Source organism: Panthera tigris, chromosome B1 (genome assembly GCF_018350195.1).
Source record: "Panthera tigris isolate Pti1 chromosome B1, P.tigris_Pti1_mat1.1, whole genome shotgun sequence".
NCBI lineage: Eukaryota > Metazoa > Chordata > Mammalia > Carnivora > Felidae > Panthera > Panthera tigris.
The window spans coordinates 110,053,876-110,342,233 of NC_056663.1; the positions used below are offsets into that span (position 1 = coordinate 110,053,876).

A 288,358-nucleotide genomic window follows, 5' to 3' on the forward strand; every position below is an offset into this window, starting at 1 on the left:
TACACTCTTCAGAAAAATTAACTCAAAATGGATCATAAACCTGAATGTAAAATACAAAAACTATAAAACTCCTAGAAGATAATACAAGAGAAAACCTAGACTATCTTGGGTGTGAAAATGCCTTTTGAGATGCAATACCAAAGGCACAATCATTGAAATAAATAATTGATAAACTGTACTTCATTAAAATTTAAAACTTCTGCTCTGCAAAAAAGAGACAAGGCACAGACTGGAAAAAAAATATTTGCAAAAGACATATCTGATGAAGGGCAGTTAAACAAAATACAAAAAGAACTATTAAAACTCAACAATAAGAAAACAAACAACCAGATTTTAAAAATGGGCCATCTATTCCTGAAATCATTATTACACTATATGTTAACTATCTTGGATTTAAATTAAAAAAAAATAAAAATTAAATAAATTAAATAAATAATTTTTTTAAATGGGCCAAAGACTTTAACAGACATCTCATCAAAGAAGATAAGCGGATGGCAAATGAACATATGAAAAGATGTTCCACTGCATATCTCATCAAGGGAATGCAAATTAAAACAATGAGATACCACTGCCTGCCTATTAGAATGGTCAAAATCTGGAAAGCTGACAACACCAAATGCTGGCAAAGGTGTGGAACAATAGGAATTCTAATTCATTGCTGTTGGGAATGCAAACTGGTACAGCGACTCTGAAAGACAGTTTAGCAGTTTCTTACAAAATTAAACATACTCTTACTATACAATCAAGCAACTGGCTCCTTGGCATTCAGCCAAAAAAGCTGAAAAAAAGTCCATACAAAAAAAGCTTGCACATTAATATTTATAGCAGCCTTATTCGTAACTGCCAAAACTTGGAAGTAACCAAGATGTCCTTCAGTAGGTGAATAGGTAAATAAACTGTAGTGCATCCAGACACTGAAATATTACTCAGTACTTAAAAAAAAAATGAGCTACTGGGGTGCCTGGGTGGCTTAGTCGGTTAAGCGTCCGACTTCAAGCCCTGTGTTGGGCTCTGTGCTTACAGCTCGGAGCCTGGAGCCTGCTTCGGGTTCTGTGTCTCCCTCTCTCACTCTTCAACTCCCACACTCATGCTCTGTCTGTCTCTCAAGAATGAACAAACGTTAAAAAAAAATTTTTTTTTTAAATGAGCTATCAAGCCAAGACAAGACATGGAGGAATTTTATATGAACTGCTAAGTGAAAGAAGCCAATCTGAAAAGGCTACATATAGTAGAATTCTATCTATATGACATCCTGGAAAAGGCAAAAGTATAGAGATAGTAAAAAATAATCAGTGGTTGCTAGAGACAAGGTGATGGGGAGGAATGAGTAGGCAAAACACACAAGATCTTTAGGACAGTGAAAATACTCTGTATGATATTATAATGATGGATAATGTAATTATACATTTGTCCAAACCCATAGAATTAGAATGTACTGAGCCTGGGTGGCTCAGTCGGTTAAGTGGCCGACTTCGGCTCAGGTCATGATCTCACGCTCCATGAGTTCGAGGCCCACATCGGGCTCTGTGCTGATAGCTCAGAGCCTGGAGCCTGTTTCTGTTTCTGTGTCTCCCTCTCTCTCTGCCCCTCCCCCATTCGCACTCTGTCTCTCTCTGCCTTTCAAAAATGAATAAATGTTAAAAAAAAATTTTTTTTTAAACAAAAAGAATTAGAATGTACAACACTAAGAGTGAACCCTAAGGTAAACTATGGACTTTGGGTGATTATGATCTGTCAATATAGGTTCATCCTTGGTAATAAATGTGCCATTCTAGTAAGTGATATTGATAATGGGGAGGCTAGGCACGTGTGGGGCAAGGGGTATATGAGAAATCTCTGCGCTTGCCTCTCAATTTTGTTGTGAAACTAAAACTGTTCTAAAAAAATAAAGCTTAAAAAAAGTACATCTACACCCACACCTCATATTGCCATTTTTTTTTTTTTTTTTCACACAGTGAAGAATAGATTTGGCAAGCTAAAATATTTTGGTCAACATTATAAAGTTTACAGGATATCTCAAAGACTGATTTTCTTGCAGTTGAATTTAAACATTAAAGGCTTTATGGTTCCGATTGTTAATGTATGATAATAGAGTCTCCTTTAATATGGATTTTTAAAGCTAAGCATAAGCAGCAAGAAAGCCTAAAGGAATAAGATGCTAAATTTTTTTTCTTTAGTTAGTATGCTTTAAAATTTTTAACTGTAATCCTTTTATTAAAATATCTTCCTTGGCTCTCTCTGAAGTGAAGGCTGAGATAAACACTGAAACCTTTTTACAAAACCAGCTTACTATTCAGAATAGGAAAGCAAACATCCAGTTTTCCAAGATGGTCTCAACTAAGAATCTACCCACAATGCAAGAACATTGACCACTGAGGATTGCTAAGGTTGGAATAAGAAATAAGCTTATGCACATATGGTAACAATTCATTTCCCAAAGTCATTCCAGCACCTATTACCTCTTTATACAAATGTGTATGTATACCAATAGCACAAGGGCCGCTGCAACTGGGCAGAGAATATTCATCCTGGATGCCCAGTATTTATCACTGAACCTCAGGCTTCCCTTCACATTTTCAGGTTTTAGGTGAGAGTCACTACTGCCAAGAGCCTTGCCATTGACAGTCACCAGGAAGGTTTTTCATAATCCACGCTGAGGCAAAAAAGACATATTAGGGATCAAGGAGAGGTAGCAAAAGAAGCATAGGAGAGTGGGCAGTCAAAAAGGATAAATATCCCCACCAACAATACAGAAGAACAAACTTTACCATCATCTCTATCCTCAGCCCACAGACCCTTGAAGAAGGATTTTTCTCCAGAGCAAGCAGCTATGCTCCCAAAGCTACATCAAAGTAATTTACTTTAAGATTAATTTTTTATTATTTTAAAGACTCCCTCTCTTCCCATAATTCTGGTTCTTCCTTGTTTTATTTGTGTCAAACTGAGTAAACATTTTCCAACTCAACCACATTATCTGCTTTGCCTATCTATGCACATTTTCAAATGCTCTTAAGGGGAGGTATACTTTTCCGGAAGAACAGATGAAATGTAGTCTGTCACGAATATCGGTGAGAACCATCTGGAATCCGGTCAGGGTGGACCAAATAAAATTCAATCAAATATGTCCCAGAAGCTCAAGAAGATTAGTGTGGCATTTTTACCTACTAATTTTAAAGTTTATAAATTGCCATTGTTGATAGAAGTTTATTCTTTTAACAAACTTTTAAAGTTTATTCTTTTTTTTAATGTTTATTTATTTTTTTGAGACAGAGAGAGAGAGAGACAGAGCATGAGTGGGGGAGGGGCAGAGAGAGAGGGAGACACAGAATCTGAAGCAGACTCCAGGCTCTGAGCTGTCAGCACAGAGCTGGACACGGGTCTCAAACTCACAGACGGTGGGATCATGACCTGAGCCGAAGCCGGATGCTTAACCGACTGAGCCACGCAGGCGCCCCTAACGTTTATTCTTTAAACTCATACAAGTATGTCATATACATTTGTAGGATCATTGCTTATCATAACAAAAGATTGGAAACAACCTAAATATCCATCTGTTGGGAACTGGTTAAATAAATTAGTTTACTCATACAATGAATGAATACTTTGCAGTTAGTTAATAGGAATGAGATAGATCTATATTTCTGCTATGGAAAACATTCCAAAGAATAGTAAGTGAAAGTGAAAATAAAATGTTTAGGTTTTGTTTGTGTATTTTTACTATTGTATACTATGCCAGAATGAGTATACCATATATATACCATATATATGAGTATATTTATAAACATATCAACATAAATACATCTTATAAACATAAGGTGAGAGCAAAAAGCAAATTGTTAAAATGCTAATAGGATGATATCATTTATATAAAATTTTAAAACATGAGAAACAATACTATGCACTATTAGGAACATATACACGTGAAATAAAACTACAAAGAAATGAGTGGGAATGATGGTAGTTATTATCTGGGGACTCAGAGCAAGATGTAATTAGGAAGAAGTATCGAGGTCAACCACATGATGTTGCCAGTGTGCCACCATTTTTGACCTATAAAAACAATATCACATGATTTAACCTATAAGTAGTCATTGGCTATGTTAAAAGGTTTTATTTCCTTATTTATTTATTTACTTATTTATTTACTTATTTATTTATTTATTTATTTATTTATTTATTTATTTTGAGAGAAAGAGATAGCATGCATGCAGGGGAAGAACAGAGAAAGAGGGAGAGAGAGAGAATCCCAAGCAGGCTGCCCACTGACAGCACAGAGCCCAATGTGGGGCTGGAACTCACGAACCATGAGATCATGACCTGAGCTGAAATCAAGAGTCAGACGCTTAACTGACTGAGCCACCCAGGCGCCCCTTATTTCCTTTTTTTTTTTTTTTTTAGTTTATTTATTTATTTTGAGAGAGAGAGATAAAGAAAGGGCAAGCAGGGGAGGGGCAGAAAAACAGGAAGAGAAAGAATCCCAAGCAGGCTCCGCGCTGTCACTCGAACACATGAACCGTGAGATCATGATGTGAACTGAAATCAAGAGTCAGAGGCTCAACTAACTGAGACACCAGGCGTCTCAAAAGGTTTTATTTCTTAAGCTAAGAGGCAAATATTCACAGAAACCCATATGGGTCTACCACTATTGAGCTCTGTGACCCTAGACAAGTTACTTAACCTAATTTTTTCATCTGTGAAATGAGGATAATAACAATACATATCTCACAGGGACAGAAGATCAAATAAGTTAATATATGTAAAGCACTTAATGCCTCACACATGGGTAAGCACTATTTAATTTAGCTACTATTATTTTACAGTTTTTATGCTCAGAATATTTCATGAAAATATTTTTTCACTTCTTATTATAGAAAACTATAAGTATAAACAAAAGCAGGGAGACTAGTATAATAAACATGGATGTACCAATCATTTTGCTTTAATAATTAGCAAATCATGGCCAGTTACATTTCCCTTCTACCCCATCCCCGTCCCAAAAACACATATTAGATTATTTCAAAATAATCCTAGATTTCATCCATAAGTATCTCTTTATAGATCTCTAATATATAAGGGTTTTTAAAACCATAACCAAAAATACTATTCTCACACTTGAAGAATTAACATTTCTTTAATATTATCAAATATCTAGTCACTACTGAAATTTCCTTCATGAAGACACCTGGCTGGCTTAGTCGGTAGAGCATTTAACTCTTAATCTTGGGCTTGTGAGTTCAAGCCCCATGTTGGGACTAGAGCTTACTTTATAAAAATATTAAAATCTCCTTGCTTGTTTTATAAATGCTTATAAGTAAATTTGTGTTGCAGTATTTATAGTATACAGCTTGCTGAATTTTTTACCAAGTGAACCTACCCACATAACCAGCCAGCACCTGGGAGAAGAAATAAAACATTAGGTTTTTTTTTTTTTTTGGAGGGGGGAGGGTTGGAGTTTTTTAATAATTTCGTCCAATCAGGATCCAGGTAAGGTTCCATATCTTACATCTGGCTGACAGTCTCTTACACGGTTATTTTTAACATTTTTTTTAAGTAAGCTCTACATACAAGGTGGGACTTGAATTCATAACCCCAAGATCAAGAATCACACGCTCTACCGACTAAGCCAGCCAGGAATCCCATTAAGTTTTAAATTAAATTTAAAACAGTGAAAAATACAGGTCTATTTCTGCTTTTTAGCCATTCAGGGGGTTTTCATTATTTTTAAAAGAACATTTAAAACACTATTACCACTGGCACTGGGAATGGAAGTCAGAAATTCAATAAAGCAAACATTACTTTTCATTTTTTACTCTTCTTTAGCGTTCACCTTTTTACTATATGCACATATTAGATTTACTTAAATAAAATTTGCCAGTGCAGTCTTTTGAGGCATAGCCATCAATTAACATTTTTTCAAAAGGAAATATCATTGAAAATTAAAAACAGATTGAACTTACGGTCATTAAAGAATAACAAACACTAAGAGACCTATTCTACAGCTAACTCAATATATAGATTCCCTTTAGAATTCACTTGTTTCGTTCATAATCCCAATTATGTTCTACCTTAACAACTGTGCTCCTATTACTTGGGTTTCCGGCCCCGGGTCGAAATTGCAGTGAAAGTCTTAATGGTGCACCAGCAATAGAATTTGAAAATCTTTAGTCTGGGATATTGTAGTTCTGCAGCCCTTAATGGCACTGTCCTTGACTGGAGATGCAGAAGCGTATTCATTTCCTGTCAGCCTCTCTGGGGCTAATGGGCTTTTCCAACTGCAGGGTTTTCACTGCTGGCTAATGACTCAGGGCCGGCAAGGGGCTACAGAGCACAGCGCCTTCTCCCGGCTTAGTTCCTGGCAAAAGAAAATCTTGACAGATGCTCTGCAACAAACCGCTCGTTCTGAGAACACAGAGAAGTCAGGCTCCACCATGATTCCTTTTCCTCCATAATCCTACTTTAGGATTCTGTTCAGGTGAAGGCAAGGGTAGACTGTCTGATAAAATAATTGTGAGAAGGTCTGAGATTGAAATATGTATAAATGCTTATGTAAAACAGTCATGTAGAAAGAGCACTCCATCCTCCAGGATCTCGAGAAAAACGCTAAATCTGGTGGTAAAATCTCTCATGCACTTGTGTAATTGAGATAATTATGTGAGTCAATGAGAAGAAAATGAGAAATCTATGTACTATTATACTGCCTTGTCAATAAGAAAAAGGTGACTAATTTTTAAAGAACAAAGCAGAATGATCAAAAAATTGCTTACTCCACATTGATATTACAGGATGTGCACAGCTAGAGAGAGTACGCCAGGACCTCACCAAAAGTGGTTCCCCCAGCATTGAAAAATGGGGGCTGCAGATCACACAACCTGACGGTACAGAAAACTCCCACGGGAGCAGACTTCCATTCCTAACCACTTTGGTACAAACCAGATTTCCCTAGAGGTCCAATTTTATGCAAAGAACGGGCAATTTAAGCTTGCTCGGCAAGTTAGAAATCAGTGGCAAGCACTAGAGCTGTCTGTAAATGATAATGCTGAGAGAAGTTGGAAGTCATTATAAATTCAGTTTCCACCATACAAAAGATTAGCAAACCGACAGATCCAGCTCTAGGCAATGGTGTGCTGGATAGTTGTCCAGTAGTCAGCCATTCCCACATCACACCCCCCACCCTGCCCCTGAGCACAAACAGGAACATTCTAGCTAGCCATCAGTTGCAGGCTAGTATCCATTCTCAAAGATTTGGTTCCATGGCAGCTATGGCAGGGGGGCCAGCAAGGCACGGGGACCTGCTTCCCAGGAGCTGGACATGATGAGCCCCTTCAGGAGAGGAACTGTGTGTGCTATTTATCTTTCTCCCCGGTCTTTAGGACCTCTAGGGTCTCTGAATCCTCCACAGATGTTTGCTGAAGTTAGTTGATTGTAAGTCATAATATTTTGGGATTTGTGTTTAGTCAGCCCTGGCAGTAGCAGGGTACTGACAAAATTTAACTTCTATATATTTGTGAAACAATTTATCCTTTTGAAAGCACTTTCGTATACACAGTTGGTATCTTTTTAACCACAATTTTGAGAGGGAGCTAAACAGTGGTTATCCTGATTTATAAAAGCCGACCAAGACTACATGGGACACTTCCCTAAAGACACAAAGATAGGTAATAAAGATGGGACTCAAACTGTGTTACACTACATCCAGTGTGCTTTTCTCCAAACCTCATCTGATGAGCTATCACATTTCAGCAACCAAAGAAAAGAAAAGGGCTGATTTCCACCCTTCCTGGCTCTTCAAGATCTCACTGGTAACAGCAGGATCTTGGTCTCGATTGTGACCAAGATGGAGAACAACTGTCTTGACAATCCCAGAATCAGCTGGGATGAGCTGCCCCAGATGAGCACAGACTTTGTTTTCACTTTGTCCTGATGAGAACTGGGGACTGGGAATATTGGTCTGGAAGTAATAAGCCAGATCAGAGGTGACTGAAGGCAGAGATACCAGTCAAATTGTCCACAGATTGGTTCTAGAAGAAGAGACTCTTTAGGTAATCTAAAGAGGAAAAAAAATACCTATCACTAAGTGATCTATGACAGGTGATAGGTAGACATATATCAGACAGATACATGCATATAAATTACAATTTCTCAATTCTGAAATATGTGTCTTTGCACACTTCATGTTTCTGATATGGGGATGCATTTTCTATTCAACATGCACATTTAACACAATTGGAATTTTATTCCTGACACTAGAGAAGGAGGGAAATATACATACAATTTCTACATACAGCAATCTACATTTCTACAATCTACATGTGAAGAAAATCTACAATTTCATACACACAACTTCTTTGCTTTAATTTGGAACTTTAAGTCAGAGAGTGGTTGACCAAAAAACTAAATTTGATTATCATTTAAAAAATATTGGAGGGGGGGCGCCCAGCTGGCTTGGTCAGAGGAGCATGCGACTCTTGATCTTAGGGTTGTGAGCTCAAGTCCCATTTTGGGTGTAGAGACTACTTAAAAAGAAAATCTTTTTTAAAAATTTGATTACCATTTATAGTCTACTCATATTTTTGCCTCACTGTATATCATCTCTCTGGGAGCATCTCTGTAATTTCCCAGAACACCTAATATTTCTTCATAATAGTTCAATACAAGTTTGCTACTGAATATTGTTAAAAGTTATAGACATACAGTTAGCAAAAAAAATTGCCCCATCCAGGTGACTGATGACTAACAAAATGAAGGAAATGGAGAAAAGTAAAACTATTGAGTATATTTGAGCACTAGGTGCATCCGTCAAACTAAAATATCACCTAAATATCCAAATAGCAAAGAGAATGTTGCCAAAAACCAAATATCTATTTATGACATTTTTGGAAGAAATTCTCTATCATACAAAAAAGAATGTTAATATTTACCTCACTATGTTTTGATTAGAATGATTTTTTAAAAGGAAACAACTTGAGGCAATAGTTAAATAAATTATGATACAACCATAAACTAGAATGCAGGGCTGCCAATAAAAATGAGGTTTCCAGGGAGCCTGGGTGGCTCAGCCCCTTAAGCATCTGACTCTTGATTTCAGCTCAGGTCATGATCTCACGGTTGTGAGATCAAACCCCGAGTCAGCATGGAGCCTGCTTGGGATTCTCTCTCTCCTTCTGCCCCTGCCTCAGTTGTATGCTTGTGCGCTCTCTCTCTCTCTCTCCCTCTCTCTCTCTCTCTCTCTCTCTCTCAAAAAAAAAAAAAAAATGAGGTTGCCAATGGACATTTAATGACATGGACAAATGTCCCATTATAATACCGAGTGGAAAAGAATGATACAAAATTGAATCAATTATTTTATTTTAATTTTCCAAATATTGATGGAGTTCAGAACATGCTACACCCAAATACGGTAACTTGGTATATTGAATACTTAACTGGAAGGAGTTTGAGAAAACAGCAGGTGTAGGAAGGATTCTCTGACCTCCTTGGTCTCCCCTAACACAGATCATGAGACTCTAGTGGGAAAGGTGCCCTCCCTCTACCTGGAGGTAAAGAAGAATCTGAACGAACAGGCTTTGCTAAGTCTCCCCTTCTTTACTACCCTTAGCTCATACCCTTTTATTCTATCATGTTTGTCCATGACTATACACTCTTCATCAAATCTCCTATAAAAACACTCAGACCCAAGGGTTTCTTCAGGGCTTCATCTCCTTGTGAAGGTTCCTGTGCCACATAAAACTTAAATGTGTATGTATTTTTTCTCTTCTTAATCTTTTGTTAGTCCAATATGCAGGGCCCCAGCAAGCAAACCCAGAGGGTAGTAGGAAAAATAATTTTGCCTCCCCTACAATATACATGAGACTGGAAAGAAATATACCTAAATCTTCGTGGTGGCTATTTCTCAAATATGAGATCATGGACATTGTTTTAAAAAACTAATTTCAATACTTCCAATATTTTTATTAGTAACAGGGCTTTTAAAATTTTTGCTTTGCTGAGCAAGTTCCCCACAATGTGATTTAGCTCATTTGAGTCTTCTGCATACATATTGCTGGTGAGCTATAGTTTCTCCCTCAAAACAAAACTGTATATGGAAACAATAAAATTAATAAGAATATATTATGTCAACACTCACTGAGTTATTTTTGTTACTGATGTTATTTTCACTTTCCTTGTAATAAAAAAATTAAAATCCATTTTAATTTTTTAGGAGCAACTCACAGAAAATCTCAGATTATAAATTTGGCTTGACATTAAAAAAATTTTTTTTAATGTTTATTTATTTTTAAGAGACAAGACAGAGACAGAGTGCAAGTGGAGAAGGGGCAGAGAGGGAGACACAGAATCTAAAGCAGGCTCCAGGCTCTGAGCTGTCAGCACAGAGCCCAACACAGGGCTTGAACCCACAAACCGTGAGATCGTGACCTAAGCTGAAGTTGGACGCTTGACCTACTGAGCCACCCAGGCACCCCTTGGCTTGACATTTTTATTCCAGGAATGGGACTGGCCACTGAGGCCTGTATAAAGTGGATGAGTCCCAGATGAAAGCCACTTAGGGATTAAACAGAATGAGAGAGATTCTTCCAAAGATGAAATTTCTGGGATTCATAGCATTCTCTGTTTTCTCAGTTCTCTTCTGATACTCCTTATCTAACTGTATACCCAATACATGCACATTTAATATGCAAAGAAGTGTGCATAATAAGTACATTTAATGTACAATTATTTCTATTACAATGCAAGGACTGTAAGACATGTCTATAGGTATCTCTCACTTAGCTTTTCTTCCTTCACTTCCTTCTTAATCTGGGCACTCTCCAATGCCCCCACCCCCACCCCCACCCAGTTCACTACCTATTTCTTTAGGCTGGTACTTCTCGAAGTGTGGTCAGCAGACCAGCAGCGTCACTAGAAATTTGTTAGAGTTGCAAAATCTTGGGCCTTGCCCAGACTGAATCAGAAACTCTAGGGATGAGCTTACCTGGCTCAGTTGGTAGAGCACTGGACTCTTGATCTTGGCGTCATGAGTTCAAGCCCCACATTAGGTATAAAGATAACTTAAAAATAATATCAATCAATCTATACTTGCTGGCTCTGGCCTTTCTTATGAGCTCCAGACTTAAGTTCTCATCTGCCTGCTACATCTCTCTATCTGAATATCCTCAGTGTATCTCAAATCCAACAAAGCAATAAGCTCCTATCTTCCTACCCCTCTCCCTACCACTTACACCCTATAACCTGTCCCTTTTCCTACTGTCCCATCTCGGTTAATACCTAACATTCACCCAGTGTCTTAGCCCAGAAATCTTAAAAATCATTTATAGCAGCACATTCAACAATAGCCAAATTATGGAAAGAGCCCAAATGTCAATCAATTGATGAATGGATTAAGAAGATGTGAGATACACACACACACACACACACACACACACACACACACAATGAAGTACTGCCTGACAGTGAAAAAGAATGAAATCTTGCCATTTGCAACAACATGGATGGAACTGGAGGGTATTATGCTAAGTGAAGTAAGTCAGTCAGAAAAAGATATATGATTTCACTCATATGTGGAATTTGTGAAAACAGATGAACATGGGGGAAGGGAAGGAAAAATAATATAAAAACAGAGTGGGAGGTAAATCATAAGAGACTCAAATACAGAGAACAAACTGAGGATTGATGGGGGTGGGGAAATGGGTTAAATGGGTGATGGGCATTAAGGAGGGCACTTGTTGGGATGAGCACTAGGTGTTATATGTAAGTGATGAATCACTGGGTTCTACTCCTGAAGCCAAGACTATACTGTAACTAACTTGAGAATTAAAAAACAACAACAACAACAAAAACATGTATTTTAGTTTACTTCTCTTATCTGCCCCATCTGGTCACCACGTTCTGACTCTACCTTAGCAACGTCTCTTATGACCTATTCTGCATTCTGACCTTCACTGTTTATGCTGCAGAGAATCAGTACCCAGTCTATTCACTGCTGGTGGATCCTCACACAAATCTGTCCCCCACACTCCTTCTGGAAAAAAACCCACGAGAAGGGAAGAAACTGATGGGAAGACCATGTTGTATACCAATAAAAATCCTGAGAGTTTCAAAAAATTATTTTCCTGGGGCTCAAGTCTCTTTGTGATGCTGTTTTCCACAAATAGTATTGAGTTCTGTTAAATCTCTTCTCAAAAAACTTCTAAAACCTCCCACTGTCTGGGGCACCTGGCTGGCTAGGTCAGTAGAGCATGTGATTCTTGACCTCGGGGTTGTGAGTTCAAGCTCCACATTGGGTGTAGAGATTTCTTTTTTTAAAAAGATTTTATTGTGGTGCCTGGCTGGCTTGGTCAGAAAAGCATGAAACTCTTGGAGGTATGAGTTTAAGCCCCACTTTGGGTGTAGAGATTACATACATACCTGCATACAAGTCTGCTTTTAAAAGGTCAAATTTCAAAACCCACGTATTCGTTCAACAAACATTTCACCTACTATGTGCTGGTGTATCACATCTCGTCAGTTAACCCAAGAGTAAATTAACTAAGATCAGGTGTTCTTCAACATATTATTACTTTAGGGAAGATAATTCTTAATTGCTCAAGATTATTCCAAGTAGAGAAGAACATTTGCAACCCTGGCCACTGGTGAATATTGACCAGTAAGACCCCAGTCACTGTAACAATTGAAAGTATCACACATTCCAGAAATGCCCCTAGGGGGCAGTACTACTCCTGACTGGGAACCACTGAATTCAGGTAAAGATCCAGACCATGACATCCTAGAACTGAGGATTTTAGAGCGGTCAGGCATATCCTGTATAAAAGACATGTCAGAAGTCCCAATAAGGAAAACGAATGGAAAAGGAAAATCTGTTCCAGAAGGCAGAACAGAGTGGTATTCAGTATCAGAAGATAAAAGGCAAATAAAGGTTTCAGCGAGTAGAAAAAAATGTTTCAAAAAAGCAAATGATTAAGGACCAACATAGAAAAAAATGCCTGAGGTGACCAGAGGAGCCAGATACAACAAGCTAATGATAAAATAGAGCTTCCATCTGACAAATTCAAAGGGCCGACATTCTGCAGACAGTTGGTCTTCCCTCTCAACAAGGCAAGGTCATAAAAAAGGGTGGGGCTTGGGGCAGGGAGGACTGTTCTAGATTAAAAGAGACCTAAGAAACAAAACGACTTAATGCAATAAAGATGTGGACCTTGCTTGGCTCTTGATTTTAACAAATTAGCTGTCAAAGATAGCTTGGGGACAACTGGAAAAACCTGAACATAGTTTGGATCTTAGATAATATGAAGAACTGTTCATTTTGTTTGATACAGTTATGTAGGAAAGTCTTCATATTTTTAGAAATGTATAGGTAAATATTCAGAGGTGAACAACCATCATGTCTTCTTTAAGTACTCTAGAATATTTCACCAAAAAAAAGATGAAGTACATGTGGCAGAATGTTAAAAATTGTTAAAGCTAGAATACTGGGTTAAAGATTCAATTTAGCATCTTAATGAATATTCTCCTTAATTACTTCTTAATTATTTTGTTAAAATATTGCTGGATATATAAATTTTCCCTAGTCTATTCTCTCTACTTTTCTTTATGTTAAAAGACTTTTCATAATAAAATGTTAAGAAAACTAGAACTTTATCAGAGAATATTAAAATATATATGCATCCTTTCCTTTTTACAGATGTACAAACTATGTAGGACAAGAAATAAAAGAAAACCATAAGTGATCTTTATTCATGATGACCACGTTTGCCAGGCCCACCAGTCAGGACAACTGATTTAGAGAGGATTGATAGTGGGGTCAGGAAGACCAGTCAGAAGATATATGGGCAAAATCGATGAGAAATATAAAGAACACACAGGAATGGAGCACCTGGGTGGCTCAGTCGGTTAAGCATCTGACTTTGGCTCAGGTCACGATCTCATGGTTCGTGGGTTTGAGCCCCGCATCCAGCTCTGTGCTGACAGCTCAGAGCCTGGAGCCTGCTTTGGATTCTGTGTCTCCGTCTCTCTCTGCCCTCCCCCACTCATGCTCTGTCTTTCTCTGTCTCTCTCAAAAATAAATAAATATTGTTTTAATTAAAAAAAAAAGGAAACACAGAAGTAACTGGAAAATAAGGAACAAGATTAGAGAGAGACACCAGAAAAGAGATCGATGGGACCAGGAACTTACTGAATATGCAGAGTACATGACCTCAAAGATTCTGCCAATTTTTAGTGGCTGTATATTGGAAGGACGGTGCGAGAAAAAAATAATTATGAGACCAAGAAGGAGCAAATGTGGGAGTCACGTTGAAATTTAAGTGTGAGTGAGATATTAAAGAGAGATATAGGACAACCACGTGGCACCTCTCACCAAGTAGGCCAATGGAAATGATGTATGCGGATCGCTGAAGAAATGTACATTGAAACATAGACTTAGGAATATCCCACGTGAACATAATAATTATTGGCGGTAAATGAGATCAGTAAGTGTAAGAATGTTGAGCGTCAAATATTGGAATGGAAGAAGCTCTCAGAGCTCCTCAGGGCCTTTAAGGAGAGATTCCAAGGGCACAGACAGACACGGAATGTCCTCACAGATCTGCTACCCACCCATGTCCCTAGTCCACCTGCAACCTGCTGTGGCCATACAGCCGTAAGGAACTTTCATCTCAACAAGGCCAAAACTAGACTTATCAGCTTTCCCTACAACAAGACCTGATCTCACATTCTCAGTTTTAGCATTTGGTCTTCTTCAACTGAACGTACCTGAGGCATGAGAGGCTTCCTTGAGGGAGGCTTCCCTTCCCTCTCTGGCTGACATCCAATTAACACCAGGTTCTGAGAAGTCAGTCTATGGAATCCACCTGGTCTCACTATCATGAAGGCAGCTAGCAAATCCAGGCATCTAATATCTCTTACATGTCTACTGTCTCAACATCCTTTTTACTGGGATCCTAGGTCCAGTCTTACCCCTGCAGCCATAGACAGAGAACCTCCCGTAACTACAAATTTGACCCTTTTGCTTTCCAATGGCAAACTTATCAGTGGCTTCAAACTGCCTGCGAGATAAAATCCTAAACAACTAATATAACCATTAGGGTTTGGACTCAGCTTCAAGTCTAATGTCTGTTAATTTATTTTAGTTCTCAACTTCCTTGGTAGTGATACTCATTACACCTTACACTAACTGCTTGATTAACTGTCTATCTCATACACTGTGCTAGTTAGTAAACTCGTTGAGAATGGAGACTGACTTTGTCATTCCTAGCATAGCATCCAAGCATAGGCACTCAAAAACTATCACATGGATGGACCGATGGCTATGAAACCTTCCAAACTTAACAACCTCTCTTTATGTTTTAAATGCACATTTGACAGGGCACCTGAGTGGCTCAGTTGGTTAAGCATTGGACTTTGGCTCACGTCATGATCTCACAGTTCTTGAGTTTGAGCCCCACATCAGCTCTGTGCTGACACTACAAAGCCTTCTTGGGATTCTCTCTCCTCTCTCTCTGCCTTCCCCCCTCCCCCCCGCTCTCTCTGTCTCTCTCTCTCAAAAATAAATAAACATTGAAAAATAATAAATAAGCATAAGCACTAAGAAACCTTATTTTTAAAAATGTACATTTGACGTGCCATAACCTCTGTCTAAAAGGTGCTTACATACAGTCCTAATTAAATTTTCTTCAAACTCTTCGACCTTCTTAAACATTTTTTGTGTGTGATTTTCAACTCTGGCATCACTTCCTCAGCTGTCACAGCTCAGTCTGTACTTTCATAGGACTCTAGGTCACAGCCCACATCAGTCTATATCAGTCTATATGGCCCACATCAGTCTATATGGCATTGCAATCATACTGCAATGTCATCAGCTGTTTGTCTTTCCCACACCAGACCCCGAGCTCCTCATTACACGTACTTGTTTTTAAATGTTTTACTAAAGGGGTGCCTGGGTGGCTCATTCGGCTGATCGTCCGACTTCGGCTCAGGTCATGATCTCACGGTTCATGAGTTCGAGCCCCTTGTCTGCTTCAGATTCCGTGTCTCACTCTCTCTCTCTGACCCTCCCCTGCTCATGCTCTGTCTCTCTCTGTCTCAAAAACAAATAAAACCTTAGAAAATAAATAAATGTTTTACTGAAGATTGACATAAAAAGCACAAATAATAATGCAGGGCTTGATGAATTTTCACAGAGTAAACATATTCTTCTAATAAGCACTCAGGTTAAGAAACAATTTTTCAACCTCCAATGACAAGTAGTGCCTCTTGCCTGCTCTGCCTGTCTCTTAATCTTGTTCTCTCTCTCTCTCTCTCTCTCTCTCTCTCTCTCTCACACACACACACACACACACAACACACACTAAATGAAAGCCTGAATAAATGACTCAAAGAAGGAACCATCAAAGGAATGTAATACAATTAAGAGATTGATGTGTCACCAAAAACAAAAGAAAGAGTTTCAAGAAGGAGGAAAGACTTAACAACGCTAAGAATAAAGGAAGGTTAAAAAAATGAAAAATGTGAAACAGCTGGTGATTACTGATCTTAAAAAAAAGGAAAGAAGTAATGTCAATAGAGAAAGGCAGAATGCAGGAAGGTGAAGAGTAAGCCATTGATAAGGGAATAGAGATAGTGGATGCGATTTGGGTGATGAAAGGACATGTTGGCAGGATCAAGAAAGGATTTTAAGCAAAACAAAAAGCCTGCATAGTACTATGGTTGACAGCAAGAACTCTGGAGTTATGCTTCTTGGGCTCAACTCTTCACCCTGCCAAATACTAGGAAGTGACTTTGAACACATTACTTCACATCTCTATTCCAACTGGTCCCTTATTCCAGGGAGGACGTAGTTCCCTCGTAGTTCACAAGGTTCATAGTAATACCTCCCTCATAAAGTTATGAGGATTAAATAAGAATCTGCTAATAAAAAAAAAAAACAACGAAAGTGTGAACACTCAATATTTCCTAAGTGTTGAGTGCAAAAGACAGGTAATTTCCAGGGGGGGTGGGGGGGGGTGAGGGAGGGTTAGGGGGAAGACAGCAATGTATGCTGAGAGGCTCTGCCTCAGAAATGTTGGCAGTTATCCTTGCCTTAAGTTAATGAGAAATTATTGTAATAATTCAACACAAGCAAGGTTCTTCGGGCATTCTTAATAGTCAAGATTCCGTGGAACTCCTGAAATTAGCTTCAGCAGTTGTGTATGGGCTCTCCATTAATGAGACTATGAGCTACTCACTGAATTAACAAGAGTTGAGAGTGGGGTCAAGACCAGATAGAAGATACTGGGAAATACCTCAGCGGAAGAAAAGTTTGGGACTCCCAAGGGAATGATTGCTTTGAGGGAGAATTTCCTGTTTGCCAGATGGTAGAGTTAGTCAAAGTATAGAAAGAACCCTTAGAACAGTGAACCTTCCCCATTCCAGAAGCTTCTCTGGGTCTGAGTTACTGCAGTGTTAACTCTCATAGGCAGACTCAAGTAGGAAAAAGCAGAGGTTTTGCATTGGGCCTGGATCTTAATGGTCATTCCTAAATAAAGTGATAATTGACATAAAATGAGTTTTGAAAAGTATCAAGGGCAATTTATAAAGGAATGAGATCACCCCAGACTCCCCCAACAACAGCTCAAATGAAGACCTAACAGTTATGTAGTGAAAAGAGAAAAGTGCAAAATAAACACTGTTCACAGATTTAGAAAGAAATGTGTAGTGCCTTTCCTGCGGGAGACTAATTCTTTATACTTTCATTTACCTTTCAGGTCTAGTCTCCTTTATGCATTACAGTTCTGAACTCAAGAGCTTGGCAAAATCTTTTAAATCTTTTAGCAGTTGCTAAAAGCCTGGCTGAAATGTCACTTCTGAAAGGCCCTGCATGGCTCTGTCTCCTCACAGCCTAGGAACAATAATAACCTAATTTTTAAAGATTTTTTTAACATTTATTTATTTTTGAGAGAGAGAGTGAGCAGGGATGGGATACAGAGAGGGAGACAGAGAATCCAAAGTGGGCTTTTTGCTGACAGCAGACAGCCAGATGCAGGGCTTAAACTCACAAACCATGAGATAATTACCTGAGCCAAAGTCAGACGCTTAACTAACTGAGCCACCTAAAGTTCTTTTAAAGTTAGGAAACACTCTATCTCTACATGTCATTTAAGGCACAAAAGTAATGGATGGTAAACTATAACTATCCCTACTTTACAGATGAGAAAACAAAGCCAAGAAGGATAATGGCAATGGCCAATCAGACCTGGGCAACTGCCCAAACTCAGTATTGGGATTCTGGATCTTGAGCCCACCACAAACATGATGGCAAACAAGGGCATATAAAATACTGTGGGAAGGGCGCCTGGGTGGCTCGGCTGGGCATCCGACGTTGGCTCAGGTCATGATCTTGCAGTTCATGGATTCAAGCCCTACATTGGGCTCTGTGCTGACAGCTCAGAGCCTGGAGCCTGCTTCAGATTCTGTCTCCCTCTCTCTCTGCCCGTCCCTCACTTGCATTCTGTCTCTCTCTCAAAAATAAACATTTTAAATATAATGTAATGTAATGTAATGTAATGTAATGTAATGTAATGTAATGTAATATTGTGGGAACCTCCCTCCCACTGGTGACTGCTGATCAAAGACTGATCTTGAACTAGAACCACTTTACTTTAAAAGTAAAGTTTCAACTGGATGATTCAACTCAAGTTGGGAAACTGACCAGTTTATCTGGTACTTTGTAATTCTATAATCTGATTTCTGGGACAAGGGAAAATTCCACCACATTTACTTATCTTTTGAATGCAGCAGATTACCCCTCCTAGGGGTATCACAAATCTATAGATGTAAGAAACTATGTAAATTATCACTATCTATAATGTAAGATATATCACAAATCTATAGATGTAAGAAACTATGTAAATTATCACTACACCTTGTATGTCCTCCATATCCTCTTGATTTGATACACTTATCTTCCTAGATAAAATTTCCATGGGATTCAGCTCCAAGCTATGTTCCTTAATACCTTTTGAGAATTGCAGCAGATTCTTTTTTCTTGCCTTAAATGCATTGAATATTCATCATGTGTTCCAACAATATTTCCAGGAGTTATCACTTTATACTAATCCAAATTAGCACTTCCTTCCCATTAGTTGCAAGTTTAATTTTCTCCTAATGAAATGTTGAATATGCATAGAATTAACTCTATCAAGTAGTATTGAGCATTTTCAAAACACTTAATTAAGGATTTAACAGTTCATTCCTGCCACTGGAGGGCACCAAAAGCCAAGAAGCACAAACATTAAAAAAATAAGCAGTTTTCAAGTTGCTACACAATTCAATTCTGAAGTATTAAAAACAAACCAAAAAAGTACAAGTTAGAGTGTCAAGATATTTAGGAAAACTAACTTGTGCTTAATTTTATTCTTTCCCACTAAATATTTTTTTAAACTGATTTTTAAACATTGCCAATAAATATCTGAAACTCTTACAAAAGTAAAGTTTCAACAGAACAATATTGTAATATTGTCAAACCTTGCTGCAATTTCAAATCAGATGTTACTCTGCCTAACCAAGCAGATTACCTCGCTTTATTAAGAGTGCAAATTTGAGCTTAGCAATTTTCCCTTAACTAGCAAGTATCTTTGCATCCTTTCATTTTCCAATGATTTAATCAAAAGTTAAGGAAACATTTTTTTACTTAAATAATAAAGTAAATTTTAAAGAAGCACACTTTTCTTAGAAGTCTGTGTTTTCAATCTTCCTATGCACTAATCAACTGGGGCAACCTGGATAAAATCCCACCTAAAATGGTGGAACTCTCCCTCCTTTGGTAAAACAATTTCTTTTACCTGAAATGTCCTTTTCCCTAGCTCGGTAATTCCAGGCTTAGTTCAAATGTCGGCCCAGGTTTCTCTAGCACCACATCACCTGTAGAAAAAGCAAAGATTCCTTCCTCTGTGCATTTCTGTACTCCTACAATACTTGGTGTACTCAGTGCAATTACATGAAGGAAATATTTCTTAACAATCTACTATGTTGCATGCACCAGTGGCTCGGTTCTTCCCTCGAGGAGTCTATATCACAGGGTTCAGTACATGCTTCCCCCAAATATGGCAAATTAAATGTTAAATATTGTAAATATTGATTGAATGTGGCAAACTGGCATTTTGAATATCTTCTGCTTAAGGAATTTGAGAAATGACACCTGCCTGAAGTGCTTTCTGACCTTCTCCAGAGAAAGGTCACAAGTCCCAGAGGAAAGGAACATTCCCAGAGAGAAATCCGAATGAACAAGCCTCACTTACTAAGTTTCCCCAGTTTCCTACACTTTCCTCCTGTCTTCTGTCCCATCATATCTTTCCACCATTTCCTACTCTTCATCGAACCTAGCATAATAGCACTCAGGCTTAACCATCTCTCTGGGACTTCCCTTCTCATGGAGGCTCTCAGGTCACATTAAACTTACACTCAATACACTTGTATGCTTTTTTCTTGTTAATCTATGTCTTGTTACAGATGTCTCAGTTGAGAACTTAACAGGGTAGAAGAAAGATATCTTTGTTCCCTTACAATAAGTAATAGAGTAAAATGAGGGAAAAAATACAGTTACATGCAAAAATAGAAGTATAATAATGAAAGACAGGGAGATCAGTAAATGTTAAGAATACATTATTAAAAGAAATACTTCCAAACACTGTCTTTACATTCACCTTGGAAAGGAACCTTCTTTTTATTAACTGAGTACCAGCTCAGAACACCATACATAGGAGGCACTGTGGAGAAGCATACGAAAGAAATAAGGGGTATCATTCCTCACAGATGTTTTAAGCCTACTAGATAAATAAAAAATACATATCCAACACTTCAGGACACTATAAAAGCAATATACATTCAACTGTAATGAATTTACTATAAAAAAACACATATGTGTTTAGGGGAAAAAAAGAATTGCTTAAAAAGAACACATACTAAACCAATCTAAGACACTTTTGATTTAATACATGAGAAAATAAGAAGTCCCATTAAGTCTAGAGGAGAGAGGTCATCGTTACAAAAATGAAATTTGAAATCAAAAATGAAATTTGAAATCTATTTTCCTCCAAGCTTCACACTAAAGAACTAGAATTGGGGTTAGGGTGGGGGTGGGGGAACTAAGCAGTCAGGCTTTAATTTGTGGCCTGGAAGGCAAGTGGTCAGGGGACCTAAGGGTACCTCTAATCTTGCCAAAGTTATATAACCGTGATCATATCTTAATATCTTTATTTAAAAGATGAGGAGTTCATATTAAATGATCTCTAAGGATACTTCCAGCCCCACCATGCTGTAATTTTTATGGTATCAGCTACTGGAATGGAGGGGTGGAATTTGAAAGACATTATAGTCAGGAAATCAATAGGAAGTTGACAACAAATTGCATGGGACGAAAATAAAGGGAAGAGAGGAACAACATATAGTACATCAGGAGGTAAGAGCACTTTGAAAAGCATCAAGTCCCCTACAAGGTATGGAGTTAAAACGATCATTAGTAATCCAATATGGTTCCAGACCTGGATGACAGGAAAATGTGGAAATGAAACTACAGGACCTAATCAAAACCAGGGAAGCTGAGGATAAGGGAGAAAGTGGGCTTTCCTTTCACATGCTAACTGACTCACCTCCCCATTCTCTACAGTATTGAGATGGAATTTACCACCAAGGGACAGGCTGCAGGGAATCCTCTTATTTTTAGGCAACATCCACCTTTATTCTTATTGTCTGATAACACTTCCTAGAAAGGGAAAGAAAATAGCTATTCAAAATTCAGTAATTAGAAAGATTGGCTGTCTTGTAAAGACTGTTCTGACAGCAGATCTCACCGAAGCTATTGTTTTCTGAAAATTATAAATAGAAAAACTAATTAGGAAGAAATAACATTTAAAACTGATCAGAGAACAAAATATATGTAGGCTTGTGTTTCAAATCCCAGATAGGCTATAAATAGAAAACAAAATCCTATTTTCCAACTCACTAGTAAAACTTGAATGTAACTCAGAATCATACACCTAAAACAATGCGTTTTTTTAAGATTTTATTTGTAAGTAATCTCTGCACCCAAAGTGGGACTCCAACCTATAACCCGAAGATCAAGAGTCACATGGCTTACCGAGTAAGCCAGCCAGGTGCCCCAATTATGCATCTTTAAAATGACTATACAGGGTATGTAATCAAGACATACTACCCCAAAATATGGCACCTGTGCATTTGGAACATTCTAAACTGAAAGCATCTAAAAACAGGAGGTGCAGGAAGAACTTCCTAACCTTCCCTGAAGCAAGTGATAAGTTCCTCACGTGAGATGCCCTCCCTATCTCTAAACAGAAAGGGACACAGAAGGAGATCTAATGCATAGGGCTTGCTACATTTCCCCACTTTACTACAACTACTTCACACTCTTTGTCCTATCATATCTTTCCACAATGTCATTCTTCATCAAACCTAGCATCAAAGCACTCCAGTTTAACGACTCGTTCAGATCTTTTCTCATAAGAGATCCCATGTCATGTAAAACTTGTATTAAACAAATTTGCGTGCTTTCTCCTGTTAATCTTTGTCAGTCTACATTTCAGACCCAGCCAGGAAACCTTGGAAGATCAAGGAAAACGTCTACAATTAACAGCTCAAAATTAAGAAACCTTTTACCTTTCTTTTTTTCCTTCACATACACACTTCTCAGTCCTCAGCCTTACCTCCTGTGGTATGAGAAAATGACTAAAGACACAAAAATAAGATTTAGCCTAAAATCTGGAGAGCAAAATGTAGAAAAGTATAAAATATTCATGAGTGAGAAGCTCCCTGGCTTCAATTTACGAAGATTCATAACCTGTAAACTGTGGATTACTTATTAAATAAGTGATTAATTGCCCATAAGTAATCTACCATAAACTAACTCTCTATACCTCCAATTCCTCATCTATAAAACCAGAAATGATAGTAACTCACACCTCACAGAACTGATTAAAAAATTTAATACACGTAAAAATGCCTGGACCTTTGCCTGGCACATGGTACTCCATCAATGTAGACTCTCATTAATTCTGTTAGACAGTTACTGATAAAATATGTCACTGCTGGCATTAAGAGATCTAAGGAAAGTGCCAACCCAAATTGTCAGCAATGAAATTGTAACATGGCAATTACAGGATGATGTAATCAAAAATGCAAAAACGTGAAATGATGAGACATCAGGGGTTGGCTTTAAAATACTATAACAGGGGCAGCTGTGTGGCTCAGTCAGTTGAGTGTCCCACTTCGGCTCCGGTCATGATCTCATGGTTCATGAGTTTGAGCCCCACATCAGGCTCACGGCCATCAGTGCAGACCCTACTTCAGATCCTCTGTCCCCTTCTCTCTCTGCCCATCCCCCACTCATTCCCTCTCTCTCTCTCTCTCTTAAAAATAAATAAAAAACATGTTTTTAAAATGTTTTAAGAAGTAACAAAAAATAAAATACTATAGCAACAAAAATTAAGGATGGGCGGAAAGATAAAAATAGGGATGGATGAAGCAAATGTCAAATGTTGGTGACTGCTGAATAAAAGTGATGGTTATATAAAGGAATAATAAATTATTCATGTCACTTCTATAAAGGCTTGAAAACTTCCCTAGTAAGAAAAGGGATTTTAAAAATTAAAAAAGCAGTAAGAAGTACACAGCTCTTAAAACAACAACATAATTAAGAAATAACAACATCATTACTATTATTATTGAGTCTCTTGCTAGCTTCAAAAGTTTTAACTCAAAAGAGGAGTTTTATTTCTGCTGGTTTGTTCTTCATTTCTACTGTCATTAATAATCTTTGCTTTAAATCAAGTTCCTACATATATCAAAACTGAACTTCTTCAATGTCAGGGGAAGTCTGGTCCCTTCTAGGCTTTCCTCTCGTGTGGAGTCTGTCCACACACTGAAATTTAGGACTTTTAGAAGAATGACATAGTGACACGATGATCCCTCACCTGAGAGTCAGGCCACTTCTCTCATGCACCATTTGGTAGCCTTCCCTTTCACAACACAATTTACTCACTTCTAAAATGAGGGATTTGAATTCCATCTTTAAGATTCTTCTAATCTAAAATATTTTGATCTAACTGCAACAGTGGTTTCCTCAACCACTGATACACTACCTGTCACCTGCATCTGATAGATTGATAGAACTTGCTTTCTGTAACTTTACCCTAAAAGGATAAGAAAAAAAAAGGGGGGGGGTGTGCTACAGTAGCCTGTCTTCCTAGAGAATGAGGTGCATGTGTGCATGTGTGTGTGTGTGTGTGTGTGTGTGTGTGTGTGTGTATGACCTGCTTTTCTTGTTAAAAGTCAGATGCATAGAGGGGAAAATAGAAAAGTATACATCAAAATGTTAGCAATAAGGCAGTCTCTCCTTTGCTGTCCTATCTTCCACTCCCTAACAGTGTATTCAATAAATTTCTAACTCCTTTAAAAGCAAAAACAAAAACAAAACAAAAAAACCAAAATGTTAGCAATGATCATTTGGGGGTTATAAAATCAGGGTATTTTTTATTTTCTTCTTTTTGCTTTTTTTTTTTTTTACTTTTATTTTTCTACAATTACAAGACATCACTTAATTTTTTTAAATTACTACATACAAATGTTTTAAGAGATAAAATATACAAAAGTATCCTCTCCCTCCCCCAACATAAGCTCTTCTTCCCAGAGGCAACAAATAATATCAGTTTCTCAAAAATCCTACAAGAAATGGTCGTTCTATTTAAAGAAAATACTTGGACACTGCTTTTGTAATACGGAGAAAGAGTGTTTTAAAGAAAGAAAGAAAGAAATCCACCTACACTTGCTTTCTCTTCTAGGCCCCTTTTGCATTGTCCTGTCACTAGATTCTATTTTAGTTTGGTGAAGGCTCAGTAGCCAGAAGCCAATTCTGCATTCCTGACTCATTCAAGGGCTGTTTGACATCCCAGCAAGGAAAGCCCTTTGTTAGAAGGACTGAGGGGTCTTTCTATCTTAAATATATTTTCCACTCATTAAAGAGTAGAGGACATTTTCTTCTTTTTGTTTAAAACTATCCAGAAACACAGTGACTCATTTTAATAATCGTTTCTAGTAAAAAAGATGTTACATAGCTAGACAATGTATAATACTTATAAACATAATGGTTAGAAAATAATAATACAACAATTAACCTACATAAGAGATGGTAAGATACATAAGATTGGTAAAGTTAGCCAAAGTTGTAAATCAAATGAAGGGGGATAAAAGAATGCTAATTAACTGCCTCTGCGTAATTCTCATTTTACCTATTATGCTACCAGTTATTTTGAATTGTAACATCTTAATTTTGTTGCCTTAATATGGCATTCCTCCCCCCTGCATCACACTGCCACTCTTTGTTCAAGTCCTTTCCTCCCCGCCAATCTGTCAGCAGCTAAGGGCTAGAAGGGTGCCTATACATCTTACACCTTCTCACAAACAGCAAGAACTTAATGCCATTAATTGAACTATAAAATATAGATGTTGATAAAGATAAAGCACAGAGAACCTTTGGACTCTCAGTTTATTTTCTATAAACTATGGACAAGCTTATCTTCTTACCCTCAACAGTCTGATTTTATAAAGGCTAGTACTATATTGGTATTTTCCCAACAGAATTTACTACAAGGGCAATAGTAAACCTTAGCTTAAAATTAAAATAGACATTTGTTTCTAAAAAATTTTAAAGGCACCGAAATTTGAACCCAGATCATCTGATTCCTAAATGCAATAGCCTAAAAATGATGTTCAAGTGCCTCCCACATCCTACCAAGACATGTTGAACTAGGAGTTGAGCTGAGGGACTGGAAATAAGAAGAAAGGAGTGGCCCCAGTGGATGTCCCTGGGTAAATGCAATCAAACTTTTTTTTTTATAAGATTTTATTTTATTGTTTAAAGATCTTATTTTTATGTAATCTCTATACCCAACATTCTGTTTGAACTCACAGCCCCTGAAATCAAGAGTCCCATGCTCTGCCAACTGAGCCATCCAGGCACCCCTCAATCCAACTTTATTCAGGTGGGAGATTCTAGGTTATATAACAACCCACCAGGTACAGCAATATCCTGTCTAATGGCATCCAAACCCAGAAAAGTTAAATCTCAGGATATTCAGATTTCTGCACAGCTAATTTCCCAGAATATATTTGAGCAGGATCTGGTGCCCTGGACACAACAAATATATCAACAAATACCTGGACCTGGCATCATGGAGCTGGGAAGGGCCTCCACTATCTTTCTGGCACTCTCCGTGTCTACTCATCCTTATTGGCTGGAGACAGAGGACCAAAGGAGGAAAGCATCCCCCGCTCCACACTGATACACTTCCTGGGCAACTGTTGCAAGTCCCTACTGATGCCATTTTTCAGTCTTATATGAAGCTCAGGGAGAAATACGGCCCAGTCTTCACTGTGTACATGGGTCCCCAGCCAGTAGTTGTTTTATGTGGGCAGAAGCAGTGAAGGAGGCCCTGGTGCCTAGAGAAGATGAGTTCAGCAGCCGCAGAGAATTGGTTTCAATAAAGTGTAACTTCCGAAGTCATGGTGTAGATCTGGCTAATGGAGAATGATGGAATATTCTCTGATGCGTCTCCCTAACCATTCTTTTGGGTTTTGGGATAGGAAAATAGGGCACTGAGGAGTGGATCCAGGAGGAGACTGGCTTCTTAGTAGAGGTATGATAGAAGACAACAGGTGTTCCCACTGAACCCACCTTCTTCCTGAACCTCACTGTCTACAAAATCATCAGTTGGTTGTCTTCAGAAGCCACTTAGACTGTGAGGACAAGCAGTTCCTGAAGCTGCTGCACATGATCATTGAGAGTTTCACTGAGATGAGCACACCTTGGGCAAAGCTATATGACATGTATTCCAGAATCATGCAATATTTGCCAGGAAGACACAACTGCATCTACCACTTGTTAGAGGAGCTCAAGAACTTCATTGCCTCTAGGATCAAAATCAACAAAGCATCTCTTGACCCACAAAACCCTTGGGATTTCATTGACTGTTTACTCATCCAGATGCTCCAGGATAAAAATGATCCCCACATAGAATTCAATCTCATGAACTTGGTCCTTACCACTCTCAACATCTTCTTGGCTGGCACAGAGACTGTGAGCTCTATGCAATGTTGTGGATTTATGCTAATGATGAAGCATCCTAAGGTGAAAGCCAAGATTCATGAAGAGATTAAGTGATTGGACCACAGGTGTAGATAACCAAGTCAAAATGTCCTACACAGATGCTGTGATCCAGAAGATATAAAATCTGACAAATATTGTACCAAGGGTGTCCCCCATAATGTCATCCAGGGACATTCATTTCCAAGGCTACTTTCTGCCCAAAGGCACCAATGTGTTGCCCCCTGATTGGCTTTGTCCTCATAGACCCCAAATACTTACATTACCCAGATGCCTTCTATACCCAGCACTTCGTGGATGAGCAGGGCTGCTTCAAGAAGAATGAAGCCTTTGTATGCTTTTCTTCTGATAAGTCTCTATGGTCTAAGTTCTCCCTAGGAACATGTGAGATATGACCTCCAACAACTGGTCTATATTATTTTTTAAAGATTTTTTTTAAGATTTTATTTTTAAGTAATCTCTACACCCAACTCACAACCCCAAGATCAAGAGTCACACGCTCCACCAACTTAGCCAAACAGGCACCCTCATTGGTCTGTATCTGATGTTCAGGTCTGAATGGTAAGTTGAATGCTATTTTATAGAATCTTAGAATCCCAGAATCCCAGAATCATAGACTATTAGAACCAATGATTCTGACCATTAGAAAAGGAATTAACACTAAACAGTGGTCCGCAAACTTTTTCTGTTAAGGACCAAATAGAAAATAGTTTAGGTTTTTCCAGTCATACCCTCTCTGTCTGAACTATGGAATCTGAAAACTACTCACCCGCTACCATGTACTACAAAAGTGACCATGGACAGTACATAAATGAATAAGAATGTTTCTGAGGCCAAAAACCATCATTTATGAACACTGAAATTTGAATTTCATTGACTACACATGTCACAAAATATTATTATTCTTCAATTTTTCAACCATTTAAAACGTTAAAAACATTCTTAGTTTTGTTGAAGAATATTCAATTGAGTTAACTTGGATATCTTTAAAAAATTAGAAAAGGCAGACCTACAGAGTAAACTAGATGACTTTCCTGAAAGAAACTTAAATGGTACATTGAATCTGTCTGGCATTTAGGAGGTGTTAGGGAATATAGATAGACCTAAACAGAGCTTGTGTATTTAGATTATTTAAACTTCTTTAAACTGACGTGTTTTTATTTTTAAAGTTAAGGCTCCCATTTCCTCCACTGTTCTCAGTAGCAGAACAGCCTTGGATAAAAATGTTGACAAGATAATATTGGAAGGACCACAGTCATCTAGTCAACAAATATTTATGAGGAACTTACCACCTGACCTTTGAGAATGTAGTCTTTTCTTTCTAAACTGTAGAAACCAGGTCCACAGTTTAAAGGGCAGGAACAGAGCCATATGACATGCTAATGCGCTAGAATCCAATGACCTGCCCTCAGCCACTTGAATAAACATCCTCTAGATGCTGGCAAATGCACGGTCAGAAATACCGGAACCATTATCACAACAGATTCAAATTACATCCATAAACCTCAAAGACAAGACCAAAGGATTCTAGGAATCAACTCTGAGGAATACTGAAATATATGCATATTTCAATTACTTTTTTAAAATGTCTTATTTATTTTTAAGAGACAGAGCACGAGCAGGGTAGGGGCAGAGAGAGAGGTGGACAAGGATCCAAAGCGGGCTTTTCACTGGCAGCAGAGACCTGGATGCGGGGATCAAATGCATGAACTGTGAGATCATGACCTGAGCCAAAGTCAGATGCTCAACTGGCTGAGCCACCAAGGTGCCCCACATGTTTCAATTACATAAAAAAATAACCTTAAAATTAATATTTCTCTTATTTCAGGATTACCTGAGTGCCTTAGTCAGTCAAGCGTCCAACTCTTGATTTCACTCAGGTCATGATCTCACGGTTGCATTTGTGAGTTTGAGCCTCTCATTGGGCTCTGTGCCAAATGCTCAGAGCCTGCTTGGGATTCTCTCTCTACCTCTCTCTCTGTCCCTCCCTTGCTCGCATGTGTGTGTTCTGTCTCTCTCACAATAAATAAATAAACTTAAAAATATATATTTCTCTAATTTCAATTCAATAAACAATTATTCCATACCAATAGCATTCCACAGGGCTTATAGGTTAATGAAAAGAATGAAAAAGAGTTGTTCCTGCCAAGGCATATGTATTAGTCAATCATAAGACTTAAAATCTTAACAAAGTAAATATTAGCTAGTTTTAAGTTGCTGATATGCCTTTAAGTTTTCATCTTGGATTTTTCCTTGCTTGTGAACTGTCAAGACACAAGAGTTTAAGGTAAAACGTAAAAGATTTCCTTTTCCTTTCTACTCTTCTGTCATTATTTGTAGAGGTAACTACTGTCATCATATTAGAATCTATCATTTCAATTCAGTATTTCATTCCCCCAAATCTCTACTGTGGATTTTTCTTTACATGACCCCTCACTCTCTTCTACCACTTTCCTTTCTAGCAGGTTTTCTTGGGCAGCTATAGGGCAGGGACAACAGACACAGTACACAGAGTGGCTAGGAAATACACATGAAAGGCTGACACGGGTTGGAGACCTGGAAACTGGTGAACTTTAAGGAGTCTACAGGTGGTGGCTGCAAACTGAAGGAAAGTCACTGGCAAGCTCAGTGTGCCATATATACATATACGTATACATATACATACATGTATATGTATATGTATACGTATATGTATATGTATATATACACACACACACATATATATATACATATTTTTTTTTGAGAGAGAGAGAGAGAAGGTAAAAGTCCACAGTTTTATATGAAGACTTTTAAGCATTGGAAACTAATTAAAAATTTTTAATATAATGCAGCCAAACACACACACACCAAAAATATGACATCGACCCAACCTAGCCCATAAGTTGACAGCTACCTCTGCTTTCAATTTACAAGAAGATTCAGATTGGCCATAGAAATTTAGAACTGGAAAGGATTTTGAAAAGAACGGCTCTTATTCCAAATGACTGCCCTGCCTCAGTTTGAAGCTAAAGTTCTCTTTTCTGCTCATTATAGATCTTTGATAAAAAATTATATATAATTGCTGAAAAGTCCGTTTTGCTTGCTGTTTGCTACAAGTATTGTAAAACCTTTCCTGAATGTAACCCACCGTGTGTGGTAAATGGGTTATAAACCTCCTTAGGTAAAGTCTGATATGTGATGATATAAGCAATTATACGTAAACTAACCGGCATTTCTCGCTTCTGTAAACCTGCTTGCTTAACGCTTTCCTCACCTACCCTACCCCTTTCCCCCTTCCCCTTTTTCTTTCTCCCGCCACAAGTAACAGACAAAGCCTTCCCGCCTAAAGGACAGACAAAGGACGCCCAATCAGAAAACAACAAATGTCCTTACTTTAAAATCAGCCAATCAGGCCCCTCATAATTTAAAACCTCCCCTATGCTATTTGTCTCTGTCTATAAAAACGCTGTACCAACCTTGTTCGAGGCCCCTTTTTAACACGGGCGGCGAGTGTGTGGGGGACCAGGTTCAAACCTGCAATAAACGATCCCTGCCACTTGGCTTTGGCTCACGACTCTGGTGGTCTTTTGTGGGAGATTTCTGAACTTCGGGCATTACAATTTTAGAAATCATCAGGAGCAAACACTCTGTTTTATGGCAAAGAGAAACTGGCCCAGAAAGGAACTGTGGCTTCAGTACAAGTGAATCAGTGTTAATTGGTGATAAATTACCACACCGGACAGAGGACATGGATGCCCTCAAGTCCCTGTTCTCAAGCTGCTCACAGTCTAGCAGAAGAAAGAAACTGTGAATGTTTGGAAAGTAGTTTTATCAATGTCCATGCAATAATAAAAGATTGTTCAATGTACAGAAGAAATAAAACAAAGAAAGAAGTATCAAGTATCTGATGGCCAGTTAATGCCTGTCATCTCAACCCAAGTCTCTTCTCCAGCCTTAAGCTCTTCCTGCTCTACCATACTGCCTCTTGGTTCCCAAAAACAACCCCAATCCCTCCCACCAAGGAAATGTAGCAACATAAAACGTGACCATGCTTGCATATATGGAGGAAACCTGCCAGCATTTAGAATGCCGCAATCTGTGAAAGCAAAGAAACACTTGGCCTTTAATTTTAACAATATGGTGGCTCAGCTAACACAGCACTGGAATCAGAAAACAGAAGTCTAGTCTTGGCTCAGCCATTAACTAGCCAAAAGACTAAGCAAATATGTAAACTGATGAGGTTAGACTACAAGGCGACTTAAGGAGCTGCCTGCCAGTTTGGTGATTCTAAGACATTTTATGACAGATTTCATTGAAGTTCAAAGAAGAAAGATATCATTGTGGGCAGGAAATGTCAGGGAAAACTTTGCAGAGGAGCGATGGATTAGATTAGGTCCTAAAGGATGAGAAGGATTAAGTAGCAGTGGGGGAGGGATGGAATTAGAAGCAGGGGAGGGGAAAGCTGAAGGAAATAGTTTTAGCAAAAATGTAGGGACAGGAATGCACCCAGAGATATGCTAAGGTGTGGAGGGAGTTTACAACAGATGGCAGAGGTTTTATCTCTAAAGTAGGAAGTGAGGTCCATGTGCATAAAGAATCCCAAGAGAATTCTTAAGGCTTGAAGAAGTGGGGCAAATTTTTGGATCTTTTCTTCTGGGGGCTGTGCTGAGTGAGGGTTCAAGAAGGGATGTTGCAGCAGAGGTGAGAAGCTTTGCTTAAGAAAGGCTATGAAATTTTAGTGAGTTACTTTTACTCTTAGTAAAAAGAAGAAGGGAAATAGAGTTTGGGGTGTGCTCTGGTGTTTTTGCCACCATTACTAAGACTTATTTCATGAGGGCAAACGACCACTGAAGGCAAGACTTCTTATACGCGTGCCACAGACTGATGCCCTCATCCAGGAACTACCATTGTTTTAGGAGACAGAAATTAACGGAAGAAAAATCAACCCTTTATTCATTCATCAGTCTTCTACTGAGTTCTTTATCAGACACTTTGGAACCTCACTCTCTTTCTGGTCCTCATTAAATTGACATTACTTTCTGCTCTTTACCATCTGTTTCTACCCTGAGAGATACTTGTAGGTTATCCATAGAGAGCACTGCTCTTGCCGCTGGGACACGGTTGGAATGAGGTGAAACAAGTGAGGCACTTTTTCTCTGGGTAATTACATTTGGGTCAATCAATGCTTCTCTGCTTCATTCTCAGCCTGGCCTTGAAGTATACACACAGCCTTTCTCACCAGTTCTCCCAAACAACCCTCCCCTGCCTGGGACTATCTCTTTCCCCTCACCGCCTTCATTTCATACCAGTGCTGTTCTCAGAAACCTTCCTACCAGCTTAGTTCCTCATTCTCTTCAGGCCTCGGTTTCCCGTTCTTTTCTCTAGCCCTAGGCCTTTTCCTTCTTAGGACTCCTCATTGTCTCACCTGGTGCTTCCCCTGGGCTCAGAGCACCTGTCTTGCCTCATCTGCTGAGATTTGAAAAACTGTGCAGGCAGGTGGTAGAAAGAAATTTGGAGGAATCTCAAAGTCCATAGATACAAACGATATACACAAGTGTTCGTGTGTGTGTGTGTGTGTGTGTGTGTGTGTGTGTGTGTGTGGAAATGATATATATGATAGTAATCAATAAATCTGGTTAAAAGAAAGTGTGCTGAGATCCTTGTCTGCACCTATAACTCATCCAGACATAAATACATAAAAGTTTGAAGGGTGATTTTTCTAAAAACAATGGCAGACTTTTTCCCTACTTAGTGAATTTCTGAAGGGCTTCCGTTACTCTCTTTCTTTGATGTGTGGAATGGGGCAGAGTGTCCGGGGGGCTTTCTTTAACCACTGACTCCTCCTGTTCCTCTTCAATTAACCTGAGATTTACTCCCTCAGTATCTGCTACCTTTAACAGAAAGCAAATGTTCTTATAGATAAAATGAAGCCTAATAATGTCCATGCTCTACTGCATGGAAACAAACAGGTGTGTATATAGTATTGATCTATTTGGATTTTTCTCATTCATGATCACTAGGGTAATCAAAAAAGTTGGACATGAGGCATATTTTTTGGGTTTCTAAGTAAGAAATTGTGGAAATAAGAAAATAATGTGTTAGAAGGTGCCTAGGTTTGAATAATACTGAAATGAACACCTTTTATATTCCATGATAAGCCTCTATATATATTTTTCTTATTAAATTTTTTTTAAACGTTTTATTTATTTTTGAGACAGGGAGAGATAGAGCATGAACAGGGGAGGGTCAGAGAGAGGGAGACACAGAATCTGAAACAGGCTCCAGGCTCTGAGCTGTCAGCACAGAGCCCGACGCGGGGCTTGAACCCACGGACCGCGAGATCATGACCTGAGCCGAGAGATCATGACCTGAGCCGAAGTCGGCCGCTTAACCAACTGAGCCACCCAGGTGCCCCAAGCCTCTATATATTAAAAAAAAAATCCTTCCTCTTTATCCAGCACCATCCAGGAACATTACAGGGCAATCCTAGAAAATACTGCTGTGATTGTTTTCAATCCGGTGATTCTATTCAGACAATCTAGCTCACAAACTCTGCAGGGATGGGGATAGCTGACTTTGGTAAATTTTAGAGTAAACAACCCATGCTTTTCCATACATTTTCTGAATGTAACATTTTCTTCCAAATTCCAAAATTTACTTTGATCCATCAACAAGTGCTTGCCATTAGTATCTATGATCTACTTTTATACTTAAGTACAGAGCAACCCAAGACATTTTTCCACCAGAAACAAAATCTTCACCTATGCGGTACGAATAACATCACTGGAGATTTTATCTATGGTGATAACTGATGAAATGTACACGGGTCAAAAAGAATCAATTAAAGGGAGGGGCGCCCAGCTGGCTTAGTCACTGGAGCATGTGACTCTTGGTCTCAGGGGTCCTGAGTCTGCTTCCTACATTGGGGTTACAGATTACTTTAGAAAATTAAATAAAATCTTTAAAAGTATCAATTAAAGGTGATTGAGAATCATGAGTCAGTACTATACCTTTATTTTAAAGAACCAAATCTTCTTTTCCCTGCTATTTATGAAGTTAATAATGTGTAATTCTTGTTTCCAATAATCCAAGCATTTAAAAAATATAGGTATGTTTCAAGATGTTCTCCAACCAAGTGGTTTTCAATTGCCCTGCTTTAAGGGGACTATAAAACATGTACGTACATGAGTTCCTGTAGGCATCCATTTTCAGAGCATATCCAGGACAAAATCATGTTGAGAACTTCAGGCCCAAAGGCAGCAGGAGCCAGAGAAAAAACAGGAAGGTCAAACAGCAATGTATTGTCTGTGCATGAAATTAACATACCCTCCTAGGTTAAAGATAAAGCAAACAAGAAAGAAAAGCAGATTTCAGGAACAAAGAATTTATCACTATGAACTGACCCTCTTCAGAGACTAAGGACAGCTGGTCACACATGTTCCTAGAAGACATACTTTGTTTCAGGCTCATTATGAAGGCGTTCTCTACATTTCCTCAGCAAGCTCAGGTCTAGTAAGTCTGAATTAGATTTACCACCACGTGGGGACCTTGAAACTTATTTCTGACTTGCCACACCACATTTACTCTAAAAAACCCATGATGATCATTCTAATTTGCCATCTTACAATTGTTACACAGTAAACATGTCTGTGTAAACAAGCAAATCAGATGGTATTCCGCTCCAGATTAAAAACTGGTTTTTGCTTGGGGCATCCCTTGTCAAGTGGTATGGGAATCCAAGAACAAGACAGTCTTCCAGAAGAGCTTTTGGTGTTATACATCATACAATATTAATCACCACATTTTCCTGATGTACTGAAGATATTGAAATTAGTTGAAGTATGCTTACCAAAAGATACATGTACGAAAACAGCTTTTACTACCTCTCGATAGCTCATGGAGAGCTTATATTCTAGAATAATAGGCAAATCTTTTCATCAATGAGAAAAAGTTCATAAAATATATTTGATGACATCTTTGGGAACTCTCTACAATAGAAATTAATTCATTGTGCAGGGATTATACCAAAAACATGAGCAGGTATCAGTATTCAACTTTTGTCTCACAATTAATACCTCTTTTCATCCCCTAAGATATTTAAGAGTTAAAGTCTGTTATTTAATGTAGATTGTTATTGTGTCCTATCACTCTTCATACTTTTCCCACCTTCTTTTCATTCTCAGTATTAAGAAGGGAAATGGCTTTCGATAAGCAGAACCAAATTTAGAGAACCACCATTAAAATAAATCAGAGCAAAAGCACTTCGCTTAATCGGAAGCACTTATTTACTTATTAATTTGAAAAAATAAATCTTCTCTTAAATTCAGTGCTTTCGTGTAAAATCATGCTTCGCTCCCCACCCCCAACAGTTCCTAGGAGAAAACAACCATCTTCCATCTCCCCAACAAAAGGTATTCACCTAATCAATTTGCGCATAAACCACTCATTTTCACATGCAAATATTCTTGTGTATTACCATTTTGCACATTTGAATGTGATTTTTACATTTAAAGTCCGGTGGCAAGGCTTTAGACATCCCAGCCTGTGGTCTACGGATTAAGATTTCTTTTCTAATTATCATGTCCTTTTGGTGCTAATGTGTTTGTTCCTTATTAGTGCCACTCACTGACCTGGATGTAAGCCAGATTAAAAGAAATTCCTTTGATTTTCCTCGTTTCAAAGATACAAAAGAATTTCTCACTTTGAAAATCCGCACAGTTTGGGTGAAGAATGTATCACCTCAGGATGTTGATACCCTTTATTATAATTTATGCTCTTAGGAATTCCTCAACCTTAGAAGATCTGGTTACTGTTCCTCTCTTCTTTTTGAGAAATGTAAAGGTAATGTCTGCTGCTTTAAGTCTGACACCATTAATTGTACTCAATTCCCAAAATAATGTAATACATGTTGAAATTCATTTCAGGGATCTCATAAATATGTGAGTACAGTTATAAACCTACTTACTGCTTAAAATCGGATTTCTGAATATATTTGAAGTATTTGCAGAAAAATAAAACCATATCTTTTGTCATCAAATAGGAATAACTTTAACTTCCATCAGGTTTTCTCTGTTATGCTTGATTAAAATTTACCTTATTATTTAAACCTATCTTAAATTATAAAAATGAACAAACTCCTTTAGATTAACGTGTCAAGTTATTTGTCTCTATTTTACAAATCTTCATGTGATACTAAATATTACTTAACAGTAAAGCATGTGCATAAGCTAAGGAACACATCATCCGTACCTTTCCAATACAAGAGAAATGATGATATCATTTGCATGTCAGGAGAGAGAGGTATTCAAAGGCATTTTCTGGTTCCCAAGTTAATTCTGCTACTTCACAAACCAAACAGCATCTTATCTAGACTCTCCTTTATTTACATCATACTTAAGAGTTGAAAAAGCAGTTTTCACTGAAGTTAAACGCAAATAATGTGCTCTTGAAATATATTTGGAAAACTAGTCTCAGGTTAATATAATTTTTCTACTTTCTTAATTCTTGTACATGATGATCAACAAAAGCTGGTTATACCTACTAACTTCATTGTAATCCCCCAAATTTTTGATCTTTTCTAAGAACTTCCAAAATATCTTAGCCACTGCATAATTGAAAATTCAGTAGATTCCTTTAATGGGCTGAAGTGAGAAGGGGTGGGTAAGAGGACAAGGTGAATACTGTGTTGCAAAAAACAGAATTTTTAAAATCGTTTTTATGTATGAATTTATACCTCAGGCATATGTGTTGTGACCTGTGTGATAGGTGAATACATGTTACTGATTTTTACAAATTAGTCAAGGAAGAAGTAAGTAGTGAAGAAAGAAAAGGGCTGATAAATGTGATTACCTACTTATGAATATATGAAGAAAAAACATGATAAATGGAATCCAAGGATTCCAATTCCACCAGGAAAGAATTATTTGATCGTATGTGACACATATATAAAAAGGCCTCACAAGTCACTTAGAAAGAGTCCAAAGCACCAATAAAAAATGACAAAGACTGTGTACAGACATTTACAAATAGGGAAATAAAAATAGCTAATAGGCTTACAAAAATATATTTAAACTGATGACAAAAGAAGAAATACATGCTAACCAAATGAAATGTATTTTGGCTATCAGACTAGCAAAGATTAAAAAATAAGAGAAAATAGTTAATATTGGGAAGCATTTGCCAGAACAGGCACTCTGATACTCTTTTTAAGCAGGAATGTAAATTTGTGCCATAACTGCAGAGGACAACATATACTAAAATTTAAAATGCATATAGTCTGACCCAGAAATTCTACTTTTAGGATCTCATCATAAGGAAATAATATAGATAACATGAAAAACTGGCAACAATGATTTGCAACTAGTGGATGGAACTGGAGGGTCTTATATGCTGAGTGAAATTAGTCAGAGAAAGACAAAAATCACACGACTTCACTCATATGAGGACTTTAAGAGACAAAACAGATGAACATAAGGGAAAGGAAACAAAAATAAAATAAAAACAGGTAGGGGGACAAAACAGAAGACACTCATAAAGATGGAGAACAAACTGAGGGTTACTGGAGGGGCTGTGGGAGGGGGATGGGCTAAGTGGGTAAGGGGCACTAAGGAATCTATCTACTCCTGAAATCATTGTTGCACTATATGCTAACTAATTTGGATGTAAATTTAAAAACAAACAAACAAACAAGCAAACAAACTGGCAACAATGGAAAGGTCTCAAAGAGTAGAATTATCCATTAAATTTAATACTCTATAGCCATTCAATAAATCTATCTGTGCTATTGTATCCAAATGTTAATGAGAAATATAAAATATAGAATAATATATCTCTAAGTGTTGGTTTAAGCAACCAACTTGTGAAAAAGATGTAAGACTGTTTACTACGGGAGTTATCTTTAGAGAAGAAAGCTATGAAAGATCGCCATTTCCCTTTGATATGTTTCTAGAGTGTTTGATGATTTACAAGCATATATTATGCCGTAACCAGAAAATTGCACACTTTTAAATAAAATTCATTATGTAGGATTAAAATAAAATATGTAAATAATAACTTAGTAAGCAAAGTGAACTGTATAAAATTCTACTATATAGGACTTGCCAGGTGTCAGCCAAAGAGAACTGCCTTCACTTTCACACTTCTGTTTTAAATGGAAAGGAAAGATTATAGAACAACCATTAAAATGGCAAGACTGGATAAAAATCCAGTTCCCTAATAACTGTTATTGACCAAGCAAGGTAGTGAGCTGATATGGAAAAAGATTTGCTTTTACAGCCTGAGGAAGATTAGAGTTCCATACTCTTCATGCAAAGGATCAGAGTCAATATTTGGGCTTTGATCTGTTATGGTAGCCCCCATAGATCTCAAAAGGAGATAGGGAATGAGGGCTAATCCCCCAAATCTCATGAATTGTCATTGAACCATCATCTGACATTTGGATCATCTGACATTTTATTCTGGGGGACTTTTCTGCAATTTTACTTTTACTTTGTTCTAAGAATGAAAACATATCTGTTCATGTTACTCCTGTACTTGCAAATCTATTATGGGTGACCATTGTTCAAAGGATAATGCCCTAACTCTTCCTTATCAAGACAAACAAGGCCCTTAACATTCTGGCCCCAACCTACCTGAACCAGCCTTATCTAGGGTCTCTGTTCATCCAACTCCACACCCCCCCCTCCCCCCACACTCTCTCTCTCTCTCTCTCTCTCTCTCTCTCTTTCTCTCTCTTTCTCTCTTTCTCTCTCTCTCTCTCTCATTCTTTCATCAGTACAAAGTTTAAGAAGGATGCCATGCTAACATAGAATGGATTTCATCTCCTCTCTGAAGACCTTCCTCAGGTTTGCATGGTATTTATCACACTTTTGTTTAAGTGTTTATTCCCTTTTCTAAACAGTAACCTATTCAAGTAAAGGGGCCATGTATTTAGCATCTAGTACCTGAAACGTTGTTACATCATAACTATATCAATTAGTAAGGAAAATGCTTTATGCAGTTGTTTGAGTCCAATGCCAATTATAGAGATGTACAAACAAGCTGTTTTACAGGAAGAATAATAACATCTAAATGTAATGGTGAAGAAAAAACAAAATCGTAATTCTAAATTCTATCCAGAACGAACTCTGACTATGAATGCTTGCACTAGACAACGCTATGAACCCTAAGGCTGCTCTGCCACCCACACTTCCTAATTCCAGCCCTTAGAGAGAGCACGGACAGGACAGGCTTTGTCTGTCAAGACGACAATGTAAGGAAAAGGAAGCTCTCTGGGTAGGGCCAAGTGTAGGGGTACCAGACTTGTTGGGAAGAAGATGTCTTATTGGAAAGTGCTTTTAGAAAAGGGGAAGCCTATTCGTTAGGGAAAAGACTAATGAGAGCAGTTAGATCACAGAAGGAAAGGAAGTTGAGCTAATCTCTTTCTCTTGTGTGTTGATGCCTGGGTGCAAAAGGCAGAGCTGAATCTCTGGATGCAGAAGCACATGATAAATGATGGTTGCTAGGGAGAGAGTGGTTGTCATATGAGATAATAATCCTTCGGAGAATAATGCCTTTGCCCTTTTGGTAATAGCTATTTGTTTCTGCTTTTCCTTTTTTTTTTTTTTTTTCTCCCTCTTCAGAACCTGGACTAGAATATTGACAGCTAACCACATTTAAAGGAGCCGGATGGTGGTGAGAATTTGGAAAATAAAACATCCAAGCTAGAAAAATCATCCTGTAACCAAAATGTTTACTTCTTAAAGTTTTTTTTCCCAAGAAAACCACTACCATTCATTGAATGATTCATATAACATATATCTTATGCCTTCTCTGCACTATGCCCTGTGCTAGACACTGGGAATAAGATGAATAAGACATAGTCCATGCCTTTAAGGATGTGACAGATGTTACCAAAAAGAAGTGCAGTAAGCTGTTGTAGGCGACAGTAATGCAAGCCTGTAAAGGTGGAGGCAGAGCACAAAGAAGGGCTGATGCATTCAACCTTGGAGACTCAGAAAAGCCTCCCATAGAGGGGTGACTCTTGAGAGGACTTAGAAAGAGAAGTAGACTCCTTGGTTGAAAGGGAGGGGGAAGACTTGGGATCTAAACAAAGGAATTTGGATGAGAAGCAAAAATTTCCCGGCCCATTCAGAGACCTGGGGCCCTGAAGTCCCTGAAGGTCAAAAGGGACAAGCAAGACTTTGGAGAACCTCAGAAGCCTTATTAAGAATTTGGACTTTCTGTTAAAGGTAATGAAGAATCATTTAATTGTTTCAAGCAAGGAATTATATCTTTATAAGCCTTTATAAAATGTGAGTTTATTAAAGATCTCTTTAGTGGTAAAGGACAAACTAGAACAGCGTGAGACTAGAGACAGGCTAGGAAGAGACAAGAGAGAAAGGAAGCAAAAGAACACAGGGGACATGTAAGAGTCACTACCTGATCATCCTACCTGGGGGAGGGGAGGAACAATACTGGCAATGATTTAATTTTGATCTATTATTTTAGTATAAAAATGCATTATACAGCCCTTCTCTCAGCCCCAAAAACTCTGATCATATTTTTCTGATAAATTGTAAAGAAAGCATACTGATGTTTTCTGGCCCTGCATGAACATTAGTGCTAATTATGCACTTGCATCTAGAGCAGACCAGGTTTCTAACACAGAGCAAACTGTCACCCTCTTGGAAATAAGTAAACAGAGAAACCACTAATTAAAACAGTAACCTGACATTTACCTGGGCTTTCTTACAGCTAGAAAGAATCCCCTAGGATTAACAGCGATCCAATCAATCTGGAGTATGTTGAAGTTCCCGCATCTTAGTGCAGAAAATACAACATATGTTTATGCCGAGAGATTGAAGATTGTGCTCCTAAAGTATCTATCGTTCAATAAATATGTCACGATTGTTTCTGTAAACAAAATATTTTAGATATAAACTTTAAAAATATATGTAAGAATATATATATTATATATATATAATATATATTACTTTTAGATGGCTTACAACTTTATCCACTATGTTTAATATTGTAAATGATACCTGTTACTTCGTTCTCATTTTTTTTTAAGTTTATTTATTTATTTTGAGAGAGACAGACAGAGTGTGGAGCAGGGGAGGGGTGGCAAGAGAGGGAGAGAGAGAATCCCAAGCAGGCTTCATGCTGTCAGCACAGAGCCCAACACGGGGCTCAACCCACAAACCTTGAGATGAGACTAAATTGAGAGTCCCATCTTTAACTGACTGAGTCACCCAGGTGCCTCCTTCTTTCTCATTATTAACGCAAGACAACAATTGGGGAAATACAGAAAGTATTAAGAGGAAAATAGAACAATGATTCAAACTATCATTAATGACAAACCTTGCATCATCTTGTTTCCCTTCTTTCCCTCAACAACCATATTCATCAGGAAGTCTGTGAACTCTGTCTCTTAAATATTCAATACCATTCACTTTTCTCTACCTCTATTGATGGCACTAATCCAAATTACCATGATCTCTTCCATGGATTACTGTACTGCCTTCACCAGTCATGCTAACACTCTTGTCCTCATTGCACCTAAGCACCACACAGTGGCAAGTGATTTTTTTAAACATAATTCAGATGATCACTCACCTACATAATATCTTTTCATGTGGTGACAGATTACTAATAAGCAACTCTTTATAGAAGTTCTTCATCATGACAATGACCTTTTGCCCAACAAAATAACTCCTGCAGTTTTTCTCCACTTAATTTGTCTATGGAATTGACACCCCTCCTTCCCTTTTTGAGGATTATTCTGTCTCGTTTCAATTCCTATCTCATTATTCCACATTACATGAAGTCTTAAAAGCGATTCAGCTGCAAGGGATCTTGAAGGTCATAAACTCCAGTGGGTTTTCAATTTTGTTTTTTGCAGTATAACTCAAATAGATAAATACATAATATATTTATGTTCACTAATATAAAAGTGATATAAGCTGTATTTTATTAGGATAAATGTGTTATTTAAATTCAAATCTATATTTTGTTGTTAAGACACTTCATAAGACTTATCTAAGAAAATAACTTGGTTGCTTATTATGTGCTCGGCCCCACTGGGTGGGCACAGACTTGCTGATGTTGATGGGAGTTTGCGTACTTCTCTTCTGATAGTTTCAGTTTTCTCAGTGAATCCAGAAGCAAGGTCATCAGCTGAGAATGAGTGTAAAGGAGGAGATGTTAGAAGTTTAAGAGAATGGAGAGAGGAAATTATGAAATAAAGTGAGAGAGTGAGTGGCTTAAGACACAGGTTTACAGAACTGTGGTGCCCTGACCAGCCGCACCAGTATGGCATGGGAACTTGTTAGAAATTACAAATTCTCAGGGCGCCTGGGTGGCTTGGTCGGTTAAGTGTCTGACTTCGGCTCAGGTCATGATCTCACGGTCCGTGAGTTCGAGCCCCACGTCGGGCTCTGTGCTGACAGCTCAGAGCCTGGAGCCTGTTTCAGATTCTGTGTCTCCCTCTCTCTCTGCTCCTCCCCTGTTCATGCTCTGTCTCTCTCTGTCTCAAAAATAAATAAACGTTAAAAAAAAATTAAAAAAAAAAAAGAAATTACAAATTCTCAAGGCCCATCAGAAACTTTGGAGGTAGGGCACCCCTGATTCATGTTTTAACAGGCCCCCTAGGTGAGAGTGATGCTCAATGAAATCTGAATGCCTGGGATGAGGGAAGTGCAGGAATGTTTCTGGACAGCATTAAGAGTCCCTTGAGGTTCAGGATTATTGATGGACAATGACACACCACTGTTGTGTAGTTTTCATTGACCAAATTTAACTATCAGGTGCAGGCTTGAAATAAATAGAGATTTTAATTTAACTCAAATTTGTGTTTGCCAGTTATTAAATTTTGCACTTAACGTATTTCAATGTGTATGCTTTTTTAAAAAATGTTTAAAAATGAAACAAATATATTTGAGAAATAAAACTCAAACTACATGTTTTTAATTCCTAAAGCAGAAACAGAGTATTAAACCTAAACTGCTGGATCTAATCCAGCTTCCTTATTACACAGGTGAGTAGGCTTAAACTGATTAAATGTGCCCCTGCTTTATTCTAATTGATAAAAATGCCTACTTTAAATAGGAAATCAGGCAATGGTAATATTCAACAATGACAATGGTATTTTCAGTAAGAAATTTTTTTCTGGAAACTTCCCAGCACACCTGAATTAAACCAGTGGTTCTCTAATATTTTCCTCTGTTAATAAAAGAAAGGCAACAACATAGATCTGTCAGAAAGAGTGACTGGAGGGGAGATGGGAGGAAACCGGTCCCCGCCCTCTACCATGAGAATATCAGGAATTTGGTAATTTGGCACAAGGGAGGGAAGGCAGAGGTAGCTTTTAAAAGCTTGCATCCCATGCACATTTGCCTTCCCTCTCTCTGGAATCACTTGGGTATTTTGCTGATTACCTCAAGGTCAAACAGCCAATCCCTAGATTCATGAATATCAAATGCACTCCTCTCTGCCTGCTATTTTGTAAGCATGTGCCATGGCCCCAAATTAGAGAGCAGTAAAGTACTACAACCCAGCACTCCTGCTGTAGAAAGGAACCACTCACCTCATTTCTCTCTCTCCCTCCCTCTCTCTCTCATCCTGTCTCTCTCTCTTTCTCTGTCTGTCTCTCTCTCTCTCTCTCTCTCTCTCTCTCTCTCACACACACACACACACACACACACACACACACACACACACTTGCTTCCAGGCTCAGCACTCATTTCTTTCATCTGGAAAGCATCCTCCCTACACCTTACCATTTCAAGTGTTTCGCATCATGTAATAGAAAAAACAGACTTTTCCTTGCCTACTTTAACTGTTTCTCTCCTTTCATCAAGTCCTATAGAATGTATTATTTTTACCTCACAAATCAGAATTTCCCTGAACCCACAGACTAAGTTGAGATCCCTGCTAAATGTTGGCAGTGTAGCTCTTACCATTTTCAGAGCACCCATCAAATTACGAGTTAATGAAATCACTTGTTTAATTGCCCGATGTATGATCTATCAGGACAAGGACCTTGTACATTTTGTTCAGTTGTACAAGTGGTATCCCCGGTGTGTACTACAAGCCCTGGCACAGGATAGATGCTCAGCAAATAATTGTGGCAATAATCAATGAATATTCTCTTATATTCCAAGAAGTAGCCAAATGTTTGTATTAGATGAGTGGTATGATGCTGTTTGGGCCCTAATGCCCACATCTCCTGCTATTTACATCCTTATGCAGTCCCCTTTTCTTGAATCTGACACTGTTGGGTTTTTTAAATTTGTTAATGTGTATTTATTTTTGAGAGAGAGAAACAGAGCGTGAGTGGCGGAGGGGCAGAGAGAGAGGGAGACAGAATCCAAAGCAGGCTCCAGGCTCTAAGTTGTCAGCACAGAGCCTGATGCAGGGCTCCAACCCACCAGCTGTGAGATCATGACATGAGCGGAAGTTGGATGTTCAGCCAATTGAGCCACCCAGGCGCCTTGAATCCGACACTCTTTAGCCAGTCAAATACAGTGGAAGATACATGCTCACCACTAATCAGGCCTAAGCCTCAAGAAAGCTTAGTAGCTTCTCTTTTTGCACACATGGAAGTTACTCCCCACATACACAGTCAACTATCCTGAAACCACCAAGTTAGGGGGAAACCCAAGTTATCTGTATGCTGAGGCCACGTGGAAGACAGCCAAGAACCCAGCTGACAAGAACCAAGGAACTGCAGCTGAGCAAGAACTGAACGTCTCCTGCAACCAAACTCACAGTTAACAACCAGCACCCACTTCCCAGTCATGTGATGAACCATCTTACAAATGGATCATCCAGGGGCACCTGGGTGGCTCAGTTGGTTAGGCCTCCGACTTTGGCTCAGGTCATGATCTCACAGTTCGTGAGTTTGAGCCCCACGTCAGGCTTTGTGCTGACAGCTCAGAGCCTGGAGCCTGCTTCGGATTCTGTATCTCCCCCTCTCTCTGCCCCTCCCATGCTCATGCTCTGTGTTTCTCTCTCAGTAATAAATAAAAATGTTAAACTTTTTTTTAAAAAAACAAAAAACAAATGGATCATCCAACACCAGGCAAGCTGTCCCAGCTGATGCCATGTGCAGCAAAAACAAGGTGCTATACCCAGTCCTGCACAAATAGCAGAATCATGAACACATAAATGATTACTATAGTTCTCAGCCAGTAAATATTGAAATGATCTGTTATGCAGGAACTGATAACCAAGATAGATGATTGATATATATTAATTTAAATTTCACAGAAATAATATTATATGTACACGGAAAGACTTGTTTCAGTGACAGGCAGCAAATTTCCAGAGAGAAGCTATATGTTTTCTGGACATATCATAGTCTACTGTGTTTTTAAATCAAGCATTATGACCTGTTAGCACTTTTCTTTCAGCCATGTAACATAACTAATGTTTATAAAGTATTTACTATGTGCCAGATATAATTTAATTCCTTTTTTTTTTTTTTAAGTAATCTCTGTCCCCAATGTGGGTCTCAAACTCATAGCCCTGAGATCAAGAGTCCTATGCTCTACAGATGGAGCCAGCCAGGTGTCCCTCATTTAATTCTCACGACAGCCTTATGCTACACTTTATCCCTAATTTACAGATGTGGAAACTGAGGATTAGAGAGATGAGGTCACCAGTCTGAGGTCACACAGCAAGTAAGAATCAGTGCCAGCATTTCAACCTAGACAGTGACTCTTCAGAGCCTAAGATCTTAAAAACACTAGGGGACATTCTGGAAAGAGCCACCACCATCACCACCACCACTACCCAACTGTCATAACCATTTTAATTGTGCTCCTTAAAGGAAGAATTGCTGTCATGATTCTCTAGGCACTTCTCTTTCTCCCCAGCTCGGCAGAGCTCCGCTCCACCAGGGCTACTGGAATAAGGGGCAATATCACTGTAAGTTAGCCCCCCACCAGGGCCTGTGAGTGGGATGACTTATCACCCATTTTACCTCTAAAAAGGATTTGCAGAAAGAGAGTTAACCCTACCAACATTCAGCACCTGTGGAAATGATGTCGCTTGCAAGGAAAAGCCTATGTGATCAAAAATTTCTTCCCCAACTGGTACAAGCCTGAAATTTGCCACCACGGAGGGGAAGTGATGATGATCTGCCACATTCTTCGGTACCCCCAGTTCTCTAGATTCAATTTCTTCATGTGTAAATTAGAGAACTTGATCTTGTAAATTCTATGGTTCTATTTTTCATTTCTTTAAGATATATTTAGCAGCTATGTCCTTAAGTTAGATAAATGAAGTAATTTAGCAGTTTAAGTCATTAAGTTAGGTAAAAGATTATACATATAAAATAATAAAGTAATAATATAATAAAATGTAGTAAAATAATAAAATAATAAATTCTATATATAACATATAGTATATAATATATAACATATATATGTTATATATAACATATATAACATACATATTATATATAAAATTTAATTGAAAGGTACTGGTAATCCCTGGGTTTATTTCCATCCATTTTTTTTTCAATTTTTATTTATTTTTGAGAGAGAGAGTGCATTCATGATCAGAGAAGTGGCAGAGAGACAGGGAGACACAGAATATGAAGCAGGCTCCAGGCTCTGAGCTGTCAGAGCTTGACGCAGGATTCAAACTCACAACCATAAGATCATGAACTGAGCCGTGTCAGGTGGCTCAATCAACTGAGCCACCCGGGTGCCCCTCTATTCTGAAACCTAAAAGAAAACATAGAATTTGGGGGAAAGCAGTACAAATGACTCTCAAATTATCTACACTAAATCTGCCAGCAAAGCTAAAACTTGCTGTGAAAAGAAAAAAAAAAAAGAACCTAGGAATTGGAAATGTTACCTAAGTATCCCTCATGGTTCCCACAAGTATGCAGGACATGTAGCTAAAGCAATTCTATGCATGGGTCAGATTTGAAAATCTGACTGTACTCATTCAACACAAGTTTTTTGAACATATTTAATTTTCTTTAGTTTATTTATTTATTTTGAGAGAGAGCATGCAAGTGCATGCAGGAGGAGCAGCAGAAAGGGGGCAGAGAGAGAGGAGACAGAATCCCAAGCAGGATCTGCAGGGTCAGCACAGAACCCAATGTGGGGGCTTGATCTCAAGAACAGTGAGATCATGGCCTGAGTCGAAATCAAGAGTCAGACGCTTCATTAACCAATTGGCCATCCCAGTGCCCCATGTTGAGCACATTTAATGAAAACTATCCCATACTGATCAATACGAAGGATCAGAAAATGTGCATGACAATATCTTTCTGGTAGCTTAACATCTGATAGAAAAGGAAAGACACATATGTAAATAATTACAACCAAGGAAAATGGAATATATGAAATGTCAGTCACAAAAAGACAAATACTATTTGATACCACTTACACAAGGTATCAAGAGTAGCCAAATTCCTAGAAACACAGCAGAATGGTGGTTCCTAGGGGCTGGGGTAAGAGGAACGGGGAACTGTTGTTTAATGGGTATAGAGTTTCAGTTTTGCATGTTGAAAAAGTTCTGGAGATCAGTTGCACCACAGTATGAATATACTTAACAGTACTGAACTGTACACTTAGCAATGGTTGATAGTCAATTTTACATTATGAGCTGTTGACCGCAATAAAAAAGGGAAATGGAATATAAATACTACATGAATGGTACAGATAGTAAGTAGTGCAGGAGCTTGAGAAAATGACAGATTCACTGCTGTTTAAGTTGTGAAAGTTAAGGGTGAAAGTTAGTGGGACAAGGAAAGCCTCCTTGTAGGAAGTAAATCTGGAGGCAGTCCTTGAAGATGGCCTGAGTCTTGACAGGTAGAGATTGGGAAGATTGAAGAGATGAGTAAAAGTGGGAAGGTAGAAAAGGCCACAGAGTGCTGGGGACAGGAAAAGAAACACTCTGATTTTACATGAAGCAATATATACAGAGAAGAAATGTTTAAAGAACCACAATCCAGGAAATTTTAAATTCATTGTAGTTAGAGTTATATTTCCACTGTGTGTCATTTCTTCATAATTAAAACAATATATGAGAGATTGCCCTAAGGAATGAACTTTTATTGCTTCAATTTTAGATTGATAAGAACCCATTACAATGTATCATTAGTAACAGCTAATAACAGTAATGATTTAATAAGTGTAATGCAACCTAAGACACTTCACAAATAAACAAAAATTAAACCAAACTGGGCAAAATGCCCAGATTACTTCCTACACACACCAACAAAGTACTATAAAAAGTGAAAATGGAAAGAAATGTCTCACAGCAATGGTGGTTATTTTGGGGTGGTAAAACAATGGAAGACCTTTTCTCTGTATTACTTTTTATTCTTATGTTTTAAAAGAAGCATGAACACTTTGTACAATGGAAACACATTTCATGAAACAAATCGCTATTATAATAAATGACATTGGAAAATGAGAGAATTATTCCTTGAGATCCTGAAAGAAAAATGATGCGGATTTTTTTTTTTAAGATTTTACTTTTAGGTAATTTCTACACCCAACATGGGGCTCAAGCTTACAACCCCAAGATCAAGAGTCACATGCCCTACCAACTGAGCTAGCCAGGTGCCCCAGGGATCATCCTTAATAAAATGAGGGGACATGTTCTCCTGGTCAGATTTCCTCAAAGTTCTCAGATCACTCTCTCTATCTCTGTATCACCAAGCAAAGTGGGGACTACAGCTATTTGTCTTCCATTGATCTTACATACCCCTAACAGAGGTCTTCCCAGCATAATTTCTGAGTCAATAGCTCTTGACAATTAATGACTCTGAATACATACGATGGAAAGTCACTACACCATTCCTGAGGTGCCTTTTGGCCCTGCACTTAACTAGAAGGAAGGAACAGCAGGAAGGCTCCCATTGGTTAAGATGTTTTATAGAACTTGGCAGTCCCATCATTGAGCCAATTTGGGGAGTTAGTTTCCTCTCCACAAGAAGAGAAGATATGGCATCTTCTCTTTTTTTTTTTCTTTTTAAGCAATCTCTAAACCCAGTGTGGGGCTTGAACTCACAAGAGATCAAGAGTCACATGCTCTTCTGACAGCCAACCAGACGTCCCAATGGCATCTTCTTTTAAGGAGAGACTGTGGGTAGGTTTACAACTGAACTTACACTTTTCATTGCTAAAGGAAAGCAATGTTATCAGTTTCTTCCATTTTCTTCCACAGATATTCTTTTTTTTTAAATCTTTTTATTGTATTTATTGGAGAGAGAGAGAGAGAGAAAACATAAGCAAGGGAGTGGGGCAGAGGGGAGAGAAAGAATCCTAAGTGGACTCCACAATCATTGCAGAGCCTAATGGGGGACTCAGTCCCACGATCCTGGGATCATGACCTGAACTGAAACCAAGAGTCGGGAGCTTAAAGCTGAGCCACCCAGGCGCCCCTCCTTCCACAGATATTCCATGTATATATATGCAAATATGTATGTTACACACACACATATGACATCACATCACTGGTGTCTGTCTCCAATTTTTTTTTCTTTTTATTTTTCTTTCTTTTTTTTTTTAAATTATTTTTAAGTAATCTCTACATCCACTGTGGGGCCTGAACTCACAACCTCAAAATCAAGAGTTGTATGCTCTACCGATTAAGCCAGCAAGTAGCTTTTCTGTCTCCAATTTTCTAATTTCTTTCCACCCCCAATATATTCAACTACACCCATAATGGTAACACTTGTTGATTTGAACTGCAGTTGAATTGCTGAAATGAACCAAAGAAAATTTCATGTAATCACTCAACAACTGTCAAAATTTGAGGTAACTTCATCCATGCCAGTGAGCAAAACACATAGGGCTTCAGCCTTCACAACGTTTAAAGTGTAATTTTCAAAATCATGATAAGCTATTAGCCTAATACCTACCTAATTTTTTTAATGCTTATTTATTTTTGAGAGAGAGAAAGAAAGCAGGGGAAGGGCAGAGAGAGATGGAGAATCCCAAGAAGGTTCTGAGCCTGACACAGGGCTCAATCCCAGGAACAGTGAAATCATGACTTGAGCTAAAATCAAGAGCTGGATGCTTAACCTCCTGAGCCACCCAGGTGCCCCAAACCTACCTGATTTCTATAAAAAATATGTACGTGTATAAAACAACAAGAGAAAAATTGCCAATAGACTCAAATGCTTGCTCACTGGTAGAATTACAGGCTACCTGTGGGGCAGATGCTGAGTCTACAAACACCGGTGCCAAGAGACAGAACTGGATAGGCTTTGGATAAGTAGGAATTTTATACATGGAAGACATTTTAGATATAATCAAATTCTTTACTTTTAGAAGAGGAATACAAGTCTCAGGGAGTAAATGAGTGCTATTTAGAAGTGGAGAGAGACCCAGGTTGTTTCCAATCCAGAGTAGCCCATTGTGTCTGCTGTTGGTGAAAACCAATGTAGACGACTTTTTTTTTTAATTTTCTTTTTAATGTTTATTTATTTTTGAGAGACAGGGCATAAGCATGGGAAAGGCAGAGAGAAAAGGAGACCCAGAATCTGAAGCAGGCTCCAGGCTCCAAGCTGTCAGCACAGAGCCAGACGTGGGGCTCAAACTCACGGACAGAGAGATCATGACCAGAGCTGAAGTCAGCTGTCACCCAGGCACACCCCCCACCCCACTCCCGCCCCCGCCATGTGGATGACTTTTAAGAATACGTTCCAACCTTCCATTGTGAGGCTGCATTCTTTTTTGTAGAAAACACTGCAAGGAGAGAACACAGCTTTGGGATCAATCAACATTGACAATGCAAAGAGTTTAAGACCATTAACTTCAGAGCCTGATTGCTGAAATAAAAATCCCTACTGTGCAACTTATTATCTATGTGACCGTGGACGGGACAAGTGACCTCAACTTCCCTGGTCTCAGTTCGTCATTTGTAAAGTGGGAATGATAATTGTATCCATTTTATGAAGTCACTGTGAGAGTAAATGGAGTTGGTGCACATAATGGTGTGATCGTAAATGTTTAAAAATTGGTCTGGGTAGTAAGGATGCTTTGTAGCAATTACCAATTTCCTACCAATGTGAGCTCAGTCAACTCACAGAATTTCTGGTATTTTAACAATAGGTTCGTCTTGAACTGGTTACATGGCCACATCACTGCATGTAAAGTTATTTATAAAAGTGGCACTTGGTAAGTGCTATATATATAAAATGTATAGATATTAGTCACTATATACACTAATATGAATGATAGCATTTTCTCTGATTTTGAAATGTTGAAACAGACTGTAATTTTCAGAATAACTAAATTCATAGTGGTGCCTAGGGAGCAAAAGAGGCCCCCAAAGAACATACAACCTAACTGAAACAGTACGTTTGCTATGCAACTACAGATTCAAGACAGATTCCCCCATGTATCTGCCCCTTCTAATCAGATTTCGACCCCTAATCCCCTTCTAGATGGAGGAGAGCCACTGTAAATGCATTAATAATTCCTATTTGAATGACGTTATTAACCACATATGATTCCTAATTTTGTAACAATTAATTAAGTGTATCCCATGTGCTTTACTTACAATATCTCAATTAGTCCATATAGCAACCATGTTGGATGGATATTATTTTCAAGTGAAGAAACTGAGTTTCAGAGAGGATTCTTAACTTTCCAGCTTTCCAAAGGGCTTACATCTAGTAAATAATACATGCTTGATCCTGGTCTTTTGAGGCTAAATCTTATGGCATAATCACACATTGTGCCATAATTACAACAAGTTTTGCTTTGTTTTGTTTTTCAGTTCCATGTAAAAATATGGGTTAAGTAATTTATATAATAGTACTTTAACAATAACTGTCTATATTGAACACTACAGCTAGCTATATACTGAACCATGTATGTAATATCTAATTTTATATATAAAGTTAATAGTAAACTATTGCTGGATATTTATAAACACTAAGAAAACTCCTCTTATTATACATTTTCAGTAAATTGCTCAATGATTCTAAAATCAAGAAGGCTTATACTTTGATTTCTGTACTTTTAAATTATTTTTTCAAAAGCAGAATTCTTAAAATAAGCCTAATTTCTGACTCTGAAGATATAAACACAATATTAAGTCTGTAATTTGCAAATCTTGGAAAAAGATTCCTTTAAAAGATGGGCAAATGGGGTAGAGTGGGCGGTGGTGAGGGGAGTAGACAAGAATGTCACTAAAGACAGTTTAGGGGCTGCATACACCAATATGAACGTTCCTCTATTAACTGTAGGAGTATACAGAATGAAAACATATATGATTTAGGTCAATATGATCATCTGCTTTCAAACAAATGACATTATGCCTACTAGTATAGAGAAATATAATATCTATATTTTATTCGTACCAAGATGCATTTAACACACTCAGTGTCACAACCTGAAACACGATCTGCCCATCATCACCTCTGAGGCCTCATTTGGCCTCACCTAGACTGCTTAAACTACAACAATCATCTCCCTATTCCTGGAAAATACCAAACTGGTCCTACCTTTGACCATTCTCATCTGCTTAACATATGCCTAAAATGCTATTCCCCCAGATGGGTGATCCCTCCTTCCTATGCTTCAAAACTCTGTACGACTGACTGTCGCTCATCAGGGAGGTTTTCTCTGACCACCAAATATAAAATAGCAATCTGTACCCTGCTCATGCCATGTGCTCCCATATCTGTGTTTGACTTCTTGCATAGCCCTTATCACTACCTAATATTTCGACCTATCTTTCCTTCCTTCCTTCCTTCCTTCCTTCCTTCCTTCCTTCCTTCCTTCCTTCTTCCCTTCTTGTTTTATTTTTTTTAATTGTGGTAAAATACAGATAACATAAAATTCACTGCTCAACTATTTTTAAATGTACAGTTTGGTAGCGTAAAGTACATTCACATTGTCAGGCAACCAATTTCCAGAAGTCTTCACCTTCCCAAACCAAAAGTTCATACCCCTTATACAATTTCCCCATTCCACCCTCTCCACAGCCCCTGACAACCACCATTCTACTTTCTGTCTCTTTGAATTTGACTACTAGAGGTTTCTCATGGAAGTGGAATCATACAGTACTTGTCCTTTTGTGACTGGCTTCTTTTATTTAACATAATGTCTTCAAAATTCATCCATATTGTAGCATGTGTCAGAATTTCCTCCCTGTTTAAGGCTGAATAATATTTCATTGTATGTATATACCACATTTTGTTTATCCACTATTCCGTGGATGGACACTTTGGTCGCTTTCACCTTTTGGCTGGAATGCTCCTGTGAAAATGGATATACAAATAGCTGTTCAAGTTCGCACTTTCAACCCTTTTCGTTATATACCTAGAAGAGGAATTGCTGGATCATATGGAGTTCTATTTTTCATGTTTTGAGGAACCGCCATACTGTTTTCCACAGCAGCTGTATCATTTTACATACCCAATAGCAGTGCACAGGGCTCCAATTTCTCCACATCCTTGTCAATAATTACGTTCTGCCTTTTGATAGTAGCTATGCCAATAGGCGTAAGATGGTATATATTTATTTTTATATCTTTCTTTTCTATCTTTCCTACCTGCTGCAATATAAGCTTCGTGAAGCCGGGGACTTCATTTTGTCACTTTTGCTTCCCAAATTCTGTAACACTGCCTGACAGTGTGATAAAGGCATATTAGGCATCAAAAAATATTTATAAAATGAACTAAGTGATACCACACCTTCTTTTATCTTAGCATAATTTTCTTTGTGTTTTTTCTCTTTTTCTTTTTTTAAGTAAGCTCTGTAACCAACTTGGGGCTTAAACTCACGACCCAGAGATCAAGAGTCTCATGTTCTACCAACTGAGCCAGCCAGGCACCACTATCTTAGCATAATTTCCAAGTTGAAAAGATAAGAGCATAGTTATTGTAGGAATTATTATATAGACCATCTCAACAGATTCTCTCAAAGTTTGAGTGTAAAATTGAGACTCTTATCTCTATTGATGATATTTTAAAGTTTAAACCCAGAGGTAATTTCAGTAATGTAACGCATGCATCACATGAACGAAAGAACAATTTCTTTCTAAACACATTCTCAACAATTGTCAGGGACCATTTTTGTTTATTCCTGTGATCATCATCTAAACTGTGTCTTTTGCTGTTAGGTTCTAAAGGAATGCTCTTAGATGATAATGCTTTTGATCACCATGGAAACATTAACCACAAAGTTTATATCAAGCCCTCATAGAGATAGCTAAATAGAAAGAGAACATAAAACTCAGAACATAAAACTCAGAACATAAGACTCAGTCTTTAAGCCTAACAGAAGTAAATTCCAGTAAATTAACTGCAGATTCATGAGATCTAAAATTCAATCAAGTTCTAGCTATTTAGTTGTAGCAGATACTGTTGATTTGCTACCTAACACCTTTCTCTAATTTTCCCCAACCATTTTGGTTAAATGATAATGTACCCAACCCCAACACATGGCATCGTGTTCTTATTCCTAGAGATTTTTCTAGGGGTAGGCACATGATCCAGTTGTAACAATTAAATGAAAGGAGGTTTTTGAAGGATGACTTCTAGGAAAGATTTTTCTCCCTGATACACAAAAAGGGATGTGACCAGAGAAAGACCTGGCCATCATGTGCCACACTCCACATAACCTTGCTTTCTGCTTTGGATAACATTACATTGAGACATCATACTTGGTGGGCGCGGGGAGGTGGGAGTAATGGCGTCTGGCTGGATCAGTCAAAAGAGTGTGTGACTCAAGCTGTAATCATCAAGACAGTATGGTACTGGCACAAGAACAGACACTCAGATCCATGGAACAGAATAGAGAACCCAGAAATGGACCCATAATCATATGGCCAACTAATCTTTGACAAAACAGGAAAGAATATCCAATGGAATAAAGACAGTCTCTTCAGCAAGTGGTACTGGGAAAACTGGATAGCGACATGCAGAAAAATGAACCTGGACCACTTTCTTACACCATACACAAAAATAAACTCAAAATGGATGAAAGACCTCAATGTAAGACAGGAAGCCATCAAAATCCTCAAGGAGAAAGCAGGCAAAAACCTCTTTGATCTTGGCCCCAGCAACTTCTTACTCAACACGTCTCCAGAGGCAAGGGAAACAAAAGCAAAAATGAACTACTGGGACCTCATCAAAATAAAAAGCTTCTACACAGCGAAGGAAACAATCAGCAAAACTAAAAGGCAAATGACAGAATGGGAGAAGATATTTGCAAATGACATATCAAATAAAGGGTTAGTATCCAAAACCTATAAAGAACTTCTCCAACTCAACACCCAAAAAACAAACAGTCCAGTGAAGAAATGGGCAAAAGAATGAATAGACATTTCTCCAAAGAAGACATCCAGACGGCCAACCAACACATGAAAAAATGCTCAACTTCACTCATCATCAGGAAAATACAAATCAAAACCACAATGAGATACCACCTTACACCTGTCAGAATGGCTCACATTAACAACTCAGACAACAACAGATGTTGGCGAGGATGAAGAGAAAGAGGATCTCTTTTGCATTGTTGGTGGGAATGCAAGCTGGTGCAGCCACTCTGGAAAACAGTATGGAGGTTCCTCAAAAAACTAAAAATAGAACTACCCTACAACCCAGAAATTGCACTACTGGGTATTTATCCAAGGGATACAGGTATGTTGTTTCAAAGGGACACATGTACCCCAATGTTTACAGCAGTACTATCAACAATAGCCAAAGTATGGAAAGAGCGCAAATATCCATCAATGGATCAATGGATAAAGAAGATGTGGTATATACATACAATGGAGTATTACTCGACAACCAAAAAGAATGAAATTTTGCCATTTCCAACTATGTGGATGGAACTAGAGGATCTTATGCTAAGTGAAATTAGGCAGTCAGAGAAAGACAAATATCCTATGACTTCACTCATATGAGGACTTTAAGAGACAAAGCAGATGAACATAAGGGAAGAGAAACAAAAATAATAAGGAAGAAACTTTCAATCTTCTGTCCTACCCATTCCTCAGCATCTTCCCTTTCATGTACCCAACATTTAGAGTGGCCTGGGAGCACAGGCTTTTGAATTTGAGGATTCAGGAATTCTATTTTCTCTGCAGCAAGGAGAGCGTAAAAAGAGCCCACAGATGTGGTAGGGGTGGTGTAGGGGAGAATTTTCCTAAATACTGAGATAAGTCCACAATACTTTTCAGAATAATAACAGATAAGCAAAACTTCTAAATCAGGAAGTCATTATATCCTTTATCCTTCTCTAACAGTCACAGACAAATTTAAGTTCTTTTTAAGTACATTATGGATTTTCCATTTGCCAACACAATCTCTAGACAACAAATATTTGAATTATCCATTACATAGTAAAGTGCTTTGAAATAGCATAATTATCAAACGTTCATTATAAAACGACTCTATTTTTTTCCATGTATTCTGTCTACATATATAAAACTTGTGGAGTGGGGAGCAAATAGTGAGATCCTTATAGATATGTTAAGTTTAAAGGACCTGCAGGAAAAAGAGATTTACAGAAGTCAGATGAAAGTATTAAGTCAAGAGAGGGGACGCCACTAAGATAGAGATGGGAAAAAGAGTCACATATGGGTGGGAATATAGGCTATGAGAGTGGATAATTGGTCTGGGAAGAAGTATAGATATATAAGAGAAGAAAATCAAAGACAGAATGCAGAACGCTGAGAGACACTAATAACGAAGACAAGTGAGAGAAGAGGAAATGATGGAGAATAATAAAGAACTTCCTGGGAAAGCACTGGGAGGAAAATCATGAATGAGTCATGGTCATAAATAAGGCTTTTTATGATCTGGCTTTTGACTGAATTACCAGTCTCATCTCCTGTGACCCCCTCTCAACACTCTGGTTCAGCCATTCATATCTGCTGATAACTCACTAAAATACAATATGCTTTCTACTTCTATGCCTTTGCACCTGCTCTGTCCTCTGCCTGGAATTTCCTCTCTATCTTTCAAACTTTTACTCTTCCTTCAAGCACCAGTTTCTCTCCCAAGCTGTTGCTGAATTCCCCCCCCCCACCCCGCCGCCAGTAAACAAAGGCCCATACTGCCTGGGATCATACCCCCATGATCCAAATCATCACATTCTATTTGTTTTTTTGTTTTGTTTTGTTTTGTTTTCCCACCATAGGATAACTTCCATGAGTAGTGACTGTTTTCACCTCTGCATTTCCAGGCCTTAACAGGGCACCTGGAATGAGGAGTGGGTATTATATGCTCTATTTAAGGACATGGCTACAGTCCCTAACACATGTGGATATAAATCCATTACTCAGCCATTTACTTGCCCATGTGATCATAGGTAAACTACTAAGCCTACTTCTCTGTCTTATAGATTGGGATAATTACTGTACCCATCTCATAGAATGGATGGGAGAATGAAATGAGATGTATAGAACTTGGCACACACTCAGGCTCAGTTAAGAGTTAGCATCATATTCAGAGGGAGTTCAATGTAATGGTTGAATATATGAATGGTGCTCTACAGTCCTCCCGGGAAGAGTTTCAAAAAGGAAAGAAAGATCAACAGGATCAAAACTGCTGAGAAGTCTAGTAAGATTAGGGCTGTCAGTTTGTTAAATTTTCAACCAAAGCAACCTTCTCTCCACATAGTTGGGTGCCTTTCACTCCACCATCAGGCTCAACCCTGCTCCGGTCTCCATAACTATGAAGACAAAAAAAATGGGGGGGGGGGGAACAACTCCTAGGCAAAGTAACTTCCTAGAGTAGGCAAAAGGAGTGGGATCAAGGTCAGGATAATTCTTCCTATGAAACAGGAAGAAAGAAAGCAAGAATATGTGAAAATACTATGTGTAGAGCTGGAGGTATGTTTCTGGTTTTCTTTTATAACTAAAGAGGATGACTATAAAAGAGGCATTTGTGAATAAAACATTTTTTACTCTCAATGAAAGAATTAAGTCAGTAATACAACAAACCAATCTGCTTTTATCAAAAACAGAGAGGACTGGGACCCCTGGGTGGCTCAGTCAGTTATGCATTTTACTCTTGATTTCAGCTCACGTCATGCATGATCTCATGGTTTGTGAGTTTGAGCCCCACGTCGAGCTCTGCACTGACAGTGCAGAACCTACTTGGGATTGTCTCTCTCTCCTTCTCTCTCTGCCCCTCCTTCACTCTCTTTCTCTCTCTCAAAATAAATAAACATTAAAAAAAAAAGGAAATAGGATTTTCAAAGTTGGCATACAAGTTCCCTCACCCAATTAGAATTCTGATTTAGTCAACAGCTCTGGTGTTTTCATACAACTTAGCTTCTTATATTTGTAAATGTGTGTTTTATTATTCATTGGTGTCTAAATCAACTGTATGAGCACTTTTAAAAAAAGGTATACAAATACTTGATAACTATCATGGATAGGTAATAGCACTACATACATTGATTTGGTAAGTATTATTTTTAGCTCAATGGTGCAGGTTTAAAAAACAAGTATTTTTCCTTATAAACTAGTATTATGAAAGTGAATAGTCCTTATAAGTTATATCAAATATATTTGTTATGCTTTTTCTTTAATGTTTATTTATTTATATTGTAAGAGAGATTGAGAGAGAGAGAGAGAGAGAGAGCATGACAGGCAGAGAGAAAGGGAGAGAGAGAATCCCAAGCAGGCTCCGTGCTGCCAGCACAGAGCCCGACACAGGGCTCCATCCCACCAACCGTGCGATCATGACCTGAGCCCAAATTAAGAATCAGAAGCCCAACTGACTGAGCTACCCAGGCACCCCTATATGCATTATTCTTAAATTTATAAGCTTACTTAATTCAAGCAATATCACAGTATGATGTATGTAATATTCATTACATGAGGCAGCAAGTTGGTTAAACCAGGTTAAATCCAGTTCCCAAAAGCATTTATTTCACTTGCCTGATCCCAAAATGAACTAGGGTGAAATGACCTTACGATATGAAAGTGAAGACAGACATTAGAATAGAAACTCAGTATTCATAAAACCTGTGGGAAGATTTCTTTTAGTTTTAATGTTTATTTATTTTTGAGAGAAAGAGACAGAGAGAGACAGAACGCGAGTGGGAGACACAGAATCCGAAGCAGACTCCAGGCTCTGAGCTGTGAGCACAGAGCCCTAGGCGGGGCTCAAACCCACAGAGATCATGACCTGAGCCGAAGTTGGACACTTAGCCGACTGAGCCACCCAGGCGCCCCGATTTCTTGTACTTTTATAAGCCTATTCTTTAGGTCATACAAACCCAATTTATATTATATCATACATTGCAGAAAAATGACATGATCCTTCTACTTTTATTACCATAAGAGTTGAATAAAGGTTAATGAATTTAAAAAACTGCATTGCTAGGAGTCTAGTTTTTAATACCAAGTGTGTGGCAAGCTACCATCCATTATAAAGGAAAATTGTTGAAATAAATAACTTCTATATAAGACAGTGTGGAAGATTCGAGGCGATTTATTGCTATGTTACTCCAAGTAAAATAAAGCATTTTTAAATGTTTTGTTCTTTTAAGAACAAAATTGTTGGGGCACTTGGCTGGCTCAGTTGGTAGGGCATATGACAATCTCAGAGCCATGAGTTTAAGCCCCATGTTGGGGGGTAAAGTTTACTTTTTAAAAGGGGGTAGGGCACCTGGGTGGCTCAGTGGTTAACCGTCAGACTTCGGCTCAGGTCATGATCTCACAGTTCATGAGTTCAAGTCCCACATTGGGCTCAGGCTCTCTGCTGTCAGCGCAGAGCTTGCTTCAGATCCTGTCTTTCTCTCTGCCCCTCCCCATTTGTGCTCACTCTCCCTCTCTGTCAAAAGTTAAGAAACATTAAAAAAAAAAAAAAGAAAGAAAGAAAAAAAAAAGGGGGGCAACTGGGCAGCTCAGTCAGTTAAGCATCAGACTCTTTTTTTTTTTTTAACGTTTATTTATCATTGAGAGATAGACAGAGCATGAGCAGGGGAGGGGCAGAGAGAGAGGGAGACACAGAATCCGAACCAGGCTCCAGGCTCAGGGCTGTCAGCACAGAGCCCGACGTGGGGCTAGCATGACTTCTTGTTAGGTTTCCATCACCTAAACTTGGGCACATCCCCACCTAAACTGGTTACATGCAACATAGGAAATACCATCAGTCTCGTCTGCCCAAAGGGTTCTGTTTTCAGTCTGAACTCAACCAAGAAATGACCTAGTAAGCTATAACTTAAAGTATCCCTCCTATCGCCTCCAGCTCACCAAATGGGGATCATGACCAAATACACATGATCAAGACAGAAGACACCGATTAGATAGATATCATTATCAGGTTAATAGGTAGATTATGGTAGAAGTTTTGCAGAGTAAAGTGACAGAAACAAAAGACCCCAGAAATCAGATTGTAAAATTTAGTACTTTAAATAACATTTAAATTAATGTTGAAATTAATTGATTTAAATTAATTAATTTTAAACTAAATCACATTAGCATCAAATAAGATTAACATGTAAATAATGACAACAACCCTAAAACAAGGAAGTTATCAATCACAGCATAGACATTTCTAGGAAAGAATATGGAATTGAGAATATGATCAGGCTGGATCTGGAAAAACCAAAGACTGAGACTTCCTAGTGAAGAGGCACAGTATTTTGTTTCAAACCCCGACTGGATAGTATTAATAACCACAGATGTGTTTAACTTATTATATCTTCATTTTTTTAAATTTATTTTTTTAGTAATCTCTATTCCCACTATAGGGCTCAAACCCACAACCCCAAGATCAGGAGTCGCATGCTTTTCTGACCGAACCAGTCGGGTGTCCCTATTGTATCTTTAAATGCATGTAATTTTTATTTATATTGTGAGTTCCATTATTCCTTATGAATTATTTACTGGTTTCATAAAGTCTTAAAGTAAAGAACCTAGGTATGCCTGACTGGCTTAGGTGGTACAGCACAGGACTCTTGATCTGCAGGTCTTGAGTTCAAGCACCATGTTGGGTGTATAGCTTACTTAAAAAATGACTAGGGGCACCTGGCTGGCTCAGGTGGTAGGGCATGTGACTCTTGACATCAGGGTTGGGAGTCGAAGCCCCATGTTGGCTGTAGAGATTACTTAAAAACAAAATCCTAAGGAAATAATACAAAATAAAATTTAAAAGGATGGGGTGCCTGGGTGGTGGCTCAGTCTGTTGAGTGTCAGACTCTTGATTTCAGCTCAGGTCACATTTCCAGGGTCATGGGATCGAGCTCTGTGTTGGGCTCTGCACTGAGAATGCTTCAGATTCTCTCTCTCTCTCCCTCTGTCCCTCTTCCCAACTCATCCTCTCTCTCTCTCTTTAGGTCTAATACTTAAATATTGGTCAAGATTCTGGTACTCAAATGAGCCAAACCAGATAAGCAAATCTATTACAGTGTTCATTTTTTTCTGAGCGTTCTACAAGTTATATTTACACAAAAGGATCTCAGTTAGACCTATGATCTTAAATCTATTATTGTTCAGCCCTTGAAATAAATTATTCTTTCAACTAAAATCCCTGCATGCAGCAGCAGCTTCAGAATTTCTATTTAGTTGGGACCTAAGAGAGGCAATATGATAGGAAGACAGGGAGATTCTAAGGAAGCATGATGTGAAGTTACTCGTGCAGAACATAAACATATCGTTTTTCTTAGATTTTATGTTACAGAATTTATGAAAATAGTAGTTTCCTAGAGTTACTTTTATTCACATTTTAGTTAAAACTGTAAAAATATGGCTTATCCATGATTAGGTGATGATGATGATAATGATGATAGAGCCAAACCCTAGCAGGGGTATTTACCTTCTACAGAATAAAGATCAAACTCCAGCAAATTGAAGACTCTCCATAGTATACCAATTATCATTCCAGTTTCATCTTTCACTATTCACTCCTGGTCTCTTACTCTGTAGCCAGTCAGTTTTGATTACTAACCATTCTGTCTACTCTTCATTTTTCCCCCCATTTCTATGTGTCTCTTCATGCACTCATTCTGAATTTCCAAGGTTTCTTTCTTCTTCTTCTTCTTCTTCTTCTTCTTCTTCTTCTTCTTCTTCTTCTTCTTCTCCTTCTTCTTCTTCTCCTTCTCCTTCTCCTCCTCCTCCTCCTCCTCCTCCTCCTCCTTCTTCTTCTTCTTCTTCTTCTTCTTCTCCTTCTTTTAAGATTTTCTTTTATGTAATACCCATACCCTACATGGGGTTCGAACTTATAACCCAGAGATCAAGAGTCACATGCTTTGCCAGCTGAGCCAGCCAGGCTCCCTTCAAATGTTTTTTATCCAATCTCTACCTGTCAAAATTAAATCTATTCTTCAATATCCATCTCATATTTCATCTGCTTCAGTAAAGCTAATATGATTTCCCCCAACCAAAATAAACGTCTTTTATCTGTTTTCTTATGGTATTTTGTACTCTATTATTGTATTTACCATATTCTATCTGTATTATAGTAAGCTATGTACCTTCCTTGATTTCATCTTCCATAGAATTGTTAAGATTTTGAGAGTAGAGGTAAATCTAAAGTCTTTTTTAGGAAAAATTTTCCAAATAAACCAGAACTTCTATAATCATGGCTTATCTTTTAAAAAATCTGAGGAACTTATCACTTATAATGTCCACCTAGAGGAATATTCCAGGAGACACCTACACTTGCAATTTGGTTTTTCATTTTAAGAGCAACCTTTTATAATGTCCAATGAAGTTGTAGAGGAAGATTACATTGTTAGTATATCTTCCATCAAATGATAGTTAAAATTGGAAATGTGATTGCCGATAGCACTCTTCTTTGAAAGACAATAAAGTTCCATTGATTAAAAGCAAATAGTTACTAATCAGGGTCTTTTTCAGACTGTCATTCGCTTGCTAGGTAATGCTGAGCACATTATACTCCTTGTGCATCCACTTACCTAATCTGAAATCTAAAATACAGATTATCTGCTTTCCAAGCTGTTACAGATATTAGTCATTAAGTGACTGTCAGGAATGATTATGGGGGCACCCAGGTGGCTCAGTCGGTTAAGGGTCAGATCCTTGGTTTCTGCTCAGGTCATGATCTCACAGTTCAGAACCCATTGGCCGATGCTGTCAGCATACAGCCTGCTTGGGATTCTTTCTCTTCTTTTCTTTTTGCCCCTCCCCCCTCTCTCTGTCTTTCTGTTAAAATAAATGAATAAACTTTAAAAAAAAAAAAAGAGTGATTATGAAAGAGAGAATATGAAAAGTGAACAGAAATGGTACTTGCTAATAACATCCTGGAGCTTAATCTAAAGTGATCTAAGGTACTCCTGGGTGGCTCAGTTGGTTAGGCGTCTAACTCTTGATCTCAACTCAGGTCTTGATCTCAGGGTCATGAGTTCCACACTGGGTGTGGAGCCTACTTAAGAAAAGAAAGAAAGAAAAGAAAGAATGAAAGAAAGGAAGGAAGGAAGGAAGGAAGGAAGGAAGGAAGGAAGGAAGGAAGGAAGGAAGGAAGAAAGAAAGAAAGGGATCTAAGGGGGCACCTGGCTGACTCAGTTGATAGAGCATGCTAATCTTGATCTCGGGGTTGTAAATTCAAACCTCTAGTTAGATGTAGAGATTACTATATACGTATAAAACCTTAAAAAATAAATAAACAAAGTGATCTAAGAAAATAATGGAGTTAAGAAAAAGTTTTCAGCCAAAGTATATATAATCCATTAGGACTCATCACAAGATTCTGATAACTGTTTCCCTAATATGATGACATATAAGCATGTAACATTAAAAGTGGAGGAGAGGTGCATGGGTGGCTCAGTAGGTTAAGTGTCCAACTTTGGCTCGGGTCATGATCTGGCAGTTTGTGGGCTTAAGCCCCACATTGGGCTCTGTGCTGACAGCTCAGAGCCAGGAGCCTGCTTCAGATCCTGTCTCCCTTTCTCTCTGTCCCTCCCCTATTCAACTCTGTCTCTCTCTCTCTCTCTCTCTCTCAAAAATAAATAAAACGTTAAAAAAAATTTTTTTAAGTGGAGGGAAACAAAAAAGGATCTGCAAAATATAAAGCTTGGTTGGCAATTGTATACTTAGGACCAAAATTGATGTAATTCACTCATTACTTGGAGTTTCTACATTGCTGAATATAGTACTCAGAAGTGAGAGGAGGTAAAAAGTAGCCTTTATCCAACAATTTTACTTCTGGGAACTTATCTACCAATACATGTGTTCAAAAACCCATATATTCCCACACATCCCCTTAAACACAATGTGCAAGATCTTCACTGTTGCAGAATGCTGGAAGCAACAGAAATGTCCATTCATAAAGAAAGTTTGAAATGAATTATGATATGTCCATTTAATAAAATAATACATAGCTGAATAAAAAATGAAGTGTATGTACCAAAATGGAGTGATGACCAAAATATTTTTTTATGAAAGAAACAGAGTACAAAGCAATGTGTACAGTAGGATCACATTTATGTAAATGAAAGGAGGGAGAGGTATGTATACAGGTAAATTTTTATATAAACACAGAATATTTCTCTAGGAAATACATAAGAAGTGGTTGCTTTAGTGGTAGGGGGTTGTGGAGTTTGGGTTTGGAGTAAGGTTTACTTAGAATTATTAGAGTTTAATACTAGGCCTTTCGGCTAGAATGATAATTATTTGCATTTTTTAAAGTTTATTTATTTTCAGAGAGAGAGAAAGAGAGAGAGAGCAGGGGAGCAGGGGAGGGGCAGAGAGAGAGAGGGAGAGAGAGTACCCCAAGCAGGCTCTGTACTGTCAGTGTGGTGCCTGGCATGGGACTCATACCCACGAACCGTGAAATCATGACCTGAGCCGAGATCAAGAGTCAAATGCTTAACCAACTGAGCCACCCAAGCGCTCCTATTTGCATTTTATAGATTATAAAACTAAGGCTTAACAAGACTGAATAATTTATTTACTCAGAATTACTCAGAATTATTTATTTACTCAAATAGCAACCAGGTCAGCTGTACAAGCCTGACTTCTGACTTTTATGTCTACTCCTCAGAAAAATGACTTAGATGTCTACTTCTAGCACTGTCCCTGGGAAAGGGAAGGGGCTGATGTTTATTAAGTATTTCTTGCATAACAACAATACCTAAAATTATTTGGTATTTACCAAGTGCCAAGCACTAAGCAAAAGGCATTGTGCACTATATTCATTATATTCTTTAATTTTAAGCTAATTTTATGTAGTGGATACCACTATGATTCCCCCATTCATAAGTGAAGAAACTAGGCACAAATAGGTTAAGTAGTTTGCCTAAGATCAGGTCACATGGCCAATAAGTGACCAAACCAGACTTTGCACAGGACACCTGCATACCCCAGGCTTCACTGTCAAGCTCTGTCTATACCCTCCACAAATAATATTTGGGCCACAGGTGCACACACGTACCTCTCAGTCTGCTCTCTGGAGAACAGACTAGGAGGAAAGCAGACCCAAAGTCACTGGAACAGAAAATTCTGGTTCCTGACTACCCAGGGCATAATTCCAAAGACAAAAGTACTGACTCAGTGTGAGCAAGTTCCCTGGCCCCAAGCACTCCTCCCTTGGTAGAAAAGGGTATCATCAGAGGAGGCCCAGAGTGGGAGCCTCCGTAGGCCGGGGACTCTTTTGCTTTTGTCTAAGGGTGATTCTGTGTGACACCCTCCAAACTCCAATGACAGAACCCAAATCTAGGACCACTGAGCAACTGAAAGTCAGTCAAAGTGTATTCAGTGTTTTCATATAGTGATTGACAAAGATGTAAGTGGGAAAATATTTCCTCTGAAATGTTTACTTAACTAGTTGTTGTCACCTGTGTATTGCCTCCTGCTCCAATGACAAAAACAATGTGCTGAATATACCAACTTACTTTGTGTTAACTTGGTTCTCACTCTCTGAACGTGGTAGATCACGTTTTCAAAAGTGGCTAATATCCTAACCCCCACGCTGTTCTAAAAATGTAGGATTGATATTCACCCTTCCCATGGAGTAATGGGATCTAGGTCCCCTCCCCTTGAATCTAGGTGAAAATTTGTGACTGCTTCAACCGATAGATTATGGCAAAAGTGGCCCTGTGTGATTTCCAAGGCTAGATCATAAAGATGTTATTTACTTCCGCTGTGATTTCTTGGGACTCTTACTGTTAGAGCACAGTCATCACGCTGTGAGGAAGAGAAGTGTCTACATGGCGAGGACTCGTGCATGCGTTCCAACCAACAGCCCAGCCAGCACTGTCCACCAGACATGTCCGTGAGCAAACCTTACATGATTCCTGCCCCCAGCCAGAAAGTCACCTCAAGCCTTCTGGTAACCCCAGCTGATTCCCAATGCCCTCATCAAGCCCTGCTCACACTGCAGATTACAAAATACATGATTACTATTGCTCAAAACCACTATGCTTGGGGTGACTTGTTATGCAGCAATAGGTCACTGAAATTTTATTTATAAATCTTTGCAATCACAGCTAGGTTTACTGAACTCAAGGTTGTATGTGTCATTAGGAACAGGTAATTGCTCTATTTTTTTTTTTTAACTAAACTCTATACCCTAGGTGAGGCTTGAACTCACAACTTGGAGATCAAGAGTTACATGCTCTACAGGCTGAGATAGCCAGGCACCCCCTTATTAGCTCCTTAATATACCATAACCTACCTATAAAATAACTCTTTTTTTTATTTATTTTAATTTATTTTTAACTTTTATTTATTTATTTTGAGAGAGAGAGAGAGAGAGTAGGCGGGGGGGCGGAGAGGGAGAGAGAGAGAGAGAGAGAGAGAGAGAGAGAGAATCTCAAGCAGGCTCCACTCTTGTCAGTGCAGAGCCCGATGCACAGCTTGAACTCCTGAAACGTGAGATCATGACCTGTGCCAAAACCAAGAGTTGGACGTTTAACCGACTGAGCCACCCAGACCAGCCACCCCAAATAACTCTTTTTTAAAATAACTTCAAAAAACATGAAACGTTAATCTTCTCTAAAACTTACAATGAATGAAGTCCTTATTTATTTTTCATTTCATTACCAATATTGAATATAGCTGATTTAGAAACTTTTCTTAACGCCCCTGGAAGCTCTACTCATCAAGCAGATACAACATGACATATTATCTTGTCATTTTCCATTTGTTTTCTTGATATAGTTTTATTGTATGCATTTCACTTTTATAAATGGCTTCCCTCCCAGACATGAGGATTTGCCTCATACTTTCATATAACATTTAGATTTAAAATTATGTAAATAACATTTTAAAAAATAAAACCAAAAGCATATTAATGTCATTAAGATTTCCTAAAAATTACATGATACATACCTATTTCTAAAATCTGAAAAACTCAAAACATCTAAACCCAGAAGAAACAGTCCAAAAATGGACTCATGTCAATATGTCAATTGATTTTTTTTTATGAACGTGCAAAGGCAATTTAACAGATAAAGCACAGTCTTATCAACAAATAGTGCTGGAACAACTGGATAGCCATAGGCAAAAAAAAAAAAAAAAAAGGATCTTGATCTATAAGTTATAAAAAATCAACTCAATGTGGGCCATAGACTTAAATGTAAAATGTTAAAACTATAAAACTTTTAAGAAAATATGGGAGAAAATATTTGTGACTCTAGATTAGGGAAAGAGCTCTTAAACACAGAAAAATGCAACCCATAAAAGAAAAAAAATGATAATTGGACTTCATTGAAATTATAAACCATTTCTGAGAAAGTGTAAAGAGAAAAGACAAGAAACTGACTAAGAGCAAATGTTTTCAGATCTCAGATCTAACAAAGAACTTACATCCAGAATATTTAAATAACTCCCTAAACAATAAGAAAACAACACCCAGTTTAAATGATGGCCAAAGTATTTGAACACTTCAACAAAAAAATGTAAGGATGGCAACTAAGCACATGAAAATGATGTTCGACAACATCAGTCATTAGAGAAATACAAATTAAAATTACAATGCGGTACCTCTGCATACCGATTAGAATGACTAAAACGAAAAAATGATACCACCAATTTGTATTCTTTTTTTTAAATTTACATCCAAGTTAGTTAGCATGGAGTGCCATAATAATTTTAGGAGTAGAATCCAGTGATTTATCCCCTACATATAACACCCAGTGTTCATCCCAACAAGTGCCCTCCTTAATGCCTCTTGCCCATTTAGTCCATCCCCAACCCACAACCCCTCAAGCAACCCTCAGTTTGTTCTCTGTATTGGAGTCTCTTATGTTTTGTCCCCCTCCCTGTTTTTATATTATTTTTGCTTCCCTTCCCGTATGTTAATCTGTTTTGTATCTTAAGTTCCACATATGAGTGAAGTCACATGATATGTCTTTCTCTGACTAATTTCGCCCAGCATAATACACTCTAGTTCCATCCACATTGTTGCAAATGGCAAGATTTCATTCTTTTTTACCACTGAGTAATATTCCATTGTGTATATATATATGTATATACATACACCACATCTTCTTTATCCATTCATCTGTCAATGGACATTTAGACTCTTTCCATACTTTGGCTATTACTGGTAGCGCTGCTATAAACATTGGGGTGCATGTGACCCTTTGAAACAGCACACCTGTATCCTTTGGATAAATACCTAGTAGTGCAATTGCTGGGTAGTAGAGTAGTTCTATTTTTAATTTTTTGAGGAACCTCCATACTGTTTTCCAGAGTGGCTGCACCAGTTTGCATTCCCACCAGCAGTGTTAAAAGAGTTCCTCTTTCTCCGCATCCTCGCCAATATCTGCTGTTGCCTGAGTTGTTAATTTTAGCCATTCTGACTGAGATAACATCAAATGTTGACAAGGACTCAGAGCAACAGGAATTCTCACTATTGGGAGGAAAGCAAAAATAGTATAATCACTATGGAAAATAGTTTAGCAGTTTTTTTATAAAGTTAAATATACGCTTACTATATGATCCAGTAATCCTATTTCTAGGTATACACCCGAGAGAAATTAAAACTTTATGTTCACACAAAACCTTAATAGCAACTTTATTCTCAATTGCTGCAATCTGGAAACAACCCAAATATCCTTCATCTAAATGGCTGAACAGTGGTACCGTCCATACAACAGAATACTACTCCACAGTAAAAAGGAACAAAATATTAATGCACACAGGAAGTTAGATGGATATTTAGAGCATTGTGATGAAAGAAAAAAATCCAAAGGTGATTATCTAGATAATTCCATTTATAATGATTCAGGTAAAGGCAAAAATGTAGGGACAGGACAGGTCGGTGGCTGTGGTCAGTGGTGGCCAGGGGTCAAAGAAGGAAAGATTTGTTTGACTACAGTGGAATTAGCACAGGGAATGTTTCAGGGAGATAGAACTGTTCTGTACCTGGGCTGTGGTGGTGGAGACACAGCCTAAGTATTTGTCAAAACTCATAAACTGTATATAAAGTGAATTTTACTGTATGTAAATTTTTAAAAATTAAAAACTCGAAACCAGTTACATCAATGTATTGCTATATTATTTATGGCCTTGTTTTTCCATTACTTCACTGTCTGAAGGAAATTATCCTCTTTTGTTACTAAAATACCTTACATAACATGAAAATTCAAAATATAAGTTATCTTGACCTTAACCATAAACAAAGAATGGAATTGATATTAGAAGCATTGAAAAACTTGAAAATATAAGCCTATTGTTTGTTTGTTTGTTTACCCCTGTTCCAGAAGACTCTCCATTAACCCAACTCATTTTCAGAATTTTAAAAAATTTTTTTAATGTTTATTCATTTTGATAGAGAGAGACAAAGAGTGAACGGGAGAGGGGTAGAGAGAGAGGAAGTCACAGAATCTGAAGCAGGCTCCAGGCTCTGAGCTGTTAGCACAGAGCCCGATGTGGGGCTCGAACTCACAAACCGTGAGATCATGACCTGAGCAGAAGTCGGACGCTTAACTGACTGGGCCACCCGGGTGCCCCAGAATTATTTTTTTTCAGGACCACTGTATTAACAGCAGGAATAATTGAAGAGTTCTCAGGGGTAAGCAAAAGCTAAATGAGGGCTTTAGTCTCTCAGCAACCATGACGCTAGAGAAATACTCTCTTAGAGAATGCAGAAGTGAAAACGGAATTCAAGTTATTCTCGTTTGACAAATTACAATAATGAAAATTATTTCACTCTGCTATAAATTCTGCAGCTATTTTCAAGGTAACCTAAAGGAGAATGGTTACATTCTTAGCAAGAGTGCTAAGACAGGCTCCCTCAAGAGTCACAATGTCTGAAAATTAGAAGGGGAATACAATAAATAATAGTGATTGTGAAACAAGGCATGATCAGGGTATGAAATCCCTGAGTTGCAACTGTCTAGCTATGACCTTGAGCAGGTAGCTCAGTTCCTCTAAACCCACATTTCTCATCTGGAAAAGAGGAATAAGAATACCTCCTTCATGGAACCCTTGAGAAAAACCTAGCTTAGCATCACACCTGAGTCATTATAAATATTTCATTATTATCATATATGGGAGTTGTCTAAGTTTCCACAGCATACAAAGAAGGAACACTGGTTTGCTGCCATAAATGCAAAGACACCAGTACCAACAAATCTTGGAGAAGGATTGATCATGAAATGAGAAAGACACTAAATGTTACTAGCACCAATTTCAAAGGATTTCTTATATCTTTTCAATTCTCCTAGCAATCATTGCCTTGGAAACTCCCATCAGCGTTCATCAGAAAGATGATTAAGGCCAGGAAGAGGCTAGCAAAATATCTTAACTTCAAGATGTCAATAAATAGTCATTTAATTAATTGACTTAAGTTTTCTGGCAATGACAATAGGTATCATATGGGTCTCTTAATATACATAGACAAACTATTTAAAAACTTAGTTGCAAAACTACCATTTCTTAATCTTTTCTTTACAAAGTGAAAAAGTGAATAAAGAATAAACACAGGAAGAAATCCAGTAAATGTGTCTTTCTGCTCGAAACTAATCTAATGTAGATATTTATAAAGTAGGTGAAACTTCTGTACCATGTCATCTTGTATATAAAATAAAGATAAACCTTTATTTAAAAGAAGGAAAAAACTGGGGTGCCTGGGTGCCTCAGTCAGTTAGGTGACCAACTTCAGTTCAGGTCATGATCTCCAGATCACGAGTTCAAGAGCCCTACATCGGGCTCTGTGCTGACGGCTCAGAGCCTGGAGCTGGCTTCAGATTCAGTCTCTGGCTCTCTCTACATTTCCCCTGCTCTCTCTCTCTCTCTCTCTCTCAAAATATAAATAAACATTTAAAAAATGCTTTAATAATAAAAAAAAGAGGGTAAAATTATGTATCTAGTATCTTAGGAGCCTAAGACAGAGTATATTGATAAATTTTCTCTCCCTCAACATGACAGAATGAAGTTGAAGGTCATTTTCCCTTGACCTTCTCATTTTTGGAACCTAGATTTTAACCACGGTATGTGAAGCCACTGGACTACTTTAGCTATTTCATGCTGCATCAGTATTTTCCAAAAGCTAAGCAAAAATATTTGTCCAAAATATCAAATTGTAAAATAATACATGTGGTATCTGATATGTAATTCTAATAACATATTAAATAATTAAAAGAGAACAGAAATATATCAAATTAATGCAAACAGGAATTTGGTCATACAGTGACTTTTTAGATATATGCAGGCCTAGGTATTATTTAGGCTCATTATTAGAGGAATGATCAAAACAAAAGCTGAGAAATAAACATATTTTTAAAATAATGTGGAAAGGACCTTATAAGCAATTCAGAATTTAAATGTTTTAATGTTAGTCTTCATTAAAAATACCTACACCTGCTAATGGATAAGATTTTTCTGTGTGTGTCCTCTTCCCTTCTTTATCTTTAAGGCATGAAACATTACCTTATGCAGAATATATGTTTGTTGAATAAATGAATCTTCACATAACATATTCTCATTGAAATTAGACATTAAATACACTAATTTACCAATTATATTTATATTCACAAAAAGCCTTTCTAAACTATTTTTTATTTCTAAATGTCCATTACATAATTAAAAGTCACTGCTTTGGAGTTCTATGCTTTCTCAATTATACTTTTTCTCTCAATCATGACTTAAAAAGAAAAAATTTCAGATTTTAAGTCAGTTGTGATTCAATCCAGAATTGGTTTGAAAAATAATTCTTAAAGAACAAGGAAAAAAGATGTGTGAGAAACAGTGACACCGTTAAAATATACTGGGACTGGGGCCTAAAATATTTCACCACTTGCAGGAAAACACTGTTATCTCTTCTGTTTTTTTGGTTTTGGGTTTTTTTTTTTTTTTATTCCTAATTGTCTCAAAATCACTTGCAGGCAAATGGTGATACTGCAGTCAGAGGTTGTCAGTATTTTTTTTTCCACCCACCTGGATGAATCAGGTAGAATGGAATGACCAATAATTCCAGGAGCCTATTTCTACAGCCTATGCAAATTAATGCACCACTCACTAAAAAAGTGCTTCTTTAAGGTCATATAAATGAAAGTCTAACCAGAGGACACCACTCAATTACTTGAATGTTGCAGCATTATGTCATTTACACAGCTTCTAGTTAGGAGGTCCTCTAAGTAGATATCTACAAAATAACAATGACCTTTCTTGCAAATTTTTTCTAGTAACTATTTGCATATATACTTTCTTAGATCAATACAAGTATTCTAAATATAGAATAAGATTTCATAGAGATTTTTATGAGTACATATATTCTGTTTAAACTAATATATTTTTATCCTTAATGCTTAAATGAATATATATACTACATACATATATACATATTTAGTCAAATAGATATAGAAATGTTTTTTCATACTATTTTTTTGCATAGGATGTGTTTTCTCTTATATTGCAAATACCAATAATTTCACCTTCATTCTTACATGCATAAATATCACAAATATTTATCACAAAGATTTAATGATACCTGCCACCACAATTCTTCAGGGGAAAAAAAATAGCCCCATGTGCAATTAAAAACGCATTGTCATAAAATTAGAGTCCTGTGCCCTATAAGAGTTTAAAACCCTAACAATTTCTTTGGGATACCATTTTAAAAAGTGCCATTAAAAAAAGTATACATTTTTAAGAAAGAAGATTTTAAAAAGTATACATTAATTTTTAGTTGTTGCATTAAAAAATGCACATAAACAAAGGTTGCCCCTAAAATAGCACTACCTGTACATATTAAAATTCAAATGTGGCAAAGACCTGGTTAAGTGTCAACTAAATTTTATGGGCAGAATTTCTTTTTTCAGAAATTCTGAAGCCCCTGGTGTTCATAATTTCTACACCGTCCTGAAAAAAGACCATTGTGTTGGGCATTATCTTCCCGCCCAGATAGTTTCCATAAACCAATTTTACCCTATTTCTAAACAGGAATCCAATTATCGTTGGTAAAGAGGTTGCCTCCTTGGAGTCAGTGGATCATATTTTCACACCCATGCACTACCCTGGTCAGGGCTAACCCTGATCCTACGCGTTCCTACGGCGATAACCTAAAGCGGTATGTAGTTCAGGCAATGACAGCAGGAAACACACACACACACACACACACACACACACACACACACAAAACTCTTTCAGATACCAAATCGCAGATCACAACCAGATGGAGTACTCCCTTGTTTTAATATTACCATACAAACACAAAACAGGACTCATTCAAATAGCCAAAGCAATGTGCATTCCCCTCTTGCAGTATTGGGGAAAACTGTCTTTGCACACGACAGAGCAGGAACACATGTTTTCTAGTACTACATGTCTATTACAGGGCTGCAGTTGTCCGGGGTAGCTCTGTCTGAAAGTTGAGAACTGGTAAGTAACATATAGACAAGATTCCTCCTCTCCTAAGAGTGGGAAGTGAATGCTTCCGGCAGTCCCTCTCAGAGTCCTCGCTGGATTTGGGTCTGGGGTGCATTTCCACCCTGAGGGCACCACGGGTTTCTTCTAATGGTGCAGCTCCGCAGTAGATCATGTGACATTTGGGTGTGTGCCTCTGTGCGCGACTTGGGGGGGGGGGGGGAGGATGAGTTTGCGGGGGCGGGGGGGTGTGCAGAAGTTACACGTCTGGTTTTGGAAGACGTGTTTCTCTAGGAGTGTATGTGTGTGTGTGTCTATGTGCCTGTGTGTGTGTCTGTGTGTGAAGTGAGATGAAGAAAAAGAGAGTGAGAGACTGGTCCTGGGCCAGGCGATGCGGCCAAGTAAGCCTATGTCAGCCCCACCTCTCGCTCAGCGCCTACCCTGGGGCGAGGTCCCCGTCCTTGAGGGAGGCGAGGACAATGGGGTGCGCCCCTCCCGCACTTTGTGCACCCACCTGACGAATCCGCGGCGGGTTCGGCGGGGTGGAGGCCCCGCCTTCCGGGGCCGGGGAGGTGGGAGAAGCCATCTTCCTGGTGCTCCGGGTTTCTTCCTCCTGTCACGCCCGGGTCCCCCGCGTCTCCTGGAGTCCTCAGCGTCCGGCCTGCGGCCCGCGGCCCCGCAGGGACCGGGAGGCTCCGCAGCCGCCGCGCCCCGCGGCCCCGCCCGGGCCCCTCCGCCGCAGAGTGCAAGGAGCGGCCGACCCCTTCGCTCGCCCTGGCGGAGTCACGGCCGGAGCCCCTAGTGCCTTCCCGCGCCCACCTACCTCCCGGCCGGGAGACTCGGGGCCATGGCGGTCCGGGGTCTGGCGCGACCTTGGCCGCGAAGCCGGGCGGACGGCGGCCACTTCCCAGCGCCGCGCTCCGCGCGTGTGTCTGAATGTGTTAGCGGCGGGGCTTATTCTAGCGGCGCCGGGAGAAAGGAGGCTGCTTCCCTCGCTGCTGCCGCTATCGCCAGGAGAGCGATGAGCTCATGGACAGCTCCCAGAAATATGTCTATATGCACCACTGACTGCCGGAGTTCGGGAGGTGGGTGGGGAGAAGGAGGCTCCTCGGCTGGCGCTCCCGCATCACAGGCAGACGTTCCCCCGGGAGGCCCCCGGCCTGCAGGACACGTCCAGCTCTTCCCTGCCCATCTCCACACTCGCTCGTCTCTCTCCATTCATACAGTGCTCACATTGCCTGTTCACACCCATTCTCCCCCTTCGCATTGTGATAGCCACGCACTCACCAGCGCTCACCGCTAGCCTCCACAGGCACACATTCTTTGTTCTGTCAACCACTCCCTATTGAGAAGGAGAAATTAATTTATGGACTGGGCACGGCGTGAAATGCCACTGCGACTTCAACCTATGTCATCTGTGGGCTGATGAACTGCCTTAAGCAGTGTGTCCTTTACTCTTTGGGCGTTTCCCCTTCCCCAAGACCCAGCTTCTCCCCTCCCATCTTCATTCATGAGAAAGTATCCGTCAAACTACTGTCCAGGATAGTGATGGACCCCATCCTCACTAAGGTGAAGAGAACGTCCTCTGTAGTAGCCCTGTGAAGAACTTAAAAGACAGGACCAGGTTTTGCAGACCTCAATCTGTGCAAGAACTTGTGGCAGCAGTAGTGAATCCCGCACAGGGACCAGCTTTGTTTGCATTATTGTCTCTCAGGGATACATCTGGAGCTGTCATTGACTAAGTGCAAACCACTTTCCAAGACCTGATCATTTTTTCTCTTTATTGGCTCAGCTGCCCCACTGAGGTGGAAATGACAGCTTTTTACAGATAAGGTGACCCTCAAGAGATTAATTGTTCCCTCTCTCATGCATCAATTTCCTCTTTCTTATGGATCTCCATACAAACATATTCCCACCTTTAAAAAAACAAACTTTACCACAGATACCCTCCCCTGTACTCCTATCCCCCAGCTAGTATTTCAGTTGATTATACCTCTTTCAGCAAGATCTTCAACAAAGTTCCAATACCTCCCATTCTTATCCTTACACTCTCCACTAAAGCTTCTTATAGAAGCTTTCCTCCATTTATTCCACCAAACTTCCTATTGCCAAGATTCCCAGTGATGTTCATGTTACCAGGTCTAATGGTCAATTCTCAGTCTTCATTTGGCTTGACCGCTAAATGATTTTTTCAAATGTTTTATTCATTTATTTGGGGGGGGGGCGAAGAGAGAGGGAATCCCAAACAAGTTCCACTTTGTCAGCACAGAGCCCGTCTCAGGGCTCAATCCCACCAATCGTGAGATCATAACCTGCGCAGAAATCAAAAGTCAGATGCCCAACCCACAGAGCCACCTCAGGCACCCCTAAAGGATATTTTTTTTAATTGAAGTATAGATTGCATGTAATATTATATTAGTTTCAGGTGTACAACATAGTGATTTAACAATTATATACACTATGAAATGCTCATAAACATGACTGTAAAAAAAAACCATTCCTCTTGATCATCTTCTTAACTCACTGGTACTTCTCTTCTGTCCCCTTTACTATTTCTTCCTCATCTTCCAGACCTCTACACTTTGAAATATCAAAAAGTTCAGTCCTGGTCCACCTTTTCTTCTCTATTTATACTCACTTTGTTGTTGATCTTAAGATGACCTCAGTTCTATGGCTTTAAATAGAATCTGTATTATGGGGTGCCTGGATAGCTCAGTCAGTTGAGCCTCCGACTTCGGCTCAGGTCATGAGCTCACGGCTTGTGACTTGGAGCCCCATGTCGGGCTCTGTGCTGATGGCTCAGGGCCTGGAGGCTGCTTCAGATTCTGTCTCTCCCTCTGTCTCTCTCTCTCTCTCTGTCTCTCTCTCTCTGCCCCTCCCCCACTCATGCTCTGTCTCTGTCTCTCAAAAATAAACATGAAAAAAAAATTTTTTAAGTTAAATAAATAAATAAATAAATAGAATCTGTATTCTGATACATAGTCTCAAATGTGTATCTCCACCCCCAAATTCCCCTATTAAGTTTAAACTCCTACTGCCAACTAATTCCTCCTCTACCTGGATATCTAGGAGTTTCAAGCTTACCACGTGCAAAACTGAGCTCCTTTTTATCCTCCCCTCCCAAATCAACTGCTCAGCTATAGCTCTACCCATCCTTCAGATGTTCAGGGCAAAAACCTCCAGTATATCCTTAATTCCTCTCTTGCTCCCACGATCCACATTTGATCTAACAGCAAATCCTATTGGTTCTATGTTCATGCAGCATTTCATCACTTCGTTCACACCATAGTCTCTCTAGCCCAAGCCACCATCATCTTTCACTTGCCTGATAGCACAAGTCTCTAATCAGTCTGCATTCTCCACCCTTGCTCCTCACAGTTGGCTTGCACTGGAGCAGCTGGCCAATGCTCAAAGACCTCTTATGTCTATTCATCTCACTCAGAGTCAGAGCAAACGCCTCTTGATATAAGATAAAGTCTATGTAATCCATCTTCCATTCCTGCCCACCACCTCGTTTCTACTTCTTGAGCATTCCAGGCCTACTCTGGTTTTGGCCCTTTGGACTTAAACCACTTCTCCAGAAGATATCATCATAGATCATTCCCTTACTTCCTTCAGGCCCCTGTGCCAATATCACCTTATCAGTGAGGTATCCTTGGTGAATTATTTCTCCCAAAATTCATATATTGAGTCATAACCCCCAGTACCTCAGAATATGACCTTATTAAGAAACAGAGTGGTTGCAGATGTAGTTAGTTATACTGAGTTGGCCTCTAATCCAATATGACTGGTGTCCTTATAAAAGGGGGAGATTTAGACACAGAGACACACACACAGGGAGAGCACCAGGTGAACATGCAGACAGAGATTGGGATGATGCATTTCTAAGCCAAGGAATGCCAACAAGCTACTAGAAGCTGGAAAAGTGGCAAAGACCAGATTTTCCCTCACAGCCCTCAGAAGAACCCACTTTGCCAACATTGATCCCAGATTTCTAGCCTCCAGAACTGAGAGAGAATAGATTTCCTCTGTTTAAGCCACACATTGGACTCTGTGCTGATAGCTCAGAGCCTGGAGCCTATTTCAGATTCTGTGTCTTCCTCTCTCTGCCCCTCTCCCATTCATGGTCTCTCTCTTTCTCTCTCTCTCTCAAAAATAAATAAACATTAAAAAATTTTTTTAAAAAGTGCCTCAGGAAAGTGTGAGCTATTTCAAGTGGGTTAAGTAAAGACATGATTCAGTCCTTTGAATATAAGGTATTCAAAGTACAACACCTCCCTTTTCCCTTATGCATCCCATCTATCCATTCATGTACACAAACACTCAAAACCTGCTTCAACCTCTTCATTTTTAATCTACATAAAGAGTCTCGTTGTCGACTGAGTCACTCAAACTAGAAACTTAGTGTCATTCTCAACCTCTCTACATCTCTCACACTCTATAATCTCTCACCAAACCCTGTGAATTCTAATATGGTAAAGTCCTGCTTCTTTTTCTCCATATCCATGGCTTTAGTCCAGGTTAGTTCAGCTACATTTAGTGTGTTATTGTAGCTTCTTAATAATGGCCCTTCAGAGCTTTTTCTATTCTGAAACATCTTGCATAATTCAATCAGAGTATCTTCCTTAAAAACAAAAATAAAAACAAAAAACCCTCCCATTTCAAAAGCCCTGATGGCTTTCTGTTGCCCTCAGGATGAAATCTACATCCTTTCACTTTGAAATAAAAACCCTTCTTAATATTAATATACTTTTTTTATGCTCAGGAAGATTTCTTAAGAATGATAGCTATAAAAAAAATTTAAAAAGAAGTGGTAGATTTTCCTACATAAAATTATAAAACTTCTTTACATTAAAACTCACTCTATTATAGGGTATGAAAATATTTATGAATATGTATTTGTCTGTGAACAGAAAAAACTTAAAAGCTAAATGACCGAGGGCAGCTGGGTGGCTCAGTCAGCTGAGTGTCAAGTCTTGATTTCGGCTCAGGTCATAATGCTAGGGTCATGGGATAGAGCCCTGCTTTGAGCCCTGTGTTAGGCTCCAAGCTGGGCCCAGGCCCTGTTTGAGATTCTCTGTCTCCCTCTGCCCTTCTGCCTTATTTCCCGCTCATGATAGCTCCCAAAAAAAAACAAAAAAAAATTTTTAAAGAGAGGAGGACTTTTAGGAGAACTCACAAAAGAATAGTAATTTCTAATAAACAGATGAAAAAAAATGTTTAGCCTCTTCTGTAATAAAAGAAATGCAAGTGACAAACTACTATTTTCATGTTTAAATTGGCAGAAAAGAGAATTTTAAGCAATGAAAATCCCTCCAGAGCTTCCAAAAGAATTCTGAAGAATATCTTGTCACTCTGTACAAAAAAAGCTGTAAAATATACAAATATACATATAATTTTTGAGTTTGAAAATGATCACAAACATGAACAAACGTTTTTTTATTGCAGCATTCTTCATAATAGTAAAAACAAAGACAAATAAACAATAACAACCTGGAAATCACCTAAATATTCTAAAGAAGGGAATTGAGTACATACATTGTGGAACTTCCATATACAGGAATGTATAATGGAATGCCATTAACTCATTCAAATAATTCTTCAGGCAAATATTTCAGGTACGGTAGTTTTCATAATAAAATCATTTCAAGGGGCCCCCGGCTGGTTCAGTCAGTAGAGCATGCAACACATAATCTCAGGGTCTTGAGTTCAAGCCCCACATTGGGTGTGGAGCCTACCTAACTTTTTTAAAAAGGCAAAAAAATAATTGTTTCAAGTTATCAGTTGTTTGCTTGTTTTCCTTTAGTGCCCTTCTCCATTTTTTCCACAACTAGGCCTTTGAGCTTGTTTCCTTCTGCTCCTGATTCACTCTCTGTTTCTGCCACTTTCTTGTCCTTGGAAACCAGCCTCGACTATACCTTTGGCCCCCCACATGCTGGGTTCCATCTGCCCAGAATGCCCTCACCTCCCTTCTTCACCCAACTAACATCTGTGCACCTTGCAAGACCTAGATCAGGAAGAAGTCTTTGTTTACTCCTTTAGATAGAGTTTTGTTCTCAGTGCCCCCAGAGCAATTTTAGCCAGTTCTATTTTAATACTTGCACATCTGTAATTTTTCTGTCTACACAGTTATCTTCCCAACCAGACTACAAGATTTCAAAGGGAGTTAAGACTGGATTTTTTTTTCTGAATTTTCAGTTCCTAGCAGAGCCCTTCACAGTTAGTAAGTGCTCTATAAAGCTTGTGATTTCAAGGAGCACAACTTGAAACAATATCGAATCATAATTTATGACCACAGCTAGCTGACTGCATTGAATTTCCACCAAACTACGTGTGTGTGTGAGAATGTGTATACGTGTGTGTAGGTTCGTGTGTTTGTATAAATAATTTGGAGTGACCATTGTGTCAAATATGAAGCAAAGAAACATAACCACATAATTCTTAACTTACAATTCTCAGAAAACAGTCAACACTTCTCAAAGGTGTATGTTTTGTTTCCTCAAAGAGATTACAACCACTTATGGAGATATAGAAATTTACACATAAATTTGTATGATCTTGTATTTTCATAGATCTACATATCTCCCCAAATAGTATTATATACATTATTATAAATATATTTAAAGTAAGTTCATTAACATTTCAATCAAGCTTCAAAAAACCCAGAGCCTCCAACCTTTCAAATGTCTAAATAGCTATTGATCGCCATTCTAGAACAGAGACTCATTATCATTGGTGCGATATTTGTGCAGGTCCAAAAATTAAAGGTGCGTATTATGATGTGACAAACTTGGCTTTGAGTCTGGCTTCTATATCTGATTATAAGTTACCCCTCTAAACCTTATAGGTTGTATGTGTGTGGTAGGAGTTGGAGGTCTAGAGGCGATATAAATCATTTACTGTGTCTGGACACTCAATGACTACAAAGATGTATTAGGTCTTATTTTCTTCCTTAATCTGACATTCCACATTTATTTTATCTGTAGGCTTTTTTTAATGTTTGTTTATTATTTTTGAGAAAGAGAGAGAGCACGAGCTGGGGAGGGGCAGAGAGAGGGGGACAGAGGTTCCAAAGCAGGCTCTGCTGGCAGCAGAGACCCCAATGTGGGGCTCAAACTCAGGAACAATGAGATCATGACCTGAGCCGAGGTCAGAGGCCTAACCAACTGAGCGACCCAGGCGCCCCTATCTGCAGGCTTTTATAGGTATCATATATTTTATGCCCACAACTACTATGTGGAGTGGAAGGACAGTGTTATGCTTATGTTATAAATAATGAAAACGAGTCTCAGGGTTTAGATGTATGACCCAAGTCATGCTAGTAAGTGCTGTTTTCAGAGCTCCTGTTGAACATTTTCTCTTGAATTACACTACATTGGAACTTGAGTAAAATTCACAGGTGGTTTTCTTTGGCGGAGGGTGGGGGAAGGGGAAAAATTCACGGGTGTTTTCTGATTCTGACAAAAAAAGAATTTTCTTTTGTTTGAACTCCGATGCCTAATTTCCCTCTACCATTTTTTCCCAGTTTGCTAAAATCAACTGAAGACCACGAATAACACGAAATGCATGCTTCAGTATGTAACCAAGGTACATCACCTAAACTGCTGAATCAACTTCCTAGAAGTCATGGGTCCACCATTAATGTGCCATTACTCGACCCCATCTGATGTTTATCCAGGGCTGCCTTCCAGAGGATCAAGTATATGCGATAGCAAATTGTGAATAAGTAGCCAGGGCATATAGATGTCGAGTGTCCTTGTCCTCAGCATACCACCTGGCTACAGTGTTTTCATTCATTTATGGCTGCTTTCTCCTCCTCTAATTTCATTTGTAACTGGGGGGGAAAAAGCTAAGGACTCATCGTATTCATAAGAGAAGATAGTTTTAATATAGTACAGTTGGCATTTTAGGCAGGATTTGTAGTCTAAAGGCCCTACTTTCCACGCTAAACTCTAAGGCTAAAAAAAGTCTCTTTATGTATGTCAACTATACTCAAAAAAAAAAAAAAATAGAGAACAAACAGGGTTGCTGGTGGGTTAAATGGGGGATGATATTAAGGAGGGCATTTGTTGTGATGAACACTGGGTATTGTGTGTAAGTGATGAATCACTAAATCCTATGGATGAAAATAATATCACACTGTATGTTAACTAACTGGAATTCAAAACAAAACAAAACAAAACAAAACAAAGCAAAACACAAACTTGGGAGGGAAAAAAAGAAAAAAAATTAAAGTCTTCCTACAGCTTCCAGACAAAATTGAAAAGGGTAATAAATCTCTAAAGAGAATTGGGCTCGTTCCCAAATAAATATATTAAAACAATATATATATAATGTCCAAAACAATCTTAAGATTAATCAATTAAAAGAACAGGAGCTTCAACTACACAAAACAAATCAATAGGGGCACCTGAGTGGCTTGGTCAGTTAAGCATCCAACTCTTTTTTTTTTTTTTTTCAACGTATGCTTAATGTTTCTAAGGTGCTGTTCTGAGCAGCGTGTAGGTAATTACTTATTAAATTCTGACAATCACTTTATCAAATAGGGATCAATATTATCCCTGTTTCATAGATAAGGAAAAAGTAACTTGCCTGAGGCCACAAAACTGATGAATAGAGTGGAGCTGGGATTTAAACCTGGGTAGGTAGTCTTGCACCAGAATCTATGTTCTTTTTTTTTTTTTTTTTTTTTTTTTTATTTTTTAAAATTTACATCCAAATTAGTTAGCATATAGTGCAACAATGATTTCAGGAGTAGATTCCTTAATGCCCCTTATCCATTTAGCCCATCCCCCCTCCCACAACCCCTCCAGTAACCCTCAGTTTGTTCTCCATATTTATGACTCTCTTCTGTTTTGTCCCCCTCCCTATTTTTATATTATTTTTGTTTCCCTTCCCTTATGTTCATCTGTTTTGTCTCTTAAAGTCCTCATAGGAGTGAAGTCATATGATTTTTGTCTTTCTCTAATTTCACTTAGCATAATACCCTCCAGTTCCATCCATGTAGTTGCAAATGGCAAGATTTCATTCTTTTTCATTGCCGAGTAATGCTCCATTGTGTGTGTGTGTGTGTGTGTGTGTGTGTGTGTGTGTGTGTATACCACATCTTCTTTATCCACTCATCCATCAATGGACATTTGGGCTCTTTCCATACTTTGGCTATTGTTGATAGTGCTGCTATAAACATGGGAGTGCACGTGGCCCTTTGAAACAGCACACCTGTATCCCATGGATCAATTCCTAGTAGTGCAATTGCTGGGTTGTAGGGTAGTTCTGTTTTTAGTTTTTTGAGGGACCTCCATACTGTTTTCCAGAGTGGCTCCACCAGCTTGCATTCCCAAGCATCCAACTCTTGATCTCTGCTTAGGTTATGATCTCATGGGTTCATGGGATCGAGCCCTGTGTCAGGGTCTACTTACAGTGCATAGCCTTCTTGGGATTCTCTCTCTCTCTCTCTCTCTCTCTCTCTATCTCTCTCTCTCTCTGCCTCTCCCCCATTTGTGCACCCTCTGTCTCTCTCTCTCAAAATAAACTTAAAAACAATCAATAGACTGAAATTCAGATATTCTAGCTCACATAGATCTTGATCCAAGTTCTGTTTCCTATGAAATATAGGCTGAATGTTAGGAAGCTGACACTGAAGATTTCCATTAGGACTCCTTTGTTTCTTTCAAATTTTATTTCCTATCTTTTGTCTACATAAAACTTTTTTCAGCTGAACCAATCTAATGTGTAAATTAATCCCCACAGGGGCACCTGGCTAGTAGAGCACATGACTCCTGATTTTAGAGTCATGAGTTCAAGCCCCGATTTAGGCATGGAACCTACTTGAAAACAAACAAACAAAAAAGTCATAAGTTAATGCCCACATTTATTTCTGCCTTCTAGTTAGAGTATTATTGGATTTCCCTAGACTTCTCTAATGGCCATAACTTTTGATTATTTATTAGCACTTTTTGTCTGTAGCAATCCTATCACTCTTGTATATATATAATACAGGGTAACACTTAGTGTATAGTTTTCTGTATTTTATGTATGCAGTTTATTTCCCAATTGCTATGTCATTAACAGCTTAAAGTCAGGGGCTATGTCATATAATTGCCTTTATTTCCAGAACCCAGTACATGTCCTACAAATAATAGGCATGAAATAAATGATTGTTGATATTTCTAAAAAGTCACCAGAAATAAAAAAAATCCCTAGAAATGGACATTAGTTTTTATGTAGGAGCTCCAAAAAGAAAGGAATATTTTTCTCATTTTCCAGTCACTTTTGACTTCTTCAAAATAATAAGGAGTATAGAAAGACAAGTTTTGAAGAACACATTGGTCTTCAGTTGGCAGCTTATACCTGTACATGCATTACATATTACAATATATGGCATTACATTTACATATTAAATAACAATATACCTTATCACTTGAAGTTATTCCAGATGCTTTTGACACTCATATTTATAAGTGTATCTCAGTATTTTACAAAATTTTATTAAGATTCTAAATAGTTATTAAGCTTGAATCTTTTATAAAATATTAATTATAAGGGTAATGCATTCTCATAGTAAACAACAGACAACATACAAAGTATATAAAGTGAAAAATATGAGTCCTTTACTTCCCGTTACTTTAGTCCCATGCCCTAGTAGTCAACTACTATAAATTATTTCTTATTTGTCCTTCCAGAACTCTTAGCACACATGTCTGAAAAGGCAAAATAAGTATATTTTAGGAATTATGTTATACATTCTACTTTACAGGTTGCTTTTTTCCTTTTTTTCCCCCACAAGGTGCTTTTAATCTCTGTACAATATAGCATGTTTCCATATCAGTATATACAAATCTACTTAGTTTTTTTTTTTTTAAGTTTATTTATTTATTTTGAGAGAGGGAAAGACAGAGCATGTGAGCCAGGGAAAGGCAGAGAGAGGGGAAGAGAAAAATTCCCAAACAGCCTCCACACCATTAGCGCAGGCTCGGGGCTCAAACTCACAAACCATGAGATCATGATCTGAACCAAGAGTTGGACGCTAACCAGCTGACCCATCCAGGCACCCCTGCAACACTTTCCAAATGATGATGTCCCCTTTGTCATCTCCTTTCTGCAGCCAAGACCAAAGAGTTGAGACTGACATTTTCGCTGGGAGGAATTCCCTGGAGACTCAGCCAAGTTGTTGGATGAATCAGTGGTTCATTTCTTTTGATTGTGGTGTAGTAGAAGTCTTAATACCATAAACAACATGGTATTATCAGACACCACAGCATCTTCTATCACAGCACATTTTTAAGAAATCAAATATAAGTGACTCTAAAAGTCAAAGGTTGTGTTATGAAATTAATATAGGCCCAGGCTTGGTTTCAGGAGTGTGATGGTACCTTTAGGAGTACTGTCCTGGATGAGGTACAGGATAGTCTTTCCAATAGAAAATGTTTACAATTAGAAAATACCATTATTATTGCATGTTTTATCATTTGGACAACATGATTTACTTTGACCTTAAAGGACAGAAAAGGTAATCTTGACTGAAAAAAACCTCCAGAAGGCTTCTGACCTTCTACTTCACTGGGATATTTTCCAGTTCATCCAGGGCAATATGCCTGGTACATGAAGAGCCAATGTGAAAATCAGCTGTGTAGGTCAGACAGGTGAAGTACTCTTTTATAGACTTGCTCTAGTGTTTGAAACAAATCCCACTGAAAGACAGGAAGTACCTTAGTGTATTAAGATAGTATTATCCACCTTCCAAATAGATAATAGTGACCATTCAGAGCAATTAGGAAACTGAAGTACAAGGAAGACTGAGGAAAACTACAAATTTAGGACACATTCACCTCACAGTTGGTGAAACAGCTGTATAAGGTGTTTCAGAAAATGTGAAAGAGCGGGTTCCTGGGTGGCTCAGTTGGTTAAGCATCCAACCCTTGGTTTCAGCTCAGGTCGTGATCTCACAGTTCCTGTGTTCGAACTCTGGGTCGGGCTCTGCACTGACGGTGCAGAGCCTGCTTGGGATTCTTTCTCTCCTTCTCTCTCTGCCCTTCCCTTGCTCATGCTCTCCCTCTCTCTCTCAAAAATAAAAAATAAACATTAAAAAAATAAAGTAAGAAAAAATGCGAAATAGGACTCTGTCAAAAAGCACTTTTCTAAAAGAAGAATGTAGAATAGAAAACAACTTTATAAAATAAATAAGAATTCTGCCATATGATAGAATTTCTTTCCTAACAGATATTAGTTCTTGGTGAAGTAATAAAGGGAATAAAAGCAGAAGAAATCAAGTTAGATATACTTTTATAAATGAGAAAATGTGCATTTGACCCTGTATGTTTTTTATCAATTAATGTGCATTCTAAGGATCTGTAAATTGGAGCAGAATATTCATAGACAACTAGGGAATTTTGAATAACAAATTTCATTGCTTTGCAGATGGCGCATAGATGTGACTTTGTAAAAACGGATCAAAGAGAACAGGAAAGAAATAAAGACTAATTTACTTCGGTGATAAAATAATGTCTGAATCCCCACACTAAACAACCATTTTCCTGTTCTGCTAAAAGTGCTTTATATGTTACTTAGCTTTTAAGATAAGTATCTCTATTTTTTTTTTTTTTTTTTTTTTTTTTTTGTCAATTGGGCACGTAAGCAAAGTTTCAGTTGGTGTCCTTGAAATAGTTTCTTCAATTCTATGCATCTTTCTTTCTTACGTGCAAAGGGGGATATGGAGAATGATAATACTGAAAGACCACGACAAGGATAAAACATCCTTTAGAAGTCAACTATTCAGGACCAGTAAGCACCCCACATGGCATGACCAAAACCAACCTCAGCTGCTTCTTCTCATTCTCACAGCACAAACCAGAAATTCCGGGATCATCCTAATCTCCTTCTTCTCTTCCACCAATCTTCCCCACATCAGTTATTAAATTCCCTTCATACCGACGTCTTTGGTAACAGTCCCTTTTTCTTTCTTCACAGTGGCCACAATTTCAAGCTCCTGACACCTTTTCCCATTTTACGGCAGGGACTCCTTGACTGCTCTGTCTGACTCTGATCCCATGACCTATCCTACAATGATCTTTCTGAAACAAAAGTGTAATCAGGTGGCACTTCCGTTTCCACTCCTTCAAAGGCACTGCACAGGATTCAGGATAAAATCCAAATCCTTGAGTTTAATGAGCAAAGCTCTTCACAGTCTGGTCCCTGCCCATGGCTCTTGCATCATCAGCTACCATTTCCACACGTGCCCTGAATATATCTTGCTATTTTCTTTTTCAACGTGTTTTTTTTTTTTTTTTTTTTTTTTTTTTTTGGGACAGAGAGAGACAGAGCATGAACGGGGGAGGGGCAGAGAGAGAGGGAGACACAGAATCGGAAACAGATTCCAGGCTCCGAGCCATCAGCCCAGAGCCTGACGCGGGGCTCGAACTCACGGACCGCGAGATCGTGACCTGGCTGGAGTCGGACGCTTAACCGACTGCGCCCCCCAGGCGCCCATCTTGCTATTTTCTACCATCTTGCCTTCAAACTCCCTGCTGCCTATGAGTCAAAAGCTCATTCTTACTTCTATAAACCAATGCTCAAGGTCCCTCTTCTGGGTTCTGTTACCTCCCACCCCCACATAAATTCCTGTTTTATGCTCTCATTTTACTTATGCTACGCATTCATTCATTCAGCAATTATTTGCGTGCCTACTATGTGCCAGGAATTCTACTGTATTGTCACTGTGCTTTGATGATTTATGTGTCTCTTCTCCCTCCTTGAATGTAAATTCCCTGCATAGTGGATTCATCCATAAGGATGAATGGACAGACAGACAGAGGGTTGGAGATTTTAAAGGATAGCTGACAGTGTTCTTTATAAGCACCAAAAATATTTTTGTATTAATCATTTTATGTAGAAAAATTTCTAGGATGTGCTGTAAACTCCCTGCTTTCTTTTTTTTTTTTCTTCAATATATGAAATTTATTGTCAAATTGGTATCCATACAACACCCAGTGCTCATCCCAAAAGGTGCCCTCCTCAATACCCATCACCTACCCTCCCCTCCCTCCCACCCCGCATCAACCCTCAGTTTGTTCTCAGTTTTTTAAGAGTCTCTTATGCTTTGGCTCTCTCCCACTCTAACCTCTTTTTTTTTTTCCTTCCCCTCCCCCATGGGTTTCTGTTAAGTTTCTCAGGATCCATATAAGAGTGAAACCATATTGTATCTGTCTTTCTCTGTATGGCTTATTTCACTTAGCATCACACTCTCCAGTTCCATCCACGTTGCTACAAAGGGCCATATTTTGTTCTTTCTCATTGCCACGTAGTACTCCATTGTGTATATAAACCACAATTTCTTTATCCATTCATCAGTTGATGGACATTTAGGCTCTTTCCATAATTTGGTTATTGTTGAGAGTGCTGCTATAAACATTGGGGTACAAATGCCCCTATGCATCAGTACTCCTGTATCCCCTGAGTAAATTCCTAGCAGTGCTATTGCTGGGTCATAGAGTAGACCTATTTTTAATTTTTTGAGGAACCTCCACACTGTTTGTTTTCCAGAATGGCTGCACCAGTTTGCATTCCCACAACAGTGCAAGAGGGTTCCCGTTTCTCCACATCCTCACCAGCATCTATAGTCTCCTGATTTGTTCATTTTGGCCACTCTGACTGGCGTGAGGTGATATCTGAGTGTGGTTTTGATTTGTATTTCCCTGATGAGGAGCGACGTTGAGCATCTTTTCATGTGCCTGTTGGCCATCTGGATGTCTTCTTTAGAGAAGTGTCTATTCATGTTTTCTGCCCATTTCTTCACTGGGTTATTTGTTTTTCGGGTGTGGAAACTCCCTGCTTTCTGAAGAAATACTACTACTGTTTGACCTTACTAAATGACTCCTTATTGCTTTTCTTTGAAGTATTTAAGTTTTTTCTATATTTTCATTTTCCTTCCTTGCTGATATGAAATGATTTTTTGCTTACTACTGTTGTCAATATGCCACTCGAGACAGATGTTCTTCCTCTAACACCAATCTGATCTAAGTTTAGAAGACACATCATAAAAGTTGCTGTAACTATATGCAAAATACAAACAAATGGATACAGAATGAGGTCCTGAAGACTCTTTGTAAGAATAGTCATGAGGGTGGCTGGGTGACTCGATCGGTTAAGCTCTGACTTCAGCTCAGGTCATGATCTGGTGGTTCCTGAGTTCCAGCACTGTGTCACGCTCCCTGCCAGCACAGACCCTGCTTCAGGTCTCTGTCCCTCTCTCTCTCCCTCCCCTCCCCCGCCCCTTGCACGCTGTCTCTGTCTCTCTCAAAAGAAATAAATACACTTAAAAAAAGAGAATAGTCATGAAGTCTAGAGCAATGCACTTTAGGACAATTATTTTTGCATACTCAGAATATTTTGCTTACTTCAAGATTCTTTGGGTTCTGTATAGCAGTGGTATTAATGTACCAAATTTAGTACCATTTTAAAAACTAAAATCTACCAAAACAGAAATTAATATTTGAACATATACCTGTTTAGAAAATAGTAATAAGATATGGCATTGTGGAGGCCCCTGGCTGGCCTCCAGTCAGTGGAGCATGTGACTCTTGATCTCAGGGTCATGAGTTCAAGCCCCACGTTGGGCTGGAGCCTACTTTAAAAAATAATTAATTCATAAGTAAATAAATAAAAGATATGGTATTGTGAAAAGACAAATTACAAAATTGATTTGATTTAAACATCTGGCCCAATCTATGAAATTCCTCACTATATGGTGAAATGAAAAGAGCATGAGCTTTGGAAACAGATAACCCAGGTCCAAATCCTTGTTCACCCCTGGGTGATCTTTGAGTAACAGCTATTTTACCTTCATGTGATCTATAAAATCCCTAACCTGAAAAATGGAGGTAAAAACACTCTTCTTGGGGGGCCTGGATAGCTTCAGTTAAGTATCCAACTCTTGATCTCAGCTCAGGTCTTGATCTCAGGGTCATGAGTTCAAGCCCCACTTTGGACTCCACGCTGTGTGTGGAACTTACTAAAAAAAACAAAAACAAAAAACTTTTCTTTTTGTGTTGTGAATAGATTAAGATAATAATTTAAATAGTCAACAATAATGTATTATTTGTAAGAGAGTAGCTGTTATGTTAAGTGGACTTACCACAGTAAAATAAAAAATTTTTTAAAAGATAATAGTTTAAGAGCAATTCTTATTGGGCATTTTATCTTGTAGGAATGAACTCCTCCAAAATAAGATAGGCATATATATCAGTAATTAGAGAAAGAGAGCTGAAGCCTCAACAAAATGGTAGATCATTAATGTTTTACTAGGCAAATCTTGTAATCCCTTTTACATTTATGCTATCAGTGCCTCTTTCAAGCAACCTTGTAACCTTTGCTAACATGGTTACAGCCATGCTCAGCCTGCTTTCCTGAGATCTCCCCTCCTTTATTTGTCAACAAGCCTCAGGCCTTCCCCTAAAGAATACCAGGCCCTTTTTGAAGAAGGTGTAAAGGTGGTTTTTTTGTTTTGTTTTTTGTTCTCTGTTTTTTGTTTTGTTTTGTCTTGTTTAATTCTGAGTTTGTGGTAAGCACTTTCTATCCATTAACTCATTTAATCTCATGGGACACGTGCTGTTGTTTTCTTTTTTCTTTTATGCTATCTTTATTTTTTTTTTTTTATTGAGGTAAAACCGACAAATAACATTGTATTAGTTTCAGGCATACAACATAATAATTCAATATTTATATATATTGCAAAATGATCACCACAATGCCTAGTTAATAGATGAAAACTTTTTAAGATTTATTTTCTTAGCAATTTTCTAATATATTAATACAGTATTGTTAACTCTAGTTGCCTTGCTGTGCATTACATCCTCACGACTTTTTTTTTTTTTTAGTTCATTTGCTTATTTTGAGAGAGACAGAGAGAGCTTGAATAGGGGAGGGGAAGAGAGAGAGAGGGAGAGAGAAAATGCCAAGCAGGCTCATGGGCAGAACCCGATGCAGGGCCTAAATTCACAGAACCGTGAGATCATGACCTGATCTGAAATCAAGAGACTGAGGCTTAACTGACTGAGCCACCCAGGCGCCCCTGACTTATTTATTTTTTAACCAGAAGTTTGTAGGTTTTTACTTTTAAGTAATCTCTACACCCAGTCGGGAGCTCAGACTTACAACCCCAAGATCAAGAGTCACATTCTCCATCAACCGAGCCAGCCAAGCACCACTGAAGTTTGTAGCTTTTGACTCTCTTCCCCTAGTTTGCCTGCCCTCACTCCCACTCCTCAGACAGGTACTGATTTTACACACGTTTTACAGACAGGCAGAAGTTGAAGCTTGGGTTGTTCAACACAGTAGTCAGCAGCACATGTGGCAATTGAGCACTTGAAACACGGCCTGTGTGGGGCGCCTGGCTGGCTCAACTGGGAGAGCATGAGACTCTTGATCTCAGGGTTGTGAATTCAAGTCCCATGTTGGGTATGGAGCCTATTTAAAAAAAAAAAAAAAAATGTGGCTCATCTGAACTGAGATACACAGATGAATACAAGCTATTCCATTAATGTTGGTTTACATTGGGGTGCCTGGGTGGCTCAGTTTGTTGAGGATCTGACTTCGGCTCAGGTCATGATCTCACAATTTGTGAGTTCGAGCCCTGCATCGGGCTCACTGCTATCAGTGCAGATACTGCTTCAGATCCTGTGTCCCCCTCTCTCTCTGCCCCTTCCCTGCCGGCACTCTCTCCCTCAAAAATAAATAAATGTTCAAAAAAAATGTGTCAGGGGTGCCTGGGTGGCTCAGTCGGTTAAGCGTCCGACTTCGGCTCAGGTCATGATCTCGTGGTCCGTGAGTTTGAGCCCCGCATCAGGCTCTGTGCTGACAGCTCAGAGCCTGGAGCCTGTTTCAGATTCTGTGTCTCCTTCTCTCTCTGACCCTCCCCATTCATGCTCTCTCTCTGTCTCAAAAATAAATAAACGTTAAAAAAAAAAATTTTAATAAAAAAAAATGTGTCTAAATGTGGAAAAATAAAACACAATCTTTAAAAAATATATATTGGTTTACATTAATTGCATGTTGAAATGATATTTTGTATATATTGGCTTAAATAAAATATTTTAACAAAATTAATTATACTTGTTTCTTTAACTTTCTGTAACTTGGCTACTATAAAAAATTTAAATTACTTATGTGTTTCATAAGTAATATGTGCCTCATAAGCTTCTATAGGACAGCACTGGCTTAAGCAATTTGCTCAAGATCACCCTGAGAGTGTCAGAGGCAGAGTCAGAACCAGGTGGTCTGGCCCCGGAGCGTACACTCTTTATCACCGTGCTCTGAATCTGCATAAAGCACTCAATGCCTTTGGACACATAGTAGTACCACAAATTCAGTGAATGTGCATACTTTGGTCTTTTTCCTTCTATGTTCTCTACTAACGTGTCCCCTTCCTACACCTCTGCTTCCTTCTAAACTACATATTAAGTAAGTCAGTCTAAAAAATAAAATAGCAATCTGTTAGATAGAGAGCCTATGTGGTACTGAAGTGATCTTCTTTTTGCTTTAATAGTTTTAAGATGACACAGTTATTTTATCCACAATGTGTGAAAAGCTAATGTCTAAGAATAGGCCTACAGGATACTGTGATCTATTTCTGAATACCATTGGGTCAACATTTATTATGTTTGAGGTATACCTGAATTTTCTAGCAAATATCTCAATCATGGCATCATATGCTCAGAGCTGGGAATGACTTTGGGATGAATCCCTCCATGATGCTCCCTGAAAATAGGTTGACAAGATATATCATTGCCTCTGTATGTGAAAATTATGGCTTGGTGTACATTTTTTGTTTTACAAACAGTTACGTTTTCAAGCTGATAATCCTGGGATGCCTGGCTGGCTCAGTCAGTAGAGCATTCGACTCTTGATCTCAGGGCGGTGAGTTTAAGCCCCACGTTGGGCGTCGAGCCTACTTTAAATACATACATTCATTCATACATACATACATTACTTATATATGTATATAGTCCTAAACTGAACAATTAAAATAACCATAATAATTATTATTACATTTATTACATCATTTACTGAGTGCTCATCCTTAGAAGACTGTTTTACAGATGAAAAGATTTAATATGTGTAAAGATTAAAACAGTGTTGGCACACAGTAAGTAGTCAATAAATGTTACCCATTATTATTGCAAAGTAATATTAAACTTTGACTCACTGGTGTATTTAGTCCTCAAGACTCCTGTAAGAGAGAAGTGAGTTTCAAAAAAGTTAAATAGGGGTCGCCTGGGTGGCTCAGTTGGTTGAGCATCTGACTTCGACTCAGGTCATGATCTCACGGTTTGTGAGTTCGAGCCCCGCATCGGGCTCTGTGCTGAGAGCTCAGAGTCTGGAGCCTGTTTCAGATTCTGTGTCTCCCTCTCTCTCTCTGCCCCTCCCCTGCTCACACTCTGTCTCTGTCTCAAAAATAAATTTAAAAAAAAACAAAAAAGTTAAATAATTTGTCAAAGTTTATATAGTTGATGGAACAGCTAGATGACAAGACAAGCCATCTGACTCAGAGCCAATGCTTTTAACTGCTATGCTCTCATTCAATAAATGCCTTTCTGTGTGCTTTCGTAATTGTGCAATACCATAAGATTATCATTGAAAAAATTTTAAATGTAGATAACAAGGTGAAAAAAGAAAAAGTATTTATAATCCAACTGGCTCTGACCTAGTAACACCTTGATTAATTCTTCCAACTATTTTTCTACTGATTTAAAAAGTGCAACATCTAGGGCACGTGGCTGAATCAGCTGGTAGAGCATGTAACTCTTGATCTCAGGGTCCTGAGTTTTAGTCCCACATTGTGGGTGGAGATTCCAAAAAAGAGGGGGGCACCTGGGTGGTTCAATCAGTTAAGAGTATGACTCTTGGTTTCATCTGAGGTCATGATCTCACAGTTTGTGGGATCAAGGCCTGAGTCAGGCTCCACACTGACAGCACAAAGCCTGCTTGGGATTCTCTCTCTCCCTCTTTCTCTGTCCCTCCCCTGTTCACATGTGCTCTCTCTTTCTCATAAATAAATAATTAAACTTAAAAAATTATTTAAAAAACTGCATCTAATTTATTTAATTTAATAATATATTATAAATATCTTTTAAATGTGATTTTACAAAAAAAATTAAAAAAATTAAAAAATAAATGTGATTTTACAGCATCTTTTTACGACTGCATAGAATTCTATTATATTAGTAAATTATTATTCAGTTATTTATTTTTGATTATTCAGATTGTTTCTAATTTTTTATTTCATTATAACATATGTAAACTATGCTGTTATGTGTGCTTTTTTTTTTCAATGTTTACTTATCTTTTTTTTTAATTTTTTTTTTAACGTTTATTTATTTTTGAGACAGAGAGAGACAGAGCATGAACGGGGGAGGGGCAGAGAGAGGGAGACACAGAATCGGAAGCAGGCTCTAAGCTCTGAGCCATTGGCCCAGAGCCCGACGGGGGGCTCGAACTCACGGAGTGTGAGATTGTGACCTGAGCTGAAGTCGGACGCTTAACCGACTGAGCCACCCAGGCGCCCCTAATGTTTACTTATTTTTAAGAGAGAGACAGTACAAGCAGGGGAGGGGCAGGGAGACAGAGGGAGATACAGAATCCAAGGTAGGCTCCAGGCTCTGAGCTGTCAGCACAGAGCCTGATGTGAGGCTCAAACTCATGAACTTTGAGATCATGACCTGAGCCAAAGTCGGATGCTTAACCAACTGAGTCACCCAGGTGCCCCATGAGTACCATTATAGTTGAATATTTTTACACCTTGTTAATTATGGCTTTCAAATGCATTTCTAGCACTTCAAAATATATTTTTTTACATATATATTTTGAAGCTTTAGATACATAACACAGATTTGAAAGAATTTACAAAATTAGACTCCCATGAGTGGTGAATAGAAGAGTAGCCTTTTCACCATATACTTATGAACAGTGTGCATTGATTTTTTAAAAATATATTTTGATACATGAAATACTATATATTGTTTAATTGATTTTTTTTTGATGACTAGGGAGGTTGAACTTACTCTTTCAAATTTTCATGTGTGCCTTTGCTTAGGAGAGCCTCCCAGAGATTGTTTTCCTCACTCTTATAAATATGTCTTTGTGATAATAAAAATAGCTGGTATTTGCTGAGCACATACTGTGTTTCAGACACTATGCCAAGTACTTTATAGATACCATCTGATTTAATTCCTACAAGAATACTAGTTACCTGCTATTACCATCCCCATTTCTAGATAAGAATACTGAAGTTTGAAGAGGTTAAGTTCATTGATCAAGATCACAAAGCCAGTGAAGAGCTGAACAATCTTGGAATATGTACATTAATAAGGATCATAATATTCGGTCCACCTGAATTGTCTGAAACAAATATATGGGACATGCTCTGTGGAACCAGTGTTTCTAGGTAATTGTTAAGACTGTAGCAAAGAAAAATAAACAAACAAACAAAAAAGACTGTAGCAAAGAGTTTGAAATCAAATCAGGTCCCCAGAAGTCATATTCATAAAGATACAACCTCAGAAAATATCAAGCAATGACTACTACAATATTTCTTCTGTCATAAGCTATATGACAACTATATAGGAAATTTATAATTTTCAATATAAATTAATGTTAACCAATATATCTATATACATATTTTTCAAAGTAGCTCTAGACCAAATGGAGCCTGAACTCATGACCCTGAGATCAAGAGTCACATGCTCTACTGAGACGGTCAGGCGCTCCTTAAAATGTTTTTTAAAATGCAATCAATCAAAATATTTCTAATTTGGAACACAAAGTGCACTATAGTTCTTTATATACCAGATGTCTAGTACCTCTCATTGTACAGCTCAGTTTAACACATTATCTTATAGCATGAGGACATTTTGGAACTTTTCAGCTTTCGAAACTGAAATTAAAGAAGAAATGAACTTAAGGTACCCTTATTACAAATCTTTGAGGTAATTCAGAGGGGAGAACCTATCATTAACCTTTTGATCATTAGTAATTGTGTTGTCATTTTCAAAAAATTAATTTTGTGTAGAGCAGAGAAAAAACAAGAAAATCCCTTGCCCTAATGGAGCTTACATTCTAGCCAGGGGATTGGGAGGGGAGATAGATGTTGCAAATAAATATATATATTTCAGGTGGTTAAAGGGGCTGTGAAGAAGAAAAAGGAAGGTAAAGGCACAGAAAATGATGGGAGAATAATGGAGGGGAATAGTGCTGTTTTTAATAGAAGGATCTGGGAAGTCCCCTCTGTCCTGCTGGCATTTGCACAGGGACCTGAATGAAGTGATGGAGCAAAGCCTTGCAGTTATTTTGGGAAAGAACATTTCAGGCAGAGAGAAAAGCCGATGCAAAGGACCTAGGGCAGGAGCAAAAAGCTAATGTAGCCAGAATGGAGTGAAAAGAGGTAGAAGAAGAGGTTAGAGGGAAGTGGGGCGGGGCCAGGTACAAAGGGCCTCATGGGCCACTGTAAAGACTTTTGATCATTTTGATTGACAGTGAAAATCACTGGAGGTTTCAGAGCAGAGGAGTTCTACATTCTGAGCCACACTCTTACCGCTTTTTAAGATTAGATCGTAGGCAGAAACCATGAAGGTAGGGAGGCCAGCTGAGACGTTATTGCACATGTTCAGTTGTGCAAGTATGGCAGTTTAGAATGGTATCATAGGTGACAATAAAGGTCAGATTTGGGTTGTTTATAAAGACAAGACTGACAAAATCTGAGAATGGTTTGGATGTGAAATGTGGAGACAAGAAAGCAGTTAAAGTGGCTTAAATATACAGGACTTTGTCTTATTTCATTTATTCATCTACTTGTTCATTCTTTTATAGATTTATTTATCCAGTATTTCCGCAAGCTGACAGAATGCCAATAAATGTGCTGGATGCTGGAAAGCAAGGAAAAGAAAACCTTTTAGCCTAGCAGATTTTAGAAGCATATTTTTCAATAACTTTTTTTTTCCCTGATCATGAAACTAATATTGGGGCGGCTGAGTGGCTCAGTTTGTTAAGTGTCCAACTCTTGATTTGGACTCAGGTCATGACTTCAGGATTCGTGAGTTCCAGCCCCATATTGGGCTCTGTGCTAACAGTGAGGAGCCTGCTTGGGATTCTCTCTCTCTGCCTCTCTTTCTGCCCCTTCTGTGCTCTCTCTCTCTCTCACTCTCTCTCAAAATAAGTAAAATAAACTGAAAAAACTAATATTGATTGAAGATATTTTGAGAGAAAGAAGCAAAAAAAAGAAAAAATTAAAATCCCCATCAAGGTATTAAAGTCTTGAAATTTAAACATATATTCTTCCTTGAAATATTATTTTATTATAATATGAGGATTTCTTTAAGTTTTTTTTAATGTGTATTTATTTCTGAGACAGAGAGAGACAGAGCATGAGTGGGGGAGGAGCAGAAAGAGGGAGACACAGAATCTGAAACAGGCTCCAGGCTCTAAGCTGTCCACATAGAGCCCGACGTGGGCTCGAACTCACAAACCGTGAGATCATGACCTGAGCTGAAGTCGGACACCTAACCGGACTGAGCCACCCAGGCGCCCCTATAATATGAGCATATTAAACAAGGTTTCTTCCTGTTATTTAATATCTAATGTATGTATTGTCTAGAATACATGTAATGTCACATAGTTGGGATCATACTCTATACAGAGTTTTAAATCCAGTATTTCTTCACTCAGTATAGTTCCTTTGACATGTCATGTAAAGTCTTTCAAAAAGTCTTTCAAAAACATGTCATGTAAAGTCTTTAATGGCTACATCTTATTCCATCTTATGAGTATACCAAAATTTTCTTGACCATTCCCACATATCTGACTTATTTTCTTTGGGAAAAAGAATCCTGGAAATGGAGTTTTTAGATCAAAGGACCAACATTTCTTGAAAGTTCTTCAAGAAATTGCTAAGTAGTTCTCTTGAAAATGTCAAGTATATACCTATCAGCAACATATGATCACTTTTTTCTCTTTGGACCCTTGTCAGCACAGAGTGGTAAATTTTTTAAAGTTTCTATTATTTTTGTTTTTTAAGTAATCTCTACACCTAATGTGAGGCTCAAACTTACAACCCTGAGATCAAGAGTTGCATGCTCTACTAAGTGAGCCAGCCAGGAGACCCAAGTAGTAACTTTTTTAATTGCCAATTTTTTCAGTAAAGAAAAAAGTAAAAGATTTTCCATTGTCGGGGCGCCTGGGTGGCTCAGTTAGTTGAGTCTCTGAATCTTGATTTCAGATCAGGTCATGATCTCACCATTCATGAGTTCAAGCCCTGTGCTGGGCTCTGATAGCTCAGAGACTGCCTGGGATACTCTTTCTCCCTCCCTATCTCTCTGACGTCCCCTGTTCACACGTGTGTGCTCTCTCTCTCTCTCTCTCTCTCTCAATCTTTCAAAATAAATAAACATTAAAAAAAAAAAGATTTCCATTGTTGCTTTACTTTTCATATTTGAATACTTTAAAATGTTTAAATATTAGGCATACTTACGTATCATAGTTTACCTGCCATTTACTTTTGTGTTCACACCCTTCATGGGGGTTTCTTGGGGTGTGCAGGAGCAATTCTGAGACAAAGTTAACTGGAGATTAAGAAGACTGGGGACCTCCTGGGGCTAAAGATACTCTGGCAAGGGTAGTGAGGTTAAAGTCTGTTCTTCAACTTCTTTGATCTGGGACCTTGGTAGCTTACTCAAGGATGGCTCAAGCTACCCAAACTCACATGCTATAAATACAATATTTTTTTAAGATTTTATTTTATTCTACACCCAAGGTGGGGCTCAAACTCACAACCCCAAGATCAAGAGTCACATGCCTCATGGACTGAGCCAACCAGGCATCCTAATTCACTTATTTTAAATAAAGTGTATAGTTCACTAGTGACTGAATATATGTGTCTTATTTGCAAATCACTCTTTTCCTATTGACGAGCTATCTGGTTAATCAGTTTAATAATAAATTCAACAAGTACACATTAAGTGCCTATTATCTGCAAGTTAATACAGTTAAATAATGAGCAGCTTATGGTTTTTCCCCTCAAGGTCTTTATAGTCCTATGGGGAATAACAGATTCCATTTAATTATAACATAACAAAATGAAGGAATCACAAAGAAAAGACATGAGAAGGTTGTTTGCTGAGCACAAATGGGGAAGGGAACTTAGCTGGTATTTAACTAAACCATTGTGGAGTATCCCCCAGAGAGCGTAACTTTCTAGTGTGCCTCAAATACATGTCTCTCCCCTTTGAGGTCTGTTGGGTCAACCCAAAATATTGGCCTTTTCCTGATAATACCGCTATAGCCAATGCATTGCAATGTCACTCTTTGTTCTTCAATATCCTTTCTATAGTACTTTTAAGTTTAAAGTTTTGAGTGTTTTATCAAAGTGCTGACCACATCTAGAGGGCAGAACCAAATTATCACCTTCATGGCCTTGGCACTTTTACCTTCATGGTCCCCTTATAAATATTGAAACTATAGTGAATAACTGTGCTGTATAAAGGCAAACATATATTATGTGTTAAAATATAAAATATTTTTTGAACCTGAAAGTCATATTTCCTTCTGATTTTAAAATAAATTAAAACATTTTCTTAAGCCCAACAGAATACTGTGGCCTGCGTATGTGATGTCTGCTGTGCCTATACCAAATCATTAATTTCCTCAATAGCCAGTTTCTACTCAGGGAACTTTCTTGAACACAGTCAACCCAACTTGTAGGTATAGATACCTATTAGCCTTAACCAAAGAGAAAGACTCTTCTCTACCTTCAGCATGCCATATGCCCAGTCACTTAAAGAAGGTTTGATGTGGGACATCTGGCTGGCTCATTTGGTGGAGCATGTGACTCTTGATTTTGGTGTGAGTTCGAGATTACTTAAGAAAAAAATCTTTTTATTTTTTTAATTTTTTTTTAAAGTTTATTTATTTCTGAGACAGAGAGAGACAGAGCATGAGTGGGAGGAGGGGCAGAGGGAAAGGAGACAAAATCCAAAGTGGGATCCAGGCTCTGAGCTGTCAGCACAGAGTCCGACGGGGGGGCTCAAACCCACAAACTGTGAGATCATGACCTGAGCCGAAGTCGGACGCTCAACTGACTGAGCCACCCAGGTATCTGAACCCCCCCCCTTTTTTTTTAAAAGAAGGTTTGATGAATGAGCAAATGAAAGAAATTGGGTGAGTTGGTAAGAATGGCCCTCATTCATTGGGACATATGTTGTGTTAGATGCTATACTAAGCACTCCATTACTAATACTTAAATAATCCTGTCAGATAGGTACTATCCTCTTGTTGCTTCTGCCTAGCCCAGACTTGTTCTCACATAAAGTAGCCCCTCTTGCTCTGTGGTTATTTTTTGAGTGGCAATTTTGTAGATGATTTTGCCCTTTAAAAAGCAAACTACATTTATAAAAATGTTTTAATTTTTGTATATATAAAATAAGGGGAAATCATCCATTATAACACTTCCCTAAAGCTAACATTAATACTTTGTATATTCCTTTCCTAGTAATTTGTAAGATGCATGCATATTTTTACATAATGAAATTATCAGGGATAACCCATTGTCTATATGGCATATTCAGTTTTACCTTTTGTCTGCATGATAATCAAAAGTAGCATGTTTAAAAAAAAGTAGCATGTACAATGGTTGTACAATACAAAGTATCTACATCCCAATTTCAGTAACTATTCCCCTTGCATCATCTTCCAATTCTTCCTTGTTATAAACAGCACTTAAGAATGAATGAATGAATGAATGAATGAATGAATGAATAAGTAAGTAAATAAATAAATAAATAACATTTAAGGAGTGTTTCTTTTTTTGGATTATATTATAGATGATAATTTCTTTCTCTCTTTCTTTCTTTCTGTCTTTCTTAAGATTTTATTTTTAAGTAATCTTTACAACTAATGTGGAGCTTGAATTTACAACCCTGAAATCAAGAGTAGAGCATGCTACTAATAATTTAGAGCATAATCTAAAATTATGATCTAAGGGATGCCTGGTTGGCTCAGTCATTAGAACATGTGGCTCTTGATCTTGGGGTCATTGAGTTCTAGTCCCATGTTGGGGAGAGAGATTACTTAAAAAAAAAAAAAAGAATATTTAGTCTAATCTCATGAAATGTATTTTAATTCTATTTCTCTATTCAGTATCTATGTGACTAAAACAAGAATTTAACTGAATTTGGTGAACATAAAATTTTATGGAGGCCTAAGCTTTTAAATTCTCACTCAAAAATCCCACAAGAACAACCTTCTCAAATTATTTGATTGATATAGAAAAAGATAGTTATTTAAAAACTTATATTACTATGGCTTTACTGTTATTTCCTATTAAAAGTAATACACTTATTTAAAAATTTTTAGAAATACAGAAAGAAAGAACTAGGAAAAACAGCTTATTCATTGTCCCACTACACAATCACTGTCATGGATAGACTATTGGTAAATTTCCTTCCAGTTATTATTTTTTTTAATGCTTAGATTACTTTAAAAAAATTATTTGTATTCCTACTACAAATACAATTTTTCATCCTGACTTATTCATTTGACATTTCCCCACACAATTAAGCAGTTTTCATAAAAATACTTTTTTTTTAATGTTTACTTATTTATAGAGAGGGAGAGAGACAGAGTGGGAGCAGGGAAGGGGCAGAGGGAGAGGGAGACATGTAATCTGAAGCAGGCTCCAGGCTCTGAGCTGTCAGCCCAGAGCCCCACGTGGGGCTCAAACTCACAAACTGCGAGATCATGGCCTGAGCCGAAGTCGGATGCTCAACCAACTGAGCCACCCAGGTGCCCCATAAAAACACTTTTTTAATGAAAATAATGTTCTATGGATTTACTTGGATATCAATATGATTTATATTTGACTATTGTTAATCCATCCATCAGAGTTTAATTAGGTTAATCTATCAAGTTAAGCAGCCTTTAGTCTTTCTTCAGCATCCCATGTCCACTGAACAGACTCTCCCAAAAAGCGGAGGTATGTTTGCAGAAGCCTCCATGCTATATTTTTCTTAACTATTCGCCCATTATTTTGAGTTTTCTTAATTCTATCTTGGTTCTACATTTGTCCTTACATAGTCTTTGTTAGTTTTATTTGTTATTTTTCACTAACAAATTTATTTGTTAGTTTTCACTTTTAATATGTCGATAAGTCATCATACATGCATAGTAACTATAATCTTCATCTTCCTTATTAAAAAGGCAATACCTAATCACTTAAAAAAAAAACATTATAAAACAGACAAGGAAAAAGAACTACAAACACTGCAATCCAGACAACAGTGCTAACTCTTAGCATATAACTTTCTACATCTTTTTTTTTTAATTTTTTTAATGTTTATTTATTTTTGAGACAGAGAGAGACAGAGCATGAACGGGGGAGGGGCAGAGAGAGAGGGAGACACAGAATCGGAAGCAGGCTCCAGGCTCTGAGCCATCAGCCCAGAGCCCGACGTGGGGCTCGAACTCACGGACCGCGAGATCGTGACCTGAGCTGAAGTCAGACGCTTAACTGACTGAGCCACCCAGGCGCCCCTCTACATCTTTTTTTTTTTTTTTTTAGGTATATGCATGTGTATGTATGTGCCCCTTGCACTTCATCTGCACTTATCTATGTTATTTGCCATTAACAGTGAAGAAAAAACTACTTTTTCATCTTGGAAAACACACACACACAAAAGCTGTATCCTTGGACTGAAGTTTCATATTCTTGTGATGTTTTTTTCAAAGGGATTTAGGGAGTCCTACCTATTTAGTTCAGGGAACAGAAAACACCAAGTGAGAGAAGGTTGATACTGGATGTAAAAGAAAATAGAAACAAATAAGTCAAGGTCAAAGAAAAAGAACAGGTTCAGAGGCCCCAGATCCTCAGCTGCTGTTGCTTCTCATCTTGCACCTGGCCTCCTGCCGAACACCAAGTGCCTGCCCTTGACTTCCCTCCTCCCTCCTGCCCTTGAGGAGACACACATAAGACATGAGGAGCCTAAACTCCCAGTCTCCTGTGCTAACCCTACAATGCACACGCCCATGACACTCCAGCTGGTACTGAGTGATTTCGTAGTTTCTAGTGATTGGCATTGCCTTAGGGGACTTCCTTGTGTTTTGACAACATTGGTATCTCAATAAAAGATCAAAGAAGAAATCTCTTGCCACAGGAATACACAATTCAAATAGGTTAATTATGTAAAATGTTCCATAGAATAATGGATACATATATGGGCTGTATGCTTGATATTTACATTCTATTTTATAAAATGTTACCACCTGTGTTGACAAAACATGAGCTTCAATGTCAGCTGAATTTGAAATCTTACTCCTGACTTTGCCACTTATAAGTTATAAGAACTTCATCAAGGATCTTAATTCTCCAAGCTTCAATTTCCTTAGATGAAATGTAGCTAATAATACCTAACTAAAAATTTAAGTTTTATATGAAATAACATATTCAAAAAGACAAATACAAGGCCAGGCAAATAGTTTCTTAAACCTTTATTCCTTATCACAGCTAGAATGGTGTCTCGTGTATTTGTTGCAATTGAATTAAATAGATGAGCACACCACATAAACATGAGTTTAATTCTCTGCCAGCATAGGCATCTGAGAAGTTTTGCAAAGTTGAGAGAGAGCTCCTTGGTCTTCCGGTGCTGCAGAAGGGTGCTCAACACTGCCATTTACTTATACATGTACCATGTTAAGAATCTACTTGGGTGCATGTCAAAGAAAAGAAAGAGACTGAGAATTTGAAAGAGTGGCCAGTAGGAAGGACACAGACCCAGGAATTTTCCACCATGTTGCCATAGAGCTTGCCCTACTGAATCGACACAAAGTTACATAGGACTTTGCATTAGCCATCAGCTTCAGAGATTCTCAATATAAATCTGATTCAAGCAGAGAATTTAAAGAATTTAGGAAGAAAAGAGAAATAATTGCCCTGCACTATCCTAGAAAGAAATTAAGATTAAAAAGGACAGAGCCATGAATTTGCATTGAATGGATATGAAGAGCTAAGAGTTGGTCAGCACTTTTTTGTTTTGTTTTGTTTTTTTGATGAGTTAGGAATGATGGGTTTCCCTTAATGATGGGTTTCCAGTAAGAATAGTGTTTCTGGAAAAATGTAATCTGAAACTTTTCTCTTTATTTCCTATTTTACCTCTTCTGACTGAAAGAGTAGTTTAGTTTCTACATCACCAGCAAAATTCAGGGCACTGGATGACTGATCTTGTCTGTAGACAGAGAATGAGAGAAAATGAGGTGTTTTCATAAAGAAGACACTTCCTGCCTAAAAATATCTATCGCTAAAATTCTATTTTAGAATCTCCTTTAAAATGCTTATCATAGTGCCTGTGCTTATTAATCGTTCAATATATGTTGGCTATTTCTATCATCATTATAATACACATAATATTACATATTGTCATTACTTTACCTCTACAGTGTTGTAGTCCCGGAAAGGATAGTACTTTAAGATGTTTTAGACCATATTATTCTGCTCCAAACCTTCCAGTGGCTTCTCATCTCCCTCAGAATCAAAATAATTTTTTTTTTTTTTTTGCAGCGATCCCCAAGGCTCTATATCATCTGACGTCCACGCTTGGCCTCATCTCCTGCCTCTCTCTCCCGTATTCATTCCACACCATCCAGGCCAGGCTTCTTGTTGTTACCTCAATATCTGAGGCACATTCCCACCATAGGGCCCTTGCATTTGCTCTTCCTCGGCTTGAAAGGTGGATTGCTCTCTATCTCACATCTTTTAGGTCCTGACTTAAATGTCATCTTCTCAGTAAGACCAACCCCTGAGTGTCCTATTTAAAATTGCAGTATCTGCATACACACCACCCATTTGAACTCCCTATCTCCTTTCCTGGCTTTATTTTTCTACATAGTGTGTATCATAATCTAACATAGTGTGTGCATGTGTGTGTACATTTATATATAAATAAATATAAATGTTTTATATATGTGTATGTGTATACATATACACATACACATACATATACATATACATATACATATATAGCTATTTCCCTTCACTGGAATATAAGCTCAGCCAAGCCAGATATATTATTTTGTTGCTGATGCTTAGCCCCAAAAAGCTGTATAATAAATATTTGCTGAATTAATACATGAATCATATACATTGCTATTTGTAATGAAAAATCTAAGAAAATATTTTAATAAAAGTACAATCATGAAAGGAGGCATGAAATCAGATGGACACCACCCAAGAAGGTGAAGGACAGAGAATGGAACAGGTTTTCGTTTTGTTTTGTTTTTTAATTTTAGAGAGAGAGCACGTAGTAGGGGAGAGGGCCAGAGGAAGAGAAAGAGAAAGAGACACAGAGAGGGAGTCCCAAGCAGTCTCCACACTCAACAAGGAGACCAACGTGTGGCTTGATTTTGTGAACCATGAGAGTTCATGCCAAAATCAAGAGTTGGATGCTCAACCAGCTGAGCCATCCAGACATCCCAAGAATGGGACAGTCTCGGACCCTGAAGATTAACCTGTCTACTTGATCACTTTGCAGAAGGCCAACCCTCTTCAGTGGGCCAGAAACAAGACTGCATTAATCCTGTCAATAGAGGAAAACCCAACCCTAATCTCAGAAACTCCACTGCTGTATTAAAACCCTTTTGTGGTCACTTCTCATATATGTTAATAGATCTCTCCTCTTCCTCTAAGGGTACTAAAACCAACTAAACAAGCAAAAAATTTCAAGGGCTTAGAAGGGAATGACTAACTAAATATAACCACATTGTACTGTAAAAAATAAAGACTGCCAAAATAAGAGCCTATCAACAAGGAACACATTACGTTGTTCCTGGTTTCAACTTTGAGATAGGAAAGTTAAAGAAACTAAGGTTAACAACTCTCTATTTTGCATATAATAATCAGGAATTTTAAATAATTGGTATTTGGCTCATCCTTTCAAAGTGCAACCTGGATATTTAAAGGCAGGGACTACGTGACTCTGGGCAAAAATATACCGTATCACATTGGAAGCTTGGTATGCCTTCCCAGCTGCTGCAAGAACATTTGTCATGTGCTGACAGCATTCTCACTTCTGAGGGTATGCATAGTCTCAAACAGTAGCTGCAGCCTCTGCTTCGGTTTGGGTGTCTTTGTGAAATCAATTTTCAATAACCCTGTGAGAGCAGAACATAAGGAAGGTCTTAAGTCCCCTCCCACCTTTTGAAACCATTTCAAAGTTAAGTATATAATCAGAAGAGGTTACCTTTCAATGATATGCAGGTTGGGGGCAGAAGTGTGGTGAAACCAAACACTTCTTCAGGGCTGCACAGGGTCTCATGCCTCTGGGATTAAACATCAGCTTTGGGTGTCGACTAAAGCAGAGTCATCAAAAACTTGCTCTGATTTATATGATTATATGATTTATATGATTAAAACTTAATCATAGCTTTCTCTTTCTTGCCATAGGTAAGTTAGAGGGTGGTGGTGTTTTTTTCATAGAAGCCTTGGGGAAGGAAAATTAAGTAGAAAGAGAGAGGGGCTATGTTGGATGGACGCAGACCATAGGTTAGTTTACAAGGGAATATGATATGGGCTTAAGCAAGTAGAAGAAGCCGTATGATATGCAAAAATTAGCTGTACAAGGTAATCTGATTAGTGTCAGATAATCATGAAGACAGTGGTCCTCAGAGAGCCATCTGAACCAGCAGCATCAGCATCATCAGGGGACTCGTTGGAGATGCAAATTCTCAGACCTATCCCAGACCTACTGGATCGGAAACTCTGGAGGTAGAGAGTTTAACAAGCCCTCCAGGTGATGCTGATGCAATCCTAAAGTTTGAGAACCACCGAACCACAAGATCTCGTGCCCTAGTGCAGAGATTCTCCAACATTAGTGAGCATCAGTCACCTTTAGGTAGATCACAACTGCCAATGCCCTGCACAGGATATGTCCTTCGTCAGTTCTTGTGGACTTGTGGACAACAGGAAAGGAGGGATGGGGGTGTATTCCCTTAAACTGAAGAAGCAGAACTATTTAACTTCCATCACTATCTCTTACTTTTTGTTTTTTGTTAGACTCAAATTTATAGAACAGTTAATCTCTAACACCAATTACCATGTATGAAATAAATGTACCTAATATTTTACAGGGTCGAAATCAGTATATATACTGTTTTGTGATACAATTTTTATTTTATTTTACTTTGTTTATTTGTTCATTTATTGATTTATATTTAAGTAGGCTGTACGCCCAACGTGGGTGGTTGAACTCAAGACCCTGAGATCAAGAGTTACATACTCTATCTTTTAAATTTTTTTAATGTTTATTATTTAGTTTTTGAGAGAGAGAGACAGAGACAGAGACAGAGCATGAGCAGGGGACAGCAGAGAGAAAAGGGAGACACCAAATCCAAAGCAGGCCCCGAGCTGTCAGCACAGAGCCCGACGCAGGGTTGGAACTGACAAACTGTTAAGATCATGACCTGAGACCCAGTCGGACACTTAACCAACAGAGCCACCCAGGGGCCCCGAGTTTCATGCTCTATTGACTGAACCAGCCAGGTGACTTTATTTATTTATTTTTAAAATATATTTATGTTTACCTTTATCTATAAAGCATTAGAGTCTATTGCTTTTTTTTTCCACTTGGTTTATGTGCACACTTTCATGTATGTTTATCCCATGTGCTTGTTACTTTTATGCTTTACAATCTTTCTTTGTATTTCCTTTTCCCTGGCTTATAAATATTGAACAATTAACTCTGATATTTATGACAAGTAGTGGCAATAGCATTGGAATCAGTTAGTGCTACCAGGTGCTAAGTTCAATTCAAATAACAAAGAAAGAATCAGTCCCAGTTCTGTAGAGACAGCAGTCACATGAAGTAATTTAAGGAAATTAACAAGGACCACAGTAAGAAGCACCTCAGAGTTTAGATGATTGGGGAATATGCAGTAAAGAAGTGATCAGTCTCCAAGACTCCTTGGAGAAAATTAAGTTTTGGATCAGCACTGAGAGGAAGTGATGGATATAGATTGGCAGAGAGTGGCAAAGCCATTCCACATTTAAAGAATGGCTTTTCCAAGGGCCCACAGAGAGGAACTAGCAAGTCATGTGCTGGGTGCTATCTGCCAATTAACTTGGCTCAAGAAGAAGGTCATGTTAGGAAATAACAAAAGATGAGGTTGAGGAGTTGACAATGAGCCCAGAATGCTAAGCTAAGAGATATAGTAACCAGTAAACAGGAAATCTTGATAGATTCACAAATGAGGCAGTGATGTGATAAAACTATTAAAAAAAAAAAAAAAAGGTTGACATCCAAAATGAGTATTGATATAGAAGTAAAATCCACAAGTTTTCATAGCTGGCAGTGTAAGCCATTTAAAACAAGAATTATTGTAAGATGTAAAATAATTTGCACTATTATGCCTCTCTTCCTTTGTTTGTATACTTCAGGTGCTTTCACAACTCTCTGTCCTATTTCCTCCAGCATCACCGGGTAAAATAGTTCCATTGTAAGTTTGTGCTAGGAAGAATAGCCTTTGACTGATACTCCGAATCCTGTCATGCAAAAGTAGTTCAAGTTTTCCTGAGTCAGTCTTAACACTGTATTTCTGAAGTACTTTTCTGATCCCCTTCCACCTACATTGAGCTCTAAAGCTGCATTGCTTAACCTTAGTCAACCCAGCGAAGCCCTCGCTTGTATATGCTTTGCAAACCCTGTTAGCTTCATTTAATGCAATTGCATCTCTACTCACATTTCACTGCCTTTGACTGGAGCAGTAACAGGGCTGAAAATAGCTCTTAAAAATCTTAATATTTTAGATATGCCAAATACATTAAATAAAAGTGAAAGTGTGATGCTACACTGTCCAGTTCTAATCCTGAATTCTATTTTTGTTTTTAATTTAAAAATCCTACATATATGAGAAGCCATCTATAATAGAGCAGTAATTGTTCACTCTGGGGTCCATATAACTCCAGGATACCTTAGTGAATTCAGTTTTTTCAAATTTTTTAAGATTTTATTTTTTTAATTAAAAATGCTTATTTATTTTTGAAAGGGAGAGAGAGAGAGAGGGAAAAAAAAGAACAACAACATGTGCAAGAAGGCGAGTGAGTGGGTGAGGGCCAGGGAGAGAGGGAGACAGAGTCCCAAGCACGCTCCACGCTGGCAGCACAGAGCCCTACTCGGGGCTCAGTCTCATAAACCGTGAAATCGTGACCTGAGCCAAAATCAAGAGTTGGATGCTTAACCGACTGAGCCACGCAGGCACAACCGACTGAGCCATGCAGGCGTCCCATAAGATTTTATTTTTAAGTAATCTCTACACCCAACGTGGGACTTGAACCTACAACTCGAAGATCAAGAGTGGCAGGCTCCTCGGACTGAGTCAGCCAGAGACCCCCACAGGTAGTGAGTTTAAAATCAAGGGCAGAGCTGATGGATAATGAATTGGTGAGGGAATTTTGCCAAGGCTCGATACCCTGCGGAGTGATGATTTCCAAATGAAACACTTTCAAACTTGTTAAGGACTCTGAGAGCTAGGCAGAGCAAAGTATTGAAGAGCAGAACCCATAGATTTGGTTCAACGTGTTTAAATAGTTTTTTGGCCCAAACTGTTTCAAGTACTGAGAAATGAGGTCTGAGGTTTGGGAGAGTAAGTCATTGGGATGGTGAGAAAAAAATGGTAAATACTTCCTATGTGATATAAACCAAAGAAAGTCACTAGGCAGATTCCTAGATAACAGATGATTGTCATTCATGTATTTTCTTCGATGTTTCCACTATTCCAGTATCTCTTATAGAGTCCTACGGTCCCATCAACCTTGGTGGAGTCAAGAAAATCCATGCATTTCCCTGAAATAACAAATCCTACAAGCTCAGAAAGGAGAGAGGGAGAAAAAGGAGAAAAGTAAAGAAGAGGGAGAAGAGGAGAGAAAGGAGAGTGTGATAATTTAATTTATATGGGAAAGTCTTAATTGGGAAACAGGAATATACTCTTCCCAGGCTTCATTTTCCAAATTCTTTTCTGAGTATGAACATTGAGCCACACTTGTGTGTGATTTAGCACTTAAAGTTTCATTTGGGGTGCCTGGCTCGCTCAGTGGGTAGAGCATGTGACTTCTTGATCTCTGGTTGTGAGTTTGAGCCTCACTTTCGGTGTAGACATTACTTAAAAATAAAATCTTAAAAAAAAACAAAAGGTTTAGGGCACATGGGTGGCTTAGTCAGTTAAGCATCCAACTTTGGCTCAGGTCATGATCTCACGGTTTGTGGGTTCCAGCCCCACGTCGGGCTCTGTGCTGACAGCTCAGAGCCTGGAACCTGCTTTAGATTCTGTGTCTCCCTCTCTGCCCCTCCCCCACTCACACTCTCTCTGTCTCTCAGAAATGAATAAATGTTAAAAAAAATTTTTTTAAAAGATTCACTTGTCTTTTTGTTGTTGTTGTATATGAAAATTTATTGTCATGTTTTCATCATCAAAACTTAAGATCTTGGTCTTTCCTTCTTGCCTTTGTATAAGGCCAAAAGAGAGAGACGTTGGCTACTTTGACGACCTTAAGGCAAACTCCAGGAAAGTCACCAACAGCATGACCTTTGCAACCAAATCCAGAAACCAGAACCTCACCGTTTTCCTCAATAAAATTCAAACAACCATCATTGGGTACAAAGGCGGTGATTTTCTTGCCATTCTTGATCAGCTGGACTCTGACACACTTCCTGATGGCAGAATTTGGCCGTTTGGCTTCAACCCCTACTTTTTCCAGCACAATTCCTTTCGCATGGGAAGAGCCTCCAAAATGGTTGGCCTTCAGGACTCTGCCCAAATTGGCTTTCTTGGACTGTTTATTGTACCACTTCTGATCTCATCAGTGGCTACAGAGCTTCCTGGCAGTATGAAGACCACGACACTTGCCCATCCTGCCAGCACCATGGGCTTGAGCAAAAGCAAGATTCACTTGTCTCATGACATGATCTTCACATACATCTATGTCCATTGGAAGGAACAGGGACTGCTTCTAATAATGGGAAAATTGGCTCTGTTGAACTTAATTAATTTTTCTTTTTTAACATGTATTTATTTTTGAGAGACAGAGAGAGACAGAGAATGAGTGGGGGAGGAGCAGAGAGAGAGAGAGAGGGAGACACATAATCTGAAGCAGGCTCCAGGCTCTGAGCTGTCTGCATAGAGACTGACATGGGGCTCAAACTCATGAACCGTGAGATCATGACCTCAGCCGAAGTTGGACGCTTAACCGACTGAGCCACCCAGGTGCCTCGAGAATTAATTTTTCTACTGAGGCATATTCCTGGGGGATTCTTTTTCCCTAGGATAAATTTGACTACTAGTGGTGTTCCTCCTAGGTGTTGGCTTTAGCACCTAAATCTAGCATCTGGGATAACTCCATTTGTCCTGTGACTTTGGATAAGTAATTGAACAACTCAGGGCTTCTGTTTCTGATCTGTAACATAAGCAACAATTTACAAGATGATGCTTGTGTGTCTTTTTTGCACATGATTATTCCAAATGCAGCCTTCCTTTCTCAGACCTATCTATCCCTGCCTCAGAAAGAGTCTGAACTTTTAGAACTATCAATAAAATATTTAACCTATTGAACCCCATCCTCAGGTTCAGGAATTTTTAGTTCCTGCTTAGATCACAACAGCAAGTATATAATTAATGAAAATTAGTTAATACTGCAAACCTGTATTACAGAAATTAAAGAGGTTTTCTAAATTAATTATCTATGTAGATTTGAGACTGAGATTTTGTTTCATTTATTTATTTTGAGGGGGGGCAGGGGTAGAGAGAGGGAGAGAGAATCCCAAGCAGGCTCTGCACTATCAGCACAGTGGCTCAATCCCATGAACCATGAGATCATGTCCCGAGTCAAAATCAAGAGTCAGATGCTTAACTGACTGAACCAGCCAGGTGTTCCCTTCCTCCTTTATTGATTCTTTTTTTTTTTTTTTTTTTTTTTAATTTACATCCAAGTTAGTTAGCATATAGTGCAACAATGATTTCAGGAGTAGATTCCTTAATGCCTCTTACCCATTTAGCTCATCCCCCCTCCCACAGCCCCTCCAGTAACCCTCTGCTCTCCATATTTAAGAGTCTCTTCTGTCTTGTCCCCCTCCCTGTTTTTATATTATTTTTGTTTTCCTTCCCTTATGTTCATCTGTTTTGTCTCTTAAAATCCTCGTATGAGTGGAGTCATGATATTTGTCCTTCTCTGACTACTTTCGCTTAGCATAATACCCTCTAGTTCTATCCACGTAGTTGCACGTGGCAAGATTTCATTCTTTTTGAGTCCTAGTAATACTCCATCGTATACCTCTTTTATTGATTCTTAATGGAAAGTGTGTTTTTTAAGGATAAATGTAAGAAAATAAATAAAATAATAAAAATGAGTAATTATACGAAGAACTAGCTAAGAAACTGAAGACATCAGAATAAGAAGAATGCATAGAAAAAATAGGTAAAAGAAATGTGCAAAATGTGTCAGAAAAGAAAGATCACTCATGTTTGCTTATAGGCCAATCAATAAACATTTTCTGTTGTTCTTTCACTCCACATCTCAAAATGATATTACTTTGAGACCTGAAAATTCTTTCAAAATTTAAAAATAAATTTTACAAGTACTATGGCATAGAATGATCACTTTTCTCATATCCCTTCTTAAAAGATTATTGTATTATTTACATAAATACCAGTTAATCTTTTTTCTTATAGCAATGAGTATGTATAGAGCCCTTGCTACATGCCCGATATTGTACTAAGCACATGAGACCTATTAACTGACTTAATTTTCCCCACATGCTCTACAATAGAGTATTATCCTAATCTCTACTTCGTAGTTTGGAAAACTGAGGCAGAAAAAGGTGAAGAAAATTCCCAAAAGCAGTTAGCTAGTAAGTGGTAGGATAGGGTTTTGAGTCCCTATCATAAACAACATGAAATACTCCCTAAAGATTCCACAAAGATGGCCATCTCTGAGGAGAAATGCTCAGTAGAACCCAGATCTACAGTTAATATACTTCTATGTGATTTCATAGATGTTGGCCTCACAAATTAAACCAATGGAGAAAGATGTCTGAATTAGTTAAAATCTGATTTAAAGAATAACTGAAAAAATTTTATTCGCTATTTTGACATATATTCCTTGGCAGTACTTGAAGATGGACTAACAGCATGTACAGTATCACTAAATAGGAATAATTTGAAGTTAATAATACATGTAAGTGAATATTTCTTCTGTTTTTAGTATTTAAGTAATCAAAAATACCTTACTGATGCTAATTAAAATAAGCTTAATTTATTCATAATGTTTAATCTTTCCTTAAGGGTGTACAATACAATAATTTAAAAACATTTTTTTAAAAGTTAAGTTATTTTTGACACAGAGAGAGGCAGCATAAGCAGGGCAAGGGCAGAGAGAGGGAGACACAGAATCCGAAGCAGGTTCCGGGCTCTGAGCTGTCAGCACAGAGCCCAACCTGGGGCTCGAACCCATGAACCGTGAGATCATGACCTGAGCCGAAGTCGGATGCCTAACCGACTGAGCCACCCAGTTGCCCCACAATATAATGATTTATGTATACATTATGAAATGATAACCACAATCAAGTTAGTTAACACATACATCACCTCACATAGTTACCAATTTTTTATTTTTCCTTTTTTTATGATGAGAACACTGAAGATTTACTTTTCATAGTACATTTCAAGTATACAATACAGTATTATTAACTGCAGTCACCATGTGTAGATTAGATCATTAGATCCTCAGAACTTACTATCTTATAACTGAAAGTTTATGCCCTTTGACATCACCCCATTTCTACCACCTGCAGCCCCTGGCAACCACCATTCTACTTTGTAGTTCTATGAGTTTGACTTTTTTAGATTATGCATGTAAGTGAGATCATACAGTGTTTCCGTGCCTGACTTATTTCACTTAGCATAATGTCTTCCAGGATTATCCATGTTGTCACCAATGGCAGGATTTCATTTTTTTATGGCCGAGTAGTATTCCACTTATCCATATAACACATTTTCCTTATGCATTCGTTTGTCAACAATTTGGTTGTTTCCATTTCTTGGTTATTGTTAATAAATGCTGCAGTGAACTTGGGGGTGCAAATATCTCTTCAAGATACTGATTTTATTTTCTTTGTATATATACCCAGAAGTGGGATTGCTAGATTACATGGTAGCACTATTTTTAAATTTTTTAGGAATCTCCATATTGTTTTTTCCCTAATGGCTGTTACCACTTCACATTCCCGCTAACAGTGTACAAGTATTCCCGTTTTTTCACACCCTTCCCAACACTTGGTATCTATTGTCCTATACACAATAGCCATGCTGACATGTGTGAGGTGGTATCTTTTGTGGTTGATTTTAATTTCCCTGATAATTACTAATATTGAGTACCTTTTTAGGAACCTACATACAGTACCATCTGTATGTCTTTATTTTAGGTCCTCTGCCCATATTTTAATCAGATTTTTTTTGGCTATCAATTTATATAATTTCCTTATATTTTATATCAGATATGTGATTTGCAAATATTTTCTCTCATTCCATGTTGCTTTTCTTTCTTTCTTTCTTTCTTTCTTTCTTTCTTTCTTTCTTTCTCTTTCTTTCTTTCTTTCTTTCTTTCTTTCTTTCTTTCTTTTTCTGAGAGAGAAAGAAGGAGTGAGGGAGGTACAGAGAAAGAGAGGGAGACAGAGAATTCCAAGCAGGCTCCACACTGTCAGTGCAGAGTCTCATGCAGGGCTTGAACTCACGAACTATGAGATCAGATGCTTAACTGCCTGTTCCACCCAGGCACTGCTCTTATATGTTGCTTTTTCATTTTGTTTGTTGTTTCCTCTGCTGTACATAAGTTTTTCAATTTGACATTGTTCCACTTGTTTATTTTTGCCTTTGTTGCCTAAGCTTTTGGTGTCCAATCCAAAAAATCATTGCCAAGACCATTATCAAGGAGCTTTTCCTTATGTTTTCTTCCAGGTGTTTTATAGTTCCAAGTTCTACATTTAAACCTTTAATCCATTTTGAGTTAATTTTTATGTATGGTATAAGGTCCAATTTCATTATTTTCCACTTGTCTCTCCAGTTTTCCCACACCATTTATTGAGATACTTTACCCATTGTGAATTCTTGTTGCCATGTCAAAGATTAGTTGACTGTACGTGCATGGGTCTATTTCTAGGCTCTCTATTCTGTTCCATTGGTCTATGTGTCTATTTTTATGCCAGTACCATACTTTTAAAAAATAACATAGCTTTGTAATATAGTTTGAAATCAGAGAGCAAAATGCCTTTAGCTTTGTTCTTTCTTAGGATTGCTTTGACTATTCAAGGTCTTTTGTGGTTCCATACAAATTTTAGGCTTCTTTTTCCTATTTCTGTGAAAAATGCCATTGAAGTTTTGATAGGGATTGCAATGAATCCGTAGATAGCTTCAGGTAATATGGACATTTTAACAATATTAATTCTTCCAATTCATAGGGTATCTTTCTGTTTATTTGTGTCTTCTTCAATTTCTTTCATCAAAGTGTCATAGTTTTTAGTAAATATGTGTTTCAGCTCCTTGGTTAAATTTCTTCCTAAATATTTTTAAAGTGAACTCTATTCCCATCATGGGGCTTGAACACACAACCCTGAGATCAAGAGTTGCATATTCTATTGACTGATCCAGCCAGGCACTCCATATTTTACTCTTTTTGATGCTATTGTAAATAGTTCATTGTTAGTGAACAGAAACGCAACAAATTTTTGTGTGTCAATCTTTCATCCTTCAACTTTACTGAATTCACTTATTAGTATTAACAGTTTTTGGTGGAGTCTGTAGTTCTTTTCATATATAAGAGCATTGTCACCTGCAAACACAATTTCCCTTCTTCCTTTTCTATTTCCTTGTGCTTTCTTTTTTTTTGCCTGGTTGCTCTGGCTAGGACTCCCAGTGTTATGGTCAATAGAAGTGGTAGGAGTGGGCACCCTTGTCTTATTATTCCGGATCTTAGAGGAAAGACTTTCAGCTTTTCATGGAGTATGATGTTCACAAGTATGATGGGCTTGTCATATAAAGTGTTTATTATGTTGAGGTAAATTGCTTCTATAGCTAATTTGTTGAGAGTGTTATCATGAAAGATGTTGAATTTTGTTAAATACTTTCTCTGCATCTATCAAGATGACCAACATATCTATTTTGATGCTTTCTATGCACCAGGAACTTATCTGGGCACTGGGGAGACCTGGTTTAAAATCCCAGCTCTCCCTTTTATTAGCCTGTGATCTTGGACAAGTTTCTTAATCTCTCTGATCCTCAGTTTCTTCATATGTAAATGTATCTATCTCATAGGATTGTTCTAAGTATGAATTATAAATATATAGTGCTTGCTATAGTGTTTGGCACAGTAAACACCTGTATTCACTTTTATTATTAATTAATACAGAGTTGTATAAAGTAAAAAGTGAAAGGGGCACCTGGGTGGCTCAGTTGGTTAAGCGACTGACTTCGGCTCAGATCATGATCTCATGGTTCATGGGTTCAAGCCCCATGTCAGGCTCTGTGCTGACAGCTCAGTGCCTGGAGCCTACTTCGGATTCTGTGTCTCCCTCTCTGTCTGTCCCTCCTCTGTTCACACTCTGTCTCTCTCTCTCTCTCACAAAAATAAATATTAAAAAATATATGTTAGGGGTAACTGGGTGGCTCAGTCGATTGAGCGTCCGACTTCAGCTCAGGTCATGATCTCACACTCCTGGAGTTCAAGCCCCACGTCAGGATCTGTGCTGACAGCTCAGAGCCTGGAGCCTGCTTTGGATTCTGTCTCCCTCTCTCTCTGTCCCTCCCCCGCTCATCCGCTGTCTGTCAAAAATAAACATTAAAAAAATAAAAATAAAAAAATATATATATATATGTTAAAAAAATAAAGTAAAAAGTGAAAATCTACACCAGATCCCACTCTGCAGATATAGCCACTGTTAATATTTTGGCTTATATTTGTCCCTATTTTTTGTATGCAAATATAAATTTTATATCTGTATGTATGTAAACATGTTTTATATGAGTGAAATTGTTTTACTCTTCAACTTGCTTTTTCACTTAACTATATTTATTTTATAATTAGAAAGAAATCGATATCCGGTGTATATTATAGAGAATTAAATACACTGTAGGGGTACATGGCTGGCTCAGTGGGTGGAGCATGCAACTCTTGATCTTGGGGTTGTGAGTTCAAGCCCCATGTTGGCTGTAGAGATTACTTAAAAATAAAAATCTCTGGGGCACCTGGGTGGCTCAGTGGGTTAAGTGACTTAGGCTCAGGTCATGATCTTGCAGTTCGTGAGTTTGAGCCCTGTGTCAGGCTCTGTGTTGACAGCTCAGAGCCTGGAACCTGCTTCAGATTCTGTGTCTCCCTCTCTCTCTGCTCCTCCCCTGCTTGTGCTCTCTCTCTGTCTCTCAAAAATAAATAAACATTTAAGAAAACTTTTTTAATCAAAACCTTTATTATTTTATTTTATTTTTTTAACGTTTATTTATTTTTGAGACAGAGAGAGACAGAGCATGAACGGGGGAGGGTCAAAGAGAGGGAGACACAGAATCTGAAACAGGCTCCAGGCTCTGAGCTGTCAGCAGAGCCCGATGCGAGGCTTGAACTCACGGACCGCGAGATCGTGACCTGAGCCGAAATCGGCCGCTTAACCGACTGAGCCACCCAGGCATCCCCAAAATCTTTAAAAATATATACTCTAGTGGCACCTGGGTGGCTCAGTCGGTTGTGTCTGACTCTTGATTTCAGCTCAGGTCATGATCTCAGCATTGTGGGATGGAGCCCTGTGGGGGCTCTACACTGACCGTGAGCATGACAGCATGGAGCCTGCCTGGGATTCTCTCTCTGCCCTTTCCCCTTGCTCCTTATCAAAATAAAAAAAGCATTTAAAAAATACACTATGTATAAATTAGGCCCATTCTTCCACACACTTGTAATCAAATATGGATAGGGAGATGACCTTTAGGCCACCTGAAAAACCAAAGTGGATAGTTTTTGGTTAGAGAGGATAAGTGTATAATAGAGAATAGGGTCCATTGTTAAACTGAAAAATCTATTTATTCACTGATATTGAGGTCAGCTTTTCTCCTTTAAGAGTAATCTAAGATAATTTGATATATGATATATTAAAGCTGAGACCAAAGTCAGCACCATCCAAAACAAAATATGTCCATAAAAGGAAAGAATAGTCCTGAGGATTAGAGTCCTGGGTGGGACCAATGGGGAATTCAAGTCAATAGTATGATGTGATCAGAAGCTTTTGGACAGCTTATTCTTAGAAAGACTGTGGTTTTATTTGTTTCATTGTTTTTAAATATTTTTTTTAAAGTAAGCTCTATGCTCAATGTGGAGCTTGAACTCAGAAACCTGAAATGAAGAGTCATATGCTCTACTGACTGAACCAGCCAGGAACCCCAGAAAGGCTGTGATTTTTTTAAAACCACTTTATGTATGTATGTATGTTTATTTTGGAGAGACAGAGAAAGAGAGCATGAGTGGGGGGAGGGGCAGAGAGAGAGAGAGAGAGAGAGAGAGAATCTGAAGCAGGCTCCAGGCTCTGAGCTGTCCACATAGAGCCTGATGTGGGTCTCGAACTCACAAACCATGAGATCATGACCTGAGCTGAAGTCGGCCACTTAACCAAGCCACCCAGGTGAGCTCCTTTATTTCATTTTTTTAAAGTGTGTTTATTTATTTTGAGGCGGGGGAGGGGGCAGAGAGAATCCCAAGCAGGCTCTGAGCTGTCAGCACAGAGCCTGAGCTGGGGCTCTATCCCATGAACCATGAGATCATGACCTGAGCTGAGATCAAGAGTAGGATGCTTAACCAACTGAGCCATTCAGGCACCCCTATTTAATTTTTTTATTTGAGAGAGAGAGAGAGAGAGAGAGAGAGAGAGAGAGGCAGAGAGAGAGCTCGAGTGGGGTAGAGACGCAGAGGGGGAGAGAGAGAAAGAGAGGGAATCTTAAGCAGGAATGACACAGGGCTCCATCCCACAACCCTGGGATCATGACCAGAGGCGAAATCAAGAGTCGGACACTCAACTGACTGAGCTATCACCCAGTCACCCCAGAGAGACAGTGTTCTCAGTCAGCTCAGTCAAACACTGAACCCACAACTGGGAAGAAACAGCATGTATGAGTACTTATGCTCGCCCGGATAGAGAGCAACAGTTCAGCTAGTGCTCTGAAGTACAACCGCTGTATTCAGAACGAAGACAAATTTATAGTGCCTTAGTATGTCTCATAAGGTGTTCCTTCCAGTTTCTCCTATTTCATTTTATTTAAAAAAAAAATTTTTTTTTTTAACGTTTATTTATTTTTGAGACAGAGAGACACAGAGCATGAACGGGGGAGGGTCAGAGAGAGGGAGACACAGAATCCGAAACAGGCTCCAGGCTCTGAGCTGTCAGCATAGAGCCCGACGCGGGGCTCGAACTCACGGACTGCGAACTCAACGGACCGTGAGATCGTGACCTGAGCCGAAGTCAGCCGCTCAACCGACTGAGCCACCCAGGCGCCCCTCCTATTTCATTTTAAAGATGGAAGATCAGGTTCTAGAAGAGTCATAGCAGAGAGACATACCCATGTCTCTTCAGTATAAGACACAGATGTCAGCTCCTCAGCCATTCAGTCAAGCTTTGGATAAGAGCAATCCTCTTGGAGCAGCACCGCAGGAGCTCGGTCTGTTCATCGGGACACCTATCACCCAGGAGAGAAGGTGATGCTGGGCATCCAGTTGGTGGCAAACCAACTGGATGGGATTTGACTCCCAGACGCCCCAGAGACACTTGGCCTCCCCTAGGTCTAGGCCACACATTTGCTTTTGGCTCTGGTCTAGTCAGTCATGGTTATGGTAGCAACATAAGTACTTGACATGCATGGCACAAACCGTATGAACTTTATAGGAGGGGGAAAAATGCGTTTAGAAATATTTAGCAGGCCCTTAGGAATTCATGGACCACTTCCTTCACTTTCTTTGTACTGCACCCCTTGCCTGTCATAAACACTTCTAGGAATTTTTTCTAAGCACACACATATAATAATAAAAAATTAGAGGGGCACCTGGGTGGCTCAGTCGGTTAAACATTGGACTTTGGTTCAGGTCACAATCTTGTGGTCTGTGAGTTCGAGGCCTGCACCAGGCTCTGTGCTGACAGGTCAGACCCTGGAGCCTGGTTCAGATTCTGTGTCTCCCTCTCTCTCTGCCCCTCCCCCACTCACACTTTGTCTCTGTCTCTGAAAAATGAACAAACGTTAAAAAAAGTTTTTTTTAAATTAAAAGAAAATTAGGAAACCAAATGTCAAGCAATAATTGTTTCATTAATAGCTTATAGTAGGGGGTGCCTGGCTGGCTCATTCGGTAGAGCATGTGACTTTTGATCTCAGGGTTGTAAGTTTGAGCCCCACATTGGGTACAGATAAAAACTACTTAAAACTAAAATTAAAAAAAAAATCTTGGCATGTCTGGGTGGCTCAGTCAGTTAAGCAACCAACTCTTGATTTCTGCTCAGGTCATGAGATCGAGACCTGAGTCGGGATCTGCACTGACCATGGAGCCTGCTTGATTCTCTCTTCCTCTGCCCCCTTCCCTTACTCCCCACTCTCTCTAAAATAATAAAAAATTGGGGCGCCTGGATGGCTCAGTCGGTTAAGCCGCCGACTTCAGCTCAGGTCATGATCTCGCAGTCCGTGAGTTCGAGCCCCGCGTCAGGCTCTGTGCTGACAGCTCAGAGCCTGGAGCCTGTTTCGGATTCTGTGTCTCCCTCTCTCTGACCCTCCCCTGTTCATGCTCTGTCTCTCCCTGTCTCAAAAATAAATAAAAAACGTTAAAAAAAAAATTTAAAAAAAAATAAAAAAAATAAAAAATAGTTAAATAAAATTTCTAAAAACAAAAAATCTTTAAAAAAGAATCTATAGTAGATAACATAAAGGGATTAAGTAGCTATTAAAAATAACATTGTAGGGGTGCCTAAGTAGCTCAGCCGTTAAGCTTCTGACTTGGGCTCAGGTCATGATCTCACATTTTGAGTTCCACATGGGGCAAGCTTGAGGCCTACTTCCGGTCAACACAAGCCCTGCTTTGGGTTAAAAAAAAAAAAAAAAAAAAAAAGAAACACACACGAGCCCCAGGTAAGCCCCACTTCTCTTTTTCTGTCTCTGTCTGCCCCTCATGGGATTCCACCCCCCCCCCCCGCACCCTGCCCCTTGCTCACTTGCGCACTCTCTCTCTCTCAAAAATAAAGAAATAAAAATAAAAATAACAATGTGGGGCACCTGGGTGGCTCAGTCTAGTGTCTGCCTCTTGGTTTCTTCTCAGGTCATGATCTTGTGGTTTGTGGGTTCAAGCCCCTCATTGGGCTCCATGCTGGCAGTGCAGAGCCTGCTTGGGTTTCTCTCTCTCCCTCTCTCTGCCCCTCTCATATTCTTTTCTCTCTCTCAGAATAAATAAACAAACATTTATTTATTTATTGGGGGGGGGCGCATGTGAGTGAGGGACAGAGAGAGAGAGAGAATCCCAAGAGGAGAAGAGAGAGAGGGAAGTGGGGCTCACCCAAAGTGGGGCTCATGTTCACCCAAAGCAGGGCTTGAGCTCACCCACTGTGGTGCTCGAGCGCAACCAATGTAGGACTTGAACTCACAAACCATAAGATTAGGACCTGAGCTGAAGTCAGATGCTTAATGACTGAACACCCCCCAGGTGCTTTAAAAAAAAAAAAAAAAAAAAAAAAAAAAGATGCTATTTTTGAATGATTATCATATGCCAGGCCTGTGCTATACGGTACATAATATTACTGTCCATATTCTGTAGATTAAAAACATGATTTGGAGGGGCACCTGGCCTGCTCACTCAGAACATGCAACTCTTGATTTTAGGATTTTAAGTCTGAGCCCCACATTGGGTGTAGAGATTACTTAAAAATAAAATCTTAAAAAATAAAAATAAAACATAAACCTCACTTGGAGAAGGTAATATCTACTGACAGAAAAATCTTTACAGTATACTAGTCACTATGTAAACATAAGAGGTTATGAAAGTGTAATAACCTGTATAAAATTTTGGTGACTTTCTTTTCTGTTTTGTTCTCATACAATTTCTAATTTTTTCCTTAATAAATTTGTGTTATTTATGTAACTCAAATATAATAGGCAATTTTTTTTTTTTTTTTTTTTTTTTTTTTTAATTTAAGTAGGCTCTATATCCAACCTGGGGCTTGAACTCACAACCCCAACTGGGGGACAGGGGAGTGCTGGCTGGCTCAGTTGGTATAGCATGTGAGTCTTAATCTCTGGGTTGTGAGTTCAAATACCATGTTGGGCATGGGGCCTACTTAAAAAAAAAAAAAAGTTATTTTCAGTACTTGCGAGAATTTAAAAACCTTTCTTCACTCTCTTAGTCTTTCTTCCTTATTGTTTATCAAACTTGTTGGTCTTCTTTTTTAAAATCCAGTGACAGGGCAAATAGAGTTGGTTTCCTTAGTAATAGCAGCTAAAGCTCCCAAACATTCTTTTCTTTTTGTTTTTTCCATTACTTTCTTTTAAAACTGTTTGGATTTCCTGAGTAATAGATACGCATACTAATTATCATTCTGATTTTATTCTGGGAGCTTGAAAATCATGACTGTGAAAATGGCCTGATTCAAAGTTTAAATCAACAATTTTAACAGCTTAAATCAACAATTTTAAGTGGGTCACCAGTTACTCCTAGAATTTTCAGACATTTTCAGTGCTGTGATTTAAGTTCTTGGGCCAATGTTTTATTACCACAATAGTCAACAAGGGTTCTCAAATTAAATGCGAGGATTGTATTTAAAGGATTCTTCAACTTTCTACTCATGTTTTTTTTACTTGAATAAAATTCATGGTTGTTAAAATTAAAGACACAAAGAGCTAAAATTAAAAAGTCTGTTTTTTTTTTTAAATTATTTTATGTTTATTTTTGAGAGAGAGAAAGACAGAGTGCAAGCAGGGGAGGGGCAAGGAGAGAGAGGGAGACACAGAATCCAAAGCAGGCACCAGGCTCTGAGCTGTCAGCACAGAGTCCTATGGGGGGGCTCGAGCCCACACACCCTGAGATCATGACCTGAGCTGGAGTAGGATTCTCAACCGATGGAGCCGCCCAGGAGCCCCCAAAAAGTCTGTCTTTACTTCAGGTCATCTTCACCAAAGGCATCACTGTTATCAATTTCCTATGTAGTATTCTAAAATGTGTTTAATGTAAAGAGGCATCTGGGTGGATTGGTGGGTTAAATGTCTGACTCTTGATTTTGGTTTAAGTCATGACCTCAAGCTTCTTGAGTTTGAGCCCTGAGATTCTCTCTCTTGGGATTCTGTCCATCCCCTGGCTTGCCTCGTCTCTCTCAAAATAAACAAACATTAAAATAATAATAAAATGTTTTTAATGTATGCAACAGCACAAATATGATAAATGCTTTTTGAAGTAGATACATTATCTTTAATATATTTACCCAGATGGGCTCATACTCTATTACAGACTTGTAACATCTTTCCTCCACTTCAATCTTAACCTCTGCAAAGCATTCAATTGGATAAACATATAGTAATGTAAAGAACTAGTTCTTTTTTGAAGATTTAGAGTTTTTCCTGGAATGACCACACCAATGACACAAAAGAACATCTAAACATTTGATTCTACTTATATAAAGTACAAAATCAGGTGAAAGTAATCTATGCTAAGTTTCCTCCCTTTGTGGAGGGAGTGGGGGTGGCTGGAAGAGGGACTCCGAGGGTGCTCATGATGATAGTTCTTGATTTGGGTGCTGCTTACCTATGTGTTCCTTTTGTAAAATTTCATTGATCTTTACTAAGCTTCAAAAAACAAAAACACAAAGTACAGTTTTCAGTATACATGCTGTGCTTCTTAAGAAGTTGACAAGGTAGTTGTTGGTGCTGTTTATAGGACATAAACAGTGGTGCTTTATGCAACATAAAGTGATTAGCTAGGTTACTTTTACTGAATTTTAGCTCTGTGCTTCTGCATATTTAAACAACTAAATATATAATTGTTACAAATGTATGACTAACACATATAACCTTACATTCCCAGATATTGCCCTGGCATCAGTTTTTATACACAGCTATTTGGGAGAAACCCAAAATCCTTGTATTTGGCCTCTTGTATTATGATTGTAGTTTCTATTCGTCCAACAGTTTGTAGGACATTTTCATACAGAACTCCACCCTCAAATTAACATGTTAAAAAGTTGCTAATTATATCCTCACCCCACCAGCGCACCTCCTGAAAATCAACTCTCATCTTAACCTTACTTATGTATTTATTTATTTATAGTTCATTTTGAGAGAGAGTTTGTGTGTGGGGAAGGGGCAGAGACAGAGGGAGAGAACGTCCGAAGCAGGCTCTGCATGGTCAGTGCAGAGCCTGATGTGGGTCTCGAACTTATTTTATTTTTTAAAATCAATTGTTGTGTTCTGTCACCTAGCCTAGAATTTCTTAGATAGCTTTTACTCTTCCATTTCCACCATTTTTTATCTGATCAGTCACCAAGGACTGTTAGCTCTTCTGACCTAGACCTTGCATTCATAACATCTTTTTCATTTTCTCTGAACTCCACTTCTTCATGACTGAAATAGTCTAATAGTTTTTTTTTAAGAACTTTTTTTTTAAACGTTTATTTATTTTTGAGAGAGAGCAAGCAGAGGAGGGGCAGAGAGGGAGACAGAATCCCAACAGGCCCACAACTGTCAGCACAGAGCCTGACATGGGGCTCAAACTCATGAACCGTGAGATCATGACCTGAGCCAAAAGCAAGAGTCAGACGCTTAACCGACTGAGCCACCCAGGCACTACCCCCAACTGACACTTTTTTTTTTTTAAAGTAAGCTCCATGTTGGGCTTGTAGCCCATAACGGGTCTTGAACTCACAAAACAGATTAAGACCTGAGTTGAGATCAAGAGCCAGATACTTACTTGTTTCTTCCTTCTTTCCTTCCAATAGTTGACATATTGATGCTGGTTTTTTTACACTGATACTTTATGGTATCTTTCCCTTGTTTAGAATCTACAGTTGAGGGGCGCCTGGGTGGCGCAGTCGGTTAAGCGTCCGACTTCAGCCAGGTCACGATCTCACGGTCCGTGAGTTCGAGCCCCGCGTCGGGCTCTGGGCTGATGGCTCAGAGCCTGGAGCCTGTTTCCGATTCTGTGTCTCCCTCTCTCTCTGTCCCTCCCCCGTTCATGCTCTGTCTCTCTCTGTCCCAAAAATAAAAAAAATAAAAAATAAAAAAAAAAATAAAAAAATAAAATCTACAGTTGCTACAGGGTAAATCCCTGAATCTGACATTCAAAAAATTTCTATAGACCGATCCTTATCAACCTATCCTATTCTTTATCTTTCCCTATTTTCTTTTTACCAACTTTCTTCAGCTGCTGAGATTTTTCAAACACACCAGGCAAGTTCCTCCTTTCGCATTTTTACATGTGCTGTTTTTTTTTTTTAATTTTTTTTTTAATGTTTTATTTATTTTTGAGACAGGGAGAGACAGAGCATGAACAGGGAAGGGTCAGAGAGAGGGAGACATAGAATCTGAAACAGGCTCCAGGCTCTGAGCTGTCAGCACAGAGCCCCACGCGGGGCTCGAACTCACGGACCGCAAGATCATGACCTGAGCGAAGTCGGCCGCCCAACCGACTGAGCCACCCAGGCTCCCCACATGTGCTGTTTTCTTAACTCTACTGATACAAGAGATGGTAGCAAAGGTCAGCTAACAACCTTTGCTGTCGTCTTGAAGAATGAATCCTAAACCTGTAGTCGTCTTTCAGACTATCTACTTATTATAATTAATAATAGTGCAAGAATGCACTCGACTCGACCCAAGCTTGGTCATGAGAGTTGGTCTCCTAAGGGAAATGGGAATTTTGAACTGAGAGTCCATGAGCCTGGAGAACACTGTTGCTGAATCGACTGAACAGTAATTAGCCTCTCTAAAATCTGTGAGGAAATCCAGAGCTGTCCTGGCTCCTGTACTTCATTTACTTCTTTCTCAGATTTCACAAGGTTCCCTTGTATTTACAATAATTTTTTTTCCCTTTGCTTAATCTAGTGGAGTTAGTTTCTATTTCTTGCAACCAAAAAATAGTAAATAATAGGGCATCTAACTGTTCAGTCAGTAGGACATTCGGTTCCTGATCTCATTTTCATGAGTTCTGGCCCCACATTGGGTGTAAAGCCTACTTACAAACAAAAACCAAAGAGAAGGGGCATATGGGTAGCTCAGTCAGTTGGGCATCTGACTTCAGCTCAGGTCATGATCTTGTGGTTCCTGAGTTCAAGACCCACATTGGGGCTTTCTGCTGTCAGCACAGAGCTCGCTTCAGATCCTCTGTCGCCCTCTCTCTGCCCCTCCCGTTGTGCTCTCTCAAAAACAAAATATTTCTCACTTGCTCTTGCACACTTATTCTTTCTTTTAATTTTTTTTTCTTGCATACTTATTCTGTAAATATGTTGCTGGGTCCCATACTGACCTATCCTTACTCTGACAGGTGAAGAGAAGTAAATCAACAGTCACGGAGTGTTTACTTCATGAGACGGGCAAGTTATAGCACAGCACAAAAGCTCTGTAGTTATTTACCAGTCGTGAGCATGCTTGAGAAGTGGCATGAGAACTTTTGGGCTAAGTATGCAGGAACAAGGGATACTTATAAACCTGGAGTGAATGAATGACTTGGAACTGGGGCAGTGGCCTTCTCAGATAATAGGACTGGAAACAAATAGGTGCCCCTCCCACTTGGTATTGCATAAGCATCTAATATTGACTCAACTTTTAAGAAAAAGGGAGAGAACCCTACATTGACTGAGGTTAAGAATTTTGTAGAAAGTAGGGCTTGAAATTGAAATTAAGTTGAATTATAAAAATATAAAGTTATACTTCTTGCACACCTTTGTGGGCCGACATTTATTATATTGTAACAGAAATAATGGATTTTGTAATACTTATTTTTGAGAGAGAAAGAGCACGAGTGGGGGAGGGGCAGAGATGGAGGGACAGAGGATCTGAAGAGGGCTCCAGGCTGAAGGCAGCCAGCTATATGCAGGGCTCGAACTCATTAACCATGTGATCATGACCTGACCCAAGGTCAGTCATTCAACCGACTGAGCCACCCAGGTACCCTTGGATTTTGTAATACTTAAGTACTGTAAGATAAACATTATTTGACCACATCCATTGGATCCAAACTCTAATTTATCAATTATATAATGAATTCACTAGTTAACCCACAGTATATCAAGATTAATTTTAATACATTCACCCAATTTTTCTAAGTATCACTTTACTTAAAATAAGGATTAGGCAGGTGTGTGTTTGGTTACTAATTTCATGAAAAGTTCTTCAGGTATGGGGGGGAGAAACCCCTTAAATCCTGATAATTTTTTTTAAGCTCTATGCCTGACATGGGGCTTGAACTCACAACCCTGAGATCTAGAGTTGCATGTTCTACCAACTGAGCCAGCGAGGCACCCCCGACAATTTTTATTTACTTACCCCACTAGGGACTTACAGAAATACAAATTCAGATCTATTCCAATCAAAAGATAACAAAGCTTACCAAATGGTAAGACCTAGAACAGACTTTTCTTTTCCTAGTATCGACTAAGTCTTTTGTAGAGCAATAAGCATTTGGATATTTCCAGTTGATTCTTTCAGTAACTGAGTCAGTATAAAAGCTATTACTATAAATACTACCACTGATTCAAGTTGTATTGTGGTTTCTCCAAGTCAGTGCTATCTTACTGAAATATAATGTGAGGCATGTAAGTAATTTAAAGTTTTCTATTAGCGGGGGTTCCTGAGTAGCTCAGTTGGTTAAGCATCTGACTTCAGCTCAGGTTATGATCTCAAGGTTTCTGAGTTGGAGAGCCCTGCATGGGCTCTCTGCTGTCTGCACCAGCCTGAGCCTGCTTCCTACCTTCTGTCTCCCTCTCTTACTGCCCCTCCCCTACTCGTGTGTGCATACTCTCTCTTCCTCAAAAATAAACATTAAAAACAAATTAAAAAAATAAAATTTTCTATAGCAACATTAAAAAGGAAGCAAATGAAATTAAGTTTAGTAATATTTTAAGCCAATAAATATTATCATTTCAATAAGCTATTCAAATATGAAAACATTATTATATATATTTTTAGTAAGCTCTATGCCTGGGGTGCCTGGCCGGCTTGGTTGGTACAGCATACGACTTTTGATCTTGGGACGAGTTTGGGCGCCATATTAAGTGAGTGTAGTTGACTTTTTTTTTTCCCCAGATAAATAGAAAGTGACCACGCACATGCTCATGGGAGAAAGGCAGAGTAAAAAGAGAGAATCTTAAGCAAACTCCACTCTCAGCACGTAGCTGACATGGGGCTTGATCTCACAATCATGAGATCATGACCTGGGTGGAAATCAAGAGTTGGATGCTCAATGGACAGAGTCACCCAGATGCTTTTTTAAAAATTAAACTCTGGGGGCACCTGGGTGGCTCAGTCGGTTAAGTATCCGACTTCAGCTCAGGTCATGATGTCACAGTTTGTGGGTTCGAGCCTGTGTCGGGCTCTGTGCTGACAGCTCAGAGCCTGGAGCCTGTTTCAGATTCTGTGTCTCCTCTCTCTGGCTCTCACCTGCTCACACTCTGTCTCTCTCTCTCAAAAATAAATAAACATAAAAAAAAAAATTAAAAAAAAATAAATATAAAATAAAAACTAAACTCTGTGCACAACATGGGGCTTGAACTTGTGACCCCAAGATTAGTAAGAGTCTCATGCTTTACCCACTGAATCAGCTAGGTGCCCCCAAAACACAACTTTTAAGACCAAGCCCTGGTTAGTCAAGATAAAGCAAATCTAAAACATTTCGGTAGACATTCACAATATAGTTATATATATTATAGTCGTAAGTATTGCTATAGAAATTTTTCCTATAATGGTTGCAAAACCTCAGGTTGACATTTAGAGATCCCTATTATAAGGTCTATACTTGAAAGTCCCTATTTTGATAACCTGCTCTGTAATATAAACCAAGTCTCCAGGTTTGGACCACCTCAGACCTGGAGTACTGTGGTAATTTACAAGAATGTTAGTTTTTTGTCTTATTTCCCCAGCAGTGTAAGGATGGTCTCAATCACAAAACAGAAAAAGCTAAGGATCACTAGGCTGTCATGTACAGTGTGCAGATTGTGCACTATATACCTCCAAGAACACCTTCACATCGTAGTCTATGCAAATGCTAGCACTGGTGCATAACTTGTGCAGCTGCATAAATGAGACAGTCTTGTTTGTGATAAGTCAGTCATCAGACAAATGGGGAATAAATAAAAGTGATAGTGTGGACTCTTCTAGTGCGACTGCTTCCTACTTTTTCATTTTAATTCTCTTTATATTATAAACTTCCCAAGGTATTAAAAAAAAAAAAATTTGTGACTTCTTTTTTAAAGAAAGATATTGCTTTAATTAAGATTGTATTTGTCCGCGGGGCACCTGGGTGGCTCAGTTGGTTGAACATCTGCCTTTAGCTCAGGTCATGATCTTACGGTTCATGGGTTTGAGCCCCACATCGGGCTCTGTGCTGACAGCTCAGAGCCTGAACCCTGCTTTGAATTCTCTCTGCCCCTCCTCCACTCATTCTCTGTCTCACAAAAATGAATAAATGTTAAAAAAAAAAAAAAAAAAAAGATTGCACTTGTCCACAAAGTCTCTCATGCTAACTCAAAGATTCCTGCTTATCTGTCAATATTCTGAACATGAGAAAATAAGAAAAGAAGGCAGGATTCACAGACTCCTGACTGGGAAATTATTTTGTAAAAAGCAGACTGAAAGATACAGCTCTGTAAAAATATAAAATATTTATACAACAAATGTATTATAAACCAAGTTGAAAGGCAAGTGGTTGAATGGGAGAACATATTTATAAGGATATGTTAACATAAAAAGTTCTGCAGTTCAGTCCTTAAAAAGAAATTATCCATGCTATAAAAATCTACAAATAATAATTTGTTGGGGCACCCAGGTGGCTTAGTCAGTTAAGTATCTGAATCTTGTTTTTGGCTCACGTCATGATCATATTTATCATGAATACACTTCACATTTTCATGTTTAGATCGGGAAAAACGAAAACGACTGATTATGATTAGAACCTGTACTTTTTTTAATAGTTTATTCGAGAGTGAACAAGCATAGGCACAAGGGGGGGAAGGTGCAGAGAGAGTGGGAGAGAGAGAATCCCAAGCAGGCTCTGAGCTATCAGTGTGGAGCCTGACAGGCTCAATCTGAAGAACCATGAGATCATGACCTGAGCCAAAACCAAGAGTTGGATGCTTAACTGACTGAGCCACCCAGGTGCTCAACCTGTACTTTTTAAAAAGTAAACTCTATGCCCAAAGAGGGGTTCCAAGTCATAACCCTGATATCAACAGGTGCATGCTCTGCTGAGTGAGCCAGCGAGGCACCCCAGATTCTGTATTAGTAAGAGTTTAGATTAAAAAAAAAAAAGGGGGGAAATGTAATTGTTGCCCAGTGAAAATTTATACACCATTTTGGGCTATTTCAGACATACTAATATAAAAGATATATATGTATTTTTAACTTTTAAGTAGGCTCCATGCCCATCATGGGGCTTGAACTCATGTTCTACCAAAGGAGTCAGCCAGGCACCCCTAAAAGATATCTTTGTCCCAATTCCTATTCCAGAAATCTATCCTGCAAATACATTTCAATAAGGTGGACATGATGTTCATTGCAGCATTGCTCTCAGTAGTAAAAAAGCAGACAACTAGTTATCCAATAGAAGCATGGTTAAATAAACTACAGTACATCTCTACCATAACATGGAAAACATTGGCTACAAAGAATAAAATAAGGAAGAAAAGGAGAAAGGCGGGAAGGTGGTTAAGAAGGGAGGTATCACAGTTGTTAAATGTGTGGTCTTTAGAATAAGAGAAACTGAGCTTAAATCTCGGATTAGTTAGGTATTATAACCTTTGACAAGTGCTTCAGTTTCAACAACTACTAACAACAGACAATGACCAATGAGTGGTACTGAGCTACTGTAAGGTGCTTAAATAAAATTAGTTTTGCAGTTAAGAAACTAAATCCCACCAAAATACATAAAGACAGGTACATAGCAAGCACTTACAAAAAAAAAGGAATGTGAACACTGAGAATCAGCAAGTTGAGTAAGAAAATATCCTTTACTGGAGCAAACTGTAACATCCATCCTGGGGGAACATCTTGAAACACATATTCAATTTAACTCAATTAAACAAATATGTATTAAACAATTACTATGTGCTAAGTGTTAGATAAAAAGGAAATTCACTTACCCCCCCCCCCCCCCCCAAATTAAAGGTTCATAGAAACCTTGGAAGGTCACTCAATTATCATGAGTAAGCTTTTAGGATAGTATCCCACATAATCTGGAGCTACTTGTTACATTACTTACATAGTATCATGATTATGTTGGCTTGTGGGTCTTCCCCAAGGCTGTAAACTGCTCAAGGGCAGGATGCCTTACTTTTATTTGTAGCTGTTTGTCAGGGTCAAATGTGTAGCAAAGACTAAGTATTTCTTTAATTAAATGAATTAAAGAATAAATAGAAGAATGAATGAATGGGGTTTCTCCTCCACCTTTTCTGTTTGTCCTAAGGAGTTACCTAATAAAGTGTAACTTTTATTACTTATTTTTGCTTACCGTCTCTAACTACTGCTGAACTATAAGGTCCATGGGAGAGAGATCTTTGTCCCAAGTGCTAAAAGTGTCCAAAGATATTTGCTGAATGACCACTTATCTTGTTTTAAAAACTGCCAAGGGGAGAATTTCTTAAATTTTACTTAACAACCCTTCCAAAGTCACCTTAAGACAGTCCTCACTGAGACCAGCTGAATCCTTTAAACATACATCCAACTGTTGACTATTCTGGATCAACGGAAGCATATTTACTCATAATCTTCATAATAAGGTTTAGTAACTATTTACAGATATTTCTTTCCCTCCATTACAGTGTGTGTACGTTAGCTTTCCTTCATGGAGAAAAAAAAGGGAATGGGTCAGTGGGCAACTTGCCAAATGCCTATTTTTAGTATTAATAAACTGCTGTCACCCCAACCAGTGAGGCAGCCAACCTCCTCAAATCCCTGGCCCACAGAAGTAGTTTCCTGACTGTAGGTCTTCTACAATTAGGTACCAAATGAGGCCCTCACTTCTGGATAAAGCTGATGGAACTACAAATGGTTTCTAGCCCAAGGAAATGAACCCCATGGCTGTTTTTAATATTCTGATAGGGGATCAAGATGCCAGTCATGAAAAGGCCCTGTAGATTCAGTTCTGAGAAGGACTTAAAATACTCCAGTCTGCCACTTTCCTGAATAAAATGATAGAGTTCAGTTATGCCCAAGGTTGATTCTGAGAAGATGTTTTTTCTCCCTGTGTTCAGAGCATCTGGTACATTTTACTTTGGTTAAGCAAAATAAGATGTTTAACTTCATTTATGAAAAACAAACTCAATACTTTTAAAAGTTTAATATTTTAATTGGACAGTTCATATGGCCTATTCAGTGGAAGCTCAGATAAGCAAAGTGCAATGAACAGAATGAAGTATCACACATAAGTCTCTGTATAAGTCAACATGAAAAGATATCTTAGATATTTGAAATGGAAAAAGCAAACTATAAAACAAGTACAGTGAGTCTACCGTCAAACATATTTTCTTAAACTATTTGTGCAGTATTTTTTGCAAATGTTTTTTTTTTTGTAATATAAAAACAACAAAATCAATGACAATGTTCAAAACATATTTACTAATTATTTTGAGGTTGATTTGTAGAAGATAATTTCAGCAAATAAGACGTTTAATGTAAAACTGTGGGTATACAATGTACTTGTCTCAAAAAAAAGTCTTATTTACAAGTTAAGGAACAAAGGTATTTTTTTTAATTAACGTAGGTTTCAGGAAAACATTCTTTATTATTGACTACCATAATAAAATGGATTTCCTAAGAAAAGTTCAAGTAATCATTGAAATCTTAAGAGGTGAACCAAAAGTGTTTTTTAATCATATTCAGAAAATCTAATATGTTTACTTGCTTGTTGAGTCTTTGCCAGTCTAATCTTCTCAGCTTTGGTGATTAACTACGGAGAAAAAAATTAGAAATCAGAATGTACCGGATGCTTAAAAAGATAATTACGACTAGAAAAATCAGGTTGAATAAAAATTTTTTAAAAGAGGGAAAGGTAGACAAAAGACATAAATTAAGCTTAAACCAAATCAATATAGAAAGAACTGTTCAGGATTATGGCTTATTAAGTATAATAGATAATAAATCTTAGAATTACCTAAAACACTCAAATTTTAGTTTCACATTACTAAAAAATTTTCAGTTGAAAACAGCCACTCCATGCTGGCAATTTTTTTTAACCTTTTAGGAGGGTTCAAGACCCATATTGGTTAGTTGTTTCATATCCCCTTGGACTTGAGTATTAATTACTAAGACATTTCTTAAAAGATATGTGGTCCTAAATATTATATTGTGCGTGCGAATTCATGCATTATTGGAATGAGACAATATATTTTGCTCTGAGTGCTACACAAAGGTTTGCTTACAAATTTGAAAATTAAAATATTCTACCTAGGGATCTACTCTTAAGAGAACTTATTACTTATCACACCCTTACATAAATACTTTAATATTTTTAAAGGCAAATGAAATTGTATGGAATGTAGAAGACTGTTTAAGATGCCTAAATATTCCAAAAGTTTTCTTGATGTAAAAATTTTAAATATTTTATTGTAGCTTTGGAGGAAATGAAAATCTTACTCCCTTAAAAAATAGATTCTAGGGGCTCCTAGATGGCTCAGATGGTTGGGCATCCAACTTTGGCTCAAGTCATGATCTCATAGCTCATGGGTTCGAACCCCACATCAGGCTCTGTGCTGACAGCTCAGAGCCTGGAGCCTGCTTCTGATTCTGTGTTTCCCTCTCTCTCTGCCCCTTGCCTGCTCGTGTTCTCTCAAAAATAAACATCAAAAAATAAAAAATAAAAAAAATAGATTCTAGTAATTATTCACCAGAATTTCGTTAAAATGTTTTGTGACTGTGGCCATTGGTAGGAAGTCACTTTTATTTATTGTTTAGTTTCTTAAAGTGTTTGCTTAATATTAAAAGTTTACTTAAAAGTTAAAGTAGAAGTCAGCATAGAGATAGACCAGCTACACAAGTTAAAAATACAAGTATTTAAAGACAAAAACTCAAAAGATGCCAAGGTCACCAAACAGTCTGTTTATGACAGAAAACAGTAACAGCCACATGAGGACCGCATTCACAAAAGTCATCAGCAAAGCCAGAACCAGGGTTTATATCTATGGAAGGAAAGGTTTATGGGATATATTTAAGATTTTATTACCATGGAAATGAAATTAGGGTGCCCCTGTATTTGTTGTTTTTGTACAAAGTCACTTCAAGATTAAACCAAAAGCCTGTTCCTCATTATAATTTCATGAATTCTGTCTTTACCTGTTGAATATCTGATATATCAGTAATTTGTAGAAAAAAGACCATGCTAACTAAATTTCAAAAATGCTTTAAAAGCTAAGGATGAATGAGAAAAGACTCATGGTCTCCAGTAGCTGTTACTGCATTTTACCCACATGGTCAAAGTGATAGGGAAGACAACAAAGGCTACAAAGACTCGCCAGAAGGAATGAGCCCCTTTCTGGGGGACGCTTCCTCATCTTACTAATCTTCTGTGAGAATTTACCCATATTGATCTCTATATGTAAAAAATACTACCATGAGTATAAAACACCTTTTTTCTTCACCTACTCTCCTCTTTTAATATTGCATAAACTGACTGGGACTTAGGAAACTGTCCCTAGTTTCCTTCTGCTCCCCGACATGAAAATGCAGAACGAAGATTCATTACCAGTGCTTTTCTTCCTTCGCTCATGGACCAAACACTACAATACTACTGGGAAACTTTGAACTGTCATATCAGAAAAGCGCTAATGTCATACTTTTTTAGCCGCTATTTTTTTTCTAAATATTTAACTTCCGTTACTACGGTGCTTGCTCCCAGGAATCTAGCTGTAGTGGCCTCCTTCCCTTTAAGGCTTCTGTGCTTTCTGGTGCCTCTGCCTGGAAAGCTGTGCATTTAAGCTCTCCTGCTTGTATGCTCACTTTCCTAAGGTCTGCCCTAGTGTCGCTTTCACAGAGAACTTCCCAGAACCTCATGTGATGTAAAGATATCTCACAATACCCTTTAATTTGCTTTTTATACACAGCATTTGTCATCACCTGACCTAAACTGTTCATCTGCAAACTTCACGAAAACAGGGTATTTTGTTACTTGCAGCTATTTCCTAGAATGGTGGCTAACACAAATCAGCACTCAAAAAATATTAATTAAATGAATTATCAAAAAGGTAGACTGACATACTAATTACTGTGTTTTCTGAAAAGTATGTACAATACCCACTTTGTGTGGTACCTTATTTTAATTACATGACGGGAGCCAACTAGCTACTTTCACATCTTCAGCTAGAATCCTATACTATTTATCAAACAAATCATGCTAAGGACAAGACTGGTGGTGCAACAGATAAATGAGATCAGGAAAAAACTTTCCAACTCAGTAACAGAGGCACTCATTGTGTTCCAATGAAACTTATAAAATTCCCCAGTCATTGTTTATTTCCTTGCCTCAAGTTTATTTATGGAGGTTGGATCTTTCTGAAAAACAAAACTAATTCCTAGTTTTAAAAACATATATGATTTAAATGAAATTTCACACCAATTAGAATGGTAAATACTATTTAACAAAGCGATTTCATTTTAGTTATGAGCTCTGGTTCAATGATTTTAACATTTAAATAATCTCAAGCAGGCTTTGAAATTACCACCTCTTAGACCTGAAAGAATCCTTAGGGAGGAAGGAGGCCTTCCCACATTTCAGCAAATTCAGTCTGTATTCATGGAAACAGAATTAACAAAGACCAGTAGGAAACCTCCCTTCAAATCATCTTAAATTCCAGTGAATCCTAGGCAATGCAAGACCAATGAAAAACACTCAACAAATCTAGCACACAGGAAGTATTATGATTTTAAGTGTAACCAGTCATAGAAGAATGCATATCTTTTTAGATACTTATTTAATAATACACATTTAAAAATTTTATAATAGCATTAGTTATTACGTACCCTTAATTTGTCCTAAGCACTTAAAGATGTACTACTATTTATAATAATCTGATTAAAAAGAATAAACGTTCCAGCACACAAGCAACAAGTATTAAATTACTCAGTATCATTTAAAATGAAATTATTGAAACAGAGTCTATTTTACATTATTTAAAGTATTTAAGCTTGTTTGTTTCACTTGTTGACTACTATAGAGAAAAAGGAATAAAGCTTATCATTGCTATAACAAACATTAGGCATAAAGTCTCCCAATCTTATCTGTGGGGGGTCATATCTTAAAAAACTACACTCTTAAATACATTGTGTTTTTACCATTAAGACGATCTTTAAATAATCATTTACTACCAAACTATGATACATAGCAGCCAGAATTCAACACTGTTGAAATTAAACTGCTACTAACAGGTACAATAAAAGAAAGGAAAACAAGAAAACTCTAAATTAAAATTATGTACCCTGTGGGGAAAATAATTCTAATTTCGTATATTTCAAAATCCAGAGAAACAAGTATTGTCTCTCACAATTTAAAATGCAGTATACACCATGTAAATCTTTATCGTGTATAGGAAAACAAAGGTTATTTTAGGACTACACATTACTGACTTCCAGAAAACATTCAACCTATTATATTTAAGCTATCAAACAACTGTAACAACAAAAAACAAAAAAATGAATTGATTACCTTCTCAGTGCCTCTTTTCTTTTCACGAGGCTGATTAAGTTTGGCCTGCCTATCTACCAAAATCTTCTGCCAATACCTCTGCTCATGATCACCTTGAAAACAAACAAAAACAATAATCACTAATACAAATGAAGAAACATATTCAAGGCATTAATCACACTTCAATAGTTGTCTGATTAAATACAACTTTGTACATGCTAGAATATGAATAAAAAGTTTATTAATCAAAATCAGAAAACATAGTACAATCACCTCTAAGTAAGAGTTATTAAAAAAGACTCTGACGTTTTACCAGAAAGGATCTCGAGATTCCAGCAGTGTTTCTTTTTAATTTCCGTATATGCGTTTATTACTGCTTGAGCATCCTCAGGGGTTTTAAACCTAGCATGGCATTCTGTATCTCCTTCTAGCAAGTCCACATAAACAACTTCTGAGATTGCTGCCAAAGTATCCTGCATTAGAGTTTAGAAAGATTTTACATAAATAATAGAAATGTTTGATAATAATTCTAAAATTATTCCCATAGTTGTGTTAGAATGTGTTACATAAATAAGCCATATCCAGTTTAAAATGAGGAGTAACTATCCTACTTATCATACACAGGGGTGCCTGGCTGGCTCAGTCAGTACAACAGTTAAGTGACTCTTGATCTAGGGGTTTTGAGTTCGAGCTTCATGTTGAGGGTAGAGATCATTTACATAATCTGGGCTAGAACTCACAACCCCAAGATCAAGAGTCATAAACTCTGACTGAGCCAGCCACGCACCTCTAAAATATACACAAATACTCTTAAAATTGACTTGGACAAAGTTGAAAACTCTAATCAAACCCTTTTTTTCAATCACAATCTTAGAATATTAACTAGAATAGGACTACTACAGAGAGACAACAGATTTATAGAGCAGGATGTACAAATAATTTCCCCTAGCCCCCACATCAAGAAGGGGATTACAAGTCACAGTATAGTTAAAATAAGGAATACAATTAAAAACAAACAAAAAACCCAGAATGGAATGGGGGAGAAGGTGCGTTTCCACTTATCTGTACAAAATCCCTTATGACTTAAAATATATGAAAAAAAATTCAACTTTTTCTAACAACTTGTGAAAAAAAACATTTCATGGGAGCCTACAAAAATCCTAGGTTCCTGAGTAGATCTATGGGAATATAGCTCAAGAGTTCATAGTTTCTGATGAAATACCTCAACAATCTCTTCTAAACAAGTTGTGGTCCTCCAGCAAGGAAAAGTTTTACCTATAATGCCTGCTGTGAGGGCAAATTAACAAGATTCCTGCATTCCTAACCATTTCTTCCCAGCATGTTCTGTGGTGTAAACAATGCAATTATGCAGGAATGTTATATAATTCTTCATTCATCAACTTCCATTCAGAAAACCAAAGAAATTACTAGAGATTCCCAACTTAAAAAAAAAAGCACTTTATGCATCTGGCTTTACTTTTGACCCAAATTTCAAGCCTCAAAGAATTTAGATTACTTTTAGATGTTGGATTTTTAAGGTCTGAATTCTGTAACTGAGCAGTATTCTGGAAATATTATTTCACCACAATATAAGAAAAGTTTATTAGTTAATAATAAAGAATAAGCAATAAAAACCTGAGAAGCCAGGGAGTAAGTATTAACTCAACCCTACTCTTAGCATATTGCCTATCTCAAAATGGCACTTAATGATTGCTAATTACATGAAAAAAATAGAACTGGAGGGAAATATACTTGCTAATTCTTTCCACTTGTACTTGAGTACTAAATTTAGAAAGCAAGACAAATAATTGGTATGAAGTTAATGAAATGTGAATATATTAACTGGTAGTGTTTTGTAACTGACTTACCAGATAGACCCGATTACTACAATTCAAAATATTACCTATATATCCATTATAATGTCAGGCTAATCCCAGGACTTAAAACCATTCCTTAAAATGATAAATTAGCCTGGTAATCACATGGGCAAGTTAAATAGCAGTAAATACCATAATAACTCAATTTTTGTTCCGGCAAAATGTAAGTAACTACTAACTTTTAACAATGTTATGATTTTGTAAGTAATTTTTAACTGATATACTTATCTTTTAGATAACAAAAGCTCTTTGATGAATATTACTGAATTTATGTTATTTCAAATAACAAACTTTTTCTAATTTTTCTTTTAAATCTTTTGCTACTTGATTAACCACTGCTTCATTTACATCCTCAGTTTTTTACCCTTCTGATCTGAAATTCTGTATTGTTGTTACCATACTCTGAAATATAAATTGGTAATACCAATTTGGGATTCACCAAATCCCTCATCAACATCTTAAAAAGAATCTAAATTTATGTTAGTGACAGCTACAGGATTTTACAGGAAACAGGATTTCAGATAAAGTGTTCACAAGCTTATTTCAGTGAGCAACTTCAATGGTCATGCAAGTTAAAAAATGTGACTGGTAGGAGTCTATGCAAAATCAAAACAACATACTAGATGATGATGAATGTCAGCATAACAATTGAAAATATATTTGCTATGAAAATATATATGCTATTTTACATAGGAATAGGTCAATAAGAAAGAAATATCGTTGTGCTGTTACAAAAGGCTGTTAGAAGATCAAATAGATAAAGTGAAAAAAGATCGCAGAGCAATAGATATAACAATGTGTACTGTAAATTATATAGGACTCCGTATTTATTTGTACACGCATACAAAATTTTTGTAGCTTTTCAAAATATTTTACACTTTTCTGTAATTGTTTCACATTTTTTTAAAATTGTTTCACATTTTTAAACAATCAGTGCAGACTGAAAATAGCAAAAAAAAATAAATAAACAATATTAACAAAACCTTTTTTCTCCAAAAAAATCTTTGATTTCTTCCAGGAAAAAATTTCAATTTCCAAGAGGATTAACAGACAAAATTACTAAATTGATGTTAAGTTAAAAAATATGCATATGATATCCCCTTTGTTCCAAAATAGCTCTGACTTTCTTTAAGTCACAAAATCTTTTGGGAATCTATTGGAAGTTAAGAGCTCTAATGAAAACGAATTATGTTCGCTACAAAATCAGACAACAACAGACGATTAAAAATTCGTAATAACTTCAGACCAACTCTAATGTTGACTAGATATTTAATACATTTTAGCATGAAATATTTTCTAAAATAAATTTTCTCTGAAAATAGATGTCCCTTAAAGGAATACCAGGAAAGCATTTTACTAATTTATTCTTTTAAGTTATAATGACTATAGTAAGGCTTACTCATTCAACTACTCAATCAACCGTTAACGGCACCAATAAAAATAAGCCAAGTGCAGTTCTATAGAAAGATGTTTTAAACTGAGCTCACTGCAAATTTCATCCAGCAGGGAATTTCAGACTTCAGATTTTGCTTCAAGTCAAATACAAGAGTTACGGTAGAATCAAATCTAGACATAGTTTATTGCAGAGGAACAAATTCTAATTTTACTTGCTTTGTTTTCCATATGCAAAACATTTTCACATGGGGAAGTTTTAAAAAGGAAAGAGCAACAACTATCCTCAACACACAAAAGCATTACCCTGACTTGTTTCCTGCCAGGCAGAGGCTCAGTGCTAATGATCTTCACAATCACGCCACTGACAAACTGTGGTCCTGTTGCATTAACCTTTTCCTGGGGACAACACTCTTCACTGTTTGCTGTTGATTTGAAAAGGAAAGAGAAATAAGCCTCTTACACTCAATAATTTAGTAGGCCCACTTTAGAAGAACAACAGTAATTTCTTCAGCTGATTTAAGTAACTAATTTTAATTTACTTAATGTAACTGTAAAATAAGTTATTCTGGTGTCATACTGCTTACTGCAGATTACCATGAATAAAAATACCCAAACCTTTACTACTCTAATTGCAGAGCCTGGTTAGAACACTTGTAAAACCTTAGAAAAAATTCCCCCTTTATCTTAACCAAATAATAGAGTACTTTACTTAGTAAACAGACACAGAACAGTATGTTAAGAACATTCAACAAACATTATGATTAAAATGTGAAAATTTAAGATTTTCAATTTGTAAGAATTCCAAATATGTCCTAATAGGATAAAATTACAGACGGAAATTGTAATTTTTGTTTCTACAAACTTGCTCAATTGATAGACACTCATCACTAATTCTGATTAATAAAAACTGTAGAGAAAACTTAAGTAAAAAAGATACTTTCTTTTTTCTTTTTTAAATTTTTTTAAATGTCAAGGGCTTGAATTACAAGGGACTTGAACATAGGACGCAGATCCAGAGACACATGTTCTACTGAGCCAGCCAGGTGCCCAGAAAAACAGGAGTCATGAAAACGAGCACTTCAAATATTCTTATATCAAAAATAAATTGCACATTTAAGTTTTTAAAAATTAAGGTTTATCCTGTAACTCAGAAATAGTACATTAGTATATAAACACAATACAATACTACAAAAACTATTATAGTGGTATTTACTTTTTTCATTTTCTATTCCAGAGTTAGGAGCTACTCCATTTGTTTCCATTTTTGACTCCGATTTTATTTGGGATATTGTTTTTTTTAAAGAAGACATGCTGGCTTTTTGCAGTGCTAAATACTCTTTTTTCAAATCCATCCATTCGCTCCTGTAACGAAAAGAATGTACTTTTGAAATAGTGAAAAAAGATGGTCAAATAAAAAGTTATTATCAAAGTATATACATTCACAGTGCTTTGTAATCTTTTCCTTCTTCAAACACATACATTCACACTCCTTCTGGAGTCCTAAGTCCATCCAGTAAATACATAAAGGGGAGTTCCATCTGACCCAACATTCAGATTAAATGTTTTAAATCTGACAATTCAATTCTTCGGTATGTTTCAAATATTTTCATTTATGAAAATAAAAGTTTTGAATTAATTAACTAGTAACAATTAGTCATCACTAGGGGGAAAATGGCAGATTACTATTTAGAGATTATTTGTTAAACTGCTTCCAATTTGGGAGATAACATTCCTTAGCATTTACTTGACTCAAAAGGAATTTCTAAGAAGAAAAAAAACGCCCCATGGAAGCAATTTATTTATTTACATGCATTTAACATGTAGATGTTTCTTCAAACAGCTAGAGCTCCTCCAGATAGAAACACAATGCCTCTCCAGGCTCCACAGGAGCACTCATTGTTACTCTAATCTATGCCATCAAACAAGCAGATAGGGTTTTTTTTTTTTTTTTTTTAAAGAGGATATCTTGCGGTAATGGTCTTAGCTGTTATTATTGACATCTGTATACTTCAAAAAAAAAAAAAAAAGTATCCAGACCCACCCAGGATCATACATTCCCAGAGAGCTGATACATTAGAATAACAAAAACCTCTTGTAATGATTCTCTGAGATAAAAAGGCAAGAGGAATTCAGCAGTTAAGAATAGTATAAATACAAGTGCCTGAAGTCCTTGCCTTTTAACCTTCAAGAGGAGGACAGGGCACTTCGAGAGTACAATTCAAGAAGGATCAGAAAAACTTTCTTGGCAAAGGTATGGTTTTTTGCCTTTTCTTTTCTTTTCCTACATGGCTTCTGCTTCTTGTGTGGATGGACTCCCTTTAACTTTAACATGGAAGTACTTTCTTTGACTTTTAAATAGTAAGTGCTTCCATGTTTTAGTAGAAGTGAATCCAAATCACTCCTGTGAATGTAACAAGGCAAGTTCCTTATATAGCCCAAGGGGAGCCCCTTTGCTTTAACATGGGGGTACCTGCTGTGTAAAACAAAAGTAAGTGCTTCCATGTTTCAGTGGAGGTGTTCCCAAATGGACACAACGTTTATCTTGATCCGGCATTTTCTAAGCTTACTTTACAGGTTAAAGAATGGTAACTTTCACATTTTTACAAGACTGGGCTCCCCACCACTTAAACGTGGATGTACTTGCTTTGTATCTAAAAAAGTAAGTGCTTCCATGTTTTAGTGATGGTAAGTCTTACTTTTACATTTTACAAACTTAACAAGGCTTAAGCCTCACCGAAATGACCATCTATGGTATATTTAAGCTGTACCCTTAAAACTGTTAAGGAACGCCCTCTACTTTAACATGGAGACACTTGCTGTGACATGATAAAAATAAGTGCTTCCATGTTTTAGTGTGGTGGTTCCTTTCAAATCCTCAACTGCCTTATATCCATTATGTGTGCAGATCTTGGCTACATGCCATGACTGTTGCTAATATGCAACTCTGTTCAATACAAATTGGAATTGCACTTTAGCAATGGTGATGGCGTGTGCCAATTTTCAACTACAGAATCTGTATCATCTACTTACTTTGAAAGTACTCTTAAGGGTATAACCTCTTCTCCCATTTTGTGCCTCTCTTTGTGTTTTTTCTTATGCTTCCTTTTTGCTTTTAAAAGGGATCCATCTTTTACATCTCCAGTATCCTTTTCCTCTTCAGTAGAGACTTCTAAATCTTAATATCAAAAAGTTAACTTTAGGTAAATAAGGATTTCTTAATCTCTCATTTTAATTTAATTGTAGATAAATTAACTGTAGTTGTCAATACCTTTGTTTTCTTTGGGAACTTCTACATCTTCTTTTTTAATGTTGTCTTTCTGCGTTATTTTCTTTACTTTTGACCTGGGAGTTGGGTGTTCTGCTTCTTCAGAGATACTTCTCTTCCTCTTCCCTGTTCTGACTGTAGGTAAGCTGGATGCTTCTGCTCTTTCCCGTTTTTTCTTTTTCTTTGACGGTGGCTTCTGGGGTTCAGTAATCTCTACTTCAGATCCCTCAGATGTGGTCCTGGATCTTTTCATTTTTCCTACAGTCTCTTTACTTGTGTCAATGTTTGACTCTTTGGTCTGGATATTGTCCTCTTTCTTCATTCGGCCTTTCTTCTTCTTCTTCTTTTTCTTTTCTTCTGTAACAATGTTATCATTAGTGTTCATTTTACTTCAACTACGTTTACTTAAATATCAATATTAAGTTACCTGATACTCCAAGGACAGGAATAGGCTTATTTTTTACTGTCTTAGGAAATATGCCAGGTTTTCTTGGTGCTTCTTCTGGTGGGTTGTTAAGAAACTGAAAACCAATAAGATTTTGTTACTATTTAAAAACACTTGCTAATTGTTTTTGCTTTTCTTTTTAGGTTCGGGACCTACCTCAATAGCTTTTGCTGCTTGTTCTTTTGTTTCAAATTCTACAAAGGCAAATCCCTTTGGATCTCCAGTAGATTTATAATGTGGTATACTTATATAAACAACATTGCCACATTTCCCAAATACTCTTTCAATCCAGCTGTGATTAACATTTTTGGGAAGTAATTCCTATAAGTGAGAAGCAATATTAAAATAGAAGTACTTTTTCAGGGTCAATAAATTTTTACTTGTAATGTTAGAATGTTTCTGTCATTCTTTTGAATGCCAGCACTGAACTTTTAGAAAATAAGGTCTCACCACATACATACCACATACACTGTCCGCTCATCCTCATCTTTTGGTCGTTCACCTAAAGGCTTTTTTCTCCTGATTCTGGTGCCTTCTAAGTCCAGCTATGAAATAGTTACATGAGATTAATAACTGACATAATAATTCCATGATATAGTTGTAATAATTCTTACCTCTACAACAGATGAACTTTTCAGTGCTCTGGCTATTAACTTTCCATCTGTGGTCAATTTTTTCATTTTGTTGAAAGACACGAGAAGTGATATATCAACATCTAATGGAAATGCATAAATTAGTATTACAGAGAATAATTGCATTTTGGTAAAAAATTAATCACATTTCCCTCCTTTCAAAATTAATTAGTAAAATGCCTTATGAGAATTAATGCACTAATAAGCACACAGCATTCAAGAAAACTCAAAAAACACTGAAAACTTTGCACTACCCACTGAGCTTGCAAGGAGCTCAACCACACAAACATGGAGGCTAGTTAGGTTAAGCCTCCGACTTTAGCTCAGGTCATAATCTGCTCAGCACAAAGCCTGCTTGTGAACCCCTGTCCCGGTATCTCTGCTCTATCTCCAAGATAAACAAAAAAATAGGATGTGTGTCTCCAGAATTAGCTGAAATCTTTGTCTTTTAACACTAGAAATCTGTCTTCTAAGCAAAAGTGAGCTATAATAGTTTTCACGTGTAAAAACTAATGGATTTGTATGTATATTATATGGTATATATCACAATATAAAATATGCTACCATTGTATTTATGGTAAACGTTGTACAAGTTTAAGGCAGTAACCCTCAAAAACTAGTTCCATTCATTCATTATACAGTGAAGTAAAAACTTACATCCATCTCTGGACTTTTCTATTTGTTCTCGAAGAAATCTATCCTTGTGAAGATTTGCATCTCCAAACCAGAAATCCACTTGCTTAGCAATATCTGCAAGCACCTGTTTAACTCGTGACCGTTTCTTTTTTTCTACTTCTTTTTTCTTTTCAGGGTTTTCTTCTTCCATTGCTTTTTCTTGATTTCCACTTTCAGCTTCCATTCCTGTGTACTGAAAAAAGGTTTATATCACATGTAATAATAGGAAAATATTTAGGTTACCCTTTTTAGTCTGAAGGGTTGATACACTCATTCAGCTGGCAGAGAACAAACTTTGGGTTAACACTTGTAATTAGCTGAGAAAACTTTCATTGTGGTTTTTTTAAATCTCTTACCTGTTCACTTTTCATTGGCCTTTTTACTTTCAAAATAATTTACAACCTATGTTATTAATTAGCTTAAGCTTTTGATGCATTTTAGTTCAGGGCCAGAATGTTCTAGTACAGCATAAAATCTCTACCAACATCTATATCTTACCAAACTACACTTCTAAATCAATATGTCAAATTATAAGATTAAAGACTCATTCTCCATCTTAAACTAAAAAATACAATCTCCAATGAAATAAGTTGATCTTGATTTTTAAGTGTTTTTGTTTTCAGTGTTTTCTTAAGTAATCTCTACACCCAAAGTGGGGCTTGGGGGCTTGAATTTACAATCCTGAGATCAAGAGTCCCATACTAAGCTAGCCATGTGCCCAGAAATGTTAATTTCTGTTCATTAGAAACAGAACTGGCTTTCTCTTTTCCAGGTGACCTTCCCATCCCAGTGTTTATTTCTTGGGACAGCAAACCTCTTTCCTTGAGTTACTTTGCATGTATCTTCTTTGTTATCTAGCTCTTCCTAAGACCTGGTTATCTAGCTCGTCCTAAAACCTGGCTGGCAAATCTTCAACTGAGGGCCTTCTGAATTTGCAGTTCCCTTCCAAACACTTGCTGCCTAGATAACATGGCTCGCTCCCTCACTTGCTAAAGTCTTGTTCAAATGACACTTCATTTAAAACTGCAAATTTCTGGATACCTGTATCTCCCTTGCCTTACTTTTCCTTCATTGCACTTATCTTCTAACATTATTGTACATTAAAAAAAATGCTTACTTATTTGTTTTAGGAGTGGTGAGGCAGAGAGAGAGGGAGATAGACAATACTTGGGAAGCTCCTGAAAGCCTGACATGGGGCTCGAACTCATGAACCGTGAGATCATGACCTGACCTGGAAGTTGGATGCTCAACTAACTGAGCCACTCAGGTGCCCCTACTGTACATTTTTATTTATCCTTCCTAAAATGTAATATTAATGAAATCAGGTTTTTGTCTGTTTTGTTTACTGATGAATTCCCATTCCCTGGCACACAGTAGTCACTCAAAAATTTGTTGAATGAATTGTGGCCTCTTCACTGAACCACTAGAAGTACGTACGCAAAAAGGAGTAAATGAGCAAAGGCTTATTAAATCGGGCCTGCGGTGAGATTTATCTCTGTAACATAGTTTTCCCATATTTTATTTCCCAGGCTCCCATAACTGTTTTCTTGGGACACAGGAGAGTGAAGACATATGGGGAGAGTTTTATCTGATTGCACCAGGGTGGGAGCCACTATTGGTTGGTATGCAGGCCTTGGACCTATGCGACCAGAATGGCATACTGGATTGATGGGAAACAGGGGCTAAGGCCTTTACACATCAAGGTGACCTAAAACATTCTGGTCCGTTATCTGTGGAAGTCACACACGTCTGGTGTATGTAAAGGGGGGGGAAAAAGTGGATTTGGATTAATTGCTCAGTTTGAGTAAGTGCTGGGGCCGAGACTCCAGATGAGATGAAGATGCTGTCCCTACTGTATCTTCTGTCTTTATCCTTCTTTAAAGCTCAGTGTACACAGTTTTAAAGCCTATTTCTGTCTCTTTGGCCTGTCAGCTGGAATCAGTTACTGAGCACCAATGCTGCAGACAGTAACAGAAATAGAAAATGTGTTTCAAAGTGACACCCAGTAAGAGAGTACAAGCCATTAATGCTTTTCACTTCAAACCTCCAACTAAACATGCTATCTCACAAAAATCAGATGAGTATTTTGGCATTTTCAGAACAGGCTGGAGCTGATTGACCAAGTACCAATTTTGAAAATATACAAGTAATGAAGTATTTATTGAGATACATATAAAAAGAGTTACTTGTCAGAATCATTAAAAAAAAAAAAAACCCAAAAACCAATCAGGTGTCATTTAGTGCTGAATAACCACATTCTTCAGCCCATCCTGTGAAGCTTCCCTTTCCATCATTCTAGTGAAACTGAAAACAGTGATCTCCACTGACTACTGGACCCCTTAGCAGCTCCTGCAGTCAAACTCCCTCTTTGAAAATATTTTTTTCATCTGGCTTCCAGGAGAGTTTTCCTCTTTCTCAATTTCCTTTTCTGGACCATTCTACTCTGCTCTACCTTTACATGCTACCCAGAATTGAATTCAGTCCTGGGCTCCCTTCTTATCTCCACACATATCCTTTCTGAGGGTCCCAGGCTTTACACTGTTTAGCTCTATGCTGATGTTTCACAAATCTCTATTCTCCAGCCCTTACTTCTCCCATTAGCTCCCCCCATTCCAATATTCAATCATCCATTTGACATCTTCACTTATCTTCCTGAACTATATATATCTCATGTGGAAAATGGCAAAAACCGAACGCTCAAATTTTAACAAACCTCTTTTTGCCTTGTTTTCCCCATTCTGGAAAACACCAATCACAAAACTGTTGAGAGCAAAAATTCTGAAATCCTCCTTCTTTTCCTCACATACCACAACAAATCCATTAGCATTTTTGTTAGCTCTACCTTTATAAAATATATCCTGAATATGAATACTTTTCATTTATCACCTGGTTCATGCTATCATTGTGTCCTGTCTGAACTACTACAAGAACATAACTTGTGCTTGCTTCTACTCTTCTTCCATTATCACCAACTCTCCAGATAGCAGTCAGAATATGTAAACCAGAGATGTCAATATCTTGGACAAAGTCCTCCAAAGGATTTTTAATCACACTCAAAATCCAAAATCCATAGTATGCCTAAGCAGTATGCTCTCTAGCCTGGGGATATCTAACTTCATTTCTTAACAAGTCTTTCCAACAGGTTCACTCCAACTACAACATATCATTCCTTAAACATGCTAAGGCCATTCCCATCCCAAGCCCTCTGCTCTTGCTGTTTACCTTCCCTGCCACATCACAGGGATTACTTCCCTGTTCATTCAGGTCTCCATAAATGTCAATTTCTCAAAAAGGCTTTCTTTCACTCAATCTAAGATATTCCTTACCTGGCAACTTTAACCCCACCTATCCCCTCTGTCACCACTTTGTATCCTTGTATCTTCTTGGAGTTATAATTTTATTGTCTGTCTACCCCACTAGAATGCAAAAAACTATGAAGGTAGGGACTTGAGCTTGATCACAACCTAGGCATTTGTTAACTAATTATTTAAAAGGATCTCTCATACACTGCAAAACGTTAAGCACTTCAAGTTCTTTTGAAAGGGGGTAGGATTATAATTTAAAAATACACGGAAGCTAAAAATTATTACATAAGGATCCAATGTTAACTTTCCTTTTTGTAAAAACTCCAAATTAGTAAATGGCATACTATTAGCTCTCTAGTTACTTTCCTTGTCAGAGCCACCATCTAAAGAAACAGTGGACAGAATTGCAGAAGTGAAGAAAGTCACGATTTCCCCAAACCAGATTTTTCCTATCATTCTCATCTCAGAGACCCTCCTCATTCCTTTTCCTAAGGATTATTTTTGTGACCCGAATAATTAAGTTCCAAAACTCTTGCCTAGTGTGTATAACATATGTCTGCGATTTCGATTTTAAGAAATATATCCTCTAGATAATCAAATACATCTCTGTATTAGAGGAAGATATGGATGAAACATAAAGTAACAAGATAGGATTCAATTTAACTTTCCTATGCAATGGCTGCTAGAAAATCAGGAAGTTACACGGCAGTAGTTTTGTCACAGTCTTGATTCTCCAACTCTACCTTCTCACTCCCTCCATAAAACGTAACCATTATTATTACCATTATTATTACCAACTTCTGGAAGGGCTCTTTCTCTCCTTCCAGTGTGTTCACAACTACTGTCACTATAATATGGGAACAGTTTATAAATGGTTCCAGAAGTCATCTATCCTTCTCAGAAGCTGTGTAACTTGTCCAAAACACAGACTAATTTTATGATTTTAATATTACAACTTTCAACATTAAAAATCCTTTAGCGCTTTCTTACAATATGCAAGTTTAAAAAATTGGTAATAAAAAAATAAAAATTAAAAAATTGGTAATGAACCAGTGACATCTAATTGGCTTCTAAACAGGGGCTTAAGGAATAAAAGTTACTGTATAACAATGCCAGTTACTTTACATATATTGTTTTAAATCCTCAGTCACAATCAGGTAGTTTCTTCCAACTTGTTTTGACACAGGCTTAAAGGTGAAGTGAACTGGCCAAAACTAGCTAGGTAAACAAGTTCTGGTAAATTCGACTCCTATTAGTAGAACCTCTTGTAGTCTGTCATCATTCATTCTATCTTCTGACTCAGATATTCTTAACCTAAAGTCCAGGGAATTTTGGATGGGTTTCAAACATTCTTGTCAATTTCATGAAATTGCTAAAAGATACATTTTAAAAAGAGAAATCTAAATATGTGAATATAAAATGAATACACATCAAATATTTTAAGTAATAAATCACGGAACTAGTTAAGTAGGATTTTTTATGTGTGTGTTCTGTGTTAGGAAACAGTTAAGTATTAAAAACTAGCTCAGGGGTGCAGAGCTGGCTCATTCAGAAGACCATGTGACCCTTAATCTCAGGGTCATGAGTTTAAGGCCCATGTTCGGTGTGGAGCCTACCTAAAACAAGATAAATAAATAATAAATTTAAAAAATTATATAAAATACCAAATCGAAGGAGAATTAAAATAAATAAGCAATCAGGAACACTGAAATGAATTTGTTAATAGGTGTAAAACTGGTTACGGCAGTAATTGCAAAATTAATTTAATTCCAAGACTAATTTCCATTATTATCGTTTTCTACAACTTACACAAAGTAAAATAACTCAATGACAATGAAAGAGATAACCTAGACAACACATACAATATAACGCTTCTTGGCCGTCTCAAGGTTCTTCATAATTTCCCTACAAAATTATACGCAAAATATTTGGACATGTACATGAATTTTCCTGGGAAACTCATCCATAGCTTTTATCGTTTTTGGAGGAAATGGTGTGTCAAAAACGTTAAGTTCTAGTCACGGCTGACCACCCAACGGTACCAGAACTCCCTTGCCTGTGTGCAAGTTCTGAATTAGTCTTTTTACCTTACTTGTCTTATAAACCTCTATTCAATTTTCAAGATCCACGTTAAATGGCATCTTACTCTCTATAGCTTTCCAAGACCACTTCTTCCTTAATTAACTGCTTCCTTACTTTCCCTAAAGGGCATCTATGAACGCACTCAGTACACTTAACACTTCTACTTTGTTAGCTCCTTTCCGTAATTGATTTTCGACATTTTTTGATGACAAAAACTAGAGTCCTGAAAAAGAAAATGACTTAACTTCATAACACAAGCCCTCACATTCGCTATCGTTTGGCCGCCAAAGCTCAGATCGACGAAGTAAGGCAATTTCCACTTTGGCTACGGCCCCCCTCAGCACCCGTCCTTTTGCGAGGACGTCGCCAAATGCTGGGCGGACCCCCAACCTCCCAACGCCGGACAATACGCGCCCCCAACCTCTGAAAACTGGAACTACAAGGGCTGCCAAAGCATTTTTGCGCGTGCGCACTGAGAACTAGCACAAGCAAACTGATGGGTTTGCGGGAGGGGGCGAGGTAAGAACGATAGATAAAATGGACTGCGTGAAAAAAGAGAAATTGAGACCTCGCTCAACCTGACCAACACTATCTACAGTCTACTTGGAACTTACTCCGCTCAATTCCCAACACACAGGGCTGGGGACTGCGTCTTCCAACCTTTTCGTCTCTAGATCCTTATGGTCCGAGTTTCCGCGTCATAGGACGAGCGACACCGTTCTCCCGTACGCCTCGGAAAAGACGAGCACGGAGACCGCGCGTCCGTCGCTTACGTCACAAGCGTGAGCTGGCGCAGGGGGCGGGGCGTCGGAGTACGCGGCTGGCCTAGGCTCTCAGCGAAAAGTTTGGCCGTTTGAAAATGCTGCTTCTCGTGGGCGGGCCAAGTATTGGGTCCTGATTTGTTCCGGTCGCGGGCTAATGACGTCACAGTTTTCCGCGGGAGAAATTCGAAAGTGGATTTTATGCAATGGACCGGTGAAGTGAACTGTTTTCCCTGGATTGAGGGTGGATAGGCAAGGGGATTTTAAGCGAGAGGCAGCGTCACTGATTTAGGGCAAAGAGTTAAAAGAATCTGTTCCGCCAGAAGCGGGGTCCGGGTGCTGTGCGGACCACATTTGGGTAGTGACTGTCGCAACTTTGCTGCCTCCTCTTCGCCGCTTTTCCAAGCCTCTGCTCTGCAGTTCCCGCATACGTGTAAGGACCAGGGAGGGTTTTTCTGTTTGTTTTTAGGACTGACAAAGGGTCAAGTCTCATTGCCATTTGGTTAACACAGGATCATGGTAATTACTGTTTTGGTAAATGAAGTGTGGGCTTCTTTTGGTTACTTGGACTGACTGGGTTCTTAAACAGGATATTGGATTCGAGACTCAAACTTTTGAATCTGAACCATTTAGGGATTCTAAAGGTCCTGCTTGTTCCAGAATAAAAGACCAAAAAAATCTTGTGATACTTAAAAGGAAGTTACTCATTTTATTGAGAACACTGAATTTTATATATGAATGTACAAAGCAGTGTAAGGATGTATGAGTATATATGTGTGTGGGGGGTGTGTTTGTACGTGTCTGGTTATATATTCATCACACCATCTGAGGGCTCCATACCACTTTAGAAGTTTTCCACATTAAACTTTGACCCTTTAGTGGATCAACACTTGATGTGGTTAGATGAAGACTTTAAGGAAATTTTTTTTCTTTTCAAAATTTTATGTAAATTATAGTTAATTAACATACAGTGCAATTTTGGTTTCAGGAGTAGAACTCCGTGATTCATCACTTGCATACAACACCCAGGGCTCTTCACAAATGCCCTCCTTGGTACCCATCACACATCTACTGTCCCCCACCTTCCTCCCTCCATCAACCCTCAGTTTGTTTTTTATTCCTAAAAGTCTCTTATGGTTTGTTTCCCTTTTTTCCCCCCATCCTGTAAGTCTCTGACTGACTTATGTGGCTTAACGTAATATACTCTAGCTTCATCCACATCGTTGCAAATGGAAAGATTTCATTCTTTTGGATCGCTGAGTAATACTCTATTGTGTGTACATGTATATATTTATAGATACAACGCATCTTCTTTATCCATTCATCAGTTGCTGGACATTTGGGCTTTTCCCATAGTTTGGCTATTGTTGATGTTGCTATAAACATTGGGATGCACGTACCTCTGAATCTGTACTTTTTTTATCCTTTTGGCAAATACTAGTGCATTTGCTGGACTATAGGGTAGTTGTATTTTTAACTTTTTGAGGAACCTCCATTATGTTTTCCAGAGTGGCTGCACCAGTTTGCATTTCTACCAACAGCTCAAGAGGGTTCCCCTTTCTCCACATCCTGGCCAACACCTGTTGTTTCTTGTGTTGTTTACTTTAGCCATTCTGACAGGTGTGAGGTGGTATCTTATTGTGGTTTTACTTTGTATTTCCCTTATGCTGAGTGATGTTGAGCATCTTTTCATGTGTCTTGTTTGCCATCTGAATGTCGTCTTTGGAAAAATGTCTATTCGTGCCTTCTGCCCATTTCTTAACTGGATTGTTTATTTTTGGGGTGTTGAGTTTGATAAGTTTGTTATAGATTTTGGATAGTAACCCTTTATCAGATACGCCACTTGCAAATATCTTCTTCCATTCCGTAGGCTGCCTTTTTGTTTTGTTGATTGTTTTCTTCCCTGTGCAGAAGCTTTTTATCTAAAGTCCCAGTACTTCATGTTTGCTTTTGTTTCCCTTACCTTCCACAATGTCTCTAGTAAGAAGTTACTCTGGCCAAGGTCAAAGAGGTTGCTGCTTGTTCTCTTCTAGGATTTTGATGGTTTCCTACCTCACATTTCTTTCATGCATTCAAATTTATTTATTTATTTGTTTGTTTGTTTATTTATTTATTTTAAGAGAGACAAACATGGCATGAGCTGAGGAGGGGCAGAGGGAGCTAGAGAATCCCAAACAGGCTCTGTGCTGCCAGTGCAGATCCTGATATGGGGCTTGATCTCACGAATTGTGAAATCATGACCAAAACCAAGAGTTGGACACTTAACTGACTGAGCTACCCAGGCACCCCCATTTTGAATTTATTTTTGTGTATGGTGTAAAAAAGTGGTCTGGTTTCATTCTTCTCCATGTTGCTGTCTGGTTTTCTCAACACCATTTGTGGAAGAGACTGTCTTTTTTCCATTGGATATTCTTTCCTGCTCTGTCAAAGATTAATGGACTGTATAATTATGGGTTTATTTCTGGGTTCTTTGTTCTGTTGATCTATGTGTCTGTTTTTGTGCCAGTACCATACTGTCTCTATGACTACAGCTTAGTAATATAGCTTGAAATCCAGAATCAGGATGCCTCCAATTTTGTTTTTCTTTTTCAGGATTGCTTTGGCTATTTGGGGTCTTTTGTGGTGCCATACAGATTTTAAGATTGTTTGTTCTAGCTGTGTTAAGAATGCTGGTGTTATTTTGATAGTGAATGCATTGAGTATGTAGATTCCTTTTGGTACTATAGACATTTTAACAATGTTTTTTCTTCCAGTCCATGAGCATGGAAAGCTTTTCCATTTCTTTGTGTCCTCCTCAATTTCTTTCATAAGTGTTCTATAGTCTTCAAGAGTATAGGTCTTTTACCTCTTTATTTACCGAGGTTTATTCCTAGGTATCTAATTGTTTTGGTGCAATTACAAATGGGATAGATTGCTTGATTTCTTTTTCTGCTGCTTTGTATTGGTGTATAGAAATGCAACAGATTTCTGCATGTTGATTTCATATCCTGAGACTTTGCTGAATTCATGTATTCTGGTAATTTTTTTGGTGGTGTCTTTCCGGTTTTCTACATAGAGTATCATGTCATCTGCAAATTGTAAAGTTTGACTTCTTCCGTGCTGATTTGGATGCCTGTTTTTTTCTTTTTGTTGTGTGATTGCTGAGGCTGACTTCTAGTACTATTTAAATAGTAATGGTGAGACTGGAAATCTGTCTTATTCCTTCCTGACTATAAGGAAAAGCTCTCAGTTTTTCCCCATTGAGCATGATACTAGCTGTGTGTCTTTCATATATGGCTTTATGATGTTGAGGTATGTTCCCTCTATACCTACTTTGTTGAGGGTTTTTATCAAGAATGGATGCTGTATTTTGTCAAATGCTTTTCCTACATCTTTTGACAAGATCATATAGTTCTTATCCTTTTATTAATGTGTATCACGTTGATCGATTTGTGAAGACTGAATCACCCTTGCAGCCCAGGAATAAATCCCACTTGACCATGGTAAATAATTCTTTTAATATACTGTTGGATTTGATTTGCTGATGTCTTGTTGAGAATTTTTGCATCCGTGTTCATCATTGATATTGGCCTGTAATTTTTCTTTTTAGTGAGGTCTTTGTCTGGTTTTGGAATCAAGGTAATGCTGGTCTTGTAGAATCAGTCTGTGAGCTTTCCTTCCAATTCTATTTTTTGGAACAGTTTGAGAAGAATAGTTACTAGCTCTTCTTTAAAAAAAAAAAAATTATATATTTTGCGATGGAGAGCAAGTGTGTGCACCTGTGTGAGAGGGAGGAGCAGAGAGAGAGGGTGAGAGAGAATCCCAGGTAGCTTCCTCACTGTCAGTAGGAACCTGATGTAGGGCCCAAACTCACGAACCATGACCTGAATCAAAATCAAGAGTCAGGTGCTTAACCGAATGAGCCACCCAGGCACTCCAGGCCTCTTTAAATATTTTTGAATACAGTTAGCCTTTTTTTTTAAGCTAGTCTTTTTTTTTTTTATTATCTAATTTACACTTCTGAGAGCATGGATCTTTACAATTCCTTTTAAATTGTAAATCCCAGAAGTAGTATCTCAAATTTAGGAAAACAATGGGGATTTATCTTGCAATTCCTAAATAGAATATAAGTAATCCTATATTAGTAAATACCGGTTTCCTAATCTGTATGTTGTGATAATATTTAAACCAGTGCTTTAGATCATGCCTTCAGGATTCTGAGACTGGCAAATATTATATATAATTTTTATATGATATAAATTATCTAGTCTACTTCCTGCCTGATATAGTAGGCACTCAATAAATAGTTATATGTCATATTTGTGAGTATGAGTGCCAGAGTTTAGACTACTTAGTTTTTAAAATTTCGTATTTTTTTAAGTAAACTTTATGCCCACCATGGGCTTGAACTCAACTGGAGATCAAGAGGTGCATGCTCTAGGGGCTGAGCCAGGTAGGGGCCCCTAAACTACTTAGTTTTGAATTTTGAGTCTGCCATTTATTTTGTGATCTTGGGCAAATTATTTACTGATATATACTTTCGTTTCCTTTTTTTGTAAAATAATGTGAAAATTGAAATCTGTACAGTAAGTTTGTGAGCATTTAAAGCATGTTAGATGTCTAGCACATAATTGCACTGAATAAATGATAGCTGTTATTAAAGCAATCTCATATCAATAACTGCCACATGCCAAGCACTGTGCCTACACCATGTAGTCTCATACATATGTAGAATGTCCAACACATTCAGTGGCTGGAAGCAAGTTGCTCTAAAACAGTAGTGAAAGATGTGTTTCTCTGGACATCTGTTATCTTCTTGGCATTCATTATGGATTTAACAATTCCTGTGGGTTTGAGGGGAGGGATGTAGGATATGGGAGTTTTTATCTCTGAAAGGCAGTGCCTCCATAGGCCTGTGTCCTGTCCTGTGAACTATGTCCTGGGGCAAGTATTCATACCTCGTTTGCCTAATCCCTTATCCCTCCTATCTCCATTCAGCAGCCAGAGCAATCTTTGTAAAACCCAAGTCAGATTATGTAATCTTATTCTTAAAACCCTACCCTTCCCACTGCCTTTATGCAAAGTTCAAACAACTCGGTATAGCATAGAAATAGCATAGAAGGCCCTCCGACTCCTATTATTTCTCGTTTTTTTTCAGTCTTCTCTCTCACTATTCGCTATCTTGACTCCTTAATTGTACTGAGTTCCTTGATTGTACTGAGTTCCTTGATCATGCCTTGCTGTGTCTTTTCACAGGCCCTTGTATATATTGATTTCATTTTGGAAATACATTCCTGGCATCTTCTTTCGGTTATGGTTATCTCAACTTGCAGCTTAGACATTATGTTCTTCGGGAAGCCTTATTTGATGCCCTAGACCCAGTTAAGTGCCCCTCCTGTGCTTATTTCTGTCATGGTTTATTGTAAGTACTGTTATTCACCCTGCTACACTGAAATTTCCTTGATTAAGAATAGTATTTTGTTCATTTTAGTACCTAGTTTAGCACATTGTCTGGCAAGTACTAAGGGAAATAATATATGTAATTTATGAATGATACGTATGTGGTATATTTTATATGTATGAAAGGGGATTTGAATCTAGAATCGCAAATTATAGTTTTATTGAATCATCCTGGGTGGTTTAGCCATGTGTTCTCAAAATTGAGCATATATCACTATCACTTGCAGGGCATGTTAAAACGAAGTACTGGGCCTGACCTTAGACTCTCTGATTGAACAGGTCAGGGGTGGGACTCAAGACCTTGAATTTCTAACTAGTTCCCAGGTGATGTTGTCTTGTTAGTCCAGGGTTCATTCCTTTGGAACCAGTGCTTTAGAAATTTTTTTTTCATTGGCATCTGTTTACTTCTTCAATTCCCCATCAGTAATTTTAGATTTCTAAATTTGCCCACAGTAACAATTTTATCCAGTAGCATAGGATAATTACAGTACTCATTCCAATATCATTGCAGTGATATTGCAAAGATTATTCCTTGCAGAGGAAATTTGTATATTTGTTCTTGGATGCTAGCATATGTTGACTTTAAGATGTAAAAGGAAAAATTCAAAACGCAAGGGGGCCATCTTGTGGTGCCTATAGCAATTTAGAAAATGGAAAATTGAAGCTCTTTCCACAAGGATCCCATATGTTGTGGGATCATTTTCAGATACATGTTATGGCACCTAGAAAAAGCTTTCCACGCTAATTATTTTATATAATCTATATATTATTGTTATATAATATATATTAATAACATGTTATTTTATGTATTTTATAATATACATTATCTTACATATTTTACTTAGTTTTCTCTTTTAGTTTTTCTTGGCAAATTCTTTTTCCACAGGGTAGGGTCACTCTTTTATTGTGTACCTATTAGTATCAGATAATTTGATTATACCTATGTTTCCCTTGGTGATTCTAAGAGACGTAGAACTCTCAGATTTCTCTCTTCTGTCGAGTTTGTGGGAAACAATTGTGTTTGATATTTATTCTTTGCATCAAGGTTGAATGTTCTTTGTTTTCATTTTAGGTGATACAAATAATTGAATAACCACAGTTATTTTCTGGACCTGACTCGTTTATAACTTCGGAAGAAATAATGGAAAGCCAGGAATTTATTGTGAGTCTTACCAGTTTTCACTATTTCCTTTTTTCTTTTTTTTAAAATCCTCTTTATTTTATTATTATTATTATTTTTTAAGATTTTATTTTCAAGTAATCTCTACACCCACTGTGGGGCACTAACTTACAACCTTGAGATCAAGAATTGCACGCTCCATCCACTGAGCCAGCCAGGTGCCCCACTATTTCCTTTTTCTTACTTCCTTTCACATTTCACAAATGTCTGGCTAGGGTTGATAGATTTAACAAACAACCTCAGAACCTAAAAGCAAGACACTTAGTTAAATTTAAGTATCAGATAAACAGTGAATAATTTTTTTGGTATAAATATGTATATTTCAAATATTGCCTGATGTTTTACCTGGCAACCCTATCTCTTGCCTACTATTCAGGTTTGTTATACAAAGTCCTTTGGAACAAACTCTTTGTAAGGTCTTTGTTAGGACCAGGAAATAATTTCTTTTGAAGAATTGGCATGCCTCTGCTATCTAGATTAGTGATTCTTAAAACTGTTTGGTCTTAGGATCCTTTTATGCTCTAAACAATTATTGGGGACCCCAGAGAATTTTTGATTATGGGGCTTATGTCTATTGATGTCTTTCATATGATAAATTGTAACAAATTTAAAAAATATTTAGTAATTCATTAAAAATAACCCATTACATCAGACATAAATTACTTTTTTTTTTTTTAATGGAAATAGCTATATTTTCTAAAACAACAACAACAGAAGAAAAACACATAGAAAAAAGTGGCATTGCTTTACTTTTTTTTGCAAATCCTCCTAGCAATTGACTTAATAAAAGTTGGCTAGATTCTCAGATATGCCTCTGCATTAGTCTGAAGTTGAATCTTGCAACATTGCATATACATAACCCTGGGAGACTCCATTCTGCATGCCTGAAGAAATGAGAGAAAAGGCAAATAACATCACGAAAATAGTTTTGACCTCATAGACCCCTGAAAAGGTCTTGGGGACTAATAGGAGTCTCTGGACTACATTTTGAGCACAGATCATGACTTCTGTATAACTCAACAAATATTTTCCTTCCCACAGATGACTGAGAAGCTCAAAATTATCATTGTTTTTATTTTTTTTTGAGAGAGAGAGAGAGAGTGTATAAGTGTGCGTGCAAGCAGGAGAGAGGGGTAGAGTTGGGGAGAATCCTAAGCAGGTTCCACGCTCAGCACAGAGCCCAATATGGGGCTCAGTCCCACAACCCTGGCATCATCACCTGAGCTGAAATCAAGCGTCGGATGCTTAAGTGACTAAGCCACCCTGGTGCCCCTCAAAATTGTTGTTGTCCAGTTAACTTTTCAGTTTCCTCTTTAGATTTTATCTTGTTTCTTTCCTGCCTTGACTTTTACTACCAAGTTTCTTTTTTTAAAATTGATGTTTGTTGTTATTTATTATTATTATTATTGTTTTTTATGTAAGCTCAGGGCCCAGTGTGGGCCTTGAACTCACAGTTATGTACTGTGCCAACTGAATCAACCAGACACCCTGATGTTTTGTTGTTATTATTATATCTTTTGTTTCGATAAAAGATGTCTAAATATTTTTTGTGGGTAGGAAGTGTATAAAGATATATAACATTTAATACATGTAAAAAGAAACCATTTCTTTTGTACTTTTGGAAATAAGGTACTATATACTCATCAAAAAATGAAGAAGTCAAAAGTGTGGCAAGATGGAACTCTGAAGATCACTCACTTGGGAAACAAAGTAAGTACAAAGCAGTTGACTACAAAATTCAAGAGCTAGATTCTTGCCTTTTGATTGAGTATTAAAAAAGACTCTATAGATGATAGAATGTTAAATTTGTCCATAAACTGAAACAATATGAAAACAGAAGTGATCAGATGATTATAGTGATTAATTTGTGCATTATAAAAGTTCAGTAAATATTATTGAATTTGTTTTGATTTTCAAAAGTTGAATTAGGTTTTCTATAAAATGTTTTAGGAATTTTGGCATATTTTTTTTCTTTGCAGGCATGAGTTTAATGATAAAAAAATATATTAAAATATATTTCTAACATGGTAATAGAGGGAAATGGTATGTACAGAGTTGACACACCATTGTAGAAAAGTTGCTGATTTCTAAAATTATGTACAGAGTACTCTTTATTTTCATGTTTTCTTTCAATCAGTTACTTTGATTGTGATATTTACCTATCAGTCTTGAGGGAATTATTTGCTAAGGTGATCTTTTACTTTACTAGATATGGTAATCCTTCTGTGGGTTTCTTTTCTCACCCCCAAGGATCTCCATCTGCCAAATTGTAATATTCTTTAACCAGTTCTCATGACCTTATGCAACACTGTTGGCTCCTCCATTCTTCTTCCTATACCTCTTCATTTGACTTTTGTGACACCACACTTTCCTGATGTTGCTTACTGACGTCTAAGTATTTTCTGTGGGCTCATTCTCTTCTCAAACTTTAAATTTTTCCTTAGGACTCAGTCTTACATGTACTTATAAAGAAATACATAAAGGTATATAAATCTTTCTTCCTCTCTCTTTTATCCCTGTGTGTGTGTGTGTATGTGTGTGTGTGTGTGTGTATACACACATGTAGAGAGAGAGAGAGGGAGAAAAGAAATTTATTCTAAGGAATTGGATCATGTGATTGTGGAAGCTGACAAGTCCCAAGATCCGTAGTTGGTAAGATGGGAGACCCAAGAAAGCCAATAGTGTAGTTTCAATATAAATGTTGGAACGCTTGAGACTCAGGAAGAGCCAGCATTTCAGTTTGAGTCAAAAGGCAGGAGAGCACTCATAACTCAGCTGAGAGACAATCAGGCAGGAGGAGTTTTTTCTTACTCAAGCTTTTTATTCTCTTCGGTCCTTCCTCTAATCAGATGAGGCCCACCCAATTAGGGAGAACAATCTGCTCTATTTTTTTTTATTGTTTTTTTCTATTGTTTATTTTTTTATTGAGGTATAATTGACATTTAACATTATGTTAGTTTCAAGTGTACAGTGTAGTGATTTGATATTCATATACATTGCAAAATGATCACAGTAAGTGTAGTGTACCATCTGTCACCATATATAGTTAACAAAATTTTTTTTCTTTTATTTTTTGTGATGAGTACTTTTAAGATTTACTTTTAGCAACTTTTAAATATGCTGTATGGTGGTATTAATTATGGTCACTATGCTGTACATTATTTATTGTTATAATTAGAATTTTGTGTCTTTTGACGTCTTCATCCATTTTGTCCCTTCATTCCCCTTCCCAGATGGATTAAAAAAACATTTTTTTTTTAATGTTTATTTATTTTTGTGAGAGACAGAGTGCAAGCAGGGGAGGGCCAGAGAGAGGGAGACACAGAATCTGAAGCAGGCTCTAGGCTCTGAGCTGTCAGCACAGAGCCTGATGTGGGGCTCAAACCCACAAACCACGAGATTATGACCCAAGCCGAAGTAGGATGCTCAACCAACTGAGCCACCCAGGTGCCCCCCAGATGGATTTTTAAAAAAACTTATATTGTCAACTGCTTACTAGGTGCCAGGCATGCTTTATGTGTCAACTTACTTAGTCTACATAACTCCACTATTAGGTACTATTTTTATTTTTATTTTACTGAGGATGAAACTGAAGCACAGAAAGGTGAAGTAACTTGTCCACAGATCTCACAGTTAGAAAATGGAGAAGTCATATGTGACCCTAGGCTTTTTGGCTCCAGAGCCCATATCCTAACCATTCTGCTATCTCTGTTAATATTACAAATTAAAAACAAAAAACAAAAAAAACCCTCCAACACATTTGAGTTGACAATACATGAAGTTAGAAGTCATACTTCTCAGTTAGCAGTTAAAGATCTCCATATTCTGTCCTTGTTCTACATATCTATCATTGTGAAATTACCAGAGAAGCTTTTCAATGTAGAAAGACTACTTGTTATTATTTTTAAATTAGCAATTAGTTAAAACAAAATTAAAAGAAAAAAATCGTTTTGCTTTAAGCCTTCAAGTTCAACTTACACTTCCTATTAACTTTAACGTTCAGTGGGTTTAACATTCAGTCAATTTAAGTTGAACAAACTGGATACTTTTAATCATCAGTCTAGTAACAAACATAAAATTTTAAATATTTTAAACTTATAAATTTATTTTCTTTTTTCTTTTTCTTGTTTTTTTTTTTTAAGATTTTGTTTTTAAGTAATCTATACCCAACATGGGGCTCAAACCCACAACCCTTAGATCAAAAGTGAAATACTCCTCCTACTGAACAAGCCAGGTGTCCGTTTCTTTTTTTTTCTTTCTTTCTTTTTTTTTTTCCCCAAAGTAATGTCTACATCCAATGTGGGGCTCAAACTCATGATCCCAAGATCAAGAGTTGCATGCTGGGGCACATAGGTGTCTCAGTCGGTTGAGTGTCTGACTCTTGATTTCAGCTCAGGCCATGATCCCAGGGTTGTGGGATCAAGCCCTCCCTTGGGCTCCACATTCAGTGCAGAGCCTGCTTGGGATTCTCCCTCTCCCTGCCTCTGTGCCTCTCCCCCACTCACACTCCATCTCTCAAGTAAAAAAAAAAGAAAAAGAAAAAAAGAGTTGCTTGCCATACCAATTGAGCCAGCCAGGTGCCTCTGATTTTCTTTCTTTAGCATTTTAGTTGTCCTAACAAATAAAAACCTCCCAATTGCCAAAATCCTTCTATTATATCTAGTAAATTAAACATAAACATAGTTATTCTTAAAGCTTTGTAAGTATTCTAATTCTGTTTATAAACTTAGTAAAATTAAGTTACCCACCTCTTTCACTCCAAAAGTCACATATCTGGGGCACCTGGGTGGCTCAGTTGAGTATCTAACTGTTGATTTCAGATCAGGTCATGATCCCAGGATTGTAGGATCAAATCCCATGTTGGGTTCTGTGCTGAGCATGGAGCCTGCTTAAGATTCTCTTTCTCTCTCCCTCTGCTCTTCTCCCCTGCTTGCATTCTCTCCTGCTTGCATTGACCCAGCCAGGTGACTCTGATTTTCTTTCTTTCTTTCTCTCTCTCTCCCTTTTCCTTCCTCTCTCTCTAAGAGTTACAAAAAAATAAAGGCCACATATCCAAAATGAATTTTTCAGTTACACATTTGGGATCATAAATGTATATAATCTGTCTTTGTAAATTGAGACATTACAAGTACTTTTTAAAGTAAAAAATAATTTTTGAATGTTAAAATAGCACAGATACTTCAAAATCATGGATTGCATAATTACTAAAACCTATTCATGATCTTAATTCAAAAGCATTGATATTTTGGGTGTGATTTACTGCCTTATCACTATCCAGTTCTAAATGTTTCAGGAGTTAAAAAGTCCTTTTCCATAGTTAAAAAAAAATTTTTTTTTAGGGGCACCTGGCTGGGTCATTCCATAGAGCAGGTGACTCTTGGTCTCAGGATTGTGAATTGTGAGTTTGAGCCCATTGGGTGTAGAGATTACTTAAAAATAAACAAACAAACAAACAAATAAATAAACTTTAGATAAAAATGTTACTGCCCAAGTAAATTGAAGGTATATCAGTGAACACAGGTTACTAATTAGATTCTAGGCTGGGACTTGAGACCTAAGGTTATAGATAATCACTGTATCCCTACCAGCATCATAAAGGGATATGTTGAGCCTTGTGTTTAGTGGGAGTAACAACAGGATGTCTAAGTCCATGCCCTTTAGAGAGTGTTGGTCTCATAGTTGATATCTTAGGTTTAAGTCATGGCATTATCTAATTCTTTTATTATTTTTTAATTTTTACTTACTATTAAAAATTTTTTTTCAATGTTTATTTTTGAAAGAGAGAGAGAGACAGAGCGTGAGTGGGGGAGGGGCAGAGAGACAGGGAGACACAGAATCTAAAGCAGGCTCCAGGCTCTGAGCCGTCAGTACAGAGCCCGATGAGGGGCTCGAACTCATGAACCTTGAGATCATGACCTGAGCTAAAGTCAGACATTCAACTGACTGAGCCACCCAGGCATCCCTATTTTTTAAAATTTAAGTCAAAGTTAGTTAACATATAATGTAATAATTTCAAGAATAGAATTTAGTGATTCATCGCTTACATATAACACCCAGTGCTCCTCCCGACCAGTGCCCTCCATAATTCCCATCACCCATTTAGCCCATCCTTGCTCCTAACACCTTACCAGCAACCCTCAGTTTGTTCTCTGTATTTAGAGTCTCTTATGGTTTGTCTCCCTCTCTGCTTTTATCTTATTTTTGCTTCCCTTCCCCTATATTCATCTGTTTTGTTTGTTAAATTCCACATATGAGTGAAATCATATATTTGTCTTTCTCTGACTTATTTCACTTAGCATAATGCATTCTAGTTCCATCCACGTTGTTGCAAAGGGCAAGATTTCATTCTTTTTGATTGCCGAGTAATATTCCATCGTATATGTATACCACATCTTCTTTATCCACTTGTCAGTTGATGGACATTTGGGCTCTTTCCATACTTTGACTATTGTTTATATTGCTGCAGTAAACATTGGGGTGCATGTGCCCCTTCGAATCAGCACTCCTGTATCCTTTGGATAAATACCTAATAGTGCAATTGCTGGATTGTAGAATAGTTCTATTTTTAATTTTTTGAGGAACCACCACATTGTTTTCCAGAATGGTTGCACCGGTTTGCAATTACCTAATTCTTTTAATCTGAATAGATGAATGTCTATGCCTGCCCTCATTCATATTTTTAAATAATTTGTCTTAAACTAATTAATCCATTCACTGTTTGAGCTATTCTTTCTCTCTCTATATACATACACACATATTTAATAGTTTTCCTATTTGGTTGGGCCAAGTCTACAAAGTCTTATAGATTTTGTCTTATATTAAAAGGACATCTGGGGCCCCTGGGTGGCTCAGTTGGTTAAGCATCTGACTTCGGCTCAGGTCATGATCTCGCAGTTTGTGAGCTTGAGCTCTGCATCGGGCTCTGTACCAACAGCTCGGGGTCTGGAGCCTGCTTTGCGTTCTGTCTCCCTCTCTCTCTGCCCCTTCCTTTCTCTCTCTCTTTCTCTCTCTCTCAAAAATAAACATTAAAAAAAAAAGGCATCTGATTAGATTCTGCATATCCTTCATGTCTTCTGGTACAAAATCATAATATTAGGTCACACTAGTGGTGTTATCCAACTTTATCTTCACGTATAGCATATATTTATTGAATGTCTATTTTATGCCTCTCATTGGTAAGTTACAGGAAGACAAGATAAATTCAAGTTAGTCCTAGGGATTTTCTGTGATGCAAGAAAGTTAGTAGATCCTAAGTTACAGCCTTGTTCTCAAATCCAAACCACTGCTTGCACCATTTCTCTTACTAGTATTACCTTTTCCCTACCTATCCAAATTCTCACTGTCACAGTTACTCATCTTCCATTAATTGAGTCATCATTCAATAAACATATGTTGCTGGTAGGCAGTGGGAGAAGTTAAATAAGACATATGGAGGCAATGTAGAAGACCAGTTAATGTCAAACAACCTTAGTTTGAATCCTGGTTCTTTGCTTACTAGATGCGTAATCTTGGCAAGTTATTTAGCCTCTCAAGGGCTATAGTTTCTTTAAGTTGTCTTGAGGATTAAATAAGAAAAATAAGAAAAATGTATAAATCTCTTATCAAAGTACCTGGCACACTGTAAGAATGCAATAAATGGTAACTGCTATTATAGTTTTTGCCTTCAAGGAGCTTTTACCTGAGAACATAAGATTATAATATGTAAAGAGATATGCTTAGGGTTCTGTGAGATTACAAAGGAGAGACATCAAAGTCTGACTCTGGTTCAGAGAAGTCTTTCCAGATGAAGCATAGTTTTTGAGGATTTGTTTTGTTTTGTAAACAGAATTGATAGCTTGGAGAGACGGAAGCTAAAGATGGTGTAACTGTCACAACGTGGCGGTGTGGAAGTGTATTAAACATTTGGGGAACTATAAGCAATTAAATATGCCTGGAATGAAGGACTCACATTGGACAATTGTAGAATATAGCTAAAGAGGCAGTCAGGAGTCATATAATGAAGGACTTTGTCTTCTCTGCTTCAGGAGCCAGTGAAGAATTAGGAGTCGAAGAGTGACATAATCATGTTTCTATTTTAGAAAGATCACTTTGGCAGCAATGTGTATCATAACTTCTGAGCTGTGTAGGATGAAGTTAGGAAGAGTGTAGTCTAAAGAATAATGTAGACAAAAAGTGATGGGGGTCTGGCCAACCAGGCATTAGCAATGACAGTGGAGAGAAAGGATGATTAGGGAGAAATTATGAAAATATTATAGAATCTTAAGGTCTTGGATGTGAAAGGTGAGAATTCACAATGACTTTCAGGTTTTTGTATTGTTTTTATGGTACTGAAATAGGATATCTCAAAAAGAAAAAAAGCAAGTTTAGGAGGAAAAATTAAGATTTTGAGTTCCATTGTTTTGACTTTACTGAATTTTTTCTGTCCTAGGAACATTTAAGTAATTGTCTCTAGAGACCTGGAACTCAGGAAAGTTCTGGGCCACTGATATAGATATGTTAGGAGTATGTAACACTTAGATATTTGAAATTCCTGGAGTGAATACATTCATCTATTCATTTAGCAGATATTTTTTGAGAACCTGTTATGAGTTACACACTATTCTAGGGGATGCAGAGAGAGCAAAACACATAAATCCCTGACTTCATGGAAATAGCATGGAGGAAAGAGACCAACAAACTAAATGAATACGTATGGCTAGTGAGTTAGGCAAACAACAAGGAGTAGGGTGAGCAAGGGTGAGAATGGAGATAAAGGGGATTATGTAAGCCTTACTGGTCATTGTAGGAACTTTTGTTCTTATTCTTTGGGAGCTGTGGAGACATTGGAAGGATTTGAACAGAAGCATGACATGATCTGGTTTGTGTGGATGATATCGCCAAAGGATGGAGTAGAGAATGTAAAGAATAGAGGGGAAAAGATAGGGCCTTTGTAAACACCAATCTTTTAAAGAGTTGTGTTGAGATAACATTCACAAACTTTTCAATTCACCCATTTAAAGTATTCAGTTTAATGGTTCTTAGTATATTCACAGAATTTTGCTGACCATTGCTACAATATAATTTTAGAACATTTGTCACCCCTAAAAGAAATCCCATACCTATTAATGGTCACTACTCAGTATCCACCTCCCAACCCTAAGCAACCGCTAATCTACTTACTGTCTCAATAGATTTGCCTATTCTGGACTTTTCACATGTATGGAATTGTATAATATGTGTTCTTTCATTGAATGACTACTTTCATTTAGCATGTTTTCAAGGTTCATCTATGTTGAAGCATGTGTCAATACTTTATTTCTTTTTATTGTTCAGTAATAGTCTATTGTGTAGATATATCACATTTTATTTATCCATTCTTCAATTGGTATACATATGAGTCATTTCCACTTTTTTGGCTGTTATGTGTAATGTTGGTATGAACATTTGTGTGCAATATTTGTGAAGTTGTGAAGATCTATGTTTTCATTTCTCTGTATATATATCTAGGAGTGGAATTGCCGGATCACGTGCCATCTCATGTTTAACCTTTTAAGCAACTGCCAAACTATTTTCCAAAGTGATGGAAACAGTAATATTTAAGGGACTAGTGGAGAAACTGGTATAAAAAATGTCTAGAGATAACAAGGAGAAAGCCAGAAAGTTATAACTACCTTAGTTTCCTTTTTCTCCTTCAAATTTTATTCCTTATACCTCATAAACAAGTATCCGTCCCAGTGCTGATGACTTATTTCAAGCACTGATCATCTCCCTGGTGCTCTGTGCCACACCATTACCATAGTCTCTTTACTCATTTTGCCTTCTGTTTTGCCCTCTAATACATTCCAGTTCTGTTTTCTTTCCAGTTCCATCCCAGATCCTTCTGGTAGAGATTAAGTTTGTGAATTCCTTATATGTATACCTTTGCTCTCTTGCACAGACTGAATAGTTGCTTAGGAAACATTTGAGATAGATGCACTTTTTTTCCTTGTTTTTGTTTTTTGTTTTTTTTACTTTTAAAAAAATGTTTGTTTATTTTGAGAGAGAGAGAGAGTGAGTGTGCTCAAATTGGGGAGGGCAGAGAGAGACGGGGACAGAGGATCTGAAGCAGGCTCTGCACTGACGGCAGCAAGCCCAATGTGGGCTTTATCTCATGAACCATGAGATCATGGCCTGAGCTGAAGTCACACTTAACTCACTGAGCCACCCAGGTGCGCTGAAATACACTTTCTAGTCCAAAACAAAGTGGGTAATTCTTTCATTATATGATTACTTATGCAACAATTTTTGATTTGCTGTTTATTGAAGATGTTTAAGAAAAGCAATATTATATTGTTTAACATTTGTTTTAATACAGGCAATTTTATATGATGACAAAGGAGAATGTTTGGAGAGTATATTTCTTAAGTGCCTTGAGGTATTTTAATGTTTCTATCTTATTTTTAAGTTATCTAAATCTCTATATTTAAGTTAAAAACATCTCTTTTTTTCCTTTATGAATATTGTCAAATACTGTTAGTGTTACTATTAGTGTTACTATAGTATTAATTATAGTTAGTACTTATCGAACATTTATTATTAGCCACACTCTGTGCTAAAAACTTTTAGATATTGTTTCATTTAATCTTTCCACAACCCTGTGATTTTTATAGATTAGGAGTGCAGTACAGAAAAGTTAAGTAACTTGCTCATGTTCATAGAGTTACAGTGGTAGGGCTGGGATTTGAACCCAGGAAGTGACCCTATAGCCTAACTCTATTACATGATCTTGATAGGCTGAGAACTACAGTGGGAAATATTTTGTGAAATTATTCCTATTTATAATATTTTCTCAAATATTCTCTGTTTTTCCCTTTTGGAGGGAAAAAAAGGGAACTAAAGGCATATTTCAGTGTAAAGAATAAGGCTATTAAAGTAGGTCATTCTGGGTTCATGTCCCACTTTCAAATGCTTCCTAGCTAACCTCTCTCTGTGTCTAACTTCTCTACTGTTTATAAAATATAGACAATAGACAGATTTCATTGTGTTGGTCTAAAAATTAGAAATAATGTATGTGAAGTGCTTAGCAGTTTAGTATGGTGATTCTAAAAGTGTTAAAATGCATATTCTTGTTATCATTGTGTTGATTTTGACCATGGTGTTAAATCTTTTAAAATTTTTAAAGAAAAAAATTTTTAATGTTTATTTATTTTTGAGACAGAGAGACAGAGCATGAACAGGGGAGGGGCAGAGATAGAGGGAGACACAGAATCTGAAACAGGCTCCAGGCTCTGAGCTGTCAGCACAGAACCCGATGCGGGACTCGAACCCACGAACCGTGAGATCATGACCTGAGCCAAAGTCGGAGGCTTAACCAACTGAGCCACCCAGGCGCCCCATAAATCTTCTAAAATTTTATGTGATATTAATAGTGGTTGTGGTATCTTTATATTTATCATAAAGAGGAAAAGCACTATCTCCATAGATGCTTAATTGGGCCTAACTACTGTTATTTCATTTTAAATCATTTACTAATGAGTAAAGACTAAGCACATTGTCTGAGATAATACACAGATTTTGTGTATTACCAGGGGTTAATAATCTTATTTTTATGCTACAGAGATGGTGGCAGGTGCTATGTTTTTTGGGTTTTTTTTTTATTAAAAAATTTTTTTGTTTTTAATGTTTATTTTTTGAGAGAGAGATTGACAGAGTGTGAGCAGGGGAGGGGCAGAGAGAGAGAGGAAGACGTAGAATCTGAAGCAGGCTCCAGGCTCCGAGCTGTCAGCACAGAGCCCGATGTGGGGCTCGAACCCACAAACCGTGAGATCATGACCTGAGCTGAAGTCAGACACTCAACCGACTGAGCCACCCAGGCGCCCCTGTTTTGTTTTTTAAAAGTATTTTGTTTATGGGGTGTCTGGGTGGCTCAGTCAGCTAATCATCCAGCCTCAGCTCAGGTCATGATCTTATGGTTTGTGAGTTCGAGCCCATGTCGGGCCGTGTGCTGACAGAGCCTGGAGCCTGCTTCGGATTCTGTGTCTCCCTCTCTCTCTGCCCTTCCCCCACTCACACTCTGTCTCTCTGTCTCTCTGTCTCTCAAAAATAAACATCTTAAAAAATATATTTTGTTTATTCAAGTAATTAAAATGCATTTTTGGATTATGATTATTTCAGCAATTTCAGTTAATAATTTATAATATTATTTCAGTTAATAAATTATAACAATATTTAATTTGTAATAATTATGAGCATACAATTCATCTGAATTTATAAGAATAAATATATAATTGCTATTTAATAGCTCTAATTTAAAAAATTACATTTAGTTCCTTGTGAGCTCCTTGAGAGAGGGCATACTTGTGCTGCTTGTCATTGTACCTCCTGCATGCAACAAAGGGTCTCATATGTGTATTATTGGATACATAAATTGGTGACAATTTTTTTGCTGTATTGTTCTTTTTTGTGCTTCTTAACTAGTACATAATAATAAATAAAGACTTAGTTATCGATTCATACATTTAACAATTATTTATCGAATACCTATTGTGTCTTGCCAGTAGTGTTAGTGACCTACTGGAACACATAATCCAATAATTAGATATATGTGATTTTGAATTTATGTTTTAGAACTTATTTGTTCTTTAAAATGTATTGTTTAAAATTTAGGTGAAGCCTGGAGATGACTTAGAAGGTGACCGATACTTAATCACAGTTGAGGAGGTTAAAGTTGCTGGAAGCATAGCTATTAAGCAGGATGTCAGTAAAGAAGCACCAGAGTTAAGTCCAAGGACGTTTCTATCCTCTGGCCGATCCCTTGGATGTCAGCCTGCTGGTTTAAAAAGGAAGTTTACTGTAAGTTTATCTGTTGAAAATAATAAGTCAATATATATTTATAATATTGTTCCAAGAAGTAGTGAGTTTGAAGCTATTGTACTCTATATCATTAAAATGGTACTTCATAGTATATGTTTAGGTTAGGGAAGTAAACCCTAATTAGAAAAATCTTAATACAAATGAGCATTTACATTTTAATTTAGCAGATTTTATATCTTTATTACTGTACCTGGTAAAACAGACTCCTTTTTTTTTTCTTTCCTTTTTTTTGAGCCAGTTCATTTTACACTTCCTTTGTAGATAATGGGACAGCTAATAATTGTTTTAATATTTTTAGGGTTTTCAAGGACCACGTCAAGTGCCAAAGAAAATGATGATTACAGAAAATGGTGAATCAACTGCATCACTTGAGGCTAAGAAACCTGGCCCTAATTTTCTTTCTCCCTTGTACAGCACACCTCCTTTGTTTTCTACTGCTGGCAAGAAAGATATAAATAATATGCCAATAAACCCTGAGAACATTGTCACTTACAGGAATAGAGAAGCAAATGGCTTACGTTTTTCTTCAGTTGTCTCTACTCCATCTTTTAAGAGTAACCCAGAAATGCTATGTGAAGAAAATTATTCTTGGTTTCCTGCCTGTTCTGTAAATAAGCATTCAGATTCTTTACTGACCAATGAGGCCATAAAAAAAGATGGTTTGATATCTCACTGTTTGGGAGTTTCACAAAACGTCAGAAGCAAAGCACATATATTAGCTCTTTTGAAGTCCAAGTCAACTATGTGTAAGGAGCTAAATTCTGGGATTACAGAACATCTCCCTCAGATACAACTACAAGGAAGTATAAACATTCCTACTAAACCAAAGTGCATAATTGAACAGAAGGAGTGTGCTGACGTGAAGAGCACAGAAAGTTTACACGACCAGCATCAATCAGAAAAAAACGTGAGAAATAAAAGCCGGTGGGCCATGTATTTATCCTCACAGAGCTCGCCTGTACATTCTTCTAGTGAAGATGGAAATAATATAGAAAGGAAACCCAAGGCCCAGGGAGACAATATAGATTTAAATTTGAGAGACCTTTTGGTACAAGAAAAGATACAGTTCTTTGAAACATGTGCTGAAGAGGGTAAAAAGTATAATGAAGACAAGCCAGTAGATGCTAATGATCAATTTTGGGATCAGGAAGTAGAACTGGAAATTCCTTCATTCTGTGAAAGCAACCATATACCAGTTACCTGTAGCAATGTAGAGAATGATGGCTTATTATCCGAACCTGACATTCAAAAAAATAATAAAATACCTGTTAATGAAAATGACCAGATGTGTCTAAAAGGATCAGTTCTCATTAGAGAAAATACTCAGGAGATAAATATATGTGGAACACCAGAAAAGGAGTACAAACAGCCAGTGTCATTTCTGCCAGAATCTGAACATCTACAGATTGAATCTTCTAGAGGTAAAAATTCTAGGGTCTCTGATGACTTTACCAGCATGCTTTCTAACAGTAATACTGATAGTGAAAGTCTTAATAGTATTCCCAAACCTATGAGCAATGTAACACAGCCACTTGTGGAGGTGACTTTTAATCTGAACAATTTTGAAACCAGTGACACTGAGGAGGAGTCACAGGAAAACAACAAAATTTCCCAGGATTCAGGGAGTCATGTAAAGGAAACTTTGGTTAATGACAGTAGTCCAGATGTTCAAAAGAGATATGAAGATATAATCTGTACAGAAGTTGGCAGTAAACATTTGTCTCTCTTAACGTCTATTGGGGATAAACCTACAAAGACATTTCCTATTAAAGAGACTCTTCTATCACAATTTTGTGATAAAGCTTATGTGGGTTTTGACACAGGACCTTGGAAAGCTGAAAACGTTAGAAAAGGAACAGAAGAGTACAGTGACACATTAAGCAATTTTGACTCATCCTTAGAATGGACTGATGATGTATTTGTAGATAATAATGAAGATGCTAATAAATCTATTCAAAAAGTGAGAATTAACTATGATACTGCTTCACTACTGAGTAAATCTAAAGATGTCAGCTCGAATTTACATATTCCTCATTTAAATATAGTCATTAATCAGACTCCTGAAAATAGCCTATTCTCAGACCAGGAGGAGCCTCAGCCTTTTGTTATGGGAAGTAATTTAGACAAAAACGATGAATGGGTTTTACCATCAACTTCTAGCAGTGATATCAGTATCCAACAATTAAATGTCAATCAGAATCACTCTGAAGAATGTGTTGCACTTGATAAATCAAATACCCAAGTTTCTAATTCTTTGTTTTACCCTCTGGGAAAAAAGCGTCCAATTTCCAAAGACACAGAAGCGTGTATTCCTGAATCTGAAGATTTGGGAAGGATTAGAAGTTTAGACCATGACCATATTGATGTAGAAACTGTTGGAGAAAGCAAACAATACTGGAATATTCCTAGAAATCCTTCAGAACTCTCTGGATTAGTAAATAACATTTCCCTTTTACAGTCATTGTCTGAACATAGTACGGCTTTAGAAGGCTTGGAAATACTGAAAAAGAAAAATAAAACCTTTAAGCAACAAGGAACTCTGCAGACATATGAGCCAGACAGCAATCCTGAAGGTTAGATTGGTGTGTTTGTTTTGGATTGTTCTCTGTATAACTGTAAGGATGAGAAGTATTTGCTTTGGAGGCTACGTTAAAGAATTACATGGTATTGGTGCATCTGGGTGGCTCAGTCGGTTGAGTGTCCAACTCTTGATTTTGGCTCAGGTCATGATCTCACGGTTCGTGGTTTTGAGTCCTGCGTTGGGCTCCATGCTGATAGTGCAGGGCCTGTTTGGGATTCTCTGTCTCTCTCCCTCTCTGCTCATTGTCTCTCTCTCTCTCTCTCTCTCTCTCTTAAAATAAATAAACTTAAGAATTACATAGTATTTAAATAGGTAATACATGTACTTGGTAAAATCAATTCTAATAGATAATCTAGTAAGTTCTACTGCAGTCCCTCAGTCCAGTCCTCAGAATTAGCCACAGTTTCCTTCCAGGATATCCTTCTGCAAATGTTTTATGCATATATAAACATATATAGGCATATATAAGCAATGTGTGTGTGAATATCCATTCCTGTCTTACATTTTTAGATGTGTGCTAGAAGATGCTTTTTTTTTTTTTTTTGGGAGAGAGAGCGCAAGTGAGCAAGGGGCAGAGAGACAGAGAGGGGGAGAGAGAAGTGGGGCTCACACTCACCCGAAGCAGGGCTTGAGTTAATGAACCTTAAGATCATGACTTGATCTGAAGTCAGAGGTTCAACCGACTGAGCCACCCAGACACCCTGCTGGAAGATACTTTTAAAAAATGATCATGAGTTCATATTGATATCTCTAATTCCAGTTCTAAACCATAGGGTTCTTCCTGTCCTTCCATTTCATGATTATATTTCTTTACTTCTAAAATGAGAAGGGGCCCTGGTTCCAACAACATCCGTATATTTACTTCCTCAATTCTACATACAATACACATCAAATAGCTTCCAAATTGTTATACTAGTATCACTACTAGCAAAAAACCTTTACAAGTTTGTGAAGTTCACAAATCCTTTGATTTTTTTGTTTTTCTGGGTTTTTTTTAGAATGTATCCTGGGAATATAGAGTTGGAGTATTATGTTCAAGTTACTTGGGTTACTTTTCTTTACTGTGATTGTAGTATCATTTGATGTAAATATAGTTAAGTTTATTGTTTATATTTCAGTATGAGGGTTTTTTTGTGCAACCTTGTTGATTTATTTTTATTTCTTACTATGTAAAATATGAACCTAGTTAAGAGTCAAAGCTGTATAAAAACATAAATTCATATGCCTTCCTTAAGCCTTTTATCCTGTTCTTACTCACCTGCTATATGTAACCAATATATCATACCTGTGTTTCTTTTTTGCAAAAATAAATAGCTCCATGTTTAAATTCTTGTCCCCCCCCCCGCCCCCGACACACACATATTCAACAAAAGACAGTAAAGTCTGTATATTCTTTAGCACCTACTTTTCACTTAATATATTCTGGAAATCACTTCATATCAATTCATAGGACACATCCTCATTTTATTTGTTTATATCTGTGTAATACTCCGCTGTGTGGATAAACCATCATTTATGCAACCTGTCTCCAATACTTTGCTATTACAAATAATGTGACAATACATAACCGTGTGTGTGTGTGTGTGTGTGTGTGTGTGTGTGTGTGTGTGTTGCATATTGTTTGAGGTGTGTCTTCAGGGCAAATTCCCAGTAGGTTTGCTGCGTAAATGCGTGACTTTATTAGATACTTCAAAATTCCCTCCATTTTGTAGCCCTGTCAGTAATGTATGAGAGTGCTTGTTTCTCTAGTCTTGCCAATATAGTGTGTTACCAAGCTTTTGAATTTTGCTAATCCAATAGATGAGAAATGGCATTCAGTATACTTAAATTTGCATTTCTCTTACTACAAGTGAAATTGAGCATCTTTTCATATGTTAAGTATCATTTATATATCTTTTTTTCATGAATTTTCTTACCCTTTTGTCCAGATTTTAATGGGTGTTGTTCTTTTTATTCTCATTGATTTGTAAGAGTTCTTTATATATTAGAGATACTAGCCTCTTATCTATGATATATGTTGCAGATATTTTCTTTCAGTATCGTATTGGTCTTCTGACTTTGCTTATGGTATGTTGCCAACAGCAACATTTTTTTTAAAGAAAAACTATTATAGAACATATTAGTAAATATAGCAAATATTATATACATATGAATGTGAATGAACAATGTACTTTATGATACTCAAAGAAAAGTTAAAATTGAATTCTTATTTGAATATCTCAAGGATTCCTGAGGAAAATAGGAATAAATTATTATATGTACTGATATGTTTCTTTAAGTTTGTTTGTTCATTTATTTATTTGAGTGAGAGAAAGGGGTAGAGAAAGCACAAGTATGGGAGGAACAGAAAGAGAAGGAGAATCCCAAGCAGGGGCTCGAACTCACAAACTGTGAGATCATGACTTGAGCCAAAACCAAGAGTTGGCCAGCTTAACCAACTCAGCCACCCAGGCACCCCTGATAATGTTTCTTTAAAATGTAGTTGTTTGCAATAGCCAAATTGTGGAAAAAGCCTAAATGTCCATCAACTGATGAGTGGATAAAGAAATTGTGGTTTATATACACGATGGAATACTACTTGGCAATGAGAAAGAATGAAATATGGCCTTTTGTAGAAACGTGGATGTAACTGGAGAGTGTTGTGCTAAGTGAAATAAGTTGTACAGAGAAAGACAGATACCATATGTTTTTACTCATGTGGATCCTGAGAAACTTAACAGAAGACCATGGAGGAGGGGAACGGGAAAAAAAGTTGGAGAGCGAGGGAGACAAACCATAAGAGACTCTTAAAAACTGAGAATAGGGGCGCCTGGGCGGCTCAGTCGTTAAGCGGCCGACTTCGGCTCAGGTCACGATCTCGCGGTCTGTGAGTTCGAGCCCCGCGTCGGGCTCTGTGCTGACAGCTCAGAGCCTGGAGCCTGTTTTAGATTCTGTGTCTTCCTCTCTTTGACCCTCCCCTGTTCATGCTCTGTCTCTGCCTGTCTCAAAAATAAATTTAAAAAAACGTTAAAAAAATTTAAAAACTATAAAAAAAAACTGAGAATAAACTGAGGGTTGATGGGGGGTGGAAGGGAGGAGAAAGTGGGTGATGGGCATTGAGGAGGGCACCTGTTGGGATGAGCACTGGGTGTTGTATGGAAACCAATTTGACAATAAATTTCATATTAAAAAATAAATAAAGTAAAAATAAAAAAAATTTAATTTAATTTAAAAAATGTAGTTGTTTGATGGCAGTTGATAGTTTGTTTTCTAAAAATTAAAAAGAAAGAAGAAATTTTAATGAAAAATAAGTAGGGGTAGATATGATTATGTAATATCATATAAGGATGTAAATCCCTAGTATGAAGACTTGAGAATTATAGAATTTAGTTTTAAGAAATCTTTTTTCTCATCAAGTTAAAAAGAGGATTGTAGTTGATTCTTCTTATTTGTGGTAGTTATATTCTATAAAATCAACATAAACACTGAATTAGTGAAAAATGAGTCATTGCTTTTAGGGGTAGATTCCTTCAAGCCTCTGGTCAAAGCATTTTCATCAACTGATCAAAATCTTGTTTTTATCTGTGTTTCCATTTGAAGACAATATATATTGTTGATCCATTAACATTGAATTTGTAGTGAACAGCACTATGACTAATGTCTGAAAGAAACCTCTGTCTAGGGGCGCCTGGATGGCTCAGTTGGTTAAGCGTCCAACTCTTGGTTTTCGGCTCAGGTCATAATCTCAGTTTGTGAGTTGGAGCCACACATTAGGCTCTGTGCTGACAGTGCAGAACCTGCTTGGGATTCTCTCTCTCTCTCTCTCTCTCTCTCTCTCTCTCCCTCCCTCCCTCCCTCCCTCTCTCTCCGCCTTTCTTTCTGCCCCTCCCCTGCTTGCACTCTCTCTCTGTCTCTCAAAATAAATAAATAAACTTAAAAAAGAAAAAAGAAACCCATCTAACATATGTTCTCTCTGTAAGGGACATCACAGCCTTCTTGCACTTAGCAACACTGGACAGCACTATGCTTAGGGAACATTTTAAATAGCACAGTCCCTTACAAAAAGCCCCCAAATACAAAAACATGGGCTAAGTAGATGACAAAAAGGATACTTGTTTATAGTATGAGAGCTCAAGAAGGCAGAGTGTTGCCTTGTTCTACCTCAGCTGGGAATGTATATGTCGGGCAACTTATTTTTTGTAGTTCTGTATGTCTACAAACGACCTCAAAAACAGGGTATTGATTTGGGGTTTCTGAATAAATTTTAGTGCGTAGGTAAGATCTGTGAGTAAGGAAGATTAACTGTATTTGTTTTCTGATATAAATGTATTTCTTCAAAAAGGAATGTTGGTTTTCTTAAGACAATCTGAGAAAATTAATACAGAATTAGAGATGAGTCAGTTTTACCACCAATTTAGGATGTGTGAATGTGTTAAAAAAAAAAAAAAGATTTTCTTCAGTAGGTTAAAGTTTTTATGAGATAATTGAGAATAACTTTGAAATGTTAATTTAGAATTTTATTCTTGAGTGAAGGCAATCAAGGAAAACACACCAATTTTCATGCAGTGCATGAAAATCTTTTTAAAAATAGCATCAAGTTCCAAGATCCACTTATTTTTATTTCATTTAATGTATTCTGAATTTTAACAGGAAAATAATGAAACCATAAATAACGACTAAAAAATTATAGTCTTGGTGACTTTAGAAGGAATTGAAATGATTGAATATGCACTTTTCTTTAAGAAAAAAAAAATCCTATTTTGAAACAAGGTAGGATGGCCTGGCCACCATGTCCTTTGTATTCAGTAGACTTGTCAACTTCTCTCAGAGTCTTTTTACTTGTGCCTTTGGTCTCAACACCTTTACCCCTGGCATAGCTGGTGGCCTTTTCTTATATTCAGATCTCAACTTAAATATCACTTCACACAAGAGAGCTTTCCAATCATCATATCTACATTAGTCTTTGTCATATCAACCTTTATGATGCCCTTTTGTATCATAATCTGAATTTATGCGGTTTGTTTATTCTGTGGCTCTCTCTTTTCAAGGGACTGCTGTTTTCCCAGTGTCTGGCATAATACACTTTGGAAATAATTGAAGTTTTTTTTCTCAAACCATAGTCAAATGGGTTTAAAATAGACCCAGAAATAGCATGAAGTTCTTTTCTTTTCCGTGTTTGCACATAGCAGCTGTATAGTGGTGGTCTTGGCTTTCTTCTAACAGTTAATGTTTCATTTTTAGAATTTTTAGTATAGATTATTAGCTGTTTACTCAGTTTTTCAATTAGTTTGAAAAAAGGAAGCATTTCTAGTACTGACTTAGAACATAACCAAAAAAAATCTTATTTAAAAATTTTTATCATGAAAATGTTTGAACATACAGAGAATAGACAATGAATCCTCAAATATCCAAAATCCATATTCAACAATTATCAAGACTACCTTATCTTCAAATTTAAGTTGTATTCCTTGTTTCATTCAGTTTTAGGTGGTTTTTTAAAGATTTTATTGTTATTATTTTAAATGTTTATTTTGAGAGAGCGTACACAGACTCGTGCAAGTGGGAGATGGGGGGAGGCAGAGAGAAGGAGAGAGAGAATCTTAAGCAGGCTCTGTGCTGTCAGCATGGAGGCTTGATCTCTCATGAGATCATGACTTGGGCTGAAATCAATCATCAGATACTTAACCGACTGAGCCACCCAGGTACCCCCAAAGATTTTATTATTTTTAAGTAGTATCTATACCCAGTGTGGAGTTGAACCTACAACCCCGACATCAAGAGTTGTCATCATCAACTGGGCCAGCCAGGTGCCCCTAGAAATAAGTTTTTAAAAAGTTTAAAACACTACTATATGTATGATGAATAAAATAATTTCATTTTGTCTATTATAGCTAGGAAACCATTGACTGAAGTAGTTTCACAAACTTTACCAAAGTTTCCTCATCTGAACCAGGATTCTCAACAGGTACGTCTTTTTTTTTTTTTTTTTCTTATCAGCATATTCTTATATTTTGATATAGAATGTTGTCATTAGTAATGAAATTGCAGTAATATAAAGGGTTCCAAGCTATCTTGCTTCATGACTGTCCCACACCTTGTATCAGAATATTTTTCATTATATCCCTTGGCTAAAAGGAAAAAAGAAAAACCAAACCTGGCAGTTCCATTTATTAAGTTGTTAGTAGTATTAAACAACACAGTAAGTATTATGTCCTAGTAATTTAGTGAGCTTTTTATTTTTTCCATTTTCATTGATATAAAAGATATAACATTGTGATCAGTTTAAGGTGTACAACATAATGATTTGATATATGTATAGTGAAATGATTACTGTAAACATTTTATTTATTTTTTTTAATTTATTGTTTAATTTACATACAAGTTAGCATATGGTGCAACAATGATTTCAGGAATAGATTACTTAACGCCCTTTGCCCTTTTAAACCATCCCCCCCTCCCACAACCCCTCCAGCAACTCTCTGTTCTCTGTATTTAAGTCTTTTACTTTTGTCCCCCTCCCTGTTTTTATATTATTTTTGTTTCCCTTCCCTTATGTTCATCTGTTTTCTATCTTAAATTCCTCATATGAGTGAAGTCATATGATATTTGCCTTTCTCTGACTACTTTCGCTTAGCATAATATCCTCCAGTTCCATCCATGTAGTTGCACATGACAAGATTTCATTCTTTTTGATTGCCAAGTAATACCCCATTGTATATATATACCACATCTTTATCCATTTATCCATCAGTGGACATTGGGCTTTTTCCATACTTTGGCTATTGTCAATAGCACTGTTAAAACTTTGGGGTGCATGTGCCCTTCGAAACAGCTCACCTGTATCCCTTGGATAAATACCTAGTAGTGCAATTGCTGGGTTATAGGGTAGTTCTATTCTTAATTTTTTGAGGAACCTCCATACTGTTTTCCAGAGTGGCTGCACCAGTTTGCATTTCCACTAGCAGTGCAAAAGAGATCCTCTTTCTCTGTATCCTCGCCAACATCTGTTGTTGCCTGAGGTGTTCATGTTAGCCATTCTGACAGGTGTAAGGTGGTATCTCATTGCAGTTTTGATTTGTATTTCCCCGATGATGAGTGATGTTGAGCATTTTTTCATGTGTCGGTTGGCCATCTAGATATCTTCTTTGGAGAAATATGTATTCATGTCTTTTGCCCATTTCTTCACTGGATTATTTGTTTTTTGGGTGTTGAGTTTGATAAGTTCTTTACAGATTTTGGATACTAACCCTTTATCTGATATGTCATTTGCAAATATCTTCTCCCATTCTGTCGGTTGCCTTTTAGTTTTGCTGATTGCTTCCTTCGCAGTGCAGAGCTTTTTATTTTGATGAGGTCCCAAGAGTTCATTTTTGCTTTTGTTTCCCTTGCCTCTAGAGATGTGTTAAGTTGCTGTAAGCATTTTATTTTTAAACACAATCACTGATAGAATGTATGCATTTGTTGGGCACTGCTCAGCTTCTCAAACCTTAGAATAATTAGTTCACGTTGTTTTTCTCATGGTAATTGATTTTTTTTTTTTATCATAGCAGTTTCTGAAAACTTAGCTTTACAAGGTGCCATTGAGAGAAATGACATAAGATTTGTTGTTGAAATGGAACTACCTTGAGTTAGTAGTTCATTCAATAGAGGTCAAATGACGCTGTATTTCCCTTAAATTTAAAATATCTTACGGAGCCCATGTTGAGTTTCCTGTGGCACCCTAAAGTACCTTGAACAGTTTGGGAACCATTGTAGTAATATAAAAATAATAGTACTAATTAGATACATTGAAATTCTAGAATGAAATTAATTTATTAGAATAAATCTAAATTCTTGTTTCTCAGTGGGGATACTATTAGCATATTTGGAGGGATAATTCATATGACACTTTTTCGAGAAGATATATTTAAAAGAAAAGAAAGTGAAATGTTTCATTTGCCCCACTTTGTATCTTACTCTGTTTTCCATGTTACTGTTTTTTTTTTTAAATAATCTTGATGTTTTCTCTTTTTTAATCATAGAAGAAAGTGAAGAAAAAATAAAACAACCTACTGAGAGATAATTATTATTAGTGTTTCCAGGATTTTTTGGCCTATTTTTAAAAATATGGTTAGCTTGATGTGTACAAATAGTTTTATATCTTATCCCCTTAATGTATTTCTCACATCATTAGAACACTTATTAAATATATCTTTTATTAATTTATTTTATTTTTTTAGCTGCTTGGTGAATAGGTTTATTATTATCTTTAATCTGAAAAATCTTCAAAGAAAATTATGGTTTGGTTTTTTAGCTCTTAGCAGCCGATCCTGCGCTTTAAGGAAGCTGCCTTCTTCTCAGCTACTCAATCTTTCTTCTGGGCAAGAGACATTTTGGAATGGTTCCACCTTTTCTTTTTAACTTCTTTCTTAGGCTTCTCTCAAAGATTGGATTCTCTTGTACAGCAGCATGAGCTTTCTTATACATCTCCATCATGCCTGGAGTTACATTGTTCTTTATGTACCAAGAGAATTGTTTCTTGTAAGCATCTTAGTCTTCTTCCATTAGTGACACATCTAATCTGCAGCATTCTGACCCAGGATGTGCTTCTGATGTATTTCTGCATTGAATTCCTTGCTTTCCCCATCATAACCAAGGAATCTTTTGGTACTATGAGGGTAGAGAAACCTCCATCCACAACTCCCTTGAGGGCCTCCCAAACTTCATTTTCAGTAGGGGTTCTGGCAAGCCCTGCATCCAAATAGCAGACGAAGGCACCAGATTTACCATCAGTGCTTTCCACGTTGTATTCATCTTGTCACCTCCACTTGGCCTTCATAGACTTTTGTCCGTGCCAAACCTACTGAGAAGCCTGTGGACCAGCAGCATGCCAGTACACTATGCTGCAGCATGATTTGTCAGGCCAACCTTCACACCATACTTTGGGAGTTCATGCCCATGAGCTGCACAAACTATCGTATCTCCTTTAGGGGCATTAGCAATCTGACAAATGAGATCTCTGTTTGTTACACAAGTTGCCACCCTGTATGAAGGTGTGTTGTACTTATTTTTATCCTGAATCGCCGAGCATTTCAACGCATTGTAATCAGTTTTGTGCTCTTGTCTTCTAAATTTCACTTGGTATCTCTTGAAACCAGTCTTATTCTTGACAACTTTAATAAACCCCATCCTGTGGAACAGAGTTTGGCATTGGCGGCTTGCTACTGGGTACTGACCAGCAGTTAAATATATCTTTTAGAGGTTACTTACTATTCCGTCCTATGGATATCCTGTGCTTTGGACAAGCAGTGCCCTATTTTGAACATTTAGGTTATTTACAGCATTTTGCTAGGATAAATAAAATATTAGTAAATGTTTTTGCACATAAATCATTGCTTACATTTAAGTTATTTCCTTAGATGTGAGTCCCAGAAGTGGAACTGATAGCTTAAAAGGCTAAGAACAATTTTCTTGATATATATTGTCAAATTTAAAAGTCTTACTGTTTTACAATATGAATATTTATTTCACTCTACATTCACCAGTACTAAGATATTTTCAATTCTTGCTAAGTAAAATAGTGTTTCATTAACATTTTTTACTTCCTTGATTATTAGTGATGGTGTTCTTTTATTTTTATGTCTAATTGAAATTTATGTATTTTTTGTAACTTACTACTACCTTTTAGTTGTTCTTATATTAATATTCTGTTCCTAAGATTATAAAAGAAAATGAAGTCAAACCAAGTGGACCACTTCAGTCTTTGCAGGTATGTTCATTTTTAAACTATAAAGTAGCCAGAAATTATAGTTGTATATATAGGTATGGCATATAATTTTATGTTTGTATTTTACATTGTCAGTTTTCAGTCTCATGTATCTTATTTTTTATTTTTTAATTAATTAATTTATTTTTGAGAGAGAGAGACAGTATGTGTGTAAGTAGGAGAGGGGCACAGAGAGAGGAAGAGAGAGAGAATCTTAAGGTCATGATCGTGAGATTGTGACCTGAGCCAAAATCAAAAGTCAGATGCTTAACGCCTGAGCCACCCAGGCACCACTAGTTTTCAATCTCATTTATAATTAGTTGCTCCTTTATACTTGTTTAGATGATCCTGCTATCTTTTGTACCAATGCCTGTGTGGTCAATGCAATTTGGTTATATAACAAATCTTTTATTATAAAACTAAGTCTGTAAACTTTGTAAGCATTACTTAATCCAAGAATTGTCATTGACAATTACAGCTGCACCTGCAACTCCTTTGCCTAAAAGAGAACAAAACATAAGAAATAAAATTCATATTGTGGTGGCTCGATCATTTTTCACCCTTTATGTATATAATAAGAGCAAATGTATAAAATCAAAATTAGCAACTGCATAATTTAGCTTATAAATGGTCACTTTTTTTTTTAATACTTATTTATTTTTGAGACAGGGAGAGACAGCATGAACGGGGGAGGGTCAGAAAGAGAGGGAGACACAGAATCTGAAACAGGCTCCAGGCTCTGAGCTGTCAGTACAGAGCCTGACGTGGGGTTTGAACTCACAGACCGCGAGATCATGACCTGAGCCAAAGTCGGACCCTTAACCAACTGAGCCACCCAGGCACCCCTCTTTTTTTTTTTTTTTTTTTAAGTTCATTTATTTCGAAAGAGAAAGACAGCGAGTGCACCATGCACGGGAACAGGGGAGGGACAGAGAGAGAGAATCCAAAGTAGGAACCACGCTACTGGTGTGAACTCATGAAGCATGAGGTCATGACCTGAGCTAAAAGAAACTAAGAGTGGGACGCTTAACTGACTGAGCCACCCAGGGGCCATATATGATCATATTCTTAATGCTTTCTTTCACTTGAAAAATTAGGATTTAACCCTTTCAAGAACAGTTATCACAAAGTATAAACTGCAAATAAACAATATCACTGTTTTTTCCTCCAGAATGAATTTCCTCTTAAAACAAGTATTACATGTTTTGGGACGCCTGGGTGGCTCAGTTGGTTAAGCACGTAACTCTTGGTATAGGCTCAGGTCCTGATCTCTCAGTTCATGAGATTGAGCCCTGCATAGGGCTCTGCACTGACAGTGCAAAGATGTTTGGGATTCTCTCTCTCCCTCTCTCTGCCCCTTCTTGCTCACGCTTTCTCTCTCTAAATAAATAAATAAGTAAATAATTACATGTTTTTTAAAAAGTGCATTGTAATTTTAACAGTAATGAAAAAGGTCTTACGGTCTTTTGCAAAAAAAATTTATTTAAATCTGTAGCATTAATATAGGAATATATTTGGATTTATGTAATGTGTTTTGTACTACAACCCTCTGAAGCAGTCTCTTCATGTACACTAGTGATAGAAAGAACTTTCAAAATTTTAAATTAGGGTCCTCTTTGAGGATACACTTAATGACACTGCCACTTTATTTCTATAATTAGTTACACATAGCAAAGCAGAAGAGAAGGTGCTGTGCTAATTGATTTTTTAAATTCACTGTATTAGAAAATTCTAATTCTAAAATGTGAGTTGATAAAAAAAATAAAATAAGAGTTGAAAGTTTTCAAGAACTACTTCGTTGGGAGATGTGTTAATGTATTTTGTTATTAATGGAAAGCTCCCATTATTTGAAGAAATACACTAATTTATCTCTTCTGTCTGTTGGGGAAATATTTTTCTCCATATTTTTTAAACAAAAATTGCTTCTCAGTTGAATTCATTTTTCTATCTAAGTCATAGTAGAAATCATGGTTATTTTACATAGTCATTTGATGAACTAAAAATGACTAGTTTCTATTGTCTATAGCTTGTGTTTTATGGTTGCTAGAAAATTATTCTTTTTTTTTTTTTTTTTTAAAGTAGGCTTAATACCCAGCTTGAGGCTTGAACTCACAACCCACAGCCCTGAGATCAAGAGTTGCGTGCTTGACTGAGCAAGCCAGGCGCCCTGATTCATTCTTTAGATAAACTGTTAACACTGTTTACAATTTTTCCTCCTTTGATTTCATACTAATTTTTGAATTAAATAATCTGCATTCGCATTAAATATTAGGTTTGATGGATAATTATTAGGTACTCAACAATTTTTTCTAGTGTTAAAACATTCAATTAAAATTTTAGAATTAATTAGCATAGTGCCTTATCTGCTAGAGAACTCCTTTGCCAGGGGTACCTTTTATACATATGTATATACAGAAGATTGAAATGGCAAGTGTATTTTCAAATGGGAAACTTTAAGTTTTGGGAGTATTTTCCCATCTAACCCATGAACCACCTACAAAACTATTGTAGCTAACACACTTACTGATATTTTATTCTAGTTCTTTCCCTTGGGAGATGAAGAAGAGGCTACTTTTCTAGATGTTATTCCTAAACAGGTAGAGAGAAAAACCTGTGATCCTAAGGTAAAACTTGTGAAGAACTTTGATTCTCTAATCTACTATCTTTTCCTGCTGTTTTTTATACAACTATCAGAGTTTTCATAGGTAGAAGGTTAGTGAGCGTAATGAATTAACCTGGTTTTAAGAGCAAGAGTAACTAATGACTGCTAGCCTTTGTTTGGTCTTGAGCCCTTTCTCAGCCCTTTCTCTTTACTCATGAACCGATAATAATGCATCTCATATATATGTATATATGAAGGATATATATATACGTGTATATGTATATATATATGTGTGTGTGTGTGTGAAGGATGCCCTAGGGGTTGGACAGGAAGATAAATTAAGTATAATTAATGAATATTCTGTGGAGAACAAAATAGAGATCTTTATAGCTATGAACATATAGTCTACTCTACCACTTCTACTTCTGTAGAAGTATATATAAACCAAGGTCTAAGTAGTTCCACCTACTGCATATCAAAAATTGATAGAGAAAGTAACATATAAATAGTTGAGTTTTGTAAGTACCGATTCTGTTTCTTAAACCCAATAGATCTCTACAGAAGAGATCCACTTAGAAACATAGAAAACAAGGCATCTGTGTTCTTGTGGAGAATGTGTATTCCCCATCAAACAAAACAGAAATATACAGTCTTTAACAATTGAGACTTTTTTATTGAAATGTGTGTGCTTCATAATCCAGGATATTTTTTTTTTTTTTTTAATTTTTTAAAAAAAAAATTTTTTTTTTTTTTTTACGTTTATTTTTGAGACAGAGAGAGACAGAGCATGAACGGGGGAGGGGCAGACAGAGAGGGAGACACAGAACCGGAAGCAGGCTCCAGACTCTGAGCCATCAGCCCAGAGCCCGACGCGGGGCTCGAACTCACTGTCTGTGAGATTGTGACCTGAGTTGAAGTTGGACGCTTAACCGACTGAGCGACCCAGGCGCCCCAATTCAGGATATTTTCAATAAAAGTCCCATACAGGGGCAATTTAGATTTGATTTTCCTCTCAAATGTATGATTTAGAATCTTCATTTTTAATAAGAGAATATTCAGATTATGTACTATTATAATTTTGTTCATTTATGAGTTAGAAATAAATTTGTCCTTTATGTACATTCCTTTGGCTCTATTAGCAATCTTAATTTCCTACTTTCTGGGTAGGTTTGGTCACCCTGTGAGGAGTAAAAATCCTAGAGCCCTCAAGGGGGCAGCAGAGAAAGCCATTTGGAGCCTGAAAACTGATCAAGTCTCTGAGGAGATGACAGTACCTCCCTGAAGTACATGCCTAGATTGGCATCCTATTCTTAGGCCTCTGGTCTCAGAGCAATAGGATCAGATCTTCTGGGAGCCCCCATCCCTCCTCTATTAAGCCTGATAGTGTACAAAATGCCTAAACAAAGGAAAATGCTTCTTGTATTTCTTCTCTTACTTTCTTTCTTATTATCATGTTTATTGACTGTCTCCTATATGCCAAAGACAGTGTTAAATGCACATTATATCCTCATGAAACAAAAGGGTCTCTTCCCTCAAGGAGCTTACAGTATAGGTAGTATATAGATGAGAAGAAACTTCGTTGTACTATAATGTGATAAGTCTATAATGGAAAATTTTATAATGTACAGGGGAAGCATAGAGAAAGGAGCAACTGTGTCTTCCTGTTTTTTTTTTTCTTCTAATGTTTATTTGTTTTGAGAAAGAGCGCACACAGGTAGGGGAGGGGCAGAGAGAATCCCAAGTAGGTCCCACACAGAGCCCGACTGGGGGCTCAGTCTCACAACCATGAGATCATGACCTGAGCCCAAATCGAGACTTGGACACTTAACTGACTGAGTTACCCAGGTGTCGCATCTTTCTGATTTTTTAAATTTATTCATTTATTTTTGAAAGAGAGCAAGTGGGGGAGGGGCAGAGAGAAAGGGAGGGATAATCTGAAGCAGGCTCCAAACTGTCATCAGCGCAGAGCCTGACACAGGGCTCGAACTCACAAACTGTGAGCTGCTCCACATCTTTCTGGTGGAATTAGTTCATTATAACTATACTTTTATGCTTATAATGAAAAAATTAGTACTTACTCATTTTGAACTGAATTAAATCAATAACTGAATTATATTTCATAATTAACATATTAGGATAATAGGGGTCTTTCCTGGTTTTAGTATTGGTCACTTAGTAATTACTTACATTAAGTAATATTTAATAGAGCTGAATTGTGATTTCTGTGTATATATACATTGTGACTATATGTCAATATATACTTATGCAATACTCATTTTTAATAATTTACTTGTAGCCTGTTGAGTTTCAAGGGCACCAAGTGAAAGGATCAGCCACTAGCACTGTGATGGTCAGAGGACACAACTCACAGCTAGAATGCAGTCAGTTTCCAGATAGTATTGAGTATGGAAACTGCATGACGGACTCTTGTTTTTTGACACCAAAATTGACTAGCGCTTGTATGCAGATTGATTTCTTGCAGGTAAAAATATTTTTTCTAGTTGCACCTTGCCAAATCATTTTCTTTATGTAAGTGTTAAATCTTATAAACAGATTATATTTAAATCTTTGAACAAATGTAAGTTACAAAAGAGTTTAGTAAATTGATAAGAAGCATGATATCTGAAATCAATCTAAATAAGAGAAAAATATTTTATTTGAAAGATTTGCTGCCTTTTAGGACCTGGAATTTAAAGGATTACTTTTCATTTAAGAAAAGACTAGGGATTCATGACAATGGCAAATAGATCACATTTAGAAAATATATTTAACAGCTATAGATTTTTTCTTTTCTTCTGTTATCCCCACCCCCACTTCACTGTGACACCAGGTACTTCTCATTGCTTCCAAATAGAGGTCATAGAGAGAGAACAATATGCATATATTTGAAACAATGTCAAAGATATTAATTTTTTTTTCTTTTTTATTAAAGTGTGATGCACATACAAAATAAATGTACATACCATAAGTACACAGCTTAATGATTACCACGAAGTGAACACACCCACGTAACCTCCACCCAGAAGTCCCCCTCGACTCCCTTTCAACTACTACTCCTTCTGTTCCCTCCAAAGATAACCATTAGTTTGACTTAAAACACCATATATTCATTGTGCTTTTAAAACTTGATGTAAATAGAGTAATATGCAATAAATGTATTTTTTGTGTCTCATTCTTTTTGTTCAACACTGAACGTTTGAAATTCATCACTGTTGTTACCTGTAGCTGTAGTTTATTCATTTTCATTGCTGGTGTGCTAGTCTGTTGTATGAATATTCCCCAGTTTATCCATTGTTCAGTTGTTTGCATTTGGTTGTTATGGATAATGCTGATAGGAACATTCATGTGCTGCCATGCGCTTCTGTTAATTATACTTTATTGGAGTGAGATTGTTGAGTCACCAGATATGCATATCTTTGCTTTTAGTATATAATGCCAAACTGCTTTCCAAAAATGGTTGTTTAGAGTTTACATTTCTATCAGAAGTGTATGAGAGTCCCCATCACTCTATATCTTCATCAACGCTTGGTTCTGACAGTTTGTGTTCTGAATATTAGCTATTCTGGTAGATATGTGGTGGTATTTCATTGTGGTTTTAGTTTGCATTTTCCTGCCTAACAGTGAGGTTGGGACCTTTATAGATGCTTATTGGCCTTCTCTGTATTCTCTTTGATGAAGTATTTGTTCAGATTTCTTCCTCAGTTTTTAATTTATGTGTTTATCTTTTTAATTAATTTTTGAAATCCTTTATATATTGGATATATACTCATTGTCAGTTGCATACTTTGCAAATACCTTCCCTGATTCTGTCTTATATTTTACTCCTAATGATGCTTTTTGATGAATGGAAGTTTATAATTTTTAACATAATACAATTTATCTACCCTTTCCTTTATGATCAGTGCTTTTTTGTCTTAGGTCTAAGAAGTCTTTCCTCCATGGGGCACCTGGGTGGTTCAGTGGTTGAGCGTCCAACTCTTGATTTCAGCTTAGGTCATGATCCTAGGGTTGCGGGATTGAGCTCCGTGCTGACTGTGGAGCCTGCTTGGGATATTCTCTCTCTCTCTCTCTCTGTCTCTCTCTCTCTCTGTCTCTCTCTCTCTCTCTCTCTGTCTCTCTTTCCCTCTCTCTCTACCCCCCCCCCTGCCCTCTCTCCCCTGCTCAGATACACTCTCTCTCTCTAAAAAAAAAAAAAGGAAAAAGAAAAGAAAATATTCTCTCATATTATCTTGTAGAAGCTTTATTATTTGCCTTTCACACTTTGATGTACAATTTTTTATGTATTGAGATATGGATAAAGTTTCATATTTTTTCCATATGGACATTCAGTTGACCTAGCACCGTTTATTGAAAAGGCTATCTTTTCTCCATCCTTTTGTTTTTCCCCCTTTGCTGTATAAATCACGTGTCCTTATATTTCAGGTCCAGTTTTGGTTTCTGTTCTGATTCTTTGGTTTGTAGTTTTGGAAGTCTTCATATCTTACTAAGTATGTGTTTTCATGCATCTCTAAATCTTCCCACTTTTTTCTTTTTAGCTTTTTGCATTTCCATATACATTTAGAATTAGCTTAATAATTTCCACACATGTACATAAACATGCTGGGAATTTGACTGGAATTTCATTGTGCATGTAAATCTTGAGGAGAATTGACATTTTTACAGTATTTTATTGATATTTTTTCAATATTGTAGTAATATGTTTTCTATTTTGATCTTAAATTTTTCCCATTAAATTTTACATTTGTGGCATACAACATTCTCTATCTGTTATTTGTATATTTGATTTGTAGGAGCTCTTTTCATATTAAGAAAACTAACCGTTTGCCATTTTTCCTAATGTATTAGTGTTTTGGTTCTGTTTATGATTTTCTGCAGAAATGCATTTTTAATATTTATGTAATCAGATCTATCAGTGCTTTTTTTTCATGGTTTCTGGAGACAGAACTCGTAAGTTTTCCTTTAGTTCTTTTTAATAATGAATCTTGTTGCTTTTCTTTATTATCATGGTTTTACACTATTTTTAGTAAGAACTAATGATTGGCTATGTTAAGTAGAATAAGTTATTTCTGAATTCTTCTTTATATTCTCTCAGATTCCTAGTATAACTATATCATTTTTAGATAAATAGATGTTCAACATTTGTATTATAAATATTGTAATATTTTCACAGCTGAAACAATATACTGTGGTTACATTTTGTTTCTTTTATAATTTTGGATTTTTTTTCTTAGTTTCTAATTGTCTCATTTTTAAAAATTTGCTTAGTATTCTTTGAATATTGGAGTAAAGATTTTTCACATACTTGAAAAGCTTTTTATAAAATACCCTTCAATACAGGAATCTACACAAACTTATTAGATAAACTTTGTTAGTTCATTTTTTTCCCCCTTGGATCTCTTTCCTATGTCCTCCATCTGTCTGTTCTAATCTACACTGTATAGTTGGCATCTTAAAATTAACCTTCGCCTAGGGGCACCTGGGTGGTTCAGTTGGTTGAACGTCCGACTTCGGCTCAGGTCATGATCTCGCAGTCTGTGAGTTTGAGCCTCACGTCAGGCTCTGTGCTGACAGCTCAGAGCCTGGAGCCTGTTTCAGATTCTGTGTCTCCCTCTCTCTCTCTGCCCTTCCCCTGCTCATACCCTGTCTGTCTGTCTGTCTGTCTGTCTGTCTCTCTGTGTCAAAAGTAAATAAACATTTTAAAAAATTAAAAAAAAAATAAACTTTGCCTGTTTCCTAGCTTGAGTTGCCTGTATCTTGAACATTGTCTTTTTTTCTTGTTTTGTTATGACACATCTTAAGTGCCTCTGAAGAAAGGGAGAATGGGAAATAGAATTTGGGAGACTTTGTATGTTGTAAATATTTTTATTCTGTTGTCATCCTTGATTGATAGGCTAAATATAGAAATTGGATATGATCTGCTATTTTTCTTTTTAAATTTAAATTTAGCAGTGTTTTCTCCTAGAGGTTTTTAAGCATATTTTCTTTGTATTCTTTATTCCTGAAATTTCACAGTGATGAACCTTCCTTCAGGTTTTATTAATACTGGATATTGAATTCTCAGTGAATCTATCCTGCAGATATAAGTCCACCAGTCCTGTAAAAATTTTTAAAAAAATAATTTTTTGGTAATTTCCTCCCCATTATTTTCTTGATTTTTCTCATTCTAAAGCTTCTATCAAATGTTTTTAGCCTTTTGTAGCCTACTTTTTCAGCAGCCCCTGTGGACGGCATAGTTTCTAAGTGTTTCCATGGTTATAGGGGTAAATCAGTTTACTTGTCATTGGACTCCCCTGTAATAGGTACTTTAGTGTGACTTTCTTTCATATGATGAAGTTTGTATTCTTCCCCATCCTCTTAATATATGGTTGTTAAAGGTTACCATTGTTTCTTAGTTTCATCAAAGATAAAAGATGTTTTTGTGTCTTATTTCCTATGGTTTTTTGAGGAGAATAGAGGCACTCATATTGAAAATGAAATTTGTATCCATTTGTTTTATTTATTTTATTTTTATTCCGTGCCCAATGTGGGGCTTGAACTCACCACCCTGAGCTTAAGAGTCACATGCTGTACCGACTGAGCCAGCCAGGCACCCCCATTTGTTTTATTTCTAATTATTTTTACATACGTTGGTTATGGTAATGTTTTGTATCATGAGTTTCTATGATATGTTTTAAGGCAAAATGACCGGATAGATCTAGGACCTGAGAGAACTTTTTTGGTGTGAGTGTGGCAAATTGCATATAGCAGTCTCTGAACTTTAAAAAAAATTCTGTAGTTCATTAAATTCTCAGGTGCTCTCACTGATTGAAAGGCGCACTGTTCTATTATACACCACTACGAAAGAAGAACAGTCAGTTAACATACGATGCTTTATCACTTAGACTTTTTATTGAAAACTTTTTATTGTGGTAAAAAACACATCATAAAGTTTCCAACCTCATCCATTTTTATGTGTATGGTTCAGTCATGTGAAGTATATTTACAATGTTGTGAAACAGATCTCTAGAACTTTTTCACTTTCACTTAGATTTTTAATGTTATATTTATCGAAAGAAGTCTTGGATTTATTTGTATATCACAAATAAGGTATATCACCCTGCTTTGTTTCCTTGCCTTCTGGGAACACAAGACTTTTTTGTTCAATGGCAAATGATAATGTCATCCTTTTGAATACATTTAAACAGCAAAATTTCATAACATGGTAATGTTAATGCAAACTCCTATTTAAGTGACCAATACATGAACAGTATGTCTAACTTGCATATAGTTTCACTTGCACAGCAATACCAACTATGTTACAACCATTGCTGGTGCTATAGAGATGTAAAAGTGTCATCACAGGATTCATCTGCATTTCAATGGTGTTAAGGTATAAGAAATGTGAACTGTAAGAATAGATGAAATGTAATATACTCTACTTTCCCTGACTAGAATTGGTTTCATAACATATTGTTTTCTGTTTGTCTGTGTCTCGTTCTAACCACAAGCTATGTGTGTATATATAGAGAGGTAGATAAAAATATAGATATGTACACACACACACACATACAGTTTCTTTTTACTAAATAAACTGATAAATGGATCTCTGTTTTCTAGTTCCCAGATGAAGACGACTTTCCAAAAGGAGGCATTAGTTTTAATATTGAAGACAATTTTCAAGTGATAGCTGAGTCTAATAAGGACACAGTTGAAAATGACTGTAAGTAAATTCTAAATAAAACATAACATTAAAAAGTTATTTGACATTGAACAAACCATTATGTAAAAATCCATGCTTTTTTTTTTTTTTTTCTCCACAGCAATTTTAGATTTCTCCCCGAAAAAGTCAGAACGTTCATATCATTATTTGGATTCTGATTTTAAATCAGCAGAGAGGACTTCATTGGAAGCAAATAAGGTACAGTGTAAGCAAAGTTTTAATAGTTGGTAGTAAAAAATCTTGGTAGTCTTATAAGAAATGAATCCATTAAAAACGAAAAAGATAAAAATTTTAAGATTGGATCATTTTTAACATGATAAAGTTTATCAATAACCAGCCAACATTATTTTAACGATAAAACAAGCAGCAAAATTTCTGTTAGAATAATTAACAAAATGTAGATGACTACCATCTTATTATTCAAAGGTGTTTTGAATTTTCTAATATGACATGACATAGGAGGCATACATAATTAGAGAGGAAGAAATAGAAGAATCAAAAATGAGAAGTTTAAGAAGAATTTTGTAAGTTAGTTGAAGGCAAGATAAACTTAAAAAATTAGTAGCTTTCCTGAACCAGTTAGAAAACATAATAGAAAAAGTGTTCCGACAATAATAACAACTGATATACAATGCCTAGGCATAATCTTAATTGTAAATATATGGAACATGTGTGGAATATACTATGAAATTTTACTGTGAAATATAAAATTCATGAATACATAGCAATTCACCAATGCCAAATACCCTCTGTAGGTCAGAACTTGTAAGACTTGGGTATAGAGTGATGGACAAAATATGTATGTATGATCTCTGTCTTTATTTATTTATTTTTTTAAATTTTTTTAACGTTTATTTACTTTTGAGACAGAGAGAGACAGAGCATGAACAGGGGAGGGGCAGAGAGAGAGGGAGACACAGAATCTGAAACAGGCTCCAGGCTTTGAGCGGTCAGCACAGAGCCCGACGCGGGGCTCAAACCCATGGATCGTGAGATCATGACCTGAGCCGAAGTCGGATGCTTAACTGACCAAGCCACCCAGGTGCCCCTGATCTCTGTCTTTAAAGGCCAAGGAGAAAGAGGATGAGATGGTTAAAGGAGGGAGAGAGATGTTAATCAAGAGTGCAAGCAAACAAATAAATTGAGATAATTGCTACGTATGAAAGCTATGAACGTACTCTGAAATAGGGGAATCTACTTTATGGCTTTTCCAGCTGTGGCAGCTGTAGGGGGAGGAACATACCTTGTAAAGAAACTACAAGTATAAATACCCTGAGATCGAAAAGAGTTGAGTGGGCTTGAGAAAGTGGACGAAAGCCAGAGTAGTGGGATTGTAGAGTGTGAAAGTGGTAATTAGAGATTGGAAAAGTGAGCAGGGCCAGACACACAATCTTACAGGTGAGGTAAAGAATTTTGATAATCCTCTGTGTTCCTCAGGGAAATCCATGAAGGGTTTTCAGCAGAAAATTACATGACTTAATTTACATTTTTAAAAGGTTTGCTGGTTGCTCTGTGGTAGATGGGTTTAATGGATGCTGTGGTGGAAACAGAGATACCAGTTTAGAGGAGACTTAATTGATAGGGACTTGAGGATAGGCATTGTGGCAGTGAAAGGAGTTAGAAGCATGGATGTTGATGGATTGAAGGTAGATAGTTAGGGTGAAGGAAAAGGGAGAAGAAAGATTCCTGGCTATCTGACTTAACAATTGTGTGATTTTCACTGCGTGGAGTAAGAAGGAGGAGTGTATTAGTCTGCCGGGATTGCCATAACAAAATACTGCAGAATGTGTCTCTTACACAGCAGAAATTTATTTTGTCAGAATTTTGGAAGCCAGAAGTCCAAGATCATAGTTCTGGCTAATTTGGTTTCTCATGAGGACTGTCTTCCTGGCTTGCAGACAGCTGCCTTCTCACTGTGTCCTCACATGGCCTTTCCTCGATGTGTACACATGGAAAGAAAGAAAGAGAGCAGGTGAATGCAAGCTCTCTTTTTATAAGACCACTAATTCTGTCAGATCACAGCCCCACTCTTATGACCTCATTTATCATTTAGACTTTGTTACCTATTAGAGGCCATGTCTCCAAGTACAGTTACATTGGGGTTAGGGCTTCAACATCTGAATTTGTGGGGGACACAATTCAGTCCACAGCAGGGAGGAGCGGGTTTGGTGAATACATAGGAACAGACAGAAACGCCTGTGAATCAGTCAGGTAGATATGTAAAGTTAGAAATCGGATACATGGGTCTGGTTCAGAGAAGTTTGCATGATCATTTGCACATAGCAAAGTTTAAAGCACTGAGAATGGATGGGTTCATTTCAAGAGTGTGTAGAGAAAGGAGAATGTGTTATATCCCATTCTTAAGAATTGGGGGGTAGGGAGGGTTTGCTATGTCAGTTATTGTGGAGACATTGGTAAAATGACAGAAACAGGTTCATGTGGCAACTTGAGGGTCATTGGTGACTTTGGCAAGAGCAGTTTCAGTGAAATAGTGAGGATTGAAACCAGTTTAGATGGATTAAATGGTAAATGAGATGTAAGAAAGTAGTGACTGGATATGGAAAATTCCTTAAAAAGAGTAACATATTTAATTGATCAGCCACTCATTCCTCAAATATTTTGGGGGCATCTACTGTATGTTGCACTGTTCTACGTGTTAGAGATAGGCCTATGAATAAAACAGGCAAAGATCTGCTCTCCTGGAGCTTGCCTTCTGATGAAAGGAGACAGATAATAAGCAAGTATATAGTACCTTAGAGGGTTTAAGTGCTGTGGAGAACAATAAAGCTGTGTAAGAGGGATGGAGTTCTATTTTATAGGTAAAATAGGGCCTCTCTAATAAAACACTGGGGTGGAGAACTGAAAGAAAAGAGGAAGGGAGAGGACACGCATGCCATGCAGATATCTGGAGGAAGAGCATTCCAGGCATAAGGAATAGCAAATGGAAAGGTTTTGAGGCAGAGGAATGCTGGCCAATTTGTAGAACAGCAAGGAGGTAGCTATGGAATGAGTGAACAAACGAAGGGGAAAGTGGTAGGAAGTGAGATCAGAAAGGAAGTAAAGGACCTAATCTTATAGGGCAACTGGGTAGGACATTTTCAGAGCTTTGTACTTTGAGAGAGTTTGGGAACCATTAGTTTTAATGAGAAGAGTGAAATGATTAAACTTATGTTTAGAAAGAAACCTGTGGCTGGTTGATAGAGAATGTACTGTGGGAACAAAGTACATACTCAGTAAGTATTGCCTATTATTGTTACTTTTGTTGAAAGTGCAATACAATCTAGGCTGCCTAGGTTTGAATCCCAACTCTGCTGCTAATAAGCTGGATGAGTTTAAACAAGTTTAATTGCTTAACTACTCTTTTTCTCAATTCTCTCAGTTGTAAAATAAGGAAAATGAGAGTACTGACCTCATATGGTTGTGTAAGGATCAAATAAGTTAAAACTAAAAGGTACTTAGGACAGTCCCTAGCACATAGTAAGAATTTGTTATTATAATAAGACTATTACTATGATTGAATGTAATTTCCCATTGATTTGTCAGTTTCTTCTACTAGACTGAACTCCCTGAATGTGGGGATCATGAGTAATCATCTTCACATCCTTATTTCCTAGCACAGCACCTAGAACCAAATGACTAATTAAGAGAGTGTTTTAAAATTTATATATACATTTTTTAACTTTATTGTAATTTACTGAAAAAAAAAAAAGACATGCACATTCTAAAAAATTTAAACCATTCAGAAGTACACAAAGTTACAAGAATCCTTTCTCCTTAATTCCACCTGCATTAGAAACCAACCACTCTTAACAGTTTGGTATGTATTCTTCCAAACTTTTATTCTTTCATTCTATTGTTATACAAATATATATATATATATATATATATATATATATATATATATATATATATAATGTGATCATCATATTATATTTTTAAGGTGATTAATTTCTGGAAGCAGCAAGAAAATTAAATACTGTTCTAAGGAGAATAACATAATGAGTAATATGACTATTCATGTCTGGAATAGATCAAAAAAGTTCAGTCCATTTGGGAGTAGTATCTTCAAGTTTAGGTCAACTGTAGATAAACCCTAGACCTGAGGACATAAGAGAAAGCTGTTCATTCCCTGAGTCTGCAGGAAGTTTTACCTTCACATCTTCAAACATGAAATCTGAGTTAGTCTTAAGCCCTATTGACTAGAAATTCATCTTCAGAACCAAATCCCCATAACCCAGATCAGTCTAAGTCAGGATCTGACCCATTTCAAATAAATCCAATGGTTTTTATGTTCTGCGTTTTATTTTTTTATTATTCTTATTGATTTTAGTGAGTTTATCCTGTCCCTTTGGGAAGAGTTTTTGCCCTACTGTAGCTCTATATAATGTGCTTCAAAGCATTATTTGTATGATATAGATTACTAGAATTCATTCAAACTATAGGGAAAAAATGTAGTAACATTTGGTTAGTAATTTTGTTTCTTCTTTCTGAATAGATGACATCACCAGAGCAAAAGATCTCGACCTTAAACCCTGTTTCTACTTTTTCTTTGAACTCAAGAGATGAAGACTTTGTGCTAGAATTCTCTACGGAGTCCCTGAAAGCAAGAACTTTACCTGGTGACCTTTACTTCCTCAGCTTAGACAGTTGCTACCCTGCTGCCCTAATAATACTTATATGTGTAAAATGAAGTTTTTTATTTGAGAAATTGTCACTAAACTAAAAATATCTTGAAACCAGATTCAGTGTCATCCCCCTCAATCCTTCCCACACCACTTTTCTATTTGAGATGGCTCTTACTTCCAAATACAGTACACCCTTCTCACTCTCAGGTCCTTCTTCTCCTCTCAACTTCTCATGACAGACCTCTGCAGATGTCTTCCATCATTGCAGTACTTCTCACAGCTGCAACTCCAGAGTCGGGCCCCTCTATAGTGCCCTCCCCTCCCAGGGAATGATTCATTGTGAATGTCTGATTTACATCATTGGTTGACTTTGGTATAACCTCTTAGTTTCCCCTTTTTTGCTTTGGGATCCTGGCAAAATCAGGGAACTCTTCCAACTGTTGCTACCACAGTTGCATTCTCAGATCTCTGTGTTTTCATACATTTTAAGTCTTCCCTATGAGTAATTTCCTGCTTCTTGATAAGTACAGTACATTCTGTAGGATTCTTTCTACTAACTTTTCTTTCCCTCTCTCTTTTCTTGAAAATCTCACCAACGTATCTTCCCTGATTCCGAAGTTATGTTGGGTAAGGGATGAAGTTGTAGGTAATTTTGGGGAGTGGACGATACAAAAAAAAGAACAAAAAACCCCACCAACTTTGTAATGTGAATGGGTAGTTGGGTTGAAGAAGGTTTAGTGGGTATGGCTAGTAGAGGAAGCAAGGTAGGGGAAAGTCAGTATGGGAGGAGTGGGTATCGAAAACAAATGAAGTGACAATGGAATAATAGATGATTTTCATAGTTAAAGCATGAATCTTACTCTTGATTTCTTAATTTTTTATTCAAGTATGATTAACATGTAGTGTTATATTAGTTTCAGGTGTATAGTGTAATGATTTAGCAACTTTAGACATTTCTCAGTGCTTATCAAGATAAGTGTTTTACCTTCACATCTTCAAACATGAAATCTGAGTTAGTCTTAAGCCCTATTGACTAGAAATTCATCTTCAGAACCAAATCCCCGTAACTCTTAATCCCTTTATCTCTTTCCCTCCTCCTCCTGCCCACTTCCCCTCTGGAAACCACCAGTTTATTCTCTGTGTGTTAGAGTTTGTTTTTTTATCTCCGTTTTTCTTTGTTCATTTGATTCTTAAATTCCACATATGGGTGAAATAATATATTTGTCTTTCTCTGACTTATTTCACTTAGGATTATACCCTGTAGGCCCATCCGTGTTGTTACAAATGGCAAGATTTCATTTTTTTATGGCTGAGTAATATCCCATTGTGTTTGTGTGTGTGTGTTGTGTGGGTAGGTACGTACTACCTCTTCTTTATCCATCCACGAATGGATACTTGGGTTGCTTCCATATCTTACCTATTGAAAACAATGCTGCAGTAGACATAGGGGTGCATATATCTTTTCAAATTAGTGTTTTCATTTTCTTTGGGTAAATACCCAGCAGTGGAATTACCAGATCATATGGTAGTTCTATTTTCAATTTTTTGAGGAATTCCTTACTGTTTTCCATAGTTGCTGCACCAATTTGCATTCCCACCAACAGTGCAGTGTTCCTTTTTCTCCACATCCTTGCCAACACTTGTTATTTCTTGTCTTTTTGATTTTGGCCATTCTGACAGGTGTAAAGTGATATCTCATTGTGATTTTAATTTGCATTTCCCTGATAATTAGTGAACATTTTTACATGTGTCTATTGGTCATCTGTATGTCTTTGGGAGAATGTCTCTTCTGGTCCTCTGCCTATTTTATTTTATTTATGTTATATTATTTTTGAGAGAGCAAGAGAGAGAGGGAGCGAGGGAGAACGGGGGAGGGGCAGAGAGAGAGGGAGACAAAAGATCTGAAGCAGGCTTGGCAATGACAATGCAGAGCCTGGTGTGGGGCTCAAACTCACGAGCCATGAGATTATGACCTGAACTAAAGTTGGACCCTTAAATGACTAAGCCACCCAGGTGCCTTGGTTCCTCTGCCCATTTTAATCAGATTATTGGCTTTTTTTGGTGTTGAGTCACATAAGTTGTTTATATATTTGGGATATTAATCCCTTATCTGATATATCATTTGCAAATATCTTCTTCCATTCAGTAGGTTGCCTTTTTCTTTTGTTCATGGTTTCCTTCACTGTGCAAAAGCTTTATTTTGGTGCAGTCCCAATAGTTTAATTTTGCTTTTGTTGCCCTTGCGTGGGGAGACCTATCTAGGAAAATGTTTCTATGCCCAGTGTCAAAGAAATTACTGTCTATGTTCTTTTCTAGGAGTTTTATGACATCAGGTCTCACATTTAGGTCTTTAATCCATTTTATTTTTGTGTCTCGTGTAAAAAAGTGGTCCAGTTTTATTCTTTTGCATGTAGCTCTCCAGTTTTCCCAGCACCATTTGTTGAAGAGATTGTCTTTTCTCAATTGTATATTCTTGCCTCCTTTGTTGTACGACCATAAGTGTGGGCTTATTTCTGGACACTACTCTGTCCCTTGATCTATATGTCTATTTTTGTGCCAATCTTTTACTCTTTAATGATGTTTTAACTTTTCTGTCAGGTTGCTTGATTGGCTTGTTAGAATTATAAAATAACACTATAAAAGAATATCATTTGCTCACTTACTGCTCTACTACCTACCCAAATGATCCCCAAAGTTTATTTCCAACAAATACTAACTCTGTCAAGAAGGTACATTATTATAAAATAGGAAACCATAGCATTGTCAGATAAAAATGTTAAGCTTATATAGCTCCCATACAGTATTATTTATTCATTTATTTATTGAACAAATATTTATTATTGCTTTTTACATTTTAGGAATATATTTATTACTAATACTGCTGACAGAAGGAATTCTAAAACTCAGCCAAAATCTAGTTTAGGAGAATTATACTCTTACCACATACCCATAGATCAGAATAAAGCTAACTATCTTCTTTACCCTGAAGGTTAACATATCACTTCATGGGTATAGTAAATATAAAGGAAGTTACAGTCACATAGATAAATAAACCATGAAGTTCAGTCTCTGGAGTAGGAATATACAATTAAGAACAAAAAAACCAGTTCTCAGTTCATGTCCTGACTCTACCAGTTGATAGTCATGTTACCTCTAGGCCTTGGCAATCTCATCTGTAAAATGAGAATAATAAATCCCTTCATGGTTGTAAAGTACTTTGAAAAGTTAAGTGCTATGTAAATATAATCTAGTGATTGGTGGTGGTGGGTTGGGGGGAATCTTAGCTAAGGGAAAAAGAAAAAGGGAAGGATTTCAAATGCATTAACCTTAAAAAAGTTTGAGTCTCTTGAGCTTTGAAATCTTCATTTTTTTGAGACTAAAATCATTAAAAATATTTTATTATAAAAAAGGAACTAAAATTACCTATTTTTGTTTTTTGTTTTTTTGTTTTGGCAAGGCAAGTTGTTACTTTTTCTTTCTTGTATAGATAGCTACTGGTTTTTAGAGCCTAGTTGATGGCCATAATACATTTTTATTTAATGAGCTCTTTTTTTTTTTTTCCAGTTATCAAAAAACCCAGTTCTCTGGGGAATAAGAATTTTCAAAGGCTTCCATTAGTAAGTAGAACCCGAGTTCCATTTATTACTTTGCCACGTGTTGATAGGTCACCTGATTTAGATTCTCGTTCATACGACATCATCTATGACAGGCAAGAATCTTCTGGTTCCCCCATATTCAACTTGGGTGAAAAGTCAGCGGATCTTTCTTTTAGCTTTGGACTTGACAACCAAAGTGAAACTTCCTTCTCTAAAGAATCCAGAGAAGTGACTCCAAAGGATGTTTTACTTCTCAATAATATATCTACTCAAAGCAAGTGGCTGAAATATCAAAACATACCCCAGTGCAACTTGACTACTGTAAATGTAGTTGATAAAGTAACAGATGGCTTCTTTGCTGAGGTTGTTTCTGGGACACATTGTAGTGACATAGGTGAAAGACAGAGTGATGCTGTGAATGAAAGCTCCATGCATTTGCAAATGATAAAAGACATGCTCCATCAGCAGCAACAGGATTTTAGCAGTCAGGATTTGATTTCCAGAAAGAAAGCACTGTCTTTGAATTTAAAGCAGACTACCAAGACTGAGAAAATTCACAATGTGTTAGGAGAGTCTGCCTGCTGCAACTACAGTGTAACAGGAGATTTACAGGTGAGGAAATGAGCCAATGTATCTTGGTGCATTGTTTCCAATAGTTAGTGTTTGAATTTCAACAAAAGAATTACCAAAATCATATAGGAGCAATGATTTTACTTTTAGAGCTAATGACTTCTTTTTTTGAGTTTTACAGAACTCTAGCTATAGTCATATCTTCTTTGACTTAAAATCTTACCTAGTAGTTATGAGCATTAAAAGAAATTATGTGGTATCTGGCACGTAATAGGTACTTAATAAATGACAGCTCCAACTGTTTCCACTTCTGCCACTACTGTTACTGTGATTGTTTTCATTTTTCACTATCAGCTCAATTTTGCCGATCAGATCATGATTAGGGTAAAGTTACATCTTATACATTGGTTTTGCAAAATTCTATTGTAGTTGTAACCGGAAATAGAAACACATAATGATCCATTCACATCAGCTAAGTTTTTCCTAGAAAAAAGTTTTTACAAACTTATTAAGAGGCAGACCAGAAATGGTTAGTTTTGTTTTTTTTAAATGTTCATTTATTTTTGAGAGAGAGAGGGTAAGTGGGAGAGGGGCGAGAGACAAGGGAACGGAGGATCCAAAGCGAAATCTGCCCTGACAGCAGTGGGCCCAATATGGGGCTCAAACTCATGAATCATGAGATCATGATCTGAGCTGAAGTTGAATACTTAACCGACAGAGCCACCCAGGCGCCCCACGTTTAGTCTTATTTATATGATTAAAAATGCGATGCATAGCCATTCTTGCTATACTTGGTATCTCACTTAAAATGAGAAAATGAAGAGCGCCTGGGTGGCTCAGTCGATTGAGCATCTGACTCTTGATATCAGCCGGGTCATGATCCCAAGGTCATGGAATGGAACCCTGCATCCGGCTCTGCGCTGAGCATAGAGCTTGCTTAAGATGCTCTGGCTCTCTCCCTCTGCCCTGCTCCCTTGCTTGTGCTCTCTCTCTCTAAAATACTACTACTACTACTACTACTACTACTACTAATAATAATAATAATAATAAAATCAGAAAATGATTTTCAAGGATTCTGAAAAATCAAAAAAATGTGTTTGTTAAACATCTATAGAAAATAATTTACTCATTAGTAGACAGTATTTTTCTGGAGTTGTTATAATAACTTGAATTATTCCATTTCAGGGGATAAGTGGCTCTGAGCTGTGCTTCCCAAATGGGCAGAAAATAAAATCTGCTTATCTTCCCCAAAGGCAAATTCATATACCGGCTGTTTTTCAGTCTCCTGCTCATTATAAGCAAATTTTTACATCTTGTCTCATAGGTATGATTTATCTTCCTATTTTATTATAATTGGTTGCTGCTTAATGTAAGTAGGATAGCTGTGAGAAAACATAGTATCTTATATTGTGAACTTTCATGTTAAATTCTCTACTTGAGATTTGTTATTTTCCATATGTCCATTCCAGTTTTCAACAGTAACTTATATTCTAATTTCAGGTCAAATTGAGTGTCAAAAGTAGGAAATGACAGTATTATCTTTTACAAGTTAGAATTTTTCATTAAAAAAAAATGTTTACTTATTTATTTTTTAGAGAGAGAGAGAGCAGGGTAGGAGCAGAGAGAGAGGGAGAGGGACAGGGCTGTTAGCACGGAGCCTGATGCTGGGCTCAAACTCACAAACCATGAAATCATGACCTGAACTGAAATCAAGAGTCAGCAGTTCAACTGATTGAGGCACCCAAGCACCTCTTCATTTTTTTTTTTTATTAAACTAGAAGTGTTACTGGGGTGCCTGGATGGCTCAATTTAATTTTTAAAAATAATAATAACAACTAGAAGTGTTACAGATGGTTTTGTTAAGAAATTTTAAGTATGATGCATGATTAGTTTTGATTGTTTTGTTGTACAAGGGCAAAACTTGCCTTTAAAAAAATGAATATTAGTGTTAGATTATAGATTACTGTTAAAAGTCATTTTCAAACTTAGCTAACAGTACACATGATACAAACACAAACTTATTTTGTATTTAATTTTCATCTGTATTTATATATATATATATATATATGTATATATATATATTTTTTTGTAGAACATCTAAATATATTGCTGTTTGGATTGGCACAGAGGTTGCACAAAGCTCTTTCAAAAGTTGACATATCATTTTACACATCACTAAAGAGAGAGAAACTGAAAAATGTAGAAAGTAATGTGCCATCCTGCCATCATCATCAACCTGCAAAACTTGTCACGGTTAAAAAGGAAGGTCCAAATAAGGTATTGTTCCCTGTTACTCACCGGTTGCCCCACCGAATACTTCTCTTGTAGAAAATTTAGGTACCTATTGCTTTATGACCGGCTTTGTTAAAGAGCAGGTCCTGATTAGGAGCCTTCTACTTGAGGTATTAGTAACTAACCTACAGTAAACTCCCAGTAAATTTTTACTAAAAGATGATCTGTGTTCTAGGATATGAAAGTATGAGTTAAGATAATCCTTCAGATTGCCTGTGAATCTATTGCATAGTGGTGGCTGGAGACAGAAACATAAAAATAAATTTTATGTAATAGTGTAATTGATAGAATAGGAAGGATATGCCCAAGTTACAGTGAGAACACTGAGGAGGAATATGTCCCAACCTGAGATCTTAGAGAATGCAGAGATGAGCCTGAAGAAGTGAAAGTTGAAGTAGTCTCCTGTGTGAGCCCCAGTACGAGTAATAGATAAGGCCTGAGGAATGTAAAAGCAAACTGATTTAATTTACATTGCTGATAACATATTATTATGGAAGATGTCAAGTTAGTAAAATGTTTATGTATTGCGTACGTACATTGAGATTTAAATTTAGGCGTCAAAGGCAAGAATTTGTAAATAATATTATAACCGTAGAATAAAATATTATAGAGCCATCAAAAGTCTTTTTTTTCTTTTTAAGATAATTTGATGACATGGTTGTCATGTGTACAGCATGTTATTGTGTTAGGTTATATTAGGTTATGGAATAGAAAACACATCATCATCTGAGTTTTACTTTTTTTAAAAACAACAGTGTATGTGTGTGTCCTTGTGCACACACACACTTATGTGAGTGACAAAAAAGGCCAAAAAGAAATGCACAAGATGTTTCTTGTAGTTGTTTCTGGGTAGCCTTCAGGGTGTCTATGGTGAACATTTTAAATTGGAGAAACAAAAAATTTTATTTTTCAAATAAGCTTATGTTCTCAGAATAATGTAATTTTCTGATAAAGAGAAATGTCAACTAAGTGGTTTTAAATTTTAATTTGTTGTTTAGTATTAATAAAAAGATTAACTTGTATGATGAATGGTTTATTGGAGCACATTAATGCCAAGCACCTTTTTATAGAACTCTTGACAAACATAATACAAAAATAGTAAAATATAAAATTTTTCTTACTCAATTGCAATATCTTTTTCCTCTTAGGGTCGTCGCTTTTATACCTGTGATGGACCCAAAGCCAACCGATGTAAATTTTTCAAGTGGCTTGAAGAAGTGACCCCAGGATATTTAACAAAGGAAGCCTCTCTAACTAGCATGGTTTTAAGTGATATAAAGAGTATTGGCTTATACTTAAGAAGTCAAAAGATACCCCTCTTTGAGGAATGCCAGCTTTTGGTGAGGTATGCTTTGGTAGCAAATAATGCCTGTAATTAATTATTATATCAGAAAATAATAACCTCACATGATTGTTATCAGTTTTAAAAGATATTGAGATAGGTAAATTATCTGAAAGATAGAGTACCTCAGGTTTTCTAACTTTAAAATGGAAATAATTTTCTAAAGCTATTTTTAGACAATCATTTTTACATATAGTCATAATCCTTAGGAAACCCTGTTGAACAAACCACAAGAATAATTTTTGTCAGTGCAGGATAATAGGTAGCCTAACTAGTTAGTTTTATAGGATAATAGAATGCTACAATTTGGAAACATGTCCTATAAAAGTGGGATTATCCAAAAAGTAGCTATAATGAACATGTGCATCGTAATTTAATAACATCTTTGGGGAGTTTGTACATGCCTGCATTCTTCTAAGGACTTTGCATGTATTATTTCATTTAATCATCATAATAACCTATAAGATACGGAAATAATGGGGATGATTTATTACAGTTATTGAAGCTGAGATACTCTTTTGAGTACTTTTTCAATACTTGTCCTGGCTTAGTCTCTCTTTTTTTTTTTTTTAATTTTTTAAATGTTTTATTTATTTTTGAGACACAGAGAGACAGAACATGAGCGGGGGAGGGGCAGAGAGAGAGCGAGACACAGAATCCGAAGCAGGCTCCAGGCTCCAAGCTGTCAGCACAGAGCCCGACGCGGGGCTTGAACTCACAAACCGTGAGATCATGACCTGAGCCAAAGTTGGACACTTAACCAACTGAGCCACCCAGGCGCCCCTGGCTTACTCATCTTAAAACTAATGATAATTCAGGGCGCCTGGGTGGCTCAGTCAGTTGAGCATCTGACTTCAGCTCAGGTCATGATCTTGTAGTTTATGAGTTCGAGCCCCACATCGGGCTTGCTGCTGTCAGCCTGGCAGTGTGGAGCCAGCTTCGGATCCTCTGTCCCTTCTTTCTGCCCCTCCCTCACTTGTGCTCCTCTCTCTCAAAAAATAAATAAAACATTAAGAAAAAATAAAATTAATGATTCTGTGAGGGTTGCTATTTTCTTCCTATTTTTTTATTTTTTGTCCATGGATGAAAGTATATAAACATACACTCACTCTGGTTCCCTCCATTTCATGCTATATTTTAAAGATGAAAAAAAAAAATGTACTTTCAAACTTATAAAGTCCTGGGGTTGTAATGTATCGCATGGTAACTGTTGTTAATAATACTGTATTGTATATGTAAAAGTTGCTAAGAGAGTAGATCTTAAAAGTGCTCATCACAAGGAAGGCAGTTTGTAACTCTGTGTGGTGATAGATGTTACCTAGACTTATTTTGGTGGTCATTTTACCAGAAATACACACACACACACACACACACACACACACACACACACATACACATATCTCTCGAACCATTATATTGTATACCTAATACAATTGTTTCAATTGTTATTGACAATTATATGTCAGTAAAAATTTGTATCTTAATATTTAAATTCATTTTTGTTTTTGCTCATTTTTCAGAAAAGGATTTGACTTTCAAAGAAAACAGTATGGCAAACTAAAGAAGTTTACAACTGTAAATCCTGAATTTTATAGTGAACCTAAAAGCAAACTTTATCTTAAGCTGAGTCGGAAGGAAAGTTCTTCAACTTATAGTAAAAGTAAGTTGACCTGGTCATGATGGTGACAGAGTCTACCCTTGTATCTCAGTTACATTCAGCTCTGCAAATTCTTTACATTAAAGAAGGTTTATAAAGTACTGTTTAATAGTAGCATATACTCTGAGTTATTATATAAGAGTTATTATGTAATAAATTAGACCATTTCCAAAAAGTGTATTTTAAAATTTTAGTTTATTATTATTATTTTTTAAATAAAAAAATACTTATTCATTTTTGAGGGTGAAAGAGACAGAGCGTGAGGGGGGAGGGGCAGAGAGAGAAGGAGACACACAGAGCACAGAGCCCGATGCAGGCCTCAAACTCACGGAATGCGAGATCATGACCTGAGCTGAAGTCAGACTCTTAACTGACTGAGCTACCCAAGTGTCCCTAAAATTTTAGTTTTAGTCCCTAAAAATTTTATTAAAGGCTAACAAAATCTATTTAATTTTGTTTAGAAAAATTATACTAGCTTCTTACCATTATATAAATAAGTATATTGATTCAGCTGTACTCTGACCTGATATCAAAAATAAACTGAAAATGTGGGCACCTGGGTGGCTCAGTCAGTTAAGCATCTAATGCGTGGTTTTGGTTCAGGTCATGATCTCACAGTTTGTGGGTTCAAGCCCTGTGTCGGGTTCCAGCTTGGGATTCTTTCTCTCCCTCTCTTTATGCTGCTCCCCCACTCACAGTCTCTCTCTCTCTCTCTTGTTTTTTTCACTGTTTGTCTCAAAATAAAGAAATAAACTTTAAAAAAACTGAAAATGTAATGACTTTATTGACACTTCTGTCATTGTCTGCACAATTTGACAGGACTAGACCACCAGTTTTAGAGAATTGGAAATAAAATCCTTAAAAGAATTTTTTTTTCTAAGGAGCTTAGATGCACTAAATTGGGTTCATCATTATCTTTGGTTTCATGACCTACTCATATCATTGGTCCTCACCTAGAGTGCTTTGATTATTTAGTTACTTTAAAATTTTTTTTTTTTTAACATTTATTTATTTTTGAGACAGAGAGAGACAGAGCATGAACGGGGGAGGGTCAGAGAGAGAGGGAGACACAGAATCTGAAACGGGCTCCAGGCTCTGAGCAGTCATCACAGAGCCCGATGCGGGGCTCGAACTCACATACCGCGAGATCGTGACCTGAGCCAAAGTCGGACGCTTAACTGACTGAGCCACCCAGGCGCCCTTTATTTAGTTACTTTAAATGTAATTATCTGTGAATCTACAAACTGAGGCAAAATCAAGTACCTTTATAGCTACCTACATTTAATATAAAGTAACCCCACTAACTCATCTGGCTGTCTCCTAACCTAAGGTAATTATCATTTCATCCCTGTGTTCATCAGCATCTTGCTCCTCTTTGTTTATAAGTTTATAGAAATGAATTCCTCAAGAGCGTACAGTTAACCATTGAGAAAAATAGGTTTGAACTGTGCGGATCCACTTATACATCGATCTTTAAAATATATACAGTACAGTATTGTAACTATAATTTCTCTTATGACTTTCTTAATAAAATTTTCTTTTTTGTTTCTTAATTGTAAGAATACAATAGATAACTCATATAACATACAAAGTATTTGTTAATTGACTGTTTATGCCATCTGTAAAGTTCTGGTCAGTAGGCTATTATTAGTAGATAAGTCTTTAGGGAGTCAAAAGTTATACGTAGATTTTTGACTGGGAAGTTAGCACCTCTAACCTCCATATTGTTCAGGAGTCAATTGTAGTTTAAATTTTTTTTTTAAACATTATTAAAGTGATATAAATCTGTAATCTTTTGGAGTTTATTTATCTTTTTCACTTAGTGACATATCGTTGCAATATAGACATTTTATTGATGTTGATCTGAAATCTAGAGTATAGATTACTTGCTTTGACTGCTTTATCAATTTATTTTGTGAATGTGCCACAGTTTATTCATTCACTCTTCCACTGATGGTGATTTTGGTTTCTAAGTTTTGCCATTGTGAGCAGTATGCTATGTATATTCTTGTACTGTCTTATAGATGTGCAACAGCTTCTTTTGGATACAATTCTAAGAATGAAAATGCCCACACCTTTAGGTTGTAGTGCCAAAGTCATTTCTAAAGTGGTTACATCAGCTTATCTTCTACTATCTTGCATCAGCCTGATCAAATGGGTGTAAAAGGATCTCACTGTGGTTTCAGTTTGCATTTCTCTGCTCACCAATGGTGTCGAACAGCTCTTCATGTGTTTTTTGCTTATGTATTGTTGTTTCTTACCCATTTTATTATTTGTAATCTTATTTATAGTTCTTCTATATTTTTCGTGCTAATTTTTTGTTGATCATGTATATTGTGACTGTCCGCTCACAGTTTGTATCCTGTCTTTTCACTTTACTTTATTTTTATTTATTTATTTATTTATTTATTTATTTATTTATTTATTTAAGTTTCATTTATTTAGGTAATCTTTACACCCACTGTGGGGCTTGAACTTATGGCCCTGATATTAAGAGTCATGTACTCTTCTGACTGAGCCAGCCAGGCTCCCCTTCACTTTAGTTTTAATACAGTCCAATCTATTAGGTTATTTTTTGGATAATGCTTTCTGTATCTCATTTTTAATTTTTTATTTTTAATGTTTACTTATTTTGGAGAGAGAGAGACAGAAAGTGAGTAGGGGAGGGACAAAGGGAGAGGAAAGACACAGAATCCAAAGCAAGCTCTCCGGGCTCTGAACTGTCAGCACAGAGCCCGATGCAGGGCTCAAACTCACAAACCAAACTGTGAGATCAAGACCTGAGCTGAAGTTGGACGCTTAACCAACTGAGCCACCCAAGCACCCCTCTGTGTCTCATTTTTAAAATCTTTGCCTATACTGAGGTCTAAAATTATTCACCTTTATTTTCTAATTTTTTTTAAAGTTTTCTTTTTGACTTTTTTTTTTACTTCTTTAAAGTTTATTAAGGTTTTCTTAATGACATACTACATGCGAAAATCTTCAATCCATTTGGAGTTTTTATTTTTTTTTGTACATGGTATGAGATAGGGATCCAATTTCATTTTTTGTCTCTTTAATTAACAGTTTTGCTAGCATAGTAATTTTTTTATTAATTAGTCCTGCTTTTCCTCTCTAAATTGAAATGCTATCTCGGTTATAGCCAAGTTCAAAATAATGTTGATCTCTTTCTGGACTCCCTATTTTATACTAGTGTTCAATTTGTATATCCTCATATCCATTCCATACTGTCTAAATTACTGTAGCTCCATCTATGGTATACTTTCTCCCTGCTATTTTACTACTTTTTGAATCTTCTACATTGAGGTTATTTTAATATTTTAATATATTGAGGTTTATATTTTAAATTGCTATTCTTGGTAAATTGAAACTTTTATTATTGTATAGAGACTCTCTTCATCTGTAATAATACTTTTTTCTTATAATCTAGTTTTTAATATAACTATGTGAGATTTATTTCGATTAGTATGTTTGATGTCTTCTAATATTCTTGTTCCACCTTTGTGTGTTCCTACATTGTCCCTTATAAATAGCAGATGTCTGAATTTTTAAAATTTTGACTTGTGAATGGAATAGGTCCAGTATTTAAATTTATTATAATAATAATAATATGCTTGGGTATGTTTCTACAATTTTATTTTTTAAAATTTTTATTTATTTTAATTTTTATCATTATTATTTTTTTTTTAATTTATATCTAAGTTAGCATATGGTGCAACAATGATTTCAGGAGTAGATTCCTTAATGCCCCTTACCCATTTAGCCCATCCCCTCTCCCACAACTCCTCCAGCAACCCTCTGTTTGTTCTCCATATTTAAGAGTCTCTTATGTTTTGTCTGTCTCCCTGTTTTTATATTATTTTTGCTTCCCTTCCCTTGTGTTCATCTGTTCTGTCTCTTAAAGTTCTCATATGAGTGAAGTCATATATTTGTCTTTCTCTGACTGACTACTTTCGCTTAGCATAATACCCTCCAGTTCCATCCACGTGGTTGCACATGACAAGATTTCATTCTTTTTGGTTGCTGAGTAATACTCCATTCATCCATCAATGGACATTTGTGCTCTTTCCATACTTTGGCTATTGTTTATAGTGCTGCTATAATCTTTGGGGTGCATGTGCCCCTTCGAAACAGCACACCTGTATTCCTTGGATAAATACCTAGTAGTGCCATTGCTGGGTTGTAGGGTAGTTCTATTTTTAATTTTTTGAGGAACCTCCATACTGGTGTGTGTGTGTGTGTGTGTGTGTGTACACACACACACACATATATATTGGTGTGTGTGTGTGTATATATATATACACACACACACACACCACATCTTCTTTATCCACTCATCCATTGATGGACACTTGGGCTCTTTCCATACTTTGGCTATTGTTGATAGTGCTGATATAAACATGGGGGCACATGTGCCCTTTCGTGTTTCTACAACTTTAAATTATTTCTCTTTATCCCATTTTATCTATGCTCTTTTAAATCATTTCTTGCTTTTTTTTTTAAATTGATATTTAAAAGCTTACCCTCCAATAAGATAAGAACTTACAAAACACACCTCTTGTTTCTTCCTGTTTTTTTTTTTTTTTTAAAGAGCTTGTTTCTTCTTCTTGACCTTTTCTTTCACTCTCCCCTTCCCTACATCTTATTGATATTTTCTACAGTGGTGCTACTCAAAGTATGGTCTGCAGACTGGTTTTAGTCCAAACACTGTTACTGGTTTCCAAAGAGAGGTGAGGAGCTGCTACAGGGTGTTATAAACTACCCATGTCAATAAGCAGACTAGTTTAGTTGGGTTTTGCTTTGTTTTGTTTGTAGCAAGACTTTCTGAATGAAGGAAGCATTATGTCAATTTGTTAAATTGCATTCTAGCACAGACTTTATGTTGCAGACCTATAACAGAACTATTTAAGACAGGCTACTTTGAATAGCACTAATCTAAACCTATAAATTTTAGGTTAGTATGGATTTATTTTCTATCTTCTTTGAATGTAAGTACTTTTTAAAAGATGAGTCAGACTTGTCCAGGGTAATTTAATTACATTTGTTTCATGTATCTCTTTTAGCGTCTCCTAAATTTTTCTCTCTTATTAATGTATTTCATCAAAAACTGTTTTGAATGTAGGTCGTTGTATGGTAAACCTTCTAAGCCTTAAATGCTTGAGAATGTTTTTGTTATACATTCATATTTGAATGATAGTTTGGCTGCATATAAAATTCTAGGTTATAAGTTCTTTTCACTTAATACTTTTGACCCCCAGAAGCAGCAATTTTATATGTTTTAAGAAAATATTAATATACTTGGTTATCTTCTTGCTGTTGAAAAATCTGTTGGCATTCCAATTCTTATTCCTTTGTATGTTATTTGCTCTTTCTGACTGGAAGCTTTAGAATTTTCTCTCTGACTATTATAGTCTTATATTTCCTTGTAATGTGTCTAAATGTGGTTTTTCCTTTTTCTCCTCTTGGGCACACTGTGGGCCTTTTAAATCTATTAAGTCATCTATTTCCAAACTCATCCAGTATATGCATTAAATAGGTACAGCTTTTTGTATGTCATTCATACTTCCATAAGGTGTTTTTTTAAAAAAAAATACTGAAGTCCTTTATCTTTTTTTTTTTTTTTTAATTCTGGGAAATTGATCTCCTTTATCTTCGAATAATCTTCATTTTACTTTTATTTCTCTAAGACTTTTATTATTCCAATATTAGCACCTCTGACTCAACATTTCTTTTATATTGTCTAGGCTTTTGTCTTCTCTTCCTTCTAGGAAATATCCTTAATATGGTCTTCTAAATTGCTTAGTTATTCCTCAAATGTATCCATTCTATGATTTAACACATCAATTATAGCTTTATTTCAACTACCATATTTTTTCAACCTGATATTTTTGTTCATTTCCTTTCATTATTTTCTGGTTCTTACTTTGCATTGCAACTGTCTTCTCTTGCTTCTTGTAAAAAATCTCTTTACCAGGCTAAATTTAAATGACTGGTCCATCTGTTCTGGTATTTCTTTTTCTGTAGGACTCTGTAATCCAGTATGTTTTTCTTTTGAAGTCTTTGTCTCCTTAAATGTCTCATTATTTTGGCCCGTGAACTAATTTTCCCCTCGTGGTATCAGCTGTTCCTTCTGGACAATGCAGATGAGTGAAGGCTGACCACAGTCTGGTCAGCTCCAATGAGGTCAGGGAGTTGGGTTCAGTCCCAGATCTGCTATTTACTGGCCTTGTGTCTATGGACAGTTTAACTTCTTTGGGCCAGTCTTCCTTCCTCAATAAAATGGTGATAATAATAATACCTACTTGACATTTAAAATATCTATTGACCCAGAACATAATAATAGGTTATTGTGTGGGGTTGTTTTTTATTTTTATTTTTGGAAGATTTTATTTTTTTAAAGTAGTTTCAGCACCCAACATGGGCTCAGGTTTACAACTCTGAAATTAAGAGTCGCATGCTCCATCAACTGAGCTAGCCAGGCTGCCCTAGGCTATTGCGTTTTATTAAAAAAAAAAAATAATTCCCATAGATACATGATCTGCCAATAGATTCTGATCTATTTATCTTACCCTGGTGGCCAGGGAAAATTGTTTAAATATATATTACATAAGTTGGCAAGTAGTTTTTAAAAAATTAGATATAAAATATAAATGAACTTTTTAAAAAATAGTTTCCTAAACATATTTTCTAAGACAGTAGTTTTATGGGGTATGATAAAAGTCAGTGTAAAAAAAGGGGGCGGGTGTTCTGTGGCTAAATAAATTTGGAGAGTGCTATGTTAAACAAATAACCTTAATCTAAGATTTTTCAGAATCTTAAACATGCTGGTATGCATTGGACTTTCCAAGATGGGAATGTAGCCCAGTACACTATCTTTTCTGATGCTGTTGAGACTTGTGGTTTGTCAGTTAATTTTCTTAGTTGGTTAAGGTCAGGGATTTTAATAAATAATGCATATGAACATTAAACATTTTAACTTAAAATATATGAGATAATTTAATGATCTTTTGATGAAGAATCAAGGTTTTTGCTTGGAATATGGGGTTTTTGGTTGGAGATCTTTTGTATCTTGTATAAACTATACCCACAAATATACCACTCAGAGATTTACCATTCTGAATTCTTAAACACAGAGCAAGAACTTGTGAAGCGATCTAAGTAGAGAATGATTTAAATGTTTTCAATTTCCTTTCTAATCTTTTATATTTACTTCACCTATGCTTGAGTCAACAGCAGTTTTTTTGTGTTTTGTGGTTTTCTTAAAGCAAATTGTAATGAATTCTTTCTAAATTATTACTTTAGTTTTCTTAAAACAATTATTTTTCTTCATACTCAAATAATTATATATAATATATAATTATAACTAATCCAACTGTATAAATAAGTTTTAGAACAAATACAATGGACTCTTTGTAAGTGTAAACTCAACTGGTGGTAGAAATGGTGTACAGGTATTGTGGAAAATAGCCTACTAGCTGTGAGCGCTCAATATGCCATGGAGATGGCATGTTATACAGAAAGAAAGAAGAACATTAATTAATTAATCTACAGCATCAGTTAAGGACAATCCATTAAGAGAACTTGTATTCTATCCACAGATTGCCAACTTTATTTGAGCATGAAAACCCTTATATGGCAGAGCCTCTTTTCAGACTAATGTTCTACCTTGGGAAAGTCTAATACAGTTATAAAGTTGTCTTTTTAAAAATGTTTATTTATTTTGAGAGAGAGAGAGAGAGAGCAAGAGCGTGAGCAGGGGAGGGGCAGAGAGAGAGGGAGGAAGGGAATCCCAAGCAGGCTCTGAGCTGTCAGCGCAGAGCCCGTCATGGGGCACATTCTCATGAACCTGGGGCTCGATCTCACGAACTGAGCCAAGATCAAGAGTCAGACGCTTAACTGACCACCACCCAGGTGCGCTTCAATTTTGTTTTTTTGAGAAATAACATAGGACTAAACATGTAAGAAGTCCAAAGTAATTTTAAATTGAGCATAGTTCTAAGTTCTTTAAAAATTGTTTGTCTTCTCAGATGATCTTTGGGTGGTTTCAAAAACCCTAGACTTTGAATTGGATACTTTTATTGCATGTAGTGCTTTCTTTGGACCATCATCTACCAATGAGGTGGAGCTACTACCTTTGCAAGGTTATTTCCCCTCTAACTGGCCCACTAACAGTAAGTATTGCCATGCTTATATTAATTTATATTAAAAGAAGAATGATAGACATAAGATGCATTGTGAGCAAGGATGCTAACTTTGTTTGGGGTTATTTGATTAAAGCCAACGAAAAGCATCCACCTCTACTTCCTATTATTGTGTATAATGTGTTCCTGAAAAATGTGTATAAAAGTCGAATATATAAATACTTGTGTAGTTCAAGTCTCAGAGGGATAACAATATAATAAAATTTTGAATCCTCACTTAATTTGTTAAAGTTGATCTTTATACAGAATATACCTGATTTTTAAAAATATAAACATTAAACATATAAATAAGTATTTTCTCAAATAATTTCTTACAGCAAGTTTTGATTCTCTTGGTTTTTGATTTCTTTTGGTTTATTATTCTAATAGGGTACATTTAGTAAATAAATCGTTTATTTTCTATTGAGAAGGTCTTTAGAGATTTTGTAGGCAACTGAAGAGGAGGGTATGATTTTTATTTTGAGGGTATTTTATCATCTGTCTTGAGAAATTTTCAATAAGCTACTAGGCTACCAGCCTTATTACTATTTTAATAAAGGAAATTTTAGTAGGCTGAATCCCTATTCAGTTCTAAGAATCTGTAGATATCTCTATACATCTTGATCTCCGAAATAATTCCTGATGGTCGAATTTGGTCTATAACTAATTAAAGACAACATTTAATGATTCATTTAAGTACTTCATATACATTTCTAACTTTTGAATTTTTTCTTCAAGAACAAAATAAATCTAGTCAACTAGCTTGAGTCCATTAAGAGCCTGCCTAGGGGCGCCTGGGTGGCTCAGTAGGTTAAGCGACCGACTTCAGCTCAGGTCATGATCTCGCGGTCCGTGAGTTCGAGCCCGGCGTCGGGCTCTGTGCTGACCACTCAGAGCCTGGAGCCTGTTTCAGATTCTGTGTCTCCCTCTCTGACCCTCCCCTGTTCATGCTCTGTCTCTCCCTGTCTCAAAAATAAAATAAAACGTTAAAAAAAAAAAATTTAAAGAGCCTGCCTAATTAAGTAAACATTTGTTACTTAATTTGTCACTTTCATATGTGTATTTTTTTAATTTTTATTTATTTTTTGAGAGAGAGAGAGAAAGCACGTGCACACGCATGCGTGCGAGTGGGGGAGGGGCAGAGAGAGAGAGGGAGACACAGAATCTGAAGCAGACTCCAGGCTCTGAGCTGTCGGCACAGAACCTGACGTGGGGCTTGAACCCACAAGCTGTGAGATCATGACCTGAGCCAAAGTCAGATGCTTAACTGACTGGGCCACCAGGCGCCCCCCATATGTGTATTTTAATATTTGCTACCGTTGTTTCCCCAGCAATATCAGCATTCTAACTTTCTGCTTTCCATATATTTCTATAAAATAGTTGAAGAATGAAAGAAAATGTTCCGAAGTTACACAAATACTATACAGCACAAGGTGGTATGCTGATTAGTTGGAACTGTCAAGGAGGGTCACCATGCACTAACTCAAAACAGTAGTTATTGCTTATTAGGTGATATATAGAAGTCCGAGTTTGATTAAGTTATGCAATTTATGGATACCTGTAGAAAAAGTATGAATAAGTAGATGGTATAGTAGTTTAATGGGTAGAAGTACCTCCCCATATACTTAAGGGTTTATTTTATGTCATGTGATTAATGCTGTAGCTGAGCTCTGAGTTGTATTGAACGTTTTAAATAGTTCCTTTATGATCCATTTTATTTTCATTAAATGTTCAGTTTCTGCGTTCTCTCTACAGTAGTGGTCCATGCATTGTTGGTTTGTAATGCTAGCACAGAGCTGACCACTTTGAAAAACATTCAGGACTACTTTAACCCAGCTACTCTACCTCTAACACCGTACCTGTTAACAATGTAAGTGATTATTTACCAGCGGTCATTGGTGTTCAAAAATGGTGACTAACTGTGAATATGAAAATGCGTTCAAAGTACATTACATACATTTTTGCCAAAAATATTTTAATTATCTTTCAGAGACCATGAGGTTACTGTCTGTCAGTAGTTAAAAGGATGTTAGTGTAAATTTTTGCCTTCTTCAAGGAATGATATTTTAGGGAGATTCTGAGTGTTGATTTTTTATTCATTTCTGTTTTGATGCCACAAATTATTTAACATGTAAAAGAATTCTTTTAGTGGGAATGCAAACTGGTGCAGCCACTTTAGAAAACAGTATGGAGGTTCCACAAAAAATTAAAATTAGAACTACTCTATGACCCAGCAATTGCCCTACAAGGTGTTTATCCATAGGATACAGGAGTGCTGTTTCAAAGGGGCACATGCACCCCAGTGTTTATAGCAGCTGTATTGACAGTAGCCAAAGTATGGAAAGAGCCCAAATGTCCATCAACTGACGAATGGATAAAGAAGATGTGGTATGTGTGTATATACACACACACACACACACACACACACACACACACACACACACACGATGGAGTATTACTTGGCAATGAAAAAGAACAGAATCTTGTCATTTGCAGCATGGGTGGAACTAGAAGGTATTATGCTAAGTGAAATTAGAGAAAGACAAATACTGTATGACTTCACTCAAAAGTGGAATTTAAGATCCAAAACAGATGAACATAAGGGAAGGGAAGCAAAAATAATATAAAAACAGGGAAGGGGGCAAAACATAAGAGACTCTTAAATACAGAGAACAGGGGCACCTGGGTGGCTCAGTTGGTTAAGCGTCCAACTTCATCTCAGGTCATGATATCACAGCTCGAAAGTTCAAGTCCCGTGTCAGGTTCTGTGCTGACAGCTCAGAGCCTGGAGCCTGGTTGGGATTCTGTGTCTCCCTCTCTAACTGCCCCTCTGCCGCTCATCCTCTGTCTCCCAAAAGTGAATAAACATTAAAAAAAATTTTTCTTTTAAATACAGAGAACAAGCTAAGGGTTGCTGGCAGGGTGTTGGGTCGGGGGATAGACTAAATGGGCAAGAGGCATTGAAGAGGGCACTTGTTGGGATGAGCACTGGGTGTTATATGTAGATAATGAATCACTGGATTCTACTCCTGAAATCATTATTTTACTATATGCTCACTAACTTGGATGTAAATTAAAAAGATAAACTAAACTAAAATAAAAAAGAATCCTTTTTATAGGTTGAATTCAGTATGTACATTGATACTATTTTTTTTTATGTTTATTTTGAGGGAGAGGGAGCGTGCATGCACGAGCAAGGGAGGGGCAGAAACAGAGAGAGAGAGAGAATCCCAAGCAGACTCCATGCTGTCAGCGCAGAGCCCTGCGTGGGGCTGGATCTCATGAACTGTGAGATCATGTCCTGAGCCGAAATCAAGGGTTGGACATTTAACCGACTGAGCCACCCAAGCGCCCTGTACTCACTTTATTCTTGACATAAACTTAATTTCTCGAGTTTTAAAATACCCCCTTTTAAAATATTGGAAGTGATATTCTATTAAATTCACTAAAATGGTAGAAAAAGTCTAGTTTCTAATTTGGAATGTCATCTGTCTTGTGGTGTTTCCTTTCTCTCAGTATAATGAAGTTCTAGGTAAAAAATAAAAATCCTTATGATCCCATTATGTTATTATCTATCTTTGTTATTTAATCTTTGAAATGAATTGATCCTTTATAAAAATAGAAATAAAACCAGTTTATTTATTATAGTTTTACCTGAAATAGAGGCTGTATTAATTACCTAAGACAGCCTTGTATAATGGAACATGGGCTTTAAAGTCAGTACACCACTTATTATCTGTGTGCTTTTTGGAAAAAAAATTTAATATTTCTGTCTCTTATTTGGGCTAATTAACTACTTCTTAGTGTTGTTTTTAAGATCACATCAAATAATATGTAAAATGCTTAGCATAGTGCTGGCACATAGTTGGTACTCAAAATAGCATTAAAATGTTAGTTTTCTTCTCCTCTACCCTCCTTCAAAATGGGGTATATATATCCATTTGTGCCCTTAATAAAATGTTCTCTATGATGCTTATGAATTATTTTATTAATAGGTTTTACTCACTATTATTAATAGTGTTTACTCACTATTTCAAAAACCCCTCATTTTCCTTTGATTTTTTTTTTGCTGCCTTTTTACTAGGTCTTCGTCAACTGTAGTTAGCAACAAGAGAGTCAGTAAGAGAAAATTTATCCCACCAGCCTTCTCAAGTATCAATACAAAATTTGAACTTCTCAGCCTAGAAGCAACATTGCAGTTAGCTAGTCAATTAATTCAGGCACACAAGTTAAATGAGGATCAAGCTACAGCCTTAATTCAGATAGCTCAAATGATGGCATCGCACGAAAATGCTGAAGTGAAGGAACTGCAAACACATACCCTCCCTATCACGATCATACATGGTAAGAAGCAAGAAAGAAAGCAGTTCTAATAAATATACGGTTATATGCACTTTTGTAACTCTGTCTGCTTGTAATTTCCTAATCACAGAAGATTCTAGAATGACTCTACATAGATTATTTTGAGTCTGAACCTACTTTAGTAAACTATTAGATGAGAGCAGAACTAACCATCCTGAAAGGGAGAATAGGCAGTGTATCTAATGAATGAGAAGCATTATATACTCATTATTCACAGTATCCAGACTTGATCTAGATATCTACGTGTTGCACTATCAGAGTGAACTTCAAGCCTGAGCAACAAAGCCTTTTGTTAATTCCTAGTGAGCTCACACTTTCATCCTCCCCCAGCAGCTATTCCAAATCTTTAATCTCTCCTGGCCCTTGCCCTACTCCCTCTAAAATTGATTCTGCCTTTAAAACAGGAAACGGAGTTTATAACAGAAATTCCTCTCAATAGCCTGCTCTCCCCCATTTTACCTAAGTTTGAACCTATTTTTACCTTTTTTGGTTCTGTCCCAGTAAAGGAGCTTTACTTCCCCCTCTTCAGAGCTAATAATTCTATCTGGATTCTGTCACCTTTTTAGCTCATTTCCTCAAACATCCACTCCAAAGCTATTTTGTGCTATTTTGAGGATTTATATCACATTCACCCTGTTGACCAAGCTAGATACCTGGGACTCATCCTTGATTATTCTTTCTCCTTAGATGAAGTGACTCTCTTAATCTTCCTCCTCCTCTCTGTTTATCTCCCCCCATCAGATTAGTCACTGAGATGTTTCACTTCTGGTTTCTACCTTTCTTTCCTATAAGTTTTCTCCTCTCCAGGTTACTTGGGTCCCCTCCATCCAAGCCTTCACTGTACCTCCTATATAGCCTGGTGGTGAAAAGGTAGGCTCTAGAGCTGGAATCCTGGATTTGTATCCTGGCGCTCTCATGTGTTAGCTGCATGACCTTAGCAGGTTACTTATCTCAGCTTTAATTTCCTACGCTGTAACATAAGTTGATAACAGCATCTTTCTCTTAGGGTTGTAGGACCATATGAGTGAACGCTGGTAAAGGGCGTAGAACAGTGTCTGACACGTGGGAGGCACTGAGGAAAGTTAGCATGTGTTATTGTTATGGTTACCTCACACCCCTTTCTAATTGCTCCACCTTTAGTTTTATCTTTCTTAATATTTTCACTCAAGTAGTTTTTACAAAATACAGTCTGCCTAAGTCAATTTATTGCTTAAAATCCTTCAGTGACTTTCCCTGGTCTGCAAGACAAAATTTAAACTTTTTAGCCACACCAAGCAGAATTCTCGTGATTTATCCTCTTGCCTACTTTGTCGGCCTTGTCTCTTACCTATTTTGCTATAGGCTGTATAGAAATAGTTAACATCTGCATACTTTGCCATGCCTTTGCCTGGAATGACCCTTTCTTTAAGCAGTCTGGATATATTATGCTGGGAGACTTAGTTCTGCTACTTATTTTTAGGAAGCATTCCCATCTTTACCAAAGCAGAGAGGAATGTTCTTTCTTTGATACAATAACAGTGTTGCTTATCATATTATTTTATCATTGTTCCTTCACTTTGTTTTCCTGCATAGATTCATTAAATGTGGAGGCCTTTGGTTATCTATTTATCCCTTGTGCAAAGCACATAGTAGTCACTCAGTGAATGTTTTTTGAATAAATTAATTAAATGAAAGGGAGAGGGAAGCAGATGGATGAAATATTTCTTATACTTTCAAAAATTTATTTATGACATTGCCTTTATTCTATTTCCCCTTCCTTCAAAATAATTAGGTGTTTTTGGAGCAGGAAAGAGTTATTTGCTGGCAGTGGTGATTTTGTTTTTTGTACAGCTATTTGAAAAGAGTGAAGTTCCTACAGTTGGAAATGCAAGACCATGGAAACTTCTCATTTCTTCTTCCACTAATGTAGCTGTGGACAGAGTACTTCTTGGGTAGGTATGACTAGTGTATTTAAGTGTCTAATATTTTATTTTATTTATTTTTACAGGTTTTATTTATTTAAGTAATCTCTACAACCAACGTGGAGCTCAAACTCCCAACGTGAGGCTCAAACTCATGACTCTGAGATCTAGAGTTGCACACTCCTCCACTTGAGCCAGCCACGTGCCCCTAATTAACCAATTTTTGATCCGTTAATTTTTCCCATATTTTTGCCATTATAAATAATATTGTGACAAAATCCTTAAATATAAATCTTTATCTCCATTTCTGATTCTTTCCTTAGGAAACAGTCCCAGGTCTAGAATAAAAGATATCAACCTTTTTTTCTTATTAAATAAGCTCTGTGGCCAACGTGCCCAATGTTAGCTTAAACTCTCAACCCCGAGATAAAGAGTTGCATTCTTACCAACTGAGCCAGCCAGATGCCCCAAGATATAAACATTAAAAAAAATTTTTTATGTTTGTTTGTTTATTATAAGTTTATGTATTTGTTTTGAGAGAGAGAGGTAGAGAGAGAGAATCCCAAGCAGGCTCCACGCTGGCAGTGCAGAGACTGATGTGGGGCTTGAACCTGTAAGCTGTGAGATCATAACTTGAGCCAAAATCAAGAGTCAGAGGCTTAACTGACTGAACCACCCAGGCGCCCCAAGATACAAACATTTTTAAGCTCCCTAATATATTTTGCAAAATTGTCCTTCAGAAAGGGAGTGATGTATATATACAAATGATCATAGCCTTTAGAGGTAGACAGACTTGCCTAGGTTGAATCATGGCTGACTCCACTTTTTAGCTATGTGGCCTCAGCAAAATACCTCACTTTTTTTTTGGAGTCCTCATCTCTAAGATGAGATACTGTCGTGCAGAGCTGTAGTGAATATTAAATGAGATAATGTATGTAAAGATAAAGTATTTATTCCTAATAAATCCTGATGCTAAGTATATGGTAGCTATTGTTTTCCATATTATTATGTTGTTAGAGACAATTTTATATGTGATAAATACTAACATCAATATTTTATAAACATTTAATGAACCCTCAGTTGAATTTAAAAATTCTCTATAAAACGCCTTATATAAAAAAGACTTTTAGCTACATTGCATTTACTCTGAGTTTGGACATTTCAGATTGACTTCTATAACTATAAGATACACTATTACACAAAATTAATTTTAGTAACATAAATATTATATGAAACTTTGCTTTATATTCTTCTAAATAATCGGAATCTATTTTACCTTGTTTTCTTTAAAGGCTTCTCAGTCTTGGATTTGAAAAGTTCGTCAGAGTTGGGAGTGTTAGGAAGATTTCCAAACCAATTTTACCTTATAGGTGAGAACACTGAATTCCAGAAGTCACAGAGTGCTCAGAGAAGTACAATATTTTTTTTCAGTTTATTTATTTATTTTTGAGAGAGAGTGCACCCACGTACACACAAGCAGGGGAGGGGCAGAGAGAGATTGGGATAAAGAAAATCCCAAGCAGACTCCACACTCAATATGGAGCCCAGCACTGGGACTTGATCCCAACACTTTGAAATCATGACCTGAGCCGAAACCCAGAGTCTGTTGCTCAACTGACTGAGCCATGCAGGCGCCCCAAGAAGTATAATAATTTTATATAACTCTTACCTTAAATTTGGTTTTTGAAGAAGAGTGGAAAAAGATTTATCTTTTTTTTTCTGGTTAACTTAGAAAATCTGTATTTTATATTTTTATAATGTGAAAATGGGACAAAGAGGGATATTGTTTTATGTAATACTTTTTTTAGTTTGCATGCTAGCTCAGAAAATGAAAATGAGCAACTAAAAGAACTGAATGCACTAATGAAAGAAGACTTGACTCCTCTGGAAAAGATCTATGTCAGAAAAAGTATTGAGCAGCATAAATTGGGGACCAATAAAACCCTGCTGAAGCAGGTAAGTTTGTTTCTTCATCTATACGTACTATTCAGATTTCTTTTTCTTGTTGACGGAGAATATTTCCTTTAAATAAAACAAATGACTGTGATAGTTTAGATTCAAATAAGGTGTGTGTATGTCCATTTGGTGTGTGTTTTATCCTATCGGAAAACATTCTTCAAATTTGTGAACAGATCCAGCTTACCATGACTGAGTTATCTTTTCTCCTTTTCTGTATTTGCGTGTGTGTATTTAAAATATTTATTCATTATTTATTTATAATTTTGAGACAGAAAGAGCACATGTGGGGGAGGGGCAGAGAGAGATGGGGAGAGAGAAGATCCCAAACAGGCCCCGCACTGTCAGCACCGAGCCCAACGCAGGATTTGAACATATGAAACTGTAAGATCATGACCTGAGCCGAAATCAAGAGTCAGACTCAACCAACCTAGCCACCCAGGTGCCCCTATTTGTATATCTTTTTATAAGCTTAAAGAGGAAAGAGAAAAGGTTTTTATTATTAATGCATTATTTTATAATTTTTATATAAGTTATATATAAGTATATTATTTATAATAATTATTTATTATTGAGAAAAACCTCCCCTTAAAGAGGAAACAGAAGATAGTTTTCTTGGCAAGTTAAGTGAAACTTGATTTTTTTCTAGGTGAAATTGGAGAGAAGGTCTGACCTGGGCAAAATATCAAGTGAAATTTGTCTTTAATGCTTTCCCTAGAAAGCCAAGCCTTTCAGGGTCTGTCTGTATCTGAGAATCTAGGAGTCTCAGATACTTGCTTCTAGGTATTGGAAGCCAAGACTGGACACATAGGATCCTAACCTGTAACAGGTAGCATCATCCCTTTTATCAACTTCTCATCCAGAGCAGCTTCCTTCAGCTGGCAGCTGATGAGAAAGAAGCCAATGAGTAGCTCCCACCAATGAGAGGAGAGCATGCAGAAAAGAAAGAGGAATGGAGGAAAAGGGGGTTGTTGGCTTTTTGGACCATGTGGACATTGGTCACTTTCTGCAAGAGATTTGGAAAAATTGGGGCACCTGGGCCGCTCAGTCAGTTGAGCGGCTGACTCTTGGTTTCAGCTCAGGTCATGATCTCACGGTTCATGAGTTCAAACCCTGCATCGGTCTCTGCACTGACAGTGTGGAGCCTGCTTGGGATTCTTTTTCTCTCTTTCTCCCTCCCCCACCCCTTCTCAAAATAAATAAACTTTAAAAAATTATATAAAAAGAAATTTGGAAAAATCAACATGCTTGGGTCCTGGTATTGCTTAGCTCTTTCCAAAAAATGCTGCTTAACAAACAAAATCTCAGTACTTTAAGACAACAGACTCATGACTGTAGAGGTCATTTGGCACGGCCCAGCTTGAGGCTGTGGTTCAGGTCTCTCGTTCTGAGAACAGTTGCCTATGGCATGATGGCCTTCTCCTGACGGATGGCAGAAGCACAAGAAGGTGGGCAGGATCACACAAATACATTTAAAGCGTTTGTTCATATTATGTCTGCTAATACTCCATTTGCTTTAACAGGTCAGATGGCCAAGCCCAGCAGTAGTGGGACAGGGAAATACACTCCACCTACTTCTCTGGTGGGAAGTGCTGCAAAGCCACATGGCAAAGGGTGCGGATGTGTAATACTCTCACAAGGAGGGAGGGGGGAATTGGAAATAATAACCAATCTGCAACAAGTTTTGCTTACAGAAGTCCTCAGAAGGCTTCAGACGAGCTTTCAAGTATTTTGAATTATAGAGTCAAACTCTACTTCCTTCTCTACTTAATCCAGAAGGGCTTAGTTTGACTGTGTTCAATCAATGCAAATTAGTCATTTGTGTAAATTATTTACCATTTTAGTCACTTATTCAACATAATATTGACATGTAAGAATAATTGTTAATGACTTCTTTGATAATTTTCTAAGCGAAAGCCCAGATAGCATAATCTGTTGCTCACTGGTAATATCTGTTCACAAATGAGAACTCTTTTAAAGGAAACATTTTTCTTAAAGTTTATTTAGCAAATTTCCAAGGTCAGAGCTAACACATTTCTAAAGTGGCATGTCTTTACAATAAAATTAATTTTAAAAAATGCTTCGTGGTTAACTATTTCCTAGATCAATAATAAAAATCTCTTCTGTGGTTAGAACCTCAGCAATACAACGACAAATTAAAATATATAAATAATACAGTATTTTATTTTATTTTTCAATATAATTTATTGTCAAATTGGCTAACATACAGCATGTGAAGTGTGCTCTTGGTTTTTGGGGTAGATTCCCATGGTTCATCGCTGACATACAACCCCCAGTGCTCATCCCAACGAGTGCCCTCCTCAATAATAATATGATATTTTAAAGAAAACTTAGTTATTTAGGTTTTTGTATTCGATATTTATTTAACTAAAAAAAATTGCTTCCTGGTTCGCAACTTCAGGGTTCTCATTCTAAGGTTGTCTTATCAGATATAGTTCCCAGAAATTAAATGAGGAATGCCATTTGAGAGTGGTACCATGAGAATGTATAGTGCTACAGTGTGGTGTCCCCTGCTGGATCCTTTCGCAAGAGCTTGAATATTTAAAAACTGTGGGGTTTCTAATATAAATGGGGCCTTGGGATTTTTGGTTTTGTTTTTAACAAGAGGAAAACCTAACTGACGAAGGGTTATTGTATGTGATAAATGTTATCTATTATTAAAGAAAATAAGGAGTTTATAATATTTCTTGTTTCACAGGGCCTATGGAGGCAGTGTTTAATTTGTAAAGCATATTTTTGTCAATCACATTTGTTGACAAAATTTTGGTCGGTTTGTGTGGACTGCCCTTGCTACCAAGAAGTAGAATTATACTTCAGATTGTTAAGAGAGGAAAAAAATGTATATATGCTTGTGTGTACGTGTATCTATACACGTGTGTGTGTGTGTGTGTGTGTAGCTATTAGACCAGTAGTACAATGGCCACATGTAATTAGAAAATTCAGTCATTTTCCTCTTGTTTATATTTAGTTGCAGAGATTAAATATGAGCTTTTTTTTTTTTTTTTTTTACATCAGGCTTTTTGCCTTGAGAATAATGGTATTCTCTTATAAGATTCAAATATACTTACAGGCCACAAGGACACTAATTTACTGTTATTTAGAGGTAGCCATCTTTACTTTCTTAAGTAAGTTAAAATCCTAGAGTGCAGTTCATTAGTGTGTTCAGTGCTCTTCGTGGAGCACCTTGGCCTGTGTTGATGATAACACATGTGGTGTTTATTTAGCTTCATCTAGAAGGATAAAATATGCATATCATCCTTAACGTTTTAAATCCTGACACTGTAATACCTCCCTTGTGAATATCAAAATGTGTCTTTTATCTGTTCTTATTAAGGGGCTTGTGGCTTAAGTAGCCTCTATGCTGTGATTTCCATTCACTCTGTGGGAATGACAAAAATGTGGGAAATAAAGTGACCTATGATTTCTGATTGCCAGTAATTAAATTAGGACAGCTCGTTTCTGATTTTAGCCTACAAGTTCTTTGGTAAATACATTGTCTTATTTTTAAAAATTTGTTAATTAATAATATTCTTATTGTAATAAAGGTGCGGGTAGTTGGAGTTACCTGTGCAGCCTGCCCATTCCCATGCATGAATGATCTTAAATTTCCTGTAGTTGTGCTGGATGAGTGTAGTCAAATAACTGAACCGGCCTCTCTCCTTCCCATTGCAAGGTAACCTAAAAAATTCCTTTCCAAAACACACTCAGATATCATAATATTTCAAATAATTTTGCACTTCAAACTCTTACCAAACTTTTTGAAAATTTTTAACAGTTTAGGTACTAAAGTGACTTTTTAAAAGAATGCAGAGGGGAACTTGAGAGGGGTTAATGTGCCAAAATTTTGTTAGATCACAGTTGAGACATTTGGATCACATAATTCTTTTTAAAGTTTTCGTTTTAATTCCAGGGAGTTAATATACAATGTTATATTAGTTTCAGGTATACAATATAGTGATTCATCAATTCTGTACATCATCTTGTGCTCATCACAAGTGCCCTCCTTAATCCCCATCATCTATTTCACCCCATTCCCCCCACCCACCTCCCCTCTTGCAACCATCTGTTTGTTCTCGATAGTTAAGAGTTTGTTTCTTGGTTTATCTCTCTCTTATTTTTTTCCCTTTCTTGTTTATTTTTAAATTCCACATATGAGTGAAATGAGATGGTATTTGTCTTTTTTTGGTTGATTTGTTTCACTTAGCATTATACTCTCTCACTCCATCTGTGTCATTGCAAATGGCCAGATTTCATTCCTTTTTTATGGCTGAATGATATTCATTGTATGTATACACCACTTCTTTATCCATTCATCAGTGGATGGACACTTGGGCTGCTATTATATCTTGCTTATGGTAAATAATGCTGCTGTAAACATAAGAGTGCATGTATCCCTTTGAATTAGTATTTTTGTATCCTTTGGGTAAATACCTAGTAGTGCAATTGCTAGATCATAGGGTTGTTCTATTTTTAACTTTTTGAGGAACCCCTACAGTGTTTTCCATGGTGGCTGTACCAGTTTGCATTCCCACCAATAGTGCACAAGGGTTCCTTTTTCTCCACATCCTCGCCAACACCTGTTGTTTCTTTGGTTGTCGATTTTAGCCACTCTAACAGGTGTGAGGTGATATCTCCTTGTAGTTTTGATTTACATTTCCCTGATGATAGATCACATAATTTTTAAAGCCTTGATAACACTAGTGCTAGAATTTTACTAGGACCTTGCAGGTTTCTCACCTAAATTAGAGGTTCTTCTTTAGTCCTATTTTGAGAACCTAAGTCTACTGAAGAATGTTCTTCAGTTCCTTACTTTGATAAAGTTCCAGTGTTTAAGTTCTGAAAATAAAATTTATATTATGAAAGGATATAAACTATGTACAGAAAAATAAGTTGAAAATGAAACTTTGTCCAATAAAATTTAGAAGACTATAAAATCTTCTAAGCTGTATCAGTTAATTGAAACATTGTGCTTTTAAAGCATCTCTAACTGAGGGATCCTGAAGGCAGTGGAAAGAGTGCTAGACTTGGACTCAGTAGGCCTGAGTTCTAATCCTTGTTCTATCCCCAGTTAATGAGGGAACGAGTACCTACTGTCATGATTTTCCCAGGACTTGGGAGGTCCCACATCATGGGAATTTTAGGTTAAACTGGGACAGTCCTAAGCAAACCAATATGAGTTGGTCACCCCACTCAGGAGCCAGGAATGGAGGAACAGTAAGGTCCTGCACAGAGGATAGAGGAGTAATAGGGCTAATCTATTTAACAATAGAAGCAATAATGCTAATATGAGTAACAAGAAATATTTCCTGTTATATGAAGCACCTGCTGTATACTAAACACATTATATACTGCACGAAGTCCTGATAACAGTTATGCAAAGTAGTAGCACATCCAGGTTACTGGTAAGAGTGCTGAAGCTTGGGGAAGTTAAATAACTTGTTGTGTCCATAGAATATAATGGAGTTGAGATTTAGATACAAGTTTTTCTACAAAAAATTGGACATTTTCCCACGATATCCTACCTCGATTTAAAAAGACATTTAGCCCCAGGAACCTAATTTATTTCATCTCTAAAGCAAGAGTTTAAGCCAAATGTTTTCTATGAAAGCCTCTAAGTTTATAGAATTTAAAAGTCATTGTTTCTCAAACGTGTTGTGCAAAATGCTAATTCCATGCAGAGGCAAGGGGACATTTAGTACGTTTTATGTAGGAAAAAATTGTAAGGGGTTTTCTACTGAGTAAGTTCAAAGCCTTTGAATACATTTATTAGCATTATTAAGCCTTGTTAGCTCCCAGAACTCTGGGAATACATGTTGGAAAATAGTGCAGCAAATGATGTCAATGCATGCCTTCTCTTATTGCTTAGATTAATTTTTGGAATTCTGTTTTTAGGTTCGAGTGTGAAAAGCTGATTCTTGTTGGAGATCCCAAACAGCTTCCTCCTACTATTCAGGGTTCTGATGCAGCTCATGAAAATGGATTAGAACAAACTCTTTTTGATCGGCTCTGCTTAATGGTACTACTGTTCAATTCATGCAGAATTATTATTTATGGATTATATACTGTGTAGATAGATCGAAAATGAAAATATTAGAAGACTTAGTCCCTGCCCTAAAATAATTGTAACTGTTTAAAAAGTACCCCTCTTAAAGATAACTAGCACCTTGTAATTTAAGTACCCTTTTATATAATGAATCTTTTCCCCATGTACTACTTTAATAGTGGGTAGTAAATATATTGCTTTTGCTCTAAAATCTTAAAAAACTCTATAATATCTTTATTATCCATGTCCCCTATTGTAGAGCTGTTGTAGAGTGCCGCTTCACATTTAAAAGAATTTTTTAAATTAATTATTAATATACACATATATATTTTTTAACATTTACTAATTTTGAGAGAGAGGGATCCTGAGCAGGGGAGGAGCAGAGAGAGAGGGAGAGACAGAATCCCAAGAAGTCAGCACAGAGCCCAATGCAGGGCTCGAACTCAGTGAACCATGAGATCATGACCTGAGCCTAAATCAAGTCTGACACTTAACCGATGGAGCCACCCAGGCTCCCCTAATTATTAATATATCTTTTTTAAAATTTAATTTATTTATTTATGTATTTATTTTTACTTTACATCCAAGTTAGTTAGCATATAGTGTAACGATGATTTCAGGGGTAGATTCCTTAATGCCCCTTATCCATTTAGCCCATCCCCCCTCCCCCACCCTCTTCAGTAACCCTGTTTGTTCTCCATATTTAAGAGTCTCTTATGTTTTGTCCGCCTCCCTGCTTTTATATTAGTTTTGCTTCCCTTCCCTTGTGTTCATCTGTTCTGTGTCTTAAAGTCCTCATATGAGTGAAGTCATATGATATTTGTCTTTCTCTGACTGACTACTTTCGCTTAGCATAATACCCTCTAGTTCCATCCATGTAGCTGCTCATGGCAAGATTTCATTCTTTTTAATTGCCGGGTAATACTCCATTGTGTGTGTGTGTGTGTGTGTATGTGTGTGTGTGTGTATATGTATGCCACATCTTCTTTATCCATTCATCCATCAATGGACATTTGGGCTCTTTCCATACTTTGGCTATTGTTGATAATGCTGCTATAAACATTGGCGAGCATGTGCCCCTTCAAAACAGCATACCTGTATCCCTTGGATAAATATGCTTTGTCAAAGATTAGCTGGCCATATGTTTGTGGGTCCATTTCTGGGTTCTCTATTCTGTTCCATTGATCTGAGTGTCTGTTCTTGTGCCAGTACCATACTGTCTTGATGGTTACAGCTTTGTAATACAGCTTGAAGTCTGGAATTGTGATTCCTCCTGCTTTGGTTTTCTTTTTCCAGCATTGCTTTGGCTATCTGGGGTCTTTTCTGGTTCCATACAAATTTTAGGATTGTTTATTCTAGCTCTGTGAAGAATGCTGGTGTTATTTTTATAAGGATTGCATTGAATATATAGATTGCTTTGGGTAGTATTGACATTTTAACAATCTTTGTTCTTCCTATCCAGGAGCATGGAATCTTTTTCCATTTCTTTGTGTCTTCAATTTCTTTCATAAGCTTTCTGTAGTTTTCAGTGTATAGATTTTTCACCTCTTTGGTTAGATTTATTCCTAGGTATTTTATGGGTTTTGATGCAGTTGTAAATGGGATCGATTCCTTTATTTCTCTCTCTGTTGTTTCATTGTTGGTGTATAGGAATGCAACCAATTTCTGTGCATTGTTTTTATGTCCTGCAACTTTGCTGAATTCAAAATCAGTTCTAGCAGTTTTTTGGTGGAATCTTTTGGGTTTTCCATATAGAGTATCATGTCATCTGCAAAAAGTGGAAGTTTGACCTCATGGCCGATCTGGATGCCTTTATTTCTTTATGTTGTCTGATTGCTGAGGCTAAGACTTCCAATACTGTGTTGAATAACAGTGGTGGTAATATATCTTTAAATAGAGGTGACATTCACATAATGTAAAATTAACCGTTTTAAAAGTGGATAATTCAGTGGCATTTAATACGTTCACAGTACTGTGTAAACACGGGCTCTATTTGAAAACACTTCTATCACCCAAAAATAAAACCCCATACCCATTTAGCAGTTTCTCCATTCCCTCCTCTCTCCAGACCCTGGCAACCACCAGTCTGTTTTCAGTCTGTATAGTCGTATCTAGTCAGTATACTTTATGTCATACAATCTTACAACTTTCATATCATATACAACCCAGAATCTATACAACATGTGACCTTTTGTGCCTGGCTTATGTCACTTAGCACCGAGTTTTTGAGGTTCATCCACATTATAGCATATATCAATACTGTATTACATTAAAAAAAAATACATTCTTAATGGTACTGTAGTCATCTCCCTACTCATATCTAGAACTTTTTCATTATCCCAACAGAAACTTTGTACCCATTAAACAATAATTCCTCTTCTTTCCTGAGCACCTGGTAACCTCTATTCAGCTTTCTGCCTCTGTGAATTTGCCTCCTCTATGTGCTTCATATAAGTATAATCATATGATTTGTGTCCTTTTGTGTTTGGCTTATTTACTTGGCATAATCCATTCAGCGTGTGTCCATGTTGTAATATGTGTCAGAATTTCATTCCTTGTTAACACCAAATAATATTCCATTTTATGTAATACCACATTTCATATATCCACTCATCTGTGGATGGATATTTGGGTTGTTTCTGTCTTTCAGCTATTGTGAATAACAGTGCCATGAGCACTGGTATACAGATACCTATTCGAGTCTCTGCTTTCAGTTCTGTTGAGTATACATGCAGAAGTGCTACTACTGGGTCATATAATAATTTTATGGGGGTTTTTTTGTAAATCCATTCTCTTTGTTTTTTAAGTTTTTATTTAAATTCCAGTTAGTTAACATACAGTGTAATATTAGTTTCAGGTGTACAGTGTAGTGATGCAACACTTCCATACAACACCTGATGCTCATCACAGTAAGTGCCCTTCTTAGTCCTGATCACCTGTTTAACCCATCCCCCACCTACTTCCCCTCTGGTAACCACATCAGTTTGTTTTCTGTAGTTAAGAGTCTCTTTCTTTTCTTTTCTTTTTTCTTTTTTTCTTTTTTTAATCTTTGTTCATTTTTGAGAGAGACAGAGTGCATGCAGTGATGGAGCAGAGAGAGAGGGAAACAGAATCCAAAGCAGACTCCAGGCTCTGAGCTATCAGCTCAGAGCCTGACATGGGGCTTGAACTCACGAACTGTGAGATCAGGACCTGAGCTGAAGTCAGACACTTAACTGACTGAGCCACCCAGGCGCCCCTTGACAGTTTCCTTTGATGAACAAAAGTTCTGTAATTTTGGTGAAATCCAGTTTATCTATTTTTTTTTCTTGTGTTGCTTGTGCTTTTGGGGTCATGTCCATGAAACCTCATCCAGTATCATACAAATCTTCCCCAGTGTTTTCTTCAAGAGTTTTATAGTTTTGGTCTTACATTTAACTTAAGATTCTTTGATCCATCTTGAGTTTATTTTTGTAAAGGTATAAGATATGGTCCAGTTTTTTTTCCCCCATGCATATATTCAGTTTTTCCAGCACCATTTGTCAAAAAAATCTGTCCTTTCCCCATTGAATGGTTTTGGCACCCTTGTCAAAAATCAGTTGACTATGTGCAGGTTTGTTTCTGGACCCTCTATTCTATTCCATTGGTCTATATTATTTAATTTTTTATGGCTGAATAATATTCCATTGTATGCATGTACCACAATTTGCTTATCTATTTATTATTACTATTGTTTTGATGCAATATTCAAAATCAAGCTATTTTTATAAGCAGAAGATTAAACTATTACAGCCAAAAGAATACAGAAAATCTACCAAAAGAAAAATTTTATCAGTGTTGCTAGCTTAAATTGCATTTAAGGAGTTACTTTGCTGTTTGAACTTTCAATAATCTGTACTTTTTTTGAGAGAGAGAGAGGGTGTAACTGAGCAAAGGGCAGACAGAGAGAGAGAGAGAGAGAGAGGGAGAGAGAGAGAAGTGGGGCTCACCCAAAGCAGGGCTCATGCTCACCCAAAGTGGGGCTTGTGCTCATTTGAAGCAGGGTTTGTATTCATGAACCATGAGATCATGACCTGAACTGAAGTCAGATGCTTAACTTACTGAGCCCCCCAGACACCCAATAATCTACTTTCTTAACAGAGGAAGAGAAATGGAAATGAAGCTAAAAGAATGATTAAATCTCAAATAAATGTTTCTTCACCCTTAAGAGATAGTATTTCCTAAAAGATCCTTCTAACAAGAGATTTTAGATGGATGGATTGATTGCTTTGCTCTAAACGGTAGAGATATTAGTGCTCTCATGCTTTTCCCCCTTTTCTTATCCCTTCCCTTATTCCTATTTTTGTTAGTTACGTTATTATTCTTTTTGTTCTATAGTCATAATTTGTACGATTGTTTAGAGTCATTCTATATATTTTTTAATTTTTTAAAAAAATGTTTATTTTGAGAGAGAGAAAGAGCACGCATGCACGCGCGCACACACAGGTGTGCGCATGCATGTGGGGGAGGGGCAGAAAGAGAAGGAGAGAGAGAAAATCCCAAAAAGGCTCCACACTGTCAGCACAGAGCCCCGACCCAAGACTCGATCTCACAAACTATGAGATCATGACCTGAGCCACCCAGGTGACCCTAGAATTAGTTCTATATTTAGAAGTTTCAGTGATATTCATATGGGTGCCTTGGACTTCATCATCAATTTTTTTTTTTCAAGAATGACTTATAGATACATACTTTCCTGAGTCCGTTTTGTTTCAAAATGTCCATTGCTTTTAAATGTAAAAGGCATCTTGGCTTATTGAATAGTTGCATCAAGTATTACTGTGAATTTTAGGGCCAGCCTGATTATTTTCCCCTTGTAATGATTTATTTTTTCTACCTAGATACAATAACTCTTTTTACAACCTTAAAGTTTATAAATTTGCCATAGTATATCTCAGTGTGGAGCTTTCTGTAAGTAATCGTTCTGTAATAAAAGTTCTCTCAAACTGGAGACTCTTGTTTCTTTGTTTCAGGAAAGGCTTCTGCTCTACCTGATGAATTCTCTACCAGTAGCTTAGTCTGTGCAGGATGCTGTAAGAAAATACCATAGACTGGGTGGCTTAACCAACAGACATTTATTTCTTACAGTTCTGGAGGCTGGGAAGGCCAAGATCAAGGTACCTTCAGATTTGGTTCCTGGTAAGAATGCTCTTCTTGGCCGTGTCCTCACATGGTAGAATGACAAAAAAACTCTAGCCTCTTCCTCTTCTAATAAGGAAACTAATCTTATCATAAGGACCCCATCCTCATGACCTTATCTGAACCTAATTACCTTCCAAAGGCCTCGCCTCCAAATATCATCTCCGTGGGGTTTAGGGCTGCAACATAGGAACTGGGGTCAGAGACACATTTGGTCTAAAATACAAAGGCCCCTCAATTATTTTTATATTGGGTATCTTTATCTGTTTCCATTAATGTTACTTTAATTTTTTGTCTTCATTATCTGTGAAGGCTTTCTAATATGTCTGTTCCCCTTACATTGAGTTTGAAGTTGCATTGAGTTTTGAGTTAGGTTGTAGTGAGTTTTATGAAGAAATTCCATTTGTTCTTTGCTTCCTTTAGTTCTCTAATGATACTATTTTGAAAATTAGTTTGTTTTCTTAGGATTGAAATTTCCCTTTAATCTCATTATCTTTTTAAATCTCATTGTCTTTTCATCATCTCACTGTTGAGATTTTATTTCACTCAGTTACATTCTGATTATATCCTAAAGGTTGAGACTTGAGGAAAACTTTCTTCTGTTTCTTGGTTATATTTTGTCTGGGCTGCATTCTATACATAGTGTTTGCATTGTCTTTATCTTGTTAGTTTGAGGGGAAGCTGTAGTGTGTTAGCACAGTTGCCATTCCTGCTTGATCTCCTGATGTTCTTGCTTGGGTAGCTCTCAGATTCTGTATTTTCTTAGTACCCTGAAAATAGGGTGTGGGGAGTGGGGTAGGTGTGGGACTGGAATAGAACTGAATTAAGAATGTGTACTATCTTGGGGCACCTGGGTGGCTCATTCGGTTGAGTGTCCGACTTTGGCTCAGGTCGTGATCTCACGGTTCATGGGTTCGAACCCTGCATGGGGCTCTATGCTGACAGCTTGGAGCCTGGAGCTGCTTCGGATTCTGTGTGTCTCTCTCTCTGCCCCTCCCCCGTTTGTTCATTCCCTCTCTCTCTCTCTTTCTCTCTCTCAAAAATAAGTAAAAAAAAAAAAAAAAAAAAAAAAAAGTTAACGTGTACTGCCTTTTTTTGCTTACATGGGCTCTCTCAATTCTAAGGTTTTATTAAATATCCAGTATCAGGATTCATTCCACATAGTTGGAGGTATTGTCCCTTTCCCAGACAAGGAATATTCTTGGACTTCAGGTGTCCCCCCAGTTTGATGTTTCACCCTCAGAGCCTTCACTTCACTAAAAACTAACTGCTCAGATCACTTTCCCTCTTTCATTACTATTCTTAGGAGCAATTTCTATGTTATGACTTCTAGAGAAGTTAGGAATCTCACCATACAGATGGTCCTTGGGCTTAACAATTTCAACTGTATGATGGTGTGAAAGTGATACACATTTAATAGAAACTATCCTTTGAATCTTGAATTTTGATCTTTTCCCAGGCTAACAATATGATGTAAGATCCTCTCTCATGATGCTGGGCAGTGCAGCGAGCCACAGCTCCCAGTCAGCCACATGGTCATGAGTGTAAACAACCTATACACTTAGAGCCATTCTGTTTTTCACTCTCAGTATCGTGTTAAACAAATTACATGAAATATTCAATATTTCATTATAAATTAGGCTTTGTGTTAGATGATTTAACCCAATTGCTAGCTAATGTAAGTATTCTGAGCATGTTTAAGGTAGAATAGGCTAAGCTATGATGTTCCATAGGGTAAGTGTATTAAATGCATTTTCACTTCCATTTGCAACTTATGATGAGTTCATCAGGATGTAATGCCATCATAAGTCAAGAAAGATCTATACTGCATTTCTCCCTTCTGCTTTATTTTTTTTTTTAATTTTTTTTAACGTTTATTTTTATTTCTGAGACAGAGAGAGACAGAGCATGAACAGGGAAGGGGCAGAGAGAGGGAGACACAGAATCTGAAACAGGCTCCAGGCTCTGAGCTGTCAGCACAGAGCCTGACGCAGGGCTTGAACTCACGGACCGCGAAATCATGACCTGAGCCGAAGTCGGCCACTTAACCGACTGAGCCACCCAGGCACCCCTCTCCCTTCTGCTTTAGAATGCTGTTTCTTGATAAGCACTTTATAAATTTTATGGCATTGAGTTGTCTCTAAACCTTTCTTTGGTGCGTGGCTACTGAATTTTTCCTTTGCTATTGTTTTTAATATTTTGTTGTAGATGTTTCTTTAGATATTGGAGAATGGATTCTGCAAGGCAGTGTTATTCCACCTTTTTCAGAAGTTTCCCCTTACACTGAGTTTCAAGTTGTGTTGTTTTGAGTTTAGTTGTACTCAATTTTGTGAAGACTCAAGCTTTCAATTATCTTGAGTTATTAATTGTAACTGAATTGAATTGCACAACTTTCTACCCCTTCCATGATAAGTCCGTGTTCAGATTCTTTTGAATCATACCTTTCCATTGGCTTTTTAAAAATCTTAATTTAAAAAATTATTTAGATTCTGAAAACATTTTTAAATGGGTAACCTAGTCACATGATTCAAAATGCAAATTCTAAAGGAACCACAAAGTAGAGTGAAGACTTTTACTCCTGTCCCCCAACCACTCAGTTTCTCTCCCCCAAATCACTGTCATCTTTTTCTTGTATTCTTCTAGTGATAATTTATGCCATCATAAGCAAATACATAAAATATTTCCCCCCTCTTTTACAAATGCTACCATACAATGCATGCCGTTATGCTCTTTGCTCTTTCACTTATCTGTTGTCGATGATTTTTAAAACAGGAAGTAGATTATTGAGGGAATTTTAAAAGGGCAAATAAAGATAGACTGAAAAGTGGATTTATTTGTAGAATATAATGGAATTGAATTTACGAAATGGAATATATAAAACATTCAAGGTGAATGAACTTGATCCATATAGATCATTCTCATAAACATAGTAGATGTTGAAAGAAGCAAGGTACAAAGAGATACATAGTATAAAATACAATTTATGTGAATTTCAAAAACACAGCAAATAATGTGTATTATTCATACATACATGCCCATGTAGGAAACATATAAAGCTTGCATGGGAATGCCATACAACACAGTTAGTATTGGAGCTGTTTCTAGAGAAGGTGGTAGAGGAAATAGATGAGCATGGGGGTGGGTGGGGGGGGCATAGCTATCTATGCCACATTTCATGTTTTAACAAAAAGGAAATCTGAAGCAAGATGACTCAATACTAATGTCAGATTTGTGTGGTACATACATGAGTATTATATTTTTTTGCTTTTCTGTATATTTGAACTAGTTTAGAATTAATTAAAAGAAACAAAAATAATATCTATTATTCAATATAGAAAATGTGGAAACTACAGAAAACTAAAAGGTTAAAAAAAATCTATAATAACCTCACTGCCCCCAAGAGAAAATCCTTTGTAATATTTCGGTATCATTCCTTCCAGCTTTTATCCTAGGGGTGTCTGCATATATCAAATATATACACTGTAAGAATACATATATTTGATATATGTGCACACAATGGAATATCATTCAGCCATAAAAAAAGAGGGAAGTCTTGCCACTTACAACAACATGGATATACCTTGAGAGCATTGTGCTAAGTGAAATAAATCAGAAAGAGACAAATACTGTATGTTACCACTTACCTGTAGAATCTAAAAAAAAGCTGACCTCATAGAAACAAAGAGTAGAATGGTGGTTACCATGAGCTAGGAGGTAGAAAAGTAGGAAGAGGGAGATGTTGGTCAAAGGGCATAAATTTCCAGTTATAAGATGAGTAAGTTCTGGGGATCTAATTAACAGCATGGTGATTATAGTTAATAATATCATATACTTGAAAATTGCTAAGAGAGTAGATGTTGCATGTTCTCACTATTAAAAAAGAAATGTAATTACCTAATTATGTGATGTGATAGAGGTGTTACCTAATGCTATGGTGGTAGTCAATTTGCAATATATGAATATCAAATCAATTCATGGTTCACCTTCAGCTTATACAATTGTGTTATACTTACACAATTATGTTATATGTCAATTATATCGCAATAAATCTGTAAAAATATGTATGTATTTTTACGTAGTTGAAACCATACCATGTAGTTACTCTCCTGGCTTTTTTAAACTTTGCATTATAATAAACCATTTCCCTGTGTTATTACTAGCTTTGTAATCATCACTGTTGTCACAAATATTTTAATCACTAAATATTATGTGAATATACCATAATTTAATCATTTTTCTAACATTGTTTCTAGTACTAAATAATGGTCCTTTGAATAAAAAAAAAATCATTTGAGAATTTTTGTACTTTGAGCATATTTTGTATTTTTGGCAGAGGTTTTCACATGCCCACTGACTTAGACTCATCCGCAAACTTATGCCCTAAATAATACAAGGACTGTTTTTTTCCTTACTGTTTTTCTTCCATAAAAGATACCTTGTCTGTGTGATCATTAATCCTGCCTTTAACTATGCATTATTATTATTAGAGTACCTTGTAGTTATTCAAAATGTTCCAATAGTGCTCCAGAACATTTTGCAAACACAGAGCATGCTCTACAAGAGCTCTAACTTGGATGGAATGTGGATTTTATGATGCACTAACAAGATTGAAGATTCAAAATAAAAGATGGCTTGTGCCCAAGGAGGAAAATTAATGAGCTATCAACAACTCTTTCTAACATTTTTTTAAATTTTTAATGTTTATGTATTTTTGAGAGAGAGACAGAGAGAGAGAGCACGCGCGCAAGCGGGGGAGGGACAGAGAGAGGGAGACACAGAATCCAAAGCAGACTCCAGGCTCCGAGCTGTCAGCACAGAGCACGATGCAGAGCTCAAACCCACAAACCATGAGATTATGACCTGAGCTGAAGTCAGACACTTAACCGGCTGAGCCACCCAGGTGCCCCTCAAATATATATTTTTTAAAGAGTCCTTTTCAATTTAGTGCCACATACATTATGAAACCACCTAATGTTAGTCACCAAACTTATTAGATAAGTCTAATATTTGACATGCTTTATAATTTTGTGGTGTAAATAATAGGTTACCATGAAGATATTTTTAGTAATTAAAAATTGTTATTTATAGTCTATTTGATCATAGTTGTAATTCATTTACTAAGAGCACAGTATGTTGATATTTTTAAATTTTTAAATACTAATCTTTTTTTTTCCCCTAAGGAAAAAAATGCTTTAATTTTTTTTTTCTTCATTTAAATTTCTTAGGGTCATAAGCCAGTTCTGTTGAGAACCCAATACCGTTGTCACCCTGCAATCAGTGCTATCTCTAATGATCTGTTTTATGAAGGAAACCTCATGAATGGCATTTCAGAAACAGAGAGGAGCCCTTTATTGGAATGGCTCCCAACTCTGTGTTTCTATAACGTTAAAGGACTGGAGCAGGTAAATGACATTAATGAGAGTCAACATGGTTTAGTTTCCTGGTTTAATTTTATTGTTGTTGTTTATATGGTTTTCTTGGTCTTTCCACAGCCTTTCTGGGAAATATAATTTAGGCTCTGTTTCATATTCCAGATTGAAAGAGATAACAGCTTTCATAATGTGGCAGAAGCTGCTTTTACACTCAAGCTGATTCAATCACTGATTGTAAGTGGAATAGCAGGCTCAGTGATCGGGGTGATAACATTATACAAATCCCAGATGTACAAGGTTTGTATCGTATTATGACACTTAAATATTGTGACTTTTTGTTACAATATTTGATAGTTACATTTGAGTAGTAGTTGGGTTTGGTACTTAAAAAACTTTTGGGAGTGTAACATTTTTAAAAATTCTGATTTTTGTGTGGTCTGGCTTTTTTTCTGTATAATTAAATGTAAACCTAACAAGGTTTAATTAAATTCAGTTTACAGCTGTTAGGGCAAAAATGCAAATAAACAAATTAGAGGGAAGAAAATACAGTGTATGCTTTGTGTTTTGGGCCAGATGGGATTCAATCTTTGTTTTCCAAAATGTTCTTTCATTATTATTTCATTTTATTAATAAATCAAAAGTAGATGGCAGATATTAATGTACATGCAAACCAATTACTTCTAACTAGTTTTTACTTTTTTTAAAAAATATTTTTCATCTATTCTATCATTAATTTTCAACTCTGAATTAGTATATCTGGATGAATTCCCCAACAATAGATAAATCATCACTTTTGCTTTTGTTTCCTAATTTATATTGTCATGTAGTTATTTATGAATCATTTTAGAAACTACCAAATCTATGTGAATCATTAAAAAATGAAAATTATCCACTACTAGTTAAATAAAAATGGCTGCTGTGAATAGGTTCAGGGCTTAAGTTCTTCACGGTCTCTTCCCTGTGTGATCTCGTCTTTTCCTCCACAGCTTTGTCATTCACTCAATGCCGTGAACTTTGATCATCCTGATATTAAAGCCGTGCAGGTATCCACAGTAGATGCTTTTCAGGGAGCTGAAAAGGAGATTATTATTCTGTCCTGTGTAAGGACAAGACAAGTAGGATTTATTGATTCAGAAAAAAGAATGAATGTTGCATTGACCAGAGGAAGGAGGCATTTATTGATAGTGGGAAATTTAGCCTGTTTGCGGAAAAATCGACTCTGGGGACGTGTGATCCAACACTGTGAAGGTAAAATATAAAAATATCTTTAATTCGGGGCACCTGGGTGGCTCAGTCGGTTGAGCGTCTGACTTCGGCTCGGGTCATGATCTCACGGTTCGTGAGTTCGAGCCCCGCGTCAGGCTCTGTGCTGACAGCTCAGAGCCTGGAGCCTGTTTCAGATTCTGTGTCTCCCTCTCTCTCTGTGCCACAATCCCCCCCGCCCCCGCCCGCTCATACTCTCTCTGTCAAAAATTAAAAAAAAAAAAAATTAAAAAAAAAAAAATTAAAAAAAAATATCTTTAATTCAAGTGTTTTGAATTAAAAATGCCTCTTGAGTTAGTGCTTGGAGTGGTTCAGGTAGGACTAGCTCTGACTTTGCCACTGTGTGAGATGACTGAAATATCGTCGTCTCACGTTTTATCTCTTTTTTAGGAAGGGAAGATGGATTACAACATGCAAGCCAATGTGAACCACAGCTGAATCGTCTTCTTAAAGATTATTCTGAAAAACAAGCAGAAGAGAAACAGAAGAAAAAGAGTGAAAAAGATAAATCTCATTCACAAAAAGTCATGGCATAGATAATTTGTATTTATATGAATTCAAATTCATTTTACACTATATATTTTTTATACTTTTACTACCCCAAAGTGTTGTTACTGATAAAAAATTTATAATATTTATATAATAAATTAACTCCAAATAAAAATTTGTTCTTCAAAAAATATACATACTTATATTAAGATAGGCAGATGTTGAACGTAATATAAAATCTTACTAATAAAAATACACTTTTTTCTAAAAATTATTATTTCTGTTTGCTAAAGGAATAAATTTTACAAAGGGTATGGAAAAGCCTTCCTGGGGAATACCAATGTTACTTCAAAAATAAGTAAATATCTCAAAAACTCATCTATTAGAACATGGCTACAAAGTTGTATCAATACACCCCTTTCTGAACTACAGTTCTATCAGAATCTTTAAAAACTAAATATATATAATGCCCAGTTATAAGTAAAAACATATTCACAATAAGTTTTTAGAAATATAAAAAGAAGAAGAAAAATACAAAAAATTCGCTCCTGGAGAATGCAGTGCTCAGTACCTGGCCTTGTCCAGTACCCAGCACCATACCTGGTATTGTAGGTTCTCAGTAAGTAGCCATTGGATGAATGAACAAATGAATGAATGAGAGACTACCTTTGGTTCGTTTCCTTCTAGTCTTTTTCCTGTGCATTTATTCACATGGTAGATACTGGTATATAAAATATATAATGGATATAAATTTTTTTATTTTGAAGTATTTTTTAATACACACGTATAGAAAAGTGTACAAATTACAAGTATACAGCTGAGTGAATTTTCATAAAGTGAATACATCTTTGTAATCAGCACTCAGATCACAGACGGAACATAACCAGTATCGGGAAGCCCCTTCGGTGTCCCCTCACTGCTACTACACTCTCACCCTCAGGGTAACCAATATCATAACTTTTAAAAACATAGGTTTGAGATTCATGTTATCATGTGCAGGCTTTGGACTTTATAGAAATGGAATCACATTATGCTTCTACATGTGATTGATTAAATATTCTCACGAGATTCATTCACATTGTTTTGAATATTGGTAGTTTTTAATATTCTCATTCCTGTTTGATATTCCACTGTAAAAATAACTGTAATCTACTTACGTATATTACTCTTTTTTTTGCCAGTTTTATTGAGAAATAATTGACATACGTCACTGCATAAGTTTAAGGCATACAGCATGATGGCTTCATTTACATGTATTGTGAAATGATGACCACAGTAGGTTCATCTTCTCATATAGGTACAATAAAAAGAGGGAGAAAAAGGGAAAAATTTTTCTTGTGATGAGAATTCTTAGGTTTATTATCTTGACAACTTTCCTGTATATTGTACAGCAGTGTTAGCTGTGGTCATCACGTTGTCCATTACATTCCTAGTACTTATTTATCATATAACTGGAATTTTGTGCTTTTGATCACCTTCTTCCAACTCCCCCTCCCTCTACCCTCCACTTCTAGTAACCACAAGTCTGATCTCTTTTTCTAGAAGTTTGGGGATTTTTGTTTTTAATATGCCACATATAAGTGAGATCATACAGTATTTGTCTTTCTTGGACTTACTTAATATTATGCCTTCAAGGTCCATCCATGTTTTCACAAATGGTAGGATTTCCTTGTTTTTTATGGCTAAATAACATGTGATATTCATATATGATGTACATTCATATTCATATTTACATATGATATATATATCACAGCTTCTGCCTTTTTTAAGTAAACTCTGCACCCTTTTTGGAGTTTGAATTCATGACCCCAAGATCAAGAGTCACATGTGCCACCAACTGAGCCAGCCAGGCGGCCCTGTGTCACAACTTCTTTATCCATTCATCCATCAATGGACACTTAGGTTGTTTCCATGTCTAAGCTGCTATGAATGGATGACTTTTTGAGTTAGAGTTTTCATTTCCTCTGGATATATCTCCAGAAGTATAATTGCTGGATCATATGGTAGTTCTATTTTTAATTTTTTTTTTTTTTTTTTTTGAGGAAACTCCATGCTGTTTCCATAGTGGCTATACCAATTTACAATCCTACAAACATGCACAAGGGTTCTCTTTTCTCCATATTCACACTAACAGTTGTTGTCTTTTTGATGATGGCTATTCCAACAGGCATGAGGTGATAGATACCTCATTGTGGTTTTAATTTGCATTTCCCTAATGACTAGTGATGTTGAGCATTTTTTCACATACCTGCTTGGCCTTTCATATATCTTCTTTGGAGAAAAGACTTAGTTCTTTTGCCCATTTTTTTTAACTGATCCTAGAGGAACAACTTTCAGCCTTTTATCATTGAGTATAATATTAGCTGTGGGCCTGTCATATATAGCCTTTATAATGTTGAGATATGTTCCTCTCTGCCTAATTTATTGAGAGTTTATTGTGAATGGATATTGAATTTTGTCAAATGCTTTTTCTGCATCTATTGAGATGATGATTCTTTTTTTTCTATTGTATGGTATCACATTGATTTGTATATATTGAACTATCCTTGCATTCCAGGAATAAATCCAACTTGATCATGGTGAATGATCCTTTTAGTGTGCACTTAAATTAGGAAAACAATGTATGAACAAAACAAGAAGTTCAACAAGGAAATAGGCACCATCTAAAACAAAAAACAAAGAAATCTAGAGTTAAAAAATACAACTGAAGAATTCAATAGAGATTTTCAAAAGTAGACTTTTCCATGTAAAAGAAAGAATTTGTTACGTAAAGGACATTGAAAGGGATATTGACAATTATCCAGAGAAGCAAAAACTAAAAAAAAAAAAAAAAAAAAAAAAAAAAAAAAGATTGAAGAAAGCCTTTGGGAATTATGAAACACAAAACAAACACTATTCACATTATGGGAATTCCAGAAGAAGAAAAAAGAACAGAAACTGTATTTAAAGCAATCAGGGAATGTGGGGAGAGAAATAGACATTCAGATCTATGAGGCCCAAAGGATAAAGGATCCCAAGTAGGTCAACACAAATAGGACTACGCTGAGACACATAGTAATTAAGTTGTCAAAAGTCAAAGACAATTTTAAAAGGAGCAAGAGAAAAGAAGTTATATACCAGGGAAACTCCATAAGACTATTGACCAGTTTCTCAGTAGAAACTTTTCAGGCCAGGAGAGAATGAGATGACATATTTAAAATACCAAAAGAAAATAACTGTCAACCAGAAATTCTATAGCCAGTGAAGTCCTTCAGAAACAAAGGGATAAAGATTTTCCTGAACAAACAAGAGCTGAGGGGGTTCCTTACCACCAGACCTCCCTCCGAAGGGAGTTCTTTGAGCAAAAGTAAAAGAATGCTAATTAACATCATAAACACAGGTAGTGTAAATCCCACCAATGATGGTAAATATATAGTCATAGTTAGATTCTGCAACATAGTAATAATGGTACATAATTCACTTACAATCCTAGTTTTAAAAAGGGGGGTTATGTCTCTGTTAATTTGTTTGATGGTTGCTATTCCTTGTCAAACTTCTTGTGGTTTTTTTTCATGCATTGTTTTCCTAATTTCATTTATTTGTGTTTTCTTGTAGTTCACTAAACTTTAAGAGGATTATTCAAAATCTTTGATAATTTATAGATTTCCATTTCTTTAGGGTCAATTATTGGAGCTATATTAGCTTTCCTTGGTGGTATCATATTTACCTAATTTTTCATGATCCTTGATTCTGTATGTTGTACCTGTACATTTGAGTAATCAGGCTCCCCTTCCAGTCTTTAAATATTTGCTTTCGCAGAGACAGTTCTTAACCAGTCAGCTCAGTTTGGATTTCTTGGCGGTGTTGTTGGGCAGGTGGGGCATGCTATTGTCTGTTTTGGGGTGAGGTAAGGGTTTGAGCTCTGAGGATTAGGTGGGGGGTTGTGCCACTGGCAGAGAACATTTGGATAGAACAGCTGGCTCGGTCCCCTACCCAAGCGAGGCTGTAGGATGGTCTCTGGGTTGCCTGCAGGGCAGTAGGATAGGATCCAGGGCCCAGACAGCTCATCGTTGAGTGACCCAAATCAGGTCAGACTGTACACTGAATTCCCTGGTCAGGTGAGGCCACTGGCTCTTCTCTGCAGAGGGGGGAAGCCTGGGCTGCGCTCTCTGTTCCAGTGCCACAGTAAGCAGTGCTGTTGAATGGACTGTGCAGCATCTTGTGTATTAGGTTCCTTGGTCACACGTACTACAGGCTATATTCAGCAATGAGCGGAGCTGTGAATTAGATTCTCAAATGCCGTGGGAGATTCTCAGATGCTCTTTGTTGTCTTAACTCAAACCAACCCACATCCCACGTTCCCTGGATGAACAGGACCATGGCTTTGCTTGTCAAATTATTGGCTCTGCTGTCTACCACTCAGTTTGAGTTCTGCTGGGCCACACAGTTTCCAGGAGTTGTCACCAGCGCTTCTGGTCAGATGGGGTCGAAAGCCACTGTTCACAGGGATGGAGCTATGTTGAAGCTCCTTTTTCTGGGTGGGAAGGGGAGAGGCTACTTCAGGCTACTCTGAAGTTTCACAGGGAGGAGCCAGAAGTTACCCTCAGTTTGGGCTGTGAATTGACCCCTCCGCTTGTGTGTAGTATGGGAACACTCCACTCCCAGTACTGGCTTTGTTCCGGGGGCAATCAGCTCTGCCCATCCCCTCCTCTGCTCTACTGCTGCTGCTGGACCACAGATTCCAGTTGTGCCAGCCCTTCTGGTCAGATGGGGCCATAAGACACTCCACCGAGGGTGGAGCTCTGATTCAGGTCCTTGGCTTGGGCCTGGGGCAAGCCAGGCTTTAGAGCTGGCAGAATTCATTTGAGGAACTAAATCAGGCAGATCTCCTACCTGCTGAGTTCCCTGGTCAGAGTTTTGCAGGTAAGCAAAAACCCCTGGTTGGGATTACTTGTTGGGCACTGCAGGTGTGAACTCAGTCTGACTGTCCTGTTTGTTGTAAGCCCCTGCCTCCTTTGTCACAGTCAGATTCCCAGTGGCTGGGCCCTGCAGATTCCCCGGCAATCTCCATGGAGTGAGATCAGCGTAGGGACTTCCTAAAAGTGACCCAATGCTGGGGATGACTGGCTATTCCTCTTGGGTCTCTTCTCACTGAAGATCCAGAGGTTCAGGGGAGACCTCTCCAAGTGGTGCTGTGCTATCTCAGGGAGGGGCAATGTGGTCAACATGTAGTCACTTCTTACCCTTTGAATGCAGTCTCTCCCAGTGTCTGTGATGTGGGGGTGTTTCAGCCTCATTTTTGTGTTCTAGGATTCTCTCAGTGGGTCTTATTCTTGAGTGGTGGTTGTTCTGGTGTGGGGGAGCAAAGTCAGGAACAACTTATGTCACCATCTTGTTGACGTCACTCCTAAATTTTTAAAAAATGTTTATTTATTTATTTATTTATTTATTTATTTATTTATTTATTTAGAGAATGTGTGTGTTCATGTGCACATGAGCAGAGGAGGGGCAGAGGGAGAGGGAGAGAGAGAATCCCAAGCAGGCAGCATGGAGCTCAATGTGGGTATTGATCCCACCATCATGAGATCATGACCTGAGCCAAAATCAAGTTGGACTCTCAACCGACTGAGCCACTCAGGTGCCTACCCCCCCCCCCAATTTTTTATTATGAAAAGAATACATTCTCTTTGTAGAAAATTTGTAAAATATAGCAGAGTATACAATAGAAAACAAAAAGCACCTAGGGATCCACTACCCAGAAATAATCGTTACAAACAACAATGTATATATGTGAATAAGTTAACCCATTTGTGGTATGATTTTAAACATTAACAAAGGAATATTTACTCATTCTGTATGGAAAAATGGCAAGGGCTTGATTATAATTAATAGCAATGAAGTGTTGTCTTTATCAGTTAAAACAGAAAACTGCTTACTTGAATTATTTTATAATAAAAAATGACCAGTCTACTTCTATAAAACTATTCTTTTATGTTTGGGAAAGAAATAAAGCCACTGAAGAAACAAAACTTGTTTCATAATTCTCCAAGCCTTGTCCCAAATGTGTTCCTGAGTTTAACAGCAATTGCACGCTTAAACATTCATCCAAACTGTGAAGAAATCAGATTGTTGATTGCTCTTTGAAGGTCTTTGAAGGTTACATTTGCTACTAGGATCCACTTTGCTACTTAATGCAAGAAAAACTGATTACCAGCAAAGAAGTTTAATAGCTGAGCTGGTGATTCCTAAAATCCTTATTTTCAAAAGTTGACTTAAAAAGAACATATATGTTTCATACTCTGCTGCCAACCCCTGTCCTTAGAAATATGCATTTCAATATTTGAGTCGTTTGTGAAAAATCACAAGTTAAAATCTGAGATTATGAAGCCCAGCTTAAAACTTCACAGTAAAATGTAACGTTTGGTATTGTTCTATGATATTGGAACAAAAAGAATGTTTGATTTGGCAATGCTGCATGCTCTTGACTATGGTTTAATTTAAAGACAGCTGTGAAATAGCTTTCTACTAATTTGATTTTTTTATATTAAATAAGAAGGAAATGGAAATTGGTGATTTACTCGACAGATATTGGACCTTGAAAATTAAATAATTGTTTAAAAACATTAGCTTAATGCTGACTTGAAATGCCTGCTTCGTAATTAGTCATGAGTGAAATGTGTGTTTAGCTCAAGTTGTGTTTTTGGTTTATATTAGCATGACTTGATGATAGAATAAAGGAAAAATACAATACAAATATCTCTGCAAGGCCCTGAGTTCTTTTCATCTTGAAATACTAGATAGGTTAATATTTTTAACTCTTCTGTTTTATTTTTATTTTTTTAATTAAAAAAAATTTTTTTAATGTTTATTTATTTTTGACAGAGCATGAGCGGGGGAGGGGCAGAGAGAGAGGGAGACACAGAATCCTAAGCAGGCTCCAGGCTCTGAGCTGTCAGCACAGAGCCTGACGCGGGGCTTGAATCCACTGACCGTGAGATCATGACCTGAGCCGAAGTCGGACACTCAACTGATTGAGCCACCAAGGCGCCCCTAACTCTTCTGTTTTATTTAGTCTCTTTATTATTGATTTTCTCTCCTATTCTTTTCCCTTTTTTCTTTCTTTCTTTGTTTGGTTTTTTTTTTTTTTTTTTTTTTTTTTTTTTTAGTTTATTTATTTATTTGGAGACATAGAGAGAATGAGTGGGGTAGGGACAGAGAGAAAGAATCCCAAGCAGGTTCCATTCTGTCAGTGCAGAGCCCGATGCGAGGCTCCATCTCATGAACTCTAAGATCATGACCTGGGCTGAAATCAGGAGTTGGACGCTTAATCAACCAAACCACCCAGGAGCCCCTGGAGTACCTGTTTTACAACAGAAACTTTGAGTGCATTTATTTTATTGGCTGGATTATAATGGATTCGTGGCTTTGGGGAATAGAAATCATTCCTTGATTCAGTTGAAGTCAGTGCATTCATTGAGCATCTACTCTGTGGCTGGACCCATATTCAATGGAAAGCAGGCTGGTTCAGTATTCGGGAACACATGTGTGCAGCTTGTCTTATTTGTCAGCCCAGGCATGGAGTACAGGTGAATTAGTTACATACCACCTTGCGCCTATGTGGGGCAGGCTAAAGCTCTCCCTGATAGAGAAACTTGGCAGAATTCTTGAGGTAAAAATATCAGGCTTCTTTGACCATTCTTTTGGAGTGTCTATTTCTAAATAAAGCAAGAACTACCATGGCCATGATGATGTTGGGAGCTCAGATACATTGTTACCTACATTTCCAGATTCCTTACTCCTAGAGTTAGTGTCAGGCTTTGGGGTGTGAGGCAGAGGCCAGATCTTTGAAGACCAGGTAAGGCAATGAGAAGTAGAAGAGGGCTGGATGTGCATGGAGGGGGGTAACTGATGGGGAATATTCAGGGTTGACAAATTCTGAGGCATGAAAAGATACCAAGTCTCACAGATGGGGTGAGTGAGTGTGTGTGTGTGTGTGTGTGTGTGTGTGTCTAACCAGATGGCATCTCCAAGTAGTCTATGACTCTTTTCACGTATCATGGGCCATATCCAGTGTTTTGAATGCATAATGATGACCTTCCACATGGAGACATCACATGAGTGCAGAATCAGGGCATCAGACGAAGTATAATGAACAGCATTTCAGGGAAATTCCTGAGTCTAGACACTGTTGTATGGGACTTGCTTTCACGTATCAGGCATACTGTGTAAGCAAGCTGACTGAATACAAGGGGCTAAGGACAAAATAAAGAACATATTGCAAAGGGTGCTACATTCATAACTTTAGTGCCAATGGCTTTTCAAAACTTATTCTGCATTCCTAAATTAGGATCAGCACCACCACAATAGGTTCTCAGTGTTTGCACATTGAATAATATAAAATCTAGAATGTCCAGGTCGTATGTTTTCCTTTCTTCTTTTTAAACATTTTCTTCTATGTTTTTAAACAAATCAAATTGAGCTTATTTCTCTCACCTTCTAGTATTTGTCCATATATATGCCTAATTTGTATACTTAAAGCATGAATACCTCACTTTGTTCTGTATTTATTCATTATATCATATTTTCTTTTCCCTTCCTTTTGTCTAGGCTTATTTATATATTTTTGAGCAGGTAATAACATACACATGATTCAATATTCTAGAGGAACAAAAGGGAGCAGAGTGAAAAGTCTACTTCTCTGTCGTGTCCCTCAGCTACCCAGTTCTCTTCCCCAGAGTCAACCAATATTATAAGGTTCTTAAATTTCTTTCCAGAAATATTTTACTAGCATACAATAAATATTAGTGGCTTTGCCCTCTGATGGTACTCTACTATACACACTTTCTTGTACCTTGCTTTTTTTACTGAACAGTATTGTCTTCCAGTTCATGCCATGTTCATACTTTTAAAAAATCACCTGAGATTTGTCATCAGCATAAATTACTCCAACATGCCACTGACCACAGCCTCTCCCTCACTTCCCCAACATGTACTCCCTGGCTTCATCATGATCACTCATCTCCTGACTCCTTACTGTTCTGCCAACCCTATCACATCCTTTGATCTTTTCCTGTCTGCCCAGACACCATTGTGTTAATCACACTCAACTGCCTTGGTGCATTGACTCTTTGCTGTGGGTTTTTCCAGCTGATAAAACTCTAACATCCTTTTCCATTTCTCATACCTGGGCTGCTGCTGGGTGCTCTTGAGAAAATTATACTAATATGCAGATGGGTGTCACAACATATTTATGATGACTGATGTCAAAGATCTCATATGCCCAGAAGTTCTGGTTCCTAATAAGCTCTTTAACCCATTGTCTCCAATTACTCCTCCACCAGAATGATTTTTCTAACACACAAAAATCCCATGAAGTAAATCCCTCCTCCCCCCAAGGTTACCACTAATCCAGTCTGTCATGATAGATTAGATTTGCCTACCTTAAAACTTCATATAAATTGGCCCATACAGTATCTACTCTTTCAAGTCTTTTTACTCAACATGTTTTTGAGGTGTATCCACGTTATTATGTGTATTGGCATTTCATCCCTTTTAATTCTGAGGAATATTTTATTGTATGCACAAACTGTAGTTTTAAATCTGTTCACCAGTCCTTCACTTCTGAGATAATTTCGTCTCCTGTATTTTCTCTGAAACTCTTGCTGGTTAGATGATGGACTCCTGGACTGATCCTCTAAGTATTTTATCTTACTGTTGTCTATATTTTTGACTTCTTTTTCTTACACTCAGGGAGATTCCTTAGAATTTACCTTTTGTTGTTTTAAAGGACTTTTTAGTGGAGCAGTTAGGTTGACAACAAAATTGAGAGGGAGGTACAGAGATTTCCCCCACACAGGACCTCCTGCCCCCACACAAGCTTAGCCTCCCCCATTGTCAACCTCATTCACCAGAATGTACTTTTTTTTTTTTTTTTTTTTTTTTTACCAAGGATGAAACTACACTGACATATAATCATCCAAAGTTTCTAGTCTACCGTAGGCTTTCCTCTTGGTGCTGTACATTCTAATTCTATGGATTTAGACAAATGTAAAATGACACATATCCATCGTTATAATATACAGTATATTTTCATTGCCCTAAAAATCTTCTGTGTTCTGCCCCCTCCTGGAAACCACTGGTCTTTTTATAGTTTTGCCTTTACAAAATGTCATATAGTTAGAGCCAAAAAATTAAACACTTTTTTAAAAAAATATTTATTTATTTTTGGGAGAGAGCAAGCAGGGGAGGGGCAGAGAGAGGAGGACCGAGGATCCAAAGCAGGCTCTACTCTGACATGCTGAAAGCAGTGAGCCCGATGTGGGGCTCGAATTCATGAATCATGAGATAATGACCTGAGCCAAAGTCAGACCATCAGCTGACTGAACCACCCAGGTGCCCCACAATTACATACTTTCTATATTGGCTTCTTTCATTTCGTAATATGCATTTAAGGTTTCTCCATGTCTTTTCATGGCTTGATAGCTTATTTCTTTTTGTCATTGAATAATATTCCATTGTTTGGATGTACCACAATTTATCTATTTACCTACTGAAGGACATCTTGGTTACCTCCAAGTATTGGCAATTATGAATAAAGCTTCTATAAACATCCATGTTCAGTTTTTTGTTTGGACAGAAGTTTTCAACTCCTTTGTTGAAACCCAGCAGTGTGATTGCTGGATCATATGGTAAGAGTATATTTGGTTTTGTAAGAAACTACCAAACTATCTTCCAAAGTGTCTGTATCAGTTTGCATTCCCACCAGCAATGAATGAGAGTTCCTGTCACTCCATATCCTCACTGGCATTTGGTGTTTTTGGTGTTCTAGATTTGGGCCATTTTATAGATGTGTAGTGCTCTCGTTTTTTTAATTCACATTTCCCTGATGGCATATGGTGTGGAGCATCTCTTCATATGTTTATTTGTCATCTGTATATTTTCTTTGGTGAGGTGTTAAGATCTTTGTACATTTTGGATACTCTTTATTAAATGTGTCTTTTGCAAATATTTTCTCCCAGTCCTGTGGCTTGTCTTCTAATTCTCTTGATCTTTTCTTTTTGTGTGTGCCAAAGTTTTTAATGAGGCACAGATTATCATTTATTTCTTTTATGGATCATGCCCTTGGTGTTGTATCAAAAAAGGCATCGCCATACCTAAAGTACTCTAGGTTTTCTCCTATGTTATTTTCTAGGAGTTTTATGGTTTTGCATTTCACATTTAGGTGATGGACCATTTTGCAGGTTTTGTGGAGAGTGTCAAGTCTGTGTCTACATTCATTTTTTTGCATGTGTATGTCCAGTGGTTTCGGCATCATTTGTTGAGAATTATCCTTTGCTCCATTTTATTGCCTTTGCTCCTTTGTCAAATATCAGTAGACTATATTTATAGGGGTCTATTTCTAGACTCCATTCTGCTCTGTTGTCTGTTTTTTTTTGTTTTTGTTTTTTTTTTGTTTTTTTTTTTTTCACCAATACTACACTGTCTTGATTCCTAAAACTTTATGGCAAGTCTTGAAGTTGGTAGCATCAATCTTTCAATTTTGTTCTTCTCCTTCAATATTGTGTTGGCTATTGTAGGTCTTATGCCTGGCCACATAAACTTTAGAATCAGTTTGTCAATATTCATAAAATAATTTGCTGGGATTTTGACTGGGGTTATATTGGAATGGCAGATCAAAGTGCAAAGAACCGATACCTTGATAATATTGCATCCTCCTGTGCGTGAGGATGGAATACCTGTTTATTTAGTTCTTTGATTTTGTTCTTCAGAGCTTTGTAGTTTCCCTCAAATAGATCTTATATTTTAATAGATTTATACCTAAGTATTTCATTGAATCGGGTACTAATATAAATAGTATCGTGTTTTTAATTCCAAATTCCACTTGTTCATTGTCAACATACAGGAAAACAGTTAACATTTGTTTATTAACCTTGTAACTGGCAACCTTGCAATAATTGCTCATTAGTTTCAGGAGATTTTTGTGGACTCTTTTCTACACAGATCAATTATATTATCTATGAGCAAAGACAGTTTTATATCTTCTTTCTTAACCTCTTTGCCTTTTATTTCCTATTCTTGCCTTATTCCATTACCAAGGACTTCCAGTATGATGCTGAAAAGCAGTGGTGAGAGGGGACATCCTGCCTTGTGCCTGTTCTTAGTGGGAAAGCTTTGAATTCCTCACCATTATGTATGGAATTAGCAGTAGGTTTTTTGTAGCTAGGCTTTATCAAGTTGAGAAAGTTCCCCTCTTTTTCTAACTTACTGAGAGTTTTTATCATGAATAGGTATTGGATTTTGCCAATTGCCTCTTCTGCATTTATTGAGATGATAATGTGATTTTTCTTTCCCAGTTTTTGATGTGGTGGATTATATAAATCCCACTTGGTTGTGGTATATAATTCTTTCTGTTTTGGATTTCATTTGCTTATAATTTGTTGAGGATCTTTGCATCAATGTTCATGAGAGATAACTGTTCTGTAGTTCTCTATCCTTGTTATATCTGACTGGTTTGGATATTAGGGTAATGCTGGCCTCAAAAAAAAAAAAAGAATTAGGAAGTATCCCCTCTGCTTCTATCCTCTGGAAAGAGATTGCAGGGAATTGGATATTTGGTATAATTTCTTCCATAAATGTCTGGTAGAATCCACCAGTCAACCCATCTGGGTCTGGTACTTTCTGTTTTGGAAGGTTATTAGTTATTGATAAAATTTCTCTAAAAATATAGGCCTTTTCAGATTGTTTTTCTTCTATGAGTTTTGGCTGATTGTATCTTTCAAGGAATTGGTTCATTTCTATGGGATCAAGCCCCACTTTGGGCTCCACGATGAGCAAGGAGTCTGCTTAAAATTCTCTCCCTCTTGCTCTGGCCCACCCTTGCTCTCTCTCTCTCTCTCAAAATAAATAAATATACTTAAAAAAAAAGAAGTGTATTGTTTAGTCTCCATATATTTTGGGATTCTTCAGTTATCTTTCTGTTACTGATTTCTAGTTTAATTCCACTGTGGTCTGAAAGTCAATATTGTATGATTTATATACTTTTAAATGTGTTACGGTGTTTTATGGTCCAGAATATGTTCTAGCTGGGTAAGTGTTCCATGTATGAGAGAAATGTGTCTTCTGCTATTGTTGAATAAAGTAGTCTAGAGATGTCAATTATATCCAGTTCATTGATGGTGTTGTTGAATTCAACTATGTCCTTACTGATTTTCTACCTGTTGGACTGTTCATTCCTGAGAGGGGTGTTGAAGTATCTAATTATATTAGTGGATATATCTATTCCTCCTTACAGTTCTATAAGTTTTTGCCTCCCTTACGTTGATGCTCTGTTGTTAGGTGCATATATATTAAGGATTGTTATGTCTTTTGGAGAATTGATTCCTTTATCGTTATGTAATGCCCTTCTTTATCCCTGATAACTTTCATTACTTTGAAGTCTGTTTTGTCTGAAATTAGAATAGCTACTCCCACTTTCCTTTGAATAGTGTTAGGATGGTGTATTTTTCTCCTTCCACTTATATTTAATCTATAATTTGTCTGTAGTCAAAGTGGTTTTCCAGTAGACAACATATAGTTGTGTTCTGTTTTTTGAACCACTCTGACAGACTCTGTTTTTTAATTGGTGCATTTAGAGCATTGACATTCAAAGTATTGTTGATATATTTGTATTAATATCTCCCACATTCATTATTGTTGTTGTCCTTGATCTTTATTCCTGTTTTGTCTTCTTGTCTTTTTCTACCTTTTTTGCTTTCAATTGAACATTTTATATGATTACATTTTCTTTTCCTCCTTAGTGTGTCAGTTAGACTTCTTTTTTTGTTTTTGCTTTTGTTGGTTTGTTCTTAGTTTTTTACTTTTTTTAGTGATTGCCTAGAGTTTGCAATATGTATTTATGACTAATCCAGATCCATTTTCAAGTAACATTATACCACCTCACAGGTAGCATGAGTACCTTATAATAACAAAATAAACCTAATTCCTTTCTCCCGTTCCTTGTATCTTTGCTTTTATTCATTTCACTTATATATAAGCAGACATAAGCATATACTCATAAGTATACATAACTCAATACACTGTTGTTATTATTAGTTTGAACAAATTGTTTTCTGTTAGGTCAATTAAAAATAAGAATAATAAAGGGTTTCATTTTACCCTCACCTATTCTTTACTTGGAGTTCTTCTTCTTTATGTAGATCTGAATTTCTTAACTATATCATTTTCCTTCTCTGAAAAGAACTTTTTTTTAATTTAATTTTTTATTTTTAAAAATTTACCTCCAAATTAGTTAGCATATAGCGCAACAATGATTTCAGGAGTAGATTCCTTAGTGCCTCTTACCCATTTAGTCCACTCCCCCTCCCACAACCCCTCCAGCAACCCTCAGTTTGTTCTCCATATTTATGAGTCTCTTCTGTTTTGTCCCCCTCCCTGTTTTTATATTTTTTCCCTTCCCTTATGTTCATCTGTTTTGTCTCTTAATGTCCTCATATGAATGAAGTCATATGATTTTTGTCTTTCTCTGACTGACTAATTTCACTTAGCATAATACCCTCCAGTTCCATCCATGTAGTTGCAAATGGCAAGATTTCATTCTTTTTGATTGCCGAGTAATACTCCATTGTGTGTGTGTGTGTGTGTGTGTGTGTGTGTGTGTACACACACACACACACACACACACACATATATATATATATATATATATATATATATATATATATATCACATCTTATTTATCCATTCATCCATCGATGGACATTTGGGCTCTTTCCATACTTTGGTATTGTTGATAATGCTGCTATAAACATGGGGGTGCATGTGTCCCTTCAAAACAGAACACCTGTATCCCATGTATAAATGCCTAGTAGTGCAATTGCTGGGTCATAGGGTAATTCTATTTTCAGTTTTTTGAGGAACCTCTATACTGTTTTCCAGAGTGGCTGCACCAGCTTGCATTCCCATCAAAAGAACTTTTTTTAACATTTCTGACAAGGCAGATTTACTGGCCAAAAAATGCCCTCAATATTTGTATTCCTGAGTAAGCCTTTATTTCACCTTCACTTTTGAAGGATAATTTCTCAGGGTACAGAATTTTAGGTGAGTGGCATTTTTTGTTTGTTTATTTTTATTTTTATTTTTTTGTCTCAACACTAAATATTTAGTGTTAATAAATAATATTTAATCCAACACTAAATATTTCACTCTACCGTCTTCTTGCTTACATGGTTTCTGAGGAGAAGTCAACTGTAATTCTTATCTTTGCCCCTCTACAGGTAAGGTATTCCTTCCTGCCCCAACCCAGCTTCTTTTAGTATTTTTTCTTCATCTTTGATTTTCTGCAATTTGAAAATGATAAAGCCTAGGTGATTTTTAGCAGGAGGTGGGGGGGGGGGTGGGAATGGGGCATTTATCCTGCTAGGTACTCTCTGAGGTTCCTGGATTTGTGATTTGGTGTTTGGTATTAATTTGGGGGGAAATTTCAGTCATTGTTTCAAATATTTCTTTGCATTTCTCAAGGGAAGGGCATAGGCTTGGAGTTCTCAAGTCTGGGTATACAGTGTGACAGATCTAGTCTGTGACTGGGATCCTGACCTTTAATTAATATGTGACCTTGGTGTGTGTGTGTGTGTGTGTGTGTGTGTCTCAAAATAAATAAATAAACTTAAAAAAATGGAGCACCCGGGTGGCTCAGTTGGTTAAGTGTTAGACTCTTGATTTTAGCTCAAGTCATGATTTCACGGTTTGTGGCATTAAGCCCTATGCTGACAGCATGAAGCCTGCTTGGGATTCTCTCCCTCTCTCTCTCTCTCTCTCTGCCCCTCTCCCACTCTCTTGTGCTCTCTCCCTCAAAATAAATAAACACGGGCGACTGAGTGACTCAGTCGGTTAAGGGTCCAACTCTTGATTTTGGCTCAGGTCATGATTTCACAGTTCATGAGTTCAAGTCCTACATTGGGCTCTGCACTGTCAGCGCAGAGCCTGCTTGGGATTATGTCTCCCTCTCTTTCTGCCCCTCCCCAACTTTCTCTCTTTCAAAATAAATAAAAATAAACTTGAAAAAATAAATTAACAAAAAAAAAGAAGTAGTTTCTATTTTCTCAGTTTTCATCAGGTATCAGCCTGAAAACACTGTCTTCCCTGGCTGTTCACTACAATCAAAAAATACGGGGAAAGATTAAGTGGAGAAAAAACTGCCCAAGAAATCATTGCTTTAGAACACAGTTTTGGGGCATCTGGGTGTCTCATTTGGTTAAGCATCTGACTCTTAATTCCTGCTCAGGTCATGATCTCCCAGTTTGTGAGATCAAACCCCATGTGGGGCTCTCCACGGACAGTGCAGAGCCTGCTTGGGATTCCTTCTCTCCCCCTCTCTGTGCCCCTCCCCAGTCATGCTTGCTTGCACTCTCTCTCTCTCTCAAGATAAATGAATAAACTTTAAAAAAAAAGTTTTATCAAGATCACTGATGTTGATCTGACACAGCCTTGATACATCTATCAACTACATATTATGTAATCAATATTGCTTAATGAAAAGAAACAAGAAGAAAAAGTGATGGTCCTCATCTCTGTGAATGCTGTGTTAACCTAAATTTTGACTTGACTTTCTACAGTGATTAAATTTACTCTGTGTTCTCTAGTTACAGATTTATTTCTCCATAAATATTAAGTTAGAATTTCAGTTGCCAAATTATGATTGAAATCACTAGGTATCCTTTCTTGGCCAAATGCTTGGAACCAAGAAATGTATTACTGACTTCTTATTAGACTGTGTGCATATATTTTATTTAATTTGTTGTATTTATTATTTAAAAAATCTGTATGTCTTACTTGCTTTTATTTCTATTTTATGAGAAGAAGAAAAAGCACTTTGAGCTTTTCAGTTAAGAGGGAAGGAAAAACCTGTTACAGTAAAACCTTAGATTCCAAGTAACTTGTTCCGCGGGTGTTCCACAAGACAAGTCAACATTTCTAATCAGTTTTAACTTGATAAACAAGTGATGTCTTGCCATACAAGTAGTAAGTGATGACGAATGTCACATGATCACAACTGAGCCAGTGGTTCTTTCTCTCTCTCATTGCTACATTGTGGCTGATCTCCCCTGCTCGGATGCTCAGTCTCAGACTGAGGTGTTTGGCACAAATCAGTTAACATTTTCAGAACACTGGAAGGTGCCCACAACTGGCACTAGTGTATTTTTTTGTCACTTCAAAGCACCTATGGACAGTCCTTTGCTTTTCCATACAAGAGGAAGCTTAGGAATGCTTTGCTTCATTCTAGGTCAGGCTGCCTATAGATATAGACCCTTTCCTCTGCTGCCTTATTGCCAGTTACATTAAATACAGTAGATGACAAGCGTTTATTAATACTGTACTCAACATCCGTGTTAGCATATACAATGGCCCCCATGTAGAAAAAAGGTGAAAAGAAAGGCAGTAAGAAGGAGATGATTATGTTGGAAGTTAAAAAGGAAATCATCAAAAAGTATGAACAAGGTATGTGAGTGGCCGAAATTGCAAGATTTTATTACAAGTCTACATCTGTGTCTTTTCTGCAGAGAAGGAGAAAAAAGCAGAGGAACCCCTCCCTTCAAATGAGATTAGGGAGATGTGTAAAATGTGGGAAACAGTGCAAAATTTTGTATAAAAAAAGCACCACCAGAATAAGGCTGTAGCAGTGTGAGTGGTGAATCTGTTTAACGACAATGCAATGTCACATTTCGGCAAAATCCTCAACAGGAGGCAAAAGCAAATGTCCTTGGATAGGTTCCTTGTTAAAGCTGCACAAAAAGAAAAAGATTCCACTTTGCCAAAAGATAGCAGTGATTCCATTAGTGATAGTGAAAGTTGTCCTACACAATAACCCTTCTGTCTCTGTCTCCTTCACACCAGCCACAAAGGTTTTCAAAGATAAGTACAGGTTAATTTGTGTATTTTTCTTTATATTTTGCATTTTAAAAATTATTTGGTATTATATTACAGTATTGTAATCATTTTTTATATGAATATTTTTGGGTTGTGGAATGAATCATCTGAGTTTCCATTATTTCTTACGGGGAAATTCACTTTGATACACAAGTGCTTCGGATTACAAGCGTGTTTCCTGAACGACTTATGATGACAAACCAAGGTTTTACTGTATTTTAATAAGACACTACTCCTTGGTTAGCTTATTTTGAACAAAAGAATTGTTTCCAAGCATCATCATGGGGGTAGGTAAGCACTGTTTACGCCTATTTTGTGAGACACTGTGCCAAAGGAATATTTGGAGAGAAAACCAAATACCATGTGATTTTTCAGGAGCAGCCAGCCATTTATTCTCAGGAACAATGCACTTCGTCATAAAACAACTTCCTTTAAGCTTTCCAATGACTTGTTTTCTGAGAAACTGTTGATCTCAAATCCAATGTAGCTCAAATAATTTGAAGTATAAGGATAAAAGGTGATCAGATTCATGCAAAAAATAAACTGTATTTTCCTCCAATTTTTAGGGGCATATTAGATTCAGTGCAGCTGGGAAATTTAAAAAAGTTTTCTTTTTCAGAAATTTCTTAACAGACATTTACCATAAAAAAACTTTAGAAAATATCTCTTGATTTTTCTGCTTAATACTGTGAAATTATTCTTTTCCTTTCACCAAGAGAAAATGAACTCTCAAATCCTCAAAAATAAAAAAACCTTGGAGAAAAAGAGAATTTGCTGAGAAGAATGCCATTATCCTCTGGCAAATCCTTTCCTTTCTCTTATTCTCAGTCCTGCTGCCTCATACACAGACAATAACACAACATAGTTTCAGTGTGATGATTGGTGCTATAAAAATGCAAAGTTAAATAGAAACCCACAATAGTCTCCTTCAGGGTAAAGATGGCTTCTGTCAATAAAGCCAAAGCCCTAATAGCATCAGAAAGCAAAATTCAGAATTAAACAATTTCTGGATCCTAACTGGTTTTTAAATAGAAGTTTTAAATGCCGTATTTTCAAGCACAGAATGTAAGAGAAGGAAAGTTTTTAATCACTACTAAGAACAGGTCAAGAAGAAGTACATTTAAGGAAGATTAGACACAAAGAATTTTCTGTTAACAAGTGCCATTTAAAAGGGGGATATATTCCTTCGATACATGGTTAAAAAATCTTTCTTTAGATATCCATCAAAACACTATCTGTGATGAGATCTCATCTCTTTGGGAAAATTATATGTGATTTACCCAGAATATAGAAAACAATAGCATCAAGGAGATTTCCTTTCCCTATCCAACCCCAAGAATTGTGATTTACAAAAATATTGAAATTAGCACTGAATGTTTCCTATACAACAATGTTTACACTGTGGTTCAAGAGCAAGTTTTAAATGTTGGTTTTCAAGTTACAGAAGCCAATATCAATCAATATCAATCAACCAAAGATGGATCAATCGATCCATCTGTGTGATCATTAATTTTAACCGTGAAGGAGTTCTATGATCTAACTCACCCCGGTTCAGGCATCTCTGATCTGAAATTTACCCCCAATCTTTGAGAAACACTACAAAAGACAAAGGTGAACCCCAGAAGGTCATTAGCTTTTAAATAATAATGTCTGATTATAAATGTCCCCAAATTTACCTGGCAAACACAAAGAAGAAAATTTCAATTACCACTACCCAATGGCAAAAAAAAAAAAAAAAAAAACAAAAAAAAAACACTATGAATATTTTTCTTTCCAGGATGTGTTTTTATGTCCCTGCAATCTTTCAAGTATACATATTGTCTACAAACTGGAGTCATACTAAGAATTACATCATGATTTTAAAGGTGAAATATCTGCCAAAAATATTTTAAAGTTTGCATGACATTTTGTTATTGTGGTAATACTATAACTTATTATTAGTCAGACTCTACATTGGTAAATATGGTCAAACTTAAAAGAATCACAGGTGAAGTGCTAAAATTATAAGTCCTTAAGTTATCTTTGACAATTGGGAAAGTCCAATTTGCCTGACAAAGTTAAAGACAAGTACATTCTAGTGGGGAAGAAATGAAAATGGGTAGCAGAAATTGGAATTTGAGCCTCTGAATCCAAGGGATGAAGCTTAAGGCAATTGGCACTGTGTGCCTCATAGCCCCCTCTCCCAACATACATGATATCCAGCTAAAATGTGTATCGAATATCAATTTGGAAGAGAAAAACATATACTAGGGGAACCGCAAGCAATCTGAGAAGGAGTCTGGAAAGTGGCTCTTTGTGTGTCAGGAGAAACATTCATCTACACCCTTTATATAATATACAGATATAGTGTATGCTCAGTAAGTGCATATGAAGTCCTTTCAACAGTCTGGAATTCAGGCCTTTTCCTTAGTCTACTGCATCTTGGCGTCACTTCTAGCTGGTGAATAGAGAAATCCTCAAAACAAAAGTCTTGGGGCCTAGGCCCCCTTGTTCTCAAACTTGGCCGCCATCAGAATCGCTGGGGGAGGTGCCTTGTATGTTTACTTCGGCTGCGAGGCGCACACACACTACGGACGCTTTGGAGTCTGATGGTTAGAAGTGGCCGGGTGCCATGCGTTTGTAAAACAAGTCCAGGTGAAGGCACCAGAGGGTACCACCAGAGGAACTGCGAAGTGACGGACAGCCCAAAGTCCTGTTTGCAGCCGGCGGACCCCGGGCCCCGCCGTGGTCCGCCCGTAGTCCCGCCAGGGGGCGCCAGGACCTCGCCGCGCGCCCAGCTCCCCTGGATCCTCTGCGCTTAACTCTAGGTGACCGGAAGGGAGCCTGACCCCGGGGGTGTGGCCGGCGGTAGGGGGCGCCTCTTCCAAACCCATCAGCCGCTCGCGTTCCCTCGGATGTAGCCCTCGCGTGAGATCTTGTTTTGTGTTTTGTTTTAAAAGCCTTCTCCGTCCCGGTACTGCTTGAAGGCGTAAATGAGAGACGGTGGGAGGGGTGGGAGGGGGAAACGGAGAAAAGAGGCGCTGGGGGACTGAATGCCTTCTTTAAATTACTGCTGACACCTCGGTTCCAGGCCCCTAAAATCTCAATCAACAATCCATTAGAACTCAACAGGAGTAAAACGAAATCCTCGTTTAAGTGTATTTATCCGATCTCCTTTCTCTCTTTCAAATGCAAAATCCATTTCAGCATATGCCCCCTTCTTTCTCTGGCCTTTCTCTCAAGACTGGCAGCCCATACCACTCTTGTAAATATGAAAGATGCTAATCATATGACATATCACGTCTCCGTCGGAGCCGGAATAAAGCCTTCAGATTTGGGATCATTGCCTCCAGACAACAGCTTCATCAGCCGGAAAGTTGGTTTTTTTCTCCTTTCCTTCAACTCTCAATCCCTTCTTTGTCTGGAGGAAAATGCAGCCGACTCGAGCCACCCAGGCCATATGGTTCACTCTGTATTTTCTTAGTTGAATTCTGTATTGTTTCTGTGACTTGCGAAGTTTTTTTGGAAATGCGTATAAAGACATAGACGAGCTACTTGTGCAGGGAGCGCTGCCCGGGCGCGCCGCGGCCGCCCCCTCCCGGCCTGGAGACCCAGCCGTCGCCGCTCCGCGGAGTGCGGTGTCAGCGATGGCATTAGCACACTGACGTGACCAACCACCGAGCCGGCCGCAGCTGTCTGGTTCGCTCGAGGTGCGTACTCTGCGCCCTGCACGGCGCCTGGCACACAGTAGGCGCTCGAGGAGACTCGGGGGCAATGAAAGAATGAATACATCAGCGACAAGGGTCGACCCCGAATGTTTTGGGTTCTAAAATACACTTTGGGTCTCTCAAAAGAAAACGTAGCCTCGCTCTCTCTTGACGCTAGTAACACTGTCTTATCGTCCACACAACACACGTTTTCCTGATTTCTGCAACTCTCTTTTCTTGCCTACTTATTTGAATGCAAGCTTTATGGGAGTAGAAATCGTGTCTGTCTTGCGCGTCGCATTGTTCCCAGGGGTTGGTACAGTGCTTGGCACACATAGGGTACTCATTAAGTGTATTTTGAACGTAGGAAGGAGGGATGATTGAATGAATGAGTTAAAGCGGTAAACGGATCCTCCTATTCCCCAAAGATAGGATTAAAGAAACTTCTCTCCTAAAGATTCGAATTTATTTAGTGCAATCTCACCCTTTTCAAAAATCTATATCAGCAACAATGAAAAATACATTTATCTCCAGAAGAGAATTCGGTGTTTGAGGGGTTCTGTTTTTTTCTTTAGTGGGGAAAGCAGAGGGGAAAATCAGCTTTCAGATCTTTATCCATCGCTCTGAATAAGTTTTGTGTTTTCCAGGTTCGGTACTGTCCGGGCGAGGGAGCAGGCTGCCAAATTTCCTTTCTCTCAGTCTAACTCCTTATACAAACCCAAAGGGCCCTTTCACCAAATCATTAAATTCTACAGAGGTGGTCAAGCTCGCACTGCTTTTCATGAAACGGAGAAAGAAAAGGGTCCTTGAAGTTTAGAAGATGCCCAAGGAAAACTCCTTGAATGACATCAAAAGAATGAGTTTCCATAGCTGTTGAAGCACGAGGGCCGTGTATCCGCACAAAGGGGGACCGGGGCACCGGGACGGGCCCAACGCTCTGTCCCAGGACAATTGGGTCACTGAAATAGGGAATTAATTACCATTGGAGAGTGGGCAGCCCATTCACCACTGGCTGAGTTTTATTAAACGCCAATATAAATAACAAAACAACTCTTGTGGCTGCACTATTCCTACACGCCAAAGGAAGGATTATGCTGGGGATTAACATCTTAAAGTCTATGAGACTTTCTGACTCAAGGCTCGGAGCTGGTAATCGTGTTTGTCTCCTGGTTCAGCGATTAGTGCTCTCTTTCTTGCACTTTCCCCTGGATAGCCAATGTCCCTTTTTGCAGGCACGGAGGGTTAGGGTGGGGGAGCCTTCTTTCACTAGTGGGCCCCCAGGTCCCCATTCACGCGCCGGCTGTTCTTTTCCTCTTACCTGAAGAAAACAATCAGAAAGCTGGCGTGGATTGGCAAAATCTTCTAACAGGGATTTCTTTCCTTCCTGGGAAAGCAAAGGGGCACTTGGGTCGTTTAAGGAGTGAGGAGAAGCCTGTAGGGCACTGCCTTTCCAGAGCTGATGGGGACAGGGTTAGGGTCCGGGCGGAAGAAAGGGAGCCTCCCCTCGCTTGCCGGGCAGATCTCGCCGCCTTCAAGACGACCTCGTGCGTCAAGATGGGTTCCCTGAATATTTGGCTTGAGGGACCAAAGCACTTTGTGCGGGCTTGGAGCGAGGATCTCGGGAATGGGGCTCCGACAGGGAGTAGGGTGGGGTCGGGTGGGGAGATGGTCTACCCTTCCCTGGATCTCCTCCCGTCGATTTCTCCGGGGGCGGGGGCGCTGGCGCGGTGAAGCTCCTAGCTTGCACCTCTCCATTACGAGGGTGATGCCCCGTCCTCCCCGGACAGGATCCGAGGGGAAAGCCGGGGAAGACTGGGAAATCCATGCAGGGGTCCAGGACGAAAGTGGGGCGTGATTTCACATAGTTTTGTTTTTTCTTTTTTTTTTCCCCTGTGGGCTTCCTTGGCTCCCCGGAAGGGGACCGCCAATATACCCGAGCTCACACTAGCTGCCAGCGCTTGTCGTCACAAATAACGAACTCTGGCAGCGCGAGGAGTCCTCGGCGAGGAAAGCTAACCTTTTCCAGCCCGGCCTCCCCGGCCCTGGAAACGGCGTTTGCAGCCCCCAGTGAAGAACTAACCATTTTCAGGATTGGCTAACTTTTTCTCTCCATCTTTACGCCTTTCTCAGCGCTCCCTCGGGGGATTAGGACATTAGGCTATAAAATCCCTTTGGCAGGCACGGCACCCTATCCTTTTAGCAGGGTGTAGATGCTCCCTCTCCTTGCAGGCAGGGTGGTTTACTGGGAATTGGGGGACAGGCTCGCTGGGCAGGCAAATTTTTCCTCCTGCACTCTGGGAAAAGAGCCCTCCCTCGCGGCCTCCCCGCCCACCCTCACCCCCGCATTCACCTGCAGCAGCGTGAGTTTGGGGAGGAGACCATTTGCCCTCTTTGGCCACTTGTGAGGTCGAAGTGTGGATGGGATGTAGCCTATGGCCCCACAGCAACACCTACCCTAAACTTTAGGGCTTTTGGGTCGCCTCAAAGTTCAAGCTTCTTAGAGGCAACAAAGACTTTCTAAAGATCTCCACCCTCTCACCCCTCCCCTTACTTCACTTTTCTCTCCCTACACGATTCGACCCCCTTTCTTTCGAAGGCTTAGGGACGAGTTTAAATCATTGTGCTCCCATCTCTTGATAACTGCCTGCTTTGAGCTTTTGTTCTCTTAAAGTAGGATTGCACACTGAAAGAAGGGCTGAAGATGAACAGTTTGACCCTTCAGGACAGTTCACGCAGTGGACAGGAGCGGCCCTCGGTCACCGTCCTCACTGATGCTATTCACGCGCTCCCCTCCCCCTTCGCATAACATTTCAGCCTCGTTTCATCTGGACAATCTTTTAGACCACACAAGTGCCTCTTGAATTTATTTAAGTTAAAAGAGTGCTAGAAGAGTCCGGCTAAGGATATTTGGCGTCGGTCACGTCTTCGCACATCTGAGTACAAATTAAAATTTCTTTCTTTCAGCAAAACTGAGCAAAATGCTGAACAAAAAGAATTCTGCAACTGAGTGTGAATGGTTGGTTTCTGGACTTTCACTAGCGTTGTTAGACTGTTCTTGGAGTTGTTTCTTTTCTTTTCTTTTTAAAAATAATATTCTTCATAGTGGGAAATATTTCCAGAAGTGCTCTATTACTGAGTGACGATTCTCTTGAAAGCTATAACACAAACATACAACCAAAATTCTTAGAATTCCAAGATGATATAAAGGGTGATTTTTAAAAACTCTGTACTTTGCACAGTAATCTAAGATACACCACTGCATACACCCAAAGAAGCCCTTATTTTAAAGATAAAATTCTATGAACTCCATGACATCCTTATATTTATAAAGATTAGAAGCTGATTTACGTCTATGTTTGAAACCTTAAGTTTCTCCGCAGAATTTTCCCTTTTGAAGGAAATTTCTGGAATCCAAAATGTGCAGTTTACCCTCATGATATTTTATCTTTACTAAATATCTGCACAGAACATGCTTAAATATGTATTATTAACTTCTTACGGTGTAGAAAGTTTGGATTTTGACAAGAGAAAGCATGCACCCCTTCGGTGCATCATAAAAACATAAAACCTGGGAGAACATAAAAGCTGGGAAGTCAGACACCCAAATGCTGTTAACAATCAACTAAAGAAATCCATTGTGTGTTTCACTAGCACTAAGCATTAGACCCAGTTTGATCTCTGTGTAGAGTTATACAAGATTTACCAGATTTTCCTTTAAGCTTCTTAACTGGATTCTGATTCTGTTCTTCACCCAAATATATTTTATCGTATCGACCCAGCACTTTCTAGCCAAACCAAAATTTTACAACAACCTGTCCAAAGGGTACGTTTCTACTGATACCGAGATAAACCTTCCTTTGCTTTCTGTTACATTAACCAATTGGCTTGTCATTCTTTGCGGGCAACTCCTACATGAGATGTATCTATCTAAAGACTGACACTCCGTGCGTGGTTCCTCCCATCATCCCAGTATTTCTTTTTAGCAGTCTTTGATCGTTTCCTCAGAACCCAGCATTCTCATCCTCTGTTTCACTCAAATTAACACAAAAATCTTGCATCCACTGCAGTGTTCCTGTGTTCCTTCAATCTTGACCCGCTAGCCATGACTTTGAAGGCTTTCTTTTAGAGGGACTGCGAAGAGTATTCACTTGTTTGGTATCGGTGAGCATCACCTGCAAAATAATGTTAAGATATACATGCAACCATAGTAAAGCACTTCTGGTAACTTTTACTACTGACCTATCTTCTGCTTGATCAAACTCTTTTATGAAGTTCTGATTCTGTAGGCTCATGATCCAGAATCAGAGACCCGAAGAAGTGTGAGAGAGGCAGATGCTGTATTCTGGAGACTGAAAGTGTCTTTCTTCTTTATAAATGTTTGCACTGCTAACACATGAAATCAAGCTGTTCTGAAAAGATTGAGGGGGCATCTGGAGAAATAATGGTTTTAAGCGTAGGGAACTTGCTTTCCAAGGGGAAGAGAGGCGAAACACAAATATCAATGAGCAAAGTGAAAATTGTGGCAGTTTTCAAATCATTTCAAGACAGAAGGGAGTCTGGAGGTTGGAGGGCTGCAGTGGGCAAAAGTCTCTTTCACGGGATTCTAATTTTCATTTTCTTTACTTTGCACCTTCCAATCCTGCTGTTACTCCATGCAGAAAACATAAAACAAATTGAAACCATGCCAAAACACTAACAACCGCTTTCATCATGCCCTTCTCTGAAATAAATTTGTTTCCAATTCCTACAACCTGAGTGACACAGAGACCTGCAGACAAGAATCTTTTCTCTCTTGTCACTTTTCAACTTCCACCGTTCCAAATACGCCTTGCTTAAACTGAATTTGCAAAAGGGAACTCAAGGGACTCCTCTCCTATCTACCGCAGTCCAGATTCTTGTCAGCTACTCTGGCACAGTCTAACGCTCCACCCGGCACACACACTTCTAGGGACTCTGGTTCTGTCTCTAAGAAAAGTCAGTCAAGGCGACAAGAGGGTGGGCGTGAGCGTGGGGGAGGAGGAGAGAGGGAGGGCTGACGAGCAATTCAGAACAAGTTCCCTCCGAAGTCCAGAAGCCCTCGGCTCTATTTTTCCGTTGAAAAGCGCCGAGTATCGGGAGGACGGGCCCCTTGTCCCTACAACGCCCCCCAGCGCGGAGCAGAGGTCACGGAAATGTCAGCTCAGCCCAGGCGCTCACAGGCGCTGCAGGTCGGCCGCTCCTCCCACTCCGCTGGCTGCCACCCTTGCAAGGAAGCCACCTTGTTGTCTGGCTCTGCCGTAAAGAGGGGTTAAACCCCAAAACAAAACAAACAAAACAAAGCAAACGAACAGACAGAACCTGTGTCGGTTCCCGGAGACTCCGTTTGTCACCGGCAAAATGAGGAGGGTTTTAGCTTTAACCTGTGAGTGCGTTTATTCTCACATCCTCTAAAAGCCCATCTACCGCTCCCGCACTGGATCTCCCCTTCTAGGAGACGCCTCGATGAATCTTCCAACGTCCTCTTCCTTCACCCTTCTACGCCATTCTCTCTGGAACCTAAACACGTTTGCCCACCATGTGCCCACAACTCGCCATCCACACCCCACTCCTCCCGTGACCAAATGAATGCGTTTTAAAACAATTTACTATTTGGTACAGCTCCTAAGAGGCTTTGCCAAGAGACGCCGGGTAGCACCAGAGGGTTGCTGCTTTCCCCGAGATTCTGACCCCCATTAACTAATTCCTCGGAGCTCAACGTCCGGGAGCTGAGAGGCCGGGCAGCGCCTGGTGCGGTGCGCGAGCGCGCGCCGGAGCTGGGGGTGGGGTGCGGCCGCAAGGACGGGGGCGGGGGGAGGTAGCCTCCGTCTCCCCAACGGCCCCCGGCGCCCCGGCCCCTAATGAGCTGCTGAAAGGGAGCGGGCTCCGGTGCGCGTGGCTCGCAGGCCTCCCGGAGTCCGGGGCGCCCTGATTGGCCAGCTGCGCCTCGCGACCTCCATTCATTAATAAATTAGCGGCACGCTCCAGCCGAGCGCGAGCCACCAATCACAATGGGCAGCGGCGGCGACAACAGCCGCAGCTTGAGCTGAAGCTGCCACCGCGGCTTCAGCCGCTCCGACCGCAGCCTCGAGCTCCAACAGGAGCTTTAGAACCATTTTATGCTGATTAGATAAAGGGGGAAAAGAGAGGCGGGGGGCGATGGGAGGAGGAGGATGGATGGCAGGGCCAGGGAGGGGGGAAGTGGGTGAAGAAAGAGAAAGAAATGAATGATGATAATGCAATGAAAAGAATAAGCCGGGGGAGGGAAAAGCGGGGGAGAAGGGGGGCCTGCACAGGGGGGAGGAGGAGGCGGCGGCAGGGGTTGGGGGGGAGGTGGGGGCCCTGGGGGCAGATCTGATTGTTTTCTTGGTGGTATATAAGGGGTTTTAAGGAGAGTCGTGTGCCAGACACGCAGCCACTGAACCACAAGCAGCTTCGCTTTAACTGGAGTGCCCGGGAGTCGCGTGCCAGGAGCTGCACGGCCGAGGACTGACTGACAGACAGACACGCACCACCACCACAACACACGAGACCCGGGCGGATCGCCGCGGCCTCCGGGGCTCTTGGCAAACTCGCCAGTCGGAGAGGTCCCCCGCGGAGCCGCGCCAGATCCGCCGCTTTCACGCTAAGAGAAGGACGCAGCGCTGCGCTCCCGGCAGCGCGGAGAATCGCAGCACACGCCAAAGTAATAGCTTCGCCGAGACGCGCTGAGGGAGCGAACTACGTAAGTATCCGCCGGTGTCTTCCAACTTGGAAGGGTGTTTCCGGCACTCTTTTCCGGCACTCTGTTCCACCACGTCCGAGCACCCTTTGCAGGCACAGAATCTTTGTCCCAGGGGCTGCTGTCTCTCTCCGGGCGGGAACACAGCCGCGAGGTCGACCAGCCGAGGGCGGGACCCTGTTGGCTGGCAGCGGGGACACAACGAGGGGCTCTCCTGAGCTTGGAGAGCACTGGCGGGGTCTCTTCCCTAACTACGTTCCTCCTTGGCGCCGCCCTTCCGAACCAGTCCTCGTGGTTGCGCGCAGGAGTACTTCCCGCTGGCACCAAGAACGTGCCTCTGCTCCTGTATTTACATCTCGTTTGGTTCTTTCTTCCTCCCCGCTCTCCCCGGTAGGATGTTTGTCAAATCCGAGACCTTGGAGTTGAAGGAGGAAGAGGACGTGCTGGTCCTGCTCGGCTCGGCCTCCCCCGCCTCGGCTGCCCTCACCCCACTGTCGTCCAGCGCCGACGAGGAGGAAGAGGAGGAGCTGGGCGCGTCGGGAGGGGCGCGACGGCAGCTTGGGGCCGAGGCCGGGCCCGGGGGGCTGGGCGGCCCGTCGGCCGGAGCTGAGGGCTGCCGGCCAGCGCGGCTGCTGGGTCTGGTGCATGAATGCAAGCGGCGCCCCTCCAGGGCGCGGGCCGTTTCCCGCGGCGCCAAGACAGCCGAGACCGTGCAGCGCATCAAGAAGACCCGTAGACTGAAGGCCAACAACCGTGAGCGCAACCGCATGCACAACCTCAATGCGGCGCTGGACGCGTTGCGCGAGGTACTCCCCACGTTCCCGGAGGACGCCAAGCTTACCAAGATCGAGACCCTGCGCTTTGCCCACAATTATATCTGGGCGCTTACCGAGACCCTTCGCCTGGCGGACCACTGCGGGGGTGGCGGCGGAGGCCTGCCGGGGGCGCTCTTTTCCGAGACCGTGTTGCTGAGTCCGGGAAGCGCTAGCGCCTCCCTGAGCAGCAGCGGAGACAGTCCGTCGCCTGCCTCCACCTGGAGCTGCACCAACAGCCCGGCGCCGTCCTCCTCGGCGTCTTCCAACTCCACCTCCCCCTACAGCTGCACTTTATCTCCTGCCAGCCCGGCTGGTTCTGACATGGACTATTGGCAGCCCCCACCTCCCGACAAGCACCGCTACGCACCTCACCTCCCCATAGTCAGGGACTGTATCTAGAACTTCCATCCTTGCTACCCGCGCCAGGCCTTAGTGGGTTCCCTTTCCTGTCCTGGACCAGGCCCTCCCACCCCTCTCCTGTCCCCACTTCTATGCCCTGGAAACCATCTCATTTCGCAGGGCAGATGTAGCCGTTCTGACTCCTGGGTTGTTTGCTGCATTCCTTGGCCAAGGGTTTCCTTCCGTCAGACGGTCTCTAATTTATTGAAGGTGTGATGGAGCTTATTGTCAAAGAGGATGGTAGAGTTGGGGGGGGGGGGAGGGCGTTTCTTAAGGCTAAAAAGATGCTGGGAAGCAAAGAAGGTGGCCAGTCTAAAGAGTTTGCAGAGCGGACTGACGCTCCTCCCCCTCTCTGTAACACCAGAGGGACCCGGCGCAGTGCGTGTGAATCTCCCAGGGGGAATGCAACTGGTTCCTCTGATCTCTTCACCTTTGCTTCTACATAGAGATGTTAATGTCGAGTAGAAAGAAATGTATCTTAGCATCTGAATGATTTTACCGGTAATAATATTATCCACAGATTTGCAATGGCTGGCATCTGCTTTATTCCCATTGCTGTCTGCGGGCTGTGGGAATTTCACCTGTCAAACCAAACTTTCCCTCTCTGATGTGCACTTTGTTCTGTTTCCCAGATTCGTCACAATGCCTATTGTCCCGTCCTTCTCTTTCCTTTTTCTTCTCCATTTTGCCATCTGTCTCTTATGATTTATAAGGGGGAAAAAAGTTGTTTTGTTAGAGGGCCAGGTTAGAAGTCATTGTATAATTTGTAGGCTTTGTAATGATTGAATGCAAGCGTGGAAATTTAGGCTGAACTCTCTATCAAAAGGAAAAATGTGGAGGAAAAGGGAAAAATCAGGAGGGAGGATTGCTTCATGCATTATTTATCTCGACCTTTTAGGGGAGAAGGAACTCCCCCAGTCTTTCAAGAGATTAAAAATAAATCAACAGACTGAAAACCTAAGCAGACACGGAGCATTATCAGGATCAGCCACACACGTGTTCCCTTCTATTTATTATAAAGAAATTTTTCATGGGAAAAGTATGTATTTTTTGTATATTCTACAGAGTTTATTCTAGTATGTATTTACATCTTGAACAAAAAAATTGTTCTTGTGATTAAACTATAAATAAAATATATAATTTTCATAATTTCTGTGTGTTGTAACTTTTGCCTGCTTATGTGGTTTTTAGAAGAATGTGTTGTGTCTTTGTGAAATTCTCCTTATAGCAAACTGAGTAGAGTCCTTGTATTTTTCATCAGGGTTTGTGTGAGGAATTTCACTGACATATAAGGTCTAAGAAATCACAAGAAGCTGAATCATATTTGAGATACTAACACGGACATCAGAGTGTTGCTCTGCATACAACCAAAATTTGATTTTTAAGAAATCAATTTCTGAGCATACGAGATCAGTAAAAAAGGGGTGGGGTGGGGATTAAAAGATAATTAAATCTCGGTAAGTTCCAAAGTTCAGAAACCTTGATTTAAAAAGAGATAGTGAAGTTGAAATTTCTTGTTAGAATGTGTAAAAATATGGTGCCTACACTTTGAGTCTCAATTATTATCTGTAAATTGTAGGAATTAGACAATGACTTCTAAGCAAGGCCCCCTTCCAGTTCTAGCATTTGTATTGTATTTATAATTCATTATCAGAAGCTGATTTTGTATTAGCTGCTTTAACAAGCTTGTTGGTTTGAAAAGCAAACTCCTGGAGAAAAAAATACTCAGAGTGAGCTGGGATAAAATTGTATCTAAGGGAAATAGCTCAGCTTTCATTTTTTGTTAGAATAATTACATAGCCAAAACTTCTTCAAAGAGAAAGCAAAAATGGTTTCCTAATCTCCAAAGCACAAAACTCTATAACTTGCACTTCAATCTCCAAAGCAGAAATGAATAGCACCATGGGTCAAAGATGACCAAGTGGGATGAGCACTGGGTGTTGTATGGAAACTAATTTGACAATAAATTATTAAAAAAAAAAAAAAAAAGATGACCAAGTGAAGGTTGACCCCATTCTAGATTTAAGCCCCTTCCTTGGGGGGAGGGTGTCCACTGGACTACACAAGCTTTAAAAAAATCACCTTAGCAAAGAAATGGTCATTCGTGCCCAACTCCCCCACCGCCCATGAACTTCATATCTGCTTCTGGTTTGGGTTAAATCCTCCAGTCCTCTGCTTCAAGCAACAATAATTTCTCCTGAGATATCTATCTGAAATGACTCCTCCTGTCTATCCATATGGAAAATATTAAGTGTTTAATATCTTAATGACTCCATTTTTTAGCAAAGGAAGAATCGAGCCAGGGTTTTGCTTTGTTTTCATAGCTGGACATAACAGAGACGTGTTGGAATACCTTTCTATTTTCAAGCCTGTTATTCCTAGGCACTCTTGATTATCTGATATGAGAAAAAAGTGCCATACCTCATATTTACATTTGTCATTCTAATGTTTAAGAAGCTAAACAATTGTAAGCAAAACAATTGTAGTATGTATGGGCGTTTTAAAATGTCAGTGTTAGTGCCAAATAATTGTTCTCATCATGACGTGGCTTATGTTGATACAAGATGCTGCTTTCAGAAATTTGCCAAAGAAACAGTTCATGGCACAGGTCTGTGGAGGCAAACTCTCAGGTGCAGTTACTCTCCCAAGACTAGGGGAAACCTCCTCAGTTGGTGAGGTGACCCCATAAACAGGTGACACTCATTGTTTACTTGGAGAGTCATGGTCAGATGGTCCAGTAATCACAGCTTTGAGTAAGAGTAATACAGCGAACGACTAGACCCGCTACTTTGCTCAGCTTAGCAGCCACCTCCACACGGCACCAGAGAGACCTGTTTAGCTGGAGCTTGTCGGTCCCCATAGACGTCAGTGGTCACACATGGCCAGAATTCCATCCACCATTTGTGATCTACACCTCAGGCTTTCCCTTCCCCATCTAGAGCAGACCTTATTTTACACTAAATTGGTGCAATTATTTTTTATGGCGTCCAATCTCTTAGTGCTTAAGAATGATGTTCTTTCTGCCTCACTTCGCGCTGGAAGTTCTCCTCCCCAACCTACAGCAACTTCCACAGCGCGTGGGCTGAGGCCCCACGGTCCTTTCCTTGCCTCTGTAGGAATGAGAATTACACGGTTGAAGCCGCTGCTTCTGCAGTAGCGAGTGTAGTCGCTCTTCCAGTCTCTCCATTTCCTCCTCACGCTTTGACCACACCATGAAGAGCTGGTCTGTCTACACCGAGAGGGCTCGTGGGCCGCCGAGCGGCCATTCTTTTCTGGCAGCTATCTGATGGCATACGTTTCAAACTAGGCCAAGGCGATGTTCTTCCGATGCCAGTCCCGCACCAGCAGAGTTGCTAGATCTTTCCAGCGCGCCAGCCAGTGAGCTGCGCGTGTTTACCTAATGGCTGAGAGGTGTGAAGCCTGGTTCTGTCCTCTTTGGAAACGTGGCTTCGACGCCGTCAGGTTTCCGGCACAGGTTATATTTATTTGTTCTGAACTGCCCAGGACTTGTTAACAGCCTTATTATTTCTTCACCAGATTTTAAATAAATCCAGCTGAGGGCCAACAAGGAGGAAAAAAGCAGAGAGGTGGGCTGCCAACTGCTGGGCCCGCCGCGGGACCCCGGCCCAGGCCCAGCCGAGGTTAGAGGTCCCGCCGCTCCTGAGCAGGAGTTGAGCCTTGCAGGCTGAGGCTAGGGCAGACGAAGGCCCAGGGCGGCCTTGGCCCGGAGAGGGCGAGGGGTCGTAGGTCCTTCTCCAAGTTTAGCCCGATTACGCACGAAGGACATCCGGGCCTAAGGCCCGCTTTAGCCGCGCACACCCCCGGGTCCTGATGGCAAGGGCTTCTGGCTGCGGCAGGCCAGGGCTGCGGGAGAGGCTGGGAGCTGCGAGTCCCCCACCCGTCTCGCCCTCCGCCTGCCGCCGTTCGTCGGGCGCACCCCCTGCATTGCACAGCCTTGGGCAGGTTCTGACTTCTGGGCACCGACACCTGGAACCCGTTAAAAGCGCCTCCTCCGCGTGCCGGGCCTCCTCACCCCCCGCCCCCCCACAATCCCCCGGCGCAGCGCCCCCTCAGTTCTTGGGCTCCCAGGCGAGCTTTGAATGTATTAATTAAATAAAGCAGGCAGCCCTTGAATCGCACCGATGCAGGGCGCTCCCGGGAGCGTGAAAGTCCCGGCCTCCGAATCCGCAAAAGAAAATGTGTGAAAAGAGAATTAGTGAAATTAGGTTAGACCAATAAAACGTGAGGGCTCCAGCACCCCCCTTCCCGCTCCCCCAGCCTGGGGCTAGAAGGGCTATCTGGTCTGATCTATTGTTTCCCTCCCTGGCAGGGGGTTCATTGTGTGATAAATAATTCCCCTTCCATTTTATTCTTAAAAATAAAGGGGGGGGGGGGTATTTGCATAATCAGTGCTTTGATGTGGCCAGAAATCGGAGGCTTGGTCTCCCCAAGTCTGCTATTGGTAGCGAAGCAACAAAGCTCGGTCCAGATCTTTCACTTCGCTAACAGTGTGTGGGGCAGATTGTCAGAAACGGCAGCGTTAAGCTGCTGCCTCCCTTTTTTAAAAATTCATTTTAATGATTACACTTAAGGAATGTCAAAAAAGGGGTGTGTGTGTGAGTGTGAAAAACGAGGGTTCTCACCCCTCACCCCCTCTCCCTATCCTCTAGGGTTCATTGCTCTGGGCAGTTAGTTTCTTTTCCAAAACCTTTGGGTGTGGATGTGGAGGGAGGGGGGCGGCGCGGCTCGCTAGGGGCCGCCCCACGTGGCACACAGTGGGCACCCGCAAGGTCCGGCCGGGCGGGGAGGAGCGAGAACTGCAGGAGCGGTTCTCCTTGCACCCCCACCCCCACCCCTACCCCCTGGTTTTCTTTTTCCAGTTTGCTTTATTCAGCCTGGATGAGCTCCTCTTACCGAGGAAGATGAAGTGAGTTGCTCTTTAGTGTCCGAGTCGGATCCGGGGGGTCTCCTGGGAACACCACTTGGGGGCAGTTTTAGATGGTCCCCGACCGGAGAGAGGAGCAAAGAAATGCAGTCATCCGGAAAGCAGAACTGGAAAGCCAGTGTGGCCGAAGCTATTATTTTCCTGCAAGGTGGCGTGAGTCGGGAGGATGGAGTGGGAAAGGATCCCGATGGTGTGTGCGCTACAACAAATGACCCCCCCACCCCCACCCTTGGTGCCACGGGCGGAGGAAGAGGGAGGGCGATAGGAGTGCTCCTGTCTGCTTTCGCTCGCACCAGGCTTCTCCAGCCACTCACAGCGCAAAGGGGCAAAGTCAACTTGGATTATCGACCAGGAACACCCAGTGAAAGGCCGGGACTCCCTGAGCACCCGGACAGGGGCCAGCTCTGCGCTCCACCCAGCAGATCTCTCACCTTGCGAGAGCGGCTCAGCCTCCTGGGATCAGAGCGCCGGAATCCCTTAGGGTTGGGGGTGGGGAGCTGCAGGCGGGAAGGAAGATCCGCAGGGCTTTCCTCTCCCTCTCTAGCCCCCGCCTCTCACCGAGCGGACTCGGGGCCATTACTCATCAGGTGTTCTAACCAGCTTTGGGATCTCAGAGCTTCAGTGGTGGTTAGCTCATTATCAATTCTCTTTTTACTTATTTTTCCCTTGTACTTGTCAAGGCTGTAACTGTGTCAGCATTAGGTTTTCATGTCAAGTTTCTCACCGTACAAAAGTCGCATTTCTTAAGAAATAAAAGGATTTGGGATCTAAGATTCCTCCCAGTGGAAGCATACTTTTAATTTTGGTTGGACTTTGGGGGCAGTGCTTTTAGATTCCTGTGACCTGGTAGGTACTGTAGTTAATAGTGTATATTGAATTCCAGGGGTGTAAGAAATCTAGTTGCAAAAAGTTAAATTTCTTCCAAACGACACATCTCCAGGAGAGGCTGTTTGCACTGTAACTGGCTTTTCAAAGGTTTAGAAACGAGGGCGTATCTTCTCTGATCTTGTTGAATTGCAGGGAGCAGACTGTGCCACCAAGGTCTTTCCACATTCCTCCTTGCTTTCTCATGATACCATCACCACCTCTTTCTCTTCCCTCCAGTGCCTGGACGAGTACCTGGAGATGGTAAAGAGCGGCGCCAAGAACCAAAACCTTTCACCTATTTTATTTGATCCAGCAACAATTAAATAAAAGTGCTGAAGTCCATGTAAAATGGAAACAGGAACCTTCAAAATAAGCAGAGGGAAACTCAGGGCTGGTTTCCATGGCAGCAGCTTGCAATAAAGCCTAATTCCTTGTGACAAAGAGGTCATCTTCCTTTTCAAACGTGTTTATGATCCCTTTGTGCATTGTATTTTGGCATAAAAGCTTCTCCGCACCGTCAGGGCTCCACGGGCAGCTCCATGACTCTCAAGGGGGTTTATTGCCTCCTCGGTATAAGAATAGCAGAATGAAGCCAAACTAGTGCCAGTGTGACAAAAGAGTAAGCCCACAGGCTTGCCATGGCTTGCTTTCTGTAGTACATAAATCTTGGTATGCCTTGAAACAATTAAAAATGAGTATAACTTTGATTTTGTTTTTTCAAGCTTTTACATCTAACAATACACAACATGCAAACAAATACAAGAAGACTGATTCAATGTGAAGATATAATTTTTTTCCAGCTAATTTTGAAAAAAGAAATCATGTGGGGTTAAGACCTTGAACATATCTTTGAAACTATGTGGAGGAAAGTGTAACCATACCCTTGGATAAGTATGGTATTAATGCATTAATACTTCTTTCATATCACAGTGCCTAGAACATGATCAAACAACAACAAAAAAAATCAAGCCCATCTGAACTAGTTTTATTTTCCTTAACTCTCAAAGATTGCCATGGCAGAAACTTGGAAATAGGGAAGTGAAACATCATTTTCCTGGTGGAGCAGGAAAAAGAATCTTGAAAGTCCTGAATTCAAATCCAGTGCTTCTCTTGAATTGGAAGAAAAATGATTTCACCATATCCACATGGCAGGGAGTATGTACACAGGCAAGCCTTTCCCAAGCTCTTGTTGGCATTGGCAAAAGAAGCTCCTGTCCTGTGCAGGAAACTTAAAGAGTCCACCTGACAACATCTTCGGTCTGGGAAGTTCAGAAAGAATGCGGTGAAAAATGAGTTTTCTTTTTTGTGACCAAATCATTTAAAAAGCGTTGAGTTCTCCTCATGTAGAACAGTTCTAGAATCTTAGACTATTCTGCTCTCTCATACTGGGGGGAGTTTTCTAGACTCTTTTTTCAAAGCAAAACGTTCTAAACTATACAGAGGAAGCTGATCTGATGATTATTCAAAGCCCGTTATTTCATTTCATTCCATCTGACAAAACCCTGCTGCTGGATATTGTGGAGGACGTGCCTAGTCTCCACCAGTATCTGATGTTCTAACCCTATTGGGCATGTTCAGGGCCCTTACCATTGGGTGGGGCCCCATCTCTGGTCTCTATCTTCCTCTTCTCTTGACATGGTGAGAACAAATAGTAAAGCTGGTTGGGCTTTTGAATGGCCATATAAGCAGCAGTGGTCCTCCTGAGTCACCTAAACTTGCAGTGGATGTTGAGTGACAGAGAAAAAACTTGTGAGTTAAAAGCCACTAGGACTTGGTGGTTATATGATTGCATTGTAATAGCCTACTCTGATTAATACGCATGTATATTTATTTGGGAACTACATAACTTACTTGCAGCAAAACAATGTCTTATAGTTGACTAAAACTTGGTAACTAATCTCTGAAAAGCTTGAAGATTCTGTTACAAAAACCATTCTAGTTTTTATTTACAGCCATGCAAAAAAAGCTTTAATGCCTGGAAATCTATAGCCATCCTAAAAGTGATTTTTAAAATCATCTTAGCCATTTTGTAAGCCTAGTAGCTTTAAGTATATTTACATTGTTGTACAAGTAATCCCCATACTTGTGCATTTTGCAAAACTGAAACACTGTACCAATCAAATAACAACTCCTATTTTCCCTACCCTGGAAACCACTATTCTTTCTATGAATTTGCGTATGTTACATACGTTATATAATAAAAGCTGTTTTCATCTTTGAAGCACACGTTATCCCTGTCCCTACTTTTCCCTATCTCATTTTAATAAGATTTAATTTTATTTCTCCACACTGCTGATGTAGAAACGAACATTGTATAAAGTTCTATTGTTTACCACACCTGCTCTTTCTGCTACATTGTGGGAAATAATTATTAATATGGAGCTGTGCTCTCCTTTGTATAGTAGTGACTGATTGAGGGCAATTTTGCAGGGAGGGCACCCATTATCTGGGTACCTGTCCCTCTTGAATGAAGCCACCTATTCTTGAGAGAGCCCTGAAGGTAATTATGTTTTTGCCTCATTCTATCAGAATGTGATTGAAGTGGTTTGATAGGTTCTGGAGATTCATTTGAAGAGTAGATTGATTCCTGGGACACTATGGATAAAACTCACTGTCGTAATGTCATTTGATCCTCTTGTACCCAAGCCTAATAAGGGGACACACAGGGAATTATAAAAATTTTTTTTAATGTTATTTGTTTTTGAGAGAGAGAGAGAGCGCGCAAGTAGGGGAGGGACAGAGAGCAAGGGAGACACAGAATCTGTAACAGGTTCCAGGCTCTGAGCTGTCAGCACAGGGCCTGATGCAGGGATTGAACTCGTGAACCATGAGATCATGACCTGAGCCAAAAGTCAAATGCTTAACTGACTGAGCTACTCAGGCACCCTTTATCTCAATGTATTTTTTAGAAAAATTTACTTTTTTAAAAAAAATTTACTTTTTAAAATTTATATCCAAGTTAGTTAGCATATAGTGCAACAATGATTTCCGGAGTAGATTTCTTAATGTCCCTTACCCATTTAGCCCAGCTCCCCTCCCACAACTCCTCCAGTAACCCTCTGTTTGTTCAGCATATTTAAGAGTCTCTTATGTCTTGCCTCCTCCCTGTTATTATATTATTTTTGCTTCCCTTCCCTTGTGTTCATCTGTTCTGTGTCATAAAGTCCTCATATGAGTGAAGTCATATGATTTTTGTCTTTCTCTGACTGACTAATTTCGCTTAGCATAATACCCTCTAGTTCCATCCACGTAGTTGCAAATGTCAAGATTTCATTCTTTTTGATTGCCAAGTAATACTCCATTGTATATACATACATTTGTATATGTATATATACATATATACCACATCTTCTTTATCCATTCATCCATCGATGGACATTTGGGCTCTTTCCATACTTTGGCTATTGTTGAAGGTGCTGCTATGAACATTGGGGTGATATGCCCCTTGGAACAGCATCCCTGTATCCCTTGGATAAATACCTAGTAGTGCAATTTCTGGGTCATAGGGTAGTTCTATTTTTAACCTTTTGAGGAACCTCCATACTGTTTTCCAGAGTGGCTGTACCAGTTTGCATTCCCACCAGCAGTGCAAAAGAGATCTCAGAAAGATTTATTTTTAAAAAAGCCATATTGATTTCTAAAAATGGATGGAGAAACCAAATTTTAAGTTGCCTTTAATAAATGGGTCTTCAAAAATGGAAACTGGAGGTTTGAGGAAGACAATTGAAAAGTCCCTCAAGCTAGGCTATTATTTCACACTGACACATCGGACTTGCCATGCACCTTGAATCCGATCTTTTTTTTTTTTTTTTTTCCATTCAACACTTGGCACTGAACAGAAGCCAATCATTTTAGGTGGGGAAGAAAAGCAAACCTTTAAAAAAGATTTCTGTCTTTTAAGCTGCGTCCAGGCAGAGGATGACTATGTCTTTTATTCAGGGACTCATATTCCTTCATCTGCCTCCTTTATTTCTCGTCTTTAAAGGCGTCTCTTGATTTGGACATCATGGATCTATAAACACATCACATAAGTAATTTAAAATTGTTCTTCTTGGGGGGAAAACAGATTAAGTCTCAGGTCCCCATGAATAGCTCTGCTCTCTCCATTTTAATAAAGAAGAGTTGGACCAGTGCTGATGGCATATTTACCTTCATGAGTTAAAAAAGAAAAAGAAAAGAAAAAAAAAGAAAGAAAGAAAAAAAAAAGTTAATTACTGCTCCGAGCAAGTTAGTCTGGCTGTCCTGAGCTGTCTTTTATTAGCTGTCCCCTTCATTAATTTCCCTCACTGGATTTGCTGCTAATAGCTGCCTGGTCCCAGTCAGCTCAAAGCCGCATCTGTGCCATTGAGCAGAAAAGTAGGAGCCTGGCCAAAGGGGGGTAGAGATGGGGTGAGGGAGACGCTATTTACAAATCAACTCTTATTAACATGACGGTCTGGTTTGCTGAAGAAGGGAGAGGGTGGGCCTCAGCGCAGAGAGTTGTAGAACAGAGAGAGGTAGTGAAATCTGAAGTAACCAGCCCCAAGCAGGTCAGTTAGGGTTTTTACTTCACTCCTATGAACTAGCATTCACCTAGCATCAACTTAGAATAATACTTTGTTTCCAAAGGCTAGATGAAGTCCTCTACTCTGTCACTGAACTTCATGAAAAGTAACAAAAGTATCCATCTTTTCCTAAGGAGGTTTGATTTTCCCTTCATGATGCAGAGACTTGGAGAGCTCCAAGTCAATAAATGACCTTTATAAACTTGTAGCTTATTTTTAGGTACTGATTCAGTTAGACAATATATGAAATACATCTATGATTTTTTTTACTCTTGTTCCAGTTACATTGTACACTTACTTTGGAAACGCCCACCCATCGTTATTTTTCTTACATGAATCACCAACAAGTAACTCGTTTACATTGTCTTCCCTCATTAGAATGCAAATGCCAGGAGGACCCGTGTTTGTGCGTGCCCACGTGCATGTGTACCCACGTGCATGCGCGTGCTTTGTTTGGTGCTATCTCCATCACCTATAGTAGTGCCTCCCACACGGTAGGAGCTCAATAAATATTTGTTGTGTTAATGTTGATGAAGAAATTTTTTTTAATGTTTATATTTGAGAGAGAGAGAAAGTGAGCACGGGTGAAGAGCGGGGGGGTGGGGGGGGGCAGAGGATCTGAAGTGGGCTCTGCGCTGACAATAGAGATCCCAATGTGGGGCTCAAACTCAAGAACTGCGAGATAATGACCTAAACGGAGTGGGATGCTTAACTGACTGAGCCATGCAGGCGCTCCATGAAGTAATTTTTTATAGACAAAGAATAGTCAGTTCTAAGTTCCTATTTATATGTATACTCAATTAAGACACATCTCAATGTTCCTTTCCCCCCATTGATTCCTTGATAAGAAGAAAGTTTGTTCAAATGTTAACATTTCACCCAACCTCTGTCATAGATGTGGTCATAAGTGGGTCTGCCTAAATTCTAGTTTTTCTTCTTTACACAATAGTTCATCTTTTCAAGCTGCATCTGGAATCTTCCAGAGCTAAGAAAAGCATACTTACAATAATATTGTGAAGTAGTGAATGAGGTGGGAGTTAGGGGCTCAGATATATTCTATATAAACACAATTGTTTGAAGACATTAAGAGTCAATAGCAATGCCTTTCTACCTGCATTTTAATATACTTGAGTTTCCATTCACATTGCTATCACAACAAAATAAAGTTAAATTTGAGGGGTGCTTGGGCAGCTCAGTTGGTTAAGCATCTGACTCCTGATTTCGACTCAGGTCATGTTCTCACAGTTTTGGGATTGAGCCTCCCCCTTCCCCATGTGGGGCTCCATGTTTGGTGTGGAGCAGGCTTGGGATTCTCTCTCTCCATCTTTCTTTGCCCTCCCCCCACCTTGTGCTCTTGCTTTCTTTCTCTAAAATAAAATAAATAATTTTGATACTGTGAGTATTACATGCTTGGTTTGGGAATCAATCAGCTTGAGTTCAAATCCCACTTCTAATGTATATTGTCTTTGTGGTCTTAAGCACCTTAATTTTGAGCTTAGTTTCCTATTTCTTTTAAAATAAATTTTTTTTTAATGTTGATTTATTTTCGAGAGAGGTACACACAGAGTGCCAGCAAGAGAGGGAGAGAGAGAGAGGGAGACACAGAATCTGAAGCAGTCTCCAGGCTTAGAACTGTCAGCACAGAGCCTGATGCGAGGCTCAACCCACAAACTGAGAGATCATGCCCTAAGCCAAAGGTGGACGCTCAACCGACTGAGCCACCCAGGTGCCCCTAGTTCCCTATTTCTAATAGTTAAATGAGCTAATGCATGTCATGTGTTTGGCACATAGTAGGTCCTAATAAATGATTGCTATTCCACTATTTTCTTGAAAATTATGAGTACCAAATGTACATGATATTTTAAGTATAAAATTATACAGGCTTTAGAATTTTAGTTGTTTCAAAAATTACATCAGGTTTATGAAAATATCAAAGAAAAATGTATACATTAAAATCTTGGATTGCAAGTAACTTGTTCTGCTAGTGTTCCTCGAGACAAGCAAGCATTTCTAATAAATTTTAACTTGATAAGTGAGCGATATCTTCCAGGAGTAGTATGTGACACCAAACACCACATGATCACAACTGAGCCAATGATTCTCTCTCTCTCTCTCTCTCTCTCTCTCTCTCTCTCTCTCTCTGTCTTGCTGCTGGGTTGTGGTGATGATCTCCCATGCTCAGATTCCCGGTCTCAGGCCACAGTGTTTGGCAGAAATCAGTGGTTTTTCAGAACATTGGTAGGTGCCCACAACAGGCACTAGTGTATTTTTTGTCACTTCAAAGCACCTATAGACAGTCCTTTGCTTTTCCATACAAGAGTAAGCATAGGAATGCTTTGCCTCATTCTAGGTCAGGCTGCCTGCAGATATAGACCCTTTCCTCTGCTGCCTAATTGCCAGTTACATTAAATACAGTCGATGACAAGAGGTTAGTCAATATCTGTGCAAGTGTATACAATGGCCCCCATGCAGAGAAAGGTTGAAAAGAAAGGCAGTGGTGAGAAGGAGATGGAGGTTAAGTTGGAAATTAAGAAGGAAATCGTCAAGAATATGAACAAGGTAGGGAAGTGGCCGAAATTGCAAAATTTTATAAGAAGTCTACATCTGCCTCTCATCTGCAGAGGAGAAGAAGAAAAAGGCGGAGGAACTCTTCACTTCAAATGAGATTAGGGAGATGTGTAGAATGTGGGGAACAGTGCAAAGTCTTGTAGAAAAAAACGTACCACCAGAATAAAGTTGTAGCAGTGCGAACAATGAATCTGTTTAACGACAATGTCATATTTCGGTGAAATCCTCAGAAGGAGGCAAAAGCAAGTGTCATTGGATAGGTTCCTTGTTAAAGCTGCAGGAAAAGAAAAAGATTCCATGGAGCCAAAAGATGCAGTGATTCCATTAGTGACAGTGAAAGTTGTCCTGTACAATAAACCTCTCTCTTGTCTCCCTCACACCAGACACGAAGGTTTTCAAAGTAAGCACAGGTTAATTTGTTTATTTTTCTTTATATTTTGTATTTTCTCTGTTATTTTGTATTATATTCCAGTACTGTAATCATTTTTATATGAATATTTTTGGATTGTGGAAAGAATCATCTGAGTTTCCATGATTTCTTATGGGGAAATTCGCTTTGATATACAAGTGCTTTGGATCACAAGCATGTTTCCTGAACAAATTATGTTTGCAAACCAAGGTTTTACTGTAGTAGTAACAATTTAGAATAATTGTAACTACCATTGACTTTATATTGAGGTAATTTACAGTTAATAACTACAATGAATATAATTCTTTGGAGAGGTGAAATAGAATACTTCATCCTTTGATAATATATTATGGGACAAGATAGGAGTCTATATAATGTGGTTCTGGACGAATTGTTTCAAAAATCAAAAAGCATATACTGTTAGAACCAGAAATTCCATTTTTAGGAAGTTATCCTACAGGAACTCTCCCATTGTCTCTCTGTTCTTCACACACACACACACACACACACACACACAAATATTTATGATAGTGTTGCTAATAAAATAAAAAAGTTTGGAAGCAATTTAAATGTTCATCAGTAGGGAATAAGTTACCTCATGCCTGGCACATTCATGTGCTGGAAGAGTATACATCATCACAAAAGAATGGAGTATTGCTAGGTGAACTGACTTGCTCGGATAATCAGGAGCTCATCTCCCACTACTAACACCGGTAACGTGTTCTCCAGCAAACACTGACGGTTTCATTACCTACAAACCTGGCTGATCGCCAGAATCACTTGTGTTATATTTTATATTTATATGTGTTATATTTTATAGATTCCCAGCCCTTTCCTCAGACTTATGGGATGACTTTTTTGAAGCAAGAACCCAGAATCTGTATGTTTTTTAAAAAACTGAAATGATTTTGAGGCAACCAGTTTGGCATCAGTCTGGGATGGACATTCAGGAACTGTGAAATAAAACAATAAAGACACATATGAAGGGTTATTCCCAGATGGCTTTAGTGGAACTACAGGTATGCAATTTGGGAGGGCTCTTTTGCAAGAAAGTTGTATTAAGTTATGGTAATGCTTCCCATTTACATTATTCCTGGGAAAGTCTACCTTGGGATAAACTGGGAAGGGGTAAATTGCCCGCAATATCTTAGTAGATGAAAATACCAAGTTGTAGAATATTATGTATGGAATCATCCAATCTTTATTTTTTTAAAGAGAACTTTTATTCACATGTATTCCATGGCATTCTAGCTAAGAGTACAAAATAGAGGCTGGACAAACAACAAAGCGAACATAGCCCAGGGGCCCTCTGCCATCCAGAAAAATAGAACAGCTTCTAAATCGCCATATAATCCCCCAGTTAAGGGAAACCACTAGAACACATTAGACCCTTAGCATTTGGGGATTTAGTGTTTCCACTTCCATCATCTGTGAATGACTCCAAGGGTTGAAGACATGTTTTTGAAACCTAAGTGCTGTAAGGCTGGAGTGTGGACAAGTCACCAAGCTGGTGAACAGACCCACTGTCAACATGGACTTGTTATTTTCTACCTGTCTTCACATGTCAGGAGACCACATTGTCACTATAACCACGCACCTGACAATTCACAAAGAACTAGGTGATATACTGCCCATGAATGTCACGAGCAACTGGAAATCAATTGGTTCCATACACACACAGGTTTGTTTTCAGGAAAAGAGGCTAAAGCACAGAAACAGAGGATAAGAAACTTTTCAGGGGCTCCTGGGTGGCTCAGCTGGTTAAGCATCAGACTTCGGCTCAGGTCATGATCTCACGGTTCGTGCATTTGGACTCTGTGCTGACAGCTCAGAGCCTGGAGCCTGCTTTGGATTCTGTCTCCCTCTCTGCCCCTCCTTCACTTGTGTGTGTTCTCTCTCCCCCTCCCCAAAAAAACCTTTTCAGATGATAAACACACTCCCATGATAATATCCTCTCTATGTGGGTCCACTTGTGGTCACAAAGACCTTGACCCTATGTCAAGCATACGCTCAAGGGACATTACATACACCTTAACAAAGGGAAGACACACAAGTGAAATAAGTGTCTAGAAAGCAATGACAGAGAACTAAACTTAAAAAAATTCCAAGTTACTTTCAACAGCAGTTTCCAGAACAAGACAATGTTTCTAATTACATGCTGTGCTTTTTTGTATCAACTCCAGACTACCACACCCTTTTCCAAAACTGTCAGGGACACACATACACATTCATGTCCTGCACTTTGGATCTGCCTATCAGGCAATTTTAGCCAGCCATTTCTCCAGGTCCTGGTTATCAGTGGAGCCAGTGTCCCCTCTTTCCGCCCTCAGGCACTGCACTCCAGGAACTCTGGTTTGAGGGGCAACTGTGAGAATTCAAATTCTTTGCCTTTCTTTCCCTGCAGGGGGGGGAGCGGAGGGGGGGGTGGGTGGGGGGGGAGGGGTGGGGGGGAGGTGGTGGGCAGTGCAGGGAACTGTCCAGTGTGCTGGGGGCAGCAGGAACAGTAACTCAGTAGTGTTGAGTTCTTTCTCAAGCTGCGGCTGAATTAGCTTTGTGGATTTTGTCATTGTAATGTCTCGCTTAATGCAGGCATGGGATCATCCAATCTTAATAAAAATATCCACATATTTTTATCTATATCCACTTGTTCACATGAACATAGGAAAACATATGAAAGAATATACACCAAATAGTAACAGTAGCCACTGGGGAGTGGGATTGCATTGGTGGGGTAAAGGAGGCCCGTATCCTTTGTACTATATACAATAGAGTATAAAATTTTGTGAGGTTATATCACCCAGGTAATTAAAAAGAACCAATAAACACATGAAATATAGTCAAGACAAGCCTCCTAAGCTTCTGTCAGGACATATATTTGGTCCTTGCGAGATTGGGGTATAACTCTCTCTTTTTTTATTTTTATTTACTTTGAGAGAGAAAGAGCATGCGAGGCAGGAGAGGGGCAGAGAGAGAGAATCCCAAGCAGGCTCTGCACTGTCAGTGTGAGCTGGGTATGGGGCTTGAACTCACAAACTGTGAGATAATGACCTGAACCAAAATCAAGAGTTGGACACTTAATTGACTGAGCCACCCAGCAACCTGGGGTTTGACTCTCTTCTTTAAGCCAGCCTTACTTTGCTTTGACAATTAATAAAGGGACAGCAATTTCAGGACACCCGGAGACCTGGCAGACCAGTCAAGGGATAATCTTGCTGACCCTTTATTTCCTGCTCTAAAATATTCAAATTAATCCAATCAGTTTTAGCCTCTTCCTTGAGAAATTTCTTTCTTTCTCATCTATCTAAGCAAATCTAGACTCTCCAGTAGGGTTTGCTCTTAACCTGGCATCTGCTTCGAAGTTACCTTAAAGTCATCCAAATGCTTTTGCTCCGGCAAATAGGATTGGCAATGA

The 288,358-nt window shown here is 37.9% G+C and overlaps 3 protein-coding genes, 1 long non-coding RNA gene and 3 pseudogenes across 7 annotated transcripts; 3 read left to right on the forward strand and 4 right to left on the reverse strand.

Annotated features, from left to right (window-relative positions):
• Positions 1-26,210: 26,210 nt before the first annotated feature.
• LOC102965481 lies at positions 26,211-27,537 on the forward strand (annotated as a pseudogene).
• An 82,770-nt stretch (positions 27,538-110,307) lies between these two features.
• On the reverse strand, positions 110,308-110,756 carry LOC102955882 (annotated as a pseudogene).
• Positions 110,757-132,842: 22,086 nt separating this feature from the next.
• LARP7 (La ribonucleoprotein 7, transcriptional regulator) lies at positions 132,843-151,181 on the reverse strand. 3 transcript variants are annotated; one of them, XM_015544776.2, is made up of 13 exons: positions 151,048-151,181; positions 145,029-145,239; positions 144,354-144,454; positions 144,201-144,284; positions 143,896-144,060; positions 143,722-143,815; positions 143,298-143,648; positions 143,060-143,204; positions 141,243-141,391; positions 140,333-140,451; positions 137,071-137,230; positions 136,779-136,870; positions 132,843-133,031 (listed from the first exon to the last, which is right to left on the reverse strand). In XM_015544776.2, the coding sequence occupies exons 2-13, from the start codon at positions 145,228-145,230 to the stop codon at positions 132,951-132,953; spliced, it is 1,743 nt and encodes a 580-aa protein (XP_015400262.1). In that variant the 5' UTR covers positions 145,231-145,239; positions 151,048-151,181; the 3' UTR covers positions 132,843-132,950. The 3 variants fall into 3 exon arrangements, with proteins under 3 accessions (XP_015400262.1, XP_007098302.1, XP_042839957.1); XM_007098240.3 differs by having other exon boundaries at positions 143,298-143,651; XM_042984023.1 differs by lacking the exon at positions 151,048-151,181 and adding an exon at positions 150,699-150,855 and having other exon boundaries at positions 143,298-143,651.
• A 118-nt stretch (positions 151,182-151,299) lies between these two features.
• On the forward strand, positions 151,300-242,201 carry ZGRF1 (zinc finger GRF-type containing 1). Of its 2 annotated transcripts, XM_042984021.1 has the most exons (33): positions 151,300-151,408; positions 151,521-151,627; positions 156,430-156,555; positions 157,706-157,795; positions 159,443-159,523; positions 168,147-168,206; positions 170,438-170,623; positions 170,943-173,217; positions 179,096-179,169; positions 182,902-182,952; positions 185,490-185,573; positions 187,848-188,033; positions 193,148-193,250; positions 193,351-193,448; positions 197,746-197,869; positions 201,440-201,492; positions 201,940-202,083; positions 203,227-203,365; positions 204,134-204,318; positions 205,482-205,678; positions 207,196-207,335; positions 215,360-215,503; positions 217,268-217,382; positions 219,597-219,856; positions 221,646-221,805; positions 223,068-223,145; positions 223,584-223,731; positions 227,298-227,425; positions 229,645-229,768; positions 240,178-240,354; positions 240,487-240,621; positions 241,311-241,572; positions 241,978-242,201. In XM_042984021.1, exons 4-33 carry the CDS (start codon positions 157,775-157,777, stop codon positions 242,121-242,123), a joined length of 6,078 nt encoding a protein of 2,025 aa, XP_042839955.1. In that variant the 5' UTR covers positions 151,300-151,408; positions 151,521-151,627; positions 156,430-156,555; positions 157,706-157,774; the 3' UTR covers positions 242,124-242,201. The 2 variants fall into 2 exon arrangements, with proteins under 2 accessions (XP_042839955.1, XP_042839956.1); XM_042984022.1 differs by lacking the exon at positions 201,940-202,083 and having other exon boundaries at positions 151,304-151,627.
• Positions 181,501-182,384, reverse strand: LOC122237756 (annotated as a pseudogene).
• A 24,535-nt stretch (positions 242,202-266,736) lies between the features above and the next one.
• On the reverse strand, positions 266,737-269,470 carry LOC102956652. The gene is made up of 3 exons (XR_006216300.1): positions 269,289-269,470; positions 267,903-268,072; positions 266,737-266,818 (listed from the first exon to the last, which is right to left on the reverse strand). It is a non-coding gene; the product is annotated as an uncharacterized LOC102956652 (long non-coding RNA).
• A 594-nt stretch (positions 269,471-270,064) lies between these two features.
• On the forward strand, positions 270,065-271,843 carry NEUROG2 (neurogenin 2). The gene is made up of 2 exons (XM_042982691.1): positions 270,065-270,402; positions 270,794-271,843. Exon 2 carries the CDS (start codon positions 270,795-270,797, stop codon positions 271,611-271,613), a length of 819 nt encoding a protein of 272 aa, XP_042838625.1. The 5' UTR covers positions 270,065-270,402; position 270,794; the 3' UTR covers positions 271,614-271,843.
• The last annotated feature ends 16,515 nt before the right edge of the window (positions 271,844-288,358 follow it).

Excerpts from the sequence above, each read along its gene's own strand:
- LARP7 (XM_007098240.3), bottom strand. The coding sequence starts at position 145,230 with ATGGAAGCTGAAAGTGGAAATCAAGAAAAAGCAATGGAAGAAGAAAAC. Across the intron at positions 141,392-143,059 it reads CCCTTAAGAGTACTTTCAAA|GAGCGAATGGATGGATTTGA; the intron begins GTAAGTAGATGA and ends TTTTCGTTACAG. Across the intron at positions 136,871-137,070 it reads GAATCTCGAGATCCTTTCTG|GTGATCATGAGCAGAGGTAT; the intron begins GTAAAACGTCAG and ends TTTGTTTTCAAG.
- ZGRF1 (XM_042984021.1), top strand. The coding sequence starts at position 157,775 with ATGGAAAGCCAGGAATTTATT. Across the intron at positions 157,796-159,442 it reads TGGAAAGCCAGGAATTTATT|GTACTATATACTCATCAAAA; the intron begins GTGAGTCTTACC and ends TTTGGAAATAAG. Across the intron at positions 241,573-241,977 it reads TGTGATCCAACACTGTGAAG|GAAGGGAAGATGGATTACAA; the intron begins GTAAAATATAAA and ends TCTCTTTTTTAG.
- NEUROG2 (XM_042982691.1), top strand. The coding sequence starts at position 270,795 with ATGTTTGTCAAATCCGAGACCTTGGAGTTGAAGGAGGAAGAGGACGTG.